The 268,275-nt window shown below is 49.7% G+C and overlaps 7 protein-coding genes and 2 pseudogenes across 13 annotated transcripts; 4 read left to right on the forward strand and 5 right to left on the reverse strand.

Moving 5' to 3' along the window:
- Positions 1-34,083: 34,083 nt before the first annotated feature.
- LOC308566471 (glycerol-3-phosphate acyltransferase 2, mitochondrial-like) lies at positions 34,084-43,945 on the forward strand (the record flags this gene model as incomplete). The annotated part of the gene is made up of 21 exons (XM_081156746.1): positions 34,084-34,146; positions 34,280-34,393; positions 35,070-35,143; positions 35,544-35,648; positions 35,891-36,019; positions 38,203-38,302; positions 38,680-38,813; positions 39,128-39,227; positions 39,336-39,545; positions 39,871-39,990; positions 40,153-40,235; positions 40,567-40,685; positions 41,391-41,461; positions 41,546-41,804; positions 41,878-42,026; positions 42,158-42,235; positions 42,715-42,852; positions 42,933-43,053; positions 43,151-43,216; positions 43,453-43,508; positions 43,829-43,945. 21 exons carry the CDS (start codon positions 34,084-34,086, stop codon positions 43,943-43,945), a joined length of 2,406 nt encoding a protein of 801 aa, XP_081012872.1.
- Positions 43,946-44,225: 280 nt separating this feature from the next.
- LOC308566040 (oxaloacetate tautomerase FAHD2A, mitochondrial) lies at positions 44,226-53,059 on the reverse strand. 2 transcript variants are annotated; one of them, XM_081155930.1, is made up of 8 exons: positions 52,890-53,059; positions 50,179-50,429; positions 48,863-49,079; positions 46,139-46,198; positions 45,795-45,957; positions 44,800-44,908; positions 44,603-44,690; positions 44,232-44,458 (listed from the first exon to the last, which is right to left on the reverse strand). In XM_081155930.1, the coding sequence occupies exons 2-8, from the start codon at positions 50,421-50,423 to the stop codon at positions 44,396-44,398; spliced, it is 945 nt and encodes a 314-aa protein (XP_081012056.1). In that variant the 5' UTR covers positions 50,424-50,429; positions 52,890-53,059; the 3' UTR covers positions 44,232-44,395. The 2 variants fall into 2 exon arrangements, 1 of the variants encoding a protein (XP_081012056.1); XR_014000104.1 differs by lacking the exon at positions 44,603-44,690 and having other exon boundaries at positions 44,226-44,598; positions 44,691-44,908.
- Positions 53,060-58,168: 5,109 nt separating this feature from the next.
- KCNIP3 (potassium voltage-gated channel interacting protein 3) lies at positions 58,169-121,646 on the reverse strand. 3 transcript variants are annotated; one of them, XM_081156461.1, is made up of 9 exons: positions 121,462-121,646; positions 107,596-107,761; positions 68,042-68,166; positions 67,520-67,589; positions 67,162-67,232; positions 62,132-62,239; positions 61,438-61,542; positions 60,794-60,856; positions 58,169-60,182 (listed from the first exon to the last, which is right to left on the reverse strand). In XM_081156461.1, the coding sequence occupies exons 1-9, from the start codon at positions 121,474-121,476 to the stop codon at positions 60,135-60,137; spliced, it is 771 nt and encodes a 256-aa protein (XP_081012587.1). In that variant the 5' UTR covers positions 121,477-121,646; the 3' UTR covers positions 58,169-60,134. The 3 variants fall into 3 exon arrangements, with proteins under 3 accessions (XP_081012587.1, XP_081012589.1, XP_081012588.1); XM_081156463.1 differs by lacking the exons at positions 107,596-107,761; positions 121,462-121,646 and adding an exon at positions 88,304-88,430; XM_081156462.1 differs by lacking the exons at positions 107,596-107,761; positions 121,462-121,646 and adding an exon at positions 81,280-81,752.
- Positions 121,647-127,009: 5,363 nt separating this feature from the next.
- On the reverse strand, positions 127,010-141,733 carry PROM2 (prominin 2). The gene is made up of 24 exons (XM_081156715.1): positions 141,364-141,733; positions 140,659-140,708; positions 140,061-140,263; positions 139,847-139,967; positions 139,553-139,616; positions 139,217-139,306; positions 138,693-138,892; positions 138,278-138,352; positions 137,465-137,528; positions 137,063-137,222; positions 136,588-136,740; positions 135,539-135,662; positions 134,975-135,066; positions 134,765-134,849; positions 132,565-132,711; positions 132,029-132,100; positions 131,202-131,294; positions 131,024-131,077; positions 130,645-130,725; positions 130,366-130,434; positions 129,677-129,766; positions 129,386-129,492; positions 129,025-129,099; positions 127,010-128,731 (listed from the first exon to the last, which is right to left on the reverse strand). The coding sequence occupies exons 1-23, from the start codon at positions 141,617-141,619 to the stop codon at positions 129,036-129,038; spliced, it is 2,514 nt and encodes an 837-aa protein (XP_081012841.1). The 5' UTR covers positions 141,620-141,733; the 3' UTR covers positions 127,010-128,731; positions 129,025-129,035.
- A 28,894-nt stretch (positions 141,734-170,627) lies between these two features.
- LOC308566185 (terminal nucleotidyltransferase 5D pseudogene) lies at positions 170,628-171,794 on the forward strand (annotated as a pseudogene). The gene has a single exon. The product of its transcript is annotated as a terminal nucleotidyltransferase 5D pseudogene (transcript).
- Positions 171,795-185,241: 13,447 nt separating this feature from the next.
- On the reverse strand, positions 185,242-196,162 carry ZNF892 (zinc finger protein 892). The gene is made up of 5 exons (XM_081156273.1): positions 195,842-196,162; positions 194,993-195,069; positions 189,830-189,935; positions 189,256-189,342; positions 185,242-186,571 (listed from the first exon to the last, which is right to left on the reverse strand). Exons 3-5 carry the CDS (start codon positions 189,924-189,926, stop codon positions 185,328-185,330), a joined length of 1,428 nt encoding a protein of 475 aa, XP_081012399.1. The 5' UTR covers positions 189,927-189,935; positions 194,993-195,069; positions 195,842-196,162; the 3' UTR covers positions 185,242-185,327.
- Positions 190,614-192,474, forward strand: LOC308566279 (annotated as a pseudogene). The gene is made up of 2 exons: positions 190,614-190,644; positions 191,716-192,474. The product of its transcript is annotated as an uncharacterized misc_RNA (transcript).
- A 4,577-nt stretch (positions 196,163-200,739) lies between the features above and the next one.
- On the reverse strand, positions 200,740-235,819 carry ZNF2 (zinc finger protein 2). The gene is made up of 6 exons (XM_081156402.1): positions 235,771-235,819; positions 235,475-235,639; positions 208,017-208,087; positions 206,697-206,823; positions 204,385-204,498; positions 200,740-203,459 (listed from the first exon to the last, which is right to left on the reverse strand). Exons 3-6 carry the CDS (start codon positions 208,068-208,070, stop codon positions 202,369-202,371), a joined length of 1,386 nt encoding a protein of 461 aa, XP_081012528.1. The 5' UTR covers positions 208,071-208,087; positions 235,475-235,639; positions 235,771-235,819; the 3' UTR covers positions 200,740-202,368.
- A 121-nt stretch (positions 235,820-235,940) lies between these two features.
- On the forward strand, positions 235,941-262,053 carry MRPS5 (mitochondrial ribosomal protein S5). 2 transcript variants are annotated; one of them, XM_081156260.1, is made up of 12 exons: positions 235,941-236,203; positions 238,662-238,742; positions 243,893-244,030; positions 247,683-247,808; positions 249,328-249,561; positions 251,105-251,139; positions 252,552-252,642; positions 255,407-255,453; positions 256,174-256,231; positions 256,505-256,567; positions 258,901-259,037; positions 261,678-262,053. In XM_081156260.1, exons 1-12 carry the CDS (start codon positions 236,146-236,148, stop codon positions 261,900-261,902), a joined length of 1,293 nt encoding a protein of 430 aa, XP_081012386.1. In that variant the 5' UTR covers positions 235,941-236,145; the 3' UTR covers positions 261,903-262,053. The 2 variants fall into 2 exon arrangements, with proteins under 2 accessions (XP_081012386.1, XP_081012387.1); XM_081156261.1 differs by lacking the exon at positions 235,941-236,203 and adding an exon at positions 236,260-236,406.
- Positions 262,054-268,275: the final 6,222 nt, after the last annotated feature.

Here is a 268,275-nt window from a genome sequence, read left to right on the forward strand (position 1 = left end):
TGTCCTGCTTTTCCAACAAATGTCACAGCAACAGCTCCCCCACTCTGGTCAGTGTTCTCAGGCCCCGTTTTAAACAGCACAACTGCAGTTTATGTAACTGTCCTCCTGTTGTTGGAAACTTGGGTGGCGTCTGGCTTTTCAGCGCAGCAGAAGACGGGGTGTGGAACAGCTTTGAGAGCAGAGCTTCCTCCCGCGTGACCACGGCCTCCAGGGGACATGTCCAGAGCTGGGGCTGCTGGCTCTGAGGGCTCCAGCGCTCTGAGGCTTCACGCACTGAGGGTTGAGCGACCCTCAGAAATGACCTGGTCCCTCTGTCCTGGAGATGAGGTGAGGTCCGGAGAGGGGAGGCGGCCTGGTTAAGGTGACCGACAGGTTTGTGGCACTGCCGGCGTCTGGATCCAGAATCCGCAGCTCCATCTTCTCCTTCAGCTTCGTGGCCTGGAAAAGATGGCCGTGCTGCAAATGTCCCTCCAGGGAGATTTAAAACATCTTTATTGAGATACGGTCTGCATGCCATATTCACTCATTTAAGATACACATGTAGCCCGGCCAGGCGTGGCTCAGCGGTTGAGCGTCACCCTAGGATCCAGGAGATCAGGGTTCGATTGCCAGTCAGGGCACATGCCCGGGTTGCTGGCTGCAGCAGATCAATGACTCTCTCATCATCGATGTTTCTATCTCTCCCTCTCCTTCTCCCTTCCTCTCTCTGAAATCAATAAAGATATATTAAAAAAAAAAAAAGATACACATGTCACTGGGAAGATCCCAAAAGTGTGACACTGAGTCAAAACCATGTAATGGATGGAGGCTCTGACACAGACCCAGTCCTGCAAACTAAACACACAGGCATGCTGAATCACACTGGGCAGTTCTAAGGATTCATGGGCGTTTAAGGACATTCATGGGGAGACAGGAGGAGGAAGGGCAGGAGGGAAAATGGAAATAAATCCTACTGGAGGTGCCTCACAGGGCCCTCAGGTGAGGGTAGGTCATGAGCATGAATAGAGACATTTGCCTAACTCGGGTGCCGGGAAAGCGAGAGGGGAAATGGGAAGGTGCTGCGGCTGCAGGGGCTGTGAGAGAGTTGCTGTGGCCGTGAAGTGGGGATGGGAGAGCCCATGTGCTGCAGCAGCCTGGAGGTTCGCCTCTGACTATACAGACCCAAGCAGGACAGGCGCCGAAGGGTTTGGAAGACATGGCCTTCTGCATGCCTCTTTGCTGAGGTCGGGCAGGAGGCTGAGCCAGCCAGAATTCTTGGGTCCCCGCGGGCTGAGTGCAGAAGGACGCTGTCTCCAGTGAGGGGCAGGGGCCTTGGCCCCTGGAAGCCAGTCAAGGGATATGGATGCTGAGAAATGCAGATATGAGCAGCTCTTGGCAGCCCTGGCCTCTTGCTGGCCAGCCTGGAGCCAGGCTTGGACTCTTCCTCCCCTTTCCCTGACATCCACTAACCTGGAAGCCAAGGGCTCTGCCTGGGACTGGGCTGCAGCGGGAGGAACCCCTAGGGCACAAGGGAGGGGAAGTTGTTGAATGCCTGGGAGCTTGACCCCCTCTGCTGCCCAATTAAAGTGACACTTCCCAGTGCAGGCTGAGTTCATTGGGCATTGACCCCAGGATGTGGCAGCCATGCCAGGGCTGGGGGAAGGGGCAGGTGGGCTCCAACTCCCTGCAGGAGCCATTCCATGGTGGGTAGGAGGGAGGGCCTTGTGGTGAACTGGCTCTGAGAGACAGATGATGTGGACCCTGTCTCTGCCTGTTCCTTACCAGTGGTGTGGCTTTGGGCAAGCTGCTTCCTCTCTCTAAGGAAGCTGTGAGGTCAGATTCACTCCTGAAGGTGGAGGAGCTTCCTCTGTAAACTGTGAAGTGCTGCCCTAGTGGGAGGTGGAGTGGAGAGCTGGCTTCCAGCCAGTGATCCTGTGACCTCGGCTGGGGAGAGTGGTCCCCGGGGTAGGCAGGCTGGGCCCTTCTCTTTTGCCTCCCCTTCTAGCCTAGTCTTGGGGCTGTTTTGCCACCCTGGCCACACACAAGTTTGGAGTCTGCAGAGATTCTGTCGGTTTGCATTTTGCAAACCAGAAAGGACCATCTTCATGAGAAGGGTTATTACAATGGCAAGACCAGTCTGAGGCCTTTGGGAAGCACATGGTCAATGGGAGAGCAGCCAGTTTCTCTCCACGCAGCAGGCTCACAGTAGGGGTATGGCCTCCCCAGAAGCCCCTGCTCAGCAGGAGGCCCATGGGGGGTCATGGGAGCTGCACTGGCCAGCTGGCCAGTGCTCTCACAAGTGGCTGTGGCACATGCCTCAGAGACCTGGGGACACAGGCCAGGCCTGGCGCTTGAGTTACCCACAAGTGCACTAGTTCAGCGCCCCCTCCCCTGCAGCTAGGCCCCTTGCCCAAGGTCACATGGATGGTCAGTAATTGTCCTGACCAGTATTCAAGGTGTCTGAGTCCTGGGCAGCTGCCCAAGCCTGGGGTTTCTGCCTTGAGGCCCCATCCAGAAAGTATGCTTCTTTAGAACCTAGCTATGTGGCATCCCAATGGGCAGCTGTGAGGGGCAGGTGATGGTGAGAGGGAGCACAGCACCCCGCCCAGGTGCCCCTTCCCAGGATACTCTGGGGGAGCCTCACTCTGGCCTGACCTCACCTCCCCATGCAGAGGTGCCATCCACAACACTATCCCCTGGCCTTCCAGGTTTTGCTTGCTTCCTTCCAGGGACAGGGAACTACTCTGTGGGCAGCTGGGCCCCATATTTCCAGGTGGGTAGGCAGCATAGAATGCAATAATACCTCTGCACCGGCCACCACGCTGGGCCCATGGAGGTACCCAGTTAATGGTGCCCACCTAGCTCCTCATTGCTGGGCAGTTCTTTTTGTTAGAAAGTGCTTCTTGTGGTGACCCAAAGCCTGTCACTCCCAACCACTGGAAATGTCCTCAGGCCGCCCTGCGGAGCAAGTCTCGTCTTTTAAAGTGTCTGGGGAAAACCATCATGTCATCCGTCACACCACCCCGACAGAGTCCTTGGACAAAGCAAATCGCTATTGTCACAGTGGGCAGTACCCTCCCCGAGGGACAATGGGCATTCACTTCCAGCGGAACCAAGGCATAGCCATGTTACTGGTTTTTGCCAATGACAGTGAGCAAAAGTGTCACATGTTCCTTTCAGGCAGAGCTGTAAGAGCTGCTTGTGGTTTGCCCTGTCTTTACTACTGCCACCAGGTAGAGAGAATGGTCCAGATAAAGCATCCTTTGTCAACTTGGGTCCCAGGGCAAAGATGACATGGTTCAGAGCCACAGCCAATCACAGTGGATACAGAGCATGAGAGAAGTCATTGACATGTGAGGAGCTCTTGTCACCGCAATGAAAAGCAGCCTATCTGGCTGACACACACTTGTGTGTTTGCTAATATATCTTCAGAAGTGGGGTCTCCAGTCTCGAAAGGATGTGAACAATGTTGGGGAGGAGGGGGCCCTCCATGAGCAGGGGCTATGGGTATATCTGTTACCAGCATTTCTTATAGCAGCACATGTGTTCATAATAAACTTGGACACAACCCCTTCCTGTGCACAGCTGGTGAACCAGGACTCTCTCACTTCTTGCCTCAGCAAAGGAGGCAAGAACCCACCTACACAGACCCCTTGCCCTTCAGCTGCAATTGTAGATTCTACATTTACAGTTGGACTATGCGCCTTGACACTTACCTGCCTATCTATGCAGCATTCCACCCATCTATTAGTCCATCTTATCTTCTGATGACTTTCCAAGTAAGTTGCAAAGTCTGCACACAATGCACTTTCCCACCCCAAACATTTCAGTGAGCCTTGACTGGAGATCCATATTTGTTCATGATTTTTAGGTATGTACAATGAAACGCACAAGTTATATGTTTTGACAAATGCAAATTCCTGTGTAATCCAAATTGCTATCACGGTAGAGAATATTAGCATCACCGCAGAAAGTGCCTTCAAGCCCTTTCCCAGCCAATGCCCATCTCAACCCTCCAGAAGCAAGCACTGTTTTGATGGGTTTTGCCTATTCTAGAAATTCATATAAGTGAAATTTGACAGTGGCAGACTTCTCTTGATCAGCATGATATTTTTGAGACTCACCCAGATTGTTGCCTGTATCTGTGGCTTGTTCCTTTTTGTCACTGGCTAGTGCTCTGTTGTATGATTATACCACAATATGTTTATCTGTTGTCCTACTGATGAACACCTGGGCTGTTTCCAGTGGGCTATTATGAACAAACCTGCCTAGAACACTGGTGTGTGGACACATGTCTTCATTTCTCTTGGGTAAATATTTAATATTGTAATTGCTGGCTCATAGGTAGAGGTATCTTTAATTTTATAAGAAATGGACAGATCTTATCCCAAAGTGGCTGTACTTTCTCACTTCCACCAGCAATGTCTGGAATGTGCCCACTGCTCTGCATTCTTAGGTTTCTTTTCAATCTGGATCTCATCCTTCAATGAACTCACCGTCCTTTCCAGCAAGTGCAATCTTTGGGATTTGTTAAACTGTATTCTGTGACCCATCTAACTCACTGCCTATACTTTGGAACGGGATGGAGCCTATGATTGAGTATCAGAGGCCCTCTATTTAGTTATCTATGAAAAATGCACCATGGAGCTATAACCTGTATACATCACCTCCAGGGCATCAAGAGATAGTTTGTCAAATCGGGAAAGCCTCCTGATGCCACTCAAATGTCAGAGGGGAAGGGGTTCAGGTTAATGTAACCCTATTAGGAGCCCTGCAGATGCTGCTTCCCAGTGCCTGTAAATTAAGCTGTTAAATAATTTAAGAACCTCGCTAGAGATAAAATTCAAGCATATCTGTGTGCAGGTTCCTGAATCCCTTCTTTAAAATGGGCACAAAGTTTCCCCATTACTTATCTGTTGGCACCTCCCGTGTCTCCCTGGTTTATTCGAAGGTCACTGATGGTGGGTGCTTGATTATGTCTGCAGGCTTCTGTCATTCTCGGGCCTGAGAGAGGGGAGAGGAGAGAAAGGAAGGAGGAGACAGTGGACATGACTGAAAACCTCTTTGGGCACTGGGTCTGCAGTACACGCACTATTTCATCTCAGGGGGTCATTGGCATCCCACTTTTCAGATGGGCTCAAATCTGGCCTGCTGCTGTTATTGTAAATAAAGTCTTATTGGAACACAGCCATTCCTACTCATCTAAGTTTTGTCTGTGGCTACTTTGGTGCCCCAGTGGCAGACACCATATGGCCTGCAAAGCCTAAAATATTTATACTCTGGCCCATTAGAGGAAAACCTTGACAACCCACTGAATAGAGAAGAAAAAGTGTATGGAACAATATTGAATAGTATTACATATGTATAATTGGAGTCCCAGAAGGAGAAGAGAGAAAGAATGGGACAGAATAAGTATTTGGAGAATGACTGAACACTGTCCAAAATCGATGAAAGACATCAACACGCAGATTTTAGAATCCTAGGAAACTCAAGCAGGATAAACACAAGGAAGGCTGTCTATACATAGGTACATTCTAATCAAGCTAGAAAAGGGAGGTAAAGAGAAAATCTTAAAATCATCCAGAAGATAGTCATATTATATTTAGAGAAAAAACAATGAGAGTTATAGCAGATTTCTTAGTAGGAGCAAAGGAAGACAGAAGACGACTGAAGAACAACTTGAAAAGGCTTAAAGGGAAACAGTCTGTGAACTTAGAAGCCTAATAATAGTCTCCTTCAAAAATAGAAGACAACTTAACAAATTTTCAGACAAATAGAAGCTTGGAAAATTCATTGCTATGAGACCTACATTAGAAGAAATCCTAAAGGAAGTTCTGCAGGCCAAGGGTTAGGCTCCCAGGAAGAAACAAAGAGTGCTAGAACTTGTAAATGTGGGCAAATATAAGAGACTGGTGTGTTTTTCCACTTAACTTTTTTTTGACTGTTTAAAGCAAAAGTAAAAATATAGAAGTAAAATATATGGCATCATTAGCGGGAAGGTCAGAGAGCAATAAATAAATGATGCTGTTGCCAGGCTCATCTGTAATCTCCATGTGAGTGATGACTGCGGGGTGTACACATCTGTAGAGTTCACTGACTGAGCTGTACCCTTAAGATCTGTGCACTTCATTGCATGTTAATTATGCTGCTCTTCAAAGAAGCTCTGTGAACAAAAGGAGAGAGAAATAATGGCCATGAGAGAGCTCCGTGAGGCAGCAGGACTCACCAATGGAGCAGATGTTTGTGTTTGTCACAGGGGGTCAGGTCCCGCTCCCTAGAAGAGGCTGTTGCAAGCTGAAGATGGAGTGGGCTGAAGTGCAGTCCCCTTCCCCCTCTGCTGATGAGGCAGAAATTCCCTCCGTGACTGCCTCCTGCTGGAGCTTGTCCTCCTGCCTTCATGGAGACCTGCTGCAGGACTTGGCCCATGCGATGAACGGCCCTGAGGCCTGGCCTTCCTGTCCTGGGCCTTGGGGTAGGGGATGGGGACTGTAAGACTGATCACCCCCTTCTTGGAACCCCCTCCTTATAATGGAAAAAACTAGAATGTCAGCCTGGAAGGGACTTCGATTCAGTCGGTGTACTGCTGCCATTTTAGAGATGGGACTGGGAGCTCAGAGTGAGTAAATTTGAGAAACTGGACTTGAAACCAGGCTGCCACCTTGTACTATAACAGCTCCCTTGGGTCCTGAACATAGCTAGAGGATCCACGATGATCTCTTTCTCTGCCCCTTTCCTAAAAATCTTCATCCCACCACTGCCCTTGCTTTGTGAGATCTGGGGAAAGCAGCTGACCAAACTAATTCATACTAATGTGTGAGTGACTTATAGCCATTTAAAGCCTGCCTAAAAGGGCATGCATATTAACCACCTCCAAGAAACTGTCCTATTGGTGTGATCCCATCCAGCATGGCAGGCTAATGAGAAATATTTTGGGACTGAGGTGGGCAAAGAAGGTGAAAAAAATATTTCCAGTCTGGAAGCAGCATGGCCCAGGAGAGAAGGCAGGGTTCTGTCTCTGCCCTCAGTCACCGGCTCATCTTGGGCACATTATATGACCTCCCTGGGTAAAATGAAGGCTGAACACTAGAAGAGCTCAGAGGCCCTTCTTCTCTGACATCCTAGCCCTTTCACTTACTAGTGCATTCACTTGACAAGAGCCGTCTTGTTACCATCTTTGGCTCTCATGACCACCTTAGAAGGAGACTACAGCCTTAGGGTTGTGGGGGTCTCCACTTTCCAGGTGAGGAAATGGGCAGAGAAGGAAGGCCCCTCTGTGGGATGGATGCTGTGTGCACCCCTCTACCCCAGGCTGCCTCATGAAAAGGGCTGGAGGGGCCTTCTCTGCACACCAGAGCTCTGGCTGCTTCTCTGGACAGGGATGGGGGGGCTGGCCCCACTCGAGGCTCCAGGGGGCAGTGGGGACCCTGCCAGGGGGCTCTTCCCTATCAGCTCCTCCCCGACACCAGGCGTCAGCCACCTCCAGGGCCTGCCCCGATTCCCCACTGCCTCTCACCCTCTGCACCTCTGAGCCTCCGCCAGGCCATCACCCCCACCCCACCCCCGGCTGCCCTTCTCTTCTCTGCCTGGCACACTCTCACCGAAGTGGCTCCCCACTAGTTTTTCTTTTTTCCTTTTTTGTAAATGCAAAAATTTTCTTTGGGTTTCTTTCGGTTAGTGGAACAGGTACTGATTTAGGTCTTTGGTAAAGTGAAGTGGTATAAAGCAAACTTTCAAAAAAAGAGGAGGTTACCTGTAGATGGAGGACCCTGCTCAACTAATGACAACTCTTCTTCTTGCTATTGACACTCCCAGCACCACCCGAGAGGCACTGGCAGGCCCTTGATACCCCTTGTTTGCTCAGTGTGAAGGGGAGAGCGGTCAGCGTTCCTGAGGCAAAGCCCCAGAGGGGGCCAGGGCTCAGGCATAGCAACCAAATCAAAGTGTGTCCTGTCCTTGGCCTGTTCTCAAAATGTATTTCTTTTCTGAGTAATGGACGCACCGAGGGATCTTATCTTTTTATAGCTTTGTTTCATCTTTCAGTTTCCCAGGGTCTGGAAGAAAACCTCCTCTATAGTTAGGAAGGTGGATAATTATTAAACAACTGTGGCTCTATTCTCACTACGTGCCCCTTCCCCGTATCAGAAGGGACTGCACGCACCACAGCATGAGGCCTTCTCTGAGGCTCCCTGGATCTTCAGGCATGTGGCTGAAACTCAGTGGGTGTCCCCTGAGCCCAGGGAGCAGGGTTGGCCACGAGGAGGCAGCTCCAAGCTGCCCCCAGGAAAGGGCCTTAACACCCCCACCCCCAGGCTGAGGAGAGGGGGACAGGAGGGGTGGTGGGGAGCCAACCCGGGTCTGAGGCCAGCCTCTGAGGCTGCCATTTTTTGGTTGAGCAGTGACCGACTTGCACAACTGGACCCTTGCCAGGTGCCAATGGACCCTTGCCAGGTGCCAAACCAGGGCACCACCAAGGCACCTTGGATACCTGAATCCTGAATTCACCCCTCTGCTCCTCCTCCCCCAGGGACCACTCAGCCTGGGCTGTGTGGGTTTGTCACCCTTCTGTTGACCTAGCGTCTCCCTGGTGCCAGCGGCCTGGGCACTACTTGTGAAGCGAGGTTGGAGGAAAAGGGGGCTACTTTCAGGAAACTGGCCAGTGACAGGTCTGGGCACTGCCCATTAGGATGACTCTTCCTTGCTATGGTCTCTTGTTTTGCTAGAACATCTCTTCCAAACGTTTCCTGAGAAAAGATGCAGAAGTGGCCGTCCAGGGGCGGCTGCTGCGCAGACCCCGTGGGCTGTGCGAGCCTCCCGGCTGTCCCGCAGCTGGGGCGCGGGGAGGAGCTGACCTCCAGGCTGCTTGACCTTCTTGGTTGGCTCCCAGCTGCTGGGGCAGCTCCTCCTGACCTTGTGGACATGTCCCTCTCCCGACCTCCACCGTCTCATCCTGTCACTAAGAGACCCCCAGCAATGATGACAAACAAACAAACAAAGCAAATAGACACAGGAAACACTAACAAATGGCAGCTTTAATTACCAGCAAAGCACATGGAGGTCACATTCCAGGAATGTATTTTTCCTAGAGGCACCTCATGGGGGAAAAGCTGAAAATGCTAATAAGAAAACAGCCCCCCCCTGCCTCTGCCAAACTTGCTCTAGCAGCAGCTGCCTCCCACTGGAGAAGACCTACATCCTGGGAATATTACATTTTTCATTTTCTTAATTAATATTTTTTGGTGGAGCGGGTGTTCTATGTTTTTAACTGGTAGCAGTAGCAGTGGAGGGAGAAATAGGGGAACCGCAAAGCTGGCTCCAAGGGTCCTTAGATCTTGGTCCTCTTCGCTGGGCCTTGCTGGCCACACAGACTCCAGTGTCAATCATCACTTGGAGACGCCTGGTATTAGAATGAATAGAGAAGCGAGGGGACGGGGCCCAGGGTGAAGGGGAGCCCTGCTGGGGATTCTGCCCGGGAGGTTTCTGGACCACACTGGGCAGCTGTAGGGGTTACCATCTGTTGGGAAAGGTGCAGTGAAGCAGATGTCAGTCCCTGGCCATCTTCGGGGAGGCTGGAAGGGCCTGGATAGACTCCATTCCACACTCAGTGCCACCAATGGCCAGTCTGAGGTCACCAGCAGTGAAGTGGTGGCAGTTCAAGCCTAGGGTTGCCCCAGGTTCCCAGGAATACCACCTGCCTGCTTAGCCACCCGGGCCCCTGGGAGTGCCCATTGCAGATTTGCCCCGGGGGTGCTGACTTCACCTGCCCACAGTGCGGAACTAGAAGCCCCAGGCTCCTCCTGGGCATCCATGGAAAGGGAATCACCCAGTGGCCCACCTCAGGGAGCTGGGTACACAAAGTTCAGGGTTAAGAACACCCCAGTGCCCCCCGGGGAGAGGTAAACAAGCACAGGGGCACAGGTTGCTCTGGGTGTGCAAGGAGAAACCTCTGAGAGCACTGGGGACAACTCCAAGAGAAAGGAGCGCATGCTCACTAGGACCCCATTTGTGTAGAAAAAGCATGACTGTTTTGTGAGGAAACAACAAACATCTTATGCTTATACACTGATTTTAAAAGACCCAGAGGAACCTGGCCAGGCGTGTGGCCCAGCAGTTGAGTATTGACCTAGGATCCAGGCGACTGGGGTTCGATTCCCGGTCAGGGCACATGCCCGGTTGCGGGCTTGATCAGTGACTCTCATCATTGATGTTTCTGTCTCTCTCTCTCTCCCTCTCCTTTCCTCTCTCTGAAATCAATAAAGACATATTTAAAATAAAATAAAATAATAAAATAAAATAAAAAGACCCAGAGGAGTAGCCTCAAAATTGTTAATAATGGTGACTTGGGGGAGGGAGACAGTTCATCTTAGACATTTGGTTTGCTTGAATTGTTACCATGAACATGTATACATTTTTGCATGTATTATTTTTTTTCTAATTTTTAAGTTGCTTTTAGAGAGGGAGAGGGAGAGAGAGACATCAGACTGTTGCCTCCCATACACGCCCAGACTGGGGATCAAGCCTGCAACCTGGATATGTACCCTGATCAGGAATCAAATCCATGACCTTCTGGTACACGGGACGATGCTCCAGCTAACTGAGCCACACCAGGCACGGCTGCATATATTATTACTGTTATTGTAATTGTTATTTTAAAATATGTTTTTATTGATTTCAGAGAGAGGAAGGGACAGAGACAGAAACATCAATGATGAGAGAGAGTCATCGATTGGCTGCCTCCTGCACGCCCTCACTGGGGATCGAGCCAGAAACCCCGGGCATGTGCCCTGACTGACAATCTAACCGTGACCTCCACGTTCATGGGTCGACGCTCAACCACTGAGACACACCAGCCGGGCAGCATGTATTATTTTTACTTAAAAAGTAGTACGAGCTGAAGTCATTACCTCTGGGGACAGAAACTTGTTTGGGGGAGGAGGAGGTAGTTAAGAGACACTTTAGCATTGTCTGGAACAGTTAAGTGGTTTGTTTTTCTAAAGAGATGTACTTGAGCAATTTTTAAAGCATTTTAAAAACCTAGTGAATAAATAAAGAATAAAACTCCTGGCTGCAGCTTTTGAGTCCTTCCACTTTTCCCTCATAGCTTCTCTACTTCCACTGTGCCTGTGAGGTTCAGCTCTGAGGAAGGCAAACCTCTGTCTGCAGCATCCTGCAGAGTCCAGGCCCAGAGAGGCTGAGCGCTGCAGCCAGAGCAGTTCAGCACTCAGGACCCCAGCCCCACGGGCTTTAGGGCACTCAGCAGTGGCCACACTTACCCAGGCCTTCTGTCAGCTCAGAGGAGCAGGGCTGGAATCCAGGAGCCCAGCTCAGCTCCCCAGAAGCGGGGGGGGGGGGGGGGGGGGTGCTCTTCACACTGATTCTTGCCCAGCCCCCAATGGGCAAGGCACCATTCCAAGTTCAAAGTCCTCCAAAGCCCTCTGGTTGCATGCCCAAGGGGATCCTCGTGCATCCTGAGTCCACCAGCCCAAGAATTCACACCTTTGCCCAGTGTAAGGTTTGACCCACCTCTCTGGCTCCTTTCCCCTCACTCATGGCCTCTCCTGTTACCAAGGCTATGGGACATGGGCTGAAGGAGGGGCATGCACTTGGGGAGGGGTCCCAGGCCCTTGCCCAGCACCAAGCTCCCTTTCTCCTCCTCACGCCCTCTGCTCCACAGTGGCTGGCAGGCAGCATTGTTCAGCACCTGACAGCTCCCTCCGCTCCCTCAGCTCCTGCCTCCTCCATTGTCATGTCAATTTGGACAGCTGTCACACCAGCTCTGAAACACACCCAGTCTTCCCCACTGGGTTCTGGAAAGAGCCCTGGACAGAAGCCAGGAAACCCAGCTTGAAGTCCTTGGTCTTCCCCAACCAACCTGGTTACCACAGACATCATTTTCCCTGGGAGTGAGAGATGTACCACCTTCCTGCCCAGCTGGAGAGCTGAGGGGTGGGGGAGGCAGAGGAAGCCGTGTTTTTGTTCACTCCGTGTTCAGCATTTACTCAGCACCTGCAGCACACCAGGGACAGCACAGGGGAAACCCAGATAAAGGAGAAAGCGTCTATACCAGCGAGGAGCTCACAGTGCAGGGCTGTGGCCAGACAAGAAGTAGACAGAGAAATATGTGGAAATTCCACTGTGATGGGACTGGAAGTAGCAAGACAGGGCCTTGAGTTATGCCAGGGGTGGGGGCTCAGAAGCTTTGTAGAGGTGGGGCCATTTGATCTGGGGCTGGAGGGATGGCTAAGAGTTCACCAATGAGAAGAGACCAGAGAGGCCTTGTAGGCAGCAGGCAAAACAGAGAAAGTAAAACGTGTTTCGCCCAGAGATGCATCAGATGGTGAAAGACGAGGCTGAAGAGACAGGTACGTGGGCACTGGATAGTGTTGGGTCTTTGTATTGGTTAGAGCGCTATTGGCTACAAGTAAAAGAATTGACCTACTAAAGTGTATAGACACACATAATGTCTTATTTTGTCACATAACAAACAGAATTGCCAGGCTGGCTAATTTAGCAGCTCAATGGTATGGTTAAGAATCATTTTTTCCACTTTGGGCTTATCTCCTCATGGTCACAAGATAGCTGCCACAGCACCAGACAACGTGCCCTCACACATCCAAAGACAGCCAAGAGGCAGTTTCCTCAGAAACCTCAGCAGACTCCCCCATCCCAGGTTCTCTTATCTAGGATTGGGTCCCCTGCCAAGGCTCTCCCTATGAAGGGGCTGGAAAAGCAAGCACCTGGCATTTTCTCTCTCTAATGGAAGGCTAAGTGCGCCAGTAGGAAGAAGGGTGGAAGTAGAGGTCCTGGGATTGGCCACTGTTAGACAACCAGCAGCGTCTGCCAGGGTCTTGAGGCCAAGCCTACGAGTAAAGACCATCGTGAAGCAATGGGGCAGCTGTCAGAAGCCTGTGGCCAGGGGAGTGGTGGTGCAGCCTGAGTGCTGAGACACACACACACACACACATACACACAGTGGTCCTCACCTTATCCCCTAGAGGGTGGAAGGGTGATTGGCAGGGCTCACCCAGTTCTGGAAGAGCAGAGACCCAGCTAGCTCAGAAATCCCCTGAAGGCTGGTGGTCCATGTGGGTGTCCACAGATGGCAATGTGAAGGAAGGGGCCTCAGCCCAGCTGGGCATGGCTCAGCAGTTGAGCGTCTACCTAGGATCCAGGCAATCAGGGTTCGATTCCCGGTCAGGGCACATGCCCGGTTGCAGGCTCGATCCCCAGTCGGGGGTGTGCAGGAGGCGGCCGATCAATGACTCTCTCATCATGGATGTTTCTATCTCTCTCCTTCTGCCTTCCTCTCTCTGATATCAATAAAGATATATTTAAAAAAAAAAAAAAAAGGGAAGGGGCCTCAGAGCCCAAGACAGGCTCAGAACACACGGTGCGCAGGGGCACCATGCCAAACCACCCTCCAATGCCTGAAACCCACCACTGAAGCTTTGTTCCTTTGGGTTCAATGTTGCCCTCCTCTGTTTTACAACACAAACACCAACAGCAGGACGAAGCTGCCCAGGCCACGGTGGAAGTAAGCTCACAGGACCATTATCAGCCCAGACAGGGCCAAGGCCCTGGGCATCTGGGTGGAGGAAGAGCCTCTGAGATTGAAAGGGAGCCACCAAGATGGCATCTGCTGATATCCCTGGATGTCCCAGCACTTCTTCTGAGTCCTCCCCTTGCCTTGAGGAAGCAGCAGCAGGCCACTATCATGGTCGTAGCCCCGAGGCCCAGTCTGAGGATGAATTATTTGGGGCAGCAGTGGGGCCAGAGGGAGAGCTGCATGGTCCCCAGCCTTTCCTGAGCCCCCATGAGAGGGGCCCTAGGCCCTGACTACACGGTCACTATCAACTGTCCCCTTCACAGACAAGGCACTAGGGCCCAGAGAAGCTGGGTGCCCGGAGGAGTGCCAGCAGAGGGGAGGGAGGCAGGGCTTCTGCAGGCTCCTCCTCTCACCCTGAGCTGCCTGGGTGATGACGGTGTTGAGGTGGGGGTGGGGCCCCTCTGAACCTCTGCGACACCTCCCACCCTGAGCAGAGCCACTGAGTTGGTTGCAGGCTCCCCACAGACAGATGTGAGAGAGAAACAAAGTGTCATCTTGTCAGGTGCTGTCAATGGACTTGAGTCCCTCGCTCTTTGGTGTCCTGCTAGGTGGCTAAGTGCCGTTCCTACATCACCTTCGGTGGGACCTGCCAACCCCTGTGGGATTCTCTGAGTCCCATCATTTGGCAGGTGAGAAGCCTGAGGCCCAGGACTGTGAGGTGGCCTGCCCAGAGTCGGACCTCCCGAGGTGGCTCCAGCCAAGGGCCCTTTGTGGTCATTCAGCCCCATTTCCCCAAAAGAGTGAGCAGCAGTTTGTAAGTTGCATGAACCTGAGCCACCCACAGCGTGTTGAGTCAGAACCTACGGTGACAAACCTAAACATGCATTTGCAGCCTTTCCTGGTGATTCTGAAGAGAGTATCAAGCCCGATGTCTTTGTTTAAGTCAGAGATCAGGGAGGGGAAGAGATGCCCAAGTCTGCCCATCCTTTTTGTGGTCAGGTTGCAATGCCAGCTGAGGAGTTGACACTCCATGGAGAAGCTGGGACAGCTTTGGCACCCAATGCACATTTTCCCCCATTGCCAGGTTCCAAACTCAGCTCTGGCAGACCCAGCCACAGAGCCGGTTTCTGCAGCATCGCCTGGTGCAGGTTGGCTGTACCTCTTTTCTGCAGGCACCCAGCCCAGCCTCCAAGCTTCTGCCCTGACTCTGGCCTCTGGCTCACCCCCAGACACTGTGCCTGTTGCTTGGATCTTGAACACAGGGCTTGGCACAGGTCTGGGCAAGCTGGACCTGTTCTGACCTCAATAGATAGCCTCAGGCAAGTTACAGCACTTCCCTGGGCCTGAGCTCTACCTCTGCATGGCCAGGGAGTTGACCTGGGTCATCCAGTCATAGATGAGGGCTGGAGGGCCCTACTCCCATTCTCCAGGGGAAGAATCTTTCCATTCATTCTTTTACTCATTTGACATTCAACAAATATGTATTATACACTGACTTCATGTTGACTTCTAGGCACTGGGGATGCCACAGAGAACAAAACAAACAGCAATCCCTGCCCCTCGTGGAGCTGATGTTCCAGGAGATCCACATGCACAGGGTGATATCACCAAACATTCTGAAATTCTACTGGATGGAAGGATAGATGGATGGACTGATGGATCAATAGATGGATGCAGAATTGGATGGATGGGTGGGTGGATGGAGAATTGGATGGAGAGATGGATGCATGGATGGTTTGAGAGGGAAAGAAGCATGAACACCTGCTCTGCTCCCTGTGAATGGATTTCCATTTCAGAATGGAGCTGACTGGCTGGTTCCCAGATGATGAGTGAAGGGGACAGTGGCCTGGACCAAGGCAGGGCAGGGTGGGGATCAGTAGTAAGGCTGGGGGAGATCTGGTAATGGACTGGATGTCAGGGAAGGTGGCCTGGGGGTAGGGTGTGGAGGGTGGGGGTAGGGAGGGCACAGGCTGAGGCTGAGGTCTGACTGCATCAGCCTGCCTCTCTCCCCTGCCTTTCTCTAAGTGGAAGCCTCTTTTTGGGCCATGGGATCCCACAGTCTGAGCCTCGCCGTTCCTGTGCCCCGCCTGGCGAAGTGCTAGAGCATTCCGGGGATACAGGATATGGGTGAAGAGGGCTCCAGGGAGCAAGAAGGCACAGGGGTGAGGCATTTACTGTTTGTGGGGGGTGGCCTCAAAGGGGGTGTCGGTGGGCTGAACCTGCAGCAGCCCTTTAGTCTTCCCAGCAGGTCTGCAGTGAGAGCCTGCTGGACACTGTGCTGCAGGATGGGCAGTCGGCTCTGAGCCAAAGTCTCTGCTCCAGAGCCGAGCAGCAGCGGGCGAGATGAAAAGTCACTCACCACCCTGGCAGAGGCCTTGAGAAGCCGAGTGAATGTGGCAGAGCAGCTGGGGCCAGAGGGAGGCACGAGGCAGATCCCCTGTGCACAACGCTGGGTACAAACAGTGGCGGCCCGCAGGGATGAGCTCTCCCCACGCACCCTCTCCCCGTGGCCCGTGACTCACCAGTACCTTTCCCTTCCACTCGGTTCCTGAGAAGCTTTCTGTCTCCCACTGTCCTGTGAGTCACCTCCCACCCTCAGGTCCCCCACATGGTTCGATGGATCATGCTCCCTGCCCCCCAGTCCCTTTTCCTGGGAGCAGAGTGCTTGCAGAAGGCTGACCCCTGGCAGGGGCGGTCAGGCGGGCTCCCAGCCCATTTCCAGGTCTTCTCCCCAGGCCAGGTGCTCTCCTCTGTCGGGTGGGGACACTGACTGAGTCAGAGGGGTGAGGGCAGGGGCAGGGTTGGGGGAAGGTGCTGGGCGTGCAAGGGCGCTTTCAGAAGTTGAGACCTGCCAGGCTTAAGATCTGTCCCCTCGTTAACTGGCTATAGCACCCACCTTTCCACCTTTCCATTTGAGGCTATGGTCCTGGGCCTGCTAGAGATCCCACTGAGATGGGGAGACGTGGGTAGGTGCTGGCGCTCACCTTCAGTTCTCTGGGGGAAGTCCCTCCTCAGCTGCTCCTCCGGCCAGCTGTCCCCAGCTGAAAAGGCCTCTGGGCAGTGGCTAGAAAGTGTCTGCCCTCCATCTTCTCTGTGGCCACCTTTCTGGACCTCGGGTCCCATGTACAACATGTGTGGGGATGTCCTGGCTCCAATATCAGAAACTGACAGTTACTACCTCTGTTTACAGTGTGACTGTGGTCAAATTGCTTGACCTCCCTATGCCTCAGTTTCATTCAATGTGAAGGGAACCAATAGTGAGAGTCCCTGAAGATTAGGTTTTTGATGGAAGAATCGGAACAGCAATGACGCCATGGCCCTTCACCATTTGCAAGGAGCTTTCACGCAAAATGTCTCATCTGACTCTCCCACTGACCCTGCGAGCTGGTGTCACTTTCATCCCCAGCCTATAGTTTGAGAAACAAGGGACAGCTATAGAGGACCTCAAGCAGGGTGGGCCTTGCCTCTAAGTCCCCTGTCATCGAGGAAAGGCAGTGGTGGCCCGAAATGTCTGTCCTGCCTGCCTTTCTCTCCCCTGTTGGCCGTCTCTAGGGAGGCAGAGACTGGGAAGGCAGATGAGTGGTGGCCCCTCCCTGGGGCCTGGTGCGGGTGTGAGGGGCTGGGAGATGCTCCGACAGCTATGCAGATAATCGGCGCTTCTCCATCGCTGCTAATAACATGTTTAGCTTTCGACTCCTCTGTTTGCCTGGTGCCTCCCACAGGCTCAGGGCTGAGTCTCAGCTCCTGTTTGGGAGGGACAGCTGTGGCGGAGGGGACATCCCTACTCTTAGCCCTGGCTAGAGCCAGTGGCTCCACCCAGACCCTGGACCTGGGGGGGAGGGGGGGAGACCACCTGCAATCCCATGCCTTGGCTCCCCCCACTCCAGGGAGTCCCCTCCGGGCACTGGGAAAATGGAAAGGGCCTCCTGTTCCTGGGGATCTGAGTGCCCTGCTCCGAGCTCCAGTGCTCTGTGGATCTTTTGCTCCTACACAGGACTAAGTGAGGGCAGGTTCCGGGACCAGCAGGACTCACCGAACCAGCAGGACTGGGGCCAGCCCACATTTAGGTTACACCTCCACCCCTTCCTCTGACCCCCTTATCTCCCAGGCCACCATGGAACACATCTTATGTGTAATCTGACTGATATAGGCAGTTAGTCAGACATGAGCAGAGCAAGGATGATGGGCCAGGTACAGAAGGTCACCAGGGCAGGAAGCCCCTGGTGCCTAGCAAGGGGCAAAACTGGGCAAACAAGGACCTAGCCCCCAGGGTGGCCTTTCCTCCCCCAGCATATTGCTGCTCATGCGGTTTGGACCCCCTGACGTTTCATATAACTGGTCATACAGTTTAGACCCCCTGACCTTTTCCTCCCTAAATATTAACATCTAGGCCTCAGGTGTATTTCAGCTCCAGGCCCAGAAAAGCAGCAAAACCAGACAAGTGACACCATGGCTCTCTCAGGACCAACTACATTGACTAAGGACCCCCTGTGCTGGTGCTGATCGATCAGCAGAGACCATGACCCTGAAAGCGCACACCTGGAAAGCTGATGAATATTCTATTGAGACCCTAACCCTGAGACCTCCCCTAAGATTCCCACCTGCAGGAGAGAGATAAATGCCCTCAACACAAAGGTCCCAGCAAGTGCTCTACCCCAGGGAGCACCCCCATGCCATTCCCTTCCCCCTCTCCTTTCCCCACGGGCAAATATCTCCTAAACTCTAAGGAACCCCATGAGACTTGCAACCAGGGGAGCAATGGGCAGTGCAGCTCATCCCAGGCTAACCCCCTGAACCTGTCTCCAAGACCCCCTTTTCCTCTGACTTCCCAGTGAGCCAGAGCAGCCCAGCCTGGGCCTCCTGGTGCCTCTTCTGTGCCCCATCTTGTTGCACTGTCCTAAGTGTGTTTTGTTGCGGCCAATAAATTCTTTTTTTAATCCTCACCTGAGTATATTTTTTCCACTGATTTTTAGAGAGAGTGGAAGGGAGGGAGTGATTGGGAGAGGAAGAGAGAGAGAAAGAGAGAGAGAAACATCGATGTGAGAGACACTTCAGTTGATTGCCTCCTGCACGCGCCCTGACAGGGAATCGAACCGGCAACCCTTCGGTGCACAGGCTGATGCTCTAACCACTTAGCAACACCAGGCCAATAAATTCTTGCTTGCTTTGCTGCACTGTGTCTCTTGATTGAAATCTTTCCTTCGAGAAGACAAGAAAAGAGGTCGGAAACTCGGCTCACACTCTCAGGGGCTGTTCCAACCCCCTCCTCAACACACACATACACACATAGCTCCCCCACAAGCTCCAAGGGTTCATGGGCTTCCCAAAAGTGGTCTGTCAGAGTTCCCTCTTGTGGGGAGGAGACCCTTCTGGCTGGTTGTGCCCACTGCCCTTTGCCTGGTGCCTGACTGTCATATGGCGACCCTGGCTTCTTTGCGTCTGGGCCTGGCTCCTGCCTGAGGAAAGGCTTCTCCCTCTGCTGCGCCACTCCCTGGTGACCCACCAGCCCAGACCGGATGGACTCCACAGAGGGCAGCAGAGGGCATCTGGGAGCAAGGAACACCTGTCAGTCTGTCATTTCCAGGGAGGCTCTTACCTGGTGGTGCTATGATTCATCGTTCCCCAGGGCTGTCTGCTAGAAGCTTCCCCAGGGGCTGGGCTTGGTGCTAGAGCAGTGACACAGCCCAGACAGGATCCTCGTCACCACCTGCTGACTGAATAAATATGTACCGGTTTGTTCTCTTTTCCTTTAACATTATTTCACAGGAATTTTCCAAGCCTGCTATTTTTCTGGGCCATGTAATAAATTTTCTGCCTCATGGACACAGCATCCCCTCCCCACCACAGCGAGCAGGGCCTTTTGGCCCATTCCGGTTTTTACTATTATAAATAATGTTGCTATAAACAGCTGCACACGTATAGCTCTTTCCCCTTGCAATTATGTCTTTGGGAGAAATTCCAAACAGTGGGATTACTGGGTCAAAGAGCATGGCATATTTATGGCCATGGATATGGTGGGACTGACTAATTCTCAGCCCTCTTGGGGCCCTGTTGTCCCCAAGGATTGTCTCGGAGTGGCGCCCACTGGGCCCTTCCCTGTGGTCCCACAGTCAGCCCTACCTCCCTGGGCTCTCTCTGGCTCCTGGTGGGCTGTGGGGCCGGTCACAGTGGCAGGGGAGCTGGTGTAGGATGTGTGGAGGGGTCAGGAGGAGAGAGCTGTGGGAATGGTGCCCTTAGGCATGTCCCCCAGCTCCTGGGGCCAGGGGCCCTGTTCTGGGAGTGCAGGAAAGCCACTTCCTCCCCCAACCCCTTTCCCATCTAGGATCAGCTCTCTCCCATCCTGGAGCCCAACTCCAGTCTCTGAGAGGGAGCAGGATAGGCTTTGGAGGAAGGGAGGGGCTCTGGTGCCACATCTATTTCTGACTTCCCTCCTTCAGTAGAGGGTAGTGTCTGGGGAGAAACAAGAAGTGTGGAAATCGGTTCTGAGCAAAGGTCTACATCACTGTAGAAAAAGGGTATGAGACCCACAGACTCCCCAACATGCTCTGTCTGCTGCCTTCTGCCCCTCACTTCCTCAGCTCCCTGAGCCCCCTAAACCCATCATCAGGCCCCAGGCTCAGGGCCTGGATGGCAGAGGAGGATGGGCCCACATCAGCCCCTCTGGGCCCTGCCCCACAACCTGCCTCTTCATGGAGGGCATGGGGCCTGGGCGAACCCCCTCCCAGGCAAACCTTCCCTGTCCCTGGGGAAACTCATTCACATTTTGGGGAGTCTGCCTGCTCGGCAGATGCCTCCATGTAATGTGGACCTCCCAGGCTTCACCCCACGATGGAGTCTCGAGCTATAGAGTCCTGTGGCGAGAGGACTCTAAGCTGACTGAGCCCCCGCCCAAGCAGTGACGGCAGCAGAGGCCCAAATGTGGCCAGTGCTGGGAGGGACATTTGGGGCTCTTGTGTCCCTGGGCTCTCCCTCCAGAGCAGGGAGCAGTCTCTTTCTGTACCTCCCTCCAGGGCCCTCTGGCTCCAGACCTCCCATGGCAAGAGCTGTGGGAAGCAGGGCAGAAGCCTGCGCAGAAACTGCACAGGCCTGAGTTCTCCTCTCGTCTTCGGGGTACTGACCCCCACTCCTGCCTGTCCAGCTCCTGCAGTGGCTTGGGTCATGGCCTCAGCAGAGTGGGTGCAGGTGGCTGACCCAACACAGAGCCAGACACGACACGTGGCTGGAACCCAGCAGGTGGGAATCGGAGCCCGCTCCCTGATCCTAATGGGAGCCCTTGGCCAGGAGCCAGGAGCCCCTCTAGGTTTGCGGGTGTCATTCCCCCTTTTTCAGCTCCCCCTCCTCTTCCCATGCCTCACTCTGGAGCTTTTTGCTGGCTGACGAGGGAACAATGACTGTGGGAGTGTGTGGGTGCACACGGGGGGCTGTGCGGGCTGTGTGATTTTCCCGGACAGGCAGGCATGCGAGGAAGAAGAAATTATTCCTTCTAAAATCTCCAAGATGAGTTCTTCTCCAGAGCTGGCAGAGTGACTGCTTTACATGGGGGGGGGGGGGCATTCCAGGGGCAGGAGCAAGGTGGGAAGGGCCAGTCCCCAGGCAGCATCCCGGAAAGGCCACCACATCAGAGATAACCCTCTATGTTCGTCCAGGTGGCACCCTATACAAAGAGCTGTGACACCCGCCATAACAGCCCATCTTCACAAGAATCCAGAGGGGCTGTCAGGCAGGCAGACGTTGGAATTAGCCTAGTTTCCGATGAGGAGACTGAGGCTCTAGGAGTTCACTGACTTGCCCGGGTCACAGAGTAGAGCCGCGCTTGAACCAGGCCTCTGGATCCTGAGGTCCAATTCGCCTGTCACCTCCTCCTACCTGACCACATGGAGGTGGTGTTTCTGGAGGTGCAGCCAGGAGGGACCCCCAAAGCAAACAGCAGCTTTGGTTTGCTGGATCCCCAGACAGGCTTTGTCAAAATGCCCCCTTCCACCTTCAGAAGTGTGTCCTTCATGCTGGAAGAGGGGGAAGGTTGGATTGGGGAGGAGGCTGTCTTACTGGGACCCCAAGCCCCAGGGGTTCATAGGGAGTCTCTGGGAATCTGTTGGACCCCAGCTCTCTTCCATGATGATTTTTTTTTTCTCCAACAGAGAAGGAACCAGCTACCAAGGCTAGAAACTAAACCTCCCCAGGAATCTTTCCCTCCTTCTGGACATTTCTTCACTTAGTGGGAAATACCACACTGATGGGCCAGGTGGAAAGAGGGGGCAGAGGTCTTGGTGACAGATCATTACAATAGTCACTGGGGCTGTTCACAAGTATCACATCCCTTTTATCCCAGGCCCATTGGAGGAGCTGAGCTTTAGTTCAGGCCTGGACATCTGACTGACTTTGAGCAATAAAATGTGAGTGAGAGTGATGTGACCTGTGACTTGCAGACAGAAGATTTAAGAGCTCATGTTCTCTTTCCTGGTCTCTGAGGTCCTAGACACACCTGTTGAGATGAAGCCTCCATCAAATTAGGTCACTGAGTGACTATGCCCATGGTAGATGTGCCAGAAATAAATTGCCATTGAGATTTGAGAGCTATTTGTTATTACAGCATAACCCAGTTTATCCTGACTGATACAGCCACCAAGCTGGCCAATAAAAACCTTGCCTAGGACTTCAGAATTATGACCTAGGCCTTTCTAGTGGGCTGAACTCATATATATAAACCCAGTTGCTGTGGGGAATGTGGAAGCAGAGATATAATTTTTTAAAGCAAGAGAAGAAAGCAGGCTCACAGTAAGGAGAAAAGAAGAGATATCACCAGCCTCTATTTCCTGCTTAGGACCTGGCTGCATAAATATCCCATGCCCTTTTTATTACACAAGCTTGGATTGGTTTAGGTCTCTTTCAACCAACAATCCTAATACAGAGTGAAATGGGATTGTGGACAAGCCCCCATTTTACAGATGAGGGCACTGAGGTTCAGAGTGGTCAAGCCCACTTGTCTGAGGTCACAGTCACGGAGGACAAATGTTCACTTGCTTTCCTTCTTGGTAAAATAATTCAAATAGAAAAAATAAAATGTAAGTCTTTCCTTCTAGTTCTCCCAAAATAACTACTCATCAGTTTGGTGGGCATTTTACTAGACCTCTTAAAAAATGTATATACAAACATAGAGGTATACCACACTCTAGGAGTTTTATTATAACAATGGGATCATATAATACCCACTTTTCTGAAATGTGCTTTTTTCATTCGATTGCTGCCACTTCCAAGTTCTACCTGCTACCGGCCAGGCTAGTGACATAGAGAACTGGGGAATGAGGTCCGAAAGCCCTCCAGGTGGGCGGTGAGGCCGAGGCAGGGCAGGAACCTTCCGGGCACCTGGCGCAGCCACTTTTGAGGCTTCCAACGGCCCTTCCAGGCAGCAGCTCCTCTGGCCAGCTCTGCAGATGAGAAGTTTGGCTTTTTGTTTAGATTGAAATCTGCTCCCCTTTGAGTTCTCCCTTTGGCCCAGGACCTCTTCATTAGTCCCCAGGTCAAATTGCTTTATCAGCCTTCCTGCCTCCCACAGCCCATCAGGCAGGAGTGAGGTTTCCCACAGGCCTCTGGTGTCACTCACTCCCTGACCCTCACCCGCTGGTCAGCTCTGCAGAAGGCGGGAACAAACCCCTTTATTGACCAGGAAGAAATCAGGAGCCCAAAGGCAGAGAACCCAGGGCCCTGCGAATGGAGAGGATGGGAGGAAAGGGAGACACCCCAGAGGCAGGCAGGCAATTAAAGGAGGGGGCTGAGTTTTCAATTAACAGGCTCCTCCGCTGGAAGAGGGTAATTAAAGGATTAGCAAGGCTGTTAGCAAGGCTGTTGGCAGGGAGGGTTGGGCAGAATCTGGGGTGGGGGAGGACTGGGGCTCCAGATTCCACAGGAATGAGGCTCAGGACCCTGAGGACAGCTGAGGGTCGTGGAATTGAGCAGGGACAGTGTGCAAGCTGGAAGGTGGGAGGGTAGGCCCAGAAGGGGGGTTCATGGGGTGGGATGGGGACTGTCATGGACTGTCCCTGGCCAGAAAGGGCCCTTGGCTTGCAGAGAGGATGGGTAGCCTAAGGAGGGAGCTCATGAGAGCATCTAGGGGTGGCGTCGTTGACACCTCTTGCATTTGCGTATCACCATACAGCTCACAGCAAGTGCGCACATGGTTTTTGGGCTGCATGATGCTGAATGGTGAAGGGTGTAGAGCAAGGACTTGGACATTTGACACTCCTAAATTAAAACCCCGCTCCCACTTCCTAACTGGGTGTGGCTCATCAGACACCCCAGCTGCTCTCCCAGACTTTTCCGCTCCTTTCTAGTTAGGCAGGGTCACACCAAAGCACAAAAGCCACCCTCCAGCTGTGCCTGCTCCTGGAGGAGTTTGAGAAGGCCACTGTTCCGGAGAGAGGAGCCTTGATCAGGCCGAGTCCCCTGAGTGACCTGGTGGAGCAGATCCCCCGCCAGCCCTTAGGAGCAAGACGTAAACTGTTGCGCTAAGTTATGAGACTTGGAAGCTGTTTGTTAGTGTACCCAAGGCAATCCTGGTTATTACACAGGGTGACCTAGCCTCCCTGATGCTCTGTGGCCTCATCTATAGAGCGGGTAAGAATGATCCTCGCCTTGAATGATGATTGTGAGCTTAGGTAAGATGACACACAAGTTGGCTGAAGGGTACTCTCAGCTCCTGGATCCCACGCCCCCTCTAAAAAAAGGAGTGTTGCCATGGGCCAAGGTCAAAGACAGGGACATTTGCTGGGTCACAGCCAGTGGTTGGAACTTTTACAGTGCTGAGCAAAGAGTTTACAGGTTGAGCCCACTTGGGGGTGGGCAAGGTTCACAAGACCCTGGAAGCCTGCGTTGTACCTTCCCAGGGGAGGCCGGGCCAGGGTCCTTCTCCTGGGCTTCTCTCAGGCTGCTGGCCCCAGGCCCATTGCACTTGGTTCTTGAAAGCCCCGGGCCAAGGCGACTCTCAGGAACTCCAGCAGCACAGGCCTTCCCTCTGCTGCTCTCCTGCAGCAGCCCCAGCTTCCCTTCCTCTCCTGGCCACCTCCCCCTCCCCCCTCGCCCCCGTCATTGCCTTCAGCATGTTCCTGAGCTGGTCCCACTTTCCCTGATAGGAGCTAGCAGGTCACAGCCGTGGAATCGGCCACCTGTCCTCCTCCACTCTGCTTTTGGCCTATTTTCCACTGTTCCAGTTTGGTCTACAAGATCAAACCCACTTTTTCCCCAGCTGAACTCATTCCTCCTGGAGTTCCTGATACGCAGCCTCCAAAGCCTGAGCAATTGTTTCTGTTCACTTTCCGAGTGAGAAGCCCTGTACAGGCTCCTGCTCTGAGCTCATCCAATTTTTCAGAGGCAGGGTGTTCCAGACACAGGCTTTTAGCCCACTGGGACTCTTCCCCATCAACCCAAGAAGATGCCATTTCCCCCCAAAGCTGGCAGCCACAAGCGCCCTTTTCTAGGGCCTTCCTGCCCACCACGACTGAGCGCACAGCTCTGGACGCTGAGATGCAAACATAGTCAGGCGCTTATATCCACTGAGGATCCTGGACCTGGAAAGAACTGGACTCGCATGTCCTACACACAGCCACAGACCATCAAGAGCTGGCGGTCCCCTGCTCTCTGTCACAAATGAATCCCTGTTGTGGCTAATGCCAGCTGCTACCAGGCCAACAACCAGAGGAACAGCCACTAGGCCTGCGCTGTACAACACAGTAGCTGTTGAGCCTTTGAAATATGGGCAGAAAATTTCAGATGTGCAGTGAGTGTAAAATACACATGGATCCTGAAGAGTCAGGATGAAAAAAGAAAGTAAAATATCTCACTAATATATAATTACTATCATAAATTATCTCATTAATTCATATCATAAAAATATCATTAATTTATATTGATTACATGTTGATGGAGTATTTTTAATATATTGGGTTAAACTATATTATTGAAACTAATTCTGTTCTTTGTACTTTTTTGATGTGACTGTTAAACAATCTGAAATTACGTAAGCGGCATGCATTATGTTTCTATTGCATAGCACTGCACTAAAATCCCAGAAGGATTCCCTCATCGCAGAGGACGAGAGCCCAGGAGGGTGGCCATCCTCACAGCCATTCTTTTCACTTCACTGATGAAGAAACTGAGCTAGGGTATGCTTGGTGGTGAGTAAAGAAAACACAACAAATGGGGGGTTAATTAAACAGGAGTTTATTTTACTCCTAACATAACAACTCTCTGTGGTCCTAAGATTGTGTCACAGCCCAATAAAGTCAAAGCATGAGGTTGGCATGTCTGAGATTTTCTTAGTCTTTCCCTCATTGTTACAAAATGGTTGCTGTAGCTCCAAACATCATATCCTCAATTAATGGTCACCAAACTGGAAAGAAGGGAAAAAGATAGAGGAGAGTAAAGGGGAGAGGGGCTTTCCTTATAGAAGACAATCTTTCCCAGAAAGACCCCAGGAGGGGTCCCCCTTCTTTCTCCTTGCTTGGGAATAGGCCCCATGGTTACCCCTAGTTGCAATGGAGGCTTCCCAGGTAGATATTTAATAAAGGGCAGAGGTGCTGCCACAACTGCTTACAGAGTCATGATCCATCCCCTGTCTGGGCACATTGCCACCAAGCCAAACCAGGATGGGAAGAGAGAATGCCTGCCAGGTGGGTGACTGACGGGGGACCCAACTTGTCCAGGGTCAGATAGTGACTGGAGGAGAAGGCAGGACTAGAGCCCCAATTCCCTCTCTACCCACCTGAATGGGAAGAACCTCTGCGTCCTGGTGCAGCAGATGCTGCCGGGCACATGCTAGATCAGAAGCCTGTGCTGTTGGGGTCGTTTGTGCCCTTTAAGCCAGTCACGGCTGTCCTGTGCCCTTTGCTGGAAACTGACCGAGAATGGGTGTGTGATGCAATTCTGGCCAATGAAATATGACAGAAACTGCTAGGGGGATTCTGGGAAAAGCTCCCTCACTCCTCAAAAGACATATCCAGGAAGAGGTGGTCTCCTCTGCTGGGTGCTGTCAAGTCCGAATGTGATGCCTGGAACAGTGGCAGCTGTCTTGTGGTCTTGAGGGAGACTGGCCTGAGAACAGAGCCGGCCCACTGAGGGCAGCATGGAGATGCAGAGGAAGCCTGGCCTCTGCTGATGTCAGCACAGCACTGAGCTAACCAGCCCTGGGCTGTGGCACCTCGGGGCTTTTGTGTGAAGGAGGCACATCTCCCTTATTGTGTAAGCCCCTTTCAGGTGGGCCTTCTGTTCCTTGCAGCTGAAAGCACTCTAATTCACGTCTCACTCTGCTCCATTCCCTGCTCCAGAGGCAGGTGCAGGCCAGGACCAAGCAGCTCCACTCTGGAAAAGCAACACTGCCCGTTCTCTGCCCACACGCTTAGAGCAGAGCCTCATGAGGCTGGCTGCTCATTATATACCCACGCTGCCCAGCGGAGCCTGAAAAGAGGGTGAGAACTGTGTTCAAAACTCCGGGCAGTGGGGAGGAGTGGCTTGGGTGGGAGGTGTTGTGGGGGCCGCATTAAGAAAGGCCATTCCTGATCCCCGGAACCCCACGTGGCCCCCCATCACCGCCCAGCCCAGCATCACCCCAGTGCCCCAGAGACAATGCCAGCAGCGGCCCACTAGCCGCTGTGGGCGGGTGGGGCAGAGAGGCTGGTGGTTAAGTGCTGCAGAAGCCAGAACCCGGGTCTGGCCCAAATGGGCTGTTTCCGACCATTCTTTCTCTGAGGCTGCCTGGTGTGGGATGAATACAGGCCAGTTAAGTACTTTTCTGGCAACTTATTATATAGATTTGCTTTCACAGGAGCTCTCTCTTACAATGACCCAGGACGCCTGGAGGGCCCGCCCCCAGACATTCTGTTGGAAAACACTGAGCATGCTAGCCTCTTTGCTCTCAGGGAAAGGGGCTCTTTGACAGGGGGAAGGACCTAGAGGGAGGCACTTGAAGAGGCATTTTCTTTCGGGGGAGAAATGCTACAGGGCCTGAATGTCACCGCTCCCCCTAGGCCACCCACCGCTAGCTGCCGAGTGAAGCCTGCAAATTGCAGATCCCATCACGCTGCCCCTTACCCAGAGACACTGAGGGTGCCTGCGGGCCCTGCATTGCTATGCCTGATCCCGGCGGCCAGCTGTGCTGCTCTTCCAGCTTCATGGTGCTGAGCACTGGCTCGTGCCATTCCCTGTGCCAGAATTCCCTTATTGTCCCAGTGGCTGTGCCACCCTGGTGTGGCCATCAGTCATAAGGATTGGTTCAGGCATGGGCTTGTGACTCTTCACGGACCAAAGAGAGTCAGCCCTGAGGCCTTTGGGGGACCCTCCGGAAATAAGTTCCCTTTAAAAAAAGAAAACACTTTGAGCTGGGCTGCCACTCATATTAAAGTCATCACCAATATATAAAGGTGTGACACCCTCTGCACCCTACACAGGTGGCATTGCTAGGACCATGTCTGTCCTCCAGTGGGGTCAGCCTAAGAATGAAATCAACCTGGAAGAAAGCAGATCAGAAAGGCATCAGGGGACATCTTGATGACATTACTTGAGCACCTGAATCCACCTATACCTCTGTACTTTTCAATCATTTGAGTAAATAAGTTCCCTTTAAAAAAACAAAAAAACACACACCACAGTTTGAGCTGGGCTGTCACTCATATTAAATTATTACTAATAAAAGGCGTGACTCCCCATCAGGCAGACTCAGCCTGTCCTTCGTTGTTCTCCATGTGCTGCTCTTACAGCACTTATCCCGCCCCAGCAGCTCTCGCCGTTTCTTTCTCCGCCTGCCCAGCCGAGCGGTTTGCTTCTGGAGGAGTGGACAGTGCTGCGCTTCAGCTTCCGCTGGGCCTCCGGGGGCTTTATTTTCTTCAGGCACGTTAAGCTCCACGCAATGCCCTTGGTTCATGTGAGACCCCTCCCTTGTTTTATTTATTCTTTCATTCCTGGACCCACTCCCATCCCTTCCTCTGCGTGGGCGACGTGCTAACAAGTCTTTGTTTTGGTTCTCATTTTGTTTCTTATTTTTTTAAGCTCAGCATCATTTTAAGGCCATCCCTGGTGCCATGTGAGCATCCACGCTCTCCCAGCTGCTCTATCATTTCCCATGCTGTGAACCATTCGCATTTTTCTTCCCATTATCCCTGCGATGGACCCCTAGGTTGCCTCCAACACCCCTGCCCCCACACCACCACAAAGAACTCTGCAGCGACCATAGTGACAGGCATGTCCCATGGCCCTGTGTCAATTTTGTTTGCGTCTCTACCTGGACATGAATTGCAGGGGTGGGGAGATGTGTACTGTTGACTAAGTACCCCCACAGTGGCCTCACTGCTCTACCTTCCCATAAGCAGCTCCCTCACCAGCATCCCCACATCTCCCCCCAGCACCAACACTTGTCTTTATGCACCTAAGTTTGTCCTGCCCCACAGATTGAATTAGTTCCCTTCTACTGGGTAATAAGTTACCACAAACCAAGTGGCTTAAAACAGCACCCATTTTGAATCTCCCATTTTTTGTGGACCAGGAATCGGCACAGCGTAGCTGGGTCGTCTGCTCAAGCTGCAATCAAGGCATTGGCCAGGCTGCCTTGTCATCAGAGGCTTGATTAGAGAAGAGCCGCTTCCAGGCCGCCTCGGGTTGTTGGCAGACTTTGTCTCCCCGTGGTTGTAACTCAAGTTGACTTACTTCTTCCAGGTCAGCAGGGGAGTCTCTGACCTCTACACCCTTTTTTAAAGGGCTCACCTGATTAGGTGTGACCCACCTACGTTAATCTCCACTTTAACTTGAAGTCAACCATTAGGGGTTTTAATTACACCAGCAAATTCCTATCATCTTTTCCATATAGCAACCTAATTGGGGTGATAACCCCTAACTTTGGTTATGTTCTGGTCAGAAGCACATTATGGGCCCTGCCCATACTTGAGGGAGATAAGTATGTGAGGGCTTGGACAATCGGGCTCATCTTAGAATTCTGCCTATTGCATATGTGTAATGTGATACCGTATTGTTTTTTAAATTGTGGTAAAATATACATAACATAAAACTTACCATCTTAACCATTTCAAGTGTACAGTTCAGTGCTATTAAGTACATTCATACTGCTGTGCGGCCATCCATCTCCAGAACTTTTTTCACCTTGCAAAACTGAAACTCTGTATCCATTAAACACTAACTTCCCATTTCTCCCTCCCTCTGCCCCTGGTAACCACCATTCTTTTTTTTTTTTTTTTGTAATGAATTGAATTATTTTAGGTATCACATATAAGTAGAAACTTACAGTATTTGTGTTTGTGTTTCTGTGACTGGCTTATTTCACTTAGCATAAAGTCCTCAAGGCTCATCCATGTTGTAGTGTGTGTCTAAATTTCCGCCTTTTTTAAGGCTGAATAATATTCCATTGTATTTATCTACCACATTTTGTTTACCATTCATCAGTCAGTGGACACTTGGGTTTAATCCATTTTTTGGCTCCTGCGAATAGTGCTACGTTATATAAACATGGGAGTACAAATATCTCTTTGAGATCCTGTTTTTAATTCTTTTGGGGTACATACCTAGAAGAGGAATCCCTGGACCATGCGATAATTCTATTCTTAAATTTCTGAAAAACTGCTACATAGTTTTCTAGTGGCTGCACCATTTTACATTCCACCAACAGTGCACAAGGGTTCCAGTTTCTCCACATCCTCACCAACACTTGTTATTTTCTGTTTTCTTGACAGTAGCCATCCTCATGGGTATGAGCTGGTATCTCACTGTGGTTTTAATTTTCATTTCCTTAATGACTAGCGATGCTGAGCACTTTTTCATGTGTTTATTGGCCATCTGTATGTCTTCTTTGGAGAGAAGTCTGTTCAAATGTCTTATTATTATAATCTGCATTTCTCTACTAATGATTTTGGCCATCTCCTCATATATTTCTTGGGGTTTCCTCTTCCAAAAATTGCCTGCCTTCAGATGACTTCTCAGCATCAACTCTCCCTACTGACAACTGCAAAACCCAACTGCCTATACCCATGGAGTTCCCAGAACAAAGAGGTGTTGGGTAAAATTCAAGTCTGTATGCTTAAGAGGCAGCTTACAACTTCAAAATACAGGTGTTTTGGCTTTGTTTTGTTTTTCAGCTTCCGAATCTCAAAGTCTAGCTGTGGGCCGTGAAAAGAAAGGTAAGAGGGGACAAAATGGATACTGCAAGGGCTAAAAGGACACTGCAAGCCTGGGTAAAAGCGGGCGGACACAGACATACAGCCTGAGTGGACAGGCACAAAATGGAACAAAAAAGGGAACTACGGCCGCACCGTGGAGGGGAGGGTGGAGGCAGTCACATCAGGGCGGTGCCTCCGCAAAAAGGGACGAATGTGCTCTCAGGCCCGGCCAGGCTCCGATGTGGCTCCGCTCACGCAGCGTCGCAGTGTCCTGACACCGTGGGATTCCCCGGCATCTAAAGCGTGCTCGTGACACGCGGCTGTGTGGGAACAAACCAGTTGCCGCCTCCTGCGTGCAGCCTGCATGGCTTGCTGGTCCCTGCCGGGTGCTGGGCACAGTCGAAAGATGCACGCGCTCGTCCACCTGGAGCTTAAGGTGGAGCCAGGAGCCAGGTATTAAACCAAATAACCACACGAATAAAGAAACACTGGTCATCGGACCAGCTGAAACCCAGGCCCCTCATGACTGCAGCTTGTCCCTGACTAGGCTCTGGACTTCTAATCAACAAAGGAAATGACACTGGGGGGGGAGGGGCTGGATTTGTTGTTCATGACCCAAAACTGGCTTCTGGCGATCCTCTGCCTTTTCTGTGTCCCCAACTCGGAATTCTGCTGGAACCTAAACTCCAGCTGGGTGGCACGTGTAGCCTGGAAACCTCTTTGGTTAGACCCTGGCTGCCCCCGAGCCTTTTCCCAGCCTTGAGTAACGCGCCGCGGGCCGCACAGTCAGCCTCACCCAGCCTGCCCTGCGCTGGGGTCACGTGGCCAAGCAGCACGCTGAGAGCACTGGGTGGGACGCTGTGGGGGCGGGGCTTCGGGCCCAGCGCGCATTTCCATTGGCTCTCAGGCCGGAAGGAAGGCCCACGGTCTCCAGTGCGCACCCTCTGCCTCCTGCAAGGCTGCTGCGGCGTTGGCCGGAGTTGGCGGCGGGTGTGAGGTGAGGCCCGCGGGGGTCGCTGCTAGGCCAGGCCGGGTAGAGTCGGACCCCTCTGGGGATCGTCCAGGGCCCCTTCTGCTTCAGGAACCACCACGGTGACCTTCCTAGGGATCGGTGGGGATGGAGGAGCGGTGGCCCTGAGGGCCTTCAGAGCAGTGAGTCCTTCCCGGCAGTGATGTGAGGGCCGCGCTGGCGCCACAGCGCGGTGCTGTGGCCTGGAGTGTGGGCACCGTATACCAGGGTGGGGGTGTGTATGTTACAGACATGTGACCCTGCCCCTGGGGAGGCACTCGCTTATCAGTCACCTGCCGTGCAGGGAGCACGTGCCATGTTCCTGGTGAGGGGCCAGGTTCCGAGCGCCCACGGCCATGCGCTGGGGCCTAGAGGTGAAGAGGTCACGTTCAAGCCATGTTTCTTTGTAGGGAGCAGATTGGGATGCCATCCTTTGATGGAGGGCTTCAAATTTAGGTGTGCAGGGGGGCCAGGCAACAGGTGGGACTGATGTGGTGGCCAGCAGGGAGGGGCCTGCTGCCTGGCTCAAGGGTCACAACCACCGGCCTCCAGCCAAATGAAGTCCAGCGCACAGCCTGCCACAGGTGCCAGGTCTTAGGGTTGTTTTCTTTAACTGCAGAAGCTGAAAACCATGATTTTTAACCGAACAAGCGCTCTAGTTTTAAATGTTGATGTTAATTCATCATGTTTCAGAATATTCTGTGGCAGCAAGCACATATGTGGACTGCATTTGGCCCTCAGGATTGTTCCTTGCCACTTGGGGGAGTGGAGGTCCAGGCAGGAGCTACCGACTGACACAGATCCCCACTTGGGGGCTCTGGTACTAGGAAGATATGTCCCAGAACTGATCTCTGGACTGTGTGAGCTAAGTAGTTGACCTAGTTGGTGAGTGGGAGTTAACCGGCCCTGTCTTTTACTCTTTCTGGCCCCTTTAGGGTTAGCACAGATCTAGTAGGGTTGGATTCTGAGTGTGGTGGTCTGAGGCTGGGGAGAAGACATCCTCCTTGCAAAGCAAGCAGGACTCCCCAGATTGCAGTCTTGGCATGAGAGCTCCCTGTGCCAAGTGTCTGTGAATGGGGCTGTGAGAACATTTTCAGAGTAGGAAGTGCATCTGGGATGAGTCTACCAGAGCTCCTGCACTGCAGGAATCAGGATCCTGGTACCACTTAGCTTTATAGTTTTAAATAGTGCTAATTGGGGACCAGAGGAGAGACCCAGTGGAAATTATAGTCAGTCATCTGGCACTTCGTGAGTCCCTCATCTGTGCGGGTCAGACGGCTGGTCAGAGCTGAGTCAGTTGCTGCCCTGGCCCTCAGAACACTTTCAGATGATGAGTGGAAGTGAAACCTCAGCTCTGGAGGAGGCTTTTAGCCTAGCAAGCTTGGGCTGGGGGAACCAAGGAGAAGAGAGAAACCGTAGAGGATGATCCAGAATCATCATGGACTTAGAGCCATGGGCAGAATTTGGTGGGAAGGGAGAAGGCACATCCAAATGGGCATGTGCAGTGTGTGGTAGGGGTAGGGGTAATGTAAATAACTGTACTAGCCTACCCATTAGGGACATGGTGAGAGATCAGGGTAGAGGAGTTTTTAGGGCCTAACTTTGGGGCCTGGAGGGGTTCGGGGTGCTGCTTTATGGAACAGATGTTTGTTAGTTCAGGGGAATATTATGGGAAGGAGTGGCTGAGGAGATATCCAGTGGGATCTTCTGCAAAGAGTGCTGTGTGTGAGGGAATGGATTGTGGAAAAGTATGTCTTGTCTCCAACGAGAAGAGCATTCCTTTGGAACAGATCTGTGTGGTATTTCTCTGTCTTCTGACTCCTCAGCTATCCCCCACCTAGTACCTGGCCCACATTCCTGTAGTGGTTGAGTAGGTGAGGGGCCATCTTCTGGTGTGGAGGAAAAGAGCAGCTGAGCAGGACCTGGTGGTCTTGCAGCAATGGTCCTGTTCCTCTTTCGCAGCTCATGCCTCCTTCCTGCCAACTCAGCCTTGTTCTTTCCTTCTGCACAGAAGGGGTCTGAATCTCCAGTATAGCCTTCAACTGTGCTGGGATATTGCAGGGTGGGTATTGATGGTAAGACAACTTATGATCGCCTTTATGTTAGCCCTCAGGATGCCCCTGATCTGCACACTGAGACTTTTTGAGAATAGCTGGCTCCGGTGAGACCAGTTGAGTAAGGGGCATGGCTTTGGTCTAAGCCAGCTTCCAGCCTAGTTTCTCACCACTGCTGGCCTGGATGTTGTCTGTCTATCCCAGGGATGGGAATTTAGTGGTTACCACAGGAACTCCAGGTTGTGGCCCAGACTCCAGTATCCCCTCTGTCCTTCCATTTCTCACCAGGTCAGTTTCCTGTGGTGAGGAAGAGAGGGAGAGGTGGCTGGTTCTCAGATTTTACAGGCCTACATGGATACCATGCTGGGAACCAGACTCCAAACTCAGCAGAGCAGCAGGCAGAATGGCCAGGAGGTAGTATGGCCCCTTCCATTCCCAGAACACCTTCTGCTCTTCTACCTCCCCTCCTGTGCACCTCACTCTTGGAGCCTCCCTCCCTCTGCCAAGGACTTTGAGTCTTTTCACCTCTCCCTGTGCCACTTTCCAGACTAGCCTGTGGACCTCAGGCTTGGGGATGAAGCTGGAGGCTGTCACCCCATTCCTGGGGAAATATCGCCCCTTTGTGGGTCGCTGCTGCCAGACCTGCACCCCGAAGAGCTGGGTGAGTAATGGAGGGCTGGGCTCTACCCTGGGGAACTTGAGGTAGCTTGGTTGTGGTAGCCACAGCTTCCCTTATGTCCTTCTAGGCTCGGTCCTCCATGTCCATGCCTTTGCTCTTATCTTTGAGGGGAATGGAGGCACTGGTACTGGTTGTGTTGTTGGCCTGAGGCTAGCTCGAAGCCCTGGGAGAGTTGGGTGGGGAATCACAGAGACACCTGATAGGGTGTGGCCAGAGAGCTGGAATCTGACCATGTTTGCACAGTCCTGTCATTCATTATGGGGGACCTGCCCACTTAGAGTCACCCAGCACTCAGCACAGGCCTGAAGTCCAACTGTGCATCCATACCTCATTTGCTGGTGCTTATGAGACCCACAGTTCTGGTGGAGATCCAGGCTATGTGTATGTTCTCTGCAGTAGAGACCTGCTTATAGACTTTAATATGCCACTCTGCAAGAGGGCAGTGTTGTAGAGAATGTAGCCCCTCCGTTTTGACCACAGAACCCTTTTTCCTGCATGAGCTTTGAGATCTTTTGGGAAGTGTTGTACTATAGCCCTTTTTCCCTGTTGACACGATAGTCCATCAGGCAGAGATTGCAGAAGACGTAGCAGGGGCTTTCCTTTGCTGGTCTGCAAAGGCCCCCCCAAAGACATGCTGTCCCTGCCTCCTTTTGGGCAGGAGTCCCTCTTCCACAGAAGCATAATGGATCTGGGCTTCTGCAATGTGATCCTGGTAAAGGAGGAGAACACCAGGTAGTCAAAGCCAGGGGTGGGCAGGGCCCTGAGGTGTGGGACTGCTAGGGTCCTGCTTTGTGGTGTCATTTTCTTAGTCCAGTGAGCAAGAAGGGCCCTGCCCTTTGCTCCATATCCACAGGTGGGAGAGGCAGGGAACTGCAGAAACTCTCCTGTAGTTCCTTCTGTTAGCATTTATGGGCTGCCCACTGTGTCCAGCCCTGAACCTGTACCCCACTCATTGGGGAGGGGGTAGGAATGGGGCACAGGTGGGCAGGTACTTCCTCATCCAGCTATGTGATAAGCTAAACTCAGATGTTCCCCGGCCATGGGACTGGGGTGTGATGGACTAGCCTCTGTGGGTCCTAGTGGTAGTGGGCCCTCTGAAAGATCTCCCCCTGGCTTCCGGTGCTGTGCTCAGGTTTCGGGGCTGGCTGGTTCGGAAGCTCTGCTATTTCTTGTGGTCCCTGGAGCAGCACATACCCACCTGCTGGGATGCCTCACAGAAGGTCATGGAAAGCACTGGGTGAGGAGGCAGGGACTGGGGTTGGGCTGGCAATATTGGGATCCTTGAAGGGATGACAGAGGCTCTAGGTAGGGGTGGTTGAAAGGGCTGGCTTCTAGAGTGTTAGCTTTGCCTAGGTCCCTACCTTAAAGTTAGAGGGTGAAGACTGGAGGCTGTGCCCTGGGGAGGCTATGGGGCTGAGGGAGGTGACCTGAAGGACCTTAGGCATGCCCCAGCCTGACACAACTCCCTTCACACCATAGGGTACAGAATGTCATCTCAGGGAGGGCTTCAGGAGTAGCTGGGGAAGGCCAGGTGCCGAGCCTTGTGAAGAAAGATGTACAGCGCATCCTGGGTCACATCCAGGCCCCACCCCACCCCTTCCTGCTCAGGTAACTTTGTGCTGAGGGAGACACTTTGTCCCTAGGCTAGGGCGTCTGCTCTTTTGGAGAGTGAGTGTTGACTGAGCTTGGGGGAAGGCTGGACTCCCCCTACCGGGGAACCAGAAGTGTGTTTACCAGAGGGCCCTGATCTGGACACTAACACCTTTTGAGGATAGCTGACTCCTTGGTGGGACCAGTTGGATATGGGATAGGGCTTTGATCTGAGCCAGCCCTCAACTTCCAGCCAAGTTTCTTACCACTGCTGGCCTGGGTGTTGACTATCCTAGGGGTGGGAGTTTGGGGATTACCCCAGGAGCCCCTGGTTGTGGCCCAGACTCCAGACACAGGTCAGGTTCCTGTGGAGAGAGGGATACAGGCAATGGGGACTGGTTCCCCGTTCTTATAGGCCCCCATGCCCCTCCTGTATTCATCCTACTATCACCACCTGCTTCCTCTCACATTCATTTGCATAGTCTGAACCCCTTTTAGATACAGGCACTGTTTCAGGGGGAATGAAGGGGTGCACAGGTCAAAGTGAACAGAGATACACATGGCTGCAAGAACAGAATAAGTACTGGGACTGAGAGTACCTGGAGGGCAGTAAGAGATGTGTAAGTCAGGGATGAAAGTGGGGAAAGGAGCGAGCCTTAGGGGAAGGGGTGCAAGGATGGGAGGAACTGTCCCACTAGGGGGAAGAGCATGAGTTATGGCTGCAGGAAAGGGCCGGGTTTGTTCATGAAGCTGAGGGGACTGGAAGCTGGCCAGTGAGCTGTTGGAGATGAAATCAGAGGTAGAAGGGACTGGATACACAGGGCCATACAGGAAGTTGGAATTTGATTTCTAAGTGCAGTGACAGCTAATGGAAAGGTTTTAAGTAGGGAATGACAACAAGATTAATTGGCATCAAGAGCAGAGAACAGAAAACCTTCTGGGAGGCTGTTTTGTTAGTCCAGGTGAGACATGGTGTTGACTTGGATGGAAGTGACAGTAGAGGTTGGAAAAATACATTGAGAAACCAGTGTGAAACTAACAGGACTCACTGACAGATTGGAGGTCAGGGTGGGATAACTCATAGGAGAGCCGTTTTCTGGTCAAACAACTGGTGGTATGGATGGAGGGTGCGGGTTTGTGAGGAGTGAGTTTGGCCCACGAAGGATGTTTTGGATATAGAGTTTCAGATACCTGATATGCTGGTGGAGGCATTTGTTTATGTGAGTCAGGAGAGGCTGAGGCCAGGGATGCACATTCGCAAAGCTTCAGCACACGGATGATGGGTAAAGCCAGGGCATGAGTGAGTTACGGAGGGAAAAGGCACAGGGCAGCATGTGTTAGGCTCAGCTGTCCCGACAGAGCTGAGAAATTCACTGAGGATAGAAAGTAGAGGAGGTTGATGACTTTGACCAGCCCTTCACATGTAAATTCTTTTGACTTTGTTGAGACTTCCTGTCTGTTGACCTGACCACCTTTATACCAGCCATCAGCCACTCCTGGTGCAGCTTCAGTTCCAGGGCTCATCATGATGATAACGCCCCTGTGACGGAGTTACTGAGCATAGTTGCTTCTGTTTGAACCCAGCTGCCTGCCTTCCCTGTATCTGAGCAGCCAAAAGTTGTTAGAGAAGGACTTGCTTCCTTCTGAGCGCAGTTCTCCAAGGGGCACAGGCTCCGATCCAGACTGCTCCTTCTCAGCCCTACCCACTGTCAGCTTATGCCCCTTCTCGTGCCATAAGATGGGGACATGATGCTTGTCCACCACATCATGCTACCTGCATCTATGCTTCCGCTCTCAGTTAAAGCCATTCCCCTTCAATTATCCCCTTTTTATTTCACCTTTCCCAGCAGTTTGCAAAGAGCAGGCCAGGTTATGCCTGGAGTGAATCTTAGTCCTCTAATCTCCTTTGGGGTAAACTGGGGCAGGGAGATGGTCTGAAGCTGATGTGAAGCAGCTGCACCACAATATCTTTCTGGGGGAGTGTCAGCGTCTCACAGGCATGGGCTGTGGTGTCAGGCCTGCCTGGTAGTCCCAGTACTTCTTAGCTTTCTCTACTACTTACCAGTTTCTGTAACCTCTCTGAGCCGCACTTTCCTCTTCTGTAAAGTGGGGACAGTATTGGAGGCCCTCTGAGCTGCTGGGGAGCACTGCCTCATGGGCAGTGCCCGCCACACCTCAGACTGGGCCTCGCTGCTCTCCAGGCTGTTTAGCTGGGTAGTACTGCGGTTCCTGAACTGCCTCTTCCTGAACGTGCAGCTCCACAAGGGCCACATGAAGATGGTCCACAAAGCTGCCCAGACGGTAAGCCTGCCTTCCCATGGGGTGGGCTAGCAGGAGCAGAGCTAGGCCAGTCCTTTAGTCAGGACCAGCCCCATCTCCTGGTGGGAAAACTCCACTACTCTTTGATGATCTTCTTTTTGTGTCTCACGGCTCTGCTCCCATGGGACTTCCTCTAATGTCTTTTCATCATGGCCTTAACAATCATTACATCAGTGCATTACCTTAAAAGTTGTCGACAGAGCTGCTCTCCTTTTGGGAAATGTGCTCCAAGGAAGAACTGCCCAGCTGAACCCTTTGTCCCTCTGTGGCTGCTCAGGGTCTGGAGGTGCAGGGTTTCAGCTCCCTGCATCTTCAGGGTTGAGGCGGGTTGCCATTTCTCTCTGGCTCTCCCCAAGCAGGGCTCCCCGCTCGTCCTTCTTTCTACCCACAAGTCACTCCTGGACGGGATCCTGCTACCCTTTGTGCTGCTCTCCCAGGGCCTGGGCGTGCTCCGTGTGGCTTGGGACCCCTGTGCCTGCTCCCCCATCTTCAGGTAAAAGCCTTGTGCCCCTAGACATGCATAGGAGAAGTCTCCAGGCTGGGGTAGGGGTGTGTGGGGATGTGGATGGGGGTGTGTGGGCAGCAGCTTCCCACAGGCCCTCTTCCTGACCTCTTTGCTCCCAGCCTTCTACCAGTTCAGCCTGTGGGCTCAGATGCTCAGCTGTGGTTTCTGGGGTCATACCTAGCCTCAGCATGTTCAGGCAGGACCCAGGCTGGCCCTGGGTGGGCCGAGCCTCTCACTAGCCTCCTGCTTGGTCCCATCTTCTGAGCCCCTTCCCTCATTAGGCTCTGCCTTGTGCCCCACAGAGCTCTACTGAGGAAGCTTGGGGGACTTTTTCTGCCCCCAGAGGCCAACCTCTCCCTGGACAGCTCTGAGGGGGTTCTTGCAAGGGCTGTGGTCCATGCGGTGAGTCCTCCCCAGTGGTTTTATATGGGGCCAGGCCAGGGTATAGGTGCCTGTTGCTGCTCTGGCCTTGACACCTGCCTCTGCTACCACCTCCTCGCCTCCTTCCAGGTTGTAGAGGAGCTGCTGGCCAGTGGGCAGCCTCTGCTCATCTTCCTAGAAGAGCTCCCTGGGACCCAGGGGCCTTGGCTATCAGCCCTGGGCCAGGCCTGGCTGGGACTGGTGGTGCAGGCGGTCCAGGTGGGCGTTGTCCCAGATGCTATGCTGGTGCCGGTGGCCATCACCTATGACCTGGTTCCAGATGCACGTGATACACACCATGTGAGACCCTCCTGCCCCTTGGCACCCCAAGTGGACACCATCTCCAGAGAGGCACAATATATTGTGTCCTGTGAATGAGGGACCCTCACAGCTAGGGTCAGGGAGGTACAAAAGAATTCTACAGTCATCATCCTGTGGTGTCTGCCCAGGCTGATACAGTCATCCTATTTCATCCTCAAAAGACACCACTAGGAAGGGATTTCTCCTATTTCATGGATGAGAAAATGAGCTTGGAGAGGTCATGGTCATGTACCAAGTTTGCAAGATAAGGTCAAACAGAGAGCATTGCTCCAGGTGAGTTAGCACCCTCAGTGTCTCCCTACAGGCTGCAGCCCCACTGAGGCTGTGGACTCGAACTCTGGCTGTCCTGCGGAGCCTGCGAGGCTGGTGCTTTGGTCCCCGGATCTGTGTCCGTGTGCACCTGGCCCAGCCCTTCTCCCTACAGGTATGTCTGTTGAGCAAAGCTGGGATGACCTGTGGTCTGTCATGGGGCTTCTGGCAGCCTGGCCCTCAGAGCCACTGCAGCGATAGCCTCACCTACCTCAGTGGGCTGTGTGCAGGTTTTCTGGTGGGCAGGCAGGCCACCTGATAGCCTTGTTCTGGGCAGGAATACACCATCAATTCAAGAAGCTGCTGGGGCAGCAGGCAGACCCTGGAGCAGCTGCTGCAGCCTATTGTGCTAGGCCAAAGGTGGGGTAGGGGCAGGGGCAGGGGAGGTTGCGGGTCTTGGGGGCATGGCAAGCAGTCAGTCCTTCAACACATACCTGCAGACATCACCAGCTCCAGCTTCCTCTCACCAGATATTCTGGGTCATCAAGAACAATGCCTCATACCCCTCCTTGCCTTTAATCTGAGTGTGAGAAATCGCAGAGGCTGGGAGGGGCTGGGGTTACAGGAGCCATCCCTGCCCTGGGGCTGGGCTGGCCGGGCTGGGGAAATACCCTCTTTTGAGAAGATCTGAGCTTTCCCAAGACTGTCTTTCAGTTGGCTCCCCTTACCCTGTGATCTGTCTCTATCCCAGTACTGTTGTCCCAGACACTGAGAAGGAGCAGGAGTGGACCCCAATAACTGGGCCCCTTCTGGCCCTCAAGGAAGAGGACCAGCTCCTGGTCAGGAGGCTGAGCCGTCACATCCTGAATGGTGAGGGGAACTAGGTCTGGGCCTTTGGGGAGGGTCCTGAGCTGTCCCTTCTCTCTTGGTCAGCAGGTTGTCAGGGCCCTCCATTCCAAGTGGGTTTCTGCACCTCACCCTCCCTCCTGTGGCCCACTTGGGATATGTGAGGAAGAGCAGGACAGCCAGGGAGAACACTAGGGAGCCCCTAGTGGGTGCACAGAGATGGCTCCCTGAGCTGCAGAGGGTGTGTTGTGCAGAGGGCAGATGCCTGGATCCAGGCCACCTACCCAAGATCACCCCAGCTCTGCCTCAGACTCACCACTTCACCTCTCTGAGTCTGGTCTCCTGAGCTGTAAATGGGGTGACTGAATGGAATAATGCACATGAGGGACTTAACTCAATGCCTGGCACAGAGGGGACTCTTAAGTTATTACTGTCTTCTCAGGCACCCCTCTGTGGCAGACTGTGGGTTGGTGGGTAGGCCTGTGAGGCAGGGAAGGTCCCTAAGCTCCCTGCCTGTGTCAGCATACATTTGATAAACACCAGTTCTCCACTGGGAAGGGTGGCCCCCAAGGACCAGGCAGGCCTGCTCTCCCCTTCCCTGAGGTGAATTGTTGGGGAGGGGGCTGCTGCCAGGGAAGCAGGGGAGGACTATCCTTGGCCCAAACATTGGGTGATGGACTAGCTGCTGGACCCAGGTCTCTGACCAGCATCCCTCCACCCCGGCTGCAGCCAGCGTGGCGAGCTCTGCGGTGATGAGCACCGCCATCATGGCGACGCTGCTGCTGTTTAAGCACCAGAAGGTAGGCACAGTGTAGCAGGGGTAGAGGGGAGTGGTCGGGGGAGGGATGTGACCCTGCTGCTCAGCCCTGGCACTGCTCACCCAGGGTGTGTACCTGTCCCAGCTCCTGGGGGAGTTCTCCTGGCTGACAGAGGAAACGCTGCTGCGTGGCTTTGATGTGGGCTTTTCAGGTCAGCTGCGGTGCCTGGTGCAGCACACGCTGAGCCTGCTGCGGGCACATGTGGCTCTGCTGCGCATCCACCAGGGGGACTTGCTGGTGGTTACTCGGCCGGGCCCAGGCCTCATGCACTTGGCACACCTGAGCGCCCAGCTGCTGCCTGCTTTCCTGAGTGAGGCCGTGGGTGGTGAGTCTTTAGGGCTTGGGGGTGAGTGTCAGGTTGTGGATGGCTTCCTTCCTCATGCTTGCGCCTTCCCCAGCCTGTGCAGTTCGGGCACTGCTGGCAAGCAAAGTGCCGCCAGAGGGGCCCTGGGAGCTGCAGGGCATTGAACTGCTGAGCCAGAACGAGCTGTACCGCCAGGTCCTGCTGCTGCTGCACTTGCTGCCACAGGACATGCTGCTGCTGCAGGTCAGGCCTCCCACTGGCCCACTCAGGCCCAGGCACTCCCTCAGTTGTAGGAGGGGCCATGCCTTCCCTGCCCCTGCCCCTGAAGCCCCTACCTGGCTCTCTTGAGGCTACATGGACACCTTTCTCCCCAGCCCTGCCAGTCTTCCTATTGCTACTGTCAGGAGGTGCTGGACCGTCTCATACAGTGTGGGCTGCTGGTTGCTGAGGAGGTAGGCAGGGCTGCTGGAGACAAAGCTCTTCCTGGGCTTGGCCTCCCTTAGCCTCGCACCCTGAGTGACAGCTGCCCTATGTATGCTGTGGGGGTGGACAGCCCCTGGCCAGGCAGATGGAAACCTGGGTCCTGCTTCTGCCACTCTGTGCCTTGGGACTTGGTGGACCATACCAGCCCTGGCCCTGTGTGTGTCTATCATGACAGGACTGCACAATTATACCTCTGAGGTTCTCTGCACTCCTGTCCCCACATTTCTTTTCCATAGGGCTATGGCCCTTGAGGGTGGGTGCCTGCTTTCTCTCACCCTGCAGGTTAGCTCAGCAGATCTTGTGTTGCCCCAAGGGGCCTCTTGGGCTCCCTAGGTCTGCTTTTACTGGCTGTACCTTCATGTGCCTGGTCTGCCATGTACCTGATCTGGGGGGCTCACAGCTGAATCTTGGCCAGCCTGACAGAGACCAATGGCTCCTCTGCCCCCAGACCCCAGGCTCCCGGCAGGCCTGTGACACAGGGCGACAGCGTTTGAGGGCCAAGCTGCTGTGGAAACCGAGTGGGGACTTTACTGATAGTGACAGTGACAGTGACGGCTTCGAGGATGCTGAGGGCCGGTACTTCAGGGTACGCTGGGAGAAGCTACCAGGGGAGGAAGCAGTAGGGATACGGTGGGAGCTGCCCTCACCTGGCCTGTCCCCTTCCAGCTCAGTCAGCAGTCTCGCTGCCCTGACTTCTTCCTCTTCCTGTGCCGCCTGCTTAGCCCGCTGCTCAAGGCCTTTGTCCAGGCTGCCACCTTCCTCCACCAGGGTCAGCTGCCTGACACGGGTGAGGCCCAAACTCCCCGGGGCCGTCCTCATGGAGGGGCTGAGAGCTCAGGGCAGGGCTCTGCCTGTGCTGGGCCTAAGTCTCCTCTGCCCCACAGAGTCGGGCTACGTGGAGCAGCTGTTCCAGTTCTTGCAGGCCACTGCCCAGGAGGACGGGTTCTACGGTGAGTCCCAAGCAGCCAGGTGGTTGGTGCCCAGGAGACAAGGGCTTTCTGGTGGTTGCTGCCCTCTACTGGGCAGTGACAGCCCCACATCAGGAAGGAGGGCTCCAGAGTAGAAATGGCCTTTGGGTGCAGTCTGAGCCATCTTGGGTGGTTCATTCTTTTGGCAAGAGGAAGAGAGAAGCCTGTGCCAGTGGCTCTCTTTACCCACTAGAGCTCAACTTCTTTCTTCTATCCAGAGTGTGCAGACCCAAGTCTTGCCATCAAGGCTGTCTGGACCTTCAGAGACTTGGGGGTGAGAGCGGCCAGTCTCAGCCTCCTCCTATCCCCCTGCCTCCATCCACCCTGATAGAGCTGCTCAGGGAGGCCCACCTGTGTCCACCCCAGGTTTACCCCAGTGTCTCCCAAGAACAGGTGTGGTAACAGGAGTTGGAATGGGATGATTTTCCTGCCCCTCTTAGACTCCCAAACCACTGCCACATTCTACTCCCAGGTCTGGTACTGGGGATGGTGTGAGAGGCAGCGTTGTGTTTAAACCCTGAGGCCTAAGGGGCCAGAGGTCTCACTGCAGGTTTCCCTCATGGTGAGTGCTCACAGTCCTTTTCCATGGCACAGGTGCTGCAGGAGACGCCCAGCCCTGCAGGTCCCATGCTCTGCCTGTCCCCTACATTCACCAGCCGGGACAATCAGGAAAAGCTGGAACAGTTCATCCAGCAATTCATTTGTGGCTAGAACTGTGGGTTAAGCCTGTGCTGAGACTTCTCAGCCCCAGAACACACCAAGTCCTGGAGCCCGAGGCTGCTACAAACCTTTGGTTAGCCTATAAAGTCATTGAGGTTTGATCGTCTCACTGCCTCTTGCTGTTTCTGTCCTTTGGTGTGATAAATGAAGGGACTGGACTGGACAAGTCCTCTTTCCAAGACCAGCAGTGTCTTTTGGTGTGTCTGCTCCCCTCCCCACCCGGTGGCAACATCCTCACTCCCTGAAACAAACCATAAAAGACAGGCAGAAGCCAAGCCACTGCTTTAGTCTGAGAAGTTTATTGAAGAGGAGAACCACACCTCTTCCTCTCCCTGGAAGAGGAGCCCTGAGGGGGCAGCACTGGGCCTCGCCCTGTATGGGGCTGAGTGGGAATGGATGCCCCACCTCTTGTCTTAAGTTCAGGACCTGCAGCAGGAGCGGTCACACCACCTTGTTGATGATGACACCCAGTTCTTCGATCTCACACTGGACTTCATCGCCCTTCTGCAATGGAGTGGCCACCAGGTTGTCAGTCCTCAGTCTGACATGCACATCTACACATACACAGGCCTGGGCCAAGTCTCAAGCCTGAGCTGAGCCTGCCAGGCCTCTGGGTCCTTCTCCCTTTGCTCCTTTTAGTCAACCTACCTTGAGAAAGACAGGAGGTTTCCTGAATACACCAACACCTGGGGGCGTCCCCGTCAGGATGATGTCCCCAGGGTAAAGGGTGACGAACCTGGGGCAAAAGGGCCAGGTGAGACCAGGGGCCGAGGTGCCACAGCCAAGGATGGAGGGCACAGCTCAGCTGCAGGTGGCTGTGTGGGGCAGGGCTTCATCCCACTTACTGGGAGACCCAGGCTATCAGCTCTTCTGTCTTAAACACCATCTGATTGGTGTTGCTGCTCTGCACCACCTCCCCATTCACCCGGCAGCAGATCTTTAAGTTGTGTGGATCTGAAACACATAAAACACCACCTTGGAACTCCTGTTTTTCCTCAACCCCACCTGCCAGTGGTGACTTGGGTGAGTTAAGGAGATGTGTCCCAGACCCTCCAGGGAGAGGGAAAAAAATGGACATCTGTGCACAGTAAAGGCTGACAATTGCAGATACAAAGGCTCAGCATCTGTAATGCAAAAGGGGAACAGCATGAGCAGGGCAGGGCACAGCTCACCAGTAAGTGTCCTAGCTAACCACACTTTTAACTTTTGTTTTACACACAAACACACCCTCTTAGAGCAGCTGGAACACAGTCTAACTTCACTGTTGACTGACTGCACAAGGTGGTGTGAGGCTAAACCCCCCAGATATCCCCTAACCCAAATGGCCATGTTCTGCCCTCTGCACTGCCGTCTTTCCTCCTGGGTCCTGGTGCCCTTGCTAGTGGTAGCCAGTGCTACTCTAGTCATAGTGGCTGGGCAAGATCCTGTTGGTCCTCTCTATCTCCCCAACAGGAAAATGCATGGGCTTTGTGACAGCCATTCTCTGATGCTCAAGGGCCAGCTTTGCTTCCTTCCAACCTCAAGACTTTCCCAGATGGTGGCAGCTAGAGGAAGCCTGACCGCTCATGAGGAGAGCACTGTTTTCTGTAATTCATTTGATGAACGCGGATTCACCACCTCTGTGGCAGTGGTCCTCTAGGGCATGAGGGGATATGGAAGGAGGACCACTGAAAACTTGTGGCCCAGGTTGAGACTTGCTCTCTAAGGAATCCATGAAAGGCAGCTGGGGAGGGGGCTCCACATTGAGCTGTCCCCACACTCCTACTTCCTCAGCGCTGCTATTCTGTGCTCTATCTGAGCAGAGCAGGAAGAGCCATCATGGGGGTTGTCAGAAACCTACCTGCTACACTGTCCTTGGTCACCAAGGCAGGGCCCAGGGGGCAGAAGGTGTCAAAGGTTTTTCCCAGCAGCCACTGCTTTCCATTGCGTCTCATTTGCCAGTCACGAGCACTTACGTCATGTGCCACAGTGAAGCCAGCCACATAAGCCATGGCATCTGTGGCCTATGGGGTCAGGGGATTTGGCCAGATTGGAGGTTAGATCACATGACACCAACCCCTATAACAAAGCCTTTATCCCACGCTAGTAGCCAGAGCTCACCAAAGGTGCCATGTGAGGAACGAGGCAGATGCCCTAGCCGACCACTTCCCAAGGCCAGGAACCTCAGTGGCCCTTCAACCTCACCTTGATGTGCTTGCCTTTCTTTCCAATGACCACAGCCAGCTCCACTTCCCAGTCCACTTCCTGTAGAGTGGGAAAGGAGCAGTAAACCGCCTGGCCCTGGGGCCTGTTCCAGTGCTGAGGGGCTGCACGCAATGTCTTGGGGTCTGGGCCCCTACCAGTGGGGTCAGTTGCTGGCCCACAAGAATCAGAATGAACTAGAGTGGAAGGGGATGTGACTTGGACAACGGCAGACAGCACTCCTGAATGCAGGCACAGTTCCCATGGTGACTAGAGGAGCAACACCAGTCGGGGCTGAATCTAAAAGTCACTCATGATACTTCCAAAAAGGATGGATAACAAGTAGTAATAGCTAATCCTACCAAGTGCCAGGCACCATTCTAGTGCTTTAATGTATCTCACTTAAATGATAAAAAGATCAACATGCTAAAATAAATGTGGGCAAAAGGATTGAATAAACAATTCACAAAAAATACACAGGCCACAGGAAATGAAACATACTCAGTGTGACTCAGTGGTTGAGTGTCAACCCATGAACTAGGAGATCACGGTTCCATTCCCGACAGGGCACAGGCCTGGGTACCAGGCTCAATCCCCAGCAGGGGGCGTGCATGAGGCAGCCAATCAATGACTCATCATTGATGTTTCTCCCTCTCTCTGAAATCAATAAAAACATTTTAAAAAAACAACATACTCAGCCTTTCCCATTTAGCAAAGTGCTACAAAAAAGATATGATATAACCTTTTAAACTGGCTGCTCTTTGAATGGTCCAGAGCTGCTATGAGGACACCTGACACTGACCTTGGTCTCTAATATTGCACCCCACTAGAAAGAACCAGGTTTCCTGGGGAAATGGCTAATTCCAGGTCCAATATAGTACAAGTCATCTTGTACATCTGTGCTATCTTGGACAGAAAGCAAGCAAGTGCTCAAAAAGTGATAGGGATAGGGACCAACTTGAAGCCTCCCCCACAAACTAAGGTCATTTGCATATCAAAAAAGCTTTAAATGATAAATTACATGTCGGATAGAAATAAAAATCAGGAATTCAGTGATACTAAAAGAGTAAAGAAAAAGGCAGCTTTTGTTCACGGAATGTCAGCTAATAAAGAATAGAAGGCATGATAGAAAAATCCCATTTTTCTAACCCCCAGTGCAATAATGGAGTCAAGTAAGGATGACCAGGGAATCCCCGGATGAAAACTGTGGGTAAGATAGTCCCATGGTGTCAACTGCAGGTTACTTTGGGACGCAGTGTAAGGATACAACACATCTGTGCTATAGACTTAATGTGTCCCTCCAAATTCACATCTTGAAACCTACCTCTTTAATATGATGGTATTAGGAGGTGGGACGTTTGGGAGGTGATTATTGTGAGGGTGGAGCCCCGGTGAATATAATTAGCGCCCTTATAAAAGAGACCCCAGAAACCTCCCTGGCCCCTTCTACCATGTGAGAACACAGGGAAAGACATCATCTAGGAACCAGGAACTGGCCTTCCTAGGCACCAAATTTATCAGCGCCTTGATCTTGCACTTCCAGCCTCCAGAACCGTGAAAAATAAAAGTCTTGTTTATAAGCCATCCGGTCTATTTTGTTATAGCAGCCTGAATGGACTGAGACACTTGTGTAGAATTCTTGACAAAAATGTTTAACCTGGATCGGATCTGATTATGAGGATACAACCAGACAAATCCAGACTGGGGATATGCTATGAGACAGCTTGCCTGGACTCTTCCAATAGTCAGTGTTCTGATGGAAAATGGCATCAGGCTGTTGGTCAGAGACCAGACATCATCAAAGTATGGCCTGTGGGTAAATTCAGCTTGCTGCCTGTTTCTGTAGATAAAGCTCTCCTGGAACACAGCTACATTCATTCATTTCTATATCAGCCATGGATGCTTGAACACTACGGTGGCAAAGCTGAATTGTTGCAACAGACATTATCTGGCATTCAAACTCTATTTACTAACTAGCCCTTTGAGAAAAAGTACATAGATTCCTGTGGATCTATAAATTACAGACCCTAAAGAGATATAACCAAATACAATGTGTAGCCTTGTTTCATCCTGGGTCAACAAAAGCAAGACAGTACCCAAGTTGAAAGTCATCTCCCAGTTGGACTACATATTAGAGATTATTCACGTTAGTTTTCTTGGTTGTGATGGTATTATGGTCATGTAGGACATTGCCCTTTTGTTTTTGCTTTTTTTTGTTAATCCTCACCTGAGGGTATTTTTTCCACTGACTCTTTTAGAGTGAAAGGGACGGAGAGAGAAAGGGAAGGAGGGAGGGGGAGAGAGAGAAACATCAATGTGAGAGACACACATTGGTTGCCTCCCACATGAGTCTGACCCAGGCCGGGGATCAAGCCTGCAACCGAGGTACGCACCCTTGATCAGGAATTGAACTCGAGACCCATTGGTGCGTGGGTTGATGCTCTAACTACTGAGCCACACTGACCAGGGCAAGACATTGTCCTTATTCTTAGAAGGGGCGTGCTGAATTTTATAACTGTCTACAATGAAGGTATATTACTTTTGTAACCCAAATAGGAATGGAAATGTCTCCTATTTTTCTTTTCCTGAGGCCAGTCTTATAACTGTATAATCCCCTGTAGTTTCTGTTTAATGCACTACTAAGCAACAGATGACTCCTGTAGGCTGGGTGCCTCGTGCTCCTCTGATGGGTCCCAGTGACTCAAGAGGGCCGTGGGAGGCACCGACCTGACTTTCAGGTGGGAGGACCACCTCATCGTAGGGCCCCACAATGGAGCTGGCAAACTTGCTGAAGATGATGGGCTCCTTGGGCACGCGCACGTTCTGTTCCTTGCAGTGGTCCACATAATTCATGCCCACACACACCACCTTGTCTGGCCGTGTGACTGGAGCCAGGAAGGTCACTTCTGACCGTGGTAGGACTGGCAACTGGGCAGCCAGGGCTCTGCAGAGACCAGAGCAGGAGAGAGGGGCTGGTTTGGAGGTGAGCAGTCCTGGGGCACGCTGGGGAGATCCTACAGCAGCTGCAAGATTTGCTGTTTAAAATATATTTTTTAGATCTATCAACCATCAGAGTCAGCGTGAAAATCAAGGCCAGCTACTGTCCTTTGACATCAGAGCATTGTTTAATATTTATCCAGTGTGGATTTCCATTCCCCCATCAGGTAATACACATCCATGTGAAGGACTCTGGAAGGTGCAGATGGGAGGGGCTGGGAAGGTCTTCGTTCCACCCTTTCTCCAGCCTAGGAGACACACTATGTCCTGCGCCGCTCTTCACAGCTACTCTATTCGTATCCTCTCGTCATTTTATACAAACGATAGCACACTATATACACCTTGTTAAAAATATAGATATGTTTTAAAGATCTCACCATAACAGTTTATTATGGCTATGTACTACTACACTGTAGAAACACACTCAATTCCCTCTTGAGGGATATGGAAGTAGGTTCCAATCTTGGGAGAACATGAAGTTTGGGAAACATACTCTTACCAACACTGTGTGCTGTCAAACATTTGTATTTTTCCAGTTTAATAGGTAAAATGATATCTCAAAGTCGTCTTTACTGTTCATCAATACCTTTAGACCAAATGCCACAGGGCTCCTGGCTTTAGGGACTTCCCCATCTAATCTAGTCCAAACCCAAGAATCGTCTTTAAGAAAACCTCCATGCAGTCCTCTATCCCCTAGGAAGCCAATCACTCTCCCAGCTTCTCAAGATGCTACTTAGGACCCCAGGTCCCACACCCCTCGGAAAGGCAGCAACTTCAGCCCAGGGAAGGCAGTGTGATGGAGTTTTGTGGCCTTGGATAATCACCCTCCCTGGCATCAGTTCCCCCTCTATAAACTGAGGCTGCTGTCGTATAAGATTTCTAAGCCTCTTCAGCAAGAGAACAGGCGAGAAAGGAAAGCTGAGGCTGCCCTGCTCCCTTGCAAGAGAGCTACCCGCTGGTTCCGTTTTCCAGGGCAAGGAGGGGGTAGGAGGAGGGAGAAGGAGAGCAGGGCAGCCACCACAGGGTGATGCTGCCTGCTGATTTACCTTCTTGCCACTGAGAGAGTGGACTCTCCCTGCTCCAGGAACTCTATCATGGTCTTGGGGAGTGTGGGGTCAAAGGCATTGAGGTTGATGACCCCTCCACCATTCCCTGACTCCAGGCCCAGGTGAGGTCCCATCAGGTGGGGTGCCTGGAACTGCACCAGTCTCATGTCTCTGGAGGGTTGAAAGGGCCACCGCTGAGCCTGCAGCAGAGCCGTGAGCAACCTTCTTCTACCAGGGAACAGCATCAGACTCTATGGAGAAAAAAGTGGGTCATAGGATACAGAGAGAGCTGGGAGCCGTCATCAGGATCCCAAAGTTCCTCGAGCTGCAGCCCCAGTCCCTTGGAGTTCCAGCCCAAGGTTCCTGGCACACCGCGTGGAAGTGGTCTGAATTTATAAGTTATTTCATCCTGCTACCACTTCATAAAGTGGTTTTTTTGCTCAGTTCAATGCACATAATGAAATCTTTCAAGAGGAGTGACTACTTCATGTCAGGCCCTAAGCTAGGTGCCAGGGACTCCAGCATTCCTTCAGCCAGCGTTCCTTTCAGCCACTGTATCTGGCACTAGTAAGGCGCTGGGCAAACAGTGTAGCTCAGACATATTCATCCCTGCCACCCTGCTCACAAGGAAGACTGATGTTAGCAACTGATGCTATAAGATTCAGCAATGGGACTTTTGCTGTGATGATCAAGTTTCCTGCAAGTGTGACCAAGGCAGTGTGACAAAGTGGAGTTTTGTGGCCTTGGATAATCACCCTCCTAGGGCCTCAGTTCCCCCCTCTATAAACTGAGGCTGCTGTCCTATAAGATTTCTAAGGCTCTTCAGTAAGAGAACAGGTCTGAAGGGAAAGCTGAGGCTACCCTGCTACCTTGCAAAAGAGCTACCTGCTGGTTTGGTTACCGAGGGAAGGGATTTGTCTAGTTTCTTGAGGAAGTGATGCTGAGCTGGGTTGGGCTAAGATGAGCAGGACTAAGGGTTAGATAAGAGTGGGGCCCACCATAGGCAAATGACCATTGGGAAACTGACTTCACACCTGCAACAAGCAATTCTTTACATGACAATTTGATCCTGTTACCCTCCTACATATTAAAATGCTTTCCACTGCTCACATTACCAAGCTACAATCCCCCTGTTCCAGCCTTCTAGGAGCAGCTCCTAGCTGCCTCTCCAGACAGTAAATTTAATTTTTCCTGCTGGAGCACAGGCTGCCTGCGGGAAGAGGCTGCAGAAAAAGGGCCGAGCCTAGGCCTGACAAGCATCACCAGGCTGTCTCCTCTCTGGGTTCTGGGGCTTCGCCTGTCTCTTTCATGTGGAGTCCACTGTGCCTGGCACACAGAGGCTCTCAGTTATTCTGTTGAATGAACAAATGCCTGAAGCAGGGGCTTGACTTCTTGCTACTTGGGAAAGCTTGGTGATTGTTAACCTTGGGATGCGTGTCTGTGCCCTCCCTCTTCAAATCACCTAGAAGGTATCAACAGGGCTCAGACCCTGTTTCAAGTTCCAGGCTTCACTCAAAGACAACTCCCTTTCCTTTGTTTTGTTTCTAAGACTGGCCTCCAAACAGTGTCTCCCCGACCTGGTTCCTTGCTTTTAAAAACAGCCCTTTATGCTCGGGCATGCGGAGGTAGTCCCAGGTTCCTGGCCCTCACCCTGATGATTCACTTGGCCTTGTTCAGTTAGAGATACAGTAGGCCCAGGTAACCATCTAGCCACTGTGCTGGCCGATGAGTTTGACCAGAAAAACAGAGGCTTCAAGGCTCCTGCCCTCCTGTCTCACACAGCCCAACCACGCCACTGATAAAGGCTGTTCTAGCCAAAGTGCCCCCGCTAAAATATATACAACAGTAACCACTTCCACTGAATGCTAGGTCTCATTCAAGTGCTTTATCCACAATGTCTGATTTATTCAGATCATTGTGGAAGGTAGCTATTGTTAGTCTCATTTTACAGATGAAAACAACTAAGGCTCTGAGAGGTTAAGGGATTTCCCATGTTCCCAAGGAGGGGAAAGAGCTGGGCCTTGAATCCAAGCCCAGGTGACATTTAAGTTCTTGGTTCAGAAGCCAGGTGGTGTGCAAACAAGATAATCTAGCTTTAGCCCATGCTTCCAAGGGCACTTTAGCCCAGAAGATTGTGTGAGAAGCAGGGTCCTCCAACAGGAGATCCTCTAGAGGCCCAGACACCCCGCCTGCTCTCAACCATGCTCAAGGAAACTTGGTCACCTGCTGGCTGCCGCCTCAGGGATACGGCCAGTTGGTCACCTGCTCTCCAAGATAACCCCAGGCCACACTGACTGTGCCCTTCCCACGTGGGCCCCATTTTACAGAAAGGGGCACTGAGGTCTCAAGAAGAGCCATCACCAGCCAAGGTACCACTCGGAAAGCGGCCGCGGCGCATGCGCGGTTCCCCCTTGGCGGCAGAGCCCGGGCGAGCTCGATCCCCTGAGAAACGAAGCAGCGACGTGCGGCACCCAAGCATCGCAGCCTGGGGACGCGTGTGCACCTGGGACGGCGTCCCACCGCCCGTCCACACGCGCGGCACCTTGGCCAGTCCCTCGGTTTCCCTACGTGCTGGGCTCGGTCCCTGCACTCAGTGGGCGCTCGCAAGAGCCGTCCAGGTGGTCCGAGCGGCCGGGGCCCGAGGTCCAGCCCTACCCCTTGGCGGAGGCCTCGCGCGGGGCTGCCCCCACGCCGGCCCGAACGCGACCTACCTGGCCCGGCGTCGGGAGTGCGCCTCGCGCTGTCAGACCAGGCTGGCGGGGCGGGGGTCTGGGGCTGCGGGCGTCGGGAGCCCGGTGTCACGTCGCCAGGCCGCGACCTTTCGGGGGAATCAGAGCAGCCTCGCGCGCCGCGGCTTCTCTAATAATACGTCGGCAGAGGCGGCGCTTCCTGGTGACGTCCAGGGCGACGGCCAATAGCAGGGCGCCTGGCCCCGCCCCTGGGTGCCGGGGCCCCGCCCCTCGGTGTCGGATCCTCGGGGGCAGGTGCAACCACTCCCGCGCCCAGAGCGCCGGGAAAGCGAGCGCCCCCTGGCGCCTGCGCCCTGGCGCCGCGCTCCGCTGCCCCGTGCGGACCCTGCCTCTGAGCCGGGCCGCGTTTTATTCGCTGGGCAAATGCAATAGAAGAAACCAAATTATAGCGCGCTGGTTGACAAAGGCACGTCTCTGGCATATTATTGAGCAGAGGAGGGATGATCGCACGCATTCTGAGGCTAGAAGTGCTTTGCGCAAGATGATGCAGGCAATGAGGAGGGGGAACCCCGATTTTTGACCCCAGGTCTAGCCTTTTACACCCTCCGCCGCAGCACTATGTTGGGCTCAGGACAGGGTAGTGGGAGGCATAATCTCCAGCCTCAGAGGACAGGCGTTCTCCTGGAGAGGTGGTTTTAATTAGGCAGGCAGTTACAGCCCAAACTCTCCAGGCCTCTGGCAAATGACGACCTATAAAGAGGCTCTAGGCAAGAGGTCCAAGATTTAATCAAGGACCAGATTATCAAGGGCTTCACTTGTCCCAGGAAGGAGTCTGAGTCTTATCTAGCACAGGGGAGGCCACTGGGAGGTCCTCGCAGGGGATGCCATGGTTAGACTTGCATTTGAATAGTTTTACGCTGGTCATGCCTCCAAGAAAGGTGTCTGGATGAGAGTGGTGAAATGAGAGCCATGGTGGCTTGGTGTGCAATGGAGATGATGAGAGGGCAGAGATGTTCAGGAGGTAGAGCTGACAGTCATCAATGATGACAGGAGGGGCGAGAGACGGGGGAGGAGATGCAAGGCTGCCTCCTAGGTCTCTGGCCTGGTAGATGGCAGTGCCAGTCATGGAAACAAGTTCTGGGGGGATAGCAGTTCTGGGGGGAGGGGGAGCTCAGTTTTGGATGGGTTGTAGTTAATGTGCCTGTGGGACATTCAAGGGGGTACTGTAGAGTGGGCAGTTGGAGCTTGGCGCTCTAGTCTGGCTTCAAGATCGAGAGAGGTCAGCATAAAGATAGAAATGAAACTTGAGGGAGTGAGTGTGAACAAGGGGAATGTACTAGAGAGCCTGGCGTAAACTGAGAGAATGGATGTCTGTACTGAGCAGGCAGGCCCTCTAAGAGCTGAGGCGGCTTCCTGAAGCCCGCAGAGGAAATGATCAGGAAACGGCGGAAGCCCAAGAGAAAGGCACTTGGTTTCACTGAAGCGCCAGCCTGAGCCACTGAGAGACACTGAGAAATGGGTTCTCCACTTGTGAGAACCGATGCAAAGGAGCCTTGAGGGTTTCACAATCTTAGTTGGCTGGCAGTTAGCTGGCAGTTGGCAGTTGGGGACTGACTGATTGCCTGCTCTTTAGGGCCTTATTTTTAGTTTCTGGATGTTTTACTGTATTTGGTGATTTTTCAAAATGGGGGGAAAGCACTGCCTGGCTTCATTAACAAAGCTCCAGGGAACAGGATACAGCCAGAACTACTCAGGAAAGGAAAGTGGATGGAAGAAGGCCAGGCTGCATAGTGTGGGGGTGGGTGCCCAGAAGGAGGTGCCCTGCAGTGCAGGCCACATGTTTCAAACAGACTTTGACCCTGGTACCTCCCGAGCTAGCCCGTGACCCAGGAAGCTCACCCTGGGCTGTCTGCTCCACAGCAGCGGCTCCTTCCCTGCAACCTTTAGTTCAGCAGCATTACTGACCACTCCCTTCCCTATGTGCCCGCTGCAGGGCCCTCCCAGGCCCCAGGGGTGAACACCTAGGGCTCCTGCTGGCAAGAGGCCCACAGTCTGGAAGGAGAGACCGCCCTGGGCATGTTGGTCCATCCCCCTTCCCTTAGGGCTCACTGACATCTGGAAAGCATGTTCCACCCCACAGCTGAGCTTGACATTAGGGGCTGAAGCATTGAGAAATTTTCAGCTAGCTTTGGGTGGAATGTTGAGGGTGGGGGATCCTATGAGTGGCTCGTATAAGTGAAGAATCTAGAGACTGGGAGGGGCTTGCTTAAGGTACAGTTTAGTTTTGAGCTCAAAGGCTAAACCCTGCCTCCCGCGCCCTCTGCCTTGCTTTCTTTGTCTTCATCCCACAGCCAGCCCTTCTTCTGCTCTGGCTTCATTCCCATGGCTCCCCCAGTGACAAAATGGCAGCCCCAGCCCCAGGACTCACTTCCATGAAGCTTTAGATGGTGAGGGAGCAGACGCTTTTCCAGCGTTACTGGCTTGGGCCTCCCTTGGCCTCCATGGCTCCCAGTGCTCACTCTCAACCAATCACTCTGACCAGGGAAGACCATGTACCCACGGGTATAGGGCTGGCCTTGGTCACAGACTTTCTGGATAGAGAGGGGGAGGGATCCCCAGGGAACCTGGGGGCTACTGCCAGAGGAGGGAAGTGCTAGAGAGACAACTGGCTGGTGTCCAATCAGCTGGCCTTCCTCAGTGCCCCCCATGAGATGACATGAGAGAGAAGCTCCTGAGGGCCTTTGTTGCTGGGGGAATGGAAGGGCCCATCTCAGGCAGGGGGGGTGGGGTAGACGTAGATCCTGCATGCACAGGACAGTTTGGTAATTTTCAAAGCGAGCTGAGCAGAGGGGGCCCTGTGCCTGGGTCCAGGTGTGAGAGCAAAGATAAGGCTGGGGCAGGTGAGTTAGAGGGTAGTTGGAGTTTCCTGGTCAAGGAAAAGACAGAACAAATGGTACCCAGCAGACAGCAGAGAGCCCAGTTCCAGCACCGATGGCCCTTGGCAGTCAGGGGAGCAGTTAGGGGGAGTTTGTGGGTTGGACAGTCTCCTGACTGGGGCCACCAGCACCCAAGAGAAGGCTGCACGTAGGTGCCTGCTGACACGGAGCCTGAATACCTTCCAGGGTCATACTAGGCCTCCTGTCAGGCCCACTCCCATTACCCTGCCCTTTCTCTGGGTGGAGAATTTCTTCCAGATTCCTTCATCTTGGCCCTAGGTAGGCACAGGATAACTCCCTGCCATGCTGGCTCTGGTACCGGCCATAGGCACCCTCCCTATATTGGACCCCACCTATATCCCACTCTCCTCTCCAGTCTTGGGACCCGGATGAGCTCACTCTGCAGGCAGCTGGAGTGTGCACGTTCCCTTTACCACCAGCTGGTTCGGACAGTCCACGCGACTGTCGCTGACTCAGGCGAAAGCAGACGTGTTGTTTTCAGTGGAAGGAGCAATATGACTCCTGGATACTCCAAATCATTGGAAACTAAAGTGCCTATTTTTTAATGTTAAACCTTGCATTTCTGGGATAAACCCAAATCTTTCATGATACGTTACAAATATCATGTATACATAACTTACATTGTTGAAATGAGATGACTAATATTCTGATTTTTACATCTTTGTTTATAGTTGAGAATATCCTGTAATATTTCTTTTTTATCCTATCCAGGATTGATTTTTTTTAAAAAAATCCTGGTAATACCAGTGTTTTTTTTCCTTTTATACTCACTCGAGAATGTGTTTATAGATTTTTTTTTTTTTTTTGAGAAAGAGAAAAAGGAAGAGAGAGAGGGAGAAACACCGATTGGTTGCCTCCCATACTGGGGGTCAAACCCACAACCCAGGTACATGCCCTGACCGGAACTGAACCTGCAAACTTTTGGTGCTCCAAAAGTTGGAATGATGCTCCAACCAACTGAGCCACCTGTCCAGGGTGGTAATACCAGTCTTTAAAATGAGTTTGGGAGTGTTCCCTTCCTTTTCTCCTACACCAAGACCGAGAGAGAGAGAGAGAGAGAGAGAGAGAGAGAGAGAGAGAGGGAGGGAGGGAGGGAGGGAGGGAGGGAGGGAGGGAGGGAGGGAGGGAAGGACTTGTCCAAGGCCACGTAAGTTTGTGGCCCAGATCAGGACTGTGGTCTCCTGATCCTGGGCCCAGGGGTCCTTCTAGACCCCTCACTGTCATTCAGCTACACAGAGGCCACAGCCCAGCCACCCCCTCTGTACCAAGTGTCCGGATCAGGAAAGTGCTGAGTAGATGAGTGGAAAACACACGTACAAATGGATGGCTGGATGGCTGGTGGATAGATGGATGGTGGTTGGTGGATGGATGGATGATAGATGGACTTTTCCTGCTTTGAGCTCTTGGCCCATCATGAAGGAGGTGGTTCAGTGCCCACACCCAGCCTAGAGCCACAGTCCTGGGTCAAGCTGACTCTTTAATGGCTGAGAGGTCTTAACACCTTTCAGCTCAGCTTCCCCATCCTGCCCATCAGGCTGTGGCCAGGGTGAACGGGCTCCGCAGAGTGGCCGGCCGATGGCAAATGCAGGCCATTCCATCCCAGACAGCAAAGTCAGCGGCTCCCTTGCTGGGACTGTGCCAAGGCCCTCAAGCTCAGGTGGGGTGGAACTTTCAGTGTGTGTGGTGGTGGAACGGGGTCCTGTCATCTGCCCTCCTGGCTATTGCTGAGATGCCCATTAGTCCAAGCAGGTGACCCATGGAGGTTTGGGTCTACGTCACTGTAGAGATGATGTCACATGGACTGGGTTCTGGCCCTTCAAGCACTACCAACCCCCAGAACCTACCTCTCTTCTATCCCCAAGTTGGGGGGCCTCCTTTCCACTCCTCTCCCCAGGTGTTCATATCTTGCCACTCCCCTGGCATAACCTTTCCCGAGTTTACACTTTTGAAAATAAAAAGCAGGAAAGGAAGACATCTTCAGGCAAATTCTGTTTCTGTGCTGTGACCTGCACCCTCCAGCCAAGGGGACAGAAATGACTTCCTGGAACCGGTAAAGAGAAATGATCTGGGAACAAGATATAAATGGCACCTCAAGAAGGTACTGTGCCTGCTGGCTCTGCGTGGAGGCTGCGGGGCTGGCATTTCTCATAAAGGCTTCCAACTACAGCCATCACTTCCCAACTCTGCCTTCAGTGACATCACATTGGGAGCTTGAAATCCAGCATGGAAATCGGCAAGTGCTACAATTCGGGGCTCGTTAAACACTTACCAGCATAGCACTGGGCAGGAGCCAAGGATAACAGCAGAGATAGGAGGGGCCAGATCGAAACTCACAGTCAGGATAAAGCCAAGGAGTCCCTCTCCTTTGTCAAGTTTATTTTATTAAAATATACAGGACTGAATATTGGTGGGCGCTGAGAACAGGAACCACCCTCCCAGGCCGTGCCCAAAGGAGACGCTTCTGCCATGCAGACATGCGGCTGGTCCAAATCCCAGCGTGGGAGACAGGCCTCTCCTGGCTGGAAGATAGCCAGTCTGGCGGAGGCCAAGGGGGAGAGGGGAATGGTGGTGACCCTCTCCTATGGCCTGGGCCCCTGAGAAGCAGAGATACACCAGCTGAGAGGATTGGGCTGGGGGCTGGATAGAAGATCCCTGAGCCAGGGAAAGCTGATGCCCTCCTGGAGGAAGGGAGGGACCCCCCCAGTCAGACTGGAGGTGGGGTGTCAGTGCAACTCCAAGGGGCGGACCACCTGTGGGTGCCAAGGAGTCCCCATGGCTGAATCAGACCAGTCTCCACGGCCTCTGCCATCTCATCTGTCTTTGCAGGGACCTGCTCACCTTGGGGCCAGGCTGAGCAGAAATGGGATGGTGGCCGATGGAATGTATATTTGGGAATGTTCCTCAGAAGGTCCAGTCATCTCTCCATCTCCTGGAGGTTCCTGTGGACCTCCCATAGACCTCAGGCCCCTCAGTCCTAACTGCTCTCTTTGGCCTCAAGTGGACATCGGTCCCATCCCCAGAGCAGAATCTAGCTAAGCAGAGTCCCAGGTTTGTGCTTTTGAATGTTGGTGAGTTGGGCTGGGGATGGGCTTTGAGCCCCAATTGCTCTGAGGCCCAGAACTGGCCCCAGGTTCCCTTCCCTGGGCCACTTGTATCAGGGCTACTGGGACAGGCCTCAGCCCACCAAGAAGGCCTTGTCTCTGAAAAGCAGTGTCGTCAACTCCTCTCGTGGGCTCAACCTGAGCTCTGGGGGTGCTTGTGCTTTTTGTATGGGGTTGAGGTGAGCCTGTGGGGAGGGCTGGCAACACTGCTTCAGTACCCCAACCAGAAGGGGGGCTCAACCAAACTGCTGTGCCAAGAGAGACAGAGGCTGAGGGACGGGGACGGAGAGGCCCTTCCCAGGCTTGTTCACCACCTTGGCTCCTGGGCTGCCAGTGACCTCTTCTGGGGACCTACGAAGACTTGACTTGGGGGGAACAGTTTAGCGGCTGAGGGGTGGGGGCACCCCCACCACTGCGTCCCCACTGAGCCAGGCCTGAGCAAGTAAAGAGGGCTTCTCCCACCCGGTGGAGTCAGCAGTCCCCTCACACTGTCCGCCAGGAAACCCAGCCCTGAGCTTCAAGGGCCCCTTCCCGGGAGGAAGGACAGCAGGGCCGGGGGCCCCCATCACTGGGGTGGAGCTCACCCAGGAAGCCTCTCCGGGAAGCAGCGGGCTCTGCCTCCACCACTTCTTCCCTAGTCCCACACCTTTGTCCCCACTGTTTCTCCAGGGTTCTGTGGCGAGGGGTATCCTGGGGGTGTGGTCAGGGCTTGGAATGGGTGGGGGCCAAGAAGACCAGAGCCTGGCCCATGGGTGGTAGGAAAGAAGGGCAGCAGGAGGGAGGGGTGACTGGGCACACACAGGAGGGGCCTTTGCTCCAGAGAGTGGACCCTCCTCTGCAGGGCAGATGAACACTTTCCTGCTCACAACCAGTGGTCGGTGGCCTGTGGCCTGTAGACTCTGCTCTCCCATCAGCCCACCCCAGAAGCAGCTGCACCCCCTGGCCTGGGACTGGGCTGGCTGGGGGTGTGGGGCTCATATGACCTGGACCTAGCTCCCAACCAGATGCAGCGCCCCTGCCCCGCAACCTTGGTCCCCTTTGCCAGCCTGGAGGAATGGTGAGCACACACGTTTGTGCACATGTGTGTGTGTGTGTCTGGAGCAAACTGTTCACTTTTTGCAAATATATTAGAAAAAAGTTTCTCATGGAGGCTGTTCCTGGCAGGATTGAGGTGGTGGCAGTGGCCACTTGGGGATCCCCCGTGTGTCCTAGATGACGTTCTCGAACAGCTGCATGGAGCTCATGATGTTCTCGTCCTGTGTGGAGAGGGGTCAAAGGGCTGGGTCAGACCCAGGTGGACAGGGCAGGGTGGTGCCCACCGCCGGCCACCTTGAGCAGATTCTGGTCAGGGACCCGAACCTCCACAGGGACCGCTCTGTGTCCCTGGGCTAGAAGGAGCTGGTCAGGCAAAGCTTGTCTTTGGCCCTAAGGCCTAACTGCAGCCCGTCTGGGAAGGGCTAGCTTACTGAAGGACAAACCTCCCCGGCCGGAGGCCAAGGGCAATGGAGAGGTCACTCCGGGAGCGAGGCAAGTGGCAGAAGTCCAGCGCCCTTCCTCCCCCACCCCCAAGGGTGCTCTGCAGAGGAGGGTCAGCAAAGCTGGGGAGGCTCCAGGTGCCTGTCCCCCAGTGTGACCCTGCCCAAGGGCCACACTGCCTCATCGCCCCCTGGCTGGCCCCACATCTGGACCCTCTAATTCAAAGCTCGGAAGGGCAGGGCATCTGCCCACACGGGCCATGGCTGGCAGGAGCGGGCGGGGAGGGGATGGGTTTAGATAAAAGAGTGAAAGTGGAGCTTGGAAGGGGGGAGCGGCTTGAGGACTGCTGGGGGCAGGACACTGAGTGTTCTCAACTCCCGAGGACACCTACCTTCTGACAGGTCTCCAGAAACTCATCAATGGTCACTACCCCGTCCCGATTCCGGTCCATTTTCTGCAACCCAAGCCACACTCTTGGTGAGTCTTTGTCTCACCAGGGACAGTCCCTGTCCCTGGCCTGAGGACATGGCACTGGGTGGGCCTCCTCCACCCCAACCTGTCCCCTACACTGGATCTGGGGCCACATAAAGTGCACTCCTCAGCCCCTCCCACCCCACAGCTGACCTCTCCCCAGTCTGCCCTCCAGCCCCAGCTGCTTCTGACAGCCTCCGGGGCTTATACTTTCCAGAATTCGCCCTGATAGGCAAGCAGGACAGATGGAGCAACTGAGGCACAAGAGGGCCACATGTCCCATGGGCACAGAGAAGTCACCCCAACACCACTCCTCTTGCAGTTTCCCTGGAGGAGCTGGGGGAGCTCTTGGAAGGCACCCAACGCTGGCCAAGATGTCAGCTGCCTTGGAGTCCATGGGCCCCAGCCTGCCCTGCGCCGAGGTTCAGCTGCTCGGGGATGCCCATTTAACCTCCTTGCGGAGGGGGAGACTCAGAGACGGGAGTGGCTTGCCCAGGGTGCCCTGAACAGGAGCCCCTTCCTTTTCCAGCCACCCTTCCCCTACATCCAGGCTGGAGCGCTCACCTGAAAGAACCTCTCCACGTGCTCCAGAGGCGCGTCCTCCCGCAGGAGGGGATAGGTGTGCCGGCCCATCATGTCATAGATGGACTTCATGATGGCCAGCATCTCCTGGAGGGGGCCGAGGAGCTGGCGTGAGCCTAGCTGCAAGGATAGGGAGGGTGCAAGGGCCGGAGGGGAGGGGGCTGCATCCAGGGGTGGAGGGCCCCTCCAGGGCAGGTATGAGTGAGTGGGGGGGGCCCCCATCGCTCTGTCCAGTGACAGCTCTGACCCTCCAAGAGAAGTTGGAGATAGATTTTTGTCTCCAAAATTTGAAACCGTAGCAACTATTTCATATACAATAAAATGTTTGAGCCAAAAGAACCCGACTGTGGCCCCGTGTGGGGAGGGCCCCCCTACTCCCCCTTGATTAGTGGAAGCCAAGGCCAGCCCCACTCTAGGCTGTGTCTCCCCCAGGCCCTTCTGTAAGACGGGATGATCCCAGGACACTTGATGAACTGGATGGAGACTTGTGCTGGGCACACAGCCCCACGCTCCCTGCACTGAGGGGTCCAGGGCTGAGAGCCCAGGAGGGTCGGAGAGCTCCCTGGTGGCTGTCCCCCACCTGGCCTCTGGGTGGGGAGGGGAGGGGAGCCAGAACACCTGGGCAGCAGCAGTGGGGGGAGGCAGGGCGGACGGGACACGCCCCCGTGCCCCGTACCTCTTTGGTGATGTAGCCATCCTTGTTGATGTCGTAGAGGTTAAAGGCCCACTTGAGCTTCTCCTGGACAGTTCCTCGCAGGAGGAGAGAGAGGCCAACCACAAAGTCCTGGGAGGGAGGGCGGGTGAGAAGGGACAGTCTGACTCCAGACTCTTTCCAGTTCGCTGCGTGGCTTCCACTGAATTCACAGCTCTAGAGGTGAGGCGCTCCCATGCAGAGCAACCATCAGGTTGACACAGTGTATGGATATGTGCATATATGTGAGTGTGTGCATGTGCCTGTGTGTGCATACATGTGCATGCCTGTGTGAGTGTGTGTGCACGTGTGCATGTGTGAGTGCATATGTGCATGCGTGCATGCATGTGTGACAGTGCACGTGAGTGCATGTATGTGTGTGTGGCGGGAATGACATGGTGGCTGATACCAATCTCAAGTAGACATTCGAACATATGGGGTCTCAGGCCATACCGCATTCTATGATGGGGGTGTCCTTTCATGAAGGAGGTGCCCTACTTGTAGTTTACCAGTATCTGCCTGTCCGGGTGCTGGAAAAGTTCCAGCTTCAAACACTAAGCTAACAGCACTCAATTCTGGGTCAGGACAAACCTCTGCGTGTGCTGGATACTGATTACTATTGTGACAAGGCGGGATGTTCCAACGGCTTCTGCATGGAAACGTCAACCGTTGTTACAACAGCTGGAGGGACACAAGTCTTTGCCACCATGCCCGAAAGCCTGCAGGCTGCGCCTCCCTGCCCCGCGGGTCTCCCCACGGTGTTCTGGAGGAGGGGGTGCAGAGAAGGCCTGTCCCAGGAAGGCGGAGGGTGGCAGACTATGGAGGGACAGTGCTGTACACCACGGGCTTAGTCCCCACTCAAATTTTATACTTTCTGGATCTGAGGAAGCCTGTGTCACAAAAGAGAAAACCCAAGGGAAACAGAGCAAAGCAATTTGGAAGAGACAAAAATTATTACAGGAGGAAAAAAACCTTAAAAACGATTAGATTTGGAGACTGAAAATCTGACATTCCTAAAATAAGAATAGGAAGCTGTTAAAAAGGAATAATTAAGAACAAGAAAGAGCTCTTGGGAATTAAAAATAAGAAAGCAAAATGACAGACTCGGAAGAAGGTTGGAGAAGCAAGTGGAATCTTCCGCGGGCGGCGGGAGGCAGAGCTGGGAGGTGGGAGAGATGGCGGTGGGGAGGCCCCTCCACAGGCGCCAGCGCGCAAACCGCAGGGCTGCCGGGGGGACGCAGGACACGGGGAGCAGGTCAAGGGGGAAGGGAAGCCCCCCCAGCGGGAGGCCGTGTGTGTCCAGGGTCCGCTGAGGCCTCGCACACCTGCGAACAGCGCGCAGTGTCACCCGTAAGCACATGTCCTGATGCCATTTCAGAAAACTGGGCACAAACAGAGGACCCTCCAGTCCTCCAGAGAGAAAAACAAAACCAAAGAGAAAAGCAGAATCAAGCCCCTTACACAGGGTCAGGGGTCAGCAGGCTTCACCTTCTGGGGACAACACTGGAGGCGGGAAGCCAGTGGCCCGATGGCCACCATCCTGAAGGCGCACGGCTTCCCGTCAAGGCTCCGGGCCCGCACAGCACGTCAAGCAAGAATGAAAACAGGATGGAGACCCTCCCAGACGTCCAAACACTCAAAAGTTACCTCCCACATACTCTTGTTAGGAAGCTGCTGGAAGAAAAGCAAGAAAGAGGAAGGTGATGGGACCGGGAACCAGGAGACCTGATGCGGGAGAGGGGGAGAGGTGCCCAGAAGGTGCCGGGCCCCAGGACACGAGGAGCCGGGGAAGCTGGGGAGGCGTCCGCAGGGAGGGGCCCGGTCAGATGACTGGAGAAGGGCCTGGGGTTGAGGTCACAGGCAGCAGGCAGGTGGAAACGCAGGACAGTTGTCAGTGGCGGCAAAGTAAGAATGTGTGCAGGAGAGGAGAGTGCCGCCAAGTTTCCCGCAAGGTTACCGGGCTCAAGCTCCAGGTTCAGGGTAAACCGGGAGCCCTCCTCCAGTCTCACTCCTGCACTTCTGTTGGACGCCGGAAATGGACAAGTGTGTGCCTGGGAGGCCCAAGTCCTGCTCACCGCAGGCGCACAGGCCACCTAAGACTAGACAGCAGGGAGGGGGAGAGGCAGCTACTGCAGACGCCGAGACAGTGACAATCGCTGAGACCAGAGAAGGCCGCCTCCTCGGGCCAGTGGGTGTTAACTGCTGTTTTCCAAGGTAGGCCTGTAACCTACGGGACTCTTGAAGTCACGTGTGTGTTTAGGTGAAGAAAGTGAAAGTAAATCAAGGAGAAGCCAGGGGACAGTCCTCAGGGGACCGAGCTGGGGTGAGGTCATCCCCGAAGCTTGTTCCTGGTTCAGGGTCCACTCAGCAATGAAGCATCAGAGTCTCTGAGTTCACGCCCCTCCCTCTCCTCTGGGCTCTGACAGGCGCTCCCGGCGGGGGGCAAAGGCACGGAGTCCCACCTAGGGCCCCTTCTGGTGTGGGCCACGGGAGGGCACCACTGTCCGCCCCTCTTGTCTTCACAGACCCGGGTCTGACGTGTGGAAGCCCTGGTGGTCTACCACAGCTGAGCAATGTCCCCGTTCAGTGTCCCTCAGAGTATGTAGTATAGTAGTGATGGTACCAGGAGAGAGGTGGGTGTGAATGTGCCCTGTGGGCCTCTGGCCCATCCTCAGTGACACACAGATGACCCCAAGTCTCCAGTCAACTTGCTAGTTCTAAATCACCAGCTCCACACAGCACAGCTGCGTGCAGGACCATCGCTAGTTGTATGTGACTCCTTGCTCTTAAATCTGAGACGTACGAAGCCTATCACATCCATAGCCCTGCTCTGTGGCGGCCCCTGAGGCAGAGCCCAAGGAGCCTGAAGGGCTCCTACAAGTGACAAAGTGAGGCAGAGAGGCCTCGGTTTCCAAACTAGGGGACCCCAGAGTGACCATGAGGGGCACTGGGTAGAGCACAGAGCAGGAGCTCAGCCAGGGGAGGGGTTGGAGGGCGTGACTGCAGATTGCAGACCTCTCTGGTTGCTCAAAGCACACCCTATGTGGTCAATGGCACCAGGAGCGGGTGACTGCAGGGGGAGGCACGGCAGAGGCAGCCACAGCCTCCCTGAGACACACACTGGCCACAACTGTCCAAGACAGGCAGCCCTGGGAGGTGAATGAGGTGAACTGGAAGGCTCCGTATTGCATCTGTGTGCAGCACTGTGCACCCGGGCAAGGGAGGCCAGCCCGTGTCCCTCCTGTGGCACACCCCAGAGGACCCAGGAGGACCAGAGCAGGAGGCAGGCCCTGGGGGAGAAGGTGGGACCGCGGCTTCACGTGGCGGTGCTACCTTTTGCTGGTTTTGCCAGTCTGTTTTCTGGTAGTCTTTGGTGAGGGCAGGGAAGTTACAATATTTTCCCATATCAGTAAATTTGAATTAATATGGGTCTTGTCTCTCAAGAACATGCAAAAGAATTGGGATCACTGTAAATGCCCGGAAACTGAGCCGAGTTTCCATTTCCAGAGCACGTTGAGTCTGAGGCGGTGGGGGGACTGAGTGTTACCCAACCCATCGGGACCCTTCCTGGCCTATGAGCAGCCAGCACGGTCCCCTGCTGGCTGGAAGGTCCCTTCCTAGAGCAGACCAGAGATCGAGAGGAAGATGGTCACGAAGAACAAGCACCAGGTGAAACCAGAGGAGGTACCTTCACATGCAGAGAGGCAGGTCCCACAGAGGGAGCAACCTGAGAGGTGCCAGGCAGAGGGGCCTCAGCACCAGCGCCCTCAATCCAGCCACTGACAGCACCGCCTTCCCCCGAGACCCACCATCTCCTCAAATGTATCAAATGACCCCTCCCTCGAGGGGTGGAGAGCGTTGACCACAGGAGGGAAACTAGACCTTCCTAACACCCACCTGGACACACTGGGGCCCTGCTGAGTAGTTTGAGCCTCTGATCTTAGAATGAGAGAAACCCCCACAGCACTCGGGTGGGCGCGTCACACTAGTGTCCTTCCAACACTTCACTCCCAGAAAATGGTCACAGGGAGGGGCCGGGGGACAGTGAGTTTCCCCTGCTAACCCCTCGATACTGATTAGATTTTCACTATGTGCAAGTATCACTGAGAACAGAGAAGCTGGAAACACTGCGCACACACACACACACATACACACAAGCCCTGAAAGTGTGGACGAGAGCGTGGGCCCTGTGGTCACCCGGATGGTGTGTCAGTGCACCGCTGGGTGGGCTGGCACAGAAGGAGGAATGCAGCAGCGGCAGGATGGATTATTACAACTACTGCTGTCCTCCTGCCCCTAGTCCGGAGGCTTTCTGAGCAGCCTGCTGGCCCTGTGGCTTTCCTGTCACCGCCCTTGGGCCGAGTGGTTATTGATCTTGCCTGCTCTCAGCATGGGTTTCCTCCCCAAAGAGGTTTCAGCTTTTCACCTGCAGCTATTTTTAGGGGCCTGGGCTCCACAGAGAAGCCTCCTTCAAATGATCCTGTGGCCTGGCCTGGGTGGAGCCCATGGCTGCCCACTGGGGGCATTGTGGGGGGACAGGCTCTCCCTTCCCGACATTGGAGGTACCAGGCTTACTTAGTGTCCGGCTGGGATGTAGGAGCCTGTTTGGGCCAGGTGCTCTGTCTGTTTTCTGACAAAGGAGGTGAATTCTGGGGCTGGGTGCCTGGAACCCCACTGTCAGCAGATCTCTGAGTGCAGCCTGGACTCCTTTTCAGGTGCAAGTTCACCCTGGGTTGCTGCCACCTTGGGGTGCCGCAGTAGCTCCCTGGGCTCAATGGGGCTGGATTGGAGGACAAGGTTGGGAATGGGGGGCCAGACAGCAAAACCAAATTCCACTGACTTCATAGTTAGGTCCAGGGCCAGCCAAACACCGTCCCCCGGTTCCCTGGGATACACACTGGACCATGCACACCAGGATCATGCCTGACCCTCTATAGAGCCCAAAGGTGTGGTGCCAGGGCAGAGGGACACCTTGCAAGCTGCAGGAAACATGGGAGAGTACAGCAGAGACCTACCTCAAAGCAGATGGCCCCGTTCCCGTCAGCATCAAAGGCATTGAAGAGGAAGTGCGCGTAGGTGGTGGCATCTGGAGGACAAGAGCACTGGCTAGGGTGTGTTGGGGTCTCCTAGCAGCCAAACCCCCACCTCAGGCAGCCCCACTGGGGGTCCACCTGTGTCCTGAGCTGGGGTCCCCCCTTCCAATGGGATAGAAGCAGCACCAGGCCTCCAGGAAACAAGTGGTGGCAGGGAGCATAGAGGTGGAGGTGAGGGTCCCCTCCCCATAAAGGGATACCCACCCTCTGCAGAACTGCCATAGGGACAAAGTGGGGGCTTTGGGAGATGCAGGGGGCAGGGGTCTGGCCTCAGACTCACCTCCCTGAGGGAAGAACTGTGCGTAAATGAGTTTGAAGGTGTCTTCATCCACCAGGCCCGAGGGACACTCCTGCAGCAGGAAGTCACCCCCTCAGCAGCCTCGGCCACCCCCAGCCCCGCGCCCTGACTCCTCCCTCTGAGGGATGCCTACTGTCCAGGGCATTGCTGGGCTCCACCAAGCCTCCAGGAAAGCCTAGTGGCTGGGAGGGGCGAGGCAGGAGGGGTAGGTGGGGGAGTGGCTGGGCCCCTCAGGCCAATCTGGTCCCTTCATACACCCCTCCCTTGTGCCAGCTCATAAACACACAGAAAGGAGCATGGGACCTTCAGAACAGATTCTGGGGCTTGGCCTACACTCTCCGGACAGGTGTCCCACAAAACATGAGCCTTATTAAGGCCCCAGGATATCTGCTGTTCCATGAAAATTTCTAGAAGGTCTGCCTGGGCCAGAATCCCCCTTCCTGGAGCCAGGGGCAAAAGGGCTGGGTGGGTCAGGGCCTCTCCTGAGGGGTGGGGATCACTCACGTTCTTGAAGCCCCTATAGAGGGACTGCAGCTCCTTCTTGGTGAACTTGGTCTGTGCCTGCAGCTGCTCTAGCCCCTCTGGCTGGTGGCGCACCATGGACAGCTCCAGCTCACTGTCGCTGCTGTCTGGAGGGAGACACAGACCCAGGAGGTGGGACATGTAGCCCTTCTTCTCCATCTTGTCACAGGATGTGTGGCAGGCCAGGGGCTGATGTCAGGGGTAGAGGGATTCTCTTTGCATGACAACTGGGTATGGCCACACAGGCTGCACACTGCACAAATGGAGGGGCTATAGTGGAGCAGCATGCCCAGGCCACTTTGTCTCCTTGCTCCTCACACAGAGTGGGCCCTCCCCACTCATCTCACCTGGAGCATGCCCACCTTGTCAGCTGCACAGTAGGACATGGGCTAGGAGCTGGCCCTGTCCTGGAGAGACAATCAATGAACAAGGGGAGGCAGGTGGGATAAAGACAGCAAGACAGGCTCAAGGGACCCCAACCTTCAAGATCCAATTTGTGGCCACCACCTCCTTCATGTAGTCCTCCCTGACTTCTGCCAGGAATGGGGAGAGGACCTCTGTTGGCCCATGCAGCCTAACACACTGCTGCTTGGCTGCATCTGGTGGGGGATCTTACATTGGGACATGAGGTCAGACCTTGAGGGTCCATTGGTCATGGATTAGCCCTTTTCTTTAATAATAAGATATCCAAATGTTAAAAAATTATAGTTGCCTCTCAGTAGGCATGGATTTCAGTTGATCTATTTTTCTGTTTATCTTTTTTTACCTTTTCCTAACTTTTTTGTGTGTGGCATGCATCACTTTTATAATACAAAATAGAGCTATACACAGAGCAGCACTGAGTACCTATACCTGCTGAGCAACCTGATCACATAATTACAGACCTTCCACCACCCTGTCACCATCCCTGCCTCTACAGGCACCCCGAAGAATGGTGAGTCCGTGGTGATCTGTAGCCCCTTTGCACTGCCCACCCTGTGTCCACAGAGCCCAGAACGGTGCCAGGCATGGAGTGCTAACCTCAGCCTTCAGAACCCTCTGCTGGGCCTGCTCCATGCCCCATCTCTCCCAGAAGCACTGCCCACTCTCACTAACCCAAGAGCAGCCTGCAAACTGCCCAGCAAGAGGGCTCTATTGCCTTGGTCATGCACACTCCCAATCTCCAAAACAGCTATTTCTTTTCATACCTTCCTCTCTTAGAACTGCCAATACACCTTATCTCCCATCCTGCCCTTCAGGTTGATTCCAATATCACCAAGAAAATAGAAGACACAGAAGAAAATATCCCCAAGTTCCTGCCACCACACCTACCCATCTACCTGCATCTGGTCCAGACCTCTGCTTTCCTGCCTTCTCTGGGGATGACCTGCCCCTGTCACAGGCTAATTCCTCCACTTGCACAGTGGGTACAGGACCCTCCCACCTACTCAAGCATCAGGCTCCAGAAATTCTCCCTATTCTTTCCTCTCTTCTTACCATCATTCTTTCCCTACTTCAGGATCATCCCATCACCATATAGACATCTGGCAATCCTCAGTCAAGTTTAGTATAGGCAAAACTTGCAAGCCAGCAATTCCACTCTGGATTATAACATCCTAAATAAAATCTTACCCAGCTAAGGGGACCTGCAGAAGTATGCTCATGGCAACAGTATTTTTTTATAGTGAGCTGGAGGCATCCCAGGGGTTTGTTAGAGACGGGATGGGGCCCTAGCTGGTTTGGCTCAGTGGTTAGTGTCACCTGTGGACTGAAGTGTCCCAGGTTTGATTCTGGCCAACGGCACATACCTCAGTTGCAGGCTCAATCCCGGCCCTGGTTGGAATGCATGCTGGAGGTAACTAATCGATGTGTTTCTCTCACATCGATGTTTCTCTCTCTCCCTTCCACATTCTCTGAAAAGCAATGGAAAAAATATCCTCGGGTGAGGATTAAAAAAAATTTTTTTTTTAAAAGGAAAGAATGGGGAAGCACAATATGGGGGATGTGCACCAGGGAGAACTGTGCCGTGGATTAGAGGTACACCTCAATACACAGATCCAAGAAACTCAGTGAACCCCAAGAAGGAAAAATAAAAAGAAAAACACATGCAGGAACAGCATGGTCAAAATGATGAAAACCAAAGATAAACAAGCAATCTTAAAAGTAGCCGGTGGGGGAGAGGAAGACCCTACAAGAGAAGAGCAATAGGAAAAACAGCTAACTTCTCTTGTGAAATTATGTAGACCAAGAGACAATGGAACAACTTTCTTTCAAATTGATGAAAGAAAAAATTCTGTTAGCCTAGAATTTTATATCCAGTGATAATATCCTTCAAAAATGAGGGTGAAATAAGGGCATTTTCAGATAAACGAATGCTAGGGAATTTTTTGCCAGCAGAATCACACTATAAGAAATGCTAAAGGAAGTAAGTACTTCAGGATGAAGGAAAATGATATAAAAATCAAGATCGGAAGGAAAGTAAGAGGAAGCTGTAAGAGGAAATATTTTGAACTGAAAGCATTTGAAAAGATAGCATATCAAAATTTGTGGCATGCCCGGCCAGCATTGCTCAGTGGTTGAGCATTAACCTATGATCCAGGAGATCACAGTTCAATTCCCGGTCAGGGCACATGCCAGGGTTGTGGGCTTGATCCCCAGTAGGGGGTGTGCAGGAGGTAGCCGATCAATGACTCTCTCATCATTGATGTTTCTCTCTCTCTCTCTCTCCCTCCCTCCCTCCTCTCCCTTCCTCTCTCTGAAATCAATAAAGATATATTTTTTAAAAATTTGTGGCATGCAGATAAATTACTTACAGGGACATTTAAAGCATTAAATACCTATTTTAGAAAAGAGAAAAGATTTTCAATAAGTAAGCTTCCACCTTGAGAAAATAGAAATAGAAGAGTAAAATAAACCCAAAGCAAGCAGAAGGAAGGAAATGGGAAGTGATAAGAGCAGAAACCAATGAAATTAGAAACCAAAAGATTAGGGAACATCAATGAAATCAAATGATGGTTCTTTGAAAACATCAATAAAATTGATAAAACTCTAGCAAGAATGAAAAAGACAAAAAGAGAGAGAAGGCACAAATTACCAATATCAGGAATAAACAGGGGAAATAAGTATAGACTTTCTAGACATTAAAAGGATAAAAATGAATTATCTGGAACAAGTCTCTGCACACAGATTCAATAACTGATAAAATGGAACAATTCCTTAAAAGCCCAAGATGAAAGATATAACCTGAATAGTCCTAACCAACATTCCCCATGAACATAAATGCAAAAATTCTCAACAAAACAATCACAATTTGAATCCTTTGATATATAAAACGGATACACCCCAAATGGAGTTTTCCAGGATTGCAATGCTGATTCGATATTTAAGAATAAATTAACATCATCCACATGTCAATAGTCAAAAGAAAAACACATGATCATATCAATGACGAAGAAAAATCATTGGACAAAATTCAATGTCCATTCACAATAGTAAAAAAACAACAAAGCCAACTTAGTAAATGAGGAATGCAAAGGAACTGCCTCACCTTGATGAAACACACCTACAGAAAACTTACAGTTAACATCATATTTAATGGTGAAAGGCTGAATATGTCTTCCCCCTAAGATTAAGAACAGGCAAGAATATCTGCTCTTTCCTCTCCTGTTCAGCATTACGACAAAATCCCTAGCCAATGCAAAAAGGTGGGGGGGGGGAGAGAAAGGGAGAGAGCAAGGAAAAGCATACCGATTAGATTAGAGAGAAAAACACAAACTATCCTTATTTGCAGATGGCATGATTATTTATGTAGATAATAAAAATATATATATTAAAAAACACCACCTCTAATAAGTGAGCTTAGCAAGGTCACAGGATACAAAGTTAACGCCCAAAATCAATCACATTTCTATAGACCAGCTATATACAATCAGAAACAAAAATATAAAAATAATAGTATTTATCGCTTGCCCAGCAAATGAAATACTTAGGCATAAATCTAACAAAACATGCACATAATCTGAATGCTGAACACTACAAAATACTGAGAAACTACAGAAGCTTGACATAAGTGAAGAGACATACCATGTTCATAGATTGAAAGACCCAACATTATAAAGATGTCAATTATCTCCAAAATTATCTACAGATTTAACAGAATTCCAATAAATATCCCAGGAGGATTTTCTGTAGATGTACAGTGTTTCTAAAATTTATATGGAAAGGCAAAGGGAATAGAATAGCTAAAATAGTTTTGAAAAAGAATTAAGTGGGGGAAATCAGTCTATCAGACTTTAAGACTTATTATACAGCTACAATAACCAAGACTGTTTGGTGTTTGAGGAGAGACAGACACAGAGATCAATGCAACAAAACAAATAAACCAGAAATAGATCCACACAAATATGACCAGCTGATTTTGGACAAATGTGTAGTGGAGAAAGTATAGTTTTTCAACAGATGGTGCTAAAAAATTGGACATCCGTTACAAAAAAATTAACTTTTACTAAACCTTATATCTTATATAAAAATTAACTCAAAATGGAGCACAGATTTAAATGTAAGACCAAAAAACCCATAAAACTTCTGGGGAAAAACATAGAAGAAAATCTTCATGGCCTGGGTCTAGGCAAAGAGTTCTTAGACGTAACACCAACAGTAAGATCATAAAAGAAAAAAATGATAAATTGTACTTTTTCATGAAAAGTAAAACTTTTGCTCTGTAAGAGAGACTGTTAAATAAAAAGCTAAACTACAGACTGGGAAAAGTATTTGCAAATCACATATGTGACAAAGCATATTCAGAATTTATAAACAACTCTCATAACTCAGCAATATGAAAACAAACAACCCAAATTAATAGATGGGCAAAGGACTTGATCAAACACTTCACCCAAGAGGATCTACAGATGGCAAATAAGTACATAAAAAGGTGTTTAACACCATTTGCAATGAGGGAAATCCAAATTAAAACCATAATGAAATATGACTACACACCTATTAGAATCACTTAATAACAAATATTGACAACATCGAGTGCTATTAAGGAGCGGAGGAGCGGGAACTATAATACTTTGCTGGCAGGAATGACAATGGTGCTGACCTTCTGGAAGTTAGTGTGGCAGTTTCTTATAAACCTACACTTACCACATGACCCGGAAGTCCCACTCCTGGGTATTTACCCAAATAAAATGAAATCTATTATATTCACACAATAACTTCTGCAAATGTTTAGAGCAACTTAATTCACAATCGCCAAAAGCTGGAGATAACCCAAGTGTCCTTGGACCAGTGAATGGATAACCGAACCGTGTCACATCCACACAGTGGAAGAGTACTTGGCAATGAACGTGAACAAACTACTGACAGCCACAGCAACAGGGACCGATCTCAAATGCACTGGCAAGTTAAAGATTCAGACTCAAGAGGCTCCTTAATGTAAGATGCCAATCATACCATATCTTGGAAAAGATAAAATTATAGAAATCATAGGGAAGGAGAATATATCAGGGCTGGGGGCAAGGGGTGGGCTGACTACACGATGAGGGAATTGTTTGTGGTGATGGACTTATTCTGTACGTTGATGGTGGCAGTGGTTACATGTCTATGCATTTGCCAAAATTCACAGAACTGGGAGACACCAGACACATTCGTGCACAGAGGATAGACCACATGAGGACACAGGGAGAAGGCGGCCACCTGCAAGCCAGGAAGAGAGGCCTCAGCAGGAACCAAGCCTGATGACGTCTTGATCTCAGATTTCTAGTCTCCAGGTTTATGAGAAAATAAACTTCTGTTGTAAACAAACAAACTAACTAACAAATGAAACGAAACAGAACAAAAAAACACACACAGACATAGGCACCAAAAAAGGCCAGTGGCACTGTATGTAAGTTTTAAGAAATAAAAGTTAGAATAATACCTCTAGGGGAGGAAGAAATAGGGGAATAAAAGGAAAAATAAACAGAAGAAGGGGGGTTTTAAATAAGTCAAGACTGACACTGTCCCATGAACTAAAGAGTATAAATAACCTGCCCTGGCCGGGCGTGGCTCAGCGGTTGAGCGTCAACCTAGGATCCAGGCGATCGAGGTTCGATTCCCGGTCAGGGCACATGCCCAGGTTGTGGGCTCGATCAATGAATCTCTCATCATTGATGTTTCTATCTCTCTCTCTCCCTCTCCTTTCCTCTCTCTGAAATCAATAAAGATATATTAAAAAAAAAAAGAGAGTATGAATAACCTAATCCTCTTTCTCAAAGGCCAAAAAATAAAATAAAGCAACCCCCCCAGACATATATACAGGTGCACACACGCGCGCACACACACACACAAGGGTGGGCAAAGTAGGTTTACAGCTGTGAGTATGTGAACAGTTTATTCTTGTATTATTATTATTTTTTAAAAATATATATCTTTATTGATTTCAGAGAGAGAGAAACATCAACGATGAGAGAGTCACTGATGGGCTGCCTCCTGCACGCCTCCTCGCTGGGGACTGAGCTGGAAACCCGGGCATGTGCCCTGACCGGGAATCGAACTGCGATCTCCCGGATCCTAGGTTGATGCTCAAACCCTGAGCCACACCCGGCAGGGCTATTCTTGTATTATTATTTATTAATTCTTGTATTACTTACTTGTATTATTTGTAAGCCTACTTTTGCCCACTGCCTATATATATGCTGCCGTTTCTTCCACTGGAAAAAATAAAAACAGGAATTCAAATCTCCCTTTGTCGTACTTTCCCCTCCAGCTGTTGTCTCTCCCTCTCTCCTTTTTGGTTTTTTGGTTTTGGCTAATCCTCACCGTAGGATATTTCTGCCATTGATTTTCAGAGAGAGTGGAAGGGAAGGAGAGAGGAGGAGGGGGAGAGAGAGAGAGAAACATTGATGTGAGGGAGACACATCGATTGGTTGCCTCCCGACAGGAGCAGGGGAACAAACCCGCCACCGAAGTACATGCGCTTGACCGGGAATCGAACCCGCGACCCTTTGGTTCATGGGCCAACACTCTAACCACTGAGCAACAGCGGCCAGGGCTCTCTCTCCTTTAACTCACTGTCTTCGCTTCCTCTCCTCCTGTTCTCTCTTGAACACGCTCCTCTGGGGCATTTGCCCACTGCTCCACACAAACTGCTTTTAAAAGGATCACCAGTGATCGCCACATTGCCAATCCAGTGGTGAAATCAGTCACCTCGATTCCTAGGTCTTATGGGCAATACAAGAATGAAAATTATAGTGATGACATGACTGGACCTTAAGGATATTATGCTGCATGAAACAAGTCAGACAGAGAAAAACTAATACTGTACGATCTCACTTAGGTGTGGAATCTGAAACAAGCCAAACTCGGAGACACAGAGTAGAATGGTAGCTGCCAGGGGCTGGGGGTGGGGGACACGGGGAGCTGTTAGTCTAAGGCACAGACTCCCAGTTATAAGGTAAACGAGGCCCAGGGACCTCATGTACAGCATGGCGACTACAGCTAACACACTGTGTTACATACTTGAGATTTGCCAAGAGAGCAGATCTTATATATTCTCACCATCTCCACAACAAAAAATAGTATTTACGTGAGGTGATGAATATGTTAACTAATTTTATTGTGGTCATATTTCACAATATATACATGTATCAAGTCATTCTGTTGTACATCTTAAATTTACACAATGGTGTATGTCAATTATATCTCAATAAAGCTGGCAAAACAAAAAATTATATGCTCATTTCACTTCTGAGCACAGATGAAACCCAATGTTAGCAAACTGAATCCAACTGTATTTTTAAAAAGTAAACGTACACTATTAAGAGGATTAAGAGGATTTTACCTATAAGAGAATGAGGGAAAATCATTGAAAATCTTAATGCAAAAAAGGCATTGATAAATATCCGCATCTATTTATAATTAAAGCAAATGAAAACTCTTAGCAAACTAGGAATTCAAGGGAACTGTCTTAACTCAATGCCACTTACATTTTCAAATCACGTATTTATTTACAGAAAATGTTAGACTTAGGGGTAAAGTCTCTTTAAGATCAGGGCCACAATCACAAGGTTGGCCTCAGTCACCACTAACTGACGCCCTGCCAATGCTCCATGAAAATTTCAAAAAAGAAATAAATGATGTAAGAGTTGGGAAGTAAAGGACAAACATCATCTGTAGATAATATGGTCCCCAGGGACCAAAAGAACCAACATATGTGAGAATTTGGTAAGGTTGCCAGATACAAGATTCATTTATGAAAACCAATAGCAATTTTCTATACCAGTAATAACCACCTAGAAAATATAATAAAAAGGTAACATTTATACTCTCAATAAAAACTAAAAAGTACCCAAGCATTAACCAAAACTCAAAGGACCTCTATACAGACAGATAATCTGAATAAATGAGACATTCCATTTTAGATAAGACCGTATAATATTATAAAGATGTCATCTCTCCTCAAAGTACTCTATAAACTCAGCACACTCTCAATCAAAAATCCAGCTGCCCTTTTTGAAGATCTTGATAAACTTACTCTGAAATGTCGAATAAGGAATAAAAAGTCCATTAAATTCTAGAAGAGAGCAGTAAAGAGGGAGCTTTCCCTGTCGGGTGCTAATGCATACGGCACAGTCACTGCAATAAAAATTGTGTGGTTGGTACAAGAACAAACCAACCAACAAGCAGACCAGTGAGCTCAGGAAAAGAAAGAGGCATAGAGGGGACTTCACAGGAGACAGGAGAGGCGGGACTGTGCGGTCGATGGAGTCAGGAAAGCTGGCTCACCACATACGGAAAATAAACCTGGATCCCTTTACGCCACGTGCAAAAGTGGGCTCCAGATGAATAAGACCCGAACATGAAAGGTGAGCTGCAGCGTTCAAATAAAACGTATCTTGCTAACTGAAGGGTAGGGAAAGACTCCTGAAAACTTCCAATGTTCAAACCATAAAGGGGGGAAAAATGGATGAATTGAATCCCGTTAAAATTAAGGATTTCTGTGCAACAAAGGGCACTGTGACCAGTTAAAGACACTCAGCAGAATGGGAGAAGGCAATGTCCAGCGTTCACAGCTGACAAAAGAATGTCTAAAACAGATAATCATCAGAAAAGGAGACCACTGAGCTAAGATGCAAAGCTCAGGAAGCAGTGCCCCGCACACAGAGAGCAGGTTGTAAATGTTAGTTCTGGCAGAAATAATCTAGCCCAGAAGGCCCCGGGGGTCACAGACCACTGACTGTGTGCTAGAAGTTAGTGGGCAAGGAGGTTGCACTTGACAGGCTCTGTGTTGCAATGGGCCTCCTTCATTATGTTCTCTATAAGGTCCGGACGGGCACCTGATCCCCACTGGCCCAGGCTGCTGCCTGCTGGGCTGGCCCAGGGAAGGGAAGAGAGAGGCGGGCTCCGAGGGGGTGGTTTCTGGTTTCTGCTGGACAGGGAGGTGGGCCAGAGCCCCAGGCCTGACGTTGCTGTAGGCTGGGGGGCTCGAGCAAGGCCCTCCCTCCCAGAGTCTCTGCCTTAACTGTTGCTTATCTGGACACGGTCTGTGGTTTCCGAGAAGCTTAGTCAGGAATCTCACATGAAGTCTTACTTGGCAGCCTGTCAAGTGCATCATCCCTGGCCACTAAGGTCCAGCACAGTCAGTGGTGCGTGACCTGGGGTCGTATGGGTAGGTCATTTCTGCCAGAAGCGATGGGAGCAGACACTTACAACGTGCTCCCGAGCCGGGCACTGCTTCCTGAGCTTTGCACACATTCACACATTTGGTTCTCATTTGGGACTCTTCCCGCTTTAGACTTGGACCCAGGAAGCTGCCTCCACTTTGAGCTCTTGACACCTGCGCTATAAGAGGCTGGGACATGAGGCCCCCGCAGCCTTGCAGAGTTAGAGACACATCCAGGACCATGTGCCAAAGTTCAGAAAGGTCCTGGCTCTGCTACTCTCTGACTGGGTACCCTTGGGCAAGTCAGTTACTCTCCCTGAGCCTCAGTCTCCTCATCTATAAAATGGGACTAATATGAGGACAAAATTACGATATGCACAAAGTGTCTGAGAGGGCACTCGCTAGATACTGGCTTGCCATTGTCCTCAGCACCCCAGATCTGGAAACTGCCTAGGAGCCGAAGGAGTCCTTACAGAGTTGTGGTGATCCAAGAGCGGCGGCCCCTGCCAGGGACAAGAGCACCCAGGATGCTCAGAGCATCACCAGCGCCAGCAAAGGTAGGAGAGGATGCTGGGGGGAGGAAGCAAGGAGGGGGCAGGAGGAATAACAGTGGCCCCTTGGGCCTGCTCTAAGCCAAGAGTCGGGTGGGGGGTGTCTTCCAGGCTCCTAGGTCACCCTGGCAAGGCCAGACCTCCTGGGCACTGTGCGAAGAAGGCAGCTATAGAGGGTTGGGCTGCCTGCTGGAAGAACAGCGGCGGTGGGCCAGGCCACCAGTATCGCTGTTATGGGCATGCTCCATTCTCCCCGTCGCCCCTCTGTTCTCTTCACCCACCTACACTCCAGCCTCACAAACGAGCCTCCAGACATCACCGAATGTCCACTGAGAAGCGAACTGTCCTCAGCCGAGAGCTACTAGTCTAGAACTTAGCAAACCTGGACTGAGATGAGAAGCCGCCAGAGTCAAGCCCTGGGCCACAGGTATGGACACAAAGGTCTGTGTTGGTGTCAAGAACCAGGCTGGTCAGCCCAGGTGTGCCCCACACTTAGGGGTGTGTCAGAGCTGAGTGCCACTGTTAACTTTTACACAGGGCCGTAGTTACCCCACCTCTGAAGTAAACAGGGGAAACCAGTCTGCTATTATCCTCACTCTACAGGTGAGGAAATTAGGATACACCAGTCGCCCAGTAAGCTGGTGGCCACACCAGGCCGGAACTCCCCTTGACAGTGTCACCAGGGAAAGAGACTGGCAAGGGAGTAGGGCAGAGAGAGGAGGGCCTTTCGACTCCTGCATCTATTTCTAGAAACCTGCCTGCCTACCACCCGGATCCATTAGTTCCTAACAATCCCCAGGGGCCTCATAACTCTGGTTCTTTCAGATGATAACTACAGAGGCTCAGAGAGGACAAGAAACACATCCCACTGCGCACACGCAGGCTTGGAGAGGACCTGGGCATCAGTTCCCTTCCCTCCGTGCCAGCCCATATCCAGGCTGGGGCCCAAGGGCTGGGGCTCCTCACAGCCCATCCGACAGTCCCTTAGACACTACCTAGACAATGGCCCTTCCAGGCCCCGGTCCCCATCAACAGGGAACATCTGGAACCCTCTCCCTGGGATGCATGTAGATAGGGGCCTGTCTGCGTGAGTGAATGTTTTCAGCAGGGAATCCCTTCTGTTAGTACAACTAGTCACTGCATTACTAGTTACTGGATAAAGCTTGTCATTTATCACACGCCAAGAACAGTTCTGGGGCCATGGCAGCCTTACTGACTAGTTATAAGCCTGCCACAGGGCAGGAATTATTATTCGCCCCACTTTAAAGAGGGTCAAACTGAGGCTCAGAAAGGTTAAGCCAGTATGTGTGGGTGACAGGCTCCCAGCTCAGACCTGGCTGACTCTGAGGTGCTGTGCTCCTGTCACAGCATCAAGACCTCAGAACTTCAGGGGGGACACGTGGGCAAATATAGCAGGGAAGAGAAAGTCATTTGAGCCTGAGGCAGATGTTTTAACGGGTTGAGTAGAGCATCTGTAGTTTTGTGTATACTCTCCGCCTCATGCAGAAATCCATTCTCCTTAGGAATCACAACGGCCCACTTCAGACTGGCCCAGACCTGTGAGTGAGATGCCTGGTAGCACCTCCAACCACATCCCTGACTGTCCTAGAGCCACCCTTCTGTCAGAGCAGCCCCTGGTGAGCACAACCGGCTTGGCCTGCCCCTGTGGAGGGAGGTGAGACTCCCCCACACCTATCGCAGGTTGAGAAAGGATAGGGAATAGAGGATATGCTAGAGCCTGGCAAGAAGGAGGGTTCCACAGCAGTGCGGGGTGCTCAGCCCCCCACATGTCTGCATTTCCCACTGGGCTGCCCATGACAGATTACCCCTGCCAGGGTCAGCATCCAGCCAAGTGCAGACCTGGCTTGGACAAGTTTCCTCTCCAAGTGCAAAGTTTATGGTGACACCTCTCAGAACCGCCTTGAGCAATTCTTTCTATCTGGGCCTCCTGAACTCACCTAAAAAGGTGTGATGGAGCAGGATGGCTTCTGAGGGGCACATGGCCATGAACTTCAGGTAAAGAGCCAACCCTGGGCTCTGAAGACAGAATGGAGGTCAAGCCTGTCTTCCTGGCCCTGTGCCTCTTCCTGCCCCCAGCAGCCCTTCAGAGGGACTGAGGTGCATCCCCATGCCCAAGGGGCTGCAGGCAGTTCAGAGACAGGGTCAGGTCCTCCCTCCTCCCCCTCCTGGGGCCTCTGGCTCTTCAGTACCAGGAGCTAGACCCTGGCAAGGTCAGCAGAGCGCTGAGGTGGGTGGATGCCCACCCTCCTCTGAAAGGACAGCAGGGAAACACCGGTGACATGAACAGGACCAGCTGGCCCCTTCGCTGCAGTCCAAGGGTAGGGGACTGCAACTCCCTCTTTGGGACTGCGGGAGGACAGGTTACAGCCCTGGTGAGTCAAGGTCCCCTTCAGAATGGGTGTGCCCTGCGGGGGCTGCTCCTCCCAGCCTGCCCAGAGTTTAGGGAGGCACCAAGGGTTGGGAAGCAGCTCCAAGGCCAAGGGCCCCGGCCAGGGGTCTCCGGGAGGCGGCAGTGCCTGATTTAAGAGTAGGTCTGTGTCCTCCGTTAATATTTTATTGGAACAGAAATGTGGTGGCTGAGGGTTTGGTTACTGAGTCTCGCCTGTCAGGGGGAAGTAGATGTTGGATGGGGGCAAAAGGGACGGCCCCAGATGCAAGGCAGAGGCCTTAAGTTACTGGCCGCCCGGCGCCGGACGGAGGGTCTTCCAGCCGCCTCCACCCTGCACCCCTCCCTCGGCCGCGCGGCCGGAGCCCGCAGAGCTCCAGGCGGGCCCGAGACGGCCAGGGGTGCGGCTCGCGGTGCCACCTGGCACCTCGCTCACACCCACCTTAAACCCCGCGGCTCCGTTCCCTCCGTTGCTGCTCGGGCCCGAGACCTCTCCGACCCCCGAGTCGCAGGCCCAGCCCTCCGGGGCCAGGAGGCCGCCCTGGCGGCGGAGCTAGGCGTGCCCGGCCCGAGCGCGCGGCTCCCTCCCCGCAGACGCCGGCCCCGGCAGGGGGCAGCGGGGCCGTGGGCCACGCGTTACCTTCCATGGAGATGGGCTCCAGGATGCCGAACTGCTTGAGCACGGCGATGAACAGCAGCACCACCACGGCCATGGCGCACAACTCCATGCCCTGGATGCCCATGGCGGCCCGCGCGCTGCCTCCGAGGCGCCGGGCCGGTGTGGCCCGCCGGCTCCTGGAGAGGCTGCGGCTCACATGCCCCCCGCAGGCGGGGCTGCGGGTGTCTGCGGGGCCTGGGCCCCGCGCAGGGTGGCGGCGGCGTGCTGGGCCCGGCCGAGAGATGGGACGCGGCGCGGCAGCCGATCCCGGGCGCAACTTTCCGAGTCAGTCGGCAAACTTTGAGGCACGGCGGCGGCGCGGGCCAGAGGCGCCTCCATGCCCCGCACCGGCGCCCTGCCTCTCGCCCCCTCTCCCGGCCGGCGGGAGCAGGTGTGCCGGGGTCCCGGGCGCTCCTGGCCACCCAGCCTCCATCGCAGCTCCCGGCGCGCTCATTGGCCTGGGCGTGGCGACCACCCGGGAGGCGTCCCCTAAGGCCCCCCTCCCCCCGCGGCCGCCGCGGGCCCAGGAAGGGCGGGGGGAGGCGGCCCCGCCCCGCGCGGTTCAGCCCGGGACTGAGCCTGGCGCACGGCCACCGCTTCCCCGCCAGCCCCGGGAGGCCGCGGGGTGGGCGGTTTCACCGGCCCGTCCGTGCAGGAAGGGGTCGGGGAGGAAGAGAGCTCGGCGGCATCGCTCCCGGTGGGGTGGAGGCTTCCCGCTCCTGGGTGAGGGTGCGGAGCCTGGCCGCCGCCGCCGCGCAGAGTTGGCCATCGAAGGATCCGGGAAGCCCTCTGGCCCCGGGTGTTTTCCATAACCCAGCCCTCTGCTGGAGATTACATTTGACCCCGGTCTACAAAGTTCTTCAGTTCTGGAAACCCGGGTGCACTCGAGGCTTTAAGAGAGCAGGTGGCCTTTGGCACTAGAGCCCGCGAAGCTGAGTTCGAGTCCTGCCTTAGCTGCGCGGCCGTAGCCTCCTCCGGGAGGGCCTGGTGCCTGCCTTTCCGACTGTGGGGAAGAGCTCAGCGGATGCCTAGCGGTGCGCGCCGGCGGGGAAGGGAGTGCTAACTAGTTTGTGGATCGCCTTTTTCCTGCCGAGGGCACTGGGTAGGAAAGACAAGCGGCGGAAAGGAAGGAGAGAAGGAGGGGAGAGGAGGGCGTGGCAGGGCGGAGACCGGATCCGCCGAGCGCCCGAACCCCGGACGCCCGGAGCGGGGCAGCTACTCTCTGCTTCCTCCAGTGGGCGCTGCGCACCGGCTTGGGTTTCGGGACGCGCGCACGCTGCCGCGGGCAGGTTCTGTCCTCAGGGTCCCTTAGCGGAGGGAAACCCACACACGGTCCCCGCCCGTGAGTGTGAGCCCTGTGTGCACCTGGGGCCTGAAAAACAGCAACTCCTACGCGTGGAGCCCCTGCAACGCATTCGTTCCACCTTCCAGCACATCCTAGGGCTGTGCGCTGGGTGGGGTGGGAAACCGCAGCTGCGCTCTGAGGGCCCTTCTGGGGCTTACGGATGGAGCCGAGTCTATAGGGGTCACTTGTCATCCTTGAGGGCCCCCCCAGTGGGCATGTTTCTCCCCCTATTGTACAGGCGAGGAAAGCGGGACTTAGAGGGTGGATTAAGGTAAGGGCACAGGTGCAGCCAGGCCTGCTGGGCACAGCACTGCTTACCTGGACACTGAAGGGGAGGAGGCTGCGGGGGGGGGGGGGGCTTTCTCTGGGCCTCACAGTTCGACCTCACTCTTTAACACTGGTTAAAAGTCTGAGTTGTTGGAGATATTTTTAAAGGCCTGTAAACACACGGTGTTCAATTCCGTTTCAGTTCAGTGGGATGTGATGAGCCTCCACTGACCAAAGGCAGAGTTGTAAGCAGAGAGGCTAAGGTGGCAGAGATCACAGCCCTGCTGGACCAGGCAAGTTACTAAAGTACATGAAAGGCTATAGAAGTTAGCCTCCTTCGGATAGTGCGGGGGCTCTCATGGCCCTTTAAGGTGTGTTCTGGAGCCGGGTGTGTCTAGGGTGCCAGATGCGAGAGTGATGAGAGAACAGAGAACCAAGCAAACAAAGGAAGCCAGCTTGGGGTCCTCCTGAGGCTTCCCCACCCCTGCTCTCCTGCCTCAGTTTCCCATGGTGCTCCAGCACATCTTCCCCATGAAAGCTTCAATGACTGCCCATAAACACTGAACTATAAACAAGACATCGATCCCCTGGCTCTACAGCGTAAAATATTAACGATGCCTAAGTAGACAGCAGGGCCAAGAGCAGAACGTCAGCTCAGCATCAGCAGCCGGGCCACAGGCCTAATGGATGGGAAGCTGACTCCCTGCTCACTCACTAGCCTGGGGCCTGCCAGCTCTGGGGCAAGCCCAGGCCCACTGAGGCTGGGCTGAGGGCCCCACCACACCAACTTCTTCCCCAGACCTGGAGAGGGAGGCAAACAAATGAGCCCCCAAGGTCCATACGTGCACCCCACACTCACAATGTGCCCAGCGAAGGCTTCTCCAGCCACCTCCAGCCCCCTGCCAGGGGCCATTTGTCCTGGCATGCATTGGTACCTTCCCAACATCCCCCAGGGCCTTCTGTGGCAGAGGGAGTGCTGGGGTTGGTGACGCTTGCTGCCAGTTCCCTGCCTTGGGGAGGGAGGGGGTTAAGGGGAAGGACACAGAGAAGTCTGCAGGTCAGGGTGCTGAGGGCTGCCACAGAGGTAAGGAAAGATGAGGGGTCCTGTGGGGGGAATAGCTCACTCTTCCTCAGATGACGGAAGGCTGGAGTCGAGCCCTCACTTAAAGATCTCAGGATGTCTGGGAGGCCCAGGGAGGCCCTGGTGTCCTAACCTAATTTAGAAAGTTCCTAGAGACCCAACTGCTTCGGGGCAGGGAGGGGCACACTCCAGACCTAAGCTTGCACCTGCCGCCTGAGGTCATGGTCCTCCTTTTGTCTGGCACATTGATGCCATTCCAGCTCTGTCTCCAGGAAGCGCCCCAGATTATGCCATCCCTGCAGTAACCCTCTTTTCCTCTGAGCCTCCCGCGGCCTCTGCTGCCTGGCCACGCCATTCTGCGTTGAGTTTCTATGTCACCCATGTTCCTTGTGCCAAAACACAGCTGCAGTCAGCTCCTGGGGGTCGGGACCCCAGCAGTTTGACTAATTCCTTGCATGCCCCCGGCCTACTGGTCCCGACCAACTAGCTGCCCAAGGAGTTTTTGCCTTTTAAGGGAGAGATTGGACCAGGCACATACTGTTCCAGGGACACATTCCCTGCAAACAGCTCAGTAAGTTGCTCCTGGAGCAAAGGCCACCTTTGGTTTGCGCACATTCTACTGGGCAGAGCAGGCATTATCCAATTTATTTATCCTCATATTTCATAAGAACCAAACAAGAACGCCCCAAAGACATGCCTCCTGGACTCTTACCCATGGAAGCCCCAAGGCTGCTCAAACTCAGGGCATCTAAAGCTTAACTCCCACTCTTCCCCCCAAATCAAATCCCCTGGGATCTGCCCCTCCTTGAAGCCCCCTGTCTCATCAGCTCGGGCCAAATCCCAGCTCTTGGCGTAGAACCCTCCTGTCCCCACTCCTGCCCAGTCTGTCACCAAGCACTGGCTTTGTGCTTCAGTTTCATCCACCTCTGGTCCACTGCCCCCAGCCCAGTCACACCATCACGCCCTTCTCCTGGACTGCGACACTGATCCCTGATGCCTCTCCCCACCTCCACTCTGCCCTCCTCCCATCTTGTCTGTACAGCAGTCAGAGTGGTCATCCTAAGGGGAACATCAGACGGGACTGGCCCTGGGACAAGCAGGAGAGAGGCGATCGCTTTCTCTACAGTAGCTAAGTGGCCACCCTGCCACCTTGTGGGGACAGGGAGCCTGAGAATGTAATCACCTCCCTGAAAAGCAGAGCAAACCGTGGAGCGTGCTGTGCTCCTGGACCCAGCCATGCCTGATGAGGCATCTAAACCTATATTTTTCAGTTATATGACCCAATGAGTCCCCCTATTGTTTCTCAAACCAATGTGAGCTGGGTTGCTGTTCCTTGCATTCAAGGGGTCCTCCATCACTCACAGAACAAAGCAAAACCGTTAACAAGGCCCAGCTGACACCTACCAAGTACCTGCTCTGTATGAGGCACTTCAACACAATCACCTCCATTTCTCATAGCTCCAGGTAAGGTCAAGGCTGGAGAAGAGGAAGAAACTGAAATAACCGCATGGTCAGCGGTTTGCTAAGGGCACACAGCTGGTAAACCACAGCGCTGGGATTTGAATCCAAGAAGTCCAGCTCCAGAGCCTATGATTTTAATTCAGCAGCAGTCTACCCTTCCAGACCCAGACAATCGGGCCCCTCCTTGTTCGCATGAACCCAGCCACATTTGCAGCCACCTGAGTGAGCCCAGGACTCTCACTTCCAGATCTCTGTGCACGCTCTTCCCTGAGCCTCTGTGCTCTCCCCCTCCTCTCCCTCCTGCTCCCCCTTTCCCCCAGCTAGTTAATGTCTGCTCATCCTTTGGGTCTCAGCTAATGTTTCTGCAGAGGTGTCTTCCCTGACCCCTTCCCTCTTTTTAGTCTATCATGGCCCCACCCCTTTCCCTCTTGGCAGTTTTCACAATGTGAACTTAGATATTTACTTGTGTGTTCATTAATTCGTTCCTGTTCTCCCACTAGATTGTAAACTTCCCAAAGGTAAGGGTATTACCTGCCTTGTATAAATATTGACAAACTAATTAATGGGATGTCTGATGATATCTTTTCCCCAATTGTTTCAGCAGAGGCTGTACTGGTGTCACCAGCAAGACCACTGGACTGGTGTCCAAGAAAACCAGGGCCGAGTCCCTAGTTCCAACCCTAACCTGTTGGCACAGTTGGCCAGGACACACCAACTCTACGAGCCTTCCTTTCCTTCTTGTAAAATGGGGCCACTTGGTGACATTACTTGCCTGTCGCACAGTGAGCTATGGGAATCTGACAAGCTGATGAAAGAAAGCTTCCCAAGACACACATGAGGGCCCTTTTTCTTTCCTAGGACAGTGTCATGTTGGGATGTGATGTCTGGAACTAGGCATCTACCTTGTGATCATGAGGGGAGCGGGCTGTGAATAAATTTGCTGCTGGCATGAAGATACAAGAACCTAGGTTTTTAATATACTGCTGGTCTGGGTTGACTGCCCCTGGAACCACCCTCCTGCTGGACTTGTGAGTGACATGGTACATTTCCTTATGGTTGAAGCTAAACGAATGGAGGTTTTCTGCTACTTGTAGCCACAACCTCCCACATTTCATCTGAAGTTGGGCCAGAGCAAAGAATGTGTGGCTGGGCTCTGTGTGGCCCCCAGGGGTCTGTTGAATGGAGGGCTTGGGCGATACCATGAAATAAAAGAGACCTGGACTCCCTTGCTGTCACTTCCTGGGCGGTCCTGGCTCTGAAGGGTAAATTGAAACATTCCAAATTAGGCAAAAATTAAGAAAATATCTCAGGAGTAGACACATGCCTCAAGAAGTACTAAAGAGGTAAGTCTCCCGTGTTGGAAACTGCTTCTGGAAGTAAACCTTTCACCATCACAGAAATCGCCAGCCAGAGTCAAGACCAGTGGCCTCTGGAAGATAAGCTCCTTCATGCTCCTGAATTAAACAGTTCTGGGTCTCATGGTCTGGAAAGACTTGGAAGCCATGAGAGGACTGAGGTACTGGCCATGGGGCCAGGTCTCCAGGTGTCACTGCCTACTTACGGGAACACTCTCTGCATTGCCCAGCCACCTGGTTGATTCCCCCTTGGTCAGGAGGAAAGGGTCACCCTTTGCCTCCATCCCCACACAGGGCAGATCCAAGCCCCATCTGTTGTTCCAGAGGTTTACAAGAGTCTAGCTATACTGAACAGGTGATGCCGGGGGACACTTGTGGGCACCCTTGTCCTCAAAGCCCCTCGTCCTGCTCCCTGCTCCCCCGTGATGGCATATTCCCAATCTCTCCCTCATGTGGAGCATTCTTCATCTCTCCTTAGGTCTCTCAGCTCCAGTCCAGGGGAACCAACCAGCCCCAGGACGGCAGGATCGCACAAGGCCAGCAAAGGCGCTTCTCAGCAACTCTACTTCAGAGCCTAGAGTTTGCACAGCATCTACTGTGTTGATTCGTGAGTCCCTTTGGGTAAATCTATGTTTCTTGGCAGAACTTCGCCTTCCCACCTGTCTGTGTTTGCAAGACGACTGGGTAATGAGAGCATGGAGATCCAGGGCTGTGTGACCTAAGCTACATCACTTCTCACCTCCTTCAGCCTCAGTTTCCTCATCTCAAAAGTGGGGGGAACATTCTTTCACCCCGGCCTGCCCCCTTATGCTGGTGTTGTGGGAATCAGGGGCACCCATGCCTCTGGGGGCGCTCTGTACACAGGGGGCTCCCTGTACGTTACCTGGTGTTGTGTTGCTTTAACACCCCGCTGAATCCAGGCTGGCTGTGCAGATAACACAGGAAGCATCGCTGGCGACTTAGAGTTTGCTGCTTCCCCTGGCAATTGCCCTAGTCCCACAGAGTCATCAATCCTCGTGTTTTATGACGGTGATGCTAAGTGCTCCCAAGTCCCTTTCTTGCCATTGGTCTGTGGAGATGTCTGAACATAAGCAGTTCTTTGTTTGAACTCGAGCTGAGGGCCCCAAGGGGATTTGGGGAATTTCCGTCCTGGACAGTTGGTGCCAGCACCTCAGCCTCTGCGGTGGTGCTGAGCTCAGTAAAGCAAGGGAACTGGCTAATAATAATAATAATAATAATAATAATAGCAGCTTCGTTTATTGAGTGCTTACTACATGCCAGCCACTCTCCCAGGCACTCACATGCATAATATCATTTAATCCTCACTGCACCCCTGCTAACATCCCCATGCACAGTTGCAGAGAGCAGAGGCTTCAGGACTTGCCCCGCCCACCACTTTCCAGAAGCACTGGGACTGGAGCCTGAGCATCTGTGTTGAAAGCTCCTTGGAACCGCGCAGCACCCCCTCCCCAGAGCTAGAACTGCTCAGGGAGATACCTTCGGTTAGAGGAGGCCAAGGGCCATTCCTGCGCTCTCTCAGTTGACACATATTCTGCCGAGGGCCTGCTCTGGGTGGGCAGACACAGCATTCATGCGGCAGGCGTGGTGCCGGCCTCGAGGAGCCTGCACTCTAGAGAGGGAGACAAACAGTGAAAGATCTGGGATAGAGCCGAGCAAAGACTGTGATAGGAGAAACACGTCAGAGGAGCTCCCCCTCCAGACTCAAGCCCAAAGGGAGCCTGGCGTTCCCAAGCCCTGGTCTGAAGGCAGAGAAGGTGTGAGAAGGGTTTGGGGCAGAGAGACCAGGCTACACAGTTCCAGGACATGGTGTGAGCAGGGGTGGGGTGGCTCAGGGGCTGAATGTGAGCCAGCAGAATGGACCATAGAGAGCTGGGGGTAGGGTGGGGGGCCAGGGCCAGGCAAGGCCAGAGTTTGAGCTGAGAGTTCAGACTTTATTTTGAGGGCAATGGAGTTTTTTCTCCTTTCCTTGTCTTTTCTCAAGGAAAGGCTGCTCTGGCTGCAGCACAATCACATTTGGGCGGGAGAGGCCGCAGCGATTTTCTCCCACCTGCCACTTCAGAGATGGTGCCAGTGAGACCCAGCCAGAGCTGTGAAGTCACACAGTGGCACAGTGGGGTCAAGAGGCCTTCCTTAGCCCTCCCCTTGCCAAGATTTGACCATCTAAAGCCTGGCAATGGCTTGAAGGGGCAGGAGGAACACCCATAGCCCCACCCCAGCAGCAGGAGGGTCAGGCCTCTGGCTGCCCGGTGCTGGACCCACAGGTCCTGGGTGCAAGGACAGATATGAGGCGCTGCCCAGATATGGGACTTCCCTGAAGTGAGCGCTGTGGTCTCTTCCCATCGCTCACATATTTACCAGAAGAACAGAGTGTGCAGTCCACATTTCTAAGCTGTGTATGAAAAGTTGAGTCTGTACAGCTGCCCATCGGAGCGTGAAGCAGCAAGGAGACAGGGACCTGGTGACAAACCCCCACGGGGCAGGGTGTTCCGTGTTTGAACATTCTTACATGTCTTGGAGCAGTTCCATCTCTATGAAACCTGGATCCCTGAAAGCTGGAAGACAGCCAGGGCTGTAATTATGATTCCCATTGAACAGATGAGAACATCAAGATCCAGAGGGGTAAGACGTCTTCCCAAACGTCACAAAAAGAAAAAGCGGCAGAGCGGGGTGGAGGACCCAGGTCTGACCGATTCCTAAGCCAGCAGGCTCCTACCCACCACCCTGTCTTCCAAAAGCGCAGGGCGCACAAGTGCCCTGAACCTCGCCTGACCGGCACCCCGCAAAGGTATTCGACTGCAGAATCCTTTCCACATGACGCATGTTGACATCCCAGGGCCCACACTTGGAGAAGCATTGTTCTTCTGCCTGAGCTTTCGGGGACCATCCAGCTTGTCTAAGTTACTGTGGCCCCAGCGTGGAGCCAGGCAGGCGGGGTTGGGGGGCAGATCTTCCTCCTGGCTGCAGGACCCTGGGGAGCCCCGGCCACTTCCTCCTGGGTTTCTCATGTGTCAAGTGCGGCTTCCTCCCTGCAGTGCTGGGAAGGTTAAGTGAGATGACACTCTTTTCCTATGAATGCCTGTTTCCTATGCACTGTCCTCTCAGTGCCTGCTTTCTGAAACCCCTTTTAGATCAGAGTTGAAACTTTCCTCCATGACTCTTCATTCTTTTTTATATTTTCATCTCTTTATCTTTTCATTTATGTAACTTGATGGAAATTCTAGGCTAGAGGCAAGCTCACTAATTTGCCTTTTAGGGTGATCGGTCTGCCAATCAAACTGCCAATGGAATTTTCTACATTTCAGCAATCCCAAGGCTGTTGATGTTTTGTGGGCATATAATGTCCTCTTGGCTCTCTGAGAATATTAATTATAGGTGTTCTGGTTTGTACGCTCCCTTTTGTTTGTCTTAGTGACGCCGTGGATCTGCTGTTTCCTCCTTCATTTCATTGAGCTTAATGTATCTCTTCGGTGTTGTTTTCTCAGACGCTGGGTGGCTCTTGGGCACGTGTCCACATCTGCATGTAAATGCATAGGGCTCTGTCCCCGGGAGAGGGTGAGGCAGTGCAATGTGTGGGGTGTGCCCACTGCTCTCCTTCTGGGACAAGGTGTCCTGTGCTTCTTGGGCACAGCCAGTCACCCAGGGCACTGCCGCGCCTCTCAGGCCCACCTGCCCATTAGCTCTTGTCTGCAGTGGGCACCTTCACGCACGGAGGGGCAGTGGGGACCGAGAGCCCTCCTGCTCTCTGTCCGCTCCCCCCCCAAGTCTGAAAGCTTCGGCCCTCGAGCAAGCATCCTCCTGTGGTGTGAGGCCCTGCTTTCTGTCTTTTGGGGGTTCTTCATGACTGCCGGCTTGCTGAGGCCACTGCTTCTTCAGCCTTTGCTAGTTGTCTTTCCTGTCGTCCGTAGGAGAGCTGGACGCCGACGTGCTCGGCATGGCCTTGGCCTGACCTCCTAACGCACCGAGTACCAGCCAGAGCTCAACCTCTGAACCTCTCCTCTCTCAGGAAGTGTGCAGCTGCTTGCCAGGCCCTGCGAGCTGGCCTCCCTGGTTTCCTGTCCACCCCCCTCCATCTGACTGCTGAGATGCTGTGTGAGGGCCCCTGGATTGAACTTGCTCAGGCAGAGGGATCTCTGGTCCCTTAACCCAAACCACAGGTAACGAAGGGGACAGAAATGACCAGAAGCGTGAGTTCACAACATGTCCTCACTCCTCGCGCTCCCACTCTGCCTGTCAGCCTCACTCTCCCCAAATGGCTCTTTCATGTGGCTTGACACTTGGCTTACTAGAAGCCACCAGCCAGGCCTGCGTGTCAGAGACTCTCCACTCCAGACATGGGGTCAGTCACTGTCAAGAGACCTGGGAAAGGTCTCTGGCCAGCCGAGCCAGGGACCCACCTCCAGATCAACACAAATGTGAAATGCCGGGAGCCCTCATCCAACCAATGTTAGAACAGGACTAAGGTCACTTTCTGGAATGTGGATAAGTGCCTTTCTGGACAAAATAAACAATGGACACCTGCAGATGTCAAGGCCAAGCTCAGGGTGTGGATGCAGGGGCTGGAGACCTGTAAACACCTGTGTGCGTGCCTGACTTTGGCCCTGGACCACTCTGTCCCATCTTTTGGCTTTAAATCCTGCCTATGTGCTCACTCCAGTCCAGCCTCGCTCATTTCTTAACTGCTAACTGCCTGCTCAGTACTCCACTAGGATGTCATCAAATGTCTGGAACCTAACCTGCTGCAGCTGAGCTCCCCTCCACCCGCACCCCGGCTGCTGCTACGTGTTCACCACAGCAAATAACCGCTCGGACCTCGGTGCTCGGGACAAAAACCTGACCTATCGTTATCAACTTCTCTCTTTCTCTTGAACCCTATGCTCGGTCTATCAGCAAATCCTTTCAGCTCCTCCTTCAAACCGCCTCCAGAACCCTCCTGCTTCTTACCACCGCCTCAGCCTGCGGTGGCCTCAGGAGCCCCAGCACCTTCCTGGGCCCCGAGGCTTACTCTCCACCAGCAGCCACAGGGGTCAGCCCAGGCAGCAGGTGGCCTGGCCCTGCTCTGCTCAAACCCTGGGTTCTGCCTCACTGCCAAGAGCAGCGGAGGCCCCCACGGTGGCCCCAGGCCCTTCTCCATCTGCCCCCATGCCTCGACCCCTCTGAGCATCTCATGGGCCACCTCCCTGTGCCCTACACACCCCAGCTCACCCACTTCTGCCTGGAAAGTGGTCCCTTTGGCTCCCCCTGACCCCAGGTCTTTATTCAAATGTCACGTTCCCTCCAATGTGAGTGTCCCCATCCCTCTTCTCCTCTCTGTGTAATTTCTGCAGCCCTTTCTGATATCCTTTCTAATATATCATTTATTTATGGCCTGTTTACTCTTGTGGGGCTTTGATCCATCCAGTTCCCTACTGTGTCCCCTGGGCCCAGGGCAGCACCTGGCAGATGAATTCTACTACTTGTTAAGTAAATGTACCACTCAGCTCTCGGCCTGGCCTGGGGCTGGATGGCAGGGGAGTTGCAGAAGTTTCCATGGGACTAGCACCAGCCCAGCAATCTAACCAAGATTGGGGGCCACAGCCCCGGTGCCCTGGCCCAGTGGTCATTCTGCAGAGGTGGCCGCTGGCCCAGGGAGGGCCATCACACATGGTTCCCTCCTTGCTGCCATGGTGTCCACTTCCGTCAGCCTGGCCTACACAGCCATTAAGATTTCACTAGGCAGATGCTCCACTGGGGGGTTCAGGACTCTTCCCTACACCCCTGGTCACCCCAGGTGGGCCTTGAGGAAGAAGGGAAGTGGGGCTCAGTTTGGTGCTATTAGTGGCTTCTAGTGTGGCCTGTCACCCAGACCACCTCCATTCGAAGATGACCCCCAGACGGTGCCCAGGAGCAGCAACAGTGCAGGAGACCTTGCACCCAGAAGGCGTGTAAATACTTGGCTCCACCCCACTCCCCAGCCCATGGCAGGAGCAATTCTGGCTGGGACCTGTCTAGGGACCCTTTCAGGATGAGCCTCCTCTGTCACTTCAAGATGCCCCCATGTCCTCACCCCCCCCCTTCATTCTTCAGTACTGTAGGGCTCCCTGGGGAGCAGCCCCCTCCCTCCTAGCCCTGCAACTCGATTACTCCAAGCTCTTCATCTCCTCCTTCCTGCTGTGGGAAACCTGAACCTCCAAGACCCTCCTGGAAGTGGTCACAGGTGGGCAGGGAGGCCTGGGCCAGGAGCAGGAGGGGATGAGGGCCGCCAAGAGGAGGAGCAGAGAGGGACAAAGGCCCTGAGCTGGCATTTTCAGGTTTGCTTTTGGAGACAATTAGGGGCTGAATTATTAACACCGAGTGAGAGCAGAGGCTGTTTTTAAGAAAGCATGACTAAGCAGGGCTTGCCCAGCAGCGCCCAGGATCGAACCGATCAATCGCCATAATGGCTGCAGTCACTCGGCTCATGTGAATGTGTGCACCAATGCGCACTTAACAGGGGCCCATGCCCAGCAGGCCCCGCAGGCTTCCCTGAGGGTGCAGCTTCAGCCCCCTGCCGTCCCCCCCTCCAACCCCCGCAGCCAGGCCTGCATTGTGTACAGCCAGAGGTGAGGGACTCCCTGAGCGAATAGACTCTGCAGTCAGACACCGAGGGGTTCTCCTAGCTTGGTCACCTGGGGCAGCTGCTCAATCACCCTGGACCTCAGGACACATCTATAAAATGGGCTGGTGACACCTACCTCAGTGCACAGAGCACGCCCAGGGCGGCACTCAGCAAATTCAAGTCCTGCTGGCCTGGGCCCAGGGGGTGGGAGGTGAGGCCCACCTGGGGTAGGTGCCCGGGGCTCCCGTCTTAGCCCTGACCTTGCTTAGGTAGAATACGGAACCAGCCTAAGCCCCAGACGCAGGAGCTCTCAGTAGTAGTCCCGTCAGTATGAGAAGAGATGGCCGGTGTGAAGCTCAGCCTTGCTCCAGGGGCCAAAGCATTTATTGTGCACTTTCCGGGTGCTGGGTGTGCGGCTTATTTCATCCTCACAGGAGCCCATAAAGGAGGGTTCTAGCGCCACCCCCCATTTCACAGATGAGACAGGCTCCGAGAGGTGAAGACTTGCCCAAGGTCACAGAGCTGGTAAGTGGCAGAACCAGGACTACAGTCGAGGCCCCTCCCACCCTTTCTAGGAACCCCCTGGGTTACATTTAGAACCCCTCACCCAATCTTACCCTTTCCTCTTCTTCCATGGCACCTCCTCCTCTTTCCATAGGCTAGTAAGAGGTGCTCAGAGCCCCCCAGCAGCTGACATGTCTGAGGACACATTTGAGAGTTGGCAAAGGCCACAGCCTAAAGCGTGTCCAGCTTATTTACTCCTTTGCCGGGCACGTTCCACCCAGCAGCCCCTCCACCCTGTCATCTGGCTCTAAGGGGTCTGCACAAGCCAGGCTGTCCCACTGGTCAGTCGACTGATCTCTAAGGACCTTCCGATTGTGGGTGAAGCTGTTGCTGCAAGAACATCAGCTGGTCTCCCCCCCACCTCCACCCAACAGGCAGTCTCGAAGGCCACGTTGACCACAGAGAATGTGAGGATAGTAAGCATGTGTACACACATACATGCTTATACACATGCACACACACATGCATGCACAACATACAAGTGCACACAGACAGCCAAGCCAGCACATGGTCATAGTGGCTTCTGGCCTCCCCACATACTCCCCTCAATACTTGTGAGATCCATGCTTGGAAATGGCTCAGCCACCCACAGGGTTCCCATTGCCCTCCTCCAAGTGCTGAGGCAAAGCTCAGCCTCTATGAGGGACATTGAGGCTGAGGCAGCTATAGGGAGCAGAGGAAAGAGCACTGTCCTGCGAGTCCCCAGGCCCGTGCCTTGCACAATTCCCATTCTCGTTCCAGGCCTCAGTTTCCCCATGTGTGCCATGAGAACTCAGCAGGTCCAAGAGAAAGGCCACAGGGCTGGGGGGTGGGGTAGAGTCTGCCATTGTATTTAATCCATTTTCCCAGGCCTGGGGAAGATGAGAGGGGTGGGAGTGGGCAAGGATGAACTGCGCTCCGGCCCTTGCCTCTGCTCCCATCCCCCAGAGGGTGCAGGGCACAGGGAACCCCAGGTTTGTCCAGCACAGGCTGGTAGCAGGTCCCAAATATCCCCAGCTCAGGTCTGGCCTTGGGGGTCCAACCACAGCAGGTTCCCAGGGGTGTTGGGAAGAGGGATCAGCTGGGGCCCTGCAAGGTGGGGAGGGTAGAGGGCAAGGCCCCCGGGCTCCTCTTCCTTTCCAGTTGGGGTCATGCCCTGGTCTGTGTCAGGCTCAGGGGACGCTTCATAGATTGTGTTGGGTGGAGAGGTGGAGAAACCAGTTGCTCCCTAAGTTTCAGGTGCTCCTGGAACTGCCCACGGTGCAGGATCTGTGCAAGGACTGGCTGAAGGCAGAGCTGTGGTCCCAGCACCACTGGACACACAGAACTCACTCTGCCCACTCCTGTCCCTCTCTTAGGATGGCCCCTCACTCTGGCCCAGTAAGTGCTCAGAAGCCTCACAAACTGGCTGTAAGTGAAACAATGACCCTGATTCCAGGCGCGTGTGAGTGCCTGTGTGTGTGTGAGCGCCTGTGTGTGCATGTGCACACACATTTCCTTGAGCAGGCAGGGGGCCCACATGTCACCTCAGAGCCATTGAATTGGGATCCTGAAATGCAATGGAGATGATGGGACCCTGGGTGCAGGGGGAGGTGGGCATGGTTAGTGTCATGGGCAGGCAACAGAGGGTCTGATTCTTGGGTCCCAAGGACTGGACCAGCTGGGCAGCCTCCTGAAGTCCTGCTTGTTCTACAAGCGGAAAAGCTCCAGGGCTAGTGAGCAGTTGGCTTGGGTCCCCAGAAGAGACCGCGGTTTTTGTCAGATGTCATTTGATCGGGCACCTGGTATGGGGAGGGCTTGTGGTGATACCACAGGGCAAGTGCTCTGAGGAGGTGACTTGTGAACTGGCCTGCAGGGGAGGAAGAGCAGCCAGCAGGAGAGCAGCCCTGCAGAGGCCCTGAACAGAGAGGCCCTCACCTGGCTTCCTGCTGAGGAGGAGCAGGCTGGCGGCCCCCGGGGGCTCTGGGCTTCCTCAAGGTTCAGGGGACACCACCAGGGGGCTTGGGCAGAAGAGGGACTTAGTATGTGAAGCTCCCCTGGCTGCTTGCTGGGCGGAGGAGCCGCGTCCTGGGAGAGGCCTGGGTAGGACAGGTGAGGGTGAGGAAAGGAACGGGGAGCAATGGATAAGGGCAGCTCCCCTCTGCTGCTTTCCCCACCTGACGTGCTCCCAGGGCTCACAGAGGTGGAGGGAGCGACCTGTGGGGTCACGGCCCACGGGGCAGAGCTGGGGGGCACCCTCACCCTCCACCCCAAGGCTCCCGGCCCTCCCCATCAGCCCCATGGACCCGCCCCCCAGGCTCTTCACTCCCCTTTTGGAGCAGCTCCTCTGTTTTGGCCGGAGCCTGACTGGGGGGCCTCCTTCCTGCTCTCTTTCTCTTTTCTTTCTGAAAATGTAGGTGGTGAGGAGACTTCCCCTGGCTTCCCCTCCTGCAGGACTGTGCTGGGTCATTACCTGAGCAACTGCTTCCTTGGAGGCTCCTCTCTGCCCTTCACTTTATCACCTCCCTCCCTCGTTCATTGCTTACCTGCTGTTGGTCGCACTCTGCTCTGGGGCCGGTGCAGTATCAGCCACGCCCCCACTCCCCAGATTCTGGTCACTGCTCAGGCCCAGTCCTCAGCTTGTCCTCTTATGGGAGGGATAGCTCTCGGCCACCAGAGTGGGGCCCGGGCCCTTGGACCCCCACCAGCATGGCCGCACCTTGCTTTGAAGGGAGGTGGGGGAGAATGTCCTTCCCAAGGCCCAGCCAGGACACCTGCCCGCCCCACCTGTCCCTGGCCTCTGCCTCCCACTCCGATCACTACCCCTTTCTAACCTTCCAGCCCAGCCTTAGCTGGGCAGGGGTCTTCTATTTCCTTCCTATTTCCCCCAAATTTAGAAGAGGCCATAAAAGTGTCATCTTTTATTTTGCAATGCAAGGACACTAGAAAACAAACAAAAACCCAAACTAGTCTCTATCTATAGTATCATTTCAAAGACAAGGAAGACATGAACCCCTGGGAGGGAATTTACTGACGGTCAGTCCACTGCCATCCTTCCCCATGGCACCTCAGGGACCCTGCCAGCCCGGGGACTGGTGTAGCAGCCTGGTCTGCCCATCTTGGGGAGCATTTGTTTCCTGGCAGCCAGGAAATGCCAGATGCCTGGGTCCCTGAGCCCCAAACTTGTGAAGAAGCGGGGGTAGGGGGTGGGAGGTGATATCAGAAAATGCAGAGCTGGTGACTTAAGATAAAAATGGTCCAGGGTGACAGACTTGTTGGTCCCTCCCACCCCCTGGTGGACAGATGGGGAAATGTCTTTCAAGAGAGACCCCTTGGCAGGCAGGTGAGGAGGGAGGGAGGCCACAGGACCAGGGTGGCCAGGCCAATGGGCACCAGGATCCCCAGCCTTTGAGTATCTCCCCAGAGCCCCAATCTCTCAGTCACCAAGGTTCTGCCTTTTCCCTGAGCAGCCCCAAGCATGGCACAAAGACATTTCTTCCCATCCGTAGTATCTGGAAGCTATTTCTACCTCCCCCGAACACCTACCCACCAAAAAAACCTCAATCCCCCTCCAAGCCAGAGGTGAGGGACTGGGACCCACAGAAACAGGAACACCAAACACACACACACACACACACACCCCACACTGGGAAAGACATCTGGCACAGGAAGGTGGCATTTAGGCCCAAGGGGCTATCAGGGCAGGTGGTTCTCAAACACCTTTCTGAGGGTCTCCCCCTGCCTGCCTTGCCAGTCAGTGCCCAGCAAGCCTTCCCAATGACCCTCTGCCTGCATCCCCATTACACCTACCCTACCCAGTCTCATCTGGCCATTTGGAGGCAGGCAATGGGGGAGGCTGGGTGGGCAGAGCCACTGGATGGGTGGGGCCACAGCAGCCCATTATATCTGTCTGGAGAACCCCGGTTTCCCACTAAAGCTAAGGCAGGATGTCAAGATGCTCAAGGCTGGCTGTTAGTGAACTTCTCCTCGTTAACAAGGCCCTGGGAGGGACCTGGGAGAAGCTCTGAGCGGTAGAAGGGCAAAGTCTCTCAGGATTTGGAAAGAGCATCTAAGGAAAAGCCAGGGAGAGGTGGGAATATGCAGAGGCTCAAAAAGCAGGCCCCATCCTGGGGTCCAGGAGCCACAAATGCATCCCAAGCTCCCAAGCCCCTGTGACCAGTTAGGGGAGGGAGGGGAGAAATCACAGAATTCAGAGCTGACATTTGGCCTTGAAAATTGCCCTCTCCAGCTCTAATTTCACAGGCAAGGAAAGGAAAGGAAGAAGCCCTAGCTCAGAGTCACACAGTAAGTCCCCATTATCGCCAGCCCTGCCACTGAAACTTTGAGGGCAAACACTGCCCTAGTCCTTTACGGACTCTGGTAGAATTCTCAAAACCACCCTTCATTATATCCATTTAATGGGTGAGGAAACTGAGGCTCAGAGAGACCAAGTAACTTGCCCAAAGTCACACATCAATATAAACGAAGCTGATACAGGAGCCCACCACTGTGCGAAGGCAGAGAAAGTAAAAGGCAGAGATTTTCATGTGTATCTGGCAACAACCTTCTTACTGACTTCATTATTCTTATGACCATTTTACAGGTCAGAAAACCGAGGCTTGGAGAGGTTAGAAGAAATTTGCTTCATGCAGAGCTATGTTCAAGTATTTAAACAGGAAGCCGTGGACTGAGGTGCTATGGTAGCCTCTGCAAGCAAACCAAAACCTAAGCCAGAGCCAGAGCACTCAAGCCTGAGAAAATGAAACTTATGAACAGCCAATCACAAGCGGCCCGCGAGGCTTTCCCAACAACTGCTAAGGCTACAGCCAATCAGATGCGTTCCTTGCTTTGCTTCCACATCTTCTCTATAAGAACCTCTCCCCGGGCTCCTGTCGCTGAGCACTCCTGACAACCTTTAGTCTGGTGTTGCCTGATTCAAATGGATGTTTGCTCAAATAAACTCTTGACAGTTTTAATGTGCCTCAGTTTACCTTTTAACAGCTATGAGTGGCAAAGATGAGACTCTTTAAAATTGTTTTTAAATTATGGGAAACAAAGCCCAAAAAGCATTGTGTGATCTTTCAGATCCAGCTAGGGTGTTGACTAACACCTGCCCGGGACATTTGACTCACCAGCAGAGCAGAACTAAGCTGTACCGCTGATGAGGGCCCCGCCATCTCACAAGCCTGGAAAACTGAGAAGCTGAGCAGAGAGCATAACCCACAGGTGGTAGTTTTTCTGCCCGGGATCTTTCTAAGTTTCATTTCTAACTAAACACTCACATATTGGTGTTCTTTTTATTTCCACCCTCTCTGCAACTCCCTGTGTGTCTTTTTTTGAACCAGCTTTGCCATTCTGCTGTTTCCCTCATCAAGGCCTTCAGTAGAACCTTGACACACACTCACTGTCTATTTGTAGGACAATGATATTTTTAAAACATCAGAAGCGATGCTTCGACAATCCAAGCCAGCTGTGCCCAACTTTGTCTATAACCTTGGGTCTCTGCCGTTTCAGTCTGAAGCCCGAGCCCCCTTTCCTGACTCCTGGCCCCTCCCTCTCTCTGCCCTGGGAGCCCCGGGCGTGAGCACCAGGCCTGGGTAGAGTGGGGGGGGGGGGGGTGTGGCCCTGGAGACAGGCTGGGGAGACAGGCTCTCTGCTGTCTTGATGTGGACTCCAGGTGTTAAATGTGACTTTTCCTGTTGAGTTTGGCAGAGACCCCAATGGCCAAGACCAACTATGCTGGTCACACACTAAGGGACTGTGACTCACCCCTACTTATCCCACCAGGGGGCAGAGAAGAGGAAGGTTGGTGAGGTGGAAGGAGGGCTTCTCTGGAAGGGCTGGCTTGTGGGGGGGGTTACCTCCTGTCCTCACCCATCCAGTTGAGGGGCTTCTGGGAAGCCTGTGAGGTCTGGGAATGTGTCCTTGGAGTTTAGGGGATGCAGGGCCAGGTGGGTCTGACCCTCACCTGGAGGAGGTCAGGGTAATGGCTATTGGCTACACTGGCCAGAGGCCACCAGGGTGAGGGGAGGGACCTGGGCACCCCCCAGCAACGGTCATGGAGGCAGAGGGTGCGTTTCTCAGAGCTTCCCCGGGCCCTGTGGAAGAACACCGGGGACTCTGTCTTCAAAGTTTGAGCCTACCCCAAGAAAGATGAGGCCAAGGGACACCACGTGCACCATCAGACGTGGCACAGGCCTGGTCTTGGACCGAAGGGAGCTCCGAGTAAAGCGGGAGTGGAGATTCCCAGGACCCTGCCCACACTCTGCCTTCCTTCTCCACCCCTGAGCTTGGGACAGTCACAGGAGGGGGATCCCTAAGTGAATGGGGGGGGGTCTGCAGCGCTGATGTTGGACAGGGAAGGAGCACTTGAGTCCTCACCACCTGAGAGGGGAGCACTCTGTCCACAGCCCAGGAGCAGCAGTTCCCCAGAGCACACTAAAGGGTCAGGTGACAATGAGCTTCCTCTGAGGGGTCCCTACATCGATCCAGAGTCAATGTTTTTAGCAGCGGCCCACATCCTCTTCAGTAGAGTCTCGGGGTTCACACCCAGCCTGCTCTGGGCCCCTGGCTCCCCGCTCCCAGGGGGTCCTCCCCAGCCCACCATACTGCCATCCCGGAGCCAGCGCCCCCCAGCTGCAAGGAGCTGGGGTGGGCCAGCAAGTCCATGCCTGTGTGTTTTGTTGGGTGAGGGACCTCAGTGTCACCATCCCTTTTGAGACGGACTGAGACCGAGTGACTCGCATTGGGAGCGAGAGCACAGCCGGAGCCGCAGGCGTATCTCGCGGGTAACACGGGAACCAGCACGGAGCCTCCAGGAGCAAAGACTCCTGCTGCTGGGGCTGCAGTAAGCATGGCCGTCACTGCCCAGCCGGGCGACCCTGGGCTGCCGTCACCCGTCACCCACGGAGGGCCCTGAGGCCACACCCCTGCTCCAGACTCACACCTCCACCCCCCCCCCCAGCCAACCTTCATCCCACCACAGCCCTTATTCCTAGAGATTTATTATTGTTTTTGAGAATTTTAAAGCATTATTATTCTGCGGCTTTTCAGATGGTTCATTATGCTTTTGTTCTTCCTTAAACGTTATTCATTAGTATTTACATGCTGACAGGTGTTTAGTGCACCAGGCTCTGGGCTAGGCTCTCAGGATGGGGCAGGGGACAGTGGGGGACCAGGCCTCACCACTGGTGCAGGGACAAAAGCCAGGCTTGTGCGGCCCAGCCCAGTGGTGCTCAGCGTTGACACATGTCCCTTGGCAGGTACGAACATCTTTGAGCCGAATAAGTGGCTTTTAGCTTTGGCTAAGAAGCCAATCAAGTCACTGGCATCTTTCTGTGTTAGGGCTCTATTTTGATATCTCTTCAGGGAATCCCATGATTTCTTCAGCCGTCTCCCCTTGCAAAGTACAAATCTCCTGATACCACCTGCCCGGGCATCCTGCTAAGGAAACAAGGGGTCCCCACATGCAGGAGTTCCTCTCCCTGTGCTGCCTCCTGGGCCCCTTGGCCTCACCTCGGTCTGGTCCTGCTCAGCCCTGGGCACCTGCAAGGGCGCAGGACAGAGGAGGCTTGGTAGAAGGGGCTCTGGCACACAGGGAGTCCCTCCCACACAGGGTCTCCCAGCCTGAGCCTGAGAGCACAGTCTCCAGGGGAGCCCCCTGGCATCTCTGCCAGCAATCCCAGGACAGCTGGTTTTTATAGATGTTGCAAGATGCTTATCACTGACTGAGCTCCTTCTACCGGTCTTTCCACATACTCATTTGTCATTTCTGTCTTTGATGGGCTGGGAGAGGGGTTCCCAAGGAGAGAGGGAGGGAGGAGGGGAGAGGAGCAGGCAGTGGGGTCAGTGAGCACAGGCTGCTGCTGGCTCCCTGCGGCCTGGACAGGGCCTGAGTCTGTGGCCCTAGAGGACACTCCTCCCCACCTCCTTTCCCTCCCCCGGCCCATAAGTGGGGGAGCCCTGGCCTGGCACTCACTGCCCACAGGTCCCAGAGCAGGACTCCAAGGCTGTGGTCAGGGCTGCTGCCCCCCAGTCCTCCTGCCCTGTTCTAGGTGGGTGTCTTTTAGAGAGCCACCCTGCCCCTTCCTGCACCCTTGTCCCTGCCCTGATGAGCGGTCCTCACCTTGAGTCAGGTTCCCAGAGGTGAAGCGGAAGAAGCAGCTGATGACATTGCCCAGGAGCTTCTTGCAGCCTCGGGGAGGCCTGCAGGCGGGCCTGGGGCCTCTCTGCACCCTGCCATCCCTGGGCCTGGCGTGGTCCCAGGGGCCCTCTCCTGCCCTCCCTCTCCCTCTGAGACCCCCACCTGCTCTGTTCCTCCTCTGCCTGCCACTTCCCACTGGACACTCAGAGCCTTTCTCCTAGAACTCTCTCTTCCCCTCTCCTGTCTGTCTTTCCTGTGGGTCTCAGCCTGACCCACTGCAGTTCTGGCCTGTCCACCCCTCCTGCTCTCTTGGCCTTTCTCAGCTCCTCTGCCAGGGGTCAGCCTCCTCCAACAGCCCCTGCTCCTGCCCAGGGCCTGCCAGGCCCCTTCTCCTTGTGCCTGGCTCTGGCTCCTCAGGACCCCGGAGCTCACTGTTTCTGGAGGTGAAAGGGCTCCTGAAGCTTCCTGGGGTGGGAGGGGGGTGGGCCTCGCTCCTGAGCTCCCAACACCAATGAGGAGGTGCCCCTGGTGTGATTTCTGGCTGAGGGTGTAATCTCACTGCAAAGGGGCCTCATCCAGGTCCCAGGGCTTCTCTGCAGCCAGAAAGGGAGCAGCCCTGCTCCAGCCCAGCCCCTGCTTGGAAGGTTCTGGGGCCAGGGACCCTGGGCAAGGCTGGGGGATGGGGTGGGGCCTAGCCTTTGCTCACTGATCCCATCCTCCAGCCCTGCTGGCAGAGAATAGGGAAAATGAAGAGTGTGACTGGAACAGGAACTGTTGATCCACCACCCCGTTGCCCCCACATTTATTGAGCACCTAGTGTGTACCTAAGGTCCTCCTGGGCACGGGTGCTTCCAGTCGCCATGACCCCACAAGGCACGCTGGCAGAGAAAGCCGCGTCACTAGTCTTCCTCTTCTACCTTTTCAACTACACAACTCAGATTTTGTTGGAGGTGGAAACACACCCAGCTTTAAAAAGTGTCATTCCGCATTCCTTGCAGTTAAGGTGGCTCAGTTCTGGCCAGTGAAATGTAGAATGAGTCCTCCAGAGCTGCCTGTATGTGTTGCTCTCCTGATGTAGGCAACACCGCTTCCCCCTTCGCCCGGTTTCTCCTTCCTCTTGCCTGGAACAAAGCCACGATGGCTGGAGCCAAAGCAACGACTTTTCGGCTTCGAGGGAAAGGGCAAAAAACCCCACAGACCTTCACTCTCACATCCTGAAGCTGCTAAACTGCTGCCAGCCACTGCCTAGCCCAGATTTCTCAAACAGAAGATACATGCCTCTGTCTAAATTAAGTCACGTTATTTGGGTTTCTTTACATGCTAGCAAGTGCAGTATTTGATGGGCCTTCTTATGCACCACAGTTAAGGGGGCCACTCCAAGCTGCTTCCTGAGCACCAGCAAAGCTTGTGGCAGGAAGGCTGCTCTGTCCCTGGGCCTGATGACCAAGCACATTTCAATGGCACCCAAATGCGATGCAACATTCCATGGTCTCTTTGGGTTTTGAGGGAAGCCAGGCTTTCTTTGGCAAAGGTCTTTTCTTCTTTGCACATAGAACAAGTGACTTCTTACTAGGCTCTCATGGAGACGGGATGCCTGACTGTGGGACACTGAGTGGCCCTGTGACTGAGGACACCCACCAGGAACACACATGGACCTTTCCCTCAGCGATAAAGGCATGGTCACCATGCTCAGGTGCTCTGTATGGGCTTAGGGTTGGGGCATCTAGAAGGCTCAGGTGTATGTGGAGGTCCTCAGCCCCCCTGGTAACAGCCACATTGCCACCTTCCCCTCAACTCACGCCTGAGGCCCTTGGGGAGTCCTTAAGACCATTTGAGGAGATGTGTTTGTATGTCATTTACAGACAGAACTGGCACAGACTCTAAGTTGACAAGGCAGCCCAGTAGGGGAGGGGTGTGGAAAAGACATTGTCCTGGTGGGCAGAATGTTGAACATGCCTGCTAGCCCACGTGGGCTGGCAGGAGAGGTGGCCTGGGATACAGATTACAATGTCCTGGGCAGTTGCCAATCACTCATTCAAGGGCCAGGGGAGGGGAGGAAACAAGGTTGGAGGAGTGGCGACCAGGTCTCCACAAAAAAACCTCAGTCTTTTGCATTGCTCTCTGAAGGGCCTGAGGCCTGAGGAAGCCCCGTGTCAGGTGGCATTAGCCTGTGTTCCTGGCTCCGTAGGTCCCCTTGCTGGGCTGGGCTGGCCGCAGCTGCTGTCAAGCCCCCAGCTGCCAGCAGGTGGCAGGTCAGCTCCATTCTATCCCTTCCCTCCTGGCAGCGGCTCTGGACTAGACACTCATTCTGTCTGTGCTCCTTCCTGACCGCCCTGGTTCTGCCAACACCACCGCCCATCACAGTGTCCCACACATCACTGCTACTCACCAGGGACTCTTTTTACAACAAAGAAATGTGACCAAAGGCAGTGCTTACAAGACCCCCTGGCTTCTCCCTGCCCCAGTGCCCAGAGCCTTACAGAGCAGTGGGAGCACCTCCTGCTGGCTGGTTCCAGCACTAGCTCCAGATTCAGGCGCTGTCCTGTCAAATGCTGGTGGTCCTCCTCCCCCAGCCACCAACACGGGTCCAGGGACCAAGGGAAGTGGTGGTGGTGGCCCTCAGGCCATCTCCAGGCCACCCACTTAGTACTTCTGCTTTTCATTTCCAATACTGTTGACTCCAGAGTAGAGGTTTTAAATCCCAAAGAAGAACACTTCCTTAGAGGGGAGCCGCCTCTGGGTCTCTGAGATGGCCCCCAGTGCTGGGGAGGGTCACACTTCTCCTGGGTGGGGTGGGGACACTCCACCTGCCCTGTGCTCCCCTTTCCTGGGCACAATTCTTCTAGAGGCTATGCTGCTGACCAGCTCCTAACTCTGTGGTGGGGCCTTCACAGCCCAGAAGTGACACTGGGGCACCGAGGCAGCTGGTTGGCTTTGGCCCGCAAGACTCTGGCCCCTAGTCCCACCCTCTCTTGACCGAGTGGCCCGAGCTCAGAGACACAGTGCAGTTTCCTGGGCCTGGGCCCGGGCTTCTGCTCTGGCTGTCCCAGAAACCTGCCTCTCTGACTCGTTTCTGTGAATGGAAAAACCCCGACAACAAGGGCACAGTGTCTCTCTCAGCTGCCCGCCACTTCCCGCGGGCGCCCGCTGCCCAGGCCACCGGGCTGGAGGTGACGGAGCTGCGCTGAATGGCACCCATTGTTTCCTGTGCCCAGAGCCCCAAGGAAGCTCCTGAGGAGCAGGGTGCCCCATCTGCTCACAGTTTAGTGTTTCATGTGCGCACATGGCCCTCCCTGTGACCAGCAGTGCTGTCCTGTGGGACACACACAAGATATGGTGCGTGGAGGAGGCAGGCAGGGTCTCAGCCCCCCAGTCCATGAGCCTGACTGCTGCCCACACAAACCCCAGAAGCTCCCTCTTCCCTCAGCTCCCGAGAGAAAAGACATGGGAGGCACAGGTCAAGGTGGGCACCTGGCCCTGAGCACAAGGCAGAAGCTCCAGGTCAGAACCCGCGCTGCCCCTAACGCCATGCAACCTGCTGAGTCACTCGACCTCCCTGAGCTCCAAATTGTTAGTCGACAGCGATCTGCACCGCCTGCGTCACAGAGCTAAACAGGCCTGGTTTTCCTGTGCCTCTCATCCTCTGGGTGCCTGGCCTGCTGCCTGGTCAACACATCCACCCAGAGCCTGGCGTCTTGGGCCTGCCCTCCCTCCCCTGCAGTTCCCTCAGCTGCGTGGCTGTGACAAGTTGTTCAGCAGACACATCTGGATAACTCAGTAGGATCCAAATGTGAAAGGCCCTGCCTCTCCGAGCCCACTCTGAGCTGAAGGTGGGACATGTGGGTATGGTCCCCTTGGCTCCCTCTCATTGTGACCTTTAACAGCAAGTCTGCCCCCAGCTAGCCTTCCTCTGCGTCCACCCACACTCGGAGTGCTTTTTAGCCAACAGCCTGCACAGGGCAGCCACTTCTCTCCTTGCCTAACAAACACCCACAATGCAGACCCAGTGAAAGGGTGGCACACTACACCCAGCCCCAGCTTGAAATTTGGAAATTGGAGATGGGGCCCCACAGGAGAAAGGCCTGGGCGGGGTGATGTGCCTGATAGAGAGAACCAGGAAGGGAGAGACAGACAGACACTGAAGCCAGGCTGAGGGGCTGCAAGATCACCAAGGAAACCCTGGGCAGCTGGTGGGGAAGTGGAGCCTTTAGCTGAGGAGGAGTAGCTGCCAGGCTGGTCACTCCAGAGCACTATGGCTCCCTTCTGCTCTCAATAAGGACCGAACTGCTTTTATCCTGCTGCAGAATGACCAGCATCGTGTGGGAGCGTCCCAGGTAAGCTGTTTGCATAAACTTCATGTTTCTGCCACATGCAAAATCTGTTCCCCTCTCCAAGAAGTTGGGGAGAGCACATGGATCCCACGCACGTTTACATGCATTAGAGCCTCTGAGGGAGGCCACTGTGGGGAAGGCCAAGAACAAATGTCAGGCCAGGGTGACAGAGCAGCACAGACAGGCAGGGGCTCCGGGGGATGCAGAGGTGAGGCAGTTGTGCTGGGAGCTCCCCAGAGTGGGTCTCAGATAAAGGACGGGGGCCTGGCTGGAAGCCCTGTGCACACACTGGAGTTGGCTACGGGCCTCTGTGCCTGATCCCCTCCTCACTCCTACCCTATCATGTCCAGGGGACTGGGGCCACAATTGTGCCCATTCTCCCGCCAAGGGGACTGAGGCTCCCTGGAGATCACACAGAGAGGGTCTGAGACCAAAAACAAAACAGCTGTCAGAGCCACGTCCTCACCTTTTCCTCAAAGTCAGAAAGAGAGACTTTCCTCAAAGTCTCACGCTTATTCATGTGTGTGACTGCGTCTGGCATGGACACCTGTGTATGATATTGTGTATGTACACGTGTGTATCCGTAGGTACAAGGTGGGAAGATGTGCACACGTGTGGTGGATGCACAGGTGTGCATGGTAGGTGTGCACAGGTGTAAGTGAATGGTGTGTGCACATGTGTGAGAGTACGGAGGCCGCACCTCCTGCTGTGTCACACACAGCAAACATCAAATATCACCACAGCCGCGCAGGGCAGCCACTTCTATCTGTGCCTCACAAGCCGCCAGAGTGCAGGCCCAGTGAAGAGCCAGCCCCAGCCCCGTGTGCACAAGGCAGGGCCTCCCCTCCCCAGGCCCCTGCACACATGTGCCCTGCAGGTGGACACCAGCCCCTTTTACAGAGGAATAGAAAAGATGAGCTCCAGCAGGTGAGGCGGGTGCTGTGAGCTGGGCCTGTCAGCCTCTGAAGCTGGGCCCCACCCTCCCAGCTCCCCAAGTGGAACCTCCAGAACGGTCCCAATCCTCTGCCTTGAGCTCAGTGCTCCGCAAGGATGAATGAGGGTAGGCATGAATGAATGAAAACACATCTCCCGATGGAGACAGAGGTGGTGTGGCCTGGATTGGAGCCCCAGGATGGTCTCTGAGCCCTCAGAGAGGACAGAGCTCAGAGCAGATCCCCCGCCCTGCCCGGACCCCTACCTGAGCCTTGGGGGGCAGTGTTGGACAGGATCCACTTGACCAGGCAGCACCGCATCAGGGCCTGGCGGGTGAGCCTTGGCCTCTGCCACTTGACACCCTGCTTCTTGCTTAGTGGCATGTGCCCAGGGTCCCCCAGGAGGCTGCCATCTGACACCTTCATCGCCTCCTGCAGCAGGAACAAGCAGAGTGGCCCTGAGCCCTTGCTCACCAAGGGGACCTCCAGATCACCCCAGGCTCCCCCAACCTCCTAGGCAAGGCCTCCTTAACTCCTCCCAGTGTCTTGTCTTACTGGGGTGCATGCAAGGGACCCTCAGGCCCATGCTTTAAGGCCCAGCCACAGGCACCTCTCCCACGAAGCTTGCCCGGTTTCTGGGCTGAGGGGACTGTGTCCAGTGGAACTCTGGGTTGAGGGTAGGGCCTGTGGGCTCCCCACTCTGCACCCTGCTCTGGCACACAGTGGGGCCCCTGGAAGGAGGGAGGTGAGGTCCCTATTTGCTCATCAGACTTCATCCTCACCCCGGCATGGGTCTGGTTGTCAGAATTAGACAGTGCCTTAGAGATCACAAGCCCTCCCTTGACTGAAATCCAGAGAGGGTAGCAGACCTGTACAAGGTCGCACAGCAAAACTGGGCCTCCTCACTTCACTCCACGCCTTCCATCTTTTCCCACTGCATGAGAGACCCGGGCCCCCGGAGGTTGAGGGGCACACTGATGGAACCCACCCCCCTGAGCTGTGCAATGATTGGAAAAACAGCGCAAACAATAAACTGTAGAGACCTAGGCGGAGAGGCCACAGGGGATCATTCAGAGATGCCAGATGTGCGCTCCAGTGGTGTGGATGAGAGAGAACAACCTGGGCAGAGGCCCCAGAGCAGCGAGATTTGTTTTTCTACAACAATATCTTGAGCCGCCCCAACCTGGCTCCCAGAGAGCCCACACTGGCAGCAGAGTCGCCCCTTGGGGCATCTGTCCAGTCTCGTTTGTGGCCTTGTGTCCTGCTCTCCTGCTGGAGATGGCTACGCCATTGGTGTGGCCTGGCCAAATGGGTCACTGCCACAGGCAGCCACAGGCTCATTCCATTCATGACATGCCTAAGTGCCAGTTATAGGAGGCAGCAGCAACCCCATGAGGGTGGGTTGGTGGCCAGGATGATGGCCACTGGGCTGGCTGGTCATGTCCTTCTAGGTCAGGGTGCTATTTTGCACAGCTCTGAAAAATTCTTGGTTGTTCAAAGCAAATAACAGAGGCCGAGCCCCAAATGTAGCCCCTGCTTCAGGTTCTTAGGTACAAGGAACTGAGACTGACCCAGGCTGATTTTAACCAGAAAAGAATGAGCAGTAGGCAGCCCAGGCCAGTCACAGCCTCCCCAGGGAGGACAGACAGCCAGGCAGACAGAACAGAGCAAAGAGCAGGCAGCTGGACAGCCAGACCTCAGCCATGTCACCCCACAGAGGGCCCTGTGAACACCTCTCCCGCTGCTGGGTAACACTGGCCCTGCTCCTGGCGTTGTCACCCGCTGGCCCCATGGCCCTGCTGTCCCTGGAACCTGAAGGCTGCAGCTGGGGCCATCTCAGTTGAGTTACTAGCTTCAGGTTCAAGGTCAAGAGTGGAGGAATCCCGCCAGCTGGTGTGGCTAAGCGGTTGAGCATTGACCTATGAACCAGGTCATGGTTTCATTCCCCATCAGGGCACGTGCCCAGGTTGCAGGCTCGATCCCTGGTGGGGGGCGTGCAGGAGGCAGCCGATCAATGACTCTCTCATCGTTGATGTTTCTATCTCTCTCCCTCTCCCTTCCTCTCTCTGAAATCAATAAAGATATTTTTTAAAAAGTCCCAGGCTACAAGGGAAACGGGGGCAACAAGTGTCTGGCCTGTTAGACTCTCTTATCGTGCCCCCAATGGGGACTTTCTTAGACATGAGGAACAGGAAAGCCCTACAAACACTCCTAAACTGTGGGATTCTGATGCCTGAGTGGGTGAGGGGAGGCTGGTCTGCTCACCCCACAGGATCCCATTAGGTGGGACAACCCCCACAAGGCCCAAACACGTTGGGGGGTTGGCCTCCAGGTCAGTTTTGGTAAAGTGGCCATCCAGACAGGGCAATTTCCAAACCCCTAATCCTGACTTTTGGGGCATTCCCAAGCCTGGTGCCAGCTGCCAGGACCCCTCTCACAGTTTCGCCTCCCCAAGCCACCTCCTGCCACACACCCTCCTTGGGAGCACCCCCCAAGCTCCTCCCCTCCTCCAAAGCTCACCCTGGCAATGAGGCTGGGCAATAGGTGCCTAGAGCTGCAGCAATCTCACCGTTCTGATGGCACAGAAAGAGGGAGCAGGCAGGGTCCTGGGATGCAGGGATGCTTAGGGAGGCCCCTACATACACCTACACACAAACACGTACTCACATATACACACATGCACGCGTGCACATACGCACAGGTCCTGCCTGCCTGTCAGAGAGGTCCCTTCTCCATTATTAATGACCTCATTCAGGAGAGAAATGGCCTCAATGAATAAGCCTTTATTTCGGTCCCTGGGGCACGGGGGCTGGGGTGGGGAGAGGCAGCTGGTGCTTCATCATTGCATGAATTCTTTGCTGAGGGCTCCTACATTAGTGGAGAAGGCCTAAAGGAGAAACTGAGGTGGGCTTTAGAGCCTTGGGGAGGACCCGTCAGTCTCAGGACAGGGCTGGCATCGGCTGGCCATGGGGATTCCGCTCTGCAACCCAGGCCTGAGCTGATGGGAGAGACCAGCGGGTGGCCCTGGGTTCTCTCCTCCTGGGAAGGCTAGAGGCCCCAGGGCAGGGCCAAGAGCTCCCTTCCTGCATTCTGTTCGGGGTCTCAGTGTCACCTCGTCATTGTGACAATCCCAGAGGTTGGCAACACCACCTCCATTTTAAAAATGAGGAAAGACGGCCCAGTGGAGACTTTTGTTTCAGGGCCACACTGCTCAAGGCTTCCTGGTCCCACAGTCAGGCAGTCTTGGCCATGAGCTCGCAGCTTGGCTCTCCTGGGGCCAAGGAAAGGAGGGTTTCCCCAGCCCCCCAATCATGAAAGAGTCACTGTTCACAAATGCTCTGCTGTGCCCCTGGGCTAGGGAACCCCAGCATGTGGCCCCTGGGCAGGGTCCAGGGAGGGGGATGGCAGGAGCCCTGAGCCAGGCCCTCCACATGACTGAGGGCCAGGACCCCGTGAATCATCCTCTATGAAGTGGGGGGTCCTTAGAGTAGGAACGAGGGGCCCGTGGTGGCTGAGCTGGCGCAGGGCCGCCCAGCCGCCAGGAGCGGGTTGAGTGCTGTGGACTGGGCCCATCAGACCGTGGGGAGGGCAGGAGGAGTGATGGCTTCACCTCCTCATGAATATTTGACACTTGTCTGTCTGGGAGAGGGTCTGACTGGACTGTCAGGGACCGTTATAGCCACTCCAGCTCCCTCCCCTGGGCTGGGAGGCTCTGGGGCACCAAAGGGAGGGAGCCCTGAGAGATGACACATCACCCTGTCACCCCATGGAGCCTCTGTGCTGGAAGGTAACAGTCTTGGACAGCTGGGTCAGTGAGGGGACCCCAACCAAGTCAAATCCCCTCTCACCCCTGCTTAGCACACCCGGGGCATTTCACACAAAACCCCAAGGCCTTGGTCCCACCTGCAAAGCTCCACTCCAATCAGCCCCGTCCCATCCACCCGCCACCACCTCACTCTGCTCTTCACATGCCCAGCACAATCTGTTGTCCCACCTGTACACTTCCCCTTCCACCTGCACACTTCCCCCTCCACCTGCACACTTCCCCCTCCACCTGCACACTTCCCCCTCCACCTGCACACTTCCTCCTCCACCTGCACAGTTACCCCTCCACCTGCACACTTCCTCCTCCACCTGCACAGTTACCCCTCCACCTGCACACTTCCCTTGCTCCACCTGCACACTTCCCCCTCCACCTGCACACTTCCCCCTCCACCTGCATACTTCCCTTGCTCCATCTGCACACTTCCACCTACACACTTCCCCCTCCACCTGCACACTTCCCCCTCCACCTGCACACTTCCTCCTCCACCTGCACAGTTACCCCTCCACCTGCACACTTCCCTTGCTCCACCTGCACACTTCCCCCTCCACCTGCACACTTCCCCCTCCACCTGCATACTTCCCTTGCTCCATCTGCACACTTCCACCTACACACTTCCCCCTCCACCTGCACACTTCCCCCTCCACCTGCACACTTCCCTTGCTCCACCTGCAATTTCCCTTCCTCTACCTGCACACTGACCCCCTGGACTGTCGAGGCTGATCGCTTCTCTCTTTCAGGCCTCCTTTAGGTCAGGTACTGGGAGTTGCCCTCACCTCCAGGTTGCCCTCCTTCACGCAGGCTCCATCTCAGCACCTGCAGTGCCCCACAGCCTGTATGGCTTTTGAGTTTATCCTATGTATTAGTTTTCTGACCCATTTTCTGTCTGTTTCCCTCATCCCCCTGCTCATGCCAGCTCTGAGGGTGGGCCCTGGCCTGTTGTGGGAATTTCTCTTTCCCATCAAGCGCGCCCAGCACCCAGGAGGCCCTGGCTTCCAAAACCCAGCAGAAAAAGAACAGAGTGTCATTGAGAAGATGGCAAAGCCATGCACAGACATTCCCCCAAGGAGGACACACAGGTAGCCGAGGACACAAGAAAACATGTTCAACGTTATTAGTCATCTGGGAAATGCAAAAAAACTGCATTGTGATGTCACTCACACCTATGACAATGACTAAGGTAAGAAGCAGTGACAGCACCAAATGCCAGCGATGATGCACAGAAACTGCCTGACTCCCGATCGGGATGTAAAATGCTTCAGCCATTCTGGAAAATAGTTGGTGGCTTCTTAAAAAACAAATATGCCACTGCCATCTGACCCAGCAATTGCACCGTCCAGCATGTAGCCCAGCAATAAAAGCCTGCACACGACTGTTCACAGCAGCTGCACTTACAGCAGCTCCGAACGGGAGAGGCCCGAGAGGTCCTTGTTGGGGTGACTAGTTAAACAAAGTGGTACATCTACACCACGGAATACTAGGCAGCGATAAAAAGCAACGGACTATAGATGCCCACAAGAAACTGGATGAATCTCCAGGAGGGTATCCTGAATGAAAAAAACCAATCTCAAAAGGTCACATACTGTACGATTCTATTTATAAAGAACGACAAAATTTTAGAAATGAAACAGGTTAGTGGGCTTGGGGTTAATAGCAGGGGCAGGGGTGAGAGGGAGGGAGGTGTGGCTCTGCCAGGGCAACACAGGAGATGCTTGTGATGGGCCTGCGCTATGTTGTGACTGCGGAGGTGGAAACACAAAGCCACACAACTACATAAAATCACACAACACTAAGCCCACGTGCACACACACACACACACACACACACACACAAATAAGCACATGTAAAACTAAGGAGGCCAGGATGAGACTGGTGGACTGCACCACTGTCAATGTCACACTGTGACTTGTACGTCAGTTTTGCAAGATGCTAACATCAGGGGAGCTGGGGAAAGAGCATGCAAAGTCTCTCTGTATTATTTCTTACAATTGCATGGAGATCTACAATCAGCTCAATAAAGTTTCAATTCAGAAATACACACACACACACACACGAGTATTAAAAAAATACACACACACACACACACACACACACAAAGCCCTCAGTAAATACTCATGAATGACTGGGTTCAAGTCCCATCACACTCTCCATAATTCACCTCCTCCCCTTCTTGCTTGATGTCAGTGTTATTGCAACAGGAGACAGAGCTGTCCACCTTCCATGGGCCTTAGGGGATGGCTAGGATTGGGTGACAGAGATCAATGAAGCCAGAAGATCTTGGCCCTCAGGTCACACTGAGTTCCCAGTGGCACATCTGGCAGTGGGGTGTTCTGGCCCAGGTCCCAGAAATGACCTTGGGCTGGTCCTGGGAACCTGCCACCTCCCCTGAGGCCTACAAGGTTCCTGCAGGGCAGAGGATGCAGGTGGACAGGGACATGCCCTGACACTCGCCACAGAACCTGAGGCTTGCAGGTCCTGCCTGGCCAAGAGGGCCAGGGGCAGGTCTCAGTGTCCTTCCAAGCCTCCTGCCCATGAGGAGCAGGGGAGGGGTAGAAAGGGTGCCACATGGTGAAGCACCTACTATGTGCCAAGCACCGAGTTAGGTCTTTAGAGAGGTTGCTTTATTTCATGTTCACACCAACCTTTTGAGATCACTTAGACCCTCCTCCAAATCCCCCAAGTGAAGCCCAAACCCTGTCCTAGGTTCTTGCTCACACCCTCTTACCAAGTCCCCCAGGCCCTGTGCTGTGTTCTCACCCACTCAAGGCCAGTGAGGACTCAGCCCAACTTGCTCAACTTCAGGTGTGTGTCCCTGTGGACCTGGCTGGAGGTCACTAGCTCCAAGAAAAAGGGCTGTGCCATTGGGCACCTGGTAGCTGCCTCTGCCTGGCACAGGAGGTGACTTAGCACCCCCTAACTCCGGGTGATCCACCCTCTTTTACAAAGACAGGGTGGTCTCAGCAGGCAACATATAGGGCGGGCCAACGTGATTGTTTTGTTGTGGCTGCCTTGCTATGGTTACCTTTGAGGGAAGAGCGAAGAAATAAAATGGAGTCACTATAGTCAAGCTGCTAAATTACTAAAATCAAGTAGACTGAGGTGTGAGGAAATAATTCTACTCTTGCTGTAAGTAGCCTAGGAACTCAAATTTTTGAACTCTCCAGTTATATCTGGAGATATATACATAAGTGCTATAGATAACCCTCTGAGCACCCCTGGAAGACTCAGAAAAGAATGTTCACATGTCCAACAGCTGCCATGACCCTCAGACCACCAGACACCTGAAGATTACCCCCCGGACCAACCCAGAGGCAAGGAACGCAGGACTGAGTCCTCCCAAGAATGTGTTTTTTTCTATAAGAACTCAGCCTTTCATTCTTCTTCAGGACACTCTGGGCATTGCCTAGTTGTGTTTCTGGTTTGCACACAGGAAGACCCCTGAATAAATCCTTTATTTCATCATTTATTTCTAGCCGAAGCCTCCTGATTCATTTACACTCGGCGGACACCTACTTCAGCGACGGCTACCAGTACTCCATTCACAATAATGATTTAAAGATTCCCTTTTAGATACATTTGTTAAACTTTAAAATGTGAGTTGATTTAAAGAAAAAAAGAATGCAATAGCACAGATAAGGCAAAATTGGTGAAGGCAGAGTACAAACAGCTAGGAAACTTGCTGGCCAAGAGGCCCACAGAGCGTGGCCAGGCTCTGTCCCCCACGGTGCCATTTGCCACCAGTGGCTACTAAGCACTTGGAACGTGGCTGGTCCAACTTGAGATGTGCCGTCAGAGTAAACATGCACTTCATTTCAAAGCCTTATGTACTAGCCTGTAAAATGGTTAATGAGTAATTTTTTATATTGATTGCACCTTGAAATGATATTTACATTGGGTTAAATAAAATATATTATTAAAAATAATTTCTCTTTGGCCCTGGCCTGTGTAGTTCAGTGGTTAGAGGGTCGGTTGGTGCACCGAAGGGTCACAGTTTCAATCCCGGGTCAAGGGCATGTGCCTGGGTTGCAGGTTCAATCCCTGGCCCTGGCCAAGGTACATGCAGGAGGCAACCAATTGATATGTCTCTCTCACATCGATGTGTCTCTCTCCCTCTCCCCCACCCTCCACTTTATCTAAAAATCAATGGAAAAAATATCCTCAGGTGAGAATTAACAAAAATTAAAAATTAAATAAATTAAAATAAAAATAATTTCACTCTTTAAAAAATGTCTTTTATGTACCCACCCGAACATTTGAAATGGCACCTGTGGCTCGCACTGTTTCTATTGGCCAGTGCTGTGCCCCGGCTTCTCTCTTCCACCCAAGTCGCAGCCAGGGTTGGGCAGAGTTGTTTCAGAAAGGTGGGCTGCTGGAGTGTGAAGGAGGATGGGGGACAGTGAGGCGGGAGGCCAACTTGGGGGACTGCTCAAGCCCATGGAGAAAGGGGGCTGAGCCAGGCCCAGGCAGTGGGATGGGAGTTTAGGATCTGCTGTAGATGTGAGGAGTGATAGAGGGGTCGAGGTGACTCCTCAGTAGCTGAAACGTCACCACGAAGATGTAGGAAGCAAGACCCCTCATGCTTTCCAGCTCCCCGGATGCGGTACAGACTCTGTACCAGAAGCACCACCCTCTGAGGGTCCTCGCCACACCACCAAAGCCAGATCATCTTTCACAAAGCATGGACCTGAGCCCAACACCCCACCTCATGGCTCCCCGATCCCCACAGGCCCCTTGAAAGGTCAGTCGCCCACAGTTCACGGCTGCCCAAGGGACACAGCTTCATTCTTTAGGGCCCCCATCTTGTCAGGCCATCAGGGGCAAACTGAGGCAGGACCTTCAAACAGCTAGTTCAGTCTATGGCTCTCATCAGCTGCTCTGAGAAGCCCCAGAGAGTGGCCCAGAGCAGGTGTGGCAAAGGCCACCTGCAGGCAAAGGCTGCTGTGTGGATGGGACACACAGCTGGAGGCCATGGAGGGGTCTGGCCCACCGGAGTTAGAAGATCCAGGCTCTGTCACCTGAGTAAACACATATGTGAAAGGCATGGCTGACATCTCCCAAATGTCCACAGACATGAATGGATGCGAAACAGCATGAACAGCTTCGGGAGGGCTGCCAAGACCCACAAGATGCTGGTTCCAAGGACGCACTTAGCAGGGGGTAGGGGTGGGTTTCAGGCTGGTTAATGTTACTTCAGGCAGCCAAGAGCAGTGGGAAGGGGTCTCGGTCAGCTGGACAGGGACTTGACCTCTGGGCCCTCACCTCTTGGCTGGGTGACCCTGGACAAAGTACCTGCCTCCTCTGAGCCTCAGCTTCCTCATCTGTAAATGGGCCTGCACAGGACTGTGGGAAAATTAACTGAGGCGACATATGCAAGGCCCCCAGGAGTGATTAGCACTAATCTTCATCTTTCTGATGCCAAGTGAGGGCCTGGCACTCCATTCTGGGGCATGCCAAGCCCATGGCCCCGTGGTGTTCCGTGGAGAGACCCAGCGCTCTGCTCCAGTGGCAGCACTTCAGAGCCCCCCGGAGTTTCTCCAGCCCTGCTGCCTGAGGGCTGCAGGGTTTGACTCCCGGGGCCTGACTGCTGTGTCTGTTAAAGCCCCTCAGTCCATTGAAAGTGCAGCTCAGGTTTAGAGAGCCCATCACTCTGCAGGAAGCACTGGACCTGGTCTCCAAGAAGAACCGGGTCTCCCCTCCCAGGAGAGCTGCCTTGGGGCCAGAGCTGCCCAGCTGGGGACACGCAGGCCGCTCAGGGAGGGGCCGCCTGGCCCTCGTCCATCGGGGCGCCGCAGCACAGGCTGGCTCACTGAGCACCCACTCATCGCCTGCTTTATTTCCATCATTTGGGACAGATGGCAGGAAGTGGCAGTGGGCGTCATGTCGTGCGGCCCTGAGCGTTTGGAACGGGGAGGCTTCTGGGATCCTGGATTCTCCATCCCCCTGGACAGAGACAGATGTGGACCAGGCAGCTTGCCTGGTGAGGGGGAGCTGGGCTTGTCATGAGTCCTTGCAGACACTCTCATATGCACGTGCTTGAACACACACACACACACACACACACACCTGGCACTACCCCTCTCTGAGCACTGGAGCAGGAATGGGGAGAACTGGCCTCTGATAACTGCCACCTCGGCCAGGACACAAATCCCCACTCCCTGCCACCTTGCTGAAGTGCAGGTGAGCAGGCAGTGAGTCTCCACTAACCAGGTGTCCACTTGAGCTGCCACTGACCACGTTCTATTGTTGGGGACCTTTCTAGGCTCCACCCAGTCATCAGAAAACAGGAGCATTGACACCTCCCACATCATGAAGCTCTCACTGTGCTCCCAGGGCCATGTTAGGAGGGTTGTTATAAAATCTCATCATCTAGGAGGTCAATGATATTTCCCCATGACAATGAGGAGACCTCAGCACAGAGAAGCTGCATAACTTGTCTGAGGACACACAGCCAGCTGGTGTAGGGCTGGAACTGAGGCCAGATCAACTGGTGCGCAGTCAGGTTAGCAGCCCACAAGGTACAGCCATATTACCTCTGTAGGCCTCAGGTTTCCTGGCAAATGGTGGAGATGCGGTGCTGTGACAGGCCAAGGCACATATGTTGGGCATGTGGGGTGGGCACCTATAACATGGCACTTTTGGTGGTGATCCTGACCTTGACGCCCAGCCCCTACTGGTCAGCACATGGCCCCAGCTTCATGTAGGGGCTGAGCAAAGGCTAAAGTGTACCTGAGTCCCAGACGGAGAGACTGAGGCCCAAGGAGAGGTGGGCCCTGCCCAAGCCCACAGACTCAACAGGGAAGAGTTGGGGCTGGAATTGGCTCCCTGGGGTCACTGCCTAGGTTGCCCATCTTGAGAGAAAGTCTTAAAACAGCCTGGACAGACTGGGCACAGGTGGCACCAGCAGCAGGAGGATTCAGGTTTGCCTCTTGCATGCCCTGGAGGTGCCCATGTGCAAGAGTTGAAGAAGGACAGGGGTGGTGGGCAGCGTTGGGGAGGAGGCTGGGGAGAACCAGCAGCTGCTGTGCCCAGCTGAGCTGCCACAGGCACAGGCCAGCCTGAGGGAGGGAGGTTGGGCAGAGACCTGAGGCAGTGGATCCAAGGGGGAAGGCCAGGCCTGCTGGGAGGTGGGACAGGACCCTCTTGGCTGTCCTGCTTCAGCTCAACTCAACCCCCACCCATCCCACTCTGGTGCCTGCAGGGCCCCTGGTTTCTCTCCCTGTCACGTGGCTGCTGTGGTTCTAGGACGTGGGCTGATCACAGCTGACAGATGCACCTGTTGGAGGCTGACATCAGTCAGCTGGGGATGGGGAGCTGATGGGGGGGAGCAGGGGGGTACACTGCAGTGACTCACTCCACACTGCACCCTCCTTCCTATTCTCACTCTCCTTCCTGCCCGTGGCCTGGGACCAGTGAAGGAAGACCTGCCAAGCGCTCTCCCCTCTTCTTTCTTTGCCTTGGAAATCAAGGCTGTCCTTGTCCCTCACAGAGCCCGCATTCAGGGCCTGCAGCTGCTCTTGGGCCTCACCAGGGCTGCCTTGGCATGGGGTGGGAAGAGCAGATGGCCCAAAGCCAGATCGAATCTGCAAAGCAACTCCCACTCTTATGGAAGCTTCTGATAGAAAAGGGATCCTGAATTCAAAACCCTGGGGTCCTTTTCTTTGCAGCTCTGGACCTACAGCCCAGAAAGGGACTATGGAGGCTAGAGTTAAACAGCTGATCCAGGGGGTGCGGCTGGGTGTGGTGGTCTGCTGTGTGCAGTCACTAAAGGGTTCAGAGGATTCGAAGGCCACAAACCCCCAGAGCCAGCCCCTAGCTGGGACAGGGCCACTGCTCAGCCACCTGGTTCCAGGTGTGTGTCTCTCCCCTGAAATTTTCTCTTAGGACCCCTCTCCCCCAAGCCCTAGGGAAGTATGACAGAGCAGGTTTCAAACCCCAGCTACAACCATGACACTTGCCATCCAGGGCAGGTCTCAGGTTCATCTGTGAAGTGGGTACAGTGCCAAGAGCTGTACTGACATGGGTCCAGGGAGACAGTGTAGGTACAGAGCCAGCCCTGACCTCCCAGACACCACCTGGAGAAAGGTCATAGCCTTTCCAGGCATCTGCCCCATGCCCCATCTCCAGCTGAGCAGATGGAAGGAGCAATAAGGGCCCACCTCTTGAAAGTGCCCTGCAGGAAGGCTGGCAGCCTGGCAGGTAGAGTTTCCCAGGGCACATGCTGGGCTCTGAGGACATCACTCCCTGGAACCCAGACAGCAGGCATGCCTACTCCAGCAGAGCCAGCAGCTCTGCTCCCTCTGCTTATGGAGTTCAAGCCTGGGCGCTGTGATGGATGGGTTGCTCCCTCCTCTGAGCCGTGGTGTCTGCAGAGGGCAGTGACCATGCTTGCCCTTCTGGGCTGCTGTGAGGACCCTCAAAGGACTGGAGGGTGCGTGTAGGAGGCCAAGGACTGGGAACATTCCTAGAGGCAGCACTGACGATGACAGCGACAGGCAGCCTGCACTCTGACTTACAGTCCCTGCCGCCACTATCGAGGAAGGTGATTTTCACAACAAGTCCCCCTACTGACTGGTGAGCAGCCCACAGGCAGCTTCCCCGAGGACCACTGCCCCTGCCTGGCCCAGCACCAGCAGATGTGGGATCTGCTCCAGTCACAGCAAGGCTACTGGCAGGTGCAAGGCCTGGCAAGATCCAGTTGGGGAGGAAGGGTCACAATGGCCAAGGGAAGGGCCAGGTGCAACTGCAGAATGAGAGCTACTTTCCCCACCCACTGGCAGGGACAGGCTGGCCAAGCTCCCAGGATGAGCTCTTTGCCTTAGGGTCGCAGAGGGAAAGCAAGAGGACTGTCCTCCGCCAGGTGGACAGAGCGGGCTGTGTGCAGCCTGACTGCAGAAGCCCATCGCTGTGTGCATGCAATTGTGCAGCCAGGGCGAGGGGGCACATGCCGTGTGTGGCCATGCAGTGCGTGCTCGCCCGGATGCCTGCGGATGCACGTGGGCTGTGCTGGCGGCGGCCTGTGTGCGCACCGAGCGCACGGTGTGTGAGCCTGAGACAGGCATCACGCTTCTCTGCTTCTGCCTGCCCACTGGAGGCTGCTGGGAGAAAAGGCGCCTTTTCAACCCACCCCATTGCCAAGCTTGAAGAGTTCACGTAGTCACCTCCGCTAATTCTCCTGGCACCCCCAGAGATGGGCTGGGCGGGGCAGGGGCAACCCGGGCTCTGAGCAATGTAGCCTGAAGCCAGCCGCAAGCCCCACTGTTCCCTGCTTGCTCTCATGGGTGAGACAGGAATCTGTCTTTGGGGGGTGAGGGGGAGGAGGAGGCACACTCCTTGACTCACGAGACCCTGTTTGTGTTTGACGGGCTTGCCCTTCCTTCTCTCTCCTTCCCACTGCCTGCATGTGCTGGCTGGAGCTCCAGCAGCCATGGCGGGCATTAAGGTAACCTCTAGAATGGGAGCCAGGGAGACAGACGCAGCCTGAGCCCCTGCTGACCACGGGGCTGCCGTGCCAGCTCTCTACTGCCTCCCTCTGGCCTTCTGCACGAGACAAATGCCACCGGCCTGTGCAGCACATTGCTGCGTGGGGTGTTCTGCTGCACACAGCCAGGCCTAACCTCAGAGCCTCTTTCTGCCAAGGACAGGCAGTCTGGACATACGAGGAGCTCACAAGGCCTAGGGACACATTTTCTGAGTGTCCCCTGTATTCTGGGGGTCAGCTTATGTTCCTTTCCCTCATTCGTCTCCATTTAATGATTATTCATCCTTCCTGCTACCCTGTCACCTTCCTTGGCCTCTACCCCAGGCATTTTCTCTCTCCAAACTCCCAGCAGCCCCCAGAGTGAGAACTGTTAGCATGTGTCCTTGTTAGGGGTCCCACGTCCCTTTAGGAAGTAGGCATTCATTAATTATTGAATAATTAAAAGGTGCATTCATTGACCAGCCCTCGAGCATAAGAACCCCCCTCCCCCCCCAGCTCTAAGGGCCATGGAGCCCAGGCTCAGGGTCAGCTGCCCTGGCACCTGCCCAAGGACCTCACAGAGCAGGACCAGCCACATGGCTGACCCAAGCTCCTCCTCTGTCCAGGTTCTGTCCCATGAACCTAAAGTCTCTCCCATCCGAAAGGAGCCCCAGGGATCTAGCCTCCCAGCCAGGATACCCCAACACTTACTTTCCCCAAAGCGACACTACAGGGGACAGCAAGGGATGCGCTCAAAAAAGAAGGAACAAGGTTCCCCTGTGGTCCAAGACAAACCCCCCCCCCCAAACCCCTGCCCCCACCCCCTAAGCCCCCAGCCCCACCATGGCCTACCTTGGTCCGCTGCATCCTGGATGCTGAAGGAAACTTGCGGGCCTCCCCTCCTCACAGCCCCGGAGAGCAGGACTGTGGGGCAGGGCTGGCAGCTGCCTCATGTTTGCTTGGACTGGCGGCTTCTCGCCCGCCCCCTGCCCACCCCTCCCTGCCTGCTGCTTCTAGGGCTCCACCCCTTCTGCTCTGCCTCCTCTCTCCAGTCTCTCAGTCTCTCTCTCTCTCTCTCTCCTCCACCCCGCCCCTGCAGGCAGTGCTGTCCCGCTCTCTGTATAAATTCAGAGAGCAGGTTCCTATCCTGTTGAAGTCCTGTCCATCTGGCTCTCCGGGTCTTCCCTCCACCCCTGTCACCAGGTGCTCTCACTGTGACACCCCCACTCAGTCCCTTTCTCTAACACACATTCTCTGCTTCCACACTGGTTATGGGGAGGGTGGGATATGGGGGGCTGGCAGGCTGTGGGGAGGGGAGCTCCAGCTTGAGTTCCTGACCCAAGTGAAGGGGCAGAGCTCCTCTCCCTGCTGGCTTCTCCTCACAAACACCTTGGGGTGAGCCCCTGAAAAGGACTTCTGGCCATGCATTGCAGTCAAGACCCCGGTGCCCCCTCCGCCGTCTCTCTGTCTCTCTTCCCCGTGGGGACATCATTCTGGAGCACCGGGTCCGAAATGGCCTCCCAGATGGAGGCTCGCCACCCAGAGATGGTAATAGCTCCCAGGGCCACATAAGCGGGTGACACACAAGGGTCCTTTCGCCTCTTTCACCTGCCCCCCTTTAATTACCTTTTTGACCCATGGGGCCTCGCCAAGTAAGAGCCCTCCCAGGCAGCATGTGTCTCCAGGGCCTGTCTCTATCCCTGTCTGGGTCCCAGGTTGGGACCCATCAGGATGGCTGAGGGACCTCATCAGATTGCCGGGGGGGGGGGGGGGGGTCCCTGGGCATCCTTGGGAGGGCAGCAGACTCTTGGGCTCAGCCCCCAGGAAGACCACCAGGGAGTCAGGTGCCTGAAACCTCTGCCAAGTTTCCCTTCTCTGCACCCCAGAGCCAGCCTGAGCCAGTGGTTCCCATGGAAACAGAGCCCTGTGACACCCTCCTCGGCAGCGGGCACAGGGCGCTCACCCACTCTCTTCCTTTTTTTTCCTCCAGCCAGTTCACTCCAATTCTCAGATCCGCAAAGGAGGAGAGTGACCGGGGCTGTGACCCCCTGACTTGGGAGGACCACTTCCAGAGCCAAGGTAGCCTAGGTATCTGCTGGCTGAGCTTCCAGGACAGGACGGGCTGGGACCTGGGAGAGGTGCAGTGTGGTCAGAGGCTGAGCTCCCCTGGAGCCCCGGGGCCTTTCACCAGTGGCCTCTGGCTCCGAGCAAGGTCTCACAAGGGACTCACTGACCACTTTAGTCTTCACAGTGGCCTTGGGAAGAAAGTGCCATCATCTCATGTGATGAAAGTGAGACCCGGCAAAGTTAAAGGACTTGCCCAGGGTCAACTGAGAGAGCAACAAAGCCAGTTCTGAAAGCCTGTTTGTTCCATTCCAAATATAACACATGGCTAAGATCCCACCCTACCTCTCAGGTTCTGTACACCAACCTGGAAATCTGCCAGGACCCTGCCCAGGATGGGCCTGGCCTTACTTCTGGACGGTTTGGAGAAGTAGGACCCAAAATCATTCTGAATGGCTTTCTTTCAGTTAAAGAACCTCAAGCTGTGACAAGACAGACCCAGGCCAAATGCCTCCCCAGCAAGGCCCTTGTGCCTTTGGGCCTTGGGAACCTCCCATTGCAGCTGCCACTCAAGGGGCACACCTCATAAAACACAGATTTGGGGCATGTGTACCCTGCCATGACCCTTGCTCAGCCCCTGTTCCCTTCCTCCCCAGTGCCCCAGGCACTGCCAGGGGTACCCCTCCACTGAATGAGGAGAGTGGAGGTGGAGGCCACCCTTGTGAGACCCCAACTGTGGTGTCAGTGCATGGGCTCAGCAGACTCCCCAAGAGAGCCTGGGAGTTTCCGAAGTTCATTGGCTGTGTATCAGACCCAGAAATGGTTAAGGAAGGAAGGCTGTGGGAGGACCACCTGGTCAGCCTGAAACCTTAGCCTGAGGGCTCCAACGGTGGTTTTCCTATGGGGGACGGGGGCAAGGATGGTGGAGTTTGAAAGAGGGAGAGCTAGGGGCTGTTTCAGAAGGTTGAGTTTCCTTGTGTTACCTTTGAGTTCACAGCCTTTGACAGGAGGCAGTGGAGAGCCATCTCAGCTGTCTGGGGCCTCACTCTCACCCCGGACCTGAGGGAGGAGCTCACAGCACCCCCACCCACAGGTGTTGGGGTCTTCTGGACCTTCCTCTATTGCTGGTCACAATCCCCTCCACGCAGGCCCAAGGTCAAACCTGCCCTCAGTAGGCACCCAAACCTGGCTCCATGGAGCCCCCAGCCTGTATCTTTTCCCTGGGCCCTTTTCTTGGGCTCCGGCTCTGGCTACCCCTGGCCAAGGGCAGGAGAGTGGGGCGGAGGTTTGGGGGGAGGGGAAGGAGAGAGAGAGGGAAGAGGTGGAAGAGCGAGGGAAAGAAGGAAGGGGGGAGGGGGAGACTGAGAGATGTACTCAGTACAGTTTCAGAGTTTGGGCCACCAAGAGCCACTGCCTGTGAGGAAGGACCCTCTGGGTAGAGGTGGGTCTCACCCTGCACATGGACCTTAAGAAATGTTTGTTGCCCAAAATCAGCCCTTCCCTGGCCGCCTCAGCTCTCAGGCATCACTGTGAGCCAGTGGGGCTGTGAAATTGGAAAGCCACCTGACTTGGCCTATCTGTCTTCCCCTGCCCTCGACATCTCTTCTGCAGCTGGATAGAAGCCTGGCAGAGCCGAGGTGCTGCTTGGTAGGGAGACCCAGGGGTTCTCTGTCACTTCACATCACACAGCACAGTCTCAGCTGGTCCAGCCCCTGTCTTGGTTGGCCCTCCTGCTGGGCAGCCTGGTCCCGCCCAGTTTAGGGGGGGAGTGGCCCCAGGTGGCAGGGCCTTTAGTGGCAGTGGCGGCCTCCAGAGGGAGCTCTCTGGAACCGTGCTCTGGATTTGGCAGAGGTTTAAAGCTGTACCTCTCTTCCTGTGGGCACCCAACCCCATCCTCAGAGCCTGGTGACTGCTGGGCATCTCTCCACCATCCCTGCCCAGGGTTTCTCACATGGGACTCAGGGGAGACAGGAACTCCAACACCTCTCGCAGCCTTGACACCTTAAGTAGCTCTCGCTGGGCTCTGTTCACCCTCCAGGCTGGGCCGTAGGGACTGTCCCTTCCCTGAGGCCTTCCTCTGGACTAGTGAAGCAGCAGGGGTGAGACGTAGTCGACTGGGTTTCAAACTGCAGGGACACCCTTAGGCTTCAGGGGACTCTCTTTAAAGCCCCTTTCCTTCTGGCTTGAAGTGAAGAGAGGACACCCCATCTCTCCCTTGGGGCTCAGCTCACCTATCCCAAATCCCCTCCTCTAACAGCGACACTTAACTGCTGGGTCCCCTCAGTGTGGTGGAGGTTCAAGCATCTAACTTCTGCATCCCTGTGGCTGAGGTCAGGGCTGGGTGACGTCACCTCTGCGCACACCTGCCTTCTCACAGACACTGTGGTGCCTGTAAGATGGGTGAGCGTTAACTGCTCCAGGAAGGGCACATCCAGGCAGCACAGGAAAGGACAGGGGACCACAGGGAAGGGGCTTCATTCCAGCAGCACATGGCGTGTGGACCAGGCTGGCCACCAGTCTCTGGGCTCAGTCCCTGGCATTCAGGCCTGGTGACAGGGCACTGGAGCTAAGGGTAGGGAGGACCTGACTCTGAGGCCGGTGGAGGACACTGTCTGTGACCACCCAGAGCAGGGCCTCAAGCTGACCCCAGAGAATTCAGATTCATCTGAAATGCCCCAATTATCAGTTGATTCCTTTGGGGAAGTGGTGCCCTTTCTACTCAGCCTGCAATCAGCCTCAGTGCCTTAGTTTTCTCAACCATAAATAGGTAAATAGCAGTGTTGGTCTCTTAGTTAACTCATGTAAAGTGCTTAGCACACTTGCTAGTGTATACTCATAGTTCCATAAATGTCTGCGCCCTCAGGTAGCCTGAGCAGACCCTAGCCATGTGGCCCTTCCTGTGCATACCTCAGCCAGCCAGAACTGGCCTGACCGGCCACCTGCGACCTCAGACCCATGTGGAACCTGACACCCTGGCCTACATAGCATTTCTTTGACAGAATCTGCCACTCATGGTTCATGGGTCCTTTCCTCTGGGATGGCCAGGTGGAGTGTCTGGCAGAACTCCCAGGGCCTCCAATCTGCCATCCCTCCTGTCACAGGGACAGCAAAAATACTTGTATCAAATCTCCTTGGAGTCAGGGCCTCCCTCCCACAGGCCCACAGGGAATGGGGACCAGCAGCATGCCCAGGAAAGAATCTCCAGGGCCACTGGGACCAGGGGTTCTGAATCCAAAACAGGCTGGGCTTCTACTTATGGGAACGTGAACCAGCCATCCAGCTTCTCAGAGCTTCCTTTGCTCAATGTGAGACAAGGACAGTGTCAAGGAAACAGATGAGCCTGTGACCACTGAGGGGCTCCGTTTCACACATAAAGTAGGATTTGCACTTTAGGATCCCAGCATTTTAATATCAGGGAAGTGTGTAACATATTTCTCTCTGTGGCTATTTCCGTCTCTCTGTCACCAAGTGGCACCCTTATTCCAAAATAACCAGAGCTTACGGTGATACTCTCCAAAGCCCCTTGGAAAGTCTTTTTGGCTAGGCCAAGGTGTCTGGACACTAATTCAAAGAGCAACAGACTTTTCCCAATTCACAGAGGAAATGGAGTTCATTTTCCAAGATTACCACTTTTGATCACGGTGGACTAGGTCATGTGGACTAAATCCTCAACTGAGGACAACTTAAGCTGCTCCAATATATTTTTAAAGTCTGACTGGGGATATTGAGCAAACAAGGCATCGAGGAATTACAGGGCCAAGATCAGGGAAAAGAAGAAACCCAGAAACGTGTGCTTGGCATCTAAGGCTACTTTCTCCCGAGGGTCCCGCTGGTCCTAAAAGATACAGCAAACTGCTGAGCAGAGCTGTTGGCAGCTTCTGGGAAGAAGGAGGTAAAAGCTAGGTCCGCTACAAGGCGGGGTGCCTGGCAAACCTTCCGTGTTTTGGGTTGGGACTCCAGAGGGTTTTGCTCCCAGAATATGAACAGAAACAGGTCAGCCCTCCAAGGGACTGCAAATCATCTCAGCCCAGAAAACAGAAAGCCATCCTGGCCTGCTAGATCCCAAGCCACTTGCCAGATGTAAACATAACCTTCGTGGGGGAAGAAAACTTTATTCTACACCTCAAATTATTTCAATAAATTTCAGATGTAATATATGGTACACAATAAAAAATCACTAAGTATGTGAGGAGACAAGACAAAAACTAACGAAAATGAAGAGAAACAACAGACACTAGAAACACACTTATGGAGGTTCCGTGTTAGGGAGTTACTGAACTTTAAAATAACTATACTTAATAGGTTCAAATATATCAAAGATAAGATAGGCAATTTTGATAGAGAGCTGGAAATTATTTTTTAATCATTTGTTTCTTTTTTTATCCCATCAATTTCATTCTTAAAACACAGGGGCTACATTTATCTTGTACCGGGCAACAGATGAGAAACGAGGAAAAAAAAATCTCTGGGAAAAGCCAAAAAGAGGCAATTGTGCTACATTCCGGGATGCCTGTGTGAGAATGTGCTTATAACAGTGACAATACATTGTGTACGCACCATTCTACTTCCTAGTACAAACTTTGTTACTGGTTTATAAGATGCAATTAAACACAGACACTCCCAATACTCAGCAGACCACAATCTTAAAGCGCCTTTGCACAGGGGCCCCTCCCCCTCTTCCGTTGCTCCTGCCCAGACCCAGTTCTGCCCCTGGTCCAGAACAGTCACGGCAAAGTGTAGCAGCATTTGAGCACGCGTTTCGTGCCATGCCCCTGCCAAAGGCTTCCCACACATTGTCACATTTTTCACAGCCCTATGAGGAGGCTATGACTCTTCTCCCATTTTAAAAATGGAAAAGCCAAGGCCCAGGGGCCCTATGTAACATGTTTAGGTGCCCCCACTAACAAGGGTCAGAACGAGCACATGGACAGGTCTGCCTACTCCTGGAGCGGGCCGCTCCCCACCTGCTGATTGCTGGGGGAATCCCTGGATACCTGTGACCAGAGGAGGCCTTGGGTTCTCCTCTCCACAAACACTCATTAAACACTGACTGTTTATAGGGCCCTAACCTGGGAGACCTAGTGTCAAGGGCCCAAAGCCAAGGCTGAGGAAGTGAGGGACACAGGGTAACCCCAGGCCACATGCACAGGAGAGGAGTAAAGGTCACAGTGCGAAGTCCTGTTGTGGCCACCAGACCCTTGCTGGGGAAGCTGCGTGTGGGCTGTAAAAAAGGCTACCTTCTGGGGAGCTGAGGGGAACCCCTGCTCTGGCCCAGGTCCAAGGTTCCTCCCCAGGGAACTAGGACTCAGAGAGTTGCTGGGAACACAGCACTGTTTCCAATCAAGGGTAAAAGCAGGGGGCTCAGGCTTCACACAGGCTGGGGGGCCAGGAGATCCAGGCCGGGGTCTGTGGAGGGTACAAATCTCCAGGCAGAAGTGGGCCGGAGGCCATGAGGCAGCCAGCCCAGGCCCAGGCCGTGGTGGCCCCTTGCCTGCTTGGTGGCTTTACCTGATTAGTTTGGGTAAGCAGGAGGGGTCCCTGGGGACCAGCAGGGCAGTGGGATAAGTTAAAGAAAGGTCAAAGGGAAACGGGCTTCCCTGGGCGGGGGAAATGTCAGGGCTGAGGAGGGGAGAGAGCGAAGCTGGGGAAACTGGGGAGGGGAAGGGAAAATAAGAGGAGAGGAGCCTGGAGAGGAGTGTTGGGGGGCATGTGCAGGGGGAGGGGTGGGCGATGACAGAGTGGCATGGGCAGGGCCTCTGTCCCACCCAAGGGGTTCCAACAGGGGGAACAGGGTCTCCTTGGTGCTGACTGGCAATGGAAGAACCTGTTGGCTCTGTAACTCAGCAGCAACGGAGCTTTTGAGAATAAATGAAGGAGGTCGTGAGCAGACAGGGGGTGGAAAGGGAACAGGCAAGATGGGGTCAGGGAGCTGGAAGTAAGGGACAGTTCAGGCCTAGACACCAGCTAGGGATCTGGGGGCAAGAGCGACAAGTCCTCTGGTCCAGGCCAAGCAAAAGGGGAAGGCGGCAGCCCCAGCGTCACCTTGCAGCTAGCAAACCTGTTATGGATTCCGAATGAAAGGGGTGAGTGAGAGGGATGGGGGTACAGGCCTGGGCCTGTAGGCCCCACTGCTAGATGGACCAGACCCCATGCTCAGACCCACCAAGTCCCAGAACCTTCCTGCCCGCCTGGGCCCTGGAGCCCCCAGATTGTAGGCAGGGCCTGGGTCTGGGGCAGTGGAGAAGGACAGTGGCCCATGACCCCCCAGAGCAGGGCTTCAGGGCTCTAGCCCTTTCCCTTCCTTCTGCCCATACCCCTGCCCTGGGCACCAAGGAATTAAGGGGGACTCACCCAAGGGGGTCCTACAGCTTCAGGGAGGTGACCCGGGGGATGTGGAAGAGCTGAGTCTCTTCAGAGCTGCTGGAGCTGTGGCATCAGGGAGAGAGTGACTGACCCCGCACAGCCCCCAGCCTGGCACAGGGATCAGCCCAGAGCCCCACTTTCCCGCCTCAGACACTTTCCGGGGGCAAGCGGCGCCCCGAGAGGTGACACCCAGTGCCTATGCTGCAGCAAGGGTATCGGGAGAACTTTTCGACCCTGGGGCCCCTCAGAGTGCGGCTCCTCGGGGCCAGCATGTGCCCCCTCTGCCTAGCGAGGGAGTCTCAGGACGGGGTGAGCCCTTGTTGCTCCCACAGTTCTGGCAGCCCCTCACCTAAGGCGTTTCCAGATGGGATGGAAGTATTTGGAGGTCTTGATAGCAAAGATGATGCTGGGGACCAGGAAGAAGGTACACCAGGCCAGGCAGAACCAGAAGGCATTCTAGAACGGAGGCTAGGGGTTAGCTCACGGGGCCCCCACTGCCTCAGTGAGTGGCCCAAGGCAGTGCTCCCAGGGCCAAGGTGCAGACCTGGGGCAGGGACCCGGCCTCACCTCAGGTCCTGTTCATGTGCCCCTCCCACGGGGCCTAATGTCCATGAACACAGGTGAGCTCCCCAGCACTCACCCAGGGGTCAGCCATCATGTCACACAGGATCACACGGCCATTGTCCAGGGCTCCAGAGAGGGGCTGGCAGGTGGCGATGCGCTGAGTCACCTGTGGCATCAACATGAGGCAAGTATACCCAGATCCACAGGTGCCCACCTCAGTCAGAGAGAGTGGTTGACAGGGACACAGATAGGCCCAGGGACACATGGATGCAGACACATGGACGAAGGAACACAGAGATGTAAGGACACACTGACACAGCTCAGCTCCTGCCCTTCCCATTCCACTAAGTGCCTACTGTGTTCCCAGCACTGTGCCCGCAGTCACACTCTCACTGGGGAGGCAGCGCAGCCTGTGGAGGCTGGGCCAGCAAGCGCCTGCAGGGACAGGAGGCTTGAGGGCTGGGTTGGCCTTAGACAGGGTGGGCACAGGGCCAGCACGAGGAAGGGCATGGTGACAGGTTCGGACAGTCTGTTCAGGACGCCTGGCCAGTCCCGCTCACACTCAGGCCTCAGAGGACACATGGGCTGCCCAGGGGGCGGGGGTGCAGAGCCCAGCTAGTGAGCAGGGGCATGGAAGGCAGGTTTGGGAGTTTGGGTTCCAGGGCACCTCCAAGTCACTCCCAAGGGGATCTGAGGCGAAAGAGGGGTAGAGCAGGGTGAATGGCTGGGAGCAAGCAATTGGTAGTGGCTCTGTGCCCCACTCACCTCATCTCTCACCCAGTCTACATACTGGGAGAAGTAGCCCATCTCTCGGGTCAGGAAGCACTCACTTTCCTGCAGGAAGGAAGGGAGCTCTGGGCTGGCAGGAATCCCGGGAACCAGTGCCCTGCCCCATCAGGACAGGCCCAGCTGGCTTTCCCGGGAGCCACTGTGAGGGTACAGGGCTAGAGGAGAGGCCTGGAGTGGGAGCCCTGCGTGCCTCAGCCCCTCAACCTACCTCTGGCTCTGAGGTAGCCCGCACCCCTCTCCCATCCCCCCACTCACATTCCTCAGGATGCGGGTGGCCCAAGCAGGCAGCTCTCCTTTTAGGTGGGTGACCCTGTCCAGAACACCTGAGGCCTCCAGCTGGGGAAAGGAGAGAGGCTCAACTCAGCGTCCTGCTCAGTCAGGGAGCAGCCATTCGGCCATTAATTCAACATGTAACACACAACATGCTCAGCTTGAGGCAGGGGGCATTAAGCGCTAAGGACAGAGAGGTCAAGACAGTGGTCCTCAAGGATCTACTCATCCAGCCCAATTCTTCCCACCCCAACCCTCAATCTCCTGTGGGATCGGGCAGAGCAGGTGAGGTCCCAGCTGGGCCTCTTCCTCCCTCCCTCTGCTGCCCACCTGCTCCACCCTACCCTCCCATCTCCAGAGCCACCTGGAGGTTTGGTGCTGAGAATGCCAGAGCCCTGACACTGATGTTGAGCTTGGCCTGTGGAGGAGAGATCGGGGCTGGTCAAGAGGAGAGCAGGATCCGGTGCCTGCCTCCCTGTTCATGTCCCCTCCCTACCTCCCCTCCTCTCCAGGCCCCAAGCTCCCTAGGTCTCCAGACTTACCACAAGGCTCTGCTGGGGGAGGACCTTCTCCTGGTAGAGGTTCCTGAGCCCTTGGGCCTCCTCCTGCAGTTGCTTCCCCAGCATAGAATTGTCCTGAGAGGAGACAGAGAGAATGGCCTCTGCCCAGGACAGGACAGCCCTTGCCAACATATCTTTACTAAACTATTCAGCCAACATGGTGAGGGATGTGAATGCCAGGCTCAGCCAAAGATCACCAAGGCCTCCTTGAGCTCCTGGGCCTGATCTGGGTTTGGGTGGCCTAAGCCCAAGTTCAAGGTCTACCTGGGGGAGGCATCCCTAAGTCAGTCAAAGACCCTGTCTGAGTGGCAGTGGCGTCTGCTGAAATGGGTGGGGTCTATAAGTTATCTGAAAAATAACTTTTTAAACTCTAAATATCTCTAAATACAAAATGCTATTTTTCCCAGTAGAGCTGATGCTCCTGGGGGACAACTGTCATATCTGATCCATCACACTGTCCTCACACCACCTGTCCCAGTGGGTCCCATGAGCAGTGAACACTTAGAAACACTTGCCCCATTGCATGATGTCAGGCCAGTCACTTCATCTGATATTCACAGATGGAAAAAATGGGGCCCAGGGATGGTGAATGACTTGCCCAAGGCCACACAGCCAATTGGTGACCAAACTCAAGTCAGAACTGATACTGCAAAACCCTTCCACCCTGCCAGGGGTTTGGAACCTTGCTGGTGGGAACCCTCAATCCCCTGAGTTTGCCCCCCCCCCAGTCCAACCACTCTCACCCCCTCCCACCTCTCGGGCCTCTCCCTGACTCCTGCCTGCCCAGTGGGTCTCGGCTCCCTTCTCACCTGAGAGTGGGCCAGTCCTTCCAGATCGTTCGCCAACTTCTCCACACTGGTGTTCACCACGGGCTTCCGGATCTGGAGAAAGAAGAGAGGCCAAGAGGGGATGAACCCTGGTTTCCCCTCCCTTGAATTCCCAGTCTTTTCAAGTGAGTCTATTGGGACACATCAGCCACAGCGGGTTTGACCTGAAACTGACTGACAAACACCAGACATTTTCCATGAGGATAGAATTAAGACGGTGAGTCGCCCTCTGGTGTAACCCAAGGAAAGAGGCAACTTCCCACCACCATTTGCCACAGCAGAGGGTTCAGGACCATGGACAGCAGCACACTCTGGGGCTGGGGGCACATTCACTCATCCCAGCAGGATGGGGAACACCAGGGTAGGCTTGGGGCACATGATCTGGGACAGTGCCCCCCCTCCCCAGGACATGGGGAGTCAAGGGAATATGGAGGGTGGGACAAGGTGAGACGCAGCCCCCAGCTCCTCTGTGAGCCCCTCTGTTGTGCAGGGTCTGGCCTGAGGGGCCCACTGCTGACCTGAATGAGGAAGCCAGGGTAGTGGACGTTACCAAGCCCACTCCTCTGCAGGGCCTCCAGGTCCCGGCGGCCGGCTGGGCTCAGCAGGTCCAGACTCTCCATGTCCACTTTGAGGTTCTGCAACTCCTGCTCCATGTTGGCCTTGTACTGGGAGAGAGGGGACAAGGTGAGGGCAAGCCCAGGCACTGAGCCAGGGCCCAGAGCTGCTGACCTAGGTAAGCAGTCACCAGGGCCTCCACCCTGGATCCTCCCAGGCCCAGACAGGACCCCACAGGCCTCCGCTTCCTACCCACCCCCCTCCAACCCAACCCTACCAATACCCAGCCCTCCTCAAGCACCTATCTGGCTACTGGACAGCAACAGAGACCTTCCCTGGCCTCCCAGTATAAAATAGCTTCCCCACCCATCTTTATCACATCACCGTGTGTCAGGGTCTTCAGAACACCCGTCACTGGACATTATTTATGTGTGCACTTGCCTATTGCCATCAGCTCTGCGAGAGCAGCACCTCTTCCACCCATTCTGAACCACCAAACCCTCAGAGGCTAGAGCAGAGGCTCACGTGTGGTGGTCACAGGACAAGTGTGTTGAATGTGTAAAAATGAATGAATGGATGGGTGATTGAATGAATGAATGAACACAGTCACATTTCCAAGACAGATCACAGCTTAAAAGGGGACACTCAGTATTTCCCAATCACTGCTGGATGGGATTTAAAGGGCATGCCATTCAGCCCCAGTGTTTAACAGATGAGAAACTGAGTCCAGAGAGGAGCATTCACCTGCCCTAGGTTTCACAGAAAGTTAGAGAATGGAGCCCAGCTCTGGTTCTCTCCCGCCTCACCACCTCCACCCTGTCTTCCTTAGGGGGAGAAAGGCCTAATTCTTTCTGAGGCATCAGGGACAGACAGGTACAGGAGATGTTTGAAGGCAGCCAGAGCTCTCCTGGTGCGCTGGAAAGCACACCTTGTCACACTTATCTCTGCCTCATCAGCTCCTTACTATCTCCTTCGAGAACACTCTTAAGGTCACATTTGACGTTGCCAGATGGCCCTCAAGGACTGCCCAGCCCCTCTGAACCTGTTGCCCTACTGTCCAGACTTTCCTGTGAACTGGACCCCTCCCCTCCTAGGACTGGGGCTGAAACCCCTCCCCATGAGAGCCATGACTCCCAGCCAGCAGAGCATGGGCCCCTCTGTCCAGGCCCCCTGCTGAAGCACCCCTGGCCAGCCTTCTTCCATGGGCAGTGTCTGTGGTGACTGAGAACCTGGCATCATCTGCTCTGTGGGCATCTCATCTGGTTAGAGACATGAGGGAGAAAGCTAAGGAACTATGGGAACTGTCCCATTTATACAGTTTAAGGTGTGAAGTTAGGACTGTCACCTGGACCACTTGGCTATGCTGCCTGTGGGCTTGGAATGAGTGGTGGGTTCAAGGGGAGATGGAAGGGTTTCTAGATGGGGAATCAGGAGTCAGCATGTTTGGGGGGGTCCCTAGGACATGCTTTGGAAAGCCTCCCTGAGGGCCCTGGGAGTCAAGCACCTGTCCTCCACCTCCCTGAGGCGTGGAGAGGAAGAAGAAAAGAATGTACACCCTCAGGAGAACCCCAATCTCCAAGCAGGACCCGTCTCATGAAGCAGCACCTCCTTCTCTGGCCCAGAACTGTCTCAGCAGTATGCATCTTTGTCTCCAGCTCTGCACACCAAGGTCTGGCAAAGTCCAGCTGCTGAGGGAGGGAATCCTGCCACCACCTACTGACTGTGTAAGCTCAGCAAGGGGCCTGTGGGAGGCCACCTCCAGTGATCCCCAACTTCATCACCATTGTTTTCACTGTCACCCCATCCTGACCACAGCATACCAACCAATGCCTGTCCCTCTCAGGACACACGCACCTTCAGCCTCCTACTCACTGTCACCAGCCTTTCCTGCTGCTGCCTCAGCTGTGCCCAGTTTTCCTGGAGCACAATGCTCAGAGCGGCTCAGAGCCCCAGGCACTCAACTGTCCACCCGCACATCCCAGAACCCCCCTGGGCTCAGCCCTGGGCCAGGCCCCAAGCTGGCACCTGGGGCCTCTGCCCGAGGCACCTCAATTACTCTTGCGGACATCTCAGGTTCTAGGTGATGATCCCACCACAGAGGCAAGTCCAGAGGTGGGGGATCTGCAGGAAGGGTTCCCACAGCCTTCTGGAAGTTTCCCTCACCTGGTTCATATCCAGATATGTCTCCAGGTCATAGGAGTCATTGAGCTGCAGAACCTTCCAGAGTGCAGCCCCTTTCCTGCACTGCCTGGGGAGGAACCGTGGACACCAAAGATGAGAGAGCGGATGGCTGGTGGGGCTGATGTCACCCTAATGGGACACCCACTTCAGCTCCTCCACACACCCTGTCCCCAGCCCAGGCTTCCTACTCACTGATAGGCCAGGAGGATACTGATGTTCTTCTTCAGACCAAGAAGGTGGGACAAGTTCATGGATGAGGGCACGTTCCCCGGAGTGTCAACAAACTAGAGATGGGTCAGAGAGAAATGAGCCTGGAGCAGGCAGGGGCAAGGCCATCGCAGCAGAGGGCCAAGTCCCATGACACCCTGGCTCAGCAGAGACCATGCCCCTTTGACTCTGGCCCAAACCTGCCTCAAACTCAAATTACCCCGGCACCCCAACTTCTTGAAAGTACCTTTCCCACAAGCCCTGGGAAGAGAGGCAGCCTGGTCTGCAACAGAGAATCTGGGGTTACCTGCTAGAAGAACTGAGCAACCAGGTCCGCAGTTCGCAGACTCCGTCAGGAGAACAGAGGGGCTCAGGCCTGGGAGTCCCTGCCCTGGGGCTGGGCATCACCCCAGGGACTCACGGGCTCCCTCCCACTCCTCACCTGCTGGCAGTTTTCTGTCTTTCTTGGGCCGCCTTCATCATCCCCCCACTTTCTCTGCCCCCAATCTTTCTAACCCTCTTGCTCTGCTCACACCTCCCGCTACCCACCTCGTAGAGCTCCCCGCTCTCCCAGCTGCGACACACCAGCGTCTGCACGTTGCCGCCGACCAGGAAGGTGGAGAAGACGAGGATAATGAGGGGTGCAGCAAAGAGGAAGCTGAGGCCTGCCCCACTGGGGGAGGCAGAGAGGCGGGGGGTGAGCGGGGAGACCCTGTCCCCACCCACAACCCAGGCCAGCATGGTCAGCGAGCAGGCCCAAGGACAGAGCCCTCTGGGGAGAAAATCTCAGAGGACTCCACCACCTGGGCCAGGAGTTAGAACTGCAAACTGTCCCCAACTCATCCCCCCCCATCCTCACCCTGTCAGTGGGCCCTGGTGGCCCTGGCAGCCCAGAGGAAAGGGTAACTGTTTTGCTCAAAGAGACAGGACTGCTGGCCTCTGGGCCCAGGGCACATACAGGTGACCAGCTCCAGAGCTCAGCCCTCAACAGGGCCACCTGGTACAGCTAGCCAGGACCTGCCGGCAGGGTAGCAACTTAGAGGGTCTGAGTAGGCCCAGTGCAGCTGACCTCTGGGGCTTCTTTGGGAGACAGGCACAGTTCCATGCCAGGGTTTGCGCTTGGAGAGTAAACCACGGGCTGGATTTCAGCCCCCACTTGCCCCTTTGACCAGGCACCCTTGTGCAGTGACCAGCCTGCATGACTGAATGTGGCAGCCCTTGTCTTAGAGACCATCTAGTCCAGGGCAAACAGATTCTATCTCTGGGGCCACCTCCTATTGGTGGTGCTGCCTGGATGCTGGGTTAAGAAAGATTCTGAGGCTCTGTCTGGGAGCCAAAGGAAAGAGCACCCACTGGTTACTATAATTACAACCGGTGTGGAGGCAAAGTACTTCTGTGTTGTCACTCCTGCTGTAGTCCAACCCTTTTATACAGATGAGGACATGGGGCCCAGATGAATTCTTAATTTGCCATGGCCACCCAGGGAGTAGGTACTAAAGCTCAGTCCTCGATGCCCAGGACAGGAGTGGCTGTGGGCATAGAGGAATCTGGCCAGCCTGATGGGAGAGCCCCTTGCCCCTTGCCACAGCCCTTCTTACACCATGAGGATGCGGGCTCCAGCCCTGCCCTTGGCTTCTAAGTGGCTGCGGTCCTGCCGGGAAGACAGTCCCCAGATGCCCAGGTTGAGGCCCACCAGGTTACAGACCACCACAAGCAGGACCACCGAGCACAGCACGCAGCCCACAATCCACCTGCCACAGAGAAGATGCAGGTGTCATTGGGAAGGGATAGGCTAGCATAAGACTTAGTGGCAGGCTGGGGCACTAACCCCAAGGTTGGGGCTTTAGGAGTGTAGGTATGGACATTTCCTGAGGCCACCCTTGTCCTATGGGGTCTCCAGGCTCAGATATCAAGGGCACACAACTGAAGTGGGGACACAGGGAACCAAGGAGCAAAGGATCTTGGCTTGAAGGAGGCAGAGGCTTAAAGGAGTTGATGGGGACTGTAACTGCTCCCTGGTGGCTGAGCAGCTGGGCTGCCTACTCCACCCCCACCGCCATGGGTCCGGAGCACCTGTATTTCTCGTATCTCTGCACCTCCTTCAGGTAGGGGCGGCTACTGTTTTCCACCTTCTCCAGTGCCTGGCTCCAACGAGAGGCTGCCTCCCAGCTTGGGAACCCTTCGGCCACTGTCTTCAGCCCTCTAGGCTCCTGGGCCACTGCCTTCTTCAGCTCTGCCCAAAGCAACAGGGGCTTATGGGTTGGGGAAGGCACCCAAGGGCCCAGGGAGAAAGATGGGCAGGAAGAACACCTGGCCCCACAGAGAGGGCCCACTCTCTGTCCACGCCCAGTCAAGGGACAACCTTAAGCCTCCGCCCCACTGCCCCCTCCTCAATCAATGAGCCTGTTGTTAGGGGGTGGGGTGGGGTGGGGTGGCATGCAGGGCAGCCAGTCTGGCCCCTGGGCAGGGCCTTACCTTCCACCACGTCGGCTAACTGCAAGGAAGCCAGGTATGGAAGGGCGTTAAAGGTGCTGTTCTCCTGCCAGAACAAAAGGCAACTGTGCCTCCCGCTCAATACCAGCTTGGGGACCATGACACCACCAGAGGGAGGGGCTCTCACTTTGTGCTCCAACTCAGGAAATCAGCAATCAGCTTTCCCTTTGTTCTCGTGGTCGGTGGCTTCTCCCCTCCCTGGGCCCAGCCTGACTCAACTCCCCAAACAGAGCTCCTCAAAGACCCCTCCTTTTATTCCCATCCCTCTTGCCTAGACTATTGCAGTAGACTCCCAACCATCCTCTCATCTCTCCCATTCATCCTGTGCATGACTGCTAGGTCTATTTCCCTGAAGTCCAGTGCCAACCTACTCTTCCAGACTCAGATAAACTTCCTTCCTCCTGGAACCTTCTGCTGCAGCCACCCTGCACAGCTGACTCACCATTTCCTCAACTCAGGCATTCCAGGCCCTGGGCCACAGGCGTTGGCTCATGCAGCTCACTCACCTACAGCCCATGTCCACCCAGGGGATCCTGCCTGTCCTCCAGGGCTCAGCTGCATGCTCCCTTCCTGGCCACCCCAGCCCCCAGGCCCTGAGGGCCTGTCCCCAGACCAGACTGTGCACTCAAGAACTGAGATTCCAGCCCTCGGTGCCATGTGATACGTGAGGCTCTGATCTGACCCAAGTCTTAAGTTCAACTGGGTACCCACCCAAAAGGGGGAAACTGAGTCTCCTCACTTTTGAGTTCTCAGGCAAGTACAGGAGAAGTCAGGTAGACTGAGGTAGGCACTCACCTCCTGGACCATACTGTAGAAGTTGGCTTCTGGGACACCCTCCAGGCGATGGAGGACATCATCCACGTGGGGCACCTGAAATAGGAGGGGATGGCGGGTAATGACAAAGGCCTGAGAGGGATCCCTGAGGGAGGACAAGGGTGGGCGTGGGGGCGGAGGCCACTAAAACCTCAGTGTCTTCATGTGTAAAATGTCGGGACAGCACAGCCCTCGTGCTCTGGGTGGCAGTGAGAACTCAGAGCTAATACACATGGCATTCATGGCACAGCGCGTGCCCAGGAAAGCTGCCATCATCAGCTGTCAGTGTGTGGAGGAAGATGGAGGTCTGCCTCGGGAAATGTGGGGCCCAGGGCGACTCCTGGGGCACCAGGCAGAGCAGCCCCCCTTGCTCTAATGGCCTCTGTCAGGCCTGCACCTGGCCAAAGTCAGCTCCCAACTCTAGGCCATGGGCCTGGCTCAGGGTCTCTTCGCAGCCCTGGCAGCCGGGCTCCTGCAGCAGGTCACGGAGACGCTCTCGGTGCACCGAAATAGCCTGATCCAGGTCCTGCTGTCCCTCCCGGAGCTCCATGAGGGTGGCATTCAGGGCTCGGAGGTGGTCCACTGAGACCTGTAAGGCTGAGAGACCACCCACATCTTGACTGAGCAGCCTCCACTGTTGAGGGCATCCTCAGAGTCCTTGCGGGAAGCAGAACATCTTCCCTCTCACCCCCCTCCCCCCCCAGCCAACGGGAACTGCCAACATTAACCTCTAACCTCAATAGTTATAATGGAAATGGCCCTGGGGCACAATGAGGCAGGATGTGGGCAAGGGTGCTCAAGGGGATCCTAGGATAAAGCCAGGGGTGGGGCTTGGCTAAAGCTACTGGAAAAAAATCCTGGGCTGAGTGAGGGTGGGGCCTGCCCTCAGGAGACACCACCCAGGAAGCTGGTCCCACTCACCCTGGCCCAGGCTGAGCAGTGAGGCCAGCATCTCATATACGGTGCTCCTGAGCTGGGTATGGATGGTGCTCCCGATGCTCATGGCAACACCTGAAGAGCAAAGGGCAGTCTGAGGCTTGGTTCCCAGGAGCCAAGAGCCCTCCCTATCCATCCGTCTGGCCTCCCCAGGTTCAGCAGCAGACTGACTGCCCAGCTGGGCCCAATCCCCACCTCCGTGAGGGTGTTCCCAGGTAGAAGCCAGGATGAGGGGATGAGGGGGTAAGGGGGCCCCCCAAGACAGGCCTGGGCAGGGGGCCCCTGGGGCTGGCCTGCCTGCCAGCCAGCTCTAATCCTCACCATCCAGGTCCTTCAAGACGCGATTCTGGGGAACAGAGAACTGCTGTGCCACAGCCTGCAGCTCCTAGGCAAACACAGGGCCATCACCTGACAGTCCTCTCTCCGGTCCTTTCCCCAGCCCTTCGCTGACTCAGGGGTGCATTTATACACTACAGTGACTCTCCAGCAGGGGGCAGTCAGGTGCGTGTTGAAAGGGGCCTCCTTTGGGCTAATTTTCAGGACCCACTCTGCTCTGACTGCCTGGGCCTGGTGCTCCTGTGGGTGAGTGAGGGTGAGGGGTTACCCGATGCTCACCTGGGGGATGTCAGAGACCAGGCCCCGGAGGCTGAGCAGTGTCTCGTGCATGGCCTGGGCACTGGGGCCCATCTGCTCATGCACACGCTGGTTGGTGACAAAGGCACAAACAACACCAATCCTGTGGGATGGGGGCAGATGAAGGGACTCACTGGATGTCCTTGGGCACCTGGGCCTGGGCCCACCCCTCCCACCTGAGCCGGGCACCCCTCACAGCAGCACGAGGGTGGTCAGCAGCAGGAAGGTCATGAGGGTGCCGCGCTCACAGGCCATCTCCTTGTACTCCGTCTTCACTGGGCCCCCACAGCGCCGGTGGCCACGGTAGCAACAGAAACAGAGCCCGGCAGTGGGCACCACCAGGAGGTAGAGGCTCGCAATGACAGCGCACACCACATAGCCAGCCTCATACCGCACCACCTGGCAGGGCAGGGCAGCAAGGCACAGGGGCTGTCTCACCCCACCAGCCAGCCTGCTCCGCAGGACACCAGAGGGCAACCAGGAGGGGAACACACACAGCAGGGACTTTCATGAATGTCCTTGGTCCCATGTAAGGTGCACGTGTTCTTATTGTTGTTTATCACCTTACAACTGGGGAAACAGCCCTCCAGGGAGGTTGGGGTTCATGGCAAACCCCAGTAATGGCAGAGCTTTGGTTTGAAATCAGTTTCTGCAGACTGCAGTGCTCATGAAAGAGGGGAGGGGATCCCCAAGACCCCACCCTGGGGGACCGCCAGCCAGGCAAGGCAGGGCCGTCCCACTTCTGGCCCTCAGGCTCAGCCTGAACTTCCTCTCCCTCCCTGCCCCAGCCTCACCTCATCCACCTTCACGGAGGCTGGCTCATTCAGCAGGGCCCTCACCAACTCTACGGAAAGAGTCAAGCTGGGGGCTTGGGGACAGCAACTGCTCTGCCCCTGTTCCCACCCCCACTGCCAGGAGAAGGTGGGCACTCTGGAGGGGCTCTCCCCACCACCAGGCACCCTGGGAGAAGGCAGTGTCACCACAGTCCCTTGCCATCACGCCCAGGCCTCAGGGCTGCTACAGGAGGGTGTAGCTGAGAGGAGTCCCATCTGGCCAGCCCCTCCTCCTGGACCCTACACGTTGGCCAGGCAGTGGAAAGCCAAGCCACCATCCTGGTTAAAAGCAGAGAAGGGCCTGGCCTAGCAGTTCTTCCCCTCAAGAGTCAGGGGACAGGCTTAGAGGCCTTGCAGCCCCTCCTGCTCCTCCCACACCCTGGCACCACTTAGGCCCAGAGAAAATCTTAGCTGGGTCTCTGGGAACTTCTAATCTCCTCTATGTTAGAACAGAGAAACTGAGGCTCAGAGAGGAAAAGGGGCTCACCCAAGGTCACACAGGAAGGTCCTGGAGGGGTCTCCAGGTGATGCCCCTGGGCAGGAAGATGGGGGTGGGGAATGCTGGGGACCCTGCCCTCCAAGCACCCAGTCCCACTGTGGAAATTGGATAATGGGTGCTGGCCAGGACCCAGTCCCTCCCCCGCCGCCTGGGGAGAGCACACTCACCGGCAGGGAAGGGGTTGAGCTGCACAGTGGAGAGGAAGCGACGCACGGTGCCATAGAGGTGGTCTAAGGGCCCTGGAGTGCGCAGGCGAGGGGCCAGCCACCGATTCCTGGCTGCCGGAGTGAAGGTCAGGTGTGCGGCCGGGCCAAAGGACCCACAGTCCACAGCCCATGCCCCTGGCAGGCTCAGGGCCAGCATCAGGGCCAGGCCCAGGCCCAGGCCCAGTAGAGGCACCAGGAGGCCTGGTGAGCCCGCCATGAGGTTGCCCAAGGCTATGGAGCAGGGGGATGTGGGGCTCAAGAAGCAGAGAGTGCGGGAGGAGCGCAGGGCCAGCCGCACATCCTTCGCCAGCCTCTGTCCTTCGGCTCTCAAAACTGGCCCGACGGGTTTGCGCTCCAGAGCTACCTGGGCGCCGGCCCAGAGAGCTGGGAGGGCAGGGCGGAGGCTTGGGGGTGGGGGGCAGGGCCTGTTCAGACCGCCCTCAGCAGCCAGGATTGGGAGCCTGGGTGCTCTCAGCCCACCCAGGTCTTCCTGGGAGGACTGCCTCTGAGCTGAGTAGGGAAGCCCTCAGTAGCTCTGGATTAGCTAGGGTGGCCCAATTTCAAATATTATATTCTGTGCTCAGACCCAGCAGCCCAATCTGGGGGCTGGGAAGACAGCCACCCAGGGAAGCCCTGGCCCAAGGGTGGCAAGAGCAGCCTTACAGGCCCAGGAACCAGGCTCCTCTCCCAGCTCCTTCTGGAGACTGCTCTGTCCTCTCTGGTCACACCTGTGCCTACTGCCAGGCCAATCTGGAGCAGAGAGGTCACCATGCCCTGAGCCAGTAGCTCTTGATGGGGACACTCAGGAAGGCACAGCCCTTTGGGAGGGCAGATCCCTGCAAAGGTGGGCCCTTTGGCCCCGTAGTGCCCCATCCAGTCACAGCTGAGAGAGCTGATCAAGGCTATGCCCAGCAATGTGTCTACACAGGCTTCTGTTTTCTAAATGGCTGTCTGCCCAATACGGAGAGGCTGCCTATAGCTGAGCAGGTCCTGGGGAAATACACTACGTGGCTGAGGATGACCCTGACAGCATTATTCATCACACCAAAAGCAGCCCCGACGGCCACCCCGATGAGGGAATTGGTAAAATGAGCATCTTGCATGATATGCCAGGCATTAAAGAAACGGCTGTGGAAGTGGCTCTTTTGACCTGAAAGATGCTCACGGCGCACTAATGAGAGCAAATGGCCGATCACGTAACAGTGTGCGGAGGGAGGGCCTGCAGCGCTGAGCAGCTCTGGGTAAATCCAGCTAAAATCACAGGCAATTTTAATTCTCTTCTGCTCATCTCTACTGCCTAATTTCTTTGCCTTAAACATATGTTTTTTGTGTCCAAAGAAGTAATAGGAGTTTGTGAGTGTCCATGGCAGCGCCCCCTCCTTGGGAACCCTGAAGGCAGGGGCTGCTGCCCTGGTTTCTGGGAGTGGGTGAGTTGCTCAGGGATTTTTTGCTGCTCCTGGGGGTGGGGGGCTCACTTAAGTCTGAGTCAGGGCCAAGCCTGAAGCAAAGCATCCTACCCTTCCCATCGCTGCCCCACAGTGTTCTTCTAAGAGCCAGGAGACAAGAGACACAGTCATAGAAGGAATAGCCCTGTTAATAACGGGGTGCACACAGGACACGGGGCTTCATCAAAGTGTGACTCAGAGATGAGGGTCACTGAGGAATTGGCTAGGGGTGTCCTGGCTCCTCAGTTTCAGGGGTGAGGGGCAGCACTGCCCCCAGAGGCCCAACGCCAGTGTGTGGCAGGAGGCCCCTGACCATTTTGCCCTGGGACTGCCGCATAAATGCAGGCTGTGTCCAGCTCTCACCTGCCAGTCTGACTCGCCTGAGCCCAGCACCTGTGCTGGGGCCCCATCCCCCCTGGAGGCTGCCATCAAGAAGGGGTGGTCTCCCCAGAGCCTACCTGCCCCTCCTCTTTCTCTCCTTCTCCAATTTGAGCTATTAGAAAGAGTTACTCCCGCCCTAGCTGGTTTGGCTCAGTGGTTAGAGCATCGGCCCATGGACTGAAGGGTCTGGGTTTTGATTACAGCCAAGGGCAGGTACTTCGGTTGCAGGCTCGGCCCCTGCAGGAGTCAGCCATTCAATGTGTCTCTCTCACATCGATGTTTCTCTCTCTCCCTCTCTCTCTCTCTGAAAAGCAATGGAAAAAATATCCTCGGGTAAGGATTTAAAAAAATAAATAAGATAAAATAAAATAAAGAGTTACTCCTGTGGCAATCGCTTTCTGACTTCAGTTCTACCACCACCAGCAAGAGAGAAATAGCCCTTTCCCAGCTGGATCTAATCCACCTATGGAGCAATTAGTAGTGACTGTTTGGCTTTTTTGTATTTTCTGAGTTGGGTGCACTGGGGGCAGTCGAGTTTAGCTCCCAGCTTCCTGGGGAGCGCTAGAAACCCCTGGGGCTTTGGGCCATAAGCAGCCCAGCCCCCCAGGCTGTCTCCCACTCTTACGCTCTTCTTAACTCGAAGACAGGATTTCTCCAAGAAAAGACAGACGTATAGCTTCTCTCTTCACTGAGGGCAGACAGCTGATGAAGACACTGAATCTGCCTGCTTGGAGGTGGACAAGGTGAGGCAGGAAGAAGGGAGCTTCCAGAGTCACTGGCCACACCAGGACTGTCCTTCCCAAGCAGTATCTCTCTCTTCTTAATATTTACAGGAGGATGCGTGGAGAGAGGGAGAGAGAGAGAGAGAGAGACATCAATTGGTTGCCTTCTGCACACACCCCGACCAGGGATCGAATCCACAATGTTTTTCTGGTGTAAGGGACAGCGCTCCAAACAACTGAGCCACGGGGCCAGGGCCCCAAGCAGGTCTTGAAGGAACAGTCTATCATCAGGCTGGCTGGCCAGCCCCAGGCTCCTCCCCTCCCACAGTCCCACCTGGAGGGCAGGTAGGGCTCAGGGGCCAGCCCTGGGTGCTGAACACAGGCGGAAATGAAACTTCCCGTGCAACCGAATTCCTTGGAGGCTGAGCAAGTGGGTTGTGTGGGGGCTGGGCCCACTCGCAGCAGCCAGGCCCCTGCAGCAGGGCTGGAGGGCTTTCAGAAGTGGGAAGGGGCTCCAACTTTGGCCCTGTTCTGCCTCCTCCTTTTTTTCTGTGCCTTCCTGGGCGCACCAGCAAGTCCCTTCCTCTTGCAACCCCCTGGGGCCCTCTGCCCTAGAAATGCTTTGGTTGACCTGGGATCAGCTAACCATGGTTACCCTGGGAACACTTCCTGGGGCCACTTTCCCAACCCCTGACTCACACATTCTCACAAGTTTGATGGTCCCCAAATCCTACAGCTCTGAGGTGGGACAGGGGAGTGTGGAGGGGGCAGGGCTGGACAAGGGCGGGGACTTTGCCCTTCAGAAAGCAGTCGGGAGGACACCATTTGTGGCCACCCACTGGGAACAGAGTGGAGGAAATTTCCAGCTGTTCTCAGAAACAGCAGGCCAGAGGGCTGGTTCCTCTTTTTGCTGGCCTCAGGTGTCCACGCTGTGCCCTGGGAACAGGTTGTTAACCAACCCAACGGGACAAAGGCCCGTTCATCAGACCACCAAGGCTAGAGCATGGCGTTCATCAGATCACTGAGGCCAGAGCACCACATTCATCAGATCACCGAGGCTAGAGCATGGCATTCAGATCACCGAGACTAGAGCATGGCATTCAGATCACCGAGACTAGAGCATGGCCTTCATCAGATCACCGAGACTAGAGCATGGCATTCAGATCACCGAGACTAGAGCATGGCCTTCAACAGACCACCAAGGCTAGAGTATGGCATTCATCAGATCACCAAGTCCAGGGCATGGCGTTCATCAGATCACTGAGGCCAGAGCACCACATTCATCAGATCACCGAGGCTAGAGCATGACATTCAGAACACCAAGTCTAGAGCATGGCCTTCATCAGATCACCGAGACTAGAGCATGACATTCAGAACACCAAGTCTAGAGCATGGCCTTCATCAGGTCACCGAGGCTAGAGCATGGCTTTCACCAGGTCACCAAGGCCAGAGCACCAAATTGGTCAGACCCCCAAGGCTAGAGCATGGCACTGCTATATGAACACTCTTTTGATGACAAGAAGCAAACAGCTGCTGAGGCCGCTGAAGGATCAGAAAAGTGGAAATTTATAGTATGAATAGGAGGCATTTGAGGAGTCCAAGCATGGGAGCTGGTACTGGGCCTCAGAGGGACTTGGAGCCCAGATTGTGTGCCCACTGCTCTGTCTCAGACGGGCACTCTGGGCCAAGGCTCTCCCCACTTCACACTATGTGGGATCCTTTTAGTCCAACAAGGCAGAGCAGGCCATCCTGTCAATCAGAATGAACCTGTTCCCCCTGGTAGATGGTCAGCACAGCCCACAGCACCGCAGGCCACATTCTGAATTTTGGGGGAAAGAAAATGATGGCCCCAACTGGAGGCAGCTTCCTCCAGGCTACCATGGTTCAGCCTTCTGTGACAACCTTACATAGTGCAGTCACGGCTGCTAGGCCACCACCGAGGGTGGTGGGTGTGTGGGGACAGTTCTCTGAGCAGCAAGTAACATTCAAAGGGTGTTGGTCACAGTTGTGGGAGCAGAACTCTTGTTCCAAAAAGTCACCAAATGCACAGGCCACCCAATGAGTGTCATTCTGAAAAGCTTTGGGTGAGAATTCCCTGAAAGGAGACAAAGGGCTACCTTGGTGAGAATATTTTGGAGAATTTCCACCACCATGAGCCTAGAACTACCCCTGGGTCCTTGTCTTTCATCCCTGCATCCAGCCAATCAATTGTGTCCTTCCAGTGCCACTTCCCAAGCAGGCCTCCAGAATGAACCATAGAAGCCCTGGCTGGTGTGGCTCAACAGTTAGAGTGTCTGTCAGCCCCTGTACCAAAGGGTTTCGGGTTCGATTCCTGGTCAAGGGCACATACCTGGGTTGCAGGTTCGATCCTCAAGGCCTGATGGGGTCCAGTGTGGGAGGCAACCAATCAATGTGTCTCTCTCACACTGTTGTTTCTCTCCCCTCTCTCCTCCCCTCCCTTCCATTTTCTCTCTCTCTCCAAAAAAAAAAAAAAAAAAGAATGGACCATGGAAAATGCAGGTCAGACCATGTGACTCCTTGGCGCCAAGCCCTTCAACACCCCTGCACCAGCCTTAGGGGGAGTGAAAGTCATCATCTGGGCCACTAGGGCCCTCACCACTGGGCCTCTCAGTCCCCTGGCATTTCCTGCAGTGCTCGCTGTGACTGTCACACTCTGCTCTGCCCTTCCCTGTCCAGATGGTCCCCCGTTCGCCACCCCTCTCTCTTACCCCATTACCACATCCTTTGAGTTTTGGCTCCATGGCCACCTTTTCTAGGGGGCTCTGCCCCCCACCCCGGCGGAGTGAGGGATCCCTTCAGGCCTCGGCCCTGTCGCCAGTGCATGCGGCTCCCTCCCCACATGTACGGACTCGCACCACCCTGCTCAGCCCCAGCACAGACCCCAGACACAAACGTTCTCTTTAAATGTCTTCCTGGGCTTGAGGAAAGCGGATTTCAAAACATTCAAAGGTAAAACAAATTCTCAAGACCAGAGCTTGAAAGAATGTGATTCCAGCCGAGATGGGAGTGTCTCCCATCTGAAATCTGAGGGTGCGGTGGTGGCTGTGGTGGCGGGCGGGCCTGTGAGGGAGGGTGGAGCACAGCAGGGAGGCGGCTTCTCGGTGAGCACTGAGTCCCTGGGAACTTCTCCCCGAGGACGTGCATGGGGGTTTCGACACATGCTGGAGTTCCTGTGGCAGCCACTGCAGGCGTGGCTCTCGCAGGGCCACCTGGGCATGGTGTGTGGGGACCTCAGGCAGGCCCCTCTGTCAGAAGTGGCCAGAGCCGGGGGGCAGGGCCCAGGCACACAGGTTCTTCAGGGCAGGGTGAGCTTCCAGAAGCAGCAGCAAGTACTGAATAGGTCCTCTAGGGGGGCCTGCTGTAGGGAAGCTTCAGGGCAGCTGAAGATACAGTCCCGGCAGCCCAGGCCCCGGGATAGGTTCTGCAATCTCTGCATGGCCAGGGAGTCCCCTTGGGACCAGAGGATCACCACATCGTCAACATGTGTTGAAGTCTGTCTGTGTCCGCTGAGAAGAGAGCATCTTCCTCATTACCGCAGCCTCCTTGGCCACCCTCTCTCTCCAGGGTCAGGGCCCAGGCCACGTCTGACACTGACGCCAGCTCCCTCCTCGCCTACGGCAATTGCAGCCATGGTCCCTAGGGGAGAAGACAGGCAGAGTCTGGCTTCAGAGCCTCAGGGAGTGGGGGCCTCACTATGGTCCATGAGCTTCATGGAGCAGGCTCTGCCCCTCAAGAGCCTGACTTCAAAAGGAAATGTCACAGTTGGAGATGAGCCACTGGCCCTGTTGGAATGTCGTCTCGGCCCATCTTCCCAGCACAGCAGGTGCCAGGGGAGGGTGCTGACGCTCCCTCTGAAAATGTCACAGGTCGTTCTTCTGGAGGGATCTTGGTAGAAACACTGATGAGCTTCTCAGGAGCTCAGTCTGACCCCTGGGCCTCCTCCTGGGCAAGTCTTATACTACAGCTAGAAAAAGTGGCCCCACCTTGTCCCCTTGAGACAGTGCAGGGAGAACACGGGGTGTAGGCGTGAGGCTCCTTCCGGTGAAGGCTGGAAGGGGGGCTTAAACTTCAAAGAGGACCTTACCCTCCATAACCCGGAGACTGTGACGGGTGATGCCCAGAGGGTGGAGGATTGGTGCCTGACGTCTACAGCGAAGTCTCGGGTGGCCTGCTGCCTGCGCAGGCTCAGAACCCGTCTCCTGCTCAACGCCACCACACAAAACCCAGAGCCAGGTATGGCCCTGATGACAGAGCTAGGACTCGGAAGAAACCCCACCCACGGGGAGGGTGGGTTCAAGCCCACTGCAGGAATGGAACCGAGAGAGGTGCAGTGGCCAGTTCACGGATTCCTAGATGCATAACTGTTTGTGGAAACAGAAAGATAATGGATTAGCTGACAGCAAGTTAGTATGAGTCAGTAACGAGGCCGGACACTCAAGCCACCTTGGTAATGCTAGAAGCCCAAGAGGTGAAAGGTGCCCCCTGCGGAGGCCCAGTGCCATTGTCCTGTGCTGCTTGGCCTGCTCGGGAACCTTGACTCCCTCCTGAGACAGCCAGGAGCAGGAGAAGCAGGGCCAGAGCACCGGTGCCCAAGCCAGGAGCCGCCGAGGGTCAGGAGGAGGGCACAAGAAGTTCAGGGAAAGAGCCCATTGCCTCCTGGTCTTTGTGCCAGAAGCAGCCAAGAGACCTACCCTGCCCTGCCTGCTCCCACCACTCCTCACCTCCATCTTCTACCTCCACAGACCTGGCCACCCAAGCCTGGTCACATCCTCTGAGGGTCACAGCCTCGGAGGGTCACAGCCTCGGAGGGTCACAGCCTCGGAGGGGTGAGGGTGGCACAGACCAGCCCTCTCTGGGCTCCACTCGCAGCAGCATTTACCCCCTTCCTCAGTGCATTCCCCAGGCTGAAGATGGGGCCAAAGTTGTCACAGTCCCCCTCAACCAGAGGAGAGGACATAGGGACCACCCTGACATCCAAGGCATCCAAGGTCCCAGGCACCACTGCATCTTGCAGCAGCCCCCCCTCAGCCCCTCCTCACAAGTGCACAGGCCCCCCCCCCCCCCCAGGAACCAGATGGGAAGGAACCAGATGGTGGCTTTTCTGGGCCTCTTTGGAAAGGAAGGTCTTTCCTCTCTGGGTGACCTACAGTGAGAACTCTGCCCTCCAAAGTGAGGCTCCCGCTGTGGCTGGTGTGCCCAGGCACACATACTACGTACTAACTGAAACTCAGGTGTTGCAAACATCAAATGTAAACATTTCCCCAAGAACAGTGTGGGGGTGGGAATTACATAGTAGTGTCCTCAAAACAACAGAGCAACATAAGCTGTGGGAGGGGCTTCTGAGTCACATACCCTTACCCATGAAATGAGTGGGGACAATAGCAAAACTGTTCATCCCCACAGAAGTCCATCTCTTCCTGACACGATGCAAGTCCCAAACCTGCAGTGAGAGGACTATTTTCTCCGGGGCCGCAGGGAGGTGTCATGGGAGCAGGAAGCCAGCAAGAACAGGGCAAGAGCAGAACGGAGGCCTCCACACAGCTGCGGGGGCACTGGGCTGCCCACCAGAATCATCTGCTCATGCCCAGGCTGCACCCACTAAATGGGAATCTCCAGGGGTGGGGTTCAGGCAGATGCAGCCCAGGGGTTCTGATGGGCCAGGTAGAGTGGGAGTCAGTGCCATGGGCAGTGCCAGCTCTCTCACAGGTCATCCTGAGGGCAGGGGCATCCCCACCTCACACACTCCTGCAGTTCCTATAGGGATGCAGGGAGGGGACATCAGGATTCCACTCCTGTCTGTGGCCAACTCCACCCCCACCATCCCCCTCTGCATGCTGCGCCAGGCAGCTTTGGGGACCAGATCAATACAAGTCTGGGGTGTGTGCGTGAGAAGGGGTGTAGACAGGGCACTGGGTCCCTCTGCTGCCTCAGGGTGGGGAGCAGGGAGGAGCCTGGGCTGCATGTGAACTCCAGGAGCATCTTTGGGAACCTCCAGTTGGTTGCAGGCAAGCTGGGATTTGGGGGTAACACCTACCCCTGAAATGTTTAGAGATGCAGAGAACTCCTTGCCAAGGTCTGGGCAGCCTATGTGGTTCCCTGGGGGACAGTTGGGGCCAGGAGGCCATAGTGGAGCTTCTGGGGATGGGCTGAAGCGCCTTCAGGGCAAAGGATACCAGTGACCCAAGTGGTTGTGCTACAGTGAGAGTCCCCACCTTGCTCTAGCTGGTCATTCCAATTCAGAGGACAGGGGGAGAAGGGCTTGAAATCAAGACGACACTGGGGCAGTGACATCCAAGTGCCGTGGACAATGGAGCAGTGTCTCCAAATGCAGAAGATGGTGGGGCGGTGCTCCATCTGAACAGAGACCAGTGACGCAGCCTTCCAAATGCTGAGAGTGGGACAGAGGCAGAGGACACTGGAGCAATTCTTTCCAAAACACGGGACTGAGGAGCAGTGACTCCAAAAGCAGAGAACACTGAGAGCTCCAGTGTCTGGTGTGCCCCTGTCACAGAGGTGAGGGGAACCCTGCCCCCTAGTGCAGAGGACAGCTGAGCAAGGAAGTGAGGTGCCAGCAGCCAGTGGAGCTGTGCCTTCCACATGCAGAGGACAGTGGAGCAGCACTCCCACGGGAGCAAGGAGAGCTACAGTGAGCCCAGGTACAGCTGGTGACAGCCAGTGCCTCCAAATGCAGCAGGGGCACCTCCCTCAGTGCCTTCCACACAGCAGGGAGGCAATAAAGTTATGTTGTTTTAAGCCACTGAGCTTGTGGTGATTTGTTTCAGCAACAACAGAAAACGGATACAGAGGCCTGACTCCCTTTATTCAAAATATTAAACTTTTGGCAAAATAACACATGCGCATGGATTTTAAAATGAAACAGTGTGAAAGGGATCATACTGAAAATCCCCAGGGCCGTCCCCTTCCCTTCCCTGCCCCAGGCATGACCCAGCCTGACTGGGGCAGGAGAGGGGCAGTGAGTGAGTGAGCGAAGGTAGAGGGGTGCCCAGGGGTGGGTCTCCAGAAAAAAGGAAAATGCTACAGAAGGTCCTTGATAGACTATTTGGAAATAACTAACCATATGTGCCTAGAAAATTATGCAAGTTATCATTCAGGGGAAATTATATAACAGTAAGAAAGGGGATTCAGCCCGAGCACCCATACCAGCCAGGCCTGCCCTGAAGACAAAATTAACTGAGCCTGCAGGAGTTTCGGTGTGAGGAGGGGCAGCCAGGCTATGGTATGAAGAGCTCAGTTTTACTCTCGCACAATAGAAAGTGAATTGCAACGTCTGCATAAGCTCATTCTTAGGAACATGGTGTCAGAGAACAGAATCAAGAAGGGGTCGTGCCTGGGGCAGGGAAGGGAAGGGAAGGGGACGGCTCTGGGGATTTTCAGTATGATCCCTTTCACACCGTTTCATTTTAAAATCGATGCTCATGTGTTATTTTGCCAAAAGTTTAATATTTTGAATAAAGGGAGCCAGGCCTCTGTATCCGTTTTCTATTGTTGCTGAAACAAATCACAAGCTTGGTGACTTAAAACAAAATTCTGTTATCTCCCAGATCTGTGATCCGGAGTCCCCTGGGCTCGCTGCTTCCTGAGCTCCAGGTCGCACGCACCAGGCTGAAGTCAAGCTGGGAGCTGACTATCTGGGCTCTTATCTGATGCTCAGGGTACAACCAGCTCCTAGGCTCCTTCAGGTTGTTGAAAGTAGCCAGTTCCCTGAGGTCCCTGTCTCCTTGCTGGCTGCCAGTGTGGCCACCCTGAGCTTCTAGAAGCTGCTCTCTGCTCCCTGTATGTGCCCCTCACTTCCCACAGCCAACGATGGTGCGGCAAACCCTCCTCACATTAGGGATTGCTCTGACTTCCTGCCAGTGTATTACTCTCGCCTTGCCCACCTCATCTCTCTGGGTGGCTCTTCTGCTTCCGAGTCTGTGATTAGGGACCCTCACTGGGCCCACCTGGATGTTCCATGATTGGCCTCCTGTCTTAAAGTCAGCTGCTTGGCAACCTTAATTATATCTGCAAGGTCCCATCATTGCGGTATCTAGAGTAGTGTTTGATTAACAAGGGACAGGAATCTTCAAGGGACATCTTTAGAGTTTTACCTGTTATGGGTTTCTTTACATTAAAGCTTCTCACGGTCTTTAATTTTTGAATATGAACTCTGACCTCCCAGAAGGGGCTTTCTGTGTCAAGTGTACGTGTTAGGATGAGATTCAGTAGGATACGTCAGAAAACCCAAAATAACAATAGGCAAACCAAAACAGTCACATAAGATGAGAATGGAGGTTGAGGGTCCATGGCTAACCTGGCAGTTCCATGAAGCAGCCACCACCCAGGCTCCTTCTCTCCTCTTTTCACTCCACCACTCTAAGGCAGCTTCTAACCTCATGATCGCCTCATGGCCACTGGAGGTCCGGCCATCACACACACATTCCAAGCTGGGGGACAGTGGGGAGAGGCTGCTATCCCTCCTAGCTGAGGCAGATTCCCAGCCTTGAATGTACATTTCATTGGCCAGACCTTGACCCCAAGGCTGGACATATCTACAAGGGGCTGGGAAACAGGTTCTTGGGGCCAGGTGCTCTGCTGCCTGGAACAGAGCCAGGGTTCCCGGGCTCAGGAGAGGGGAGTGTGGACACTGGGTAGATCCCAGCTTTGCCACCACCCTGGGTGTCCCAGGCATATTCGATGGCAGATGGCTCTGCTCTCAGAGCAGATTCAGAAGGTGTGTCTGGTTTCCTTAAACCTGCAGAATAAGGTCTGATGTCTGGCTGCCCAGTACCTCTGTGCTCTGCTCCCTAGTCCCCAAGGGGTGAAAGCATTTTAGGACCAAATTCCACAGTACTGAAGAAAATATAAGCACCAGCCACAAACTGTGCCAAAATCAGCTCCTGTGCTTGTCAAACCTAAACCCTTTCCTTCCCGCCCATGTCCCCTCCGTGGTGCTCAAATGTGACGAGGCACAGGGACTGCGGCTCTCTGGGAGCAGGGAGCGCGGCGCCCTGGACTGGGCGCCGGAGCAGCACCAATGAGTGACAGCGGGGACTTCGGCCTGCAGGTCCCAGGTCCTCCTTTCATGTCCAGACCAAATGGCTCGGCCCCCTCTCCACTTCCGTTCAAGGCCACTTCCTCTGTCAGAGAGCTGGGGGAACAGGAGGACGCTTGTGTCCCCTGCTCGCCTTGCTGCCGGTCACAGCCTGGACTCTGGGTGCTAACCCTTTGTCTCCGGCCCTGAAGCACCTCTCAAAGAATTACAGAAGGGTCTTTGACTAACGGTTAGGGGGTGGAAGGCAACTGCACAGGGGAAGGAAAACCCTCGACGTGAATGTCACTCATCCCAGTCCTAACAAGCCCCTCGCAGCCCTGGCCACGGGGACTCTCCCGGCGCCAGGTCCACAGGCCCTCCCCCCCTGCGCTGTCTACGTCTTGCTCCCATCTCAGATGGGCTACTGAAGACCAGCTCTAGCCTGATGCCCTGAGGAACTCTGCTTGGGGCTGGGGTTGGAGCACCTCCATGTGCACAGCCCTTCTCAGGTGACACTTCGAGGACACGTTACACTCAGAGAGAGACAGCTCTGGGGCCCAGGCTGGCTGGCCTCTCACTTGAGACTCATTAACCCCTGAGGACCTCAAGCTTCTCAAATGCAAAAGGGGGGGGCTTGGCCTTGCTGACCTCTGACTTTGATCCCTTACCCCACACACTGACAGCTGATTGCCACGGATTGAAGGAGATGTTCTGGCCCAGAAAGCATCGTCCTGTCCTCGCAGAGGAAGCAGCCTGAGGGGGGGCAAAGGCCCCGTTTCAGGGGCTGGCTGAAAACGGCCGGGTCTTCACTCTCACAGCTGGTCTTCCTGGGCCCGGCGGGACAGGGGGCAAGCTGGGAACTGAGAACACTGCGGCTTCGCTGGAGGGGCAGCTGGGGGAATGCTGACACCGGTGGGGTAAGTCACACAATGTAGATGCGCAGCCTGCTCCGGGGCGCCGGGCCAGGAGCACACCGTGGGAGAAGGCACTGGGCCCAAATGAGGCCGGAACCCTTCAGAAGAGGGTGACAAATGGGAATGATGGGTGTCAGCAGGACGGGGCCAGGAGGAGAAGAGCTCAGGGAATCAGCTAAAACTGGGATCTAGGCTAAATCAGGGACCAGGCAGGAAGCATGAGGCAGACACACACCTATTTCAGAGTCAGTGTGAGGCAATGAGGTGACAAACCTGCAGGGGGACAGAGTTTGGCATCAAGGGGTGGCAGCGGGCTGAGCATAGTAGGCACTAGATAAGCAGGTGAGACCCAGGTGAGTGCAGATACCAGGGCACCCAGCGAGTGAACGCAAGTGCCTGCAGGCAGCGGGCAGGGGCAGCCAGCCGAGGGCAGCAGGGGGGGAGAGGCCTCGGCCCCACTGGTGCAAAGGAGCAGGATCCAGATCCAGGCGTGAACCTGGAGGCAGAACTTCCCCGGGCAGCTCAGGGCCTCCAGGTTCCACTGGACTAGAGCTCCAAGGAGCCTCGGAGGCAAACATAGCTGCTCTTGGGTAGATGCCGAGCAACCAGGGGCACCCTGGAGCTCTCAGAGAGAAGTGGCCTTTGTTCAGGTCGCAGTGGTGACACAGCGGGAATCCCCTCTCTGACTCTCTCTGGCAGAAAATCCTGCCACCCAGGGTGTTTTTCTGTCTAGACTAGTCCTAAGGAAAGAACCAAGCCACATTAGAACTTCTGAATTACTGGTATCCCCAGGGAAGGAAAAACTAATCTTCCACCCTTACTTTTAAGTATTCATTTTTAGTTTGGGTTTTGGAAAAATGTTAAGCATTTATTTTGAGGTAAAAAGAAAAACTAATTTCATACTTAAAAAAAAAGAGAGAGAGAGAAAGAAAATCCTGCCACCCAACAGCACCTGCCATACTTTGGAGCAGCCCTGGGCCTCCGCACCTCCACACCAGCTAAAGGAAGACCTGTCCCCGAGCTCACAGCATCACGAACACTGACTCACAGGTGACCCATCTGACTACAACACTCCCTGTCTTAAAACACTTCTGGGCTACTTGTATCCCTAATAAAGTCCTGTCCCCAGCATTTGTCAACCACTGCTCCAAAGGCAGCTATCCACGCTCATCCAGCCTCTTCTCAGGTCCCATCTGGGCACGGAACAAGACTGCGTTTCCCAGCCTCCCTTGTGGCTGGGTGGGGCCATGTGACTAATTCTGGTGAATGGGCTGGGCTCTAAGCAGGAGTAAAGTGAGTGACTTCTCGGCTAAAGTACAGCAAAGCAGGTGTGAAGTCTACTTCTCCTTTCCCCTGCTGGGGGCCCTGATGCCACACATTGAGATGGCGTTGTCACAGGATGGTGTCACCTCCCACAGCCTGGACCCCTGAGCCTTGGCAGAGCTGCCAAACCCAGCACACCTCACCCCACAGCCCCGTACACACACACCAGCCCTGGCCAGCGTCACGCATTGACCAGAGTGAAAATCAATCCTTGTTAGACTAGGCACTGAGACCTGGAGCTAACCTGTCGCTGAAGCATCACCTGGGCAATCCTAACCAAACACAGCACATGTGGACTCTCCCTCCCTGAACATAGACCAGACGAAACATGGTTTCTGCCAGAGGCATGACAGTCTTCCATGCCTCCATGTCTCTGCCACTGGACATGCTGTGTCTTGACCCAAGGACTCTCATGAAGTTCTCCAGGCTAAACCTCCCCTGGCACCATCCAGCAGGGCCTCCTCCAGTGCCTCCAGCACTTAAAACAGTTCCTGCAGCAGGGGAAATGCTCAAGAGATGTTAGTAATTATCAGGAAAGCAGGCTCTGTAATAAATGGAAAGTTGGGGGGCACGGCTCTGTGTGGGAGGAACCCCAGAAGGTGCATCATTTAGACATTTCCATACTCCTCCCAGGGACCACGCCACAAGCCAGCCCCACAGGGAGGTTCCATTCGGGCGTTTGGGAACTCCTCCACCCAGCTTTCAAAGCGGCCTTAAGCCCCGTGGCCCGATTACCTGCAGCGGCGGCACATTTGCACCCCAGATGTAATTTTTGGAAGAAGATAAAAGTCGTTTTCAGCTAAGCCTGGTGAATTAAGTAGGTAATCACGATGAGTAATATTGTTTGCTCAAAAGTGAGTGACGATGCCATAACAAAACCAGTTCTTTCCTGGCTCCGGACAGCAGGGGTATCTCCTGTGATCTGACTCCTCCCAGGCCCCGGACTGCCTGGTAAAGCACTGCCACCTGGTGACTCTGAAAGGAACCACAGGGCACTTCCTAAAAGGCCAAAAAACCCTTAAAAATGCAAAACCAAAGGTCCTGGGCTGGTACACTGCAGAGGCCGTCTGTATCCCATTTCGCCAAAGTGTTCCTGGAGGTTAAATTAATGTGATCTACTCCACTAAGTCTTTTCCAGGCAGTTAATATTTCCTACCTTCCTTTTTAAATTTCTTTTTCAACTTGAAGACATAAATCATACACACACATATTAGAAAAATTTTATATACCTTACATACACAAATCTTAACTGTATAGTTTTTACAAACAGATACACGCTTGTGTACTCCACACGCCAATCAAGATGAGCACTTTCATCAGCCTAGAGGATGTGGAGTCCCCTTGGGCCCTGTGGTCCCCCTGAGAGGCGGTGACACCGCTGTTTTCCATCACCACTGATCAGTTTTGTCTTTTCTAGAGTTTCAGGAAAGGGGAGCCGTAGATTGTGCTGTAGCATTCCGACGCCCTTTACTGCACGTGTTGGAGCTCATCCAGGCATCAGTAGCTCATTCTTTTCATGTTGAGCAGCAAGCCATGCATTGTGTGAATACACCACCATTTGTTTTCCGATCGCCGCCTATGACCATTTGGGGTGTTTCCAATAAGCATAGCACTACTAGGAACATTCTGGAACAAGCATTTTTGGAACATAGTTTTCATTTCTCTTGGGTAAATAATCAGGAGTCAGATTTCTGAGTCAATGGGTAGGTGTGTATTTACCCTCGTAAGAAACCACTAAGCCATTTCCCAAAGTGGTGGTAGCACTCTTATCTTCCCAGCAGAAGTGCATGAGTTTCCTTTTATTTCTAAAGTTGGCAGGAGTCCAATTCCACAGGAGCAGTAAAGTAAGGATAAGAGTCCCAGAAACTGTGATGTCAGTCTTAGAGGAGGCAAATGTTCTGTGGAATGTCCCAGGCTTTAAAATGGAAATGCTGGATTAAAACATAATATTCTGCTCATAAAAATAAGTCCATCGCAGCACACCTGTTAGAATGGCTGTTATAAAAAAGACAAGAAATAACACGTGTTGGAGAGGGTGTGGAGAAAAGGGAACCCTAGTACACTGTTGTGGGAATGCAGATTGGTGCGGCCACTATGGAAAACAGTATGGAGGCTCCCCAAAAAACTAAAAATAGGACTATCACATGACCCAGCAATCCCACTTCTGGGTATTTATCCAAAGAAATCCAAAGCACTAACTAGAAAAGAAATCTGCACTCCAATGCCCACTGCAGCATTATTTACAATAGCCAAGATGTGGAAGCAACCCAAGGTCCATTGACAGATGACTGGATAAAGATCTGGTGTGTATATTCAATGAAGTCTTATTCAGCCATCAAAAAATAAGGAAATCCTGCCTGGCTGGCGTGGCTCAGTGGTTGAGTGTCGGCCTAGGATCCAGGAGATAGAGGTTCGATTCCTGGTCAGGGCACATGCCCGGGCTGCGGGCTCCATCCCCAGTTGGTGTGCAGGAGGCAGCCGATCAATGACTCTCTAATCATTGATGGTTCTGTCTCTCTCCCTCCCTCTGAAATCAATAAAATCTATATGTTTTTTAAATGAATGAGAAACTCATGCTTTTAGGTATATTCCCTTGGACTGGTTCTCAAGGTGAAATCTGAGGACCCGTAGGAGTCCCTAAGACCCTTCTGGTGGGGTCTGTGAGGTCATAACTGTTTTCATAATACTAAAATATTATTTTTATTATGTGCTATGTTGACATTTAAAATTTTTTATTTTATTGTCAAGAGTATTACAGATGTCCCCCATTTTCCCCTCTTTGCCCCCTTCCACCCGGCTCCCACCCCACCCCAGGCCTTCACCTGTCTAGTGTCTGTGTCCGTGGGCTATGCATATTTACATGTAAGTTCTTCGGTTACTCTCCCCCCCCACCCTCCCTCCCACCTTCCCTCTGAGAGCTGTCAGTCTATGCTCTTATTTTGTTTGTTCATTGAAATCCACTATGTGGACATCTGCACAGTTGTGCAAAGCTGAGTAAAGCTGCTAGTGCCTTAATTGTGAGTGAGAGCACTGGCACTAAACTGCAATAGTCATGTGTGTTCTCCACCACAGTCCATTGATGGCAGGAAAGCCAGTTTCACTTAATTTCTTGGTGAAAAATTATTAATTGTATTAGATCTAGACCCTTGAATATGCGCCTCTTTAATAATTTGCAACAGAGTGGAAAATGGGCAGCAAGCTCTGCTTCCTCGCACCAAGCGTGACGTTTGTCTCCAGGAAAAGCACTTACAAGACTGCTTTTTCAATTTTATTTCTCAATTACAGTTTACATTCAGTATTATTTAGAATTAGTTTCATAGAAGATTGTTTTAATTGTGAGACTTTCCTAGCTGCTTTTTCCCCCCATGGGATACCATCTTTACTTGAAAGAACTACTGACAAGCTATGGTCATTCTGACTTTGGCATTTGGCAGAAATTTTTCCCCCCAAAATAAATGGAATGAGTCTCTCACTTCAAGGAAGACAACTGATAGTATTCATTGCCAATAACAAAACATAAGCTTTCAAATGAAAATTGGAATTTGGGGATTTTTTTTAATTCCCAGTTTTCATTTCTGATGGGTAAATCTGAATAAAAATAATCCACATAAACAAAAGTGCTTGGGTTTCTCAATTCTTAAGAATGTACAGATGTCATGAGGACAAATCATTGAGTATCGCTGGTTTACTGCGCTAGCTGCCTGGTTAAGAAGCAGTCAACTGTCTTTCATGTTTGTCGTTTATATTAATCTGAGCTGTTCAGTGCAACCCAGCCAGCTGAGCTGGATTTACAGACTTACAGGCCCCAGTTTCTTTACCTTCTTTCTCTGTTTTTTCTCTCTTGACATACACCTTTGATGCCAATGACAGCTTGACATTTTCTTGTGTTTACTTCTTTGCAAAATAAACAGTTTACTTCCCATCACACTCTTGTTTATTAAGCCATTTTACTGCTTATGAGATATAATCTTAAAGTTTTTATCAATTTGTAACATTTTCTAGGTCCCTTGGGAACGTTTACAAAGTTGACCTTTTTGGAAATTAAGAACTTTAATTTATAAAATTGAAATAAGCCACCGCACCCACAGATATAACTGTCTTTACTTTACAAATTCCCATAAAACGTGTCATCCTATTTCTTTACATTTTCTTCTGGCAGCTTTTTCTTATCTACTTTCCACCAGTTGAGCGCTTCTTTTTTTTTTTTTAAATCCTCGCCCAAGGATATCGATTGGGTGCCTCCTGCAAGCTCCCCAACAAAGCCCAGGATGAAGGCCGAGACGGAGGTACGTGCCCTTGACCCGGATTGAACTTGAGACCCTTCAGCTGTGGGCACACGCTCTAACCACTGAGCCACACCCCCTAGGGCTGAGCACATCCTCTTTTCAGAATAGAGGACGGTGGTTACCGACAAGGTCATTATGTATATTAAAATATGTAATGTTAAGTAGGAATCCCTGTAAGTGTGTTGTACTTTTAAGAGGCCTCTAGACCTGTGAGGGAGGCTTCGTGAAATCTGTTGACTAGATAAACAAGCGAGAACTGGAGCATGTTCAGAAGATCAAGGTCAGGATGTTAAGGAAATTCAAAGCCATGCATATAAAGAATTGTTAGAGGAAGTAGGGTATTTGTGTGCCTGGAGGAAAGACAACTCGTGGGAGACCTAACCACTGCCTTCGAATATTTGCAGAGCATTCATGGTAATGAAGGGTAACCTGCTCTCTCCCCACCTGAGCCCTAGAGATGGAGCCAGTGGGTGAAAGCAACAGAGAGGCAGGTTTCAGTTCAGTGTAAGAACTTTCTGGCAGCTCTCCCAAACTGGAATGGGCTGCCCTGGTTTTTGTGTGTTTTTTAAAAATATATCTTTATTGATTTCCGAGAGAGGAAGGGAGAGGGAGAGAGAGAGAGAGAAACATCCATGATGAGAGAGTCATGGATCGGCTGCCTCCTGCACGCCCCCGACTGGGGATGGAGCCCGCAACCCGGGCATGTGCCCTGACTGGGAATCGAACCTCGATCTCCTGGATCCCAGGTGGATGCTCAACCGCTGAGCCACACCGGCCGGGCTGTTTGTTTGCTTTTAACCTCACCGGAGGATATGTTTTTTATTGATTTTAGAGAGAGAGGAAGGGGGAGAGAGAGAAACATTGATGTGAGAGAAACATCGGTCCGTTGCCTACCTTCTGTGCCCTGACCTGCGACTGAACCCGAAACCTTTGGGTGCGCAGGACGACACTCCCACAGCTGAGCCGCCCTGCCAGCAGTGGAATGGGGTGCTTTGGACGATTGGGCTGGATGGCCTTTAAGGCCGTTTATAAGATCCTATGATTAATAACTTTTCACTTTTATTTCTGAGTCTAATTTGTTTTAAAAGATAAAATTCAGCAATGAGATATGGCTTGTGGCAAAATTAAAGCCCGGTGGAGAACCTCGTGCTCTTTCATGAGAAGCAGGTGCACTAGATAGCACTGCGGTGTGTCTGTCTGCACCGGCGAGGCCAGTTAGCAAATGAATGGATCAGGGTTCTCATTACATTTTTGCTGCCAGTTTAATGAAATGTGTTTCAAAAGTCAGGTGCGGGGCGGGGAGGGGGGGATGGATGCCTGGTGGAGGGGATCAGTGTGTGTGTGGGGGGGAATGAGGACATTGTACTACTTTCAACAATAAAGATAAATTTTTTTAAAAAGCCAGTTACAAAGCTGTGTCTTGAAGTAAAGGAAGGCACATCTGAGAGACCACGCATTGCGTGTAAGGCCCTGAGCCCGCAGGTAAACCTCCCTTAACCACCCTTCACAGCTTTCCGGCTCTCTAACGTACTTACCCACGATGTTTGGTTTCTTCTGTGCAATCTGCATTCAGCACTAATTGATGACATTGGTTGTGCACTACAAAAGGACCCTGATAGAAGAGCATTGGACCATAGATAAATAACAGCCATCTATCCTTATAAATCTATTCCTTCCTCCATGAAATGACGCCCTAACATCTTCCCTGCTTGTCTTTCAGACTCATGAGATAATGTATATAAACATAGTTTGTAAACACCAAACGGTTGTTGAAATGTAAGTAATTATAATTAAGATAAGTTAGAGTGATTATAGTCTGAGGAAAAATTTCAACATGAGGAGTTGACTGTGCATGGGTCCCATCAGTGAAATTCAAATGTAATGAAAACATTCCGATAAATACTTGTCTTCTCTTGGACATTTATAGATTTAGTCACATGGAAATCGTAAACAAAATTCTGGCTTTGGATAATAGATGGATAAATAGGAATTGGCATCATTGACTTTCTTAACTATTTTTCCTTGGCTGGAGGAGTTCCCAGTGCAAAATCAGTCTTTACATACCGAGCTGCAGTCCTCCACAACTAGAAAAAAAATTGTTTTTAAACTTTGAAAATCAAAAATGTTTTCATACTTTTAGTGGCAAAGCCTGTCCAAACATGAACTGGTTTGATAGCAAACCTAGGTATGTTTAATTATTATATTTATTTATCCCATTAAGTGTGAATAATCTATTTCACTGCAGAAATAGTAATGTGTTTGATTACAGAGTGATACCCCAGATCCCATATTACCCAAAGCAATATACTGATTGAATGCAATCCTCGTCAAAATCCCAATGACAATTTTTAAAGAAATAGAACAAAAACATAATCAGGATTGTGTGGCACCACAAAAGATCCTGAACAGCCAAAATAATCCTGAGGAAAAGGAATGAAGCCGGGGTATCACACTCCGTGACTTCAAATTACGTATACTACAAAGCGACAGCAACCAAAACGGCGCGATACTGGCAGAAAACAGACACATAGGCCAACGGGACAGAACTGAGAGCCCAGAAATAAACCCACATGAATATGGACAAATCATTTTCGACGAAGGAGCCAAAAAGCATACAATGCAAAAGCTCTTAACTCCGTCCGAGGGCATTAGTGATGCAACAGTCATAGTCTTGGTCTCCTAGCAACCACGCCCATGGGATTGTGGCAAATGGAGCGCAGAGGATTGGGGAGATCGGTTAATGGGGAGCTCTGAGGAAGGGAGCTAGTCTTCAGAGTAGGAATGCTGTTAAATTTAACAAAGTGTGCTACCAAAGGACACGGTGAGAAATCCCATAGGAAGGGCGTTTTGACACTTTTTCATGTTTCAGCTATGAGTAGATATTGGAATTGACATTAAAATCACATTTTATTAGAAATGTATTTTGTTCAACTAAAATGTATATAATGAATTTCATACAAAATTAGTTCTTTCATTAATAATTGTTTCTATAATTATGATTGCAGTAAAATTGCACTCAGTTAATGTGCTGAAAAAAAAGCATTATTTTAATATTTTAATTGATGTGCTAAGTCAACAGTAATAGATAAGAGACATAACTGATGTTAATGTAGTATCAAGAATTATGTTTGTTCACAACTCCAGGGGAGGGGAATTACAAAATCTCCCAGATTAATTCGCTAACACATTGGCATCTCGATAAATTGCTTGATAGCAAATGATTTAAAAATTTTTACTTCAGGCATATTTAAAGTGAAGTATTAAAGTAAAATTCTGTACTTGCCTTTTTTTTAAAAAAAAGAGTGTGCTTAACTACAACATATCAGTGAAAGAAAGTTATATCTAGGTAATCTAGTATGTTTACACATTTTTTTCTATAATTCTGAACTTCTTTTCAATATTTTTTTCTATTTCTATAAAGCACTCATCAGTTACCTCTTTTGTATAGTCTCTAAGTACCTTCAGGGTGAATTCTATGATGAGTGAAATAAGCCAGTCGGAGAAAGACAAATATCACCTGATCTCACTCATATGTGGAAGCTAATGAACATAATAAACTGATGAACAAAATAGGTGCAGGGGCCTGGATGCATGGAACAGACTGACAGATCTCAGAGGGGGGGATGAGAAGAGATTAACTGAAAATTTATATACATATATGCAGAGCCAGTGGACACAGACTACAGTGTGGTGAAGGCCTGGCGCAGGGCGGGGGCTGGGAGGAGGTGGGTAAAGGGGGGAAATTGGGGAACATCTGTAGTACTGTCAACAATTTAAAAAATGAATATTTGATGCTAATAGAACAATTTAATGCAAGTAAAGATTAGAAACAATGATTGGATTAATACACTTAATATTACGACTAATACATTTAATGTATTTTATTAAGGCAATTTTATTTTAAACTAGGAAGGACTGCATTTTGAAAATTTTTTTTTAAGGATGCTACTCAGCTGTTTTCTCTTATGAGAAGTAGCTATGGCAAATATGGGAAATAGGGTTGTGGGAAAAAACCCAAGGAACTAAATATTTCTAGCCAAACCAAGAGCAGAAGGTGTTGAAGTCAGGGAGAGAAGTCCTCATGATGAAGAGAGTTAAGCACAGAAGACACTAGGAAAGCAGCCACTTATTTCATAAGAACTGCCTTCTGGGAATGAATTTAAGTTGTGTTCGTGTTGGCAGGGATTGAAGTAGTGTGGGGGGAGGAGGTTTTCATGTGTGTGGGGGGGACAGCTGGATGGGTGGGAGTGAGGAGAGACACAGGCCAGGCTGTTGATGGGGAGGAGAGGGAATCTTGTTCTGTGTGTGGCGGGGAGGGAAGGCAGTGCTGTCCCCCTGGAGGAAGATGGGCACTAAGAGCGGAAAGCAGTGGAGAGACTGCCCCCTGGGGGAGGTGGAACCCTAGGGCTCAGCACACTGGACCACCTTCAATTGCGGAGGACAGGTTGCCTTGGAAATGTCTTTAGGCTACAAGGGGACGGGCCTGGGAGGAAGGGAAGCGTGTGGAGTGGCTGGATGGGACTTAAGGGCCATGGGGGGGGGGGGGGGGGGGAGTCACTCCAGCACCCAGTGCCCTTGGACAGCAGCTGTTGCAAGTGCTCGCGATCTGCCTTCTTTTCCCTCCTTCCTTAATTTCTTTCTTTCCTTCCCCCCTTATTCCTTTCTTTTTCTTTTTTAAGTGAAGTACTCTGAATTTATTCTGTAGATACTTATATAATTGAATTTTTATTAATACGTACGGTAGAGAAGTTCAAAGTCCTTACAAAGTAAAAGTATGTCGTAAAACAATCTAAAGATTACGGGGAAGTATTTGAGTGTGTGACTTTATCAAATGGTTTTTTTCTTTATTTTTATTGTTGACGCTATTACGGATGTCTCCTCTTTCCCTTTCCTTGCCCACCTCCTCCCAGCCACTGCCCCCTTCCCTCACCACACCTTCTTTTTTTTAATTTTTAAAAAATATACCTTTATTGATTTCAGAGAGAGGAAAGGAGAGAGAGAGAAACATCAGTGATGAGAGTCATTGATCGAGCCCTCAACCCGGGCATGTGCCTTGACCGGGAATCGAACCCCGGCCGCCTGGATCCCAGGTCGACACTCAACCGCTGAGCCACGCACCTCCTTTGGCTAATCCCCTCACCTTATTGCATCAGTCTCCCCTCCCCCTTCCCTCCGACAGCTGCCAGTCTGTTCCATTACCCACGCCTCTGGTTCTATTCTGTTCATCAGTTTATTTTGTTTATTGGGTTCCACATATAAGAGAGAGCATACGGCATTTGTCTTCCTCTGAATGGCTTGTTTCACTTAGTATAACAATCTCCAGGCCCATCCATGGTCCTTTTTTATGGCCCATGCTACTCCATGGCGTAAATGTGCCACAGCTTTTTTATCCACTCATCTCTCCATGGGCACTTGGGCTGTTTCCAGATCTTAGCTATTGTGAATAATGCTGCTGTGAACACAGAGGCACATATAATTTTTTGAATTGGTGTTTTGGGATTCTTAGGATATATTCCCAGAAATGTGATCGCTGGGTCAAAAGGCAGTTTTATTTTTTATTTTTTAAGGACCCTCCATACTGTTTCCCACAGTGGCTGCACCCGTCTGCATTCTCACCAGCAGTGCACCAGGGTTGCCTTTTCTCCACACCCTCGCCAGCACTTGTGATTTACTGATCTGTTGATGGAGCCACTCTGAGGGGTGTGAGGTGACACCTCATTGTGGTTCTAATTCGCATCTCTCTGATTAGTGACCCTGAGCATTTTTGGAGAAGTGTTCATTCAGGTCCTTTGCCCATTTTTAAAAATGGATTGTTTGTCTTCCTGGTGTTGAGTTGTATAAGTTGTTTTTATACTTTGGAGACTTAACCCCTTATCAAATATATCACTGGTGACTATGTTCTCCCGTACGGTGTCTCCCGCCCAGGGCTCCCTTTTCACTTTCTTGATGGTCTCTTTGCTGTTCAGAGCTTTTTAGTTTGATGTAGTCCCATTTGTTTATTTTCTCCTGTGTTTCCCTCGCCCAAGGAGATGTATCTGTGAAAATATTGCTTCAAGAGATGTCTAAGATTTTGCTGTCTATATTTTCTTCTAGGATTTTTATGGTTTTATGACTTACATTTATGTCTTCCATCCATTTTTAGTTTATTCTTGTGTATGGTGTATAAATTATTGGTCAGTTTCATTTTTTGCATGCATCTGTCCAATTTTCTCAACACCATTTGTTGAAAAGACTGTCTTTACTCCACTGTGTGCTCCTGCCTGCTTTGTCAAATATTAATTGACCATAGAGGCATGGGCTGATTTCTGGGCTCTCTGTTCTGTCCCATTGATCTAGATGCCTGTTCTTATGCCAGCACCAGGCTGTTTTAATTTATGCCTGTTTCTCCGTCACTCTCTCTTTGACCCCCCTCCCCTTTTTCTGCGTGCATGCCAGCAGGCCCCCTCCAGAGCCTCACTCTAGCAAAACATCCAGCTCCCATCCAGGTTGCTCCTTGCCTGGACCGATCTGAAGAGAGTAGTGGTTTGCAAAGTGAGTTCTTATGGCTGATGGGGTTCAGTGGGGAGAAGCTAACAATATATAGTCAATAAGAACACTGGCTGTTAGAATTGGAAATGGAGCTAAGCAGAATATTTTTTTATTGATTCTAGAGCCAGAGGAAGGGGGGGAGACACACACACACACACACAGAGAGAGAGAGAGAGAGAGAGAGAGAGAGAGAGAGAGAGAGAGAGAGAGAGAGAGAGAAACATTGATTTATGTGCCTTGACTAGGAATTGAACTCCCAGCCTTGGTGTATGGGGCTGACACTCCAACAAACTGAGCTGCAGGGCCAGAGGCACTATAAGCAGAGCATTTAAAAAAAGATGATCATAAGTGGAGAGCATGACTGACCAGGATGTGAAAAACACTGAAGCAGAAACGAGATGCTCGCCTCGGTGCTCCTGCCATCTTTTGGTGCAGGAGGAATTGATGTTCTGCTTCCTTCCCTCCGCTGGGCCGAGCTTTATAATAAACCAAGGAATACCTCTGAGCACTTTGCCAGTTCTAGTAACTGAAAATAAAGTTATTGCACATATTTTAACATAATTAAAAGCATTATTTTTAAAATTAAGAGAATTTAAAAGTGAACCCCTTTTCCTCAAGCGTCACAGTTGTCTGACATACATCTGTAAGAGGCTATACAGTTGGAAAATGAACCCAATATTTTCACTAGTAGCATCCTGGACAAGGGAATCTTTGAAACTTAAAAAATGTTGTGAATTGACCTAAATTGAAACATTTTTATTTTTTATTTTTAGCATCCAAAGTGATGTGATTCATTCTTCAAAACCAAATTTGAAAAGGACTAATGCTGATAGTGACCTGGTATCGAGAATTCCCTGCCGGATCTTTAAACTCTATAGGCTCATAATACCAACAATGCTTATGGCACAAGCGATACAGTGTTTTGTGATATAACTATTGTTCTAGGATGCAAGCGCTGTGGTCATTTATATAAAAATTATATGCAAACAATAATGAAAGCTTCACATAAGCATTCAAATAGCTTAACCTTTCTATGACACCCTCATGCTTTTTGTAATCTGTTAAGATAGCACACATGATCATAACTTTAAATTCAACAACACATAAACAAAATAAATATTGGAATTTCGATCTAATTAAAAACTTTGCAAATGTAACACTTCCCTTTTAAATGTTTATGCCTTTTTATTTAAAACGTTCATCCATTGCCAGATGTGAAACTGAAATATATTTTCAGATTGCTTTGTAATTAAATCTTTTGACTGTAACGGGCTAACAGCAAAGTTCACAGAGAGGACCAGACAAACACTTATTTACAGTCAGCAACTTTTGGTCAAGACTTTTATTTTAAAGACATTATAAAATAGCTGCCTATTTAGAACAACTAATAAACACATTGCGATGACGGTGTTCATTAAAAAGAATGTTATGATAGGTTGTCCACAGAGGTTGGTGTTAATACTAGTTTTTATAGAGAATGAATTTCCTTTAAAATATTCTGCATTTACAATTAGACTCTAAACACAGGCTTATTTATATGTTTCCTCGTAAGTGAAACCTACTCTAATTTTGGTGGAATAGAGAACTAATGAATCTAATTGAAAGGGGGAAAATTGTTCTTCAGAAATGTTTAACTTCCATTTTAACTTATATACCTTTTTAAAACTTCAGCCACCCCACCCTGGCCGGGCCCAAGTGGCCGGAGCAGTGTCCTGTGCACCAAGGGCGGCGGGCTTGCTCCCCGGTCCGGGCACACGGCCAGGCTGCAGGTTCGAGTCCCAGTTCTCAGCTGGAGTGTGCTCGGGAGGCAGCTGACCTGTGTTTCCCTCTCTCCTCCTTCCTCTCTCTAAAAATCAACAATAATAAAAAACAGTAGACATCTTACGTCTTTCATCACAAGCCAGACACAAATCAGTGACTATCATGGGGAGAGGGTCCTTAAAGAGTGGTTCCCTAATCAGCATCATCAGCGTCGCCCGGCAAGTTGGTGTAACTGCAAATATTCAGGCCCACCTCTGACATGCATGAGAAATTCTGGAGGCGGGATGCAAAAATCTGTGTTTACAAGCTCTCTACGTAACCCTCCTGTATGCTATATTCTTTTTTTTTTTTTTTTTAATATATCTTTATTGATTTCAGAGAGAGGAAAGGAGAGGGAGAGAGAGCTAGAAACATCAATGATGAGAGAGTCATTGATCGGCTGCAGCCCGCAACCCGGGCATGTGCCCTGACCGGGAATAGAACCCTGATCGCCTGGATTCTAGGTCGATGCTTAACCACTGAGTCATGCCCGGCCGGGCCTGTATACTAAAATCATTCTCTCTCTCTCCTCCCCTCCCTCCCTCCCTTCCCTTGCCTCCCTCCCTCCCTCTTTCCCTTTCTGTCCACCTCTCCCTCCCTCTGCATAATTTGTAGGACTACTGGCCAGGGGTCATCTGATTACTTGTATATTTGTATGTAATATTTATCAAAGACCTCTATTGTTGCTTTTTTGCTCTCTGCAGTTTTCCTGATTGATTCATGACCTTATTTAGTGATAAGAAGAAAAGTCCTATCTTCACTGAAGGATTCACTGAAGGATCCACTGAATTGTCTCATTAATTCAACTACATTACATCCCTGAAAACAACTCCTCCAATGTAAGCCTTACGTCTTTCTCGGTCTCTTAGAAAACATCATTCTAATGTTAATACAGATGTGAAAGAACAGCCAGCCTCTTCCTTTCCTTCCACAGCCAGAAGGCCCGCAGGGTGCTAGTAGGGGAGCAGCCATGCCTTCTTGTAGAAACATCTGTTTGCAGTGCTCTGTGAAATCTTGGCAACTCTCTAGCTTTGCCTCGCATTCCCAGTGAATTTATCCGGTTGAAGAATGGGAATTACTATGTTTTGACTTCAGTGTTTGCTGTAGTCAGATACATTATAGGCACAGTAGTATTAGTGAAGCTAGACGGAAAAAGTGAAAGCTTTAAGGACAGATTGAGAGAAGGCAGAGTCAGAACAAGATTCATATGCTTTGCCAAACACTGAACTGCTGTTCATCCCCACATTTGGGGAATAACTAGGAGTTTCAGGTGTTATGCTTATGTTTGGGTTTATGTGGCAAACCATTGAAGGATTTCTGCCTTGAATGTGAGCTTTCAGTCCATAAAAATATAGCTTTGTACTTCATCCTCAATAAACACACTATCAGTAACTCAGAACTGTGCTATGCTCAAGACAGAAACATAAGTAATGTGGATGGATTTGTTGTAGCTTTCCCATTTTTAATATGACAGTCATCCACAGTTTATGTTTAGCCATGCTTTTTGATTTAGCAATTCTAAATAAATTTTCCAATAAGTTTTGTAATGTGTTTTGTCTTTGTTACAGTATAAGTATTTGATTCTGCTATATGAGGTGTAACAGTTAAATGCTGAGCCGTAACACACACATGAAGATAAGGCTTATTGTTTTAATGTCATATTTGAAATTTGTTTATTCAACATTGTATTGATAGTGTACATTGTGTGAAAATGAATAGTAAATGTGCCAAAGAAGCATAAATTACCCTCAGATCTTAACTCTCTATGTTAATAGAGGTGAGCATGTTGGAGGTGTATATAGATTCCAGATCAGTAAGAATCACATATCTATTCTATTGTGAAATGTATTTCAGTATATTTTTGTGTTCATATATGTTTATATGTGTCTATGTGTTGTGTGTGTGCCACAAATATATTATCACAGATGATAATGTGTGTATTACATATTTTCATAATTTGGTTTTTTCCTAAGGCTATTTTTAAAAATTCTAATTTGCATTTTCTGTGCAGTATATATACATATATATATATACATACATATATTTATATAATGAATTCTCTAATGCTTTTAGATTAAAGATATTACATATTGCTTTTGAGCATTATGCCTTTCAGTCAGTTGGGTCTAACACACAGACGTGCTATCTTGATCTCACTTTATTTTTTTTAACCCTCAGCTGAGGATATTTTTTCCATTAATTTTTAGAGAAAGTGAAAGGGAGGGAGGAGAGGGAGAGAGAGAGAGAGAGAAACATTGACATGAAAGAGACACTCCCCCCAAAGGTTTGTGCCCTTGACTAGGAATTGAACCAGCGACCCTTCGGTGCACAAGCCAATGCTCTAACCACAGAGGAAAGCCAGCCAGGGCTTAATCTCACTTTAAATTCATGACAGATAACCTCAATGATGTATTATGATTATCTCATGAACAATTTATAACACCAAATATAATCATTATAGAATTTACATGAATAAAGATTGAAAAAGGACCTCATTTTTCATCAAAAATAATTATAATTCTAACACATCTGTGAGAATGTCTGTTTGCACGCACTAGTGATTTTGACAAAATCAAAGTGGCTTTATTTCACTTATATATTTAACCACGATTAGATACATTGATAATTTACTTCCTGGTATTAGTTTGATTTATGTTGAGGGTAAGTCTGTTTTTAACTTTTTTATATGCTTTGGATATAACACTGATTTCAAGATGCTAACATTTCCTCTTAATATTTTGCTTGCTCTCTAGTTGACTTACTAACACTTCACAATGTCCGAAACTGGATTCAGCAATCTCACTTGGGATCAAGTTAGAATACTCGATCGAGTGTTAAATGAAGTAGTTCCAATTCATGGAAGGGGGAATTTCCCCACGTTGGAGGTAAAGCCAAAGTATATTATTCATGTTGTGAAAGATCAACTGATAGAGCAAGGAATTATTGTTAAAGACACCCGGTTGAATGGCTCCACTGCAAGTTACATCCTCGCAAGCCACAACGGAATCAGCTATAAGGATCTGGATGTTATTTTTGGTGTTGAACTATCAAGTAATCAAGAGTTTCAGGTGGTCAAGGATGCAGTTCTAGGATGTCTCCTTGACTTCTTACCACCAGGTGTAAAAAAGGAAAAGATCACCCTGAAGACCATGAAGGAGGCTTATGTGCAGAAGATGGTGAAAGTCTGCAACAAGCACGATCGCTGGAGTCTCATCTCCCTCTCAAACAACACTGGGAAGAACGTGGAGCTGAAATTTGTGAATTCACTCAGACGGCAGTTCGAGTTCAGTGTGGATTCCTTCCAGATTCTCTTGGATCCCATGCTAGACTTCTACAGTGACAAACATGCCAAGCTGTGCCAAGACTCCCACCCCGCTGTGGAAGTTGAGAGCATGTATGGAGACTTCCAGGAGGCGATGAGGCACCTGCAGTGCAAGCTCATAGCGACCAGAAAACCCGAGGAGATCAGGGGCGGGGGCCTTCTGAAGTACAGCAACCTGCTGGTCCGGGACTTCAAGGCAGCTCACGAGGCGGAAATCAAGACCCTGGAACGTTACATGTGCTCGAGATTCTTCATTGATTTCCCTAATATAGTAGAACAGCAAAAGAAGATCGAGTCCTACCTCCGCAACCATTTCATCGGTGACGAGAAGAGCAAGTACGACTACCTGATGACCTTGCGCAGGGTGGTGAGCGAGAGCACCGTGTGCCTCATGGGTAACGAGAGGATGCAAGCCATCAACATGATCACCCTGCTGGCGCTCCAGGTGCTCGGGGAACAGAACATCCTGCCCAACACGGACCGCGTAACCTGCTTCTATCACCCTGCTCCTTACTTCGCTTCCGAGGGAGGGTACCCTTCTTACTACGCCATCCCTGGACAGCCACCACCGATTTTCTTTCAGACATATCACCCACTGCACCTGCATGTGCCGAATTAAACACCTCTTCAAAGCAAGTTTCCAAATTCCGTAAAACGTAAGACCTATTTTTATTTTTCTAGAGTTGCCATTTATTTTCCATCATAGTAAATAAAATATCATCTGTGAACTAACCACTTCGAGTGACTCTCAGGCGTTATTGATTAGCTCTAACTACCTTTCAAATGTGGGGGGCCGCTTCAAATGATTTTCAAACCTTGCTACTTATGACTTTCAAATTTGCTGTGACAAATACACTGGAGATGCCTGCATCTTTGGTTAAAGTATAAAAGAACATACTCATGGGTCAAAGTGCAGAGGGGAAGACACATGCCAACATTCTGCCAACTCCTTTATTACACACACTTCACTTTTCCTAGTGAATGTCATTGTCAATGGATTTTCAGTACTAAGTAGAAATGACGAATTTCAAAGACAACAGGTGTAGAAGACATGAAAACCCTGGACTTTACAACCGCTTATTTTGTTTCTCAATTAAATTGGCTTAAATACAAAATTCTACTATAGTTTGAAAGGACACTAAAAAAAAAAATGATACTGGGCATTAGTAATTTATCAACTATCAAGTAAGTTCATTTGTGCATTCAAAGAATAGTATCGTCCAGCTGTACAACCAATAATGTGACCAGTTACATAGGTTTCTTCATTTCTCTCCCCCAAATATATTGAAAAGAATGAAAATTACCAGCTCTGGCCCTGGCCAGCTTGGCTCTGGTTAGAGGGTCACCCCGAAGACCTGGGCTGCAGGTTCGATCGCCGGCCAGGTCGGGGAGTGTGCGGGAGGTAACCAATCCATGTCTCCCTCACATCCATGTCTCTCTCTCTCTCTCTCCCTCTTCCCTCTCTCTCTCCCATCCACTCTCTCTGAAAATCAATGGAAAAAATATATCCTCAGGTGAGAATTAACAAAAAAAGAAAGAAAGAAAGAGAGAGAGAGAGAGGGAGAGAGAGAGAGAGAGAGAGAGAGAGAACAAAAAACAAACTTTTATATGTGGAATGTGGCTTCAATCCCAAATTGAAAAGTAATCACTTTTAAAATATATTTTTTTAATACTAGAAACTGGTATTAGATAGCCATTGGCACTGAAAATTTGTTTTAAAAGTTTTCTCTTTACAAATGTTCACCTCCCTCCAGGAAAATTAGTTAGCCCAGACATATATGAGGATTGAAAACGATGTTCTTTACACCTCCCACCCGACCTCCTTGAACAAAAGGATTTCTACATACATTATTCTATGGTTTGGGGAGTTTTGCTAGAGCAGCTTTGAGACATAGTATCAAATGCCTTCAAACAGCACTGGTTGCTTAGGCGGTGAACTCCAGATAACCACTGTCTCACTGCAGCTCCTCCAGATTTACTTCAGGGAAAATGCTTTCAGACAGTGTCAGCTGGTAAGAAAATGAACAGCATAAGGGTTTTTCATTTGTTTGTTTTTGAGAGAGAGAGGAGAGAGAGGAAGGAGAGGGGAAGAGAGAGAGAGAGAGAGAGAGAGAGAAACATTAATTGGTTGCCTCCCATACATGCCCCAACCGGGCATCAAACCTGCATCCTGGGCATGTGCCCTGCCTGGGAATCGAACCTGCGACCCTTTGGTGCACAGGAGGACACTCCCAACGGCTGAGCCACACTGCCCAGGGCTATAACAGTTTTTAAGGTTAAATAGCTACTTTTAAAAGCACCGAAATACATGTTGGCATCATCTTCTAGGTAAATAGTCAGGGACATAGGCATTGTACTCCTGACAGTTTACAAAAAGGGCGGGCAGGTACTTCATGTTCCTGAAAAGCAAGTTTTTAATTCCTCCCCCTTTTCTGTTACCTTTTCCTTGTTTGCGAAAATGATACCTCTCTGTGTTCACAGTGATAAGCCCAAGAAAGACATGAAACCTAGGGCAATTTATTATGGCTTAGAGTACCAAACGATAAAATGATGCTTTTCCAAGGTGAGTTTCCAGTTGAGGAAGAGTCTGGAAATGTCAGGATTATTGACTCAGAAGGAATTGTGATCCCAGGTGACACCTTTCTAGAGAACAAAGCTCCCATGGATGCGTTGTGCAGAATCCCATTCTCACGCCTCTGGATTTTCCAGGTTTCTCTGAACTAGGACACACTAACAGCACTTTCATAAAGGCCATGATTCCAGAGATAAACATTAACTTTTCCGTTCTTTAAGAACCCTGAAATTCTAGGCAACTAAATGTGAAATTACTTACATGGCTTACTGTGTCACTCAGAGTGCAGACTGGTGTAAATTATAAACTAACTTTTTTTAGTATGAAATAGTCAAAATTATTTTTAAGCATGTGCTTTCGTATAATTCTTGGGAATTTTTTAAAGTTAGATAAGAAGATGTATTTTAGTTTTGATTAGTATATATAAAAATTATAAGTCAAGTCGATCAAAGTTTTAAAGAACAAAAGCTATATATCAATTTAGATTTAATACATATGTCAAAGTATACAAACTGACAAAATTTTTAAGTCCTATAAAATTAATACATTAAAATATAAAACTATTAGTAGATGATTTATCTTCATTAATTCTAATACAGCATCACATTTATTGAAAATTTTCAGTATATTTCATGTATTTCACTCACAAATACCCCATCGGAAGTAGCCTGTTGGATTGTCTGAATTTTTCAGCTATCAATCCATTCTGATTGTATAATATTGTCCTATGGCTATTTTTCAAATTTTTCTTTAAGTTATTTAAGTTCTCAACTCACAAATGACTAATGATAAAACATAAGGTGACATAGCAAACTCTTAACTGACCTTTAAATAAAGGTATTCTGCTGTTTTAAAACAAATCCCATGCATCTGAACAACATATCTGCTTCATGCCCAATTGGTCTTAGTAGATTTAATTGAAAAGTCAAGTTCACTTTGGCAGCTTGTGACTACTTATTTCACCTCACATAGTCCGTTTAGACTGAGTAAAATCAGTGTCAGAACTTCCTTCTAGTTTGAAAAGCATTCTAGAAAGTTCTTTCTTCAAAGTTCTTCTGTATCTTAAATGAAAGTCTCAGCCTGCAAAGCAAAGAATTAAGGCAATTATTCAAACAATTCCACCAGAAACATGTTACTAAGTAATGAACATGGAAAGGAGGACCTAAATTATTCAGACCAAACATAATTATTGGACATGAGAAAAGCCCTACAATACCATTTCACTACAGTAAAACTATTCCTCCAATAAGAATAAATGTAGTTAGAAGATCTGAATTCAAAGCTTAGCAAACAAATTAAAATCGTGAGTTTTTATCTTAAAGATGTGTTTCAAGTTTTAGTTCATTCAAATCCAATTGTTTAGCATTAAGAAAATACCAGTAAAAGGAATTATAGTTACTGAGTGGGAAAAGAAATAGAAACATCCAAATTTTACTACAGTAAAATTGCCGATATGGTTTCCTACACTAAGTAGACAGACTTACATGTTAACATTCAACAATTCAGCATTTTAGGAAAACTGTGAATATAAATATAGCTTTATAAATATTTTAGGTGCCTTGCAAGCCTCATAGTTTATATCACCGGTTTTAATCTTTTACTGCAAAACGTCTCAAGTGCTCTTCAGAACTTACTATGTTTTTGTAAATGAAAACTTTAAGTGTCTAAGAGATGATTGAAATGTCCAGAGTTAAGTGAAATGTGTATCTTTGCTTTCATGTTGACTCTATGTTAAATTAGGTTAATTTTTCCCTTGTGTTACTGCTCTTTACATAGCTCTGAGACATGCATGTACTATTTTGGAAAATGTACTTACTATTGACAAAAATTAATGTTATATGAACAGTGCAGGTCTTTTTGCTGGAAACTATTTTTATTTTTATTTTTTCCTGTTGCTTTATCAGAGAGAGTGGAAGGGAAAGAGAAAGAAAGAGAAACATTGAGGTGAGAGAGATTGGTTGCCTTCTGCACGCACCCCAACCTGGGCTAGGGACCGAGCCTGCAACCGAGGTACATGCCCTTCCCCAGAATCAGACCCAGGACCCTTCAGTCCAAGGGCCAATGCTCTAACCATTGAGCCAAACTGGCTAGGGTGATGGAAACTTTTTTTTTTTTAATATATCTTTATTGATTACAGAGAGAAGAAAGGAGAGGGAGAGAGAGAGAGAGATAGAAACATCAATGATGAGAGAGTCACTGATCAGCCGCCTCCTGCACGCCCCCGGCTGGGGATCAAGCCCGCAACCCGGGCATGTGCCCTGACCGGGAATCGAACCCCTATCGCCTGGATCCTAGGTCGACGCTCAACCCCTGAGCCATGTCCAGCCGGGCATGGAAACTATTTTTAACTGGATGATAATTGTACTTTTATTCGTATAATAGCTCTTGTACCTATTTCATTTGCTTTGTCTCATGCTTTTGTGCACTGGAAAAGCACTACAGAGATTCTGTTATTAGATTAAATAAGTTTTTGAAATAATAGCACTATGAAACATGCAGCATTGTGCCAACCGCAAAATGGGTAAATGCCCATTATTTAAAACACCACCAGATTGTTTGCAGTGTGTTCAAAAAGTACTTGCAAAGGAACTTTGCCCTGGAATTTGTACAGAATGTCATTGATAATCAACAAGAAGGGACAGATCTTCAGTATCATAGGGTTCTATATAAGTGACCTTTACCATTTATAACAGAGTAACCACCAGATAACCCCATTCGCATAGCCTAATTATATAAATGATTTGTATTTATTCATTTCTCAAAATTCATTTGATTTTACATTGGTAAAATTTACATATCTTCTCTTCCCTCTGAAATAAATGGTGCCTACAATACATTGGATAGGAACATAACTGGTGGTAAAATAAATAAAATGGTAATATCGCTCAAGTTAGTCAAATGAGTCAAAATGATATGATATTGTATTACGTCTCCAACCAGACACGCGTGTGTGCACACACACACCAGCACCATACATTTGGCAGAGCCAGAGAGTGTTTCCACGTAGGTCTGTGTATGCTGACCACATATCCAAACAATGGTGTTAAGTGATCACTCTGTGGAGTTAAAAATAGGCTAAGATATAGCATTTATTTAAAAAATTAAGAACTATGGTAAAAGTGGAAGATAAAATACCCCTAGATATGGTTTGCTTGAAGTTTCTATAGCAGCATCACCGTAGCAACTTTGTAAAGGATTAAGTATCTTATGTGAAATATAGAGCAATATATCAGTAAATACCCTTATGCTAAAGATGACATATTTTCTCTATGTAATGTAAATTATCAGATTACTAAAGGTTAAAGTAAAACACTTGATTACCATAAAAAAACAAAATAAACCACCAACATGATGAAGATGGTTTTAATCCTATAATATGCAAGGATAAATTGTGCCTTGTCAGGACTTTAAACTTTTTTTAAAAAATATATCTTTATTGATTTCAGAGAGAGGAAAGGAGAGGGAGAGAGAGAGATGGAAACATCAATGATGAGAGAGTCATTGATCAAGCCCACAACCCGGGCATGTGCCCTGACCGGGAATTGAACCCCGATCGCCTGGATCCTAGGTCCATGCTCAACCGCTGAGCCACACCTGGCCGGGCCAGGACTTTAAACTTTAACAGAAAACATCAATATTATCCACTGACAAAAATAACCAACTTTACATTTATTAACAAATGGTAAATAACAAATGTAAGCCAAAAGTACTCCTGTTTTTGTCCCACAGTGCTTTCTTTGTAATGTGCCAGTTAAATCATGGGCAATATTTTTTTTTTAAAGGGGGGGCAGTGCTAGGGAGTCCAAGATGGTGGCGGATTAGGTGAAAGCTACACTGACCTCCCTGGACCAAACTGGAATTACAGCTAAAATACAGAAAAATCATCCTGAATAACCAACTGAAGACCAGCTGGAGAGAAGCCGTATAACCAAGGACATAAAGAGGGGCCACAGCAAGCCTGGTAGGAAGTGTAGAGGCGCGAGAGGGCTGGCCAGGCTCCCACAGGCAGCAGCTGAAGTTCCGGGGGGATATCTCAGCTGTGGGGGGTTCCCCCTGAAGAGTCTGGGATCTAAACTCCAAACCTGGCTCCCCAGCCCAGAGCAACATGTTACTGGAAAGGGGACCTGGCCCTGAGTGGGTGTGCCGAGGGCCAGCCGGTAGTGTGTGGGTTCTTGACTTCATGCAGGAAAAACTTCACAGCATGAGTTCAAGTAAAATTTAGAGAATGTTTATTAAAGCTGGGGACAGTGAAACAAGGAAGGGCTGGGGAAATAAGCCTAGGCTGGTCTGCTTTGGCTCACTAAGAAGTCAGAGACAGGCTGGGGACAGGTTCAGGGGATTTGCCCAGGATGAACTGCCACTGCTCGATGCTGTCCTGGTTGCAAGCCTCATGAGGTCCCTTAGAGTTTAGGAGATGCTTGCCGGTGGGGAAAGAAGGTGGGGGGAAAGTGCAGGTGTGCTCCTGGGAGGGAGAGTGTGTGCTGGGACCTTTGTTTTGAGGGATTTTAAAGTCTGGGTGTTTAGGGGAGGTCTTAGGGGAGGATCTCAATAGAATATTCATCAGCTTTAAGCTGATGTACCAAAATGAGGTTTATTCTCTTAACTTTGTCTGTCCTAATTGGATTTCTGCTATCTCCCTGAGTAGTGTGATTTAAGCTATTTACCCTCTGGTTGGGGAGGAGAAGTGCAAACCATTTACTCTTAAGTGTCCCTGGTTTAGGGAAGATAGGCTTTACTAGATGGCTGCAAACTGCTTGGCATCTAGCTTTTCTAGATGGCTGCAAACTGCTGTTTAACTGTCTCAGTTTCCCTATTCTGTGTGTCCTGGCTTACTAGCCTCCCTCAACCAGGACTGGGAGAGTGCCCACATAACATCTGACTGTGAAAAGCAGCGGGTTTCTGTCTGCCAGGGGGAGACAGCTACAAATACAGGAACCCTCTTAAAGGGCCAAAGCACAAAATTTTGTTTGCAGCCATTCACCTTGGGTTCCAGCAGAGGGAGGGCAAAGTGGACTAGAGTCGTGTGAGGAGAGTCTAGAGTTGGTGGCTCTGGGGAGAGAACTGAGAGGATAGCCACCTGGATCCCTGTGTTGTCATTCCCCCATACTGCAGAAGCCATCTATCTCAGGCAGACCTTTCCCAACCATGCATTAGCCTGGGGGAAGCAATAGCCCCACCCTTTGGAACCCCTCTTGCCCCACCCTGTGGAACTTATACCTTGACTACAGCCAAAGGCTCATTAAGTGACTGAGACTAACAGACAGCCTGCAGACAGAGGCAGATCCCCCGGTGCTTTGAGTCTTTGCCTGACCTGTTCCTGGGTGAGGGCTACTAAAAGCAGACCTTGGTGTGCAGCTAGGTCCTTTCCATATGCACCTAAGCTGTGAGACACAAGCTGTGGATCGCTGATAGCTCCAAACAGGTTGCTCAGGGCCAAGCACAAACAGTGTCTGACATTGACCTGCACCAGAGTCCCTCCAAAAGAGGCCCAGAAACAGTACACTCAGTGGCTAGCTTCAGGCAACAACGGAGCAGGATCCAGTAAGCTTCACAAGCAGCGTATCCACAGGGAGATATCGACAAGCAACAAACCCTGCTGAGGCGAATTCCATTGCATATGATCAGCATTTGCACAGCAGTCTACATGCTGTGTTGGGGGATGAGCCTCAATGCCAGCCAGACTGAGGATTGAGCCCACATACAAATGGGCCAATAGCAATCAAGACTCAAACCTAACTTTAAAATGTCTTTCAAGAAGAAATAGGAAATCTGAATAGCTTCTAAAACCAATCAAAACTCACACCACACACAATAACCCTAGCTTACCAGGTGAATGTAATTAAGCATTCAAGGAACATAAACTCTTTCAGAGTGAGAAAATTACTAAATTGGGTAAATCCCAGGAATGCAGGTATTTTTTAACATTAGGAAATCCATGAAGAGGGAAAGTAGTAGTAAAGGGTAAAAGGGGCCAAATATATGGTGATGAACAATGATTTGAATATAGGTGGTGGGCACACAAAGCAATACACAGATCATGATAGAAATGTACACTTGAAACCTATATGATCTTATTAACCAATGTCACCCCAATAAATTTAATTTTTAAAAAATAACTAGAGTCTGGCCGGGCGTGGCTCAGCGGTTGAGCGTCAACCTAGGATCCAGGCGATCGGGGTTCGATTCCTGGTCAGGGCACATACCACGGTTGCAGGCTCGATCCCCAGTCGGGGGCATGCAGGAGGCAGTTGATCAATGACTCTCTCATCATTGATGTTTCTCTTTCTCTCCCTCTCCTTTCCTCTCTTTGAAATCAATAAAGATATATTAAACAAACAAACAACTAGAAAATCCATGAATGTAATTTACTACATTAACAGGTTAAAGAAAACTATATGATCATCTCAAAAAATGCAGATTTAACTGGTGTTTAAAAAAATTATTTTTCAAAAGATAAAAGACACATTCCATTATATTTGTAGTCATTTTTATTGGGCTATACCAGCAGAAAGCATACATGATAGGTCACACAAAGGACTCTATAAAGAATACATAATGGTTATATAGCACTTGATACCTTACAAATCACTTCGTACTCATTATCTGTCTAATCTAGATACTCTCAAGTAGGTATCACATTTAAAAAACATAAACAGATTTAGCCCTAGCCGGTTTGTCTCAATGGTTAGAGCGTCGGCTCGTGGAATGAAGGGTCCCAGGTTCGATTCTGGCCAAGAGCACGTACTTGGGTTGCAGGCTCAATCGCTGGCCCTGGTAGGGCATGTGCGGGAGGCAACCAGTCGATGTGTCTCTCTCACACTGATATTTCTCTATTTTACCTTTCTCTCTCCCTTCCACTCTCTGAAAAGCAATGGAAAAAATATCCTTGAGTGAGGATGGAAAAAAAAAGAAGCAGATTTAAAAGGGTGAAGTGATTTGTCCCAAATCCCAATTATTTTTATTCTTTATTTTGTTGGTTCTCTGATGTCCTGTGTTATATATCAAATTAAAAATGACAGATGTCTAAATATAGATAATACATAATTTACAAAACCAAAATTCTGAATCCAGTTCTCCAGTGGTTCCCACATGCTTTTGGAACAAAAAGACAAATAAAAATGTTTAATTCCATAGTTTACATTCTTAGTCATATCTATCTTTCCTTCTCAAATTTGTAATCTATAATTAAACTCTACCTGCCCTGGCCTGTGTGGCTCAGTTGGTTGGAGCACTGTCAGGTAGACCGAAAAGGTTGTGGGTTCAATTCCCGTCAGGGCACATATCTAGGTTGTGGATTCAACCCACAGTCAGGTCACGTGCGAAAGGCACCCAATCAATGTTCTCTCTCGCATCAATGTTTCTTTCTCTTTTCCTTCCCCTCTCTACAATCAATAAGCATATCCTCAGGTGAGGATTTAAAAAAAATCACTGGTGTTTCCCCCATTTAAAAACTATAGTTTCTTCAAAGCTGGATGAAGCTTGCAGCCTGGTAGTTTCTACCTACCAACTTGGCAGCTTCTCCCTGGAGAACAGGTGAGCATGACCCTTGGTAGTTAATCCTGACTGGTTACAAACAACCTAGGTATGCCACAACCTCTGACACAACTTGACATGTTACTTCAGTGTCAAAAAGGATGTCATGGAAAAGGTGGAGGAGTACTCTTTTCTATTTCTCTAAGTACAGCTAAAACCCTGGACACCATATACATATACAGTGTAAGAAGATTCTGAAAGGTGGAGAGGATCCAGGCTGCTGGGCGCCAGGGAACCTGAAGAATGACAGCACTGAGTCCCTTGGGTTTTCCTTTTGCCTCATCTATCCCAGGCTGGGTTCTGAGGATGCTGGCAACCCAAAAATGCCACAGGCACAGACCAAAAAAAAGGTCTAAGAAAAGTCTTCTCTTTCCAGCCAAAGGACTAGGAAAGTAGACTCAAAAGACAAAATTTTTAGACATAACCACCCTCCTCCAGCCAAAGACCATGGGAGAAAACTTCAGCTCTAGTAATACCAACAAAGGCCAAGTGGGGTGCCTACACCCCCACCCAGGAGTAGTCAGAGAAGGTCAAGTGAGGAGATAGGATTTTCAAAAACAACCCCTCCCCCATTCCACTCCAGCAGTATCAGTGCAGACCATGTGGGGAGACCACGTGGGGAGGGCAGGCTTCTAACCCTACCCAGAGACCAGACATCACTCTCTTCCTTACTGGTTTGGACAGTGGAGGCCTAGTGGAGGGTCCGTACTTTCACGAACAGTCATGAGGTCGGTCACTCCCCATCCAACCCTACCCCATGGTGTCAGTGGAGGCCATCTGGGGAGCAGTGGAGCCCTTGTGGGGAGCTGTAACTCCCATTCCTGCCCAGCAGTATTGATGACCCGAGCAAAGAGAGGTAAATGATGAACCTGGACTTCCATCACCAACTTACACCACTTTCTCCACCAGGGCACTGTCAGAGGGCAGCCCAAATAGAAGACTTAAATGGTACAGAGTTTCCTAACATAATGCCCAAAATGTCCAGATTTCAATCGAAAATCACTCATCTTGAATGACAATCCACCAATGCCAGCACTGAGATGACCCCGATGTGAGAATGACCTGTTAGATTAAAACCACCGCCACAAAAACGCTTCAGTAAGCAATTACAAATATACTTGACACAAATTTAAAAACAGAAAGTCTCAGCAAAAAAACAGAATAAATGGGACTGAAAAATACAACGAAACCCAATGATGGGCTCACCAGCAGAAAGGGGCAGAAGAATCAGTGAACTTGGAGAAAGAACAATAAAAAATATCCAATGAGAAAGAGAAGAAATTGCTACGGACTGACTTCTGTCTCCCCTCCCCCAATTCGTATGTTGAAGCCCTAACCCCCAATGTGACTGTATTTAGACATGGGGCTTTTCTAAAGTAATTAAGATTAAGAGAGTCATAACTGTGGAGTCCTGATCTGATAGGTTGGTGTCCTCTAAGAAAAGAGAGTTCACTCTTTTTCTACAGACATGTACTGAGGAAGGGCTGTGAGGGCACAGCAAGACCGTGGCTGTTTGCAAGCCAGACTCACCAAAACCAAATCAGCTGGGACCTTGATCTCAGACTTCCAGCCTCCAGAGCTGTGAGAAATACATCTCTGTTGTTTGAGCCCCCCCCAGTCTGTGGTATGACAGTCCAACCAGACTAAGACAGATTGGGGTGCTGCTATACCAAATACCTAAACATGTGGAAGTAGCTTTGGAACTGGGTAATGGGTCGAGGCTGGGTTTTGAGGTGCATGCTAGAAATACAGATGTCAAGGACCATTCTGATGAGGTCTCAGACAGAAATGAGGACACGTTCCTGGAAACAGAAAGAAGGTAATCCTAGTGAAGTGGCAGCAGACTTGGCTGAACTGTATTCCACTGTTTTGTGGGAGGGAAAACTTGTGAGCAATAAAACTGGACATTCAGCAGAGATTTCTAGGCAAAGTTTGAAGGTGCAGCTTGGGTCCACCTCACTCTTTATAGCAAAATGTGAGAGGAGAGAGATGAAGAAACAATAGGTAATCAGAAAGGAAAAATAACTTAGGAGATTTGGAAAATTCTCTCTATCCATATTGCAAAATGAGAAAGCTTGTTCAGCTATGGCTGAATGGCCATTTGATAAAGAGACCATGGGTGTGACTCATGAATTTAATCAGCCATCTCAGCAGAAGCCAGGAATAGAGATGGGATTAAACCAGCAGAAACACTGCCAGCTGGTACCAAAGGGGACAGACAACACTAGACAAGATGAAGGCAGGCTGTCAGGCTTCTTAGATCCTACAGGATCAGGTAGTAGAGCTGCAAATGTGCCATATGCTGCAAGGAAAGGGGAGAATGATTCTGAATTGATTCAGAGGTCATCAAGCTGCCTCCTCAGTTCCAAAGGGTGGGGATGTCCCTGACGTGATGACAGGCCACATGGCCTCAAACTGAAGCTTTAGGGGGCAGGACTGCTGCAGCAGAGGGTTGTGAAGGTGGGTCTGGAAGGTAAGGCATCAAGATCTGATGGAATTTGCTCCACTAGGTTTTGGGCTTGTTTGGGACCCATTTAGCCCTTCCTTCCTAGTCCTCCCTTTGGAACGGAACATCTGTTCTGTGCCTGCCCCACCACTGGTCTGGTTTTATAGGTTCACAGCTAGAGAGGAATCTGCCTCAGGATGAAAAATACCTTGAGTCTCACCCACATCTGATTTATAAGATGTGTAGGTGAGAATTTGGACTTTAGAGTTGATGCTGGAATAAGTTAAGACTTTGAGGGTTGTTGGGATGAAATGAATGTACTTTGCAATTGAGAAGAACATCAATTTGGGGGACAAGGGCAAATGCTATGAGTTGTGTCCCCCCAAAATTCACATATTCAAATGCTACTTCCAAACATGACAGTATTTGGACAAAGGACTTTTCAGAGGTAATTACGGTTAAATGAGGTCATAAGGCTGGGGTCCTAATCTAATAGGACTGGTGGCCTTTAAAGAAAAGGAAGAGAGATCTCTTTCCACAGGCATATATCAAGGAAAGGCCATGTGAGGACACAGCAGGAAAGGACACTGGGAAGAGATCCAGCACCAGAGATCAAAGCCAACACCTTGATCTTGGACTTCCAGCCTCCATAACTGTGAGGAATAAATTTCTGTTGTTTGAACCACCCAGTCTATGGCATTTTTTTTATGACAGCCTGAGCAGGTTAAGATAAAAATATACTGAAAAACAAGGAACAGAGCCTCAGGAACCTGTGGTATTACAAGCAGCAACCTAATATTTATATCAGCATCCTGGAAGGAGAAAAGTGGGAGTGGAGGTTGAAAATGTATGCAAAGAAATGATGGCTGAAAATTCTCCAAATCTGGCAAAAGGCATAAACCTACAGATTCAAACTCAGCAAACAGGATAAACCCAAAGAAATCCACACAAAGACACATCTTAGTCAAACATGAAAACTAAAAACACAGCACTCAAAATATTTCCAATAACAACCTTCAAAGTTTCAATAAAAAATATATATATATATCTATATCATGTGATCTGCCTCTACCCGAAAGTAAAATGGTGAGAGGCAAGTATCTCAAAGTGTTTTTCAAATTTTTGCAACCTAATATGCAGTGTCAGTTCAGGTCTACAACTAAATTTTACTATGGTATGAAAAAGTCTAAAGTACAAACTACATACAATGAACGTAACTCTGCATACGTAAGCACATTGTCAAGTAACTCAGATAGCTTAAAACAGACTGAAAACATCACAGGTCCCTCTGTACTCCCCATTTCTAGGCTACAGGTCTGACCCTGGTACCTAACATGACTCTCAGTAGATGTCTCAATAAGCAAAGACACAAAGTGCAGAAGCAAACTGCCAGGCCAATGTCTCTGGTTTCAGGGGAAGCTGCTCTCATGAAAACTTTGTGACTGACCAACTCACAAGCTTCATTTTTTCCTGGGTATAATTATCTGAGTAGTTTTCCTAATCAACAATTTTCCCCTCAAGAATTGTTGACTGAGATACTCAGATGATTACTCACACCAGGGAACAATTTTACACAGTCTTATCCAGTATGAATTATTTTGCTAGCCAAAGGCTGAATGCTCACAAAAGGCTTTTCCAAATTCCTTGGTTTTCCCTCCAGCATGAGTTTTCTGGTGTTGAGAAAGGGATGAACTCTGGCTGAAGGCCTTTCCACAATCCTTACACTTATAAGGTTTTTCTCCAGTGTGAGTTTTCTGGTGCTTTGTGAGAGATGAGCTCTGGCTGAAGGCTTTCCCACAATCATTACATTTGTAAGGTTTCTCTCCAGTGTGTGTTCTCTGATGACGGATGAGGGCTGAGCGGTCACTGAAGGCTTTGGCACAATCACTGCATTTATAGGGTTTCTCCCCCGTGTGAGTTCTCTGGTGTTGAGTCAGGGCTGAACAGTAGCCAAAGGCTTTCCCACACTCATTACACTCATAAGGCCTCTCCCCAGTATGAGTTCTCTGGTGCTGGATGAGGCCTGAACGATCACTAAAAGCTTTCCCACATTCGTTACACTTATACGGCTTCTCTCCAGTGTGAATAACCTGATGCTGGGTAAGAAACGTGCTTTGGCTGAAGGCCTTCCCACATTCATTACACTCATAAGGTTTCTCTCCGGTGTGAATTCGCTGATGTTGAGTGAGATATGAGCTCTGATTAAAGGCCTTCCCACATTCATTGCACTCATAGGGTTTCTCTCCAGTGTGAATTATGTGATGCCGAATAAGGGCTGATCGGTGACTAAAGGCTTTCCCACACTCGTGACATTTGTAGGGCTTCTCTCCAGTATGGATTCTCTGATGTAGAGTAAGGTGTATGCTCTGGCTAAAGGCTTTGCCACAGTCATTACACTCATAGGGCTTTTCTCCTGTGTGAATTCTCTGATGCAAGACAAAAGCTGAGTAGTAACTAAAGGCTTTCTCACACTCATTACACTTCCAGGGTTTCTTCCCTGCACAAATTCTCTTATGCCTCATTAGATCTGAATTTTTTTTTAGGTTCTTTTTAAATGAATCACAATTACATAGTCTCTCTTCTTGCTGTTGAACAAGTAATGACCTTCGACCAAAATTTCTTCCAAATTCATCACACTGGTAACTTTTCTCCCCAGATTTCTTCTGAGTGACAACCTCTTGTATTAAATGTTTCTCATGGTTTTCCTGCTGACTCTCTAATGAATCCTCACATCCACTGTCACCTTCCTTGGGAAATCTTTCTATTAACACCCCAGGGGATGACTCTTCTTCAGAAGCATCGTGCTCTTGGGTTAGCTCCTTGCCTTCTGGTCTTGTCTCCCAGTCTAACAGAAACAAAAATGCACATGTGTCATTTCCTACACTGAGAGTAAAGTAATTACTGTGGTAGGAAAATAATAAAATAAACAAAAAATGCTACAAGGAACACATAAACTTGAAAGCTCTCAAAAACAGCCTTGCAATGTTGAGAGAAGATGAGAAAAGAAAAATGACTGGGCAAAGAAGTACAGCTGCATACAGGGAGGGTGAGTAGGCACTCACAAGTCCTCTGTCCAGTGGGGAGGAAATGAGGAACAATAATGGAACAAGACTTAGCAGAGGTGATAAAAAAACAGAGTCTGGGATCCCGGCTGGTGTGGCTCAGCAGTTGAGCATCAGCCTACGGTCCAGGAGATTGAGGTTCAATTCCTGGTCAGGGCACGTTCCTGGGTTGCAGGCTCGATCCCCAGTAGGGGGCGTGCAGGAGGCAGTGGATCAATGACTCTCTCTCATCACTGATGTTTCTCTCTTACTCCCTCTCCCTTCTCTCTTAAATCAATAGACATGTTTTAAAAAAACAAACCAGAGTCTGGGAAACTAGGCTGGGATCAGAGAAAGTTGGTATCCCAGAGACTGCCCACTGCCAGCACCACACCATGACCTTATCATTTCATGCTTGAAAATGACCATCATTAGCTGATCTCCTCCTGCTAATCTTTTCCCATTCCAAAATGTCCCACTCAATGCTAACATACTAACCTTCCAAAACTATCCCTCTCACATAAAAATTTCTGTTGGTTCCACTGTCTCAAGATGAGATGTATATTCTAGGAACTAGCATTCACCCTGGACAGTGTGGCTCAGTTGGGTGAATGTTGTCTCATGCACCAAAAGGTCGCCAGTTTGATTCCAGGTCAGGGCACATACATGGGTTTTGGGCTCAATCCCCAGTAGGAGCCATGCTGGAGAATGCAATCAATGTTTCTTTCTCACATCCATGTTTCTCTCTCCCTGTCCCCTCCTCTCTCTCTAAAATCAATAAAAACATATTTAAAAAAATATCTACAAATTCAAATCATCACAAAGACCAGTAACTAAGAAGCAACTGGTCATCTCTGACTGTCCCACATCCAACAAACTGCAATGAGTAAAAAACAAACAAATGAATAATATGTAGAGAAGGGAAGGTCAAATCACCATGTGCTCAGATTTGTCCCAAACTGTCAGGATACCTGTCCCAAGTCCTAGGCTTTCTAGTAAGAGTTTGGGGGGAAAAAGCTTCACTGCTAAAAATGTTTAAATATTTCCAGGCTTAAAGAGTCTTTAATATTCATTCCAACCATGATGGTACTTAAAATAAATCAACATGATCCAATGTTCTCAACTATATATTCTAATTAGGGAGGTGCCTGAGATTTTAAAGGACAAATAGATATAGGTTAAAGTCAAATGGGCTTCCAGCTAAGGGGAATGGGAAGAATTAAAGCCCCAAGTGTGCACGGAGAAAACACAGTTAATGGAGGAGAGTAAGACACTTGCCTGTCCGATGTTAAGGGTTCAAGCTGGAGAACAGAGAAGGTAAAATGGTTAGGCAGGTAGACTATCAAAGCCTTGAAAGAAGGTAGAGAAATGCAGAACTGAAAGAGTAAGAAACTCACTGTGGGGAATTCAGTGGGATTCTGCTGCCTCAATTAGACAAGACTAGACTAAAGAAAGTATAATCAGCCCTGGCCAGTGTTGCTCAGTGGTTAGAGCATTGCAACACTCACTGAGGGTCATGGGTTGGATTCCCAGTCAAGGGCACATACCTGGGTTGCGGGTTTGCTCCTTGCCCCCTGTCAGGGTGCGTGCTGGAGGCAACCAGCTGATGTGTCTCTCTCGAATCGATGTTTCTCTCTCTCTTTCTCTCTCCCCTCTTCCTTCCCTCCCTCCCACTCTCTCTGAAAAGCAATGGAAAAAACATCCTCGGGTGAGGATTAAAATTTAAAAAGTATAATCAGCTGGGAGTCTATTACAGTAATTCAGTCTGACAGAAGCAAGAGGATCAAGGGTCAAATTCATGACATATTTCAAAAAAAGTTACCAGGACTTAATCAATAGCTATCATTTGCTTAGCATATAGCCATCTACTGTTCTAAGCATTTCTCTTGGATTTTTTTCATTTGATCCTCACAACAACCCTATGAGTTAGTGTTATCATTGCCCCCATTTTATAGTTGGTGAATTTGAGTCAGAGAGGACAATTAACTTGTTAAAGGTCACAGAGCTAATGAGTAGCTGAGATTGGCTTTGGACCTAAGAAGACTAGGTCCAAAGTCTGCACATGCTATGCTGCCTCTGCTTAGAGAAGGCAGCCAGGGAAAACTCAGAGATCAATTTATACCCATTGCTGTCAGACAAAAAAAACACATTATACTCAGAGATAAAATAACATACATGGAAAAGCCTGATTTAGAGCCTTGTACTCATGCAAATTATTAACATACATTAAAATGCTAACTTCATTTCACCTTATTGGGGGGGGGGGGGAATTGGTTTAAAAGAGTGGAAAGTATTTACTTTCTAAAATGTAAATTATGAATTTATAACAGATCATCATCCACAGAGGGTAAGTGTGGCATGGGAGAAAGGGACTTCAACTTTCCCACCGGTCTAGCAAAATCTGAAAGGCTCCTCCACAAGCCTTTCAAAGATGCTCTTCCCACTGACCATCTGGGTTTTAAGTTCCCTATTTCCAACACTCACTCACCTGGACTAGTAGCTTTTGAGGCTTCTCTCTCCAGCTTCTCCCCACACTCCAACTGAGAGATTACGTCAGGCTTGGAAATCGGAAGCCCTGTTCATGGGGAAAGAAAAAGGAATCTGGTAAAAAACTCCAGGGTTAGCTCTTTGGTCATTAGGAAAGACAGTATAAGAGAGAGGTGGGTTGTGGATTTCTCCTTCACCAGCGCTCAGAAGGCAGGAAGGCTGATATGGGGTCTATCTGAATTCGGAACAACTGAGTCGCTTGTCTTTTCCTCTCCCTATTAAGAGTATAAGCACCCATTTCTTAAGAGATGTTTTCACTAGAACTTCATCTTAATATCCTTGGTCAGAGAGTAGAAAAGAAGGTTATTACCACCTGGGCAAATACAATAAAAAGGGGTCCATTTCTAACTCTAGGGGGTGTTAAAACCACATCCAGAAACAAAAAGTAGAAATTACATGTCCTGGGCCTTTCAGGAATTAAGACTCTTTTACCTAAGAACCTCTGAGTTCCTAGGAACTGAGGAAGCAAAGGTACCACTGAGTAAATTCACAGGGGAACGAGGAGCCATCCTTACCCAGCAAGACCAGATTCCTATGCTTCTCGGGGACATCTCCCTGCGGAGGGTTCAGCTGTCCCCACTGGGTGAGAGCCTCGGCCATATCCCTGATCATGAGTGACTCCTGAAAAACCAAACACATCCGTGCTCACCAAGGGACCTCCTTCCAGAGGCCTTTGGGAAGATCTCAAACTGACAGCACAGAAGACAGGAAGGACAGGAAGGTTAGACAAAATGACCTCTAACATCCCTTCCGACACTAAGATTCTCTGGTGTACAACAGTCCCCCCTTATCTGTGGGGAACATGTTCCAAGATCCCCAGCAGATGCCTGAAACTGAAGGCAGTACCAAAATCTATAATACTATTTTTCCTATACACTCATACCTTTCCGCTTAAAAGAAGCACTTATGGCTTGTCGTTGGCATATTTGAATTGCCAGCATCACTGCTCTTACACTTTAGGGCCATTATTAAGTAAAATAAGGGTTACTTGAACACAAGCACTGCGATATTTTGACAGTAGATCTGACAAGCGAGACAGCTCCTGAGTGACTAACGGCGGTAACGTGAACAGTGTGCAGCCGCTGGACAAAGGGACGATTCACCTCCCGGGAAGGATGGCGCAGAACACCATGAGGCTTCATCATGCTGCTCAGAACAGTGCACCATTTAAAACCTATGAATTGTTTATTTCTGGAATTTTCCATTTAATATTTTTGGACCATAGGTGACTGCAGGTAATTGAAACTACAGATTTGGGGGACAGCTGTATTTGTAGCCACAGACTGGCTCCTCGCCTCCATGCATTGGGGGGACTGGATGGAACCTGCAGGTAAGAAGGAAAGCACCTTTGATGTGAAATCTGAAGGTACCAAGTTATTAGTTTAGGCATCAATACATTAAGTTATAGAACTATAGACACCCTTACTATTTAGACATGGGAAAGTGGAGAAAATATAATTATGAATGACTTATTTTCCTTATGGTGTTGTTTTAAAATACAAGAGGTTTAAGAAATATGAAATATTTATCTAATTTTCCTTTGGGAGTAAAATGAGTCTAAAATATATTTAACATTACGGTGTTTGCTACACACATCACAGAAATAGACTTATTTGTAAAGCAGTATTATTATAAATGTCCCCAAAGTGTTCTTGCCTTTTCTCATAGAGGCCCTGATGGGTCTGACTCCCTCCCGCCACCCACCCTCTGCCCAACCATACACTGCTCCTGCAATCTCAGTGCTACAATTGGTGGCCGCCTTTCAGCTGCTTGAAATGTGTGCAGCATTCCCTTTGGCCCCTGTCCACGCGCTGCTTCCTGTTCCTGAGTGCTCTCCCCTTGGACATCCTTTCAGCTTTCTACATCCCATTCATGCTTCAGATCTCAGCTCAGATGTTATCGCCTCAGGGAAGCCTTCCCTGACTCTCCGGGTTGTAGCACATGTTCCTTCCCTTCTCTCGGATCATGCGCACATCGAGGAGACTTTCTGATTAACATCTCTCTGTCCCACTCATGGTCAGCTCCTGGAGAGCAGAGGCCAGGTCTGTTTTGCCAGCCCTAGTACCTGGCACACAGCAGGAACACTGTGTTTGTCAGACAGCTGAAGAAAGGAACACTTGAACAAGAATTAGTAGAAACAGCTTTTTAAATGGTGTGTTCTATAAAAGTGTGCATGGGAACAGAGGTGGGGAGGAGAACAGAAGTGGATCAAACAGGAACTGTCTTCCTGGAGCTAGTGAGTCCAGCCAGGGCCATGGAGGGCCAGAGGGTAGAGAAGCTGCTGGCAAAGGCAGGATGAAGCCAAGAAGCTGCAGCGCATCACGGTGCACAAGGAGTTGGAGCTGGCGTTCGACCTGGATAACCTGCTGGCCTCCAACTGGAACCCCCCATGGGCCTGCAGCACCGGGGACCCACGTTCGAGGCCAAACTGTGGGCTCTGGTGCAGGACAACATGTGGCTGCTCATCAACTGGCTGTGGCAGCTGCCCACAGAGTGCAGAGAGGCGGCACTGGTGGCGTGGCTGCCAGAGCCCACTTGCCTGCCACGCGAGAAGTCGGTGCCCTGGCCACAGTAGCTTACAGGCTAGCAGCAGTGCACGCTCCTCAAGAGCATCCTACCCAAGAAGACCGTAGCGGGCGTAACTTAGCCCGTGTGCATAAGATGCCCCAACTAGCTCGGCCAGCATGCACCCTACTGGATACCAGAGTAAGGAGGGGCAGGCCACACCTTGCAAGTGGCCAAGATCTCCACTGCTTCTGTGGGGCACTTCCAGGAGCGCCTGCCCAAGGAGAAGGCGCCCCGGGACTCCAGCAAGGAGAGGATGTTTCAGTCCCTTTTTGGGGGACTTTGCAGGGGAGAAAAAGAGCCAGTCGGAGATGCTGTGAGTCATGAACAGCAAAAAGCCTCAGCCTGACATGACGAGGGCCACCAATAAGCAAATGAGGGAGGAGGGCCAGGAGGAAGCGGCTAAGAAGAGAAAAATGAGCCAAAGGGGCAAGAGAAAGGGGGCCCAACAGGGTCCTGGAGGCAAGAGGAAAGGGGGTCCACCCAGCCAGGCGGGGGAGAGGAAAGGCTTGGAAGGCAAGATGAATTCTGGGCCGCCCAGCTTGGGTGGCAAGAGGGAAGGAGGTCAACACAAGGAGGACAGGGGAGGAAGTAAAGTTCACTCTCCAGTTGCCTGCCTGTAAATCAAGAACGAGCCTAAATGTTAAGATCTAAGTCCTGTACGAGGGACGCAGAATAAGGTGGCCACTGCCTTCATTGAGCTTGAGGTTGAAGGGGCAGGCCTCCTTGCCCTCAAGATAGTATGTAAGCATTGAACTTTACAAACTAATGTTTTTCCAACAACCAAGTCTTTGGCTGGAGGTTTAGAGGATATATTTGAGGACGTAAGAATTAGGGAAAGAATTTGGTCAAAACTGGGAATGAAACGGCCATCTTTTTTTTTTTTTTAACTTTGGATGTGGTGTGAGGGAGAGTTGTTCATATTTCAGAGACTTAAAATAGGTTGATTTCAGCGTTAATTTTATAACAAGCTTGTGTATTTATCAAAGCAGGTGGGGGCACACAGAAAGAGTACATTTTCAGAACTGGCCTTTAAAGTAATTGTTGTTAAAGTTATTTAATAAAAGTGTGTCTGTTACCTTAAAAAAAAAAAAAGTGTATCAAACATTGAAAGCATTGCAGGAATGTTTACTCTAGCGTAACCTTGATCTAAATGATAGGCACAAAGTTTAGGCTGTCTACTAAAATGTGGGGCAAGCGAGCAGGGTAGGTAATGCTACCCTGAATCTAGCTGAGTCTGCTAACGGCTAATAAGACAAATGTCTAATCATTTTTCCAATTCTGTAAAAAAATTTCTATACAACTTCAACTTAAATGAGCCACATTAAAATACACCAGTCCCTGGGATGCTAGCAAATGACCCAGTCTTACCCCTTTTTGAGCCACCACTGTTGCCATAGCCCCCTGAACATATGTATAGCAGTTAACTGTTTATATTCAGCATTCTAACGTTCATGATATAGCCCTTCAAGAACAACAGGTCAAACAATTCACATAGTAAGTTAAAAGAACTATCTACTTTGAAAATCCTCTGCCCAAAATAATTTAATTCATTGTTCTAATACTTGAAGTATGAAATCACTACTCTCTTTATTTTAGTTCATGGTCCCTTAAGGCCAAACACCTCAGGAGTGACTAACACAAGCAAAATACAGTTGACCCTTGAATAACATGGGGTTTAGAGGCACCGACCTCCCACCCTGCACAGTTGAAAATCTGTATACAACTTTTGACTCCCCCAAAATTTAACTAATAGCCTATCCTTATCAATAACATAAACAGTCAATTAACACATTTTTTGTATGTTACGTGTATTATATACTGTATTCTTACAATAAGTAAGCTAAAGAAAAGAAAATTTTATTAAGAAAATCATAGGAAAGTACATTTACAGTACTCATTTAAAAAAACTGGCATAGAAGTGTACCTGTGCCATGCACACCATGTTGTTCAAGGGGCAACTATAATTTGTAGCCTTCCCCCTTTACAAACAATGCTCACAATAGCTGACAAACTGGCAGTTCCTTTCAGACTTCAGTTCCCTGAAAACCTCGGCAAGCAAATTCATTTATGGAGCTACTGTTCAGTGTAAGTGTGCTGGAGCTGGGGGCATGGGCAGATTAAGCAGAAACTGTTCAGCAGATGCTACCGACTTTCTCTCCTGCCTTCCTCTGAAGGAAATCTACAAATTCACAGATCAGAACCAGTACTGGTGTTTTCTCCCAGGGTTTTACACAAATCTTCATCTTCAGCACCTGTGTGCTACGAGGCTGGGGCTGAAGCTAAAAAGTAGTTCCAGTGCCTTTACCACAGGGTCTGCTGTTCTCTGTGTCCTAGGCCAGCCCTACAGAAGCATTTTGACCAGTATTCTCTCTCCAATCAGTCGTGGCATGTTTTCATCTTGTTGGGCCTCTAAAACTTTACTGGGGCCTTTAAGACCCAGTGTAGATTTTCCTGTGGTCCAGCTGCAACACACCCCAGCTTCCCCCACCACACTCCAACTCACTCCACAGTGACACACACACCCTTTGAAGGCCTTCAACTCTCTCATCACTTGGAGACTTTTCTTTGCCAAAGCTGTTCTCTCTCTTGGAACATTCCTGTATTCTACTCTCCAATTCCCTACTCTCTCTTGTTTTTCAGAGTATAGCTTTTACCCCAGTACTTTTTCCTCAAATACTCTAGAGGATGGAAAACCTCTTCTGTGGCCTATTCTGACTTGTCTGTACCAGTCATTCCTGCATTTAAAAATATATATATTTCTTCTTGCTGTTGAAGTATTTTACTTATCTACATCTTACCTCCTCGGTAAACTTCATGAGATAGGAGCTACTGGCTTTTATTACCTTGTCTCTCACCATGAGGCCAATTACAGTACTGCAGAGCTACTAAATGTGCATCAAGCACTAAGTGGGCAGGGAAGAAGTAATGCCAGGAGGAAAAGTTCCGCACAGCAAGGAACATTTATCAAGAAGTTCATCACTCATCATCACTCATTACTGGGTAAACAAAGTGATCTAGGACTCCCTGCTGAGCAATTCCTTAACAATGGAAGAAACCATATCCATGCTCTGAGAACAGAAGGAAAACAAAAAAAAGTAATCAAGACCCACCTGGGATGCAGAGGTCAGCACGCCATTTTCTCCTGGGTTTCCAGCATGGGGAAGGTCTGAACCCTTGGAAAGTGACTCTAGAAGTGGAGACAGGAGCTATGTGACTACTCTTGCCTTGCGGTGAACTTGCAGAAACTGCTGTACACATCTACTTGTCACCTAAGAAGAACCAACCCAGGGAACCAAGGGACAATCCCACAAGGTTCCTGAATCAAGACAGCCATGGCCATGGCCTGCCGCAGGTTCCTCCTACCCTCCTCTTCCCTTAAACTCCAACAGAACTCCACTATGAGAATTGGGACACATAAGTTAAACACATATTTCTTTCTTTCATCTGTTGAGTGATAGTCAAAATAATAATCAAAGAATCTGTGTCAATCCGCGTCTCACTTAACTTAAAAGATCCATTCCTGTTCTATTCCAGGATGAAGGAAAACTAAATTCTTTTCGAACACTGATACCATACTGGCTTTCGCAGAAAAGCAATGGGTCTTGGGGAAATATCCAGGATTCTAGACAAATCCTGTGACTGCTCAAATTCTCACTTTCCCCATCCGCCAAATGGGTCTAATAGTCTCCTTCCTACAACCTTATGGGGATCCTGTGAGGACAAGAGGATGTCGTTATTGAAAGTCAAATAGTCAGCTCTGTTGGTTTGGGGGGCAAGGCAGGCATGCGCCACCCCACAGGCCTGCGGGCAATGCAGGAGGTAGCTGCTCTCCCTCCAGGACCAGGCTCTCCCAGGGAAGGCGTCTGCAGCCCATTCCCGAGCTGGCCCCAGCCGGAGGGCAGCCTTTCGCCTTTTCTCTCTCCAGCAGACACTGCGCCGCATTCCTCGGAAATTCTCACCTCTGCCCCCAGGCTCAATGGCGACTCCGTCCCTCGGCCGTGCAGGAGGACCCCGCCGCGGGAACCGGGGTCCACCGCTCTGTCCACCCGGAGGCCCGGGGACGCGCGCGACCCTCGCCGGACCGCCTGGCGCCTACCCGGGGGCCTCCCTGCCGCCCTCCCTCTAGCCACTCAGGTTTAGAAGGGCCCGCGCTCAGCCCTCCTCGACCCCAGGCTCCAGCTCACGCCAGACACTGAAGAACCCAGGCCGGGGACTGAGGCATCTAGGAGCCCGCGGGACCAAGACGCGCTAGCCCGAAAACAAGGTCGAACTACAAGTCCCAGAACCCTCCGCGCGGCGTGTCGCGTCACTGGACGCCGCTTCCCAGAGACCCCCGCGGCACTCCGTGAGGCCGCCTTACGCTGTCGGTGTAGTGTCTCCCGCCATCGCGTGTGCTGAGATTGTCCTCCGGGAGTGCTCGGCAGCTGGGAGGTCGCCTTCGGGGCACTGGAAGGGTTACCCCTTTCCTTCTTCGAGGCTGTCTCTGGGCTCTGGCCCCGAGAGAGCCCCTCGGCCGCGCCAAATCGCGCCTCGCATGGAACGCTCACTCCCTGCCGCTCGACCCCGCGGACTGCGGCGCCCCAGCCACTGGATTCCCTCCTCCGCTGCTGAGCTCTCTCCGAGGGGAGGCGCCTCCCCGGCTTTAGGCCCCTTGTGGCGGGGACAGAGATCACCCAAGTAACCCGGGATGTTTATTCCAGCTGCACGTCGGAGTAAGGAAAAGTAGGATCTCAGCCCCGGAAATTACCTCAACCCAGAAAGAGCCAGGTCCCGCTGGTGCCGCGGACCTCAACGAGACTGGAGCCTGCAACTCCTCCAGACTCCTCACGAGCCCTAGGAGCCGCCGGCAGGGAGCCGGTGTATCTTCAGGCTAGTGCATGTTCTTGCTTACCTTCCCACTATAAAGTCACTAATTTTCCGTCTAGTTCAAATCCCAAGAAAGAAAATCAAATTAGCGAGTCTGCCGGTGTTTCGATACAAGCCGCAGGGTAGGTTTGGCCTTTCTCTAATAGAGCCCCCCCCCCCCGTTTTGCTAGGCCTTAGGCTTCCCAGAATAAAGATTACCTTTCTCATCACTCCTGCCTCTTGCCAGAGGGGTGAAAGGAAAAGTGATTATTACAGTGAAGAGGAAAGCCCCATGCTGGCTGGGACGAGGACAAGTCGTCTGTCATGGAGCATGTGGACAAGGTTAATACCCTAAGAATGGCGGACCAACAAAACAGAAGTGCCCCTAGCGGTTTGGTGCAACAGATCTTAGGCTTTTTAACATGAGATAGGTATAAACTGGTATTTTGTGTAAACCCCTATTATATTTGGTTTCTGCTACACAGATAACCACACTTAGCTAACTGGTCTCTAGGTTTGCTGCTTTTGGCCTAATCACCTAGGCCTGGAGGAGAGGGATCGTGGAAAATATAGCCCTGCCAGCTCAAAGAACCGCTGAAGAGAGTCGCCCCCCTCCCCAGCTTCCATCAGCAGAAATGGGCAGTTTCTTTCCAAAAATGGTGTGTATGAAAGGCCCCACCAGCTGACATATCTGGAACACCAGGAAATACTCTAATTTTTATTAAATATCCCCAATACAGAAATCCGCCTTTTTAAAAGTATATTTTTATTGATTTCAGAGAGAGAGGAAGGAAGAGAGGGAGAGAGCAACATCAATGAGAGTCATTGATCTGCTGCCTCCTGCACCGCCCCCCTGCTGGGGATCGAGCCAGCAACCGGTGGACGTGCCCTGACCAGAAATCAACTGTGATCTGGATCATAGGTCGATGCTCAACCGCTGAGCCACACAGGTCAGGCTCCCCTATCTTTTGTTACCAAATCAATGGTCAGTTCTCAGTCCCTTTACCAACAGTAGTTGATAAAATTGATTATTCCCTCCTCGACTGGTCACTCCTCAGTCTCCTTAAATAAGTTCCTCCTCTTCCCAGCCCCTAAACCAGTGGTTTTCAAACTGTTGCATGATCAGAATCACCTGGAGGACTTATTGAGTACTGCTGAAAACACCCCTGTCAGGATGGGATAAAGCCTGAGGGTTTGCACTTCTAAGAAGTTCCCAAGTGATGCAAGAGCTGCTCGTTTGGGAACCAACTAAATATTGGAATGTCCCAGGGCTCAACAGATAGCAGGGGAAACCTGTACCATCCAAATGTGTTCAACTGCCAATTTATGTCTTCAACCATTAAATCTGCATTCCAGGTAGAAAGAAGGGAAGGACAAAAGCAAAAGGGAGTTTTTAGCTGTTCCTCTGTCTTCTAAGGTGCCTTTCTGGAAGTCCTGTCCAACAGATCCCAAATGTATCAATATATCATTGCCTTGATATTTAATATATCAGTATAACATTGGACTGATATTTGATATAGCAGCATGTCACTGGCCTAATGCCTCCCTGTAAGGGAAGCTGAGAAATATTTGGCGCCCTGCTACTTAGAATGGACCCAGATTCCCTACTAAAGAAGAGTGGTGACTGCTTGTTAGGCAGTCAACAGCCTCACGGCAGGAAGCATCACCCAGTGCCCATGAGGGACACTAGTTATCACGAGTTGCTTTATCGTGAGGTTCTATAAAATGGTTCAATATGTTGAACAGCTGACCGTAGGATATTTGGTCATGTGCCGCTTCTGCAGACTTTGCACAGGTTTCATACACATGTATGATGGAAAGAAATCTGCATCCTTACACAGTACCTCTGGCATGTTCAACAGGCTGGGCACTATACCAGGGGCAAGATCTTTGACCTTGGAGACTGATTTTTGTGGCCTCTGCTACTGGGCTTCACCATCAATCCATTTGTCCTCCTGAAGTCCCAGGTTCCTGCTTATTAAGATGAAAGGAGAAAATGCCATTTTAATTCTCCATCCTTCATCCACTGGAATGCCAATATGGCACAAAAAACATTAATTGTGCTTTAAAAAAAAAAAAAGTATTGATTTCAGAAAGAGGACGGGGGGAGAGAGAGAAACATCAGTGATGAGAGAGTCAATGATTTGCTGCCTCCTGCATGCTGTCTACTGGGGACAGAGCACACAGCCCAGGCATGTGCCCTGACTGGAATTGAACTGCAGTCTCCTGGATCATAGGTTGATGCTCAACAGCTGAGCCATGCAGGCTGGGCAAGTAATTGTGCTTTTTAAAAAAACACATAGACATGAGGACCCCATCCTTGGCACTCACGCTCTCAGCTCTCTCTGGAATAACTGCTTTATTTCTAAGCAGGAATTCTCAGAGATGCAGGTGTGAGGAAACCAACCTGTCTCTACAGTGTAGATGTGAGTAGGAGTCTGCATTTAGTTTCACAGATACTGATGTTGAGGGCAAGAAGGACACCGTCTAGTAGGACTTGGTGGCCTGGCTTTCAGTTACATTCTCATGTCCACTGCTTTTGTACTGAAGGATGACCACTCATGGATGAGCTATGTCTGGAGTTGACTTTGACTTGGTGGTATTTGAGATTAGACATAGCCCCATCTCCTGGGTCATTGTAGCCTACTTAAGGCTGCAGCTGACTGTTGCAACTGGAGTGAAAATGTGATGAGAAAGGGAAGGCAGCATGTCCGTGGTATCAGTGGGATATCAGGGCCAGGCTAAGGAATCTTAGTCATCAATCAGATTAAAACAGATTAAAAACAACCACCACCCTAGAAACAAAAACAGTCGGGTGACAGGTTGGTCCACCAGAGGTAAGGTTAGAGGGCAGAAGAGCCAAAGGTCAGAGAATCTAAGGGTCTTGAGGAGCTGAAGTGGAGAACGAGAGCATATAACCCAAATCAGAGTTCCTTGAAACTCCATGTAGAGTGGACTAAAAGCCATTAGCACAACAGTGGAAGATATTTGCAGTCCTAAATCAGTATTAGCTTGATGTTTATTTTCCTACCAGTTTCTAGTTCTAGAAAGTACATTTGATTTGGGACTCAAGTTCTCATGACTAGACAGGTATTTATTCAGTGCTCATATTTTCTCTACCTACCATACTCTCTTCATTTTAAAGTTCCCTAGCATTGCAGAGCCTTTCCTTTGAAGAGTTGATTCATGGAGTGCTTCTGTTAACTAGTGTGGTAAGTATTCAGTTATCTTAAAATTTAGACAGGGCTTATTTAAGCAACAGAGATTATTTCATTTCCTTGAAACTAATTTCAAAGTCTTAGACTAAACCACTACAAACACTACCAAGTCTTCCACCTTTTGTCTAAAGAATGCTGGCATACTTCCAATTTGACCGGTTTCTAATTCCAAGATTGGATCTTACTAATGGCCATTAGGTGAAGCTAAAACCTCAACATTTAAGGCCTCTACTACTGCATGTCCTGTTGTGAGATACCAATTAAAAGGTAAAATGGCCCTTTAGAACTTTTAGCAGATGTAACAGTATTTCACATTTTAAAATATCTGCAGCCCTTGCCGGTGAGGTTCAGTTGGTTGGGCATCATCCTGTGCACCTTGCCGGTTCTATTCCCAGTCAGGGCATGTGTCCTGGTTTCAGGCTCAATCCCCGGTAGGGGGCATGCAGGAGGCAGTCAATGCATGTTTTGCTCTCACATCAATGTTTCTTCCTCTCTCTTTACCTTCCCCTCTAAATATCAATTTAAAAAAAATGTTAAGAGGAAGGGTTATAGAACCAACAACAAAAAAATCCTCTTCAGGATACCAAATTTGAAAAGGAAACAACTATTAAATTTATGTGCCCACTCCATTTTATTTAACTCTGTATTCAAAAATATGTTAAAATTCTGAATTCTAGTCTCATCTTGCTGACATTGCCAGAGTATCTTAGGGAAATATTTGATCCTCAATTTACATTTAACAAGGCAGTAAGTGAAAGATTCAGAACTTTCAGAGATAGTCACCAGCCAAAAGGTTATCATCATAGTCCCTTTTATTTTCTATGTAACATTATTAAATATTATCAGATATCCACTTCAGTAGATTCTGTATTCTGTAGTGTTTTTCAAGTTGTTTCAAAAGTCCACACATGAAGTCTTCTTGCCACTCATCTGCTTGAAGAAAGGTGGGCCAAGACCAAGACAGACATTAGTAGGTTGGGAGGTCCTCTCCAGTTTTACCTTAAGCAAATGCCTAGAGTCAAAGTTGCCTGATGCCTGACCTTTAATAAAATACAAATATTGGGCTAGGCCCAAGGAATAGAAGAGTTTGGAGAATCAAGACTTAAAAGTTCATCAAGCCAAACCTTTATATTCAAGAACACTTGAATTAATTGAGGAGCAATTTTGCATCCTGAGTAAAACAAAGATGAGCAGAAGGGTCATTTGGAAAGAATAGCCTAACAGTAATATGCAAAATGTAACCAACAGCTATTGATGTTAACCAAATATTGAGGTGCTTGTTTACTTTCCTAGCCTCTTGGTGGTGGGTTCTGGCTTATGAGATGTGGACATTCCACAAGATCCTGCAGCTTTCTCTTCCATGATCACCTTGGAGGCAACATGTTCTAAGTAATGAGGATGGAGTAGCCAGACTGACCCACATCGGGTTTTATGTGAGAAATGAATCTTTTTTATTTGGGGGTTTACTTGTTAAGACATCATAGCATATCCCTCTTCAGTGATGAAGAGGGAAGAACGAATCAGAAAGTGATTACAGCAGTAATACAATCCTTTGATGATAAAGGTATAGGCTAGATTGTGAGAATTCAAAGAAAGGATGTGATTCTAAGAGGTGTTTTTAATAGAACTAGATAAGAAGTCATTAATTCAGATAAATATTTATTGGGCACCTATTATTTGCAAGGCACTATGTGAGCTACAAAGTGCTTACAAGTTAATTAAGTAGATAATAGATATACATAAATTATAAAACCAACTTTATAGCATAATGGTAAAAGGGATAGATTTTGAAAGTAGACCTGTATTCAAGACCTGGCCTCACCTTTTACTAGCTGTCACCTTGGGCGACTTATTTAACCCCTCTAAACTCCAGTTTGCTCACATGTAAAATTCAGGTAGTAAGAGTACATACTTAATAGGGTTGTTGAGAGGATCAAATAATCTTGCAAAACTCGTAGCTGAGTGCTTACCCCATAATAAGTGCTCAATAATTGCTAGCTATTAGTAGTAGCAGTACTAAAGAGATCTAAAAGCTGGGACACACAAAAAATGTCAGTGCCCAAAAAAGCTCCGAGAGAGGAAATACAGTTATAAAAAGAACTATCTGGGAAACAACAGTCCTGCTCTGATATAATTTTGCCTTTTCCCTCCTCTTGCATCCTCCAGTTAAAGTGCAGTGATACCAGGGGCCTCAGATAAGAGCTGTGTCTGAGGATCACCTCCTAACACTTATTCTGTCATCTGAGAAACTTCTGCAAAATGTTGACTCTTTATAGTTGCACCCTAATTTCCAGCAGAGGTAGCAGAGGCAGGAAAGGAGAGCAGTAGCCAGAATAGGTAGAATGATTAATTGATGGATTTAAGATGGGGAAGACCTATTTTAAGTTTTCATGGAGGTCCTTCAAATAAAGCTTTCACTCAATTCAGTCTATTCCCTGTTTGGCATAGCGCCGTTGATGTTGAATAACTGATGATTTAGAACTAAACACTTTCCCACATACGCTGCATTCAAAGGGTTTCTCTCCTGTATGAACTCTCTGATGTCGCGTAAGCCTGCTTCTCTGGCTAAAGGCTTTCCCACATTCACTGCATTCATAGGGCTTGTCTCCAGTGTGAATCTTCTGATGCTGCGTAAGGGATGACCGGTCAAAGAATGCTTTCCCACACTCACCACACTGGTAGCGAGGCTCTCCAGCATGGGCTTTTTGATGTCTATTTAGAGATGAGACACCATAGAAGGCTTTCCCACACTCAGTACATTCATAAGGCTTCCGGCCAGTATGGATGAGCTGGTGTCGAGTAAGAATGCTTTTCTGACTGAAGGCTTTCCCACACTGATTGCATTCATAAGGACTTTCTCCAGTATGAATTCTCTGATGTCGAGTGAGGGATGAACGGTCAAAGAAGGCTTTCCCACATTCGCTGCATTTAAATGGCTTCTCTCCAGTGTGAATTCGCTGATGTACAGTTAGGGATGAACGGTCGAAAAAGGCTTTCCCACATGCGCTGCATTCATAGGGGCTCTCCCCAGTGTGAGACATCAAATGTCTGCTGAGACTGCACCTGTGACTGAAAGCTTTCCCACACTCACGACATTTAAAGGGCTTCTCTCCAGTGTGAATTCGTTGATGTACAGTTAGAGATGAACGGTTGAAAAAAGCTTTTCCACACTCGTGACAGTCATAGGGCTTCTCTCCCGTATGAGTCCTCTGATGGCGGATAAGGGATGAGTGATCGAAAAATGTCTTCCCACAATCTCTGCATTCCTGGTCTCTGTCCTTAGTGAGAATTTTCCTAGGAGGGGTTGACCCTTGCCGCAAGCTTTCCTCCTGGGAAAGGGATTTCTTGCAGGTCTCCACTGCAGGGCTTTCCTTCTCTGTTTCCAACCCACCTTCCAGTGCATGAACTTCCAATTTAGGACACAGAGGATCTTGTCTTCCAAGTTTTTCCCTGGACAATCCTTTTGACTTTTCTTCTTCTGAAGTACCTTGAATGTCAGGATTAGTCTCCCAGTCTGTAATGGACAGAAAACAGAGATCCAGTTTCTTTCCTGGGATAGAAAATATTACAGCAGAAAGAAGAGGTACTAAGATAAATCTGGGAAGTAATATGGTCACTGCATTGCTTGCTCCTGAAAATAGCTATACACTTTAGATAAAGACCAACACTTGGGAGTAAAGAAGAAACACGGGAATAGAACTGATGTTGGACATCTCAGAAGAGAAAAGAATTTCCATGGGGAGCTTGGCCAGGATAATTAGGAGAGTATGCAAAGTGGAGGGATGGTGAGAAATAAGAATATCAAACTGAAGAGGCAACATGACAGATCTGAAGGTAACATTTGGTGAATAAAGATGAATAATACCAGCCCCAGCTGGGTGGCTCAGTTGGTTAGAGCATTGTCCTATGCACTGAAAAGGTTGCAGGTTCGATTTCCAGTCAGGGCACATAACCTAGATTTTGGGTTCGAACCCTGGTCAGGGCAAGGTCAAGGCACGTATGGGAGACAACTGACAGGTGTTTCTCGCTCACATCAGTATTTCTCTTTCTCTCTCCACCTCCTTCCTCTCTCAAATCAGTAAACATCCTCAGGTGAGAATTTTTTTAAAAGATGAAAAGAATGAAAGCTGTTTCATTTTAGGTATAGAAACAAATGAGGAACTGGAAGTCCTGCTCATGGGAGAAACAAACCAGGTACGTGACAAAAATACACAACCACTCCAAAGCTTAATCCTGGCCTCTAGGACTTTCAGAAAGAAAACACAACTTTCATTTTTTTAGGTATAGAAAAAAATGAAAGCTGGTAGGTGATAGAGAATAGCATTAAAGCAGATTATTTGAATTTGAGAAAAAGGTGATAGCCAATACTCCCTCCCACAACCCCCCAAATAACTACAAAACAAAACAAACTCTGCCCTACCCTGCTCATACGTAGTTACCTAGAGAAATCTTCCCTGGCCATCCTCTCTCATCAGATTCATGAAGATCAGCTATCCAAGGCTTATCCTCTCTCTTCAACTGGAAAATCACATCAGGTTGAGGAACTGGAAGTCCTGCTCATGGAGAAAGAAACAAACCAGGTACGTGACAAAAATACACAACCACTCCAAAGCTTAACCCTGGCCTCTAGGACTTTCAGAAAGAAAACACAAAAGGCAGACCATGCGTGCCAAGAATGTGGAATACAAAGTAATGCTGAAGAGCAGGGACATCTGGATGGAGGTCAACACTGAGGTTCTAAAAAGGAACAAGTAGCACTTGGTCAAGAAGTTGATAAAATCTCCTCGAATGAATGTGTTTATTCTTCCTCCAGAGGTCAATGGGATGCTCGTGGCTTTAGCACTGGTAGGATGGGTGGGAACAGTCCTTGGCTCAGGGAAGATAAGAATGAAAAAAAGATCATCTTGAGTAAAAATGTGTAGTGAAAGTGCATTTTTTTGTTTGCTTACCCTTTAGTATTAAGCTTTTATTTAAACAAGTGGGTCATGTTCACTGTAGGAAAATTAGAGGTATGTATAAGTCAAAAGAAAAATCACCTTTTCTACTTTTTTAAATTTTCTATTAGTTTCAATACTGAAAGATACCTACAGATATACTCTGTTAAAAACTGGATAATGAAATACGTCCGGCCAGGCGTGGCTCAGCGGTTGAGCGTCGACCTGGGATCCAGGCAATCAGGGTTTGATTCCCGGTCAGGGCACATGCCCGGGTTGCGGGCTCGATCAATGACTCTCTCATCATTGATGTTTCTATCTCTCTCTCTCCCTCTCCTTTCCTCTCTCTGAAATCAATAAAGGTATATTTAAAATAAATAAATTAAATAAATAAATAAATAAAAACTGGATAATGAAATAGTGTTGATTTGCAACCTTGATTTTTTTCACATAACAATAAATTTAAAAATTATTTTATTTCAGTTAAGCACAGATCTACCTCACCACTTTAATGGCTACCTGATATTATATTGTATGAAATAATCTAATTTATATAATCTGTTGATAGATATGTCAGACTGTTTTTAATGTTTTTCTATTAAAAAACAATATGATGAATATATTATGTGCTGCTAATCCTATTACTTCCTTGGGACAAATTTCTAAAAGTGAACCTACCCATTTTTGGTTATATAGATTCCACTCCTGGAAATAGTCTTGAGGTCTAAACTTCCCTTGCCCCCAACTTGGAAAAGAGAGGCACTTTCTTACTGGGCCCCAGGATCATCTATCTAGTTGTATCCTGATTCTCTGCTGACAAAGAGGCCATATCCATCACCTCTCTGTGGCTTCCTGTCTCTGACCTGAATTCTATATTCCCCAGTATTTCATCCCACCAAAGCCTGTGGCAAAGGCATAGTCTCCCTTAATGCTCCATGAGCACTATTTTATTTCCCATATTTAGCCTGTTTAAGCTAATCCAGGGAGTGTTACACTTGCTTTTTTGAACTGCGTCGTATGAAACCTACAATGTGACTCCTTTACTGCCACCTGCTGCTGGTTGTAAGCCTGGTTCTGAATCTGTGCCCTCTCTCAGCCTGTTATTCTGGAAGCTCCTGAGAGGTTTTCATCACCTACAGGAGCCCAATCTTTCTTGTCATGAATACCTGACATCAGCAGTAATTCTTAATTTACCCTTTGTCATGCAAGTCTGTAATTGCAGAGTTCCTTCTGTGAGCATCTAAGACTGCAATTAAGACAAATATTCAAAACCAAACACAACTCTAGTGACCTATTCTGAGGCACAACATTGTATTCCTACCTCCACACCACCTTTTAAAGTGAAACACCTCTCCCCTCCTCCTGTGCTTCTCTGAGAAGAACTTTTCCCTCAACAAGATGGCCCCTCATCCCACTCTTACTTGTCTGGATGAAGCTGAGTAAGTTACCTAACTGATGAGCTGGGCATAAATAATTTGGCTTCTTCTGTTCACCCCTCTGGTGAGCCAGCTCCCTGCAGCAGGTATACATCTGCTCTGCTCCTCCAGCCCTCTGTGCTGCAGGGCCAGGCTGCTGCCATAGAGCGAGGGAGCCTGTGGTGGTCCCTGCTTATGGCTCAGGGAGCAAGTCTGTCCAATGCTGGGGTTCAGGATTAGGAAGCCCACTGTCACTGTACACCTGAGCCACATCCTTTTACTCGTCTATCTTGTCTCTCAGTGGTTCAGAACTCAGGTGGGAGGAGAGGTATCAATTTATTAGCCCTCAACCTCACATTAACACAGCACAGGGTCCAGCTACTTACGGGAAGCTGTCCTTACCTAGTGAGACAATGCTCTCATAATTTTCCAGCATCACCTCCTTGTAGAGCTCCCTCTGAATTGGGACCAGATGCCTCCACTCTTCATCCGTAAAAATCACGGCCACATCCATGAATGTCACTGATTCCTGGAAGCACAATCACATTCTCCCTTACAACCCTTCTCTTCCTGTGGACCAGACAAAACTGTCATAAAGATGACAGCCCTGGAGGTTGTGAAGGGAGAGGAAGGAAAATGGTTCTGACAAAGCAGGGCTTTGATTCACTTGGGGAAAGTAGCATCATCCCCCTTGGTCATAACCCCACCCCACCACAATTACAGCTGAGCCTCTGAGTATCACGGGTTTTTTTTCAGACTCACAGAAAACTTCCAAGAAAGGAACAAAGAATTCCCATGGACCCCTCACCCAGCTTCCCCAAATGTTAACATCTTCCATATTTGCTTTACCTTGCTATTTCTCTGGTATATATACCTTCTCCTGTATTCTTCCTGAACTTCCTGAGAGTAATTTACAAACATGGTGCCCCTCTGCTCATTAATATTCTAGTTATATTTTATAAAAATAAAGATATTCTCGTGTATAATCACAGTATAATTATAAAAATCAAGAAAATAGCATTGACATTTTACTATTATCTAATCTATAACTTTATTCAAATTCCACCCATTGTCTTTTTCCCCCCCAAACCCTTAAAACAACGATGTTGATTAGATCATCTTTAGGATCCCTCTCATTTTACTCCAAAGTTCTGTGATTCTGTAAGATTGCACCTTTACCCCACATCCTAAAACCCCAGATGAGTCTCTAGTGTGTCTGCAGAAGTTTTAAGCCAGAGCGTGGAATTCAAGACCTTTTGTCTTTGGGTGCGAATGGGGCAAGCACACATCTCTGCCCACCAAACTCTTCTCAGGACTCTAACAACCTCACTGAGGTACTCTCATTCCCCAGCCTAACCCAGCATCCTTGGAGTGTCTGGGGCCTGCTTTCAGTCCATACACAGAGAAGTCAGGACTAAACCAGCTCACTGTTCCCCAAACCTTCCAATCAGACCCATACAATCATTTTTTAGGCAAAATCACTAAGCGTGAAGGCCACAGGGGCTGTGTGCCTGATGACAGGCTAGTGAGCACGTGTTCAAAGCAAGAAAAGGTCACTGAAGGTCACCATAAGTCACATGGGAAGGAAGCATTCCCTATGGAATCCTTCCTCCACCTAGTGGATCTGATAAAAAAAAAGAAAAAGAAAAGCTCCGGGATAGAGAAAAAAAGGGGTTACATAATGGAGACAAAGTATTTCAAAAACAGTAAAGTCTACGTCACCTGGCATCTGGCAGTCGGAGCCACAGCAGCCATTCCCTCCTGTGTGCTCTCCATTAGGAAAGGGCAGAGTCCTGATGAAGTAAAGGTGTGGGGGGAGAAAGAAAGTATGAGAGAGACCAGTCTTGTTTGCAGTTTTTTGACCCATGAAGCAAGAAATCTCCATATACCAGTGAGTTACATATGCATCCTCAACTCAATACCCTACACAAAGGGAAGGAAAGTAAAGCAGGGCCAGGGGCAAGCCCACCCCGCCCCAGACTAGAGCAAAAGGCATGGATACTGCTCTTTTGAACACAACGTGGTACTTGTTTTCCCGTGATCCTAGAGGCAAAGCTTTGTTCCTGGGAGTCAAAAACAGATTAAGCCTCATACTGTACTTATAAATTCACATTCGATATTGCCCTGAATGGTTACTGGATAAAAAGCGTAAGAAATTTTATAAATGACTACATGGATAATATATGTCAAATAAATACCCAAAGCCTCTTCAAAGGAAAAATACCCTCTTTATAACCCTGTGCTCAAGGACATGGGTAGCCATGTTGAACGGGCCCACGGGTGGGCTACGCACAGGCTGACTAGCACGTTGAAATGTGATCTGACTTGAAGAGATGGCATCCTTCCTCAGGAATGTAAACTAAGAAATGTCAAGACAAGTGGGTGATGAGCTGAAAGGATATGACAGACTTGGAAGTAGCCATGAGGATTAGGGGAGCCAAAGTTACCAGGAAGCAGAACCCATGAGTATGCGGGAGGTAGGACTAAATGCAGAGGGGAGAGCAGCCCAGTCACATTAGTGGTAAAGCACTGAAGCAAAGACCCAAGAATTCCTAGCCCTGAAGTACCACCCCTGGGCTCCGATTTGCATGGAGACCAGCCTTATTTATTCTTGGATTTCCATAAGACTCCAACCCTCTTAGGCTTTGTGTGAATCCTTACTACTACACTCTCTTTAGCTAAGTATGTCTCATTTCTCACAATCGAGCCTAGTTGAAACATAGTTAAATCAAGCATTGCTGGGATTTATGAATGGGATGGGGAGAGAGTGTGGTTTGGGAAGGAGGAAGGGGTAGGGCTCGCTGACTGCTCTCCTGCAGTCAAGGGAGTATGTTCACTGATCCTTGTTTTTCATTCATCCATTATCCAACCAACATGTATTCAGCACTAACTACTGATACCAAGCCCTAAAACTATATATGACACTTTCCTTGTCCTCTAAAAGCTTATAGCCTAGCGCATAGGACAAACTAGCGCATAGGACAAACAAACAGCCAAAATAATATTTCACCACAGGATGGATAAGTGCTGTAAAGAGACATGCACAGCAAGCAGACCGTGAGAGCGCGTCAGAGGCTTGCCTAACCCAGATGGAGGGAGGGAGGAACAGGGCAGGTTTCTCGGCAGAAATGGGATCTAAGGTAAGTTGTGATCCTGGGGAGAAGAGTCTAGGCAGGAAAAACACCTAGTTTTCAAAAACGAGGAGGTGAGTCTTTCAAGGAAAGAACTGACAACTGCAACTACTTTAGAATGGCAGGTGCCCAGGCTGCGAGCGGAGCTGTGGGGAAGGACCAGGATGGAGAAGCAGGTGGAAGCCAGCTGAATCCAGGAGAGCCCTGTGCGGTCCCTTTTCTGTACGTGGCATGGGGATCACGGGAGGGTTTAAGCACGCAAGGGTCATCATTCGATTTTAGAAAGATCATTGCAATTTGTATCATGTGCCTGGAAATATACTCTTTGAGCCAACAATTCTCCGAGTTTATCCTAAGAAAATAAGAATATATGCAAAGCTTTATCTTAATCACCATTAACGCTAACATTTATTTGTTTGTTTGTTTATTTGTTTTTATTTTTTCAGTCTTCAACTGAGGATATTTTTCAATTGCTTTTAGGGAGAGTCGAACGGAACGGGGGTTGCGGTGAGAGAGATACATCGATGTAAGAGAGACACATCAGTTGGTTGCCTCCCGTACGTGCCCCAACGAGGCCTGGGGAATGAACCCAAAACCCAGGTACAGGCCCTAGACCAGGAATCAAACCCACGACCCCTGGGTGTGTAGGCCAACTCTGTAACCACCGTGCCACACCAACAGGGCAACACTAACCTTTATCAAGAAATTGAAAAGTGTTTTCTCCACAAACACTGAGATCCAGGAATGGCACTGTGCTAAGTACTCCTTATGAGGATAGTTTAATTCCACCCTCATAAGTCAATAAGGCAGGCACTGTGTTGCAGTTTAGTACTGTGTGTGGAAACCTTCTAAGCTCTTTGCATGTATTATCTCACTTAATCCTTAAAATAATACAGAAAAAATTTGAAATATACTGAATTTCTAAATAGGAAATTTGATTAATTTATGATCCAGCTCATCTATACAATGGAACACCATTAAACAGGATATTGACTAGCATTTTTTCAGAATTTGCATTTGCTAATTCTTTTCCACGATTGTTCCTGCTCAGAATCAGCACCTTGCATTACCCATTTTCTCCAGCATCTCCCTTCTTTCCAGTACCTTCTTCCCCTATGTTCAAACAGATACAGTCATCCTCTATCTGAAACTATCTTCACTGAATCCCACGGCCTACCTCTTGCCAAACAGTTCTCATTTAGGCTTTCCTTTCATGACCAAGCTTCTTGGATGAGTAATACACACCTAACCACTCCGCATCACCACCACCTATTCTTCTTGAATTGTTACTCTGCTCCTGCCACCCTTCACACACCTGAAACGGCATGCTTGAAAATTAACAATGCCTTTCTGAGCTCTTTCCAATAATCCTTCTCTCCTTAACTATTTCTCTGCAGCTTTTCACTGTTTTGACAAGTTTCTGCTTCTTCAGGTTGCTGTAGCTGCTCTGATAATGCACTAGCCTGACTTTCTTCCTCCCACTAACACTGCATCTCTCTATGACTCTTTTTCCTAACCTTGCCCTGGGAACACTGATGCTGCCCAAGGCTCAGTCTTTGTACAATGTTCTTCTTGCTGTCCTTCAGAAAGTCCATTCACACTTGGCACTCCACTTTCCACGTCTACAGAGATGGTTCCCAGCGTAGTCCCAACACCTCTTCCAAACTCACCTTGCATTTCCAAATGACTGAAATTTTAAATTAGGCATCCTGCCAGCACCTCAAAACCACCTTCCCCTCTGCAATCCCCCACATCAACTCTTCTCCCTGGTTTTACATTTCTATCAGATGTTCCAGTATCCTCCCAGGTGCCCCCAATTCAAACTCCTACCTCCCTCTCTCTCTTTCTTAATCTAGTCAGTCACCAGGTCCTTCTGACTTTTCTTTTGCAATGTCATTTGTACTCTTCCTGTCACTGACACCATCACGACTGAGGTTCATAACAGCCTGCTTCAGGATGACTGCCACTACCAACAATTCCTAACTGGTTCCCTGCCACTAGTCCCTTCCTCTCTCTAGTCCTGGATGTGTCCTCTAGAACAACTGTCCCAAAATAGTTTTATTCCCGTCAGTCCCTGGATCAGACCCCCACAATCATGTTGCCTATGTGTCTTGTCCTGGTCCTCTATGGGACCTCCTCCATGAAGCCCCCCTTCACTGTGGTCACTCACGTAGAGACCAAGTAGGGAGCTAAACAGTCAATCTGAGGTGGTTTCTGGGAAAGAGGGACTGCAGTGGGGGACTCCCTAGAATGGTGTCAGTTCGACCCATCTTTAGTAAGCACCCATAATGGGAAGAAGGGGCAGGAGGAGTGGAGTATTTTAATATCATAACTTTGGGGTCAAGTATCTGTAACTTTATGCAGTTTGATCTCTGGCTCTGCTTGAGTGACTAAGCAGCTCTGCAATTTGAACTCTGACTCTGTCTACATGACAAACCGCACTCCCTGTATGGTCTGTTTAATCATTACCCGTTTTACAAGTTTGTTTTACGAGCTCCAAGGGAAACTGAGGCAACGGTCCCAGTCTTGCGACACCTCCTGCTGCCCATGTCTCTTGACTTACAACCGTTGGCCATACCTCCTAACTCTACCTGCTGACCATGAATTAACGGAAACTACAAAGCCCGGTTGCTCTAATCCATCAGAAAATGTATAGTGTATACTTATGGCTTTGCTTCCTTTGCAGCCAACCCCCTTAACGGTCAGCTTCTTGTCGTTTTTGCCTTTAAAAGCTCTGATCCACCTCCCCTGTGATTCATCCCAGAGGCTCTGTCTCCCTGGTCTGCAAACCATTTCTGAACAAAACTGTCTTCTGTCTCTCAGGAAGGCCTCCTGAAGGTTTCGTTGACCGGAAGACTCAAACTTCCAACCTGAAAGTTGGCATGTGACGGACAGTGTATAGTGGGTGTACCTGAAAGCGCGCACACACACACACACACACACACACACACACACACACACGCACTGAGGCAGGCTGTTCCGTGTCACCCCGTCCTACTCCCACAACACCTCCCCCAGGGCCTCAGTGTCCCCTTCTCACGGCCGCTGCGCTCACGCCGCATCTCAGACACACACGGCCGCAGCCCTCACCTCTGGGACACCGCGCTCAGGACCCAGGAAGACCGCTTCTTCAGGTCGGGGAGGCAACGGGCCTGCGCACAGGGCTCTGCCACCTGCGCGTCCAATCAATGCTCGGCCTACGGCACGGACTACATTCCCCAGAAGTCTCAGCGGCCGGCGCACTTAAATATGACGTATGAAAATCTGCGCACGCACACGCCTCTGAAAGGCTGGCAGTGCTGAAGTGAGAGGGACGTAGCTGTGCGATAGCCGCGACCGGGAGAGGCAACCGCTGTGGATGCCCAGGCTTGTGGTCACCCTGAAAGTACTGACCACGCGTGGCGTCACGTTCCTCCAGTCCTCCGGTGGGACATGTGGCTTTCCGATCCTTGGGGCTGTCCTTTACCTCTGGTTTTCACCGCCTGGGGCATCGAGTCGTTTGGCGCTCGGAAGGGACTTGTTTCTGCTTCATTTTGCCCACCTTCTGGAATTTGGTTCTGAAATTTGAGCCAGAGAGACTCCGAATTTGGTTCCGAGGACGGGGCTGGGCCTGAGGCAGGGTGTGTGCACATTTCTGCGTGCTAGAAGAACCTAGGATACAGGTGTGTGTTACTGGGGAGCCGCCCGACAGGCCAGCAGCTTGAGCGCGCACCTGCCTGTCTTTCTTGGTACCGCTGGAAGGGCCCTGGTTGGAGACATCGCAGGGATTCTCAACCTTTGCTGCGTGGGAATCACCCGAAGAGCTGTAGACATGCATATTGATGCCCAGGGCTCACTCTGAGGAGCAAGAGTTTGGAAAGATCTGCAGGTGATTTTAATGAGCAGCTAAAGCTAAGAACCACTGAGCTAGAGCTTCAGGGAAGACTGGTGATCACACAAAGAATAGGATAAAATCCTACTTCAGGAACAAGTCTCCCCTTTTACTCAAAAACCCTAAATTACCATAGGCAAGGCATTCTCACAACCCCTTGTGACCACTGTTCTGTTTTCTACCTTTAGTTTTGCTTTTTCCAGAGTGTCACATAAACAGGATTATACAGTATATAACCTTTAGAGAGTAACTTTTTTTCAGCATCCAAAATCTTTTTAATGTGAGGATCTGAGATTAGTTTAAAAATATAGAACACGTCATGAATTTGCCCGTCATCCTTGCAGAGGCCATGCTAATCTTCTCTGTGTCTTTCCAGTTTTAGTATATGGGCTACCCAAGCCAGGCAGAGTGACTTCTTGCAGCATAAAGCTCTTGAAACCCATTCATGTTCTCATAGAAGTGTCTGACTAGGAAGAAGCAGCAAAAGGGACTGTTGGGGGTAATGCGGAAAGTTATCAGGTTACTGGGAACTAGAGCTCCCCTAACAGCACTTGACATCCAGTGGCATCCCAGAGCACTCTGAGTGGGGAAGGAGGCATCTCTGCTAAGCAGTTGGTTAACTCTCCTGTGTAACATGAGCCTCTGGATCAAGATCTGTCTTTCAGATTCTACATTTAAGAGTGGGAAATTTCAGAGAGATGCAAATTAAAACCACAATGAGGTATCACTTCACACCTGTCAGAATGGCTACCATCAACAAATCAACAAACGACATGTGCTGGCGAGGGTGTGGAGAAAGGGGATCCCTAGTACACTGCTGGTGGGAATGCAGACTGGGGCAGCCACTATGGAAAACAGTATGGCGGTTCCTCAAAAAATTAAAAATGGAGCTGCCTGTTGACCCAGTGTTTCCACTCCTAGGAATGTATCCTAAGAATCCTGAAACACTAATCAGAAAGAATATATGTACCCCAATGTTCATAGCAGCACAGTTTACAATAGGCAAGATCTGGAAACAGCCCAAGTGCCCATCAGTAGATGAGTGGATTAAAAAACTGTGGGATATATACACCGTGGAATACTACGCAGCTGTAAAGAAGAAGACTCATACCCTTTGGGACAGTATGGATGGACCTGGAGAAAATTATGCTAAGTGAAATAAGCCTGGAAGCAAAAGACAAACATCACATGATCTCGCTTATACATGGAATCTAAAGAACTTAATAAACTGATGAACAGAATAGACTCAATGACATGGAAGCATAGATGAGACTGACGAATGTCAGAGGGATGGAGGAGGGCAGATGGGTGGAGGGGGAGAGCGTAACCAAAGAATTTATATGCACATATGCACAACCCAAGGACACGGACGATGGGCACAAACCCATCACGGTTTGGGGAAAGGAGAACCAGCCTGTGCTCGAGAGAGCGGGGAAGGCTCGTGGAGAAGAGGGGACAGGGAGGTTCTGAGGGTGTGGACAGGTGAGGAGGCCATTAGAGGCTGGGTCCCTGTTCAAATGTTACCTTCCCCAATTAGTGAGGAAACAGACTTCACTACTTCCTGGCTGTATGACCTTAGAAAAATCACATAAACGCAATGTATTAGTTATACCAGCAGTAAAATGAGAAAAATCCTGTTAGTGATAATGATGAAAAAATAATAGCACTTACTGACAATCAAGTATGCGTCAATAACTATCCTACACAATTTATTTACACTAACTCATTTCATCTTTAAAACATCCCATTTTGATGACTGGCAACTGAGGCACACAGAGGTAAACTGAGGAAGGCAAGGCACAGAGACATAAAGTAACTTGTTTATGGTTATCTAGCTAGTGAGGAAAGGAGCCTAGTTCCACAACTAGGTTATCTGGCTTCAAGATCTTAACCACTCAGTTATGTGACTACCTCCTGTGGTTGTTGGAGTCTTCTAGCAAATGGAATTGTTGTGTCCCTGTCAGCTTCCGTTGTGATGGGGCTAATGGGGATGGATGATGGTGGTGATGGGGATTGATGCCAGAGATGGATTCAGGTTGGGCTGTGGTAGGCTGGAAGTGGAGGGAGCACCAGGTGGAGGGCTGTGAATGCATCCAAGATGGTTGTTTAGTGATATTTTAGCTTGATGATAGACATATTTAATTTTCTAGCCAATGGAGGAAACCCCCACCTATAAGGAATCCTCTCAAGTAATTAGTAGAGTAATAGTTTAAACTCTTTGGCCTTGATGTAGACCGGTATATCAGAGAGCTTAGCCTAGATCAGCCCTCTCCCCCCCCCCCATCTCAGTGGCTCACACTAACCAAGGTGTATTTCTTCTTTAACAAACCAGCAGTGGGCTGGCTGTGACCCTGCTCCCACTCTCTTTGCTCTGGGATTCAGGGCGAAGGATCAACCCTGCTCTGGGATATGCTGTTCTGTGGCAGGGGGACAGCACAACATGAGAAGCAGGAGATGGCTCTTCAAGCTTCTGCTCATAAGTGGCATGTGTCACTTCTGCTCACAACCCGTTGTCCCAAGCAGGTCATGTGTCCAAGTCTCATGTCCATTAGGTGGGAAGTATAAGCCTCGTAAGCCTCACATAGTGAGGGACCCAAAGGGAGAAGCAGTGAATATTTTGAACAAATAATTAGTCTCCCCCTGCCTATGTTCTTACAAAATTCACTTATCCTACTCCACATAAAATCTCTCCTCAAGAAAGAGAACCCCATCCTAATCAAAGCATCAGGATGAAAGTCCTGGGTGGTGTGATAGTCTTAACATCAGGTCTGGATGTTTCTGAGTATCGGGACCTGTGAACTAAAAGGAAAAGTTGTCTGAGTCCATATGTATGACATACAGTGGAACAGTGGGGACAGGATAACCAAAATAAACACCCCAATTCAGAAAGAGGAAGCATGGGAGGTGCCCAGCAGTCCCAGGGCCATGACAGTTATGAAGTTCCACTGGGCACACTTAGTGAGGCTCACTGACCTCGGAGGTGGTGACATCTTTGGCTCTGCCCTTGTTCTGCTCCTGGGTGGAGCTCTCAGTCCAGTGTTTTCCTACGCTTTTGGCTCTGCCCTTGGAAGTCACTTCCTTTGCAGTATCCTCCTTGGTCACAGACAAAGGTGATAGTGGAATAGAAGCTCTTGAGGGCTAAGCAGCTTTTAAATCTTGCTTGAGTAGGTTGATGGCCTAGGGATTATTTTCAGGTTATGAACATTCAAGTGTAATGCTCAAAAACATAATCAGCTTTTTATGTATTTGCTTCTGTCAGCTCCATGTGTTAGTAGCTTTATACACAGTTCTTTTGGAAATATGCCCCTCTCTTTAGGGGCTTTTGGGGTTCCCTTAGAAAAGCCATACTTTTGGTCACTCTAAGCAATTTGGTCCCACCAAAAGAATTTACTGGGATCCATCTGAAATTATCCAGAGGTTTAAACAAAAGGTTTGATAACCACATCCATGACTTGGTCCTTGTCATTAGATTGAGTTTTAATCACTCAGTGCCATGCAGAAGTCTTATCTATGTTGTCTTTGACCAGTAGGAAGTGAAAATTGGTTAAATGTCCAACCTTGCAATTCCTGCAACTTCTGGACGTTTTCTTTTGCCTTCCATTTTTATTTTGCAAACCAGCAAACTCTCAAGCTCATTTTTTCTCTTGTAATATTTTGTCCAATGCTGTTAATAACAACCAACTCACACTACTAATGTTTCCAGCGTCTTCTCATAACATCACAAGCCCATGCTTACATTGTTCATCTGTCAACTTACTATAGGCAGCAGTGTCACCAAAGAGTTAGCCACCCATTACAGGGGCTGCCATCTTGCCAGTAGTTTCCTCATTGCCTAGCCCTGAAGCCTATGTCACATATTTTAGGCTTTCTGCTAGGACAGAACCCCAGTTTGAGCACCAGTTTTTTTAATGAGTCAGTTTAGACTAGTTATGCTGTGATAACAGCAAACCCTCAGAGACTTACACTCACATCACACGCAAGGGGTGGCTTTTCCCACACCTCCTTCACTCTGGGATCACTTACCATTTTCAGAGCAAAGGGAAGAGAGCAATTGCAGAACTCTCATGGGCTCTAAAAGTTTTTGCTCCTAGTAGCTCATGTCACTTCCTCCACATCCCACTTGTGAATGATTATTGGACCACACCTGGGTCAATGGGATGGGAAGTTATATCCTTGGGGAGGGGCAGTGAATATTTTGAACAAATAAGAGGTTACTGTGGCAGTGAGTTTTCCTCATTTGATTATTTTGGATTCTTTTGTTAATGTAAAGTTGTTACTTTGACTTGTCCTATGGAATCTTTAGTGTCTAAGTGGGATTTGATTTTTAAACATTTTTGGGGCAAAGTAGTGGTAGTTTATGCTACCTTCACTTATCTGCTTTTTAGTTCGTGGTATATGGATTACTGTGTAATCTAAGTCATGTGGGAGGTGTTCTATTGCTATTATAGAGGGCGACAGGATAGTTCTGGCTGGGACCCACAGAATGGTTGTATCTTGTGGTGACTTGGGACCCAATTCCATTCAGGAATTGAAAAAGTTAGGTTTTGGTGGAGAGGGTTCATGCTAATCAAACTCACAAGTCCTATTGATTCACTAGATGACTACTTGATTTACTGTAGCTGAACTGGGTGCTGGCTGCAGATATGTGGATAAATTATTATAACCCCCAATTATTTGATTTGGCCTTAGTAAGAATTGTCATTAAAATCATAGGTCACAAGTTTTAAAAATACTTAATTAGGAGACTATTAATACTAGTGCATTTGAGAGTACAAATTACTCGAATTAATATTCTTTTTCATTCTCAAATGCACTGCTATTAATGTCTGTTGTTTAATTGATTCTAATTAAATGCAACTAAACTGAGAATAAACCTCATGAGGAAATGGATTGCATTTATCTCCCCCACCTAAGAGGAATGTCTCTGTGGGCCTGATTCTTGGACTACATTTTTAAGCAGCTTGATGTTGATATAGGTGGACATTAATGGGATGCTCAACCCTTGGAGTGACTTAAAATATTTTTGACATGACAAATCCCAAAACTTGGCATTGGGCTAGCCAGGAACTCTCAGAATCCCTTCTTGCATATCCCCAGGTTCCATTCAGACACCCTCCACTCTCCTCCTCAAGGCCAATGATATGCTCCTAAGGGTGCAAGAGTGTCTTCTGTGTTTCAGGGCCTGTTGGCATTCAAGGATGTGGCTGTGGAATTCACCTGGTCGCAGTGGGGACAGCTGGACTGTACTCAAAAGGACCTGTACAGGGACGTCATGCTGGAGAACTTCAAGAACCTGGCATCCCTTGGTGAGTTCAGCTCCTTCAAAGCCTGCCCATCAGGCCATGTTTATTACCATGGTATTTAAAAGCTAGGAATGTCTGGGCCTGTTGGCTGAGTTTCACCCTGGGGTTCTGGAATCAGACATTTACAGTTCTCTTTGGGGCCCAGAGTTACAGTATTTTTGTTGCTTATTCCTCAGAAAAGTCCTGCTCCATACAAAATTGAAGAAGTTTCATGGCTCTTCCCCCTGATACTTCACATTGCCCATTCTTTGGAGGCTCTCCACACCTACAATATTTCTCCACCCTCAAGACCAGGGGCCACAACCTTGGCCTGTAACATAGGCTGACACGATCTTTTCTTTACCATCAGGACTTCTGGTGTCCAAACCATATGTGATCTGCCAGTTGGAGGAAGGGGAAGAGCCAGGCATGTTAGAGAGAGAAATCTTAGCAGGTGCCCACTCAGGTGAGTATGACCTAAGCTGCATTACACATAGTAAGGACCAGGTGTGGGTGTGAAATTGCCCTGAATCCTTTGTCAGGGGCACTTCTTTGAGAAGATTAGTCCACTTGCCAGGAGCCCTTAACTCCAGTACTTTGAGTACTTGTAGGCTTTTGTAATTATCTCTGGTGTCAGAAGAAGAGATGTTCATTTCTTCCTCTAGTGTTTACTCTTCCTGGTATACCTGACTCTGCCCACCTCTTCCAGGGTCTTGGTGCTATACACCATCACTGGATGTCACACAGTCAATGTTAGGTGGAACCTAAGGATCAACAGTTGTATGTGGCCAAGCAATCCTATATTAGCAGGATTATGGGGGCTAGTACGGGATCAAACAGAACAATTCAGTAGCCCAGAAATGAAAAGTTCATAGGCCAGGACAAACAGATGATGTCAGGGAGATCAAGGTGAGTATACTTCAAGCTTGATTAAGCTGAGCTGCACCAGGTGTTTCCAGGAACAAGGACTGCTCCTTGGAAGCTGTTAATGGCATATCTCTAGGATTATTTATTCCTAGGTGGCTTGAGAGTACCTCATGAGCTCCACTCCTGGGGCAGAATTCTGGACTCAAAGCTCTCCTGACTGCCATGTATAGTCCAAGCATACTAGAAGGAATGACAATCTGTGCCATCTCTGAAGCAGAATCATAGCTTCAGGCCAGAGTTAAAGCTTAGGAAAGTAGTGCTCAAAAATCCTGAGACCACAGTCTGAGGCTTATCACAAGAACCTAGAATAGAGGACAGAGAGGGAAGATGCTGATCTCTGCTCATCTCCTCTGTATTAATACTTTATCGATCTTTTCTCCTTCCAGAATGAAAGCAAGGGTCTGATGTCTGGATCTAGTCTCATGATCAATATGTCTGTTTACAGTGGTCTACAAATGTGGCTGTGTTTCAGAATCTTGGGGAACTTGTTAGACATTCAGATTCCCAGGAGCCACATGAGAGTGACCGGTTCAGAATTTGGCCTCTGGGAGCACTGGCTAAGCCTCACCAGTTATTTCCCTCTATGGAAGTGTCATTATTATTGTATTAGCTTTCTATTGTTGCTGAGACAAATTGTTACAAACTTAGTGGCTTTAAACAACACAGTTAATTATGTCACAGTTCCTACATCAAAAGTATGGCATGGGTCTCACACAGTTACAACCAAGGTATCAGCAGGGCTGCATTCCTTCCTTGAGTGTCTATGGGAGAATCTCTTATCTGTTCATTTGAATTGTTGGCAGAACCAATTTCCTGCAGTTGTAAAACTGAGGTCCTCATTTTCTTGCTGGCTAAACTGAAGGGTCTTCTCAGCTTCTGGAGACTGCTACATTTCTTGTCTCATGGTGCTCTTCCTCCATCTTCAGAGCCATGAATTATGGGTCAAATCCTTCTCACACCACATCTCTCTGACTGAGCCAAGAAATGTTCTCCCATTTTAAGGATGCATGATTAGATTGGGCCCACCTGAATGATCCAGATATGATTAATCCTGGATCATTCAGGTGGGCGGACATCTTCCTACTCCTCTCTCATCTTTACAGTCTTTGGATTTACCTCGTGTACTTAGACTCCAAACACTATTCTCTCAGGTTTGCCTAATCTCCAATCACCTGCTTATCTCTTATGTTTGACACCTCCAAAACCTTCCTCAGACATATACCATTCTTGGAAGAAATTGTACACCTCTTTTAGATATTATTTTAAAGGTTAATTATCCCATATCCATTCTAGGACTTCACTTCCTCTTGGCAAAGAAAACAGGTAATAATAGAATGTCTCTTTTTCCCCCCTAGACTGGGAGAGAAGGCCTAAAGCCAAGGAATCATTATTAAGTCAGGGAAGTTCCAAAGAAGAATTATTCCAGATAGCATCAGTGGAAAAACACAGTAGAGATGCATTCTGGTCCTCCAAACTGAAGGCAACCTGTGGTTGTGATGACCAGTTAGAGACACATCCAGAAAAACAGGAGAGACATCTGAAAGAAATGTCACTCACTCACAAGTCTGCTACCACCCTTAGGGGAGATCATGAATGCAGTGAATTAGGGAGAGCTTTAGGCTTAAGATCAGTCCTTGTTAACCAATGTGATATTCCTACTGGAGAAGGATCCTATACATACGATACAGAATTCAGACAGACTTCAGGGAGAAATAACTCTCAGAGAACTCATCCAGGGAAGAAATCTTGTACATGTAATGAATGCGGGAAGTCCTTCCATTTCCAGTCAGAACTTTAGGTGCGTCAGAGATGTCACACTGGTGAAAAGCCCTACGAGTGCAGTGAATGTGGGAAAGCCTTTGCTCATATTTCATCCCTTATTAAACATCAGAGAACTCATAATGGGAAAAAGCCCTATGAGTGCAATGAATGTGGGAGAGCCTTCAGCCAGAGCTCATCTCTTGTCTTACATCATAGGTTTCATATTGGAGAGAAACCCTACAAGTGTAATAAATGTGGGAGAGCCTTTGGTCATACTTCATCCCTTATTAAACATCAGAGAACTCATACTGGAGAAAAGCCCTATGAATGCAGGGAATGTGGGAGAGCCTTCAGCCAGAGCTCATCTCTCATCGTACATTATAGGTCTCATACTGGAGAGAAACCCTACAAGTGTAATAAATGTGGGAGAGCCTTCAGCCAGAGCTCATCTCTCACTCAACATTATAGATATCATACTGGTGAGAAACCCTACAAGTGTAACGAGTGTGGAAGAGGCTTTGCTCACACTTCATCCTTTATTAAACATCAGAAAATTCACACTAGGAAAAAACCACAGTGAATTCAGCGAAGATAGGAAGGCTTTCAGCTGAAGTACACATGTCACTAAACCTCAGAGAATAGATATTGGAGCGAGATCCTGTAAGTGTCATGTATGAGGGAAGACTTGGAGGACCCATCTTGTTCAACATCAGGTAGGACATCCTGAAGAAAAGTGCTGTGGATGTCAAGAGGGAAAGTGGGCTTCCAGTCACACCTCCTCCTTCATCAAACATCAGAGAAACCGTGTGAAAGAAGTCAGAGAAACCATGTGAATGCAATGAATTTGCAAAGGCTTTAGTCAGCATCATATTGGGGAGAAGCCCTTCAGTCACATTGTTCTAGGAAAAAAATCAGGTAACATACTGTAGAGGAACTCTGCAGGTGTGGTAAATGACTTCAGCAATACCTCTTCCCTTACTAAGCATCAAGAACACACACTAAAGAGAAGTCTTGTGAAAGCAGCAGATGTGGGAAGGCCTTCCGTAAGAGCTCATCCCTCATTGATCATCAGATAATTCATTCTTGAGAAAAACCCTATGGACATGGTGAATATGAGAGAGCCCTCAGGCAAACCTCTTCCTTTGATAAACGTCAGTGAACTCATCCTACAAGCTACATACCCTGGGAATGAAATGCATGTGGGAAAGCCTCTGCTGGGTGTCCCACTCTTTTTGCATGTCAGAGAACTTGTACTAGGGTGACTCTGAATTTAGTGAAACTGGGAAAAAACACTAATATATAGTTCAGGCTCCAGTATATGATCAGGCTTCATCCAAAAGAGAAACCCTAGGAGCTTAATGTGAGGAAAGTTCCTTCAGATTGGAGATTGATAAAAGTAGAGCAGAAAGGAAGTGGAGATTTTCACCTGGTGGGGACTATTTTTATAAGTACACTTGTGTCCTGCCTCCCCATCCTGTCAGGGGAGAGGGGTGTTATTTGGGTGACAAAAATGGAGGCTGAGAGATCTACCAGTGATCTAGCCCAACCATATTTTAGAGCTAAGTGATCTTCAGAAAGTGCCACGCCCTCGCCTGCACTGGCCTGGGCCTCCCCTGGTTCACAGCTGTAGTTTGGGGACCTAGAAATTGAAGGCCTTCCCTGCACAAGACCCCCATGCACTTCTTTCTCTCTAATGCATGTTACCTTTTTCTAAGAGGCAATACCAATTTTTAAGTTTGAGCAGGAAACCCCCACAAAACCTGTTTTATTAGAACTTTATGCTACTAAACTGGAGTTTTTGAAATGAAATGAAAACTTTTTAAGTATTAAAATCACTGAAATATGGGAATTATAAAAATTTCAAAACCTCAAGAACATTATTCTAAGTGAAAGTAGCCAGGTGCCAGGGGCCATATATTGTATAGTTTCATTTATGTGAAATGTCAAGGAAATGCAAATCTTTAGAGACCAAGTAGATTAGTGATTACCTGGGGCTGAGTGGCAATTGAGAGTGACTGCAAATGTTCCAAGGAATCTTATTTGGGTGGTGAGGTGTCCTAAAACTGGACTATGGTGATGGTTGAACAGTTTGGTAAATTTACTAAAAATTGTTGAACTGTGCATATAAAATGGGGAGAATTTTATGGTATATAAATAAAACTGTTCTTTAAAAAATCAAATATACAGATACACTAACTATTGCTAAATTAAGTTTTCTATCATATCTGTTACTTCAATTTACCTGTGTATCTTTGGTATTACATTTTATTGTCTGTAATAGTTACCCCTAAGCTTACTGGGTCTCAAGTTCATATTATGTTGCCTCAGCAACTTTTGTCAAGAAGTCAAGACCAGGAGCTGGTATAGACCAGAGACATCTTGATAAAAAGAGCTTGGCCCTGGCCGGCGTGGCTCAGTGGTTATAGCATCAGCCTATACACCAAAGGGTTGCAGGTTCAATTCCCAGTCAAGGACACATACCTGGGTTGAGGGTTCGCTCCCTGCCCCTGATCAGGGTATGTTCGGGAGGCAATCAATCGATGTCTCTCTCACATTGATGTTTCTCTCCACCCCTCTCTTTCTCCCCACCTCTCTCTCTCTCCCCCACCTCCTTTCCCTCCCTTCCACTCTCTCTGAAAAGCAATGGAAAAAAATATCCTCATGTGAGAATTAACAAAAAACAAAACAAACAAACAGCTTCTACTAGAACAGTCCTTCAAGCATTTAAAGTCCAGATGAGGAGGCTGAGCCCAGAATTCAGAGAATCAGTTTAAAGTGAGTCTATGTAGACAGACGGGATCTAGGGATCCAAGAGGTTGGCCAAGGCAGAGGGAAGCAGGCAGGTGGGATGCACAGGAGCCATCTGGGCCACTGAGATCAGGATGCCAGTCTATAAGGCTAAAAATCATGTGCATTTCTTCCCAGAGAGCCAGCTTTCATAGGAGCAGAAGTAGCAAATATTTTACATTAGTAATAGCTTAATTTGCTTTATCTCACCTTTTCCCCCAGTGTTCTTCCATAACCCCCACTGAAGTCACTTTATACACCTGGATGCCTGCAACAACTTTGTAGCTAGTCTGGGTATAAAATTGGTCCCTCCTTGTGTATCTCTGCCATGTTAATCATTACTGTGCACCTACTGCCCCTTCTGAAAGCCTTCATACTGCCTACAGGATAAATCCTCACCCCTCTGTTTGGCATTTGATGCCCTCTTCAGTCTACCCTAACCTGCTGCTGCTCCTGACAAGAACCCCTATTTCAGACAAAAGAGCTTGCTTGCCATACCTCAAACGTGCCTCCACACTTCCTAGCCTATAGGTGTTTGCCCATGCTGCTCCAACAGCCTGATGCCCTCTTGACTTATCTAAAGACTAATAATCAGTCAGAACCTGTTCAGATGGTCCCTCAGGGAAGAAGTCTCTTGAATACAGATTCAAAGCCATATCTATTCATTTGCAGTTGAACAAGCATTTTTTGTTTGCATACGTATTTTAAAATGACAGCTATTTGGACTTGGGGTAGTTCTTATCACTGTCTTGACCTATTTAAATCATTTGTTGTGTATCATCTTGCCCTTATCTCCTGAGCCAAATTATCAGCCACTTCAGGTCATTTCCCATACTTCCTCTGAGAAAGGAGCACACTATATGTGCTTGCTAACCATTTGTTGATTTGAAAAACAACTTGTATTGCCCAGGTTTTCTCTGTGCTTCTGATTGACTTTACACTATCATACTAGATGAAAAGCATTCCTTTTAGAAAACTACCAATTAAATATTTTCTTAGAAAAATACAATGTTGCTTCCTGTAATTATTTTTCAGATTTAAATATAGATTACCACTGTTCCATCTTTGGGGAGTGAAGTGTGTACACAAAAATGCATTGCTATTTTATTTTGTAGTGTTACCATGACTTCTCAAACCAACCACCCAGAGGTAGGCCAGACTTCACAGGTTAAGGATACAGTGCCAGACAAGGGTGCTCTCACTTCAGATACCAGCCACAAATTTGGGGGTCCCTAGGTGAACAACTTCTGACCAGCTAGCTACAAATTTGTGAGTTCCCATTACTCTCTCAGGTTCTCTAATTCTCTAGAACAATTCTCAGAACTCAGGAAAGTACTATATTTATTATAATGTTATTATAGCAAAAAGATACAAATCAAACCAGCATAAAGAGGAGACATATAAGGTGAGATCTGGAACCATCCCAAATGTGAGGCCTCCATCTTTTCCAGGAGCACATTACCCTGCTGGCATATCGATGTGTAACAATAAGCAGAGACGCTCACCAGGGAAGCTCACCAGAGCCTCTGCCAGAGTTTTTATTGGCATTTTATTATCTTGGAATGGTTGATTGACCACTAAATTGAACTCAATCTCCAGTGCCCCTCCCCTCCCTGGAGGTGGGGCTGATAGTATATGGCTCAATGTCCTAGCCTTCTCATCATTTGGGTCATCTTTCTGACATGGCCGGCCCCCATCCTGAGTCATCTCATTAGCACAAACTATTTAGCATAAACTATGAGATGTGGTTTCAGAGGCCCACTAGGAATATTACTCAGGGAATTCCAAAGATTTAGAGGTTACCTCCCAGGAACGAGGGACAAAGGCCTATCAAGTTCTTTATTACACAAGCACACACACTCAAATCAATGTGAAAATGCTGCTTCAGTTGTTATTCAAATAAACAAGTCACAAATGTTAAGACTGTACTTGAGACATCCCTCAACAAAGAACTGCAATATACCACTTCTGCCTAGAGACCACTGTCAGCTTAGACATGGACCCATGCCTGATGGCAAGGGAGGCTGGAAATTGAAGTCTTTTTCCCTAGGCAGCAAAGAGCCCAGCTAAAATTTGGAGATTCTATTACCAAAGAAGAAATGAAAGATGGGTGTTGACAGATGCCATGAATCTGTGCCTCAAGACCCAAATACTCCAAAGCCATTTGGGAGTGAGGTCCCATGCATGATACTCTCTGGGTCTCAGTCTTCTCCTATTAGATGAAGGACTTTGCACTTTTGGAAATAAATGAAGACCCCAAATGAGAACAAACAGGCTATTTATTCAGAACGTGCTATAGCAAGGAATCAGCCACTACCACCTGCATTTGGCAGAGAACCAGAGGCATACAGAGAATAATAAAGCTTTATAATGGGGGGGTGGGGGGGAAGGAAGCTTCAGGTATGCCCTAATTTAGGTTGTTGGCACAGAATGCTGGAGGGAGCAGGGCACCTTATGTAATTGGTTTGGGAGCATATTTAGCTTTCTAAGGTTGGTCCTAAGTTGGAAATTGGGGGCAAAAGTAGGAGAACTAGCAGTCTTTGACTAAGTTGTGCCTGTTGTGAGCTGACAGTCGCAGAGGCCGTGGTTTGGCTTTCAGGTTGGTTGCTGCAAAGGTGCAGGTCAGAGTTCTATTGTCATATGTGGTGTATCTACTGTCCACTGGAATATTAAGTCCCTCAGTTCCCCCTGTTGGCCATTCTCTTGCTTGAGAGAGGCTGACCAATTCAGAGATCCAGATCTTCACCACTTGGGGATTGTTCAGTTGTCCACAGTAAACTTATCATGAGGTCTTTTGGATCTTTTATGTTGTTGCATCATCATGGCACTCAACTGATGAGACAACAGTTGTACAGAAGCATTGAGCCAAGTAGCATTTTTTAAGCTGATATAGAGCCTGTTCTAGCATGCCTGTTCCATCAATCCACACATAGCGAGAAGTAATAGCAATGGCCCAGATGCTACCACAATTAGTCAATAAGAAGTTTATACAATTGCTCACAACTGCTTGTGCCAGTAAGCTGAGGCAGATCTGCACATCTTCCATCAAGGGAACAGGTGCTGTCATTGATAATTTCTGCCAGAGGCAGTGATGGTTCTTACAGTCTTTTTGTTTCCCATCATTGGAAATACTGCTCCAATTGTTCACTGAACAGTGAGTTGGCAAGTCCCCGAGGTAGAGTGCCTGACAAGGGTGGCCTCCTTGTGGAGCTCCTGCCTGAGTTGGATTTCCCAACACTGGTGACTTAGAATTAGTGTTTCTATATATAGACAGGTTTTCAAATACTATTCCTAAACTGCATGAGTTTTTAGTCTGAGGAAAACAAGACCAGTTGACCTGGCTACAAGGAAGTAGAATCCAGTAGGGCCCATAGAGATCCAGGAAAAAGGAGTTGTTTATGTAAGATTGAACCAAAGCTTTATACTTGCTGTGTGACATGTTCGGGTCTCTATTTGTTTCTTTCAGGTGATAACTGACCCATTACCTTGCAAAGCTTGAGTTCAAGTCTAGAATTACCTGGGGTCTGACCAATAGATTGTAATAATTGGCTCTTTTCTGGGAGAGATACTAGCCATAGGTTAATTTGTTTAAGGTCATTTGCCCCTGTAGGTGCAAGTTGAAAAACCATTGGCTAAAATTCCCTATAGTTTCATTTGATAAGACCAGAACTGTTCACATATATTTATCATGGTGGTCTGGCAATGGGTGGTGTATCCAGCGCTGGTAAGATCAAGAGCAGTGGCTACCGTTTGGAATGATCTAAGAATGGTGTTGGAATGAGTGTGTTTTGACCTGACAATTACAGTAAAGAGGAAAGAAAAAAGGGGCCATTATGACAGGTGATGACCACCAGGGATTCATAGAAATGAGAATAACTCCAAGCAAGCAGATGAAAAACAAAACAGGACTTCAACACAGGTCTTGGTCTGACATCTTAGGCAGAAGCTATCCACTAACTGAGGTCATCTATTTGCTCCAAAGATCTTCAGTTTGTACACTTCTGAAGATCTGTTGCTTCCAGAGTAGCTCGGAGAAACCTCAGTTTGAAGTGCTCTCCTGGAGTAGGCTTCCAGTTGCGTTGATTCTGAACTTCTTTAGTTGTGAAATATGGACTGAAAATGGACTGCCCAGGGTCTCACTGCTGTATTTGTTAGCAGTACCTGGTAAGGTCCCATACAATGAGGTTCAAGAACAGTTTTCTCTGATGTCTCTTCCAGTAGACAAAATCTCATGGTTGAAGATCATAAAGAGGCTATTTAGGAAGATTCTGTGGGAAGGTGGCCTTCATCTATCGATGATAGCACTGGGTATGGTACATGAATCACTTGTAATATTTTGCATGTGTGCATGCAGCCAGGTAGAGTTTAGCATTGAAATAAATCACTAAATAAACAGGCCTTCCAGTTATCACTTCTTAGGGAGATAACTGATGTATCCTCAAAGGAGTGAACCATATGGCCATATGGGTTTCTGGCAATACCTTTGGCCAGGGAGCTAGCACGTTTCTGAAAGTTTTGCTAATTTTAAGTTAAGAATGCCATCGGTTCTTTCAACCTTTCCAGAATATTGTGGAAGGTAAAGGCAGAATAGTTTTTGAGTAAGGGTTAGTGCCTTATGGAGTTCTGTTATAATGGTTCTTGTAAAGTGTGTGCCCCAGGCTGGAAACACAAAATCAGCTTTTAGTGACTGTAAGGACTGTAGTTTTTCAGCAATGAAATGCTTCAACCCATCCTCAAAACAGACATATAATCACTAAAATACATTCAAATCTCATGAAGGGTGGAAGCTGGATAAAATTCATCTCAAGGTGTCCAAGGACCCTTGAGGCTTTTTTGTTCCTGGCCATGTCCCACCTTTCCATTTTTTTCCAGGATTATGTTTATAGGTGACACATAACCTAAAGATAACCTGTTAAAAATCTGTCTTTTAAAAGTTTATTTACTAATGTTAATTTATGAGAGTAACCAATTTGTACTATGATGGGTAGTTTCATGGAAGTTAGCTGATAATCCATTTGAAATCATCTGGTGCCACCAAGTGGCCATCTTGGGAGCGCCAGAGATGACCTGAGTGAAAGGGTCCAATTATTAACTCCACCCCCCACCCCACCGCCTCCCTCTCCCACCCCCCAAATAGGGGCTAACCACTGATATCTTATAATGGCCTCTTTGGATTCCTCGTTAGGAACCTCACCTTGGCTAAGGCCACTTGCTTGCCATAATATCTTGCTAGAGCATTTCCTTTCACTTGCATCTTACCTCTTTTGCATGGGCCTCCGCCCTTATAATAGCCCCCTCTCTAGGAAGTAGGAGTGAATCTGTGAGTTCCTTAGGTTGTAGTCCATTTTTGGTGAGGATTCTAGCAGAGATCAGGAAACATTTGTTTTCAAGGCATCTCAAAATCATGTGCTGATCTCGAGTACATCTGCTATCTATGTGTATGCCTATTCCCTGGTCTCTGGTTAGTCAACAAATTATACATAGTAAGAGTAACAACTTCTACCATCTGGGCTGGTTTTACCCTCACGTAGACGACTATGTTCTAAAGAGACCATAAATTAGTAACAGCATATCCTGCTTGATACTCTCGTTTCATTTTTGAGATTTGACTCACTAACAAAAAATATTAGTTCAGGCCCTGGCCAGGTAGCTCAGTTGGTTAGAGCGTAGTATCAATACGCCAAGGTTGCGGATTGGATGTCTAGTCAGGATACATACAAGAATCACCCAACGAATGCATAAGTGGAACAACAAATCTCCCTCCCTCCCTCTCTCTCTCACTTCCTCTATATATACTCAAATAAAAGAAATATACTAACCCCTGGCTGCTGTTGCTCAGTGGTTAGAGGGTCAGCCTGTGCACCAAAGGGTCTTTGGTTCAATTCCTGGTCAAAGGCACATACGTGGGTTGAGGGTTCCCTCCCTGCCCCCAGTTGGAGCGCCTGCGGGAGACAACCTGTCAATGTATCTTTCTCACATCAATATTTCTCTTGCTCTTCCCTCCCTTCCTTCCACTCTCTATCTGAAAAGCAATGGAAAAAACATCCTCTGGTGAGGACTCACAAAACAAAAAAAGAACTATATTAGTTCAGAGGGGTTTTTTTGTTTGTTTTTTTACATATATCTTTATTGATTTCAGAGAGACAAAGGGAGAGAGAGAGAGAGAGACAGAAACATCAATGATGAGAGAGTCATTGATCAGCTGCCTCTCCCCCTACCCCCCAGGATTAAGCCCACAACCACTGGGAATTGAACTGCGATCTCCTGGATCATAGGTCGATGCTCAACCACTGAGTCATGCCAGCTGGGGTAGTTCAGAGTTTTTAATTGAAGTCTCTAATAAGTCTGAGGTTTAAGCATGGTACAGAAAGTTTCCTAACTGTGGTAAGACAATTGTGAGGTCCTCCTGTTAGGAGCAGGAGAGGGGCAGGATTCAGAGTGCTGCAGCAATGTGAAAGGGAGAGCGTAACAGATTAGCCTAAGATGTTAATTAGCTGGCTGAAAGTGTAAAACTATCTCTATTCACAGAAGGAATGATCTTATATATAGAAAGTCCTAAGAAATATATACATTAAAAACCTAGTAGAGTAAATGAGTTCAGCAAAGTTTTTGTATGCAATCAGATCAATATACAAAAATCAGTAATATTTCTATACTTGATCCATAAAAGAAAACATCAGCAAATTGGACTTCAACAAAATTAAAGACTTTTGCTTGGTAAAAGACCCTGTTAAAAGAATAAAAAGACAAGCTACAAACTGGGAAGAAATATCTGCAAACAACCTGTTTGAAAATGTACTGATATCTGAAATATGTAAAAACCCTCAAAACAATGGTAAAAGATGCCAAACAATCCAACTAGGGAGTGAGCAACCGTTTCACCAAAGAGGACATACAGATGGCAAACAGGCATGTGAAAAGAAGTTCAACACCATCAGCTACCAGGGAAAGGTAAATTGAAACCATGATGAGATATCACTACACAACTATTAGAGCAGCTAAAAAAAACTTTTTTAAAGTGATAATACGAAGTGCCGCTGAGAATGTGCAGGGCCTAGACCCCTCACACATTGCTGGTGGGAATATAAAATGGTATGGCCACTTTGGAAAAGAGTTTGGCAGTTTCTTAAAAACTCAACATACACTAACCATACAGTCTAGAGATCTCACTGCTTGGCATGCATCCCAGAGTAATGAAAGCACATGCACACAAAACACGTACGCGTTGGGTATACATTCCAAAGTAGTGAAAGCAGGGATTCAAAACAATATTTGTACCCCCATGTTCAGAGGAGCATTATTCACAGTAGCTAAAAGATCTGTTGACAGATGAATGGATAAACAATATATATATATAATGGAATATTATTCAGCCTTAAAGAGGGAAGGAAATTCTGACTCAGGCTACAACATGCACCATCTTTGAGGTCAGGACACTATGCTAAGTGAAATAAGCCAGTCACAAAAGGACAGAAATTGTATGATTCCTCTTATATGAGGAACCTTGAGTAACCAAACTCATAGAGACAGGAAGTAGACTGGTGGCTGCCAGAGACCGGAGAGGAAAGCGAGGGGGGAGCTGCTGTTTACCAGGCACAGAGTTCCAGTTGTGCCAGATGAAAAGTTCTGGAGATGATGGTGGTGACATGATGCCAATGTTCTTAATGCCTCTGAACTGTACACTTAAAAGTGGTTAAGATGGTACATTTTATGTTATGTGCATTTTATCACAAATAAAACAATTCTAATGTCAAAAAAAATGTGCATGGATATTCATAGCAGCTTTGTTTGAAAAAGCCAAAAATTGGAGACAAACTAAATATCCTCCAATGGGTGAATGGTTAAGCAAAAAGGAAGAAGCTACTGATGCATGCAACAACTTGGATGGACACCAAGGTCATTATGACGAGCAAAGAAGACAACCTCCGAAGGCCACACACTGTAGGATTCTATTTATATCACACTCTCAAAATGGCAAAATGATAGACATGGAGAACAGGTTCATGGTTGCCAGGGGTTAGGGAGAGAGTGGGGAAGAGAGAGAAGAGAGGCAAATATGACTGTAAAGGAAAAGCACCAGGGCTGTTTGTGGTGATAGAGCAGTTCTGTATCTTGATGGTGGTGGTTACAGAAATCGACACAATAAAATTGTATAGAACTACGTACGCATACATACAAATGAATGCATGTAAAACTGATAAAAATCTAAGTGAACTCTGGATTGTACCCAAGCCAATCCCCTGGTTTTGGTATTATATGATTGTTATTTGCTACCATTGGGACAACTGGGTAAAGGATGCATGGAACCTTTCTGTACTATTTCTGCAACTTCTTATGAATCTATAATTATTTTTAAATAGTCAGAAACAAATAAGAAACACATTAACCCAAACCTGAATGCCTGACCATGGGCCAGTGGGTTCTCATGTGACCTGAGCTGTTCATCATGAAGTGTCTGCTCCATTAGGTCATGAGGTTGGGTGCACAGCAGCACTCCATCATCAAGTGGAAGCAATTTGTATGAAAATGGGCTCTAGAAGATCCTGAAGGCACAAGTCGCTGTGTGATTTCCTCATGACCATGTCATCTACTCCATGGGAAGTTCCCATGACCAGCTGCCTGAAGAAAACTCGGGCTCTGCTTGATATGCAGGCACCACCTGAAAGTGGAGAGTGGTGAAGGGAAATCCTCTCAGTGGATGGCTTTTTGAAGGCTTGGTTATGGTACTAGGTAGATGGTAGCATCCTGGGGCAAGGTCCTCCAGGATGTGGTATACACTCTAAATCAGCATCCAATATATGATGCGGTTTCCCCCATAGCTGGGATTTACGGGTCCAGTTATCAAGGGCTGGGAATGGGAGTACCTCCTCTCACTATTATGCTTAGTAATTGACTGGTAAAAATTTTGCTTCCTGTCTCTGCTTATATAGAGATCTTAGTTCCAAAGGAAGCAACGCTTCTACCAGGTGACAATGATTTCATCCAAACAGAAGGTGATGTTGCCACCTGGCCACTCTGACTCTTCCTAACACTGAGACAACAGAAAGGCTTTCTTCTGGCTGTGATGATTGGTCCCGACTGTCCAGGGGAAACTGGGTTGCTGCTACACAATGGGGATAAGAGGAGTGTGTATGGCATGCAACAGATCCTAGGAGACCACTTAGTACTCTCAAGACCTTAGTTACTCAAGCCAGTGGAAAACTACAACCACCCAATCCAGTCAGAAGTTCTAATGAGCTAGATTCTTCAGGAATGTTTGGGTCAACCCAGCAGAAAGGAACCATGACCAGTGCAGATGCTTCCTGAAGGCAAGGGGAACGTGCAATGAGTAGAAGATGGTAATTATAGATACTTGTTATGACCACATGACCAGTTACAGAAATGAGATCATGATAGTTATAAGTATTACCTCATTTTGATGTTTGCATAAAATTAAAAAATATTTAATTTCCTTCTTTTATCCCCCTAACAGCCAACAAGGTGCTAATTTTTTATCTCAGTACTTAAATAACAGGATATAAAAGGGAAGTATGAACTAGAGTAACGATCAGGAAGCATAAATGTCACACAAGGACAAAAAAGCCTTTGTGTCCTCTTTTGGAGAAAAGGTTGTACCATATAAGGCAGAAGTATGATTTTTTTTTATTTGAATTTTAAGTATGTTTTACGGAGGTGTATATGGATGCCAAGTTGACATGGGGTGGACTGTTAAGACTGTATACTATGTCAACTTGGTTATGCTGAATTGCATGTCTTTATAGGGTAGCTAAATACCAAAGGGAGTAAACTGGAGGCTCCCAGTCCTCTCTAGGCCTTGGTTGGATGTCCCCAAACACCACTTCTTTCCAATGCAGTCTTCAAATATTTTTGTCCCTTTTTCTGTCTCTGCACCTTCTGAGATTCCTTTTACTTGTATGTTGGAATGCCTGACATTATCCTACCAGTTTTTGAGGCTTTAATATTTTTTCAATCATTTTTCTCTGTTCTTTGCACTGAGTGATTTCTATTGTGAACCCTGAAAAAGAACACACCTAGTAAGAAGGGCTCCTGGTGGCTAACTGGGCTAAATTGTAAAAACAAAAACCACCACACACGGAGCCGAGCAGCCATTTCTACACAAACTGCATGCAAACTGCACTTAAAGAAGAAACCCGCACTAACCTGCCCACCTGCCCTGTGTCTGCCGTCTGAGTCATTTCTTACAAAGGAGTTCCTGGAATCCTATTTCAGCCAATAGGACTGAGGCTTTCCCCATCCAATCGGAGCTGTGTAACTCCAACCAACCAGAGTGGCTCTATTCTGACCAATCAGGTCAGTACTTTTTGGGCCAATCAAACTGAGAGGATTTGGAGTCCTTATTTACATGGGGACAGACCAAGCAGGGACCAGGGGTGTGGCCTTCTGTCCCTATAAAGTAGCTCCCTTCCAGCTCTAGGAAAGGGGTGGGGAGCATTCTACCTGTGGGCTGGTTGGGCCACAGCAAATGCAGGAGGGCCTTGAAATTCAATAAATCTGGAAGCGTTTTTCATAGCTAATTTTTAAGCTGATAATTTTGTATGGCCTGCGAATGACATTATAAACATCCAAATGGCTCTTGGCAGAAAAAAGGGTTCTCCACCCCTGCTCTAGGAGCAACCCTTTTACTCTTTTCATCAAAGATGGAAGACTGTCTCTCCCTTGGTGAGTTGTAACACAGATGTCTCCTCAGAGCAGCCCACTGAGAATTTGAGCAGAGCTGTCTAGCTGGTGAGGGGCCTGGCCCCAGGGTTGCCTCACAGCTGTGCTGTATCACAGTTGAGCTTTTTATACTTAAGAAATGTCCCTTTTTTCAGCACATCCTAAATTGAGGATTCCTACTGGCATTGAGTTGGCGCCTAAGACCATCAGTTGATAAAACTGATCTACCTGCAAGGTCACTGGTTCTCCCTTCAGCACACACCCCCCCCTCCCTGCCCCCCAGCAGGCCTTCTACCACTTTCAGTTGATCAAAGCAGAAGTAGGTCAGTAGGTCAGCCTGGATTCAAAGGAGGGGACATAAACTCCACTACTGGACAAAGGAATGACATGCAAGTACAGAAAGAGAAGGATGTTTTGGGGGCCATCTTCGCAGGCATCCTACCATACAAGAATTACTTAATTAGGCAGCAGTTCTCCTTCCCCAACCAATCCGTGTGTGCCTGTTTCCCAAACCCCTGCCAGCACTGGATATGATCAGTCTCTTTCCTTTTAAACAAGCCAATTTGATATGTTAAAAGTCTATTAAAATTGAATGCATTATAAAATAAGCAGGAGTGAAACCAGTTGTTTCGTTCAGGAAAGAAAAAATAGTAGTAGATGAAGCAACTGTATCAATCCTGATGATCTGGACCCTAGCTTGTCACTAATTTTGCTTTTATCTATGTTTGAAAGTGTCACACTAACTTTGAAAACTGGAGGTCTGTCCGAGCAGGATTCCCAGCTTCCTAGAGACGGCCGTGTCTCCCCCCTTCTGCGTACCTGGGTCAATCCGGGCACACCCAGATGAAGCCGTGCCCAGGTGGGTAAAAAACGGCAGCCCAGGCTCGGGATGCAGGCGTGCGGCCAACTCTTAGGATTAGAATAAAGCGAAAGCACTTCATAGCCCTGCAGGAATGGGTATGAACAACCTCCCGCACACTCCCTGTCTGCCTTCCTCACCCCGTGGACCTCCCCTCGGACCCTTTCCCTGGCGTCTGTACCTCGTCCAACTAGGGGATCCCCTGGCTCACGAGGAGCTCCCGGTACTGCGTCTCGCGCCTAAGAGATCGGGCTCTTCCCGCCTCCTCCCGCGAGACCGCAACGAAGTAGCCCTAGCCCCGCCCCCATTGGCGGCGGCGAGCCCAAACCCCGCCCTCGGGTCCTCACGCGAGGACCCTGCGAGGCTGTCCGCAGCTGCGCCGGACTTGCTGCACCCAGTGCAAATTCAGACACTCTCCCACCCTGGGCTGCGCTCCGGGGCGGCCGTCTGGCCTCGGGAATTACGCCCCGGGGAGCAGAGGCCGGCCGGGCGACGAGCTGCAGTCCGGCAGTTGGTGGGGAGGGCTGCCTGGACGAGGCGCCGTGGGGGCTGCACCATGGCGGCAGCGGTGCGCGCGGCGGGCTGCCTCCCTGCGCTGTGCGGCGCGTCGGCGGGTGAGAGCGGGGACGCGGAGCCGGGGTGCGAGCGGCGCGGGGGCGGGGGCGGGGGCGGGGGCGGGGGGCTTGCCCGGGCGGAGAGAAGAGAGGAGCCGCGCGCGGACCCCGGGCCCCTCACACCCGGCTCCGTCCCGCCTGGATCCGCTGTGTGACCTTGCGGGCGCCCTCGCCCTCTCTGGGTCGCAGGATCAGCCTGTAAAGTGAGGAGGACTGGACACGAGGGCTGGACGCGGTTCAGCAGACCGCTCGTGCGTGCTGGGCAGAGAGGGGCCGGGAATCGCTAGCAAGTGTGGCGGGCGCGACCCACGGGTTCATTCGGTGATGTGGACGCGGGTTCGAGGTGGATGGCGGCCGGCAAAGCTTAAGGGAGAGAGGCCTCCCTGCAGCTCGAGTCGCATGGAGTGGATTAGGGTCAGTCGTGTTAGATTCTGGGCTGGTCAATGCCATTATTAAAAAGAGGGGTATTTCGCACCGGCCGGTTTGGCTTGGTGGTTAGAGCGTGGGCCCACGCACCAAAGGGTCGCGGGTTCGATTGCTGGTCAAGGGCTTGTACCTGGGTTGCAGGTTCGATCCCCGGCTCGGATTGGGGCGCCTGCTGGAGGCAACCAGTCTCTCGCATGGATGTGCCTTTCTCCTCCTCTCTCTCCTCCCCTACCCCCGCCCTTCCACGCTCTAAAAGAATCAATGGGAAAAATATCCTTCTGAGGATTAACAAAATAGGGGGGAAAAAGGATATTTCGAATGTCAGTTTTGCTGTCGCCCCCCCACCCCCAGACCTGTCCACGCCGGTTGGCCGTTAGCAGCTATCATTTAGCAGTGCGTGAGGGCTCTCATCTCTCCGCGTCCTTGACAACTTTTGTTGTCGGTCCTTTTGATTATGTAGTAGTCATCTTAGTGAGTCTGAAGTGGGATCACACTCTGATTTTGATTTGCATTTTTTGATGGCTAGTGGGTATCTTTTCTTACTGCTTATTGGCCATTTGTATACAGTCTTTGGAGAAATGTCCATTTAAATCTTAGCCCTTTTTTAAATTGGGCAGTCTTTTTTATTAGTGAATTGTAGGAGTCCTTTATATTTTCTAGATGCAAGTTTCGTGTCAGATATGTGATTTGTAGAAAATGTCTCCCAGCCCAGCCTGTGTGGATCAATGGTTGAGCATTCACAGAAGAACCAGGAGATCAGGGTTGGATTCCTGGTCAGGGCATATGCTCGGGTTGTGGGCTGGATCCCCAGTAGGGGGCGTGTAGGAGGCAGTGGGTCAATGATTCTCTCTCATTGAAGTTTCTATCTCTGTCTCGTCCTTTCCTCTCTCTGAAATGAATATAGTTTTAAAAATGTCTCCCATTGTGTGTGTTGCTTTTCATTTTCTTGATAGTGTCCTTTGAAACATAAAGGTTTTAAATTTAGATGAAATCTGATTTACCTATTTTTTGTTTTTATTGCTTATGCCGTTTGTGTCATATCTACGAAACCATTGCCAAATCCAAGGCCATGATGATTTAACCTTATGTTTTTTCTGAGTTTTTTAGCTTTTGCTCTTACCTTTAGGTCTTTAATCCATTTGGAGTTAACTTTTATATATGATGTAAAGTAGGGCTCTGACTTGATTCTCTTCTATATGGGTATTTAGTTGTTACGGCACCACTTGTTGAAAGAATTATTCCCTCCCCACTAATATGCCTTAGCAGCACCCTTTTCAAAAGTCAGTTGCTGGCAAATGTCAGACCCTTTTGTGAAGCACTGTAGTTTATGAAGTGGTACACAGTACAGCTACAGCCTGGTGCTTCAGGGGCTGGAGAGGGGAGCAGAGTGCTGGGGGAGCATTGCGGGAATCAGGGAGGCTTCACCAAGAAGTGCTCTTTCAGACAAACCAGAGAACATGTCAGAGACAAAACGATGGAAGAGCAGAGTGTGTTCAAGACTATGAGTCTGGTGTGGCTAGAAGGAGATGAGGCTGATGTGGAAGATTGGGGCCAAGTTGCAGCCCTGTAGGCCATGCTGAGGAGTTTTGGCTTTGTTCTGCAAGCAATAGGGAGCTAAAGAGTGGTGTATCGGGACTGTGAAGGGACCAGACCTGTTATTTTAGGCCTGCCTGTCAGCAGATGGTGAATTACAGAGGAAGCAGTGAGACCTACTAGGAGACTTGTTATTTACCATGTGGCTGGGGGATGATGAGGCTTGAACTAAGAAGGGGCAGTGAGATAATAGGAGGGTTCAGCTGGCAGGTGGATCAGTTTTTCAGGAGAATTTATAGGGCTTGGTAGCTGGTTGGATGTGAGAATGAAGGAGATGTGATATGATGTGACTTGAGCAAGTGGTCATGGAGCCCAGAAATTACTCATTTACTTGTCTTGGTTCTTTTATTCTATAGATATTAAATATGGGCTTTACTGTTTTTAAAGTTCCTTTTCATGTAAAAATATATCTTAAAAAATATTTTTAAATAATTTACAGGTCACTTATGGTCCAGGCAGCTTTACCTAAACACCTTTCCAACAGCTTCCAGTTTGGCATTGAAGACTGTTCTCAGCAATGGTGAGATTCATTTCTTTAACTATCTTCTAAGATCTAATGTTAGAGTACTGCATGTGGTTTTTAGAAATGTCAGTGAACAAAGCACACTCTTTATAGTGGAAATGCATAGAATCTAAAGAGTATTATTTATTAATTTATTTTTTTATCACCCTTTATTCTCTCTATGCCCTCTTCACTCCCACTGCAATCACCACACTGTTGTCCGTGTCTATGAGTTCTCTCTCTTTTTTTTTCCTTTTTTGCTCAATCCCCTCACCCTCCCCCAACACACACACACACACACACACACACACACACACACACACCCCACCCCCCCCCCCACCAGAGCTGTCTGTCTGCTCTCTATCTATGAGTCTGTCTTTGTTTTGCTTGGTAGTTCAGTTTGTTCATTAGATTCCACATATGAGTGAAATCATACGGTATTTGTCTTTCTCTGGCTTATTTCACTTAGCTAATGCTCTCCAGGTCCATCTGTGCTGTCAGAAAGGGTAAAATTTTCTTCCTTTTTACGGCAGAGTCATATTCCATTGTGTAAATGGACCACAGCTTTTTTATCACTCATCTACTGATGGGCTTTTGGGCTGCTTCCAAATCTTGGCTACTGTGAATAATGCTCTAATGAACGTAGGGGTGCATGTGTTCTTTCAAATTAGTGTTTGGGATTTCTTCAGATAAATTCTCAGAAGTGGAATTACTCGGTCATAAGGCAGTTCCATTTTTAATTTTTTGAGATAACTCCACGCGGCTTTCCACAGTTGCTGCACCAGTCTGCATTCCCACCTACAGTGCATGAGGGTTCCCTTTTCCCCACATCCTCGCCAGCACTTGTTTGTTCATTTATTGATGATAGTCATTCTGACAAGTGTGAGGTGATAACTCACTGTGGTTTTAATTTGCATCTCTGATGATTAGCGACATTGAGCGTCTTTTCATATGTCCTTAGAGAGTATTACTGATGATTGTAGTTGTTATAGTTTAAGGCTTTAAAAATAGCTATACCAATGTCCACGTCCATGGGCCATGCCTATAAACATACAAGTTCCCTGATTAATCTCTCCCCACCCACACCCCCTCCCTGCCTTCCCTCTCAGATCCCTCAGTTTGTCCCAAGCTTCTGTGTCTCTGGATCCACTTTGTTCATCAGTTTATTTTGTTTATTATATTTCACATATAAGTGAGGTCATGTGGTACTTGTCCTTCTCCAACTGTCTCATTTCACTTAGCATAATGCTCTCTAGTTCCCTCCATGCTGTGCCAAAGGCCAAAAGGTCCTTCCTTTTCATAGCTGCATAGTACTCCGTGGTGTAAATGTGCCACAGCTTTTTTATCCACTCAAACTGAGTGATTTAATTGAGTGATAAGCCTGTGTGTCAGGCTTATAACATGTAGTCTTGGTTAATCCTCACACCAGTGTTTATGAGGAAGTTGTTATTCCCTTTTTACAGATGATGAAGTAACTCTGAGAGGCAGAGTGACTTGGACAAGTCATACAGACAGTAAATGACAGGACTGGGTCCTGAGCTGTCTGGATACCATGATGCTTCCTCCTAACAGTCTTTTAGGGGCCTCTGCTCCTTCACCAACATAGTACAGGGCTCTCTCTTCATTCACTCTCCAGAAAGGGAGGACACTAAGCTCTGCTGAGCCTGTGTTGTGCCTGTGGTCAGTTAAATTCTGCCTTTTCCATATGGACTGTGCTTAGGGCAGAATTGAAATCCCATTGTGTCTGAGTTTCGGGAAGTCTGTGCTGGGCTTTACTGTCGATATGTCTGAGTACCTTACTTGGGAGGTCCAGCAGAGGAATGTTCATTTGTTGGTTGGGTCATTCATTCATTCATAAGCACTCTGCCCTTTATCAGCCAGGCAGTGTCCCTGAACTGAGCTGATGTGAGGAAGGCCAGAGGGGAGCTCTCTTGGCTGAGGGGACAGCCCTGAGGAAGGCCCTGAGCGGGGAAGAAGGGTGACTGGCAGAACAACAGCACAATTCTCTGCTGCACCACTTTCTACCCTTTCAAACATGGGCAAATGTCACCCCTCAGACCCTCAGTTTCCACATCTGTAAAATAGGGACAGTAGTCCGTGTTTTGAAGATTGTTGTATTAGTTCTTAAAATATTATATTTTTACAGAACACTAAAAGGTTTATATCTCAATACCAGTTCCCTTTCCTACTCCTTCCCACCTTCCATCTTGTCAGATGCTTTCAATTCTTTCAGCTTTCTTCTGGTTATATTTCTAAATAGGTGGTATATATTGCTTTTGTCTCTGTTAACATTGTTATGCTAATTGAAGAGCTCTCTTCCACCTCCATCCCTGCTTTTCCCCAGGAGTTATTTGCACAATTTGGATGAACTCTGTGGATGGTATTTTCATTATTAAGGTTATGTGTATATTATTACAGCCGAGCTAGTTAGTATTCTGTTATTACATTTTCTTCAACAGTTTCTTTTTCCTAGAGTTAATGATTGCCTTGGCTAGTTAGTATTCTGTCATTACATTTTCTTCTTCAACAGTTTCTTTCTCCTAGAGTTAATGATTGTCTTGATTTTTAAAAGTTGCTCTCTCCCGGCCAGTGTTGGTCAGTGGTTGAGTGGCAACCCTTGAACCAGGAGGTCACGGTTCGATTCCCAGTCAGAGCACATGTCCAGGTTGCAGGCTAGATCTCCAGTAGGGGGCATGCAGGAGGCAGCTTACTGATGATTCTCTTTCATAATTGATGTTTCTATCTCTCCCTCTCCCTTTGTCCCTCTGAAATCAATAAAAAAAAAAACACCAAATTTTTAAAAAATTTGCTCTAAAAACATTTAAAAAAAATTTTTTAAGTTGCTCTGTTTCCTTTGTACCTATTGCAATATTTTTCTAAATGCTGCAATAGATTTGTCAGAAACGTAGCCATAATTTTTCTGAAATCTCTCAAATATCATTAGTTAACCAGTTTGATTTAAAAGAGGAGGTTTAATTAGAAGGAAGAAATTCTTCATGGTGAAAACTATTAGAAAATGAAGTGAGAATTTCAGGAACAGAGTCTGTGTCTTTGAAGACGTCCACTTACAGGGACTTCCTGGGCATGGCTGTCTGTAGACTCCATGGTGGCTGTTCCTGAGACAGGAATGTCATGGTTTGAAATTAATAAGAATTCAGAGGATCAGAGCAAAAGTGATCATTGGTTATCAGTGGATAATTACCTGTAACTGAGTTTCAGAATGTGACTTGCAGGAGCTGCTGCTGTCTCCTGTTTTAAAAATCACAACACAATCTAAGTAAACTTAGTTGTAGCAATTGTTTTAAAAGAGATTATTTCTGCCCGGCCAGGCATGGCTCAGTGGTTGAGCATCGACCTAGGATCCAGGAGATCCCCGTTTGATTCCTAGTCAGCGCACATGCCCAGGTTGTGGGCTCCATCCCCAGTAGGGGGCGTGCAGAAGGCAGCTGATCAATGATGACTCTCCCATCATTGATGTTTCTATCTCTATCTCTCGCTCTCCCTCTCCCTTCCTCTCTCTGAAATCAATAAAGATATATATTTTTTAAAAAAAGATTATTTCTAAACTCTAAAAATCAACTTATTTCTACTTTTGACAATTGGACCTTTTTGGGCTAAGTACATTATTAGCTATGAATAGTATTCCAATCTTTCAAAAAAATTAAAGTATTCTAAATCTGATGGTAGTGATTTTTACACTCAAAGTATATCAGGTATATCAGAGATTGTAGTATTAAATGCTGCAAGGTGAAATTCATGTGCAGTTGATATTTTGTTGTAGATTGAAGAAGTTACAAGGAAAGCTAAAATGTGTCCCAGCAGAATGAGGTTTGGAATGATCATTGAAGCCCTGAATTTATTTAACATGAAAAACCAGTATTTTCTATTTACTTTTTATTTGAGTAATTCACTAAGTGAGCTACCTCACAGTGTCATCTGAGCCAATTTCCACCCTCATGCCATTGAGTACTTCATCTGGGATTGAAATTGGTGTTTAACTGTCATGTACTAACTTGTCTCATGACTTTTGGCAAATCCCTAACCTTGTAGGCCTAAGTATTTTGTGAAACAAAGGGGTTGGGTAAAATGATTTTTAATTATTAACAGAGATTATTTATTTTTTTCAATATCTGTTTACAGTGGAGATATTTTGACAACATATTGCCGTTATTTAGTATCAGTTTTCCTCACATGCTCAATCAGATTCTTCCTGTTGCCACTAAGATCATTTCTGGTGTTTGGCCTTGTGGGACAGGCAGTTGTTACCTATTCCTATTTATAGCTTCTCAGAGACTGGAGGATAGCTGCTGTCACTCATTGGCTTCCTGTTGGTCAAGCCCAGTACCCTTAAATGACCCTTTTCCTCTCGAGAGCTCATTTCTCTTGTAGTCACTAGGCTCCCCACTGAGATGCAAAAGCTCAAGCATGTACACTTTTTTCCAGTATTTCCATTTCCCTGAGTTCGCTGGTTTCCCTCACCCCTGCCATCTTCCTCACAGGACACCACCATCCATGGCATTGATAAAATGACTGCCTCTAAGACATGGCTGTTTAAAAACACTTTTTAAAGTAATACATATATATATGGTTAAAACATTCCAAAAAAGGCAGTCTCTCATCTCCAACCCCAAATATATCCATTTTCTTCCCCTGAGGCAACCACTGTTTCCAATTTCTTGTATATGCTTCTGGAGTTAGTCTGTAAAGTGAATTCACACCCACTCCTCATTTTTTAAACAAGAGGGGTAGGATGCTCTAACACTGTTTTGGACCTTACTCTTCTAACCAGGTCTTTGCTTTCCCCGTGGGTCTTTCCGTTGTCCGGCTGCACGCAGCAGAGGGCGCCATTTGCTGGGAATAGATTGCAGGGAGCATGGGGTCCTGTCCTGCAGTGTAGCAACCCTGCTGTGGGCAGGTCGCTTCCTTCATTAGACAGCCCCATCCTTTGTGTGAATGAACTGTAACTCTAACTAGAATGGCCATTTCGTTTATCAGTCCAATGTTTTATTTTAGTTTTAAAAGAAATACTGTTCTCAAAATATGATTCTTAAAAGTTCAGGATTTTAATGACTTATTTTTATTAGGAACAATTAATTATTTGGTACTGGCAATGTTTCTTCACAGCTGTGGAGCATCTAACTCAAAAGTTTTATTCCATCTACCTACAGGCCCTTTGTTACCTCCAGGAACCAGAGACGATTGTCATTTCAGCAGCTTGACCCGTGCACTGCAGACACAATGCTGGATTTCTTCTCCTCACAACTTGATGAGCCAACAGTATAGATCCTATAGTTTCTTCACTAAATGTACGTAGACTGGCCACAAACCTCCCATTTCATGAAACAGGAAAATGAAAGGTGCTTTTCTATCTTAATTTTTCTTCTTCCTTAAATGAATTAACACTTTAGTGATTAGTATGTGATGTACTATTAAAATAAAAATGTTCCTTGCCCTGGCTAGTGTTCCTCAGTAGTTAGAGCATTGGCCTACAGACCAAAAGGTCTTGGGTTTGATTCCCCATCAAGGGCACGTACCTGGGTTGTAGGTTCATTCCCTGGCCCTAGTTGGGGTGCTTTCAGGAGGCAACCAATTGATGTGTCTCTCTCACATCCATGTTTCTCTTTCTCTCTCTCTCTCTCTCCGCCTTCCCCTCTCTCTCTCCCCCACCCCTTGCCTCCCTTCTACTCTCTCTAAAAAATTAATGGAAAAAATATCCTCGGGTGAGGATTAACCAAAAAAAAAGCTCCTTCATGTACCTTGTAGAATTATCTCACACGCTGCTAGTCGTATTTGTATTATACTTTGGGGACTACTAGTTTACTTTAATGCCTTATTTGGGTCACTTGAGGCTGATTTAGATTCACACCAAGAATATACTCAAGAGTCTGTTTCCAGTTGTGCTTTAGTCGAGATAGGACATCTAATCAGGAGAAGTTTATTTTAAGTAGACATTTTGTTAACACAGCTCCTACTTATGATAGAATTTGAACTGAACTCTGAACTGAAATAAATGGAGATTGAAGTTACAACTCAGCATTAGGCAAATTTTAAAAAATTAGAATTATAAAGCCAATTTATTTTAAACTATTTGGCAAATACAGAAAGTCAAAAAAGGAAAACACCTACAACCCTACTGCCCTGAAATCCTGGGTTTGCCATCTTTTCATGCAGCGATATATTATACACTTTCTACATTGGTTCATAAACTCCCCCAGTGCCCTGTTATGACAGCTGAGTAGTTCACTGTGTGGGTGCAGTTCACTGTAACGTGGAGGTCTCCTGTAACTAGGTCACCTGTGTAGTGGTGCAGCAAAGAGGACCAGGTGGTAGGGATGTTGCAGGTAGCATAGGCTTCAATGAATCTGCAGATTTGGGTGCAAAGAGAAGAGAGGTGGATGGAGTTGGAGTCTCTTGGAGCCCCTAGCTCCAAGTGTTTCTCAGAGCTGACTTTGTACTTTGGGGACTATATGAGACTCAGAGGCCTTGGGAATTTTTTTAAAATGCTCTTTGCCCTGCCTTAAAAGGCCTCTAACTCCTCTTGTTCTGAGGTGCCTCTTGCCCTCTTAGGCCCCATTCCTGCACTGTTGTCTCACCTGCCCCTGACTCTGCATTAGCCTGTGTTCTTTCTCAGCTATGGGGCTCTGTGCCTTATGAGTTTATTGCTCCCCAGTCATATTGAGATTAGCTTCAAGGGTGCGAACTCAGCTGAAACTAGCATGGGGCTAGTTTTTGCTGTTTCAGTAGGAAATACTCTTTGATTTTCCAGATTTCCTCCAAGAAATAAAACATTTTTACAAAGTTCATTAAGATTTCCTAAGACTAGTGTATTTTATTTTACATAACTGTGGTAGTTAACAGGAGTATATATTAACCTACTTGTGCCCTTCCAGAAAATGACAGAAAGAGTTGAAATAATAGTAAGTCTATTCTAAATAGCATTTTAAGTTAATTAGACTCTTAGACCAGTATGTCCTGTGTTAAAATATTAAAATTTCTGTCAAAACAATTTAATTCAACTTGTAGCCATTAAAAAATTATGTTTGTGAATAATACTAAGAGTATGAGATAAAGCTCACAATATAATAAGTTAAAAAAACACAGGATACAAAATTGTGCATGTGTTGTAATTCCAGTTTTGTCTAAAACAAATACACACACACACAAGTATGCATGAGTGAATAAAGAAAAGATAGAATATACCTACTGATCTAACAGTGGTGATGGGATTCTGATTGTTTTTTATATTGTTCATACTGTGTATATTTTCCAAATTTAAAAAAAACTATTTCTGTTATAATCTTAAAAACAAATGAAAACCATTTTAAATAGCATAATGCCATTCAAAAGTTGACATAGGATTTGCTGTCTTTTTCAAAGGTAGTTAGAAATTTTATTTTCCCCTTACGTAAAAAAGATGAACTAAACTCTTTGGTCTTTTACATCTTTATCTCAATATCAAGTTATTTTTCAAATAGAATCCCTTTTAGTCTTAATGAGTCATTTGCTTCTTCTGATTCTAAGTAATTAAAAACTCTACCATTGATTGACCTCTTAATACGCCCCCATTAGAAATGCTCTCGTGATCTTTCAGGTTGGGGGGGCATTTGTAGGCACTACCATTTTTAAGCAGTCAGGAAAGAAAATCAAATGTTTAGAGTTTAGTCTGAGGCTGGTAATTTTATTTTGAGCCTGGTCTGCTTTTAAGTGGATCAGTGTCATCCTAAAGTTTGAGCTCAACCTAAACCCTTTGCTCTGACCAGGGATAAACAAGCAGCATGTGATGTGAAGTCTCACTTACTTTTAAGACCTTCAGTTATGGAGATCAGCTGTAATAATATGTGTGTATTTGGAAAAACGGTATACTGTGCAGGTTAAAGCACTTAACAGTATTATAAATGCAAAACATTTTTCCCTGTCCCTCTTATCCACCCTGAGGGTCAAGGTAAGGCTTTTCAGGAAACAGCAGGTAGAACTTTGAAACCTGAAGGGCCCACCAGAGAAGGAGGGCGAAGATGCTCACTTGTCTTTCAGGTATGTCAATACTTCAGGCAGGCAGCTATATGGAGCTCAGATTTTTGACTAATACAGCATTTGTGTGGCTTGATCCTTTGTTAAATAAATTGATAACGGAATGGAACCTGTGGTTATAAACTCAATTGGTGGTGCTGTGAAAGGCTGGAAGTCCTCGGGAAGAGAGAATTCAAATCTAATAAATGGTGTAGCTACACCAATAAAATTCAGAAGAATCTGAACATTCCACAAGTACAAAGGGGAAAATACTGATTGAAATGTGTGGTAGAAAAAGATTTTGGGATCCTAGAAATTCACAAGTGGAACTAAATCAGCAGTGTCAGAGTCTATACTTAAAGTAAAAGACAGGCATGATTTAGAAAGGACACTCACGTGCAGGTATTAACTGTCAAACCCCTGCTCACTTATTCTTCCCTGTATATGGATTAAACTTTAATTAGATTTGAAAGTGAGTCTGGGCATTTGATTTTGAAGGCTACATGGAGCTATTTAGATCATTCACAGAAAAATAAAGCAAAAAACCCAAATTATTAAGATTTTGTGGGTTCAGATTGACATGTCAATTCTTGTTTAGGCTAAAAAATCTGTATTTATGAAGGATAGTTATTGATTATCTCTGTGGTTGTAATGGAGGCAAGAGGGCAGGGAAGAGACCTGTGACAAAGTTGATAAAATGTCTGGGAAACAAACCTGCTGGAGAGTGGGATTTACATGTTGGCTGTCTTTTGTGGAGGAAGGCCATATTTGAAGGTAGTAGAATTGTCACCTCTTGTGCTTTCCAAATATAGCCACGTGATATGTGCAAAGAATGATTTAATTTTACTTTCATTGCTGTAATGATGCAGTGGTCTTCTGTCCTCTCTAGTCAATGGGAGACCATAGATCATTACTTAAAAATACAATGAATAAAAACCTGTTTCATTGCAGTGACAGCAGATGAGCTGTGGAAAGGTGCTTTAGCAGAGACTGGTGCTGGAGCAAGAAAAGGAAGAGGCAAGAGAACTAAGAGAAAGAGAAGAAAGGATTTGAACAGGGGTCAGGTCATTGGTGAAGGTAAGCTTAAAAAAACAGCTAAGGTGCTTTTTAAGGCTTTCCCCCAAATTTTATAGATATTTTTACAGTCTAAAAGCATTAAAACAATTCTCTTGAAGGGCATTAGGATCTGCTGCTTACCCCAGGATTCTAGGGGAGGAAAATTTCATAGAAAGGGATTCATTCATTCATTCGTTCGTTCAACAAGCCTTCAGTGTCGGTCTGGCATCTCCTTTGACAGTTCCCATCCTTAGCTTACGATTCAGGATAAAAGATGGAATAAATGGTGAGTTGGCAAACTCTCTGCAAAGAGCTAGATAGTAAATAGTTTCAGCTTTGTGAGCCACATGGTCTCTGTTAAAACCAGGGGCATAAAACAGTTTTTGACAATACATAATGAAATTGGTATAGTTCGTTCTAATAAAACTTTATTTACAGAAGCAAGTGGTGGGCTGGATTTGGCCCATGGCCTTTAGGTTTGCCAACCCCAGAACACATGATTATTTATTGAAGAATAAAAATAGTATGGTGTACTTCAGTTGGCATTTTGTACTGTGGTTGCTGACAAATTATCATTGATAGTAATAGCCTTTCATGCATGAAAAAAATACCTTCACTGTTCTAGTTACTGCATGTCTCCTTGGATGATCATCTCTGACTTACCGTGTATTTTATTTTTAACATTTAAAAAATTATAACCATCATATATGCATACTTCTCAGTAAAAACTTCAGACTGTAGGAGAAACTTAAGTCCTTCTGGTGCCTTTTGATACCCCCTTCCCAGTTGCCATCCTAAGGAAACCACTGATCTCATTTTGGTGTGTTTCCTTCTGGCATTTTTTAATGCTTTTATATACATAAAAACCCTAAAAGAAATATATATTTTCTTCTTTTTAAAAATAATTAAATTATATCATGTGCTACATAGTGTCTTATAATTCACCCTTTTCACTCAGATCTTGGAAATTGTTCCACATCAGAACCTATAGAACCACCTCATTATTTCAGCTTGGTGCAGAAGATTTCATAGATTGGCTATGCCATGGTTCATTTAACTCCTCCAATAGTGCTGGACACATAGCACATTTTTCCATTTTTTGCCTTTACAAATAGCTCTCCATGGACATCCTTGTCTAGGCACACATTTGCCTCCTACCTATGTGGGAGTATTTCTCTAGGCAAGGGGTGGGTAACATATAGCCCTGCCAAGGCAACTGCAGGGACTCAAAATTCAATAAATCTAGGAGCTTTTTTACATAGCTAATTTTTAAGTTGATAATTTTGTATGGCCAGTGAATGATGTTATAAATATCCAAATGGCCCTTGGCAGAAAAAAAAAGAAATCCATGAAGTGGAATTATTAGCTGTTAGGGTAGGCACATTGAACATTTTAGTGACTGTGCCAAGTGGTCTGCCGAGTGATTATGTTAGTTTAAACTCCTACCAGCAGTGCCATCTATGCACCCATTGCCTGGCATTTTAGCATTCAAGAAATGCTTTAAAGAAATTCTTATTCATGTATATTTTTAAACTTTCAGGGCGTAGTGGCTTCTTGTGGCCTGGTCTGAATGTCCCCCTTATGAGGGATGGCGCTGTGCAGACCATTGCCCAAAGAAGCAAGGAGGAGCAGCAGAAGGTGGAGGCCGACATGGTCCAGCAGAGAGAAGAGTGGGACCGCAAGAGGAAGATGAAGGTTAAGCGGGAGCGAGGCTGGAGTGGAAACTCGTGGGGAGGTGTCAGTCTTGGCCCCCCCGACCCTGGTCCCAATGGAGGTAGCAGAGTCCTGGTTTTGCTTACCTTTGTGACAGAGAGTACTTGCAGTTCTAGAATCCTTAATGTGACTTTATTTACTTGCCTGTTTAGATTGCTTGTTTCCAAAAAAGGACTTGAACATCATTGACAATAGCTTTACATTGTTATCCAGCTATATTTTGTGGAACATTAGAGGCCTGTAACCAAGAAGTACTCCACACGCAGGATGCAGAGCACTGGGTTCTGACATCGTTACTGTGCTTTAAACGTGGCAGTGTGCGTTACGGATCTACACGGCAGTTTCCAGCACAGTTGGGCACTGGGTGCCTGTGGAGCGGCGTGGCGTGGGCGTGCCGTTTCCGTAACAGGGTTTCCGTCCCAGAGGAGGAACAGATCGTTGTCATTAAGCCTCATAAAAGGCACATGTGAAAGGAAAATTGATAATCCTAATTAGGCCAAATTAGAAAACAAAGTCCTCCCTCCTCCCCACTCTGCCCCATGTGTGTAGAGGAAAATCATCTCAAATATTCATTCTTGAGGAGGTGAAGAAATAGCCAAGAGTGCAGCTGCTTGCTTAAGTTTGGCCTAAAGAGAAGAGCAGAGGTTGAGATGGAGAGACTGGCGAGCATGAGTAGAGCTGAACAGAATGCTTCAGTTGGGATGAGAAAGATGATATGGTAGGGACAGAAAAAAAAGATCAGCCAAGGCCCCAGTGGGGGCCAGATTCAGAGTAAAGAGAAGTGGGCTGCTCGGGACAGAGTCAGGTGAGCCTGTATTCACCAGAATATTTTGATGAAAAGTAGGGTATCTGGGGCTTTCTTCCAAATTATCCAGTGGGGTGGGAATTGAAGTTTAGAGGAGTAAAGACTAACATGAGTTGGTAATTGTTGAAGCTGACTAATGAGTACATAAGCTGTCATTCTGCTGTTCTTATTTGTATATGATTGAAATTGTCTATACTAAAAGGTTAAAGGAACATAGAGTATGTGAAGTGGCTGTGTGGTGAGTGGAGAGAGGCCTCACTAAAAGGACATGGAAGGCTGACCGGGAATGTTTAGGGGTCCGTGTGTGTGCTCTGCTTTGACTTCAGTGGCACCCAGCAGGCCAGGTGCAGCCAGGCAGCTGCACTGCTCCAGGCCTGGGCACTGCGGGGGAGAGAAAAGGGTGAGGGAGTCGAGGATATTCCCAGGGTCTGGGAGAAATGACAGGCTGCGGCATGTTGGCTGAGTGGGAGAGGCTGTGAAGACCAGTGGGGGTGAGAGAAGGGAAAGCAGTGGGTAAGAGCCCAGAGGTGCTGGGAAGCTCCTAGAACTGTCACTGGGGAGTCACTGAGTCAAGAGAGCTGGAGGGTAGGAGGATGCGGTCGAGGTGGCGGAGTTTATGAATTTCGTGGCGGAGCAGCGGTCGAGTGATGGTGGAGGATCAGAGCATGGCCTCTGAAGTGGCACCAAAAGACTCAAGTTTTCTCACATAAACATCGATAATCATGCCTGTGTTGAACATGCTTTCATACACTAATTGTATAGACACGTATCTGTATGCCTGTCTCTTTTCTTTCTGCAGAAACATATGATGATTTTGATACCAGGATACTTGAGGTAGGCATGCTGAATTCATTACCCATTTAAGCCTTTGGAGAAGTTGAGAAAGTTGGGGCAGGTGATGTGGGGATAGGGCAAGAGAACTGTGAGGAAAAGCCTTGATTGGTGACATTTTCTAAGACACAGAGCTGATTTGGGTAAGAAAATAATGAAACTTGAATTTCAGTCACTTGATACAGGTTCTCCTGACTATTCCTCTTTGGGGGGCTACCAGTTGAAGTTGCATAACAGGACAACTTTGGTGTTGATAACAGAACTTGATGATTACATTTAGATTTCCTCCTTCTAAAGCTAAAGTAGCATTAGCAATCTGTCCTCGAATTATGAGCTAGCCGAATCTGGCATCAGTTCAGGGAGCAGAGATTGCAGGAGCCATGGGGCAGGGCCGGGAAGCGTGGAGCTGCTGTGCATGTACAGCTCTTGATGGGAAATCACCCAGCAGGCCTTGGGAACTGAAGCCTGTGCCAGGTAAACTTCAGTCACTCTGCAGGGAGATCCCCAAAGTAGTCATCTTCCCTTGGAGGGGTGCTGCGGGGTTGTTAGTGTTAACTGCCTTATGGAGCAATCCTTTATTGAGTTTGTGATTGAATTTGTATGTTGTTTCTTCAATACCAGTTTATTATAGAATTTAAAATATGTTTATAAGCATTTAAGTCTTTGGGCCCCAGTGTATACCTTTTGGAACTTAATTCCTTTGAGAATTCTTGGTGTATGTGGGTGATTTCCTGTAAGGTGACCCACAGAAGTATACTCCAGCTCCCTTTTCCTGTAACCTCATTTTATGAGAAAGGGGCTGCAGTGTAGGCTGTTTAGTTAACAGTTTCCTGGTTCCTGGCCTTTTATATACATTAAAAAAAAAAAAAAAATGCAGGTTTTCCTGTAGTTCATAATAAGCAGGTATTTCCAAATTTTCTATTTTTAGGTGAACCTAATCCTTGGTGGAGAGATCCAGTTTTATGCTAATTCTTTCTATATATTGCATTTTGTTATTTCTAAATACACATTTTTTCGTATTTCCACATCTCTGATACTGGGATGTGTCTTATAGCCATCAGTTATAAACCATGTCAAAGTTTAATCAGCAACTTGAAATTTTCCTTTATATACATTTGTTAAAATGGGGTCCATTGAGTTGTGTAGTTTCAGATCCCTTTAAGTTACCTCAGCTGAACTGCTAATAACCCTGAGAAATAGGAGGAGAGAGTCTTATTTCCAGTTTCCTCCAGAAGAAACAGTCTAGGGAGAGGCTTTCTGTGGAGGAAGTTTGCTGTTTGTGCTCGTGGACTAGAGGATGGCGTGTCTCTGTTCACAAGTGTGCGTGTGTGTGTGCACGTGTAAGGAGGCCGCTGCAGTTCCCTACTTCAGAGTTTTCTTAAGGTGTAATATTTATGAAACATCTTGTCTTTTAGGTAAGAAATGTTTTCAATATGACAGCAAAAGAGGGAAGAAAGAAATCGGTCCGTGTTCTGGTCGTCGTGGGGAATGGCAAAGGAGCCGCAGGTGAATGAGGTGTAGTGACACTCGAGGTGCTGGTGGCGGAGGTGGGGATAGGTGTGGCCTGCATGTGGCTTTGAGTCATGGTTCATGCTGCTGGCCAGGCTTTTTCTACTGAGAAATGAAACCTTTTAGGGTTCGGGCTCGCAAACCTTGTGGTCAACCCATGAAATCACTTAAAGGGAAAAGAAAGAATAGCTCTCGCATCCCTTTGCTGTGAGGAGCAATGGGTATATTTTAAAAAATATGTTTTCATTGATGTTAGAGTGAGAGGAAGGGAGAGGGAGAGAGAGAGAAACATCAGTGTGAGAGGAATATTGATGGGGTGTCTCCTGCACACCCTGTACTGGGGATCGAGCCCAACACCCAGGCATGTGCCCTGACCAGGAATTGAATCTGTGACCTTTGGTTCACAGGATGACACTCAGCCAACTGAGCCACACCAGCCAGGTCTCCGATGGGTATTTAAAAACACTATTGTGTTATTTATGATAGTGAAAAGTGAGAGGGAAGAAACGACTGCATGTTCACCAGTAGGGACATACTTACAAAAAGCATACAGCCATACGTCTAATGTTCTGTAGCCACTGAAGAGTTATGGGAACTTACAAAATAATACTAAGTTAAAAAAAACAAAAAACTTCAGATAAGACCAAATATAATCCCAATTTTTGTTTTTTTTTTAAAAGTATCATAGGAATGTACACTTAATCTATATGATCCTATTAACCAATGTCACCCCAATAAATTTTTTACTTAAATTTTTTTTTAAAGTATGTTTATATGCAAATAAAAGACTGGAACGATATACACCAAAAAGGTTAATAACTTTTACTCTAATTCATAAGTTTGCCACTCATTTAATTTTTCTTATTTTCTATAAAGTTTCCATAGTGAATGTCTACTTTTGAAATGTGTACCTGAATGTGTAAGGGAAAGAAAACTGCCTATTTAACCACATTGACACTTTTAAAACAAGTCATACAAATGGATAGTACGTTGCCAAAGGAAACCAATCTCTTTTTCTTAATTTTTTAAAAAATATGTTCCTATTGATTTCAGAAAGAGGAGGGGAGAGGGAGAGAAAGAGAGAAACATCAATGATGAGAGTTGATCGGCTGCCTCCTGCACACCCCGCACTGGGGATTCAGCCTGAAACCCAGGCATGTGCCCTGACTGGGAATCGAACCGCAGTCTCCTGATTCATGGGTCAGTGCTCAACCACTGAGCCATGCTGGCTGGGCAGGAAACCAATCTTAACAAATATTTTTTGTATCTTTCCAGAAATTCTTTATTCATGTATCTTTTTTTAAATTTATGCAAAGGGATCATAGTATATCCATAATGTACCTAACTTTTCTCACTTAGCATTACCCTGAGATTTTCCTGTATTAGCAAAAAACAGATTCCCCCTTATTCTTTGTACTGATTGCATAGTGATCCACTGTGTGGGTAAATGTAACTTTTGTTACCTTTTCCCTATTGCTGAATATTTATGTTGTGTCCAATTTTGTAGTGTTTATTAAAAACAAAAACAAAAATAGCTGCTTATACATATAATTGGTCGTACTTTGGCAAGAATGTCAATAGGGAAAATTGCACTGAAATTGCTGCCTCAAAATTATATGCATTTTGAATGTTTGTTGCCAGAACCCTTCCCAAAGGCTGTTCAATTTATGTTCATCTGTACTCTCAGGCCCTTTCCAGCCCTGAATATAATCAAACGTGACTGGTTGTCAGTGTCATAGTGAGACTCTGTCTTCATTTCCATTCTTTAACCATGAGAGTTTGGACACCATTGTAGATGTTTATTGGCCATTGTTATTTCCTCTTTGGGGCCTGTCAGTTCATTTGCTTTGCCCGTCTTTCTGTTGGATGGTTCTCCTTATTGAGGGTATAGCTCTTTGTAGGGTAAGGACATTGGCCTATTGTCTATCATATATTTTGACTTCTTTTCTTTTTTCCACGTGTAAGTTTTAAATCCACAGAAGTTTTAAACCTTTATGTAGCAAGTTTGTCAGTCTTTTTTAACTTCTGGTTTTATTTCTGGATTTCTGGTTTTGTGCTTAGAAAACCTTCATTTGAAGGTTATAAATACATTTACTCATATTTTCCTATAGAGCTTGTGTGGCTTAAGTTGTATTTAAACTAGGAATTGGAATCCATTTGTCCCAGGTTCTCAGATGTCTTGCATCTCTCATGGAGCAGTGCTGTCTTATGTTACTTTTAATAATTGATGGTGACAGCAGACAGTGGAGGCATTCCTCGGAACTTGTGATAAACCTCACTTCATGGGGTCAAGCACTCGCAAATTCAAGAATCATTGATTTTATCTCCCAGTTCATTGAAATCTGAATTGCATTTGAAAGTTCTAGTGAAATCATGGTTTTACTCTATAGCAATCTATGTTTTCCCAACCTTTCCAGTTATTTTAATCTATTTTTTAAAATATTCAAAACCATGTACCTTATTAATTTAGGGCGTGGTTAGTTTTATTTTTTTAAGTGAGTATATTTAGTTTTATACAGAGATTTATAAAAGGTAATGTTATGGATTAGATATCCAAATGTACTATTTCCCAAATGCCCCAGAACAGACAAGCAAATCTCTAGCCTTCTGCTTTGGCACTCGTTTTAGATAGCAGGTTTTCTGCGGGTGGAGGAAAAATGAAGTGCTGTGAATTATTGTGGGAGCTGAAACTTGAAATGTGGTGAAAGGCATTATGTGCCAAATGTATGCCCTATTCACATTTTTGCTTTTTCTTTTAAAGGGTTTGCCATTGGAAAAGCCACTGAACGAATGGACGCTTTCAGAAAAGTATGTATATTTTCCTTAGTTGACAGTAGGAGATCAATAGGCTATGTGCTAGACACATTAGGAACCACATACAAAAATAAAATAGAATAGAATAAGACCCCTTCCCTCAGGCCTCCTGTCCGAGTTTCCATATCTCACAAAGAGCAGTTTCTGAAATACCTGTATGCTTTCCCATCGTTTTCATCAGACTTGTGATTGTTACCAAAATTGTGACAACTGAGAAAAAGTGTCTCACACAAAATGTTCAAGGATACTAAAGATTATTGTTAATTTTTTGAGGCTGTGATAGTGATATTGTGGTTAAGTTTTGTGTGTGTTTTTTAAATTAAATCCTTAGCGTTTAGAGGTATATACTGAAATTGTTGTGTAAGTTTGAAATTTTCTGTAATAAAATATGTTATGAGAGGTTTTTTTGTTAAGCTTCACCCAAGGATATTTTTTCCGTTGATTTTTAGACAGTGGAAGGGAGGGAGCGAGGTCCGGGTAGGGGGAAGACATCAATGAGAGAGGACACATCCATCGGTTGCCTCCCGCATGTGCCCCTACTGGGGCTGGGACCGAACCTACAACCCAGGTACTTGCCCTTGACCGGGAATCGAACCCTTTCGTGCATGGACCAGTGCTCTAACCACCTGCCAGGGCGAGAGGTATTTTTTTGAAATCTCTGAGAAAATGTAAATTCCAGCAATAGAGTTAAGAAGAATATTTTTCATCTTTCAGGCAAAGAACAGAGCAGTTCACTATTTGCATTATATAGAACGATATGAAGACCATACAAGTGAGTGTTAATCTTTTTAAAATCTGCAGGGTTGTGCTTGCTCATTATATGCGGCACCATATCTCTTTGGTAACTTTTTCTCTGCTTGTTGCTACGTTCTTACAATAAACAAAATGTAGAAGCAAACTTTCTCTCCTGAGAAGGTGGCGATGGGTAAATCAGACTCTGTCACTCATCCTTGGCTGCTTATGGTCGTATTAGATGCTCTGTAGTATTTGAAAGGGCGTTAAGCTGCACACCTAACTTTGCTTATCTTTATGTTTTCCCCTCCAGTATTCCATGATATCTCTTTGAGGTTTAAAAGGACACATATCAAGATGAAGAAACAACCCAGAGGTAACTAAAAAACTCTTACAATTTTTTGAAGAGAGAGCAGAGCAGTTATAGTTCAGTTTTGCTCACTTTTACTTGAGCTCATTTTGAAGATGCCAAACAGAAACACCTAAGTTAGGTTTTAAGAAGTCGGAATAATTTTTATATCTAAATGATTTTTGAAACACTGCCCCACCCTGGCCAGTGTGGCTCGGTTGGTTGGAGTGTCGCCTCATACACCAGGGGGTGGCGGGTTTGATTTCATCAGGGTGCATGCAGGAGGTAACTGATTGAGGTCTCTCTCTTCCTCTCCCTCTCTCTCCCTCCCCCTCCCCAAATCAATACAAAAAAGAAAGAAAGACTGTCCCAATTTTACTTGTTGAAGTTAGCATTTTTTATTTTCTCTGTCTTCTAGTCCGTTTTATTTTTCACGTTTCTATATAGTTTAACCTATTTCCTGTGCATTGGGGTTAAATATTCTAATTTTGAAGCTAAAACAGTATGATACATTATAGATAGCTTTTCCTAAAGTATGTTCCTGTGTGTCCCTATTTCTGTGAGAGGATATTAATTTCAAAAAGAATGCCAAGTAGAAAACTGGATTCAGGAAAGTAAAAAAGATGTTTGTGTATCTGTGAATGTTGAAGTCTTTAAGGCATTGCTGTAAATGTGCATCTTCAGGGGGATGAAGAAGCCACCTTCCCAGGCTTCAACCATGGGCACTTCTGCCTTGGCTGTAGGACAGTATCCGCTTCCGCACATAGCACTACAAAGCATTTCCTGTACCCCACACAGGTGAATTTAGCTTTTATTAAACAAATTTTTTTTTCTTCTATCCAAGTGTGTACAGTAAGCCGTCACTTAACATTGTTGCTAGGTTCTGCAAAACAGTGGCTACTGTTGAGGGAGCGTCTCATGTGGTCCAGGTGCTGTGCAGCCTGCACGCCCTCCGTCGAGTGCTCCCCATCACGCCCCGGTCATCCAGCAAGCAGAGCAGGGCCCTCCAAACATCTGCCTCGCACGCCCTTGCATGTGCACCTCTCCAGATGTGTGTGCATCTATATACATCAGTGTACACATGCACTGTTCACACATGGACACGTTCTGTGTGTGTGCAACTCCACACAAAAGAACAACCACCCTTTGTTAGCCTGTCGTTAGCCACCCTCTGAAGCCCTCAGTTCTCAAATGACCTGGCACAGCTACAGAGCCTGCAATATATTTCCCTTTCAAATAGGAAGGACAGTTCTAGGTAAGAATATAGTCTTTACATGCATATATGGAATCACCAAGAAAAATGCAGCACCTTAAAGTGAGTGGAGAGATTGCTGAGCTTCATGTCTGGCTAGTCAAAGGTTAACATCTAAACTTGGGGCTCTTTTCTCTCATTCTCACCTGCATTTGCCAGGTACTGATCTAGGCTCTGGGAACTCAGCAGTAACCATATCCACCTCTCATGGAGCCCACATTCTACTGGGGGGAACATCGGATAGGCTCTGCTGAGGCCTGAAATGGCAGTCAGGATGCCGGTGTGGGGCATTCTGGCCTTGGGAAGGAGGGGCGAGATCCTCAGTCTTGTGGTTAAAGAAGACCTCTCTGAGGATGAGGTATTTGAGTGAGACCTTGAAGGTGAGAAGTAGCCATACAGGGAGAGCAGGCACAGAAACACAAGTTCAAAGTTCCCCAAGTGGGAAGCCAGCAGCAGGAGGGCGGAGTCTCTGCATGAGGTCATCGAGACTCAGGTCACAGAGGGCTTTGTGGGGGTGGAGTTCTTTATTTTTATTTTATTTTATTTTATTTTTTATTTTATTTTATTTTTTATTTTATTCAGAGGACAGTGGGAAGTGAGGGCTTTAAAGAGGAAGTGATGTGTTTGGTTTGTGGTTTTCAAGCTCCGCCTGGAGAAGGTATAAGTAGACCTGAGTAGGGCATGTGGCTGGAGGGCAGGCCAGCAGGGAGGTGAGGACAGGCGGAGAACGTCCAGGGAGAGTCTTACAAAGCCAGTCTTCCCAGGAGGGGAAAGTGGCCACCTCTGCTCAGGGCAGCTGAGCAACCTAGGGCACATGTGTTCCTCCATCCTGAGTTCTTAGCAGGATGCCAGGAACTTTCAGGCAGCTCAGTCAATCTTCATAACAGCCCTGGTTTTTTGCCTATTTGCTCAAGACATTTATATTATTTCTTTTAATTCAAATAACATCTCACTTAAATAAGGGTCATCAGGGAAGTTAAGTAAGTTGTCAAAGGTCACCCAGCTGGAAAGTGATGAAGCCAGGCTGTGATCCATTGTCTTCTAAACCCAGAGCCTGAAACTGTGTGAAAACCAGCAGGTGACTGACTGCGATTCTCCCCTTTTCTAGGCTACGGTCTCCACTGCCACCGGGCCATCATCACCATCTGCCGTCTCATTGGCATCAAAGACATGTACGCCAAGGTCTCGGGGTCCATGAACATGCTCAACCTCACCCGGGGCCTCTTCCAGGGGCTCTCTCGCCAGGTAACCATGCCCGGGTCTGAATCAGAAGTTCTGCTTACATTTTAGTTGTGTGCATTGACCACCATTTCCTGGAGCCTCCTGAGGACACGGGTTCTGTGCTGTTTAATTGGGTAGTTCATCCAACTGAAGACTTAGTTCATGAAGATAACCTTTAAAAAAATACTTCATGTGTGTTTTGAACTTTCAAAATTAAGTATTTTTAAAAGCCAGTAATTACAATCTGTGTTTTATTATGAAAAGAATACATGCTTGTTCTAAATCTCCAACAATAGAGAAAGTAAAAGAGAAAGTGCATTTCCTAATTTAGACCTTTCCACTGGGACTGGGGTGAAGCCTTTCACCCCTTTCCACTCACACTCACTAGAGCTGTCTTTAGGGGAAGCAGTGTCCATCGTCCCTGTGTAGGTCGTTCAGACAGATCCTGACTTACGAAGAGCCATGAGCACTAACATGCCAGGTTATCTCTCTACTCAGCTGGGAGCCCTGGGCCGCTCCCACCTGCGCCCTCATCCCGGTGGGGTCACAGTCACAGTCACAGTCACAGTCACTGCTCCCAGTAGAGAGGAAGGGCTGAGTGCCCCTTGAAAGGATGGGTAGAACTTAGCAGAGCCAGGTTTAAGAGACTCCCTTTTTCTGGCCTCGGTTTGTTGAGGATTTTGACAGGCTTCCTTACAGGGAGTTTGATGGCTGTTTTTTAACAAAGTGATCTATGGAATCATTGTAGCTCTCTCTGCTTAAAATAGGAAAATTAATTTTTTTAAAAAAAAGCTTTGGCCCTGGCTGGTTTGGCTCAGTAGTTAAAAGAGCATTGGCCTGTGGACTCAAGGGTCCTGGGTTCAATTCCAGCCAAGGGCATGTACCTCGGTTGTAGGCTCTATCCCCGACCTTGGATGGGATACGTGTGGGAGACAGCCAATCGATGTGTCTCTCTCACATCTGTTTTTCTCTCCCTCTCTCCATCTCTCCCTCTCTCCCTCTCTGTCTCTGTCTCTCTCTTCCCCCCCCCCCCTTCTACTCTCTCAAAAGCAATGGGGGAAAAATATCCTCAGGTGAGGATTTAAAAGAAAAAAGAAAATACTTTGTTGCCTTGGCCAGTGTGGTTCAGTGGTTAGAGTGTCAGCCTGTACACCGAAGGGTAGTAGCTTCAATTCCTGGTCAAGGGCACATACCTGGGTTGTAGGTTCACTCCTCGCCCCCTTGGGGCGCATGCGGGAAGCAACCAGTCGATGTGTTTCTCTCACATCAATGTTTCTCTCTTCTCACCCCCTTTCTTCCACTGTCTCGGAAAAGCAATAGAAAAATATCTGCATATTTTTCCAGGATTAACAAAAAAAAAAGAAAAAGCTTTGTTTAAAAGATTTTTTGAACAGCTGTGTGTGTGTACTATCCAAAACATAGTTCAAAAATACTTCTAAATTTAAACTTATTGTTAGAGGTTTAATTACTTGATGTGACAAGATTGGTGTTACATAGCTCATATTTATGATCAAGTACACTTGTTCACTTATGTGATGTTTTTGTTTTATGTTAGTATTTTGAATCTTCTAGTGTAATTACTATATATCAAACCATCTCAGATATCATCAGTTATTAAAAGGTTGCATTATTTAATGTGCTACTCATGAGAAAAAGCCCCACCAATTTAAGTAGCATGTTATTGATTAACGAAATTATTTCGTTTTTATGAAACAGCTCTTTTCTAATTTCAAACATATGTAGAATTAGAGAGAATACTACAAGGTGGACAGAGCCTGAAAACATGAGATTGAACAATCAGGTATTTTAGTAAACCATCCATCCACTAAATTAATTTTCCTGTTTCCAGACTTTGATGGCTGCCTTCTGCCATGAGACCCCTGGTGCTCTCCTCCATGTCAGCAGGAGCACCTCGTGGTCAGCTTTGTTTCTCAGTACCATCCCTACCCAGCTCCAGTTATTTTGAACCAAAACTCAGACATCATTTTATTTCATCCATAAATATGTATCTCTGAAAGATAAGGATTTGAAACTACCCCCCAGTACTATTTATTATCTTACTTAAAGAATTAACAGGAATTTAATATTACCACACATCTCATTAGTGTGCATAGAAATGTCCATTTGTCAATGAAAAAAATTTTTTTATGCAATTTGTTTGAATCAGGTTGCAGATGGGTCAATACATTGTAAGTTTTGGTGTCTTTTAAGTCACTTTTAATGTATAGGTTCCCCTCTTTTTTTCTTGCATTTGTTTTATAGAAGAAACCAGGCTGTTTGTCCTGTGGTTTCCAGTCTGGTGCTGACTACATGTGGATCCTTCACTTCTTCTCTCCCTGTGTGTCCTGTGAATTGGGAGTTAGACTGGGGCTTGATGAGATTCAGATTGATTTTGGGCACAGTATGGCACATGATTGCCAGGGCTTGGAAGGCCAGAGACCAGAGGCCAAGGCCTTTCCTCCATCCCAGTTGGAGGTGGGGAGGAGGGGCTGAGATTATCCCACTTAGAACAGGTCACCCCAGAACCAGCTGAAAGGGTATTTAAATCCCCTGAGTGGCAGTGTTGTTACTGCCGACTTCCCTCTGGCTGAAGGCTGTTCCTGCCTTTGAATTACAGATGTGCCTCACAGACCTAACTGCTCTTCTCCATTTGGTCTTGCTCAGGAAACCCACCAAAAGCTGGCTGATAAGAAGAGCCTCCACGTTGTGGAGTTCCGGGAGGAATGCGGTCCTCTGCCCATCGTGGTCGCCTCGCCCCAGGGTGCCTTGAGAAAGGATCCAGAGCCAGAAGATGAGGTTCCGGACACCAAACTGGACTGGGAGGATGTGAAGGTGGCCCAGGGAATGAAGCGCTCCGCATGGTCAGGTTTAAAGAGAGCTGCCACCTGAGCGTCCCTCAGCCTCATCCACAGTGTCGGTCAGGTCAGCGCCTGGAGGAGACTCAGCTCTCACACCTTGGAAAGCCAGGTTTTTTGTTTTGTTTTAAGGGGAAAGATCAATCTTAACTCCTTTATTTACAAATAAATAATTATAGTTTTAACTTATTGAGCATGTGGTACATATAGCAGTGACTGTGATAGGGACTTTACATAATTTCTTCATTCAAGACTACATTAAATGTTCATGTAAACAAGTAAAAGTGAATGAATTAGGGGGATGGCCTTACAGTCTGACCCAATCAGAAATAATATGCAGTCAAGTCACAGCTGAGAAGTAGAGGAAAAAAGTCACGCTTTGTTCTTTTTGACTCTAGGAATTTTATTTTTATTAAGCCTTTTTGAATAGAAATGTTAGTAGTTACTTTATATGTTGCATTATGCGTACGTCAGTTATCATCAGTCTACTGATGTTGCCCTTTTTTTTTTTAAAATATATCTTTATTGATTTCAGAGTGGAAGGGGGAGAGAGAAAAACATCAACAATGAGAGAGAGTAATTGATCGGCTGCCTTCTGCACACCGCCTACTGGGGATCGAGCCTGCACCCCAGGCCTGTGCCCTGACCGGGAATCAAACCTCCATCTCCTGGATCCTAGGTCGATGCTCATCTGCTGAGCCACGCTGGCTGGGCCGATGTCTTTTTACCCGTCAAGTGACATGTAGACTTGATCTCCCTTTAAATCCCTTCACCCTCCCATTTCTTTTTTAAAATTCCCTCTGCCTACATTGAAAACCACATTAGACAATGCTATATTTCCTGCTTCAAGCATCAGACAATCGAGAAAACTCAAGAAGCGGAAAAAGCCTATCTCACCCACAGTTTTAATCTTCTAGTTGCTCTTCCTTTCTTCCTAATATTCCAGGAGTCCTCCTTTTATCATTTTGTGTAGGAAAAAAACAGCTCTGTTTCTCCTTTACTGTCACTGCTACCACACTCACAACACTTGACAGCAGATGTAGGGGGTTTCTCCCCCACCAAGCAATTCTCTGCAACAGCAGCAGGGTGTCCTACAATTAATTCTGACACTCTTTGCCTGGAGATAGCATCAGATCCCACAGGGTAAGGGCTCAGTCCCACAGACTGTCCTCCCTTCAGTTCACATGACAAACCCAAGTTGGGTTGTCAGCTGTGCTTCCAACTGACCAGCTGTAAATCAAAAGATTCCATGAACACCCTCATTGGGATCCATTGATTTGCTGGAGTGGCTCACAGAACTCAGGAAAACAGTTTACTTACATTTACCACTTCCTCACCTGAGGATATTTTTTCCATTTCCAGAGAGAGAGAGGGACACATCGGTGTGAGAGAGACACATCGATTGATTGCCTCCCACTCCCGCCCCAACTGGGGCTGGGGATCGAGCCTGCATCCGAGGCCTATGCCTTTGGCTAGAATCTAACCCTTCTGTCCTCAGGCCGATACTCTAACCACTGAGTCAATCCGGCCAGGGCAGTTTACGACTTAATTATAAAGGATGTGCTGAGATACAGAGAGAAGAGCTGCTTAGGAGGAGGCATGTAGGGAAGGTGTGGAGCTTCCACGGCCACTCGGCGCCACACTCCCCGAGCTCACCAACCCGGAAGGAAGCTCTCCAGACCCCATACATTTGGGGTTTTATGGAGACTTTATCACATAGACACGATTGACTGACCAATCACTAGCTCTATTTCTAGCTCCTTTCCCCTCTGGAGGAGGGTGGGGGGGCATTGCTGGAAATGCAAAGCTTCTGTTTTTAGAAAGAGAAACCTCAATTTGTTGTTCCACTTATTTATACATTCATTGGTTGGGGGTTGTGTGTGCCCTGACCAGGGATCGAACCCACAATGTTGGCATATGGGGACACTAACCACCTGAGCTACCCGGCCAGGGCTCAGACCTTCTAATCATGGCTTGGTCTTTCTGGTAACCAGCCCCCATCCAGGAGCCCACCCAGAGTCACCTTATTAGAACAAAAGACCCTCCTGCATCACCCAAGAAATTACAAAGGATTTAGGAACTCTGTCAGGAGCCAAGGTCAAGTGCCACACTGTTTTCCCTGGTGGCTGCACCATTTTACATTCCCACCAGCCACTGGTGAGGTCTCCACATCCTTCTCAACATTTGTTTTGTCTTTCGGCGATAGCTGTTCTAGTTGAGCGTGAAGTGGTATGTCGTGGTTTTGATTTGCGTTTCCCTGATGGCTTATGATGAGCATCTTTTCATGTTCTTACTGGCCATTTGTTTACATTCTTTGAAGAAATATGTAATCAGGTCCTTTGTCCATTTAAAAAATGGAGTTATTTGTGTTTTTATCAAATGTAATAGTTTTTTAAAAAATATGTTTTTATTGATTTTGGGGGGGGAGGGAAAAGGAGAGAGAAACATTGATGAGAGAGAACCATCAGTTGGCTGCCTCCTGCACGCCCCCGCTGGGGATTGAGCCCGAAACCCCAGGCATTTGCCCTGACAGGGAATCAAACCAGTGATCTCTTGGTGGATGGGAGGATGCTCGACCACTGAGCCACACCGGCCAGGCAAATGTAATACTTTTTTATAGATTCTACATACAAGCCCCCTATTAGATACATAACTTGCAGAAGTTTTCTCCCATTCTGTGGGATATGTTATTTTCTTATTTCTTTGAATGTTTTTTCCATTTATACCCCCACCCTCCTTCGGGGACATACTTGGTGCAAATGTTAGATCTTTGGTTATGGTCCCACACATTCCTGAGGCTTTGTTCATTTTTTACAGTCTGCTTACTCTCTGTTGTTCAGATTGGGTAATTTCTCTTGTTTTATCTTCAGGATCATTGATTCTTTCCTTTTCATTCTGCTTTTGTGCCCATTCATTCAAAATTTTTATTTTGACTGTTGTGTATCCCAGTTCTAAAATTTCCATTTGCTTCCTTTTTTATCTTCTATTTCTTTGATGAGTTTTTGTTGTTGTTTCAAGCATGCTTGTAATTGTCCTCTGAAGTAGTTTTATGGTGGCTGCTTTAAAATCCTTATAGTGAACCTGAAGATGTGGCAATAAAAGAAATACCCCAATTTAGACGGGAAACAGACTGAGGAAGAAAGTATCTATGGTTTCTACCCTCCGGGCGATGGCAGAAGAGCCTTGCATGATGCCTTGGTCCTAGTGTTGCTGTGGAAACTGCAAGGGAACCAAGCCAGACAAGCCAGGACCCCAAACCCACATCTGCGCATTTGGTTGTGCCCAAGAAAAGAAGGGTTCTTTTTATCCATCCCTGTGCCGCACACCTCTCCCAGCCTCCTGGCCGCTCGCAGACCCTGACGACTACTGCAGGCACGTCCGCTCTCCCTCATATACTCTGTGTGGGAAACAACTTATCTGGGCCCACAGAGAACAGGGCCTGCCTAAGCAAGCTGGGGGCTTCTTACTGCTCCCCAAGACTGGGAGCTAGGTGGTTCTACCTCAGCAGGAATTCTCATTGAAAGAAGAGTTTTGGGACAGGAGAGTGGGATCCTGTCTGAAACACCATCATTAAGGACTTTTTTGTAAATTTTCAAGGGTCTTCCAAAGCAAGTAGCCCTTCTAAACCCAAAGGTGAACGGGGCATCTGAGAGCCAGCATTCAGCCAGGCCTGTGGGTTGGGGATAAAGGGGGGTATGGGGGAGACCTTCATCTATGTGACACCTGCAGGATGGCCCAGGCCCTGCCTGGGCGCTAGGTTGGCCTGCCCTGACTCCAGGCCTAGCTAATCCTCGTAGCAGAGAGGCCCCGTGGACATGATTCAGTGCACAGACTGCTTCCTTGTCTGCACAGTGGAAATTGTCGTGAGGTGGCAGTAAAGAACGTGTGGGGAGCTCTTAGCTTTAGTCACACTGAGAGTGAAACCAGTGACTGGGGGCCTCATGTTTAACACTTGAGGGAACAGCTGAGTGGAGGGTGCTGGCCAGAACAGGGCCCAACGCCGACCACATGGCAGTTTCACCCCCCCATCACCCCTCTCTCCCCACCTTCCTACCTAGTGAGGGTGGAAGCCCTTGTCCTTTCTATTACTTTGGGGGGCTTACTATATGCCAGGGCAAGGTTGGCACCCTGGAGGCAGAGTGTCCCCCAAAAGGGTCAGACACCTTTGGTGCTAGCACCGGGGGGCCAGGGAACTGTTTGGCCTGGGTTAAGTGGGGTGAAGGGCAGTACAGCCCTATCGGAGCATCTGGCCACACATGGCCAGCTCACTGGGCACGCTGTCTCAGCGTGCATTCCTGTCATTGTTTGCCCAAGGCAGGGCACAGGCTGAATCTGGAGGCCCCAACCCCACATCAAAAGCGAGAAGTTCATGGAAATATGCTGTCCACCTGCACTTTCCTGCTGACCATCCCTTCTTGGCCTGGGTGACAAGCATGAGTCAGGGGGCCTCCTGGACCAATTCATTTCCTCCTCCCGCTGCCACTTTCCATCCTGGGAGCTGTGGAGAGCCACCTGTTCTAGCCTTACTCTTTCCTGTGGGGAGTGGGGGTGGGTCAGGGCATCTGGCTGGGATGTGGCGGGTGGGGGTGGGGGTGGGGCATGAAGAGCCAGGACAGCCAGGAGCGGGAGCTCCCTGGAGGACGTGGCCTTCCAGCTGGGCAGGGTTTATGCTGGCAGCTGACATTGTGGTCATCACCATCATCATTGTCACCAACATTCACAACACAGTGTACCAAAGAGTGTGCTGGGTGATTGGCACATGATGCTTACAACAGCTATGCCTCACCCCAGCTGCTGGTGGGTGTGTTTGGTGTGGTCCACAAGGTCATCATCAGTTCTAACCCCAGAAACTGGAGGCCTCTGGGGGGCCACAGAGCCTGAACACTGTCCCCACACTCGGGGACAGCTCTTTCCGCTTTCCTGCCACGTCCTCAGTGTAGGTTGCTAATTCAGCCCGCTCTGCTGTGCCTCAGTGACAGTGGCAGAGAGCAGCTGGATATCTTAAAAGAGGAGCGCATACTGCCTGAAGGTCCATCTGTGTTGTCGCAAATGGCCACGTGTACCTTCTCTTTATGACAGTAGTAGTCCATTGTATGTGTACACTACTTTTTCCATTCATTTATTGATGGACACTTAAGTCACATCCTTTTCATGGCTGTTGTGAGTAATACTGCTGTGAACATGGGGGTGCAGATGTCTCTTTGGGGTAGTGAGTTCCTCATGCTAAGTGAAATAAGTCAGCCAGAGAAAGACAAATATTTGTGATCTCATAATTGGAACATTTTTTAAAAACTCACAGAAACAGGTCAGATTTGTAGTTGCCAGAAGCGGGGGTTGGAGGGTGGGAGAATTGGGTGAAGGTGCACAAAAGGCACAGACTTCCAGTTACAAGATAAATAAGTCTTGCGGATATAATGTACAGCATAGTAACTAGAGTTAATAATAATGGATTGTATATTTGAAAGTTGCTAAGAGCGCAGACCTTAAAACTTCTCATTATAAGGGAAAAAATTTGTAACTACGTGCAGTGGCAGCTGCTAACTAGACTTACTTCACAGTATATATAAATATCAAATCATTCTGTTGTACACATGAAACTGGCTGGCTTCTGGTGCCCGAGCAGCTGAGAGGACTAGAGGGCCGGTTGGATGGCCCTGACCCTCGGGCCCTCACGGTACACTTCTCTCAGTGGTCAGAGGGCTCTGGCGGAAGCCGTCTCCTTCCCGAGGGACTAAAGTTGGGGTTACTGGGTGGGGCTGTTTTAAACTGGCGTGGCTGATTAAACGTTCTGTTCTGTGGGGAAAAGCAAAAATACCCATCAAAGTTCTGGACAATGTCAGGAACATAGTTAATGAACACACACTGTGAATAACTATTATCTGCCCTGGTTAGAAACTTCAGGATCATTCCAGACCTTTTCCTGCTCATTCCTGTACTTCAGCCTTCCTCCCTCCAAAGTCCTGGAATTCTCCCAGCAACCTATGAATATTGCCATTTTGCAAGCAAGGGCTCTGAGGCTGAGGGACACCCTGGGCTGGTTCAGGGATCGGTGCTGTTGGTCACGCCCTTCCACTGTCTCTCAGTTTACCAAAACCTGGTCAAGTCTGTCTTGGGTACAAACCAGGGGCACCCTGGGCCCCACACAGCCTCCTGAGACCCTTCCTCTCCCCTGTTCCTACCTGGGCTGGATTGCCCCTGCCTCTGCCTGGGAAAGCTCTGTCTACCTTCTTTACCTGACAAGGCAGGTTGGGCTTGTAGGTGGGTTCCCCTGCTTCTCAGGTGTCATTTGGAACCTTCAGTATTACTAGGCAGAGTTGGGGATGTGAAGGACTTGCTTGGCATGTCTGTGCTCCCTGCTCCTGCAGGGACAGGGGCTCTGTCATGGCAATTTGTGGCAATGACAGGTA

This window comes from Miniopterus schreibersii (genome assembly GCF_964146895.1).
Source record: "Miniopterus schreibersii genome assembly, chromosome: 13".
Lineage (NCBI taxonomy): Eukaryota > Metazoa > Chordata > Mammalia > Chiroptera > Miniopteridae > Miniopterus > Miniopterus schreibersii.

Bases quoted from the DNA above. Each gene is read 5' to 3' on its own strand.
- PROM2 (XM_081156715.1), bottom strand. From the start codon at position 141,619: ATGGCGGGCTCACCAGGCCTCCTGGTGCCTCTACTGGGCCTGGGCCTG. The intron at 139,307-139,552 runs GTGAGGATTAGA...TTTGCTCTTCAG, and splicing joins CGTCTTGAAGGACCTGGATG to GTGTTGCCATGAGCATCGGG. The intron at 135,663-136,587 runs GTAAGAAGGGCT...TGCCTCCCCCAG, and splicing joins GGAGCCCGCATCCTCATGGT to TGGGGCAGGCCTCAGCTTCC.
- ZNF892 (XM_081156273.1), bottom strand. From the start codon at position 189,926: ATGATCAGGGATATGGCCGAGGCTCTCACCCAGTGGGGACAGCTGAAC. The intron at 189,343-189,829 runs GTAAGGATGGCT...CCCCATGAACAG, and splicing joins TAGGAATCTGGTCTTGCTGG to GGCTTCCGATTTCCAAGCCT. The intron at 186,572-189,255 runs GTGAGTGAGTGT...TGTTTCTGTTAG, and splicing joins CTCAAAAGCTACTAGTCCAG to ACTGGGAGACAAGACCAGAA.
- ZNF2 (XM_081156402.1), bottom strand. From the start codon at position 208,070: ATGGAGAGCACACAGGAGGGAATGGCTGCTGTGGCTCCGACTGCCAGA. The intron at 206,824-208,016 runs GTGACGTAGACT...TTGTGCTTCCAG, and splicing joins CTCCGACTGCCAGATGCCAG to GAATCAGTGACATTCATGGA. The intron at 204,499-206,696 runs GTAAGGACAGCT...CTCCATGAGCAG, and splicing joins TGAGAGCATTGTCTCACTAG to GACTTCCAGTTCCTCAACCT.
- KCNIP3 (XM_081156461.1), bottom strand. The intron at 60,857-61,437 runs GTGAGCGCTCCA...CTTGGGTTGCAG, and splicing joins ACGTGGAGAGGTTCTTTCAG to AAAATGGACCGGAATCGGGA. The intron at 60,183-60,793 runs GTAGGTGTCCTC...CTCTCCACACAG, and splicing joins TTCTGGAGACCTGTCAGAAG to GACGAGAACATCATGAGCTC.
- MRPS5 (XM_081156260.1), top strand. From the start codon at position 236,146: ATGGCGGCAGCGGTGCGCGCGGCGGGCTGCCTCCCTGCGCTGTGCGGC. The intron at 238,743-243,892 runs GTGAGATTCATT...ATCTACCTACAG, and splicing joins GAAGACTGTTCTCAGCAATG to GCCCTTTGTTACCTCCAGGA. The intron at 252,643-255,406 runs GTGAATGAGGTG...TTTCTTTTAAAG, and splicing joins GAATGGCAAAGGAGCCGCAG to GGTTTGCCATTGGAAAAGCC.
- LOC308566040 (XM_081155930.1), bottom strand. From the start codon at position 50,423: ATGCTGTTCCCTGGTAGAAGAAGGTTGCTCACGGCTCTGCTGCAGGCT. The intron at 45,958-46,138 runs GTGAGGTTGAAG...CTGACCCCATAG, and splicing joins AGAAAGGCAAGCACATCAAG to GCCACAGATGCCATGGCTTA. The intron at 44,909-45,794 runs GTAGGTTTCTGA...TATGTGTTTCAG, and splicing joins GACCAAGGACAGTGTAGCAG to ATCCACACAACTTAAAGATC.